This window comes from Molothrus aeneus, chromosome 20 (assembly GCF_037042795.1).
Source record: "Molothrus aeneus isolate 106 chromosome 20, BPBGC_Maene_1.0, whole genome shotgun sequence".
Classification (NCBI taxonomy): domain Eukaryota; kingdom Metazoa; phylum Chordata; class Aves; order Passeriformes; family Icteridae; genus Molothrus; species Molothrus aeneus.
The window spans coordinates 7,044,841-7,325,075 of NC_089665.1; the positions used below are offsets into that span (position 1 = coordinate 7,044,841).

A 280,235-nucleotide genomic window follows, 5' to 3' on the forward strand; every position below is an offset into this window, starting at 1 on the left:
TGCCAGCCTGAACTGGCGACTATTGCCAGTCTATTGCCAGCCCATACCGGTGCCCAGTTTCAGCCCGTCCCAGTGCCCGTTTCCAGCCTGTTCCAGTGCCCAGTTCCAGCCCATCCCAGTGCCCAGTTCCAGCCATTCCCAGTGCCCAGTTCCAGCCCATCCCAGTGCCCAGTTTCTGCCCATCCCAGTGCCAGTTCCAGCCTGTTCCATTGCCCGGTTCATGCTCATCCCAGTGCCCACTTCCAGCCCATCCCACTGCCCGGTTCCAGCCCGTCCCAGTGCCCGTTTCCAGCCCGTCCCTGTGGCCGGTTCCAGCCTGTTCCATTGCCCAGTTCATGCCCATCCCACTGCCCGGTTCCAGCCCGTCCCAGTGCCCGGTTCCAGCCCATCTCGGAGCCCGTCCCGGTGTCCCCGTGTCCCCCTCCCCGCCCGGTGCTCGGCTCAGTGGCGCCGCCGCGTGGGGACCGAGGGGAGGGGAAGATGTCAATAGAAATTTATTGCCTTATAATTTATATAAATGAATAATAATTAGCATTATTATTATTATAATTGTAATTATTACGTTAACAAATTGTTATAATTCGTATTAAGTATGCATTTTATCCTTACACATTTTAGGCTTATTTTTTTAATAGTAATTTATTGTATTTCATATATCCATTTTATATATTATACTTTTAAAATATTTCAAATTTAATATGTGATATATTATATAATTATATTTCTTTTATTATATATTATTATATAATTATATAATATATCTCATATATTATATAATTATATCAAATTTCATATATTAGTATAATTGCATTATATAACATTTTAGTATTTTATATTATAGAAATTCTATCTGTATATTTACACAGCTTCCATACTTCATATTTATCCTACATTTAGTTTCTATTTAATAGCTATTTATGATTTTTATCCTTATATTTTATATTTTCATATTTTATATTTACTATACACATTTTATTTATATATTTTTATTTGTGTGTATATATATACACACCCCCCATACACACACAGAGTACAGGGACAGCCCTGTCTCTCTGACCAGGCCACACACAGGGTGTTGGCAACCCTTTTTTCCAACAAGTTGCCATAAAATAAAATAAAATAAAATAAAATAAAATAAAATAAAATAAAATAAAATAAAATAAAATAAAATAAAATAACCAAACAAACATATAATTTATGAACTAAAAGTGGGGAGCAGTGCTGGAGTAAGCCTGCACAGCAGCTCCTGGATGAAAAAAACAACCCTGGGAGCTTGGAGTTATCCCTGTCCCCAGCTCAAGGACCAACTCCCAGCTCTGTTTCCCTGCTTGGGTTGATTTCCCCCCTTTTCCTGCCCCTTTCCAGCCCTCTCTGTCTGGAAATGTCAGCAGGATCTTGGAGCACCTCTTAACCTTCAGCGTGGCAGCGATTCCCCAGCAGGGCCTGGGCTGCAGGAAAAGCAGGAGGGGGAGATGCTCTCAATGCTCGAGGAGGAGAGGGAGACAAATCGATTCTTGCTACTAAGTTTAGCCTCAAATATCAAGTTTAAAAATAAACTTCCTGGAAACTTGGTGGTTTGAGGGTTTATTCTGAAGGTTTGGGCTGCCAGCTCACTCCCTGCTCCGTTGTCCCAACGTTGCTGGAAGGACCTTCAGAAGATGCTCAAATCAGGGAGGAAAATCTTAATAAACACCTGAAAAATCGAGGGAGACCCCACCTGGAGGGCCCTTTGCCTGAGTAAGACCCCCACCACAGTGCATATGCCCTAAATGACCCCCAAACCTTTTTAACCTCTTTGGGATTGTAAACAGGGAGGATTTTTTGGCAAAACCACTTCATCTGCTCACACCATAGAGCCCCAGTTTGAGCTGATTCTTGATGCTTCTTCTCCAAGATACTGAAACCAGACATAGATATTGTACAGGGAGAAAAATGTGAGAAAAATTTCCTTTGCACATCCTTTATTAAAGACCTGTCTGGGCCCTCTCCCTGCCCATTTGCCCCCAGGACGGAGGGGTTTGAGGGCAGTGAAAGTTGACAGGATTTCACAGCAGTTTTTTGGTGCAATCTCACTTCACTCTCTGTACATCTCTCAGGCTCGCAGCCACCCCAGCAGAATCAACAGCCTGTACCCAATTGCTTTGAAATTAACTTAAACTAAGCAGATAAAACACTCCAGTAATTTTATTGCAATGTGGCTCTGCTGATTGTTGAAGAGCATCCGAAAGGCGGCTCCTGCTGGAGGGTGTCCAGTGTGTTCTCCTCCAGCAGCTGACCCCAATGTGCCACTTTCCTTTGCCTCCTCCACCCTCTGGACCCCCCAGGACCTCACATGGAGCAGGAATTTTTTTTCAGCTCTGAATTTTTGCAGCATCCCCAATGTTGCTCCTCTCTGAACCTCACAAGCTGCTGGAGCTGCTGGAGTTCGCAGAGAACATCTGGGTGTTGCCTACCTTGGGTCAAAATCCTTGGAAGAAAAACTTATTAAGCCCTAAAGGAGAAGTTTTAAAATGTTGGATTTTACTCAAAGCCCTCAGCTTGGCTGTGGCTGCAGGTGATTCCTCAGTAGAGGCAGCAGCTGCTCACACCAAGTCCCTGCTGGATTGTTTTCCACCAGATCCTCGCTCCAGGTCCAACTGGCAGCAAAGATGATGAGGAAGTCTCCTGAAAACTCCTTGCAGAAGAAATTGTTCCTGTTGGGGGCATGGATGAGGAAACCAGATACCAAAGAAGATTTGAGTCAAAGGAGAAGAGGATCCTGCAGCTCTGATGGATGGAGTGGCTGCTGTTGGAATTTCCGGATGCTGGAGAGGGATGCAGCAGTGCCTGTGGGCAAACAGCTCTTCCTGCCTAAGCTCAGCCAGGCTAAACTGCCCGGTTTAACCCAAATTCCAGGAAAACCATGTGGGAACCAAATGTCCATAGCATTTGGGGAACAGTGGGAACAGTAGGAAGGAGGGATTTTAATGCTCAGGGTTGCAGTGAGATGGGGTTGGAGTTTTGTCCTTCTGAGAGATGGAAGCAAAGATTAAATGAGATGTACAATCCTGGGAGAGGGGAGGAAACCCTGGCAGGTCCCATCTTCTGGAAGGTGACTGCACATGTTACAAATCTCCTTTAAAATTTTGGCAGGACTCAAACCCCCTCCTCCACTCCTCCTCCTATTTTTAACCATTATTTCAGCACCTTTCTCTCAGAGATTCTTTCTCTGTTTTCCCAAACCTTTCCTCTTATTGGAGCAGTCAGCCAGACTCTGCCTGATACATTCCTATCCCAGAAACCCATGGAGACCCTTCCTCAAATTCCCTTTGGGACAAACACCCACCCTGTGACTCCAGCACACCTCACACTGCATAAAACCAGCAGAAGGGGCAGAGGGACTAGGTCTCTTTTTTAATTTTTCCTGTGGACAAAATAATAAAAATAAAGAAAATTCTAATTGGTACCCATAGCACAGAAGCAGCAGCCTTGATCATCAGTCTTGTGGCTTAATGAAACACAGCAGCAATTCCCAGTTCTCTCCCAGTGATCCCCAGCAAACAGCTCTGTTTGGTATCCACGGGAGCAGCCAGGCCCCTGGAGACATCTGACATGGAAAGCTTAAAGAAAATTCACGAGTGTCTTTTATAAAATGCTCACTTTGGGCTGTAACAAACTGGGCTTGTGGCTGAACAGCTCCAAAGCTTCTGCTCCAAACATGGGGCACAGATTCCCTGTGGAAGGGTTCACACCATGCTCGTGTTTATCCTTCCCAGGATCTTCCTAAGGTCCAGCTCGAGGTTCTGAAGTGGGGATGGGGAGGATGGTGCTGCTGCTGAGGGAGGGTGAGGAGCTCAGGAAACACCTGAGCTTTACTCATTCCTCAAGGAGCAGAGCAGGCACTGAGGATCCAGCAGGGAGCAGAGCCTTGTGCTGGAGTCAGTGACCCATGGATGGACAGGCAAGGGGAGCTGCAGTGTGAGCCCCAAAGGTTGGTGACCACCCCCAAGGGGCTCATGGAAGAGAGGGAACATTCCCAGCTTTTTGGTTCCTCTTAATTCTGCACCAGGCAGAGAGGAAAAACCACGGGAGGTTTTTCCACATTTCCAGGAGAGCAGGGCACGGCTCCTGCCATACAAGGCACCACAAGGCTCTTCCTTCCTCGCCCTGGTGACAGTGCCACAGCCAGACCCCCACCCTGGGCACCTACACCACGGATCCAACCTTTGCTCCCAACATCCCACCTGGGAATGAGGCAGGACAGCGCTTCTCTTTAGGGCTGAGCAGGGAAGGATGGGGAGCCCATCACAACAGCACTGCTGCAGAGGTGAAAAGGGTCAGTTCAAAGAAAAATCTCACTGCCAGACCAAAAGGAAAGGTTTCAGTATATTTTAATAGTAAAATGATTCTTATTTTTTTTCAAGCAATGTCCCACCTGGATGAGTCTCAGCAGGAATTTTGCTTCCCGGTCCTGCTGTACCGGGGCAAAGCCTCGGAGGTTGTGGCTGTACCTGTGCAGAACAGTCCCCAAAAACTCACAGCGTGCTGCCAACAACACCAAACACCTCCCAGGCAACCACCACCACGGCACAGGACTCTGCTCAGGCTCTCAGGAGAAGAGCAGGAGTTAAAAATTAGCTTTTAGTAACAGTCTGGGTTAAGATTTGGAGCAGGCTACGGACCAGAGGAGAGGCCAAGGTTTGATTTAGTAAAAAGGAGCAGAACACCTTACAGTGACTGACTGGGCAGGGAGGGGTGAGGTCAGAGCACAGCCCTCACTGGGGTTGGGTTTGGGATGGGGAAAACGACGGGGTGACTGTAGGGGAAGCAGCTTCAGACTCGAACTCTGGCTCCAACAGAATGGATTCAGAAAAATATTGCATGAAAAGCCTCAGGATTTTCGTTCTTTCATAGATGTATATTTACCAGTTTTCACAAAGACTGCAGGAATACGATTATAAACAATAAATTAGGACTTCATGTTGCTATCATTTGGCATAACACAATCAGGCAATTTTTCCTTTTTTTAAATATAAGGCAACACAAGCCAACACATAATTTAATCCGTCTTTAGTCAAATTGCTTAACTTTGCTCAGGAGTTACCACTAAAGAACGGGTTATAGTACACTTAAAAGAATTTAAATAATGACATGATATAAGTGTACTAACTTACAAGGAGTCAGAAATGTACTCTGCTAAGCTTTGAAACCTAAATATTTGTTACAGCCCAGGACTACACATTCTAAATTAAAAAAATACAAATAAATGTTTTCTAATTTTCCCATTTACGAAAAACCTTTAAGAATCTCTAGCCAACTATGACGTCACTTCAAAACTTTTTTTTTAATTTTTTTTTTTTTAATTTTGTATGATGTCTTTAAGATTTTTTTTTAAACCATGCTCATTAAGGAAAGTTCAAGGAGCAAATACTTAAGGCTTTGTTTTTCCAAGGGCTGTGAGGGAGGCCAGTGGATGGCAGAGGCCAGTGGGTTCACCCATACACAATGCTACTCAAACCCACACTACCAGGCGACATTCATACAGAAATATTACACTTAAAAGTTACAGTGTAGAGCAATATTTTTTAGCCAGTGTACATAGAAAGAATCAATGCATTTATTTTTTTAAACTTTTTTCTTCTTCTTCTTCTTTTTTTCTTTTTTTTCTTTTTTTTTTTTTAATTTCCAAACTTGATAGTGATCATTATGTTCAAGTATTAGTCTCGTTAACAGAGATGAGGAATTTTCTACTTACAATAAATTCGGCTGTTAGAAAGGAAAGGGATGTTTTGGTACACAGAGGAGAACAAGATGCTGAGGTTACCCAGTAGTTAGTGTCCTACAGTCACTGACTCAACTGGCTGCTGGAAGTGACGTGGGGAAGGAACAGAAGGAGTTAGGCACCGAGACCCTGGGAAAAAGGGATGTTAAAAATAGCTTCACTAATTCCCAGGGAGAAGAATTGTTCCATTAAATCCGCTGGGGTGTTCTGATGGAGAGGAACAGGGGACTGTCAATCCCACAGTGGCTTGTGAGAGGAGCTTTGATTCAGACCAACCAACTCCCATCCCACAGCGCTCACTGCACTGGGGATGGGCTGAGCTGCATCTCCTCACCCTGGCAGTAATTCCAGCTTCCAGAGAAGTGGCTGAACCCTTTTTGGAGTTGTCAGTGGGTCTGGATTTCCTTCACACGAGGCTGGCCAGACTCCTAGCAGCGAGGGATTCAGACAACATGAGCTTTGAGGCTGGTGGAAGGGCACTGGGGAGGGGGAACACGAAGAAAGGCAACTCCCCGTGGCTGCCTTCATCCCACCCGCCGTTCCCCTCCTCATACCCTGTCCAGAAAATACAAAGTGTCAGAAAAATCTGCCAGAGACTTTTGACTTTGGACAAAGTCTAAATGATAAACATAGGCAAGAAACAGCTGAAAAGCTTCTCCCTCTATTAAAGCCTAAATACATACCCCTAGCTGGCTCTTTTCAAACGTAGGCTCTTTTTCAATTACACAGGCCTCTAGACAGTGCAAATGGTCAATGTTTAATGCATTAATGAAATGGGCTTTTGAGTTGAAAACAAGCCCTACTCCCTGACAAAATTCTGTTGCTCTTAATCTTGTGAGGAAATTGAGATGGAAATGGAAGCAGCTACACTACCTCGCTCTCACTGGAGCACAGATGTGGCTGCAAAACCCTGCAGCAACTCAACCTCAGTCCAGCGAGGAGCTGCTCAGCAGAAGGCAAAAAAAAAAAAAAAAGCTGCACAAAGGGGGAATCTGCTGTGAGGAAACAGCTGTGGCGTGAAGTAGTGTAATGAAATTCTTTGACACAAAAGGCATGTTAAATATTTGATGCATAAAGGAGAGAGATAACATGTAAGCAAAGCTCTTTAAATATACAGTATGTCTTCTTCCAATGGGTACTATAATGATCACACAAGTTTGCAAGTTAAAAACGCCTTGCTTATTAATTAAAATTAAGACTAAAACCTATAATTTTTTTTTTTTTTTTGTCTGTGAAAGTGACTGCAGCCTATCTATACCCTGGGTGTTGAATATGAAGATTTCGACTATCGGTTGGTTCAGGTGCTCGGTTCATGGGAGGCCGATGGACTTTTCCCAGCACGGCCATGCTCTGGTCTCGGAAGCAGGACTGCTGGAAGTCCCCACTTAGGTAATCCATGGTCTGCATCACATTATTCTGGCTGGATGGGCCAGCTCCAGCTCTGTAATGAGTTCCTCCTGCACAATCCAGCGTCGCTCCCGCTGGCTGTCCCCCATGGAAAGGCATGGTGAGGTCCTGGGACCCAGAGCTGTCACTGTTGGGCGTGGGCAGAATGTTATTCCAGAGGGGCTGGAAATAGTGCCCATTGGTATATGGCAAAGGTCCCTGCAACCCGTTCACAGGAGGAGAAGGCGTAGGCTTCTCGATGGGGGGCTTCAAGCTGAAGGACTGGCCCATGCACAGTTCTTGAGGGTAGTTGGAAGTTTTGCCAGGGAAACTCTGCCCTGCAATCTCTCTCTGAGGGTGCTTCCCTGCGAGTCCAGCAGGCCCAGCAGCATCCCCACACATTTGCTGCAGATGTGCAAGCTGGTGCTGGTTCCACGCAACCGATTTGATTTCGTTCTGGTAGGCGGGTGGCACCCTGTTAATATTGACCATGGGCACATTAACAGAGGCAGGAGGAATAGCAGCAGCAGCATGGTCGACAGGGTTTACTACACAGGAAGGCATGGGTGTAGGGACATTGTGAGTAGATACCCTGGTACTTGCATTGATAAGCAGGTTGCGACTTATAGGGCTGGGGTTTGCGATCTGTCCCTCACACACTGAGGTAGTGCTAATGCCAGCTCTGGCCTGGCAGAACTGGTTAATCTGGTGCACAATGCTGCTCAGGTCCGGTGGCTGGTTCTGCTGCAGGGTGGCAGCCATAGAGAGGGGAATGGTTGAGGTAGACACGGTCACATTCGGCGGCGCGTCTGCGTCCGGCATCTTTCTGCCTCCGTGCAAACCCGGCTGCAGCAGCGGGTTCGGGGCGTGCTGCAGGGTCTGGTGTGCCATGGGCTGAGGGTGCTGCAAGCCCTGCGGCTGCTGCTGCTGCTGCATGTTCTGCGGGTGCGGCAGCGCCTGCGGGATCCCCTGAGGGTGCGGTAAGCTGGGTGGCTGTGGAATACCCTGAGGGTGCTGCGGGATGCTCTGGGGGTGCGGCAAAGTCTGTGCATGCTGGAGAGCCTGCTGGCGAGCGAGCGCCTGGGGGTGGGATAAAGTGCTTGGTGCAACGTAGGGCGTGGAGGGGGGGTTCATCATCGCCTCCGGCAGCAGGCGCGCGCGCGTCCCGTCAAAGTCCTTGATGATTCCCTTCGCTGGGGATTTGACTATGGCCAGCAGGCCGGTTTTGGTGGTGGCCTGAGATGGGTAGGGGCTGTACCTCTGGCCCGAAGTATCGAGTCCGTTCACAGTACGGCGTATGTGTTTCCTCTGGGGAACCTTGACGCTGTTCGGAAAGATTTTTATAGTCAGTGGATTGTTGGCGACCTTCTTAGCATAAGCATCCAATTCTGCTGGGGTAGGATACTGTGCAGATCTCATTTTCTGTGTAGTGTCCCCTGTGGAGAAAGGAAATTGGTCAGTTCTGGTAAGCAAGGGATCAAGCCCAGGGCAAGACAGTCACACAACAAGGGGAGAAAATCTCCAAGGATTCAAGAGGCAAGGAAACTTCATCCTGCCAGACCAGCGGGTCATGGAGCAGACGCCTCATTCCCTTTATTACCTGGTGACCAACACAAGCCCCAGTTCAGCTTAAGGCAAGACCTGCCCGGGGGAGGAAAACAAAACCATGTTCTCATCAGAGTATGTTTGCAGTTGGACAAAAACAGGTAATGTGTTATAAACATCAGACTGTCTCCAGCTGAAATATTCCTCACAGCTTGCAGTGGTGGGCTGGTTTTTAGTCTCTTAATTTAAGATGCCTCCTCATCACTCTTCAAACCATTCTCAGTATTTTTATCGTGGAATTCCAAATCAGAAAGATATGAATTAAACATGAAGCCCCTGCAATCCTGAGGTGGGAACCATACTATGGTGAGCTGACCTTGGCTGGGCACCAGGTGCCCCCAAAGCTGCTCTGCCACTCCCTTCTTTAGCCAGGCATGGAAGAAGAAACACATGGGGTCAGAAAAAGGAAGGGGAGATAGCACTCGCCAAAATGGACAAAACAGACCTGGGGAAATTAGTTTAATTTATTACCAATCCAATCAGAGTAGGGTAATGAGAAATAAAAACCTCTTCCTTCCACCCCTCCCTTCTTCTGGGGCTCAACTCCACTCCTGACTTTCTCCACCTCCACAGCACAGGGAGATGGACACAGCTGCCTCACCATGAGCTGCATGGGAATCTCTGCTCCAGAGCCTGAAGCATCTTCTCCCCCTCCTTGTGCAGTGCCCTGGGGGTCTGTGCAGAGCTGTTCCTCTCACAAATCCTCACTCCTCTCTCCAGCTGCAGTTGTGCAGGTTTTTCCCCCTTCTTAAATCAGTTGTTCCAGCGGTGTGTCCATCCTGGAGCCAGATGGCTCCATCAGAGACAGGGGAAGCTCCTGAGCAGCTCCTGCATCCCCCCACTACCAAACCCTTGCCCTGCAAACCCCACGCACATCAAAGCTTCAGCTCAAGCCTCCATTTACACCCCACTCCCTTCCTAGGTGCTGACATCTGAAAGCACTGAGTGTCTTTCTGTGCATTAGGAAGCTCTTGTCAGCCCAAACTCAGCAAATGGAAGGAGGCTGATTATTTTATGGCCTGCAATTATTTCCTCAGCTGACTTTTCAAGGTGGCACCTTGCTAAGGACAACATCCCCACATCACATGGCAAAGTGATGTGATTACCTCACAGGATTAAAAACATGCTAGTCCCCAGACAGAGACAAAAGCCTCCTGGAGACAGAGGTGTGGTTCCACTTCCTCTGATTTACCAGATACCTACCTGGCTCACAAGCTCCAACTGCTCCTGCAAAGAACTTCAGAACTCTAGGGAAATGTGTGTGTCTCTTGCCATAATCACATTCCAAGCAGAGAGTTGGGCTGTTTCCCACCACAGCTCTGCTGCCTAACTCCTATGGGACTCCTGCTGATTTTATAATCTTCAAATAATGGCTTGCAGCTTTGACAATCCAATTTAGCTTTTGCTTGTTTCCCCCCCACCACCTTACCTTGCAAACAGTTCACTGGAAAAAAATGCCCATCCTTTTTCCTAAAATTTTCAGCATCTCTGTGCTATTTGCTGTGCTAAGAGAACATGGAATGTGGCATCCACCCAAGAATATCCCAGCCCCATATCTGGCCCTCTGACCCAAGGAAATTTAATGCTCCAGCAAAGAGCATTCTGCTCCCAGGCAAACAGCCCTTCCTCTTGAAAATCCACCTCTGATTCTTTCAAGCAAATTGCCTCAAAAGATGAGTACCAGCCACTTCTCTCTTTGCATCCTGCAGCTTCCTGTTGTCACAGATGAGGGAGAGAAGCTCTGCTCTAAGAGCTCTCACTTTCAGAAAAGAAAGGTCAGAAAATGGAAAATAGAATGGATACCAGAAGAAAGGTTAATTACGGAAATATTAAAAATATCTTTTTGTGAAATAAGAAGCTTTACAGGCAGTTTGTCTCCCATCTCTAGCACAGCTCGTACCACGGCGCCAGTTGTACCTGTACCTCCTGTGCTGCCCAGACACTGGCACATATCATCCCTTTCTCTTAATCAAAGGAAATATTAACCCAAACATCTCTCTGTGCACATCCCTGTACCTGTCTCTGCAGGCAGGTGTTTATATCTGCCCTTTTGAGAGCGCTGCTGTGCTCCTAACAGAGAGGAGAGCCTCCGAATGGCATTTGCCAGTATCACCCTGCCTCAAAAGCCAAGACCTTCATGAACTCCCAACCTTTATTTTTAGCATTGCCCACGCTCATTAAGGTCTGTTTCTTCCCCAAGACATGACCCTGGCAACCCCCCCATGAACCAGAGAAGAATCAAAGGACAAAGGAGCCCATACCTGCCTGTGTTATGGTTTATGTTATGCTTGCAGACACTGACACATTCTATTTTTCAGATGAAAAATTAAGGAGATACTTTAAGACACCTTTGCCATCAAAATTTCCCAGCCTGGTTTACATTTCTACAGGCAAATCAGTGAATTAAATATAAACACTAAACAGACACACTGAGTGTTCTTTTATCCAAACATCTGATTTTCTGTTACACAGAAGTTTCAGGAAGCATCTAAAATATGGCTGTTTGAACAGGCTGCAGCCATCAGTCAGTCAGACACACCTCTACTCCCAAACCTGGAAGAATTCCTTCCTCTGAGAGAAAATAACCCCTCAGCTAAACTTAAATAACACCCCAGCATCAAGTCTGGCATCCTACCAAATGCAAACCACCTTTTAAATCCCTTGGATGGGATCTTCTGAACCCAACACCATTCCAAACAGCACCTGGTTTATGCACAGGTAAGATGATGCTCCTTTTACTTCAGGCTAACTCAGCCATGTTACTCAGGCCTGAAGGTGATGTATTTCTGAGAGCCCCAAAGTGCTTTGCTAGTAGTTCCACAGGCAAGATTCCATGACTGTAGTAATTAAGGCAGTAAAATATTAGAAGAAAGGCATTACACGGCGAGCAAGAATCTGAATATCCCATACAAATACCCCACAAACCAGTAAAGAACAGTTAGTTCTGGTAACTAAGTGAATGAAAAACCTGCTAGAATAGTCTGAAAGAAAATGCTGGAATTGGAATATCATCATTTGTGTGCAAGAGGAAGAATTCCAGATCAGGCCATAATAAAATGATGAGGCAACGGCAGAGGAAGAAGCTTCATTAGGAGAACAATGGGATGAGCTCCAGGAAGCTCCCTAATGGTGAATGCAAGGCAGAATACTTTCATTGAAAAGTAATTATTTCATGTTTATCACAAGGCAAAGCTGTGCATATGAGCAATTACCCCAATAAACTGGTGAGCTGCAGGTTCACAACTCGTGCTAATCCCGTGGCAACCGATTCCTCTGGTCACACTCCTGCTCTCACCACTGCAGCTATTTTTGTCATGGAATGAGACAGATTTCCCTGCCTCACCTCAGCACTAATGGAACATCTTTTAAGTGCATTTCACATTAAGACTTTAAAACCCACTGCTTTTTAAAAGCTGCCTATGGTTAAATTTTCATTGTCATTAAACAAAATACAAACAGGCCTTCAGGATTGCTACCTAATGAGAGCTCCTGCACTGGGACGAGCCAGAACCAGCTGTGTCCACCTTCTGCATTCACCCCTCAATTTTAGCAGTTTCTCTAAAGGCTTTACAGAAAGAGCCCTCCCCAAAAGACTCAGTTTAGCTGATGATCCCACATTCAGTCCAATCTTCTCTTTTCTGATGTCCCCTCCTAACAAAACACTTCCTAAGAAGCACCTTTCACTTGATTTTGTACCATTGTCACAGAAAAATGACCTTTTTTCCTCCCCAGAAGGTTTGGGACTGCTGCTATATCCAACAGCAGCTGCAGACACAACCTGAACAATCCTGCCTCAAATATCCCAATTGACCAGTCAGGTTTATACCGGAGTCACTGGCAGGAAGGAGAGAATATCAATACTGGCCCTGTGAGAAATCCCCTGTGTGGAAAAGGAATTCCAGGGTTAGCCTGAACTCAGGTTGGAATTCAACAAAAAATACTGAGATTGGAAGTCCTTTAGCCACCAGTTTCTAAAGGAAAAAATATGTGCGTATTAATCTACCAGACTCCTACTGCACAGACCACTTGTAAGAACAAGCCCCTTATTAGAGAGTGAATATGGAAAAAAAAGGTAATTGAGCTAATATGGATTTCTGAACACTAATGAGAAGTCTGATCCAGAAAACGACACTTAAAAATTATTTATACAAACACTGTAAGTCTGGAAAAAGGCAATCCTGTGGAATTCTGTAGCTTTTATAAAAGCAATAGCACTATTATTACAGCCTGCTTCCACCCCCCATCAAAGTCTCAAGTCACTGTTCATTAAAAAATGCTCATTAACTCAGCTCTGCCCTGGCCAGGGGCTGGGCTACTCATGCATCTCCAGCAGAAGAGAAATGCACCAATTAATCCTGCCCACATCTGCAGAGGGGCTGAGCAAGGTCTGTACCAGCAGCCTCATCTTCCATAAAATCAGAACAAACCCAACAGCTGAGCATTACCACTGCCAGCCCGTGCCTGCCAGCTACTTTATGTCCTAAATTCTTTGAAATGCAGCTCCCAAAGCTCTTCACTGAGCAGGACACAGCAATGCTTTCAGCACATGGATCTGCAGATCTCCAAGAAACAGCATAGGTACCATCAGGTGAGGAAAACTGCCCAACATACCAGCAGGTTGCCTTGTAAAGCTGTAATTAGCAAATACCTGATTTATGCACAGCTGCCCTCACATGAACCTCAACATTTTGCTTTCAGAACTAAGCTCTGACAAAGAAATCTCACGCAATGCACAGACCTGGGCACATCCTCACCCCACAGGCAATGTTCACACTGGAAACAGGAACAAGAAAGGAGGGGATGCCCAGTCTGATACCATCACCAGTCCTTTGGTGAGTGAAGATTTTTATTGTTGTTGGGTGATATTATAATTACCAAGCCCATGGAGTCAGCAGAAGTGCTGGGGGGGAGCTCAGGTGTGTATGTGAACCGTGTCAGTCACTTCTGGCAGGACCATGACCATGAGCAGGTCACTCTTAAGTGCAAAATTATCTTCCCTATTTATTTTCTGCAGCATCACAAGCCTCACTGTAAGAACAATTTAGCTACAAGTGGACTGTAAATCACTTGGGTTCAAAAAGCAATGAGTGCATCAGCAAACTGAGATCTCCCAATGCACATTTCAAACACAAGAGACAGGTCACAGCCCTAAGAACCAAGTACACAGACCTTACATAGAAATCTTGGCATTTCTGAAATTTCAGCTGAACAATCAGTGTGCTACTTCAGCGATAAAGAGGAGAGACAGAGTTAAAAAAACCTCTAGTCAATAAACTTACATTCCCAAGCACAAGTTGTTCTTAAAAATACCAGTACAACTATGAAAAAAAATGACTGAAGTTATCAAAAAAGAATTATCAGAGCACTCTGCAGACATATTTTCAGAGGCACCAAAGAGACATCAGAAGAAGATGGAAACTTTGAACTTTAGTAATTTAGGCTAGCTCACTAATATTTGCAGTATAAGCCCCAGGTATGTAGAGCAAGAGCTGCTGACCTCAAAAGGTTTGCATTAGACTGATCTAACTTTTATTGGCGTCTACGAGTAATTGCACGAAGGGAAGCGAAAAAGACTGAGGAAAAAGTTGTGCTGAGAAGCAAATCAGCTGGCACACTTTTAGCACAAAACCTTTTCAGCAGAGAGGCACGAATCTCACAGGAACCTCACTTGCTGCATCCTGCTGTGGTTAAATTAACCTTTTCAGAGCCAGGAACAGAGGAGCTGCACACATGTGAACCTCTACAGCCATTTCTCAGAGCCTTTATTGACAGATGCCTTGAAGGCATAACAAAAGAAAGACTACATTAAATAGTTTTTCCATTGTATCCTAAATGTTTATGTCACAGCGGTACCAGAGCCAGATTTAACAGTTAACCACATCCTGCAGACAAAACATCACTCACATTTCTGAAGTCCAGTGTTCATCTGCGTGTAAGAAAGAAGCTGAAAGGAGAGGTCGCCTGGTCCTGGCAGACAGGCCAGCATGGCAGACAGGCACTAACACAACATGGGGCATTCACTCCTCTGCACACTGCAACAACAGAGAGACAATTCAAAGTTATAATACAAGGAGGAACAGAGAAAAGAAAGAGGCAAAGAGCCATCCCTGGGTGAAGGCCTGACCAAGCACAGATGCGCGACCGCTGCTCCAGCCCTGACTGCATCTCCTAACAGCAACGGAAATACTTCAAGAACTGGGTCATCTGCAGGGTTAAAACCAAAATAGCTGCTGTGCTCTCCTCTGCTGCTTGACACACAGAGAATAATCCATAGCTCTGTCCTCACATTTCAAAGGTGGTTGTTATGAATGGTAAAGGAACCACCATCACTCATTTCACTATGCTGAAATGCACTGCTATCCACCAAGGCAACTTCTCTGGAGAAACTCTGTCAACTGCTCTTTTTGCACTTAACAAAAAGGCATGGCATGCATAAATTGAAGGCAAAGTATGCAGCACTCTGCCTTGTGGCAAGATTAGGCTGCATGCTACAGCTTGTAATTTCTGTGGTCCATTAGGCTGAAAGATGAATGGCTACAACTTCCTTCATTTCAGCAAAGATTTGCTAACCCGAGGTGCTGTGGGGCAGGTAACAGCAAGATGTGCACAAAGGGGCTGCAGAGGTGCCACCATCCTCTTCTGTTTGCTCCAGCATTTAAGAAATCAAACCTTGAAATGGAGCACTAAATCTCTTTGTACACAAACATGGCACAACTCCCCTCAAATCCCACCACTGCTGTGCAAAGAGGGATCCCAGCAACAAGGCTAACTGGGGCTCAAAATGTCCAATGTTACCAGAATTACAGAGATTTAAGCTGGAACAAGATTTCTAGAGGCCATCTGGTCCAAGCCCTTGCTCAAATGCTCCTGGCTGCAGCACTTTAGAAAGTTCTGGGAAACGGGGTGACAGAACCAAGCTGGAGAAATCAGATTTTTTTCTCCTTGTCCAGATCTCCACAAGCATCAGTGCTGCTATACAGAGCAAAACACCTAAGGAGCAGCTAGAAAGGCTTTGGGACTTGTTATACGACCTCCAAAACATGGGAAGAGTTGAAGGATTCAAGACTTGTAAGGTGATTTAATTTTAGTCATTGTTTCACAAACCCCAATTAAAACAACTGAGAAAGCATTCAAAGATCAAAAGGGGCGGAAGGAGAAAGCTTGAGCCCAGACATGAGAAGCCACATCTGCCAAAACCTCTAAGAGGCCACTTCTGAAAGAGTCTCACTGCTGAGACGGCACAAACAACGCGATGACAGCGATGTGACACTGTCGGCACTGCCACCTTCACGCTCCAGAAACCTCCCACAGCAGATTTCTGCAGAGACCTTTTGAATGCAAAGCCAGCACAGGCCAGAGTGCCCATGGAACCTGGCAGCAGTGGAGTGAGCAGCGTGGACACGAAGCTTTCCTGCAGCACAGCAATTACTCACTGTGTACAGCTCATTAGCTCCATGTTTATGCATCTCCTCAGCTCAACACGCAAAGGTTGATTAAACCAACAGCCAAGAAATCTCATACAAATATTAATTTATGAGAGATTCTGCATCTTCACTGAGTGCTGTCCAAAGCTGACCGAGCCTGCTGGGTGCCACTGTGACTAACAAAAATAGTTTTGGGCACTGAATGTCGGTCTGACAATCGAGGCTGTTGCCCATTCACCCTTCCCACGCAGAGTAACACAGACCTGGTGCCGTGAGAAACACACACAGCACCTCACCAAGGTGCAGGGCTGACAGCACAACCACTAACAAAACACATTTGTATCATTCTCCATTTCATTCCGAGGAGACAGCAACAATCTGCACTGCACAAAGTCCAAGATATGTAAAACCTGGTAAAAGAAACCTAAACCTGGATTTTCTTCTGATTCTCTGAAGGAGATGGAATTCTTGGAGTCTTTCAGAAATGATGACTGAAGACCTGTCACATCCACAACATCAAGGAATTGCTTGAGGAACTGAAAAGTTGCTCAGCCTTTATAGATGAGATGCAGTCATGACTGTGGGTACACAACATTCAGTGAAACTTTGCAAACAGCCTGTGGGCAGCGGCTCCTCGTCCCAAATCATGCCCAGCAAGACCAAAAAGACAAAACAAGAATCCAGCTCCTTTTAATCAGAAGACAAAACCACTGTGAGTTGTCAGAGCTTTACCTGAGTAAGCAACAGAAACACCCACAGTCAGCAAGAAAAAAATAATAATTGTATTTTCCTTTTTTTCCTCATTTCATCAACTTCAGAAGGCTGGCACAAACAAGACCTATTTCTCGGTGAAAAGCAGACAAACAAAATTAAGAGCCTTCACTGTAGACAGAAAAACAGATCACACTATTCCCATATTCATCTGAGCATCCACCTTTTACTCCAATAACGTTTGACACCAAGCAAGGATTCACTTCCTATCCCTGCAGGCCCAAAGGAGGTCGGTGTCTAAAACATTATTTAATTGATGGCAAGTTTGTGTGCAGCCCTGAAAGAGCCCAGCCGTGCTCTGACTGAGGGAGCAGCATTTCTGGCAGCAGGATGAGGGGAGGGTTTGCTCACCTGCTCCATCATTAACGCTCATTAGAGCCTGAACTGTGACGCTCTCAGAAAACCTCTTGCTCAAGTGCCCCAGCGAGGTGCACACAGCAATAAACAGGATAATGGCACATTAGAGAGAGAACAAGTGATTAGGAGTGGTCACAGCATTCACCTCGGAATAGCCAGGCTCCTGCTACATGACAACAGTGCTTCCTTGAAGGTCAAAACATGTATTTACAGAAGCTTTAGCTCCAGTATGGAGAGCAATGTTTTAGAGAGAGCTATAAAGGCAAGTTGTTCCTGCAGGCAGATAATCGTTTTAGGTAATGCCAAAGGTTCATAAAAGACTGAGGTGGCAATAATAATTTTAAAGGAAATACTGGACTTACAAGAAATAATTTGAAGTGGAAGCCTAAAAATCACTCTTTCAGCTTGATTTGCAGTAAACAAATTGGTGACATCTAGGTCACTGCTGAGCATTAGAAAAAGAAATTCAGACTTGTACAGAAATGCTAACCATAGCTCCATTGCTGAATTTCTCATTATCTTTTAAATCCCGCTTCAGTTTTTCTTCTCTATGAAATCAATACTGGTTTTCATAATTGAGATCTCAGTATTTGAAAACAAACACATTTGAAATATCTTGACAAGGGCCCCTTTTATTTTTTTCTAGTTAGAAATTAATTAACATTTATTCCCTTTGAGATACTCAGCACCTGGCTACTACTTTCTGACTGACTCTTCCCCAGCATGAGCTGGCATGGACAACTCCAACTCACACCAGCTGAATTGAACTGAAATCCCTGGCATGGATTTGGGATGGAGGTGAGCACTACTGGCTGCCTCAGGATTGGCAGCTGGGCCCATCAGCCCCTCCTGCTTGGGTTCATTCCTTCTAATTAGTCCAGAGCTGGAGATGAACTGAACTTGGCACATCAGGACTCCTCACCAGCAGATCTGGCTCCACGGTGGCGACTTGTGTGGGCACCAGCACCTGCAAAGCTCCAACCCCTCCAAGAATGAACACTGTGCTACTGGGGGAACTGGAATGGAGAGGGGTTTGCACTGTACCAGGGTCAGTCACACTGTCATCTAAACCAGTCAGCTGCAAACTGGAGAGTGATCTCACCAGTAGGCTGTGGCACCCAGCCATGGAGGGCTGTGAACCATGAAAACTTCAGTTTTTAAACTGCATTTTAAACAGATTCTGTACATCGGCAAACGCAGCTCAACGAGCTCTGTCTTGAAAAAAATATATATGAAAAAGGTAAAGCATATCTCTAGAGGAAAACAATCATTAGATTGGAATAAATAAATAAATACCCCTCTTTGAAGTGATTTTAATCTAATCTGGCTGCGGGATATAATCTTAACAGCACACGTACTGCAGGATGCTCCACAAAATAGCAGGTTTAGACATGTGAACAGATTTTTTTTCTCCTAAGATTTATTAATAATTAAATCAAAGCATGTTAAGCTTAAGAGGGATTTGCAGTGGTTGGGATTTGGAGGTAACTGGCACATCTTCACAATGACTATTACCTTCAGCCTTACTTGCACATCAGGATGTTTTCTGGTCCAGGCAGCACAGTGTCCCCTGTCACCACAAGGCTCACCAGGATGGAAGAACCCACTGCCCAGAGACACCCCTGCAGAGCTAGGAATCAGTTCCAGTAGAACTTACCACAATGTTGCCTTTCTTGACTTAAAAATTTATCATTTTCTGAATTATATTCAACATTTAGTATTTATTGCCTCTGTGCTTCTCAGACCAGGTGGCACTTTTACAACCTAGAGTAAAATCTAGATGTAAAGCAACTACTAGGAAATTTCTAACACGGTTTTATCATCACATAAATGGACCACATATACAGTTATTGCCAAGTTTTTAGATACACCAGCCTCTGAAGCTCCTGAGAGGCCTTACAGGGAGAGAACACAAAGGAAACAACTCCCCCCAAACCACCCCTGGCCACTGAAACATGGGAAACTGAGCTAGTTTAGAGGAAAGCGAGCTGGTAAAGTCTAAAGTTAGGTTCCTGAAAGTAAACACACATGTTTGAAATTCCACGATTAACTGTGGGCTTGTTCACAAAGCCCCGAGGCCAGGAGGAAGCTCGAGGAGCATCCACCCACACACAAAAGAAAAAAGCTCCAAACTATTCCAACTTTCCAGCACCCTGGGGTCCCGAAAGCCTCTGTGTGAGGGTTGTTAAAGGCTTGTGGCTGCTGGGCTTTGCTCCTCCTCTGCCCTTCAGTCACAAAGCACTTCCATCAAGTTCCATCCCCACCCTGAAGTTGCAGAGCCACGGGTGGGATTTAGGGCAGCCCCCCGAGCAGCACATGCCAAGTTCAGAGCACATCAATGCTGCAGGCAACAACAAAAACAAACCCGGGCTGGGAAGTTTCTTTGGTACAAATGTCTGCGAGAGCTTGCCAGGAAACGTAATTGAATCCGGGCCAATTTTCATGCTCAGAGGGAAACTCAGTGTCTCATTTACCCCCCGGCAGGCTGCTCAACACCAAGGAGAATAATTCCTTTTTCCTCTCCCAAAGTAACCTAAAATGTAGGGGTTTCAAAGACTTGTTCATGTCAATGGCAGACATTGAACCCTCTTGCCAAACTCAGCATTCAACACAACTCCTTCCAGGCAGCCATGCTTTGCTTGACAGTGTCTAGACCCATCCTGCAGGCTTCCTGCCTTTTTCCAGCTCTAAAATTGCCCTTTATTTTTGAGCACTTACCAGAATGGCCCTTTCCCAGGACTGCTGAAGAGCTAGAGATAAATCTTAGCGTTTCCTGGAAGAAAATTACCAAACTAGCACTGTATTCATCACCGGCTGGTATCACATCCTCTTAATGCTTTATAAATGGAAAACTGCGAAACAGTGGGCAGAGAAGTTGCCCTCTGAAATGGCAATAAATCACAATAGCATCGAGTGGACTTGGGGATAAATAACTAGGAAACTGAACAATAGAAAGTCGCCTTTTGTAGCACAGGGAGTGCACTGTCAGCACCTGCCAACACAGGACCTTTGGCTTTCTGCATTCAGGTGGACCTTTTGTGGAGCCCTTGCAACAGTTTCCATCAAAATCAATTTTTGCTTCTTGCCATTTAATTAACTATGATTTTGCTTGTAAACCACGTCACCTTTCAGGCTGACCTCCATTTATAATGTTACTCAGGCAACAAAATTAGTTTGGTGGGGAAGGCAGGGAGAATTTAAATGCTGCAACAGCACAGCTCTGCTCCTCTCTCCGAGCTGGGATGGCAACGCCCAAAAAGGAAGAAAAAGAAGCAGCTTTGGGATAACAGCACTTAAATGGAATATTGCTCATATCACACTCCTCATGCCCAAGGGCTACCACTGAAGGCTTCTAGGTGAGCAATTTGGAACAGGATGCAGTGCACTAAAAAAAGCCAAGGAGGCAGCTCTCAGCTTCAGGTATTGCCACGTGTGACATCAGCTCCATCAAATTCACTCCTCGGATAAAGCAGCAGCCAGCTCAAGGTTATGATCTTTGAGTTTAAAAAGCCTTTTTTTAGGTCTGTCCCAAGAGATTATTTTAAAACACAGTACAACGCATCTGCCAAGGAGTAGAACAGTTGGCTTTAATTGTAAGATGGATTTTTACATAGCTTCTGACCTTTCATCTAATTGAGGCCTGAAGAAGAAAAAAAAGAGGAAAAGCTATACGTCACTTCAGTTATTAAAATCCATCAAGCTCAGACTTTAGCCTTGGGATAACCACAGCCAAAAAACTGACTTGCAAGTAATTATCACTGCTATCTGCAATAAAAGTTAATTGGACATAATTGAACTAAAGCCCTAATCTGAATGAAGCTGTTGCTGGCAAGAAGCCTGCTCCTGCCTGCACTCTGCAAATGGAACTGCTAGCAGGAAAATGGACAAACACGAGGCTGCTTTACAGTCTGCCCACTGCAAATCAGAGCAGTTCTGCAAACAGCTCGTTAGCTGGGCCAAGATAAAGCCATTATGAGGGCCTGTCCTCACCAAACACACCCTCCAACTACACCCAAACAGGGCGATGGTACAGAGTTTCAAAAAACAAGTTTCAGTTTTATAGACCTCTTAATTACAGGCACTGAAACACAAGATTCACGTCACCAGACGCTGTTTTTATCAGCTCCTGAACGCTGTCAATACCAGTACAAATAATGTACTTTTTGAGCACGTAAAGATACCGACTCAAAAGGTTTTCAGTGCTGATAATTTACCACCTTCATGCAGTTCAATAGCCTTTCCTGTTGTAGGACCAGCTTCTTTCATCTCTGCAGCAGAGCAGACAATTAGCTGCTTTCTGTGCTCAGCCCATGCAGGTGGCTGGGGGAAGGGTGCGTTCTACTCAATTCCTGCTGATTCGTCCATTTATATTTTGCATTTTTGTTAACTAACAGACCAGAAAGCGGTTGTCAAATCCCATGCTACTCCAGAACTTCTTTACAATTTTAATTATTAACACTCTGTCCTTCACCAAAGCATATCAAAGCACTTAACAAACATTACTGAAGCCACATAACCACTCTGACACAGGCAAAAACTGCACATGACTCCTTATACTGTTTGCTTCAGGTTTTTGGGCCATATTTATGTTAGAACAGTGGTCTCCTGATGATGGACTAGTCTATGACAGCAGAGATGGAGGGAAGTATCTGGCTCACCAGAGGTTCCTGACATAATTTTGGATGAAGCATTTAATCACCTGATGCCACGGTCACTCCTTATTTAAAGGACAGCAGTGGGTGACAGTTTTCTACCACTGAAGACTGTGAAGCAAATGAAACTGCAAAGCATTTAACACCACCTTGACTTCTCACATCAGGCTGACAAGGTCAGAGTCTGGACAGTCTCCTGAGGACAAAAAATGGACACAGATCACCTTTTCCTGTCCTGAGCACCACTTGCTCACCCCTGCTCCTCTCCATCTTCACAGCCCAGAACAGAACTTCAGAGATCAAGAAAGCTGCAAGGAAGAACCAGTGACATCAATTCCCTTTCATGACCCAAATCAGTGGCTTACTTTACTTTGCTCAAAGCCCTCACCTCTTTTTAAGAGTATTTTTAGATTTAACTCTGTATTCTGCAACGTGGCAGGAGCTGACAGACAACAGAGGAGTAAAGTAGGTCTTGCCAGGTGTTGCAGGCCACTTCTAAGGTGAAGGAAAGATGTAGAAAAGACAAGTCGGAACAATTGTAGGGCCTGGCCAAAGCTTCAAATGAGAATTTCTGGCTGTGCTTGAAACACAAATACTAGTGGTCAGTTGTGAGACAGATGAGATACTACTTTTACCATGGGAACATATGCAAGAAATAGGAAAATCGACCTGCCTGAAGTCAAAAGCAATTTGAATAACTTTGTATCTGCCTCCTCTCAATTTTCACTATACTAAAGTGCTCTGACCTTTAATTAACTTTCTCCTTTTATATGGTAACTTCCAACTTCAATTTTTTCATGCTGTACTGGTGGGAAATGGGGATGAAGACACAGCCTGGAATGCATTTTATGGGTGTATATGGCTCCATGGATATTTGGAGAGGGAGCAAAGATGCTCCAGTTGAACCACAGCAGTTAAGAGCACAGGCCAGCACTGTCATCAAAATAACTTGCCCTGGATATCAGGCTTATATTTTTATTTTCAAAATGCAAAACAGACTCCCTACCCTCCGCTGCAACATTCACAAAAGATCTCATTTTCCTCAACAAGATACTGTCAGGCACAAACAAATATTCCTTCCTCCAAAGCACCCATTACCCTCAGGGCAAACTAAACCCAACTTTTTCCTATACATGCTTGAGCAGCATCTCCAACATCACAGCAGCTCTGAAATACAGAACAAGACTTACAGACACGGGCCTGCCTGTTCTCATGTGAACATGAGGGAAAATTAGGATTAGTTGAGATGACTTCCATCCAAAGGAAACCCAGAACAGCCCAGCCTCTACCGAACTACAGGATGCTGCTCACACATACCCCAGTGGAGGTACCACGCATTCCCACCAACAGACATTCTCCATCCTTTATGCAACTTCCTTCTGCCTTCAAGTGATAAGAAACCAAAATACACACTGACCCCTTTCCCATAGGGGACAGCCTGCAGTTATAACCTCAACATCCTCAGCAGGAACAGGGTTATGTGCAGCTTTCCTACGTGTTCCATATGTGGGAGAAGCACAAGGCCATAATTCTGGGCTTTCCTTCACCACACAGGACATGCAAGAAATGTCACTTCCTCATGCCACTCTTGGGCAGAATTCCTCTCTCTTGGCTTTCTTGCTTTCCCAGACTTGAAAAGGAAGTTTTTCTTAGGTACAGCAAACAGCTGCTTAGGCAAAGGGGAAAGGAAACATGAAATAGTTCCCTCTCCTGTGGCTACTTCACAAAGATCACCAGTTTCATTATCTCTTCTCACTCCACACTTACTCTGTAAAAGCCCTGAATTAAGGACTTAATCATGACTTACAGAAATCTTTGTGGCTGCACATGACAGAAGGAAGACAGTTTTTCCTTCTAAAATATTGTTAGAAGTTACAGATTACGACAGTTCCTGGGTAGGAAAGCAGCTATCTTTCCCTGTTTATTCCAAGCTGATTATTAAAAAAAAAAAAAAACCAAAAAAAAACAGAACTAACTTTGAACAAATTTTACCTCTATTCAACAGACAAACAACAGAGCAGACATTTGTTAGCTATTGAAAAATATGTTTTGAGTCCTGTTTTAAAAATAGATCCACTTGAAAATGAGAAATATTTGCAAATAAGATGATGCAGAATGCATTATACTTCATAACAAAAGAAAAACTGAACTTGCATATAAAGGAATAAAAATAGGAAATGACTCACTTTTGGACCAGGTGTGCTGGTGGTGTGTGAACATGGGCTCACAGGGAGGATGGATTTTGGCTTGCATTGGTCATGCATGTGAACCATTCTGACCTGTACAATCACACTGAGAGTTTGGTTTAGTATTTCTCCCTCTGGACACTGAATTATGGTCCCACATGTGGTGAAATTTTAACAGCCCATTTACAAAACCAGCAGTGAAAAATACATTTTTAAGATCCAAAACTGGAGATCTCTGTCTGATTATGCACAGCAACAGAGCTTCCTGCTGGACCACAAACACATCAGCTCTTGGATACACATCTCATCATTTGTAAGGGCAAGATAAGGCCTCCTTCTGTAGTTGGAGATACGGTGCAGCCGGCTGCAAAGATGAAAAGCATTTTAAGAACCTCGAACAGAACTTGCAACACATGTACAAAACACCCACCAGCAGAAAACAGAAGCCATCAGGTGAATACCAAAGAGCTGGACCAGACACTTGGGGTGGTGTTTTCCTGTCAACCTTCACAACGAGGTGCCTGGTGTCCTGCTGGCTTGTCCTGACACAGACCTAATGTCCTTATCAATCTCCCAGGAAACTCAAAGGCCACCTCGTAACAACTCCATAGAAGAAAGGACAGGAAATAAATTACTGGTGAGCTACTGTAAAAAGTCTCTGCTATTCTCACTGCTTTCCTGAGAAGCATGAAAAACGGCCCCTTGCACAGCTGGCAGTTCAAAACAGCCACAGGGAAAGCAACATGAATGTGCAAGGTGCCTTCAAAGCCTCTGCACACCACAACACCAGAGGTTTTTTGTCTGAGGACCTGATAAAACATTTCAGCACAATCTCACCTGACTCCTTCGGCAGCTGCCAACACACCAGCTTTACCTGAAGTTTATATTCATTAAATGTTTCTTTTTTCACAGAAAGTTTTACTGACGATAGGATGTTTTTGTTTGCTTTTGTGCATCTTTCCTCCTCTGCACTTGCCTTTTCCTTAAAAAAAGAAAAACCCAACACGCAACACACAAAGAGGAATAAATAAATTGTTCAAGCAGGACACAGAGGGAGCTGAAACTGTACCACAGGCAGGGAGATCCCTTGGCATGGCAAACACAACGTGGCTGTGTGGGAGAAGAGAACAATGCTGCTGCAGCCTGCACCTCAACAGCAGACAGAGCACAAAGCTGAGCTCCTGGTAACCCATCTCCAACAGCCCTGACCTCCACTGTGCAGCTCCCACTAAAAGTATCCCCAGGTTTTAATTTCCAATTTGTCTTTCCAGCCACGGAATTGCTTCAGTCAACAAATTCAAAAAGGTAAATTTTTCTACCTCCAATTAACTGCATTAGTAGTGTTTATAACTACGTGATTGATAAATGCTCTACAGAAGCTGTAATTAATGTATTTTTTCCTTGGAACACAACACACACCGAACCCCTTGGCGCTCAGACACTTAATGAAAAGCAATTTATCAACTTGCTTTGAACAGCTGAATCTGACTCCTTAATGCAGAGAAGCAGCACACTTTGCTTTGAGCACCACCACTCCGAGGCAGGAGCGAGCACCGCGCCATTCCAAATGCCATCAGACACCGCTGGGATTTGGATCGGGATGACAGCGACCAGAGCTCTCATCCCCCTGGCTGTGATTCAGTCTGGCTTAACTGGGATCCTTTCCTCCTGGGATGCAGTGGAGCAGGAGATTTGTGCAGATGTGATTTTTGCAGGATGGGGGATCGGGAGCGCCTCTTGAGGACAAAGTCCCGAATTCTCCCATGCCTGGCACGCGCGCGCCGGGAAGCAGCAGCAGCTCCGAGTATTTCAGCCTGGACATGTGTTCAGCTGCTCACAAAGCAGACAAAAATAAAGTGCTTACAGAGTGTTTGAATGCTAATTTTTCTCAAATTGAGCCTTGCTTTGTATAGTTGACATATGCAAAAAAAAAAAAAAAAAGGGGAAAAAGAAGCATTTAGGAGGAAAAGTTTGGCATCACGGAATATTTTATGTAGGTATTAACCACTGGAGGGGATTAACCAGCCTTCAAAGCCTAAAATCATCTAAACTCTCATTTCTGAGAGTATAGGCTAGAGATTTCCAGTACAGGAACTGGTCTGTACTCCATGTGGCAGACTGAATGTAAGGATTACATATTTCCATTGCACATGTAAGCCTGTTTCCCATTCCTGCAGGGTCCTGCTCTCTTCCATTTGTCTTTTGATGCAGATAAAAGCTAATGCAGATTGCAACTGCTGATACAGAGAAAGGCACAAGACACAGCGAGCCTTTGGACTAAGGAAAAAAGGGACTCAGGTCCAGACTGCTCGAGCACGTCAAGAGATTGTCTTTGAAACTATAAAACTAGAAATGAAAGCACTGCGTTTTTATTTGATTTGATCAAAGAGACTAGAAAGGAGGGGGGAAAAAAAATCACATCTTATAGATGCAGGGTAGCATTTAACTACTTCACACACGATACGGGACCAGCTGATCTCATACAGATATGAATTTGGAGGAAAAACAAAGAGGTAAAGTCACTCCAGCTCTGCAGACACTGCCTGCACAGATCACTGCTCCAGGCTCTGCAAAGAGCAACAGGAACCTGTTTCAAAGCCAGAGAGCCACTGGAAGCACATACCCAGCCCTCGCCACAGGCACAGGCTTCCAGTCTCCAGTGAAGAGCAGAGGAGTGAGCTCCTGTCAAATCACAGAAAACAGACTCTGAATGTAACAGCTACTTGAATAAATCACTGATGACTCCCTGTTCCAGGGCTCTGACTGTGGGATAGCAGCACACCGTGGCAATCTTCCCACAGAGGGCTTTGGACTGCAAGCTGCAAAGGGACGAGACCGAAATTCTTGAAGGGAGCATCTGCTCCAGCATGTGCTTGGCACCAGGAGAACGAGGCTCTGCAGAAGTACAAATGGCACTACAGGTAGCAGCTCTGCAAATCCCAAATTGCAGCATGGAAAAAACAGATACCTATTGCTGCCACATTCCCTAAGAGAACAGATTTTAAGTATCTGCTCATGGAAATTTCTAACTGCAGAAGGGGAAGCATTTAGATTGCCTCTGGGCTGAAACCATCTAGGTCTTTGCCTTTCACTAAAAATTAAGCAGAAGTCATTTTAACGAGGCAGGCAGACAACAGTCTTGCACAGGAGATCAAAAAGCTCTCCAGATGTTTATTTTAAATGAAATTCAGAAGCCAGTATAAACCAGATTTTAAACACTGAATAATCCTTACCATAATTTGCATGAGAAAAACAGGCAAAAGGTTCCATCCTACTGCTCTGAAACTCTCCAGGAACATGCAGGGTTGGATTTTGCTCCTAGATTCTTCAGATAAGAATCTGAAATATGAACAACTCCACACTGCAATCTGATGACTGTTAGGAATGTTTTTCCCCCGTGCTGTACATTTGGATGCTCAACACATACACACAGGGGCACCCCATGTGAAGGAAGTCTCTGACCTTCCTCATCAAGACTGTGCAAAATTATGGATTGAAAAGTATCTAAAAATGTCAGTCCTAAATCTTAAACTTCTTCTCCTCTTGCTACTTTCACTGAATGCCTCCTGATTGTGCAAAAGCAGAATATTCAGGCGTCAATCTAAGTAGTTTGGGTGTTACGCTGACAATGTCTCTGGAGAGGGGAAGAGAAGAGAGGACAGATTTCCAATAGCTCAGACACTTCCCTGGAAGCAAAAGCTGCTACACAGAAAGGAGATAAATAAAGAGGGAAAGTAACACGCCAGAGAACTTTCACCAAGGTCATGTCAGGATGCTGAACCTCCCCATCTGCAAGGGAAGATTGAGATGCCTGCTCCACCACACATATCCACTCCCCTGTTGGCAACAACAGCCCTCATTAAACCAAACCGGTTCTAACCATGAAAGAAAGGACATTGGGAAGATGATATTAGCTAACAAATGCAAAAGGAAAACTCAACAGAGGCAGTTCTGGATGAGTGCCTTCTGCAGCAAAATACAGCCCCCGTGGCAGGTGCAGAGAGCCCCTGCACGACCTGGGAACGGGCAAAAGGATGGACAGCTCTGCTCTGATCAATGCTATCAGCTCCTGGCTTACAGCACAGAGGAGATTCCATACCCATTCATTCAGCAGAACAGGGATCCCATCAGGAACAGCTTTTAGGACTTCGCTGCTGCACAGGGTGACCTACAGGTTGCAGCTCCTCCTTGCTTTGCAATCAGGGCTGTGGACATGAGGCAGAACCCTGCAGACAGACCCTACCAAGAAACAACAGCCCTACCCCCCAAACATTGTATCAGTTACTGCTGTGCCCTTAATAAGAGTGTTTCTTGCTCGTTTCAGCAATCTGAAAGACACGCTGGGCAAAATTTCAAGCTATGACAAAGTGATCTTATCACTTCTGTGCTGTTCTCGCTACACAAGCCCCTGATTCAGCAGCACGTAATAAAAATCTTCATTTGCATGAAAAGCACTCTCTGATCACAAAGTCTTCTGTTCGACAGCCCTCTTCCCATCCACAGTGTAAAGATGCAAGCACCACTGTCATTTTGCCTGTGACTGAGGTGGAATATTTTATTTATGTTTTATTTGGAGAGGCTCTCAATGCTTTAATGCCATCTTTTCCTAAAAAAAACCAACCAACCCAGTATTTTTGAATAAAACAAAAGCTGCACAGACCCCAACTATGCAAGTACTGCGAAGTTCACTCAGTATACTCACACCTGTATTTTTAATAACCGTGTCATGTGAAGGACATTTCATATCAGCACAAGGTGACCATGAGCAGTTGTAAAATGCCCTTTGTATTCAACAAGTCCAGCCTTTTCCAGTTTGCCTTTAGAGTGTTCGGTGTCATGACACACAGCACTCAGAGGATGTATTTCAAAGGAAAGGAAGGTGTAGCCATGCAAAGAACAATGCACTGCCCGCAACAAGATTAATTGCTGTCATGGGAAACCAATAAAACCAGTATCTTGTTATCTTTCTTTACAAAGGGACTGTTAAAGCTTAACTATATTAGGAAACTTTTTCCTTTGGACTAAACCATGAGCCTAATGTATGTGGGCATCCCACATGCCAGCATATGCCATTAATTGGCTCTCGCCTGACGCCGCAGGAGAAAGTCCAACGTTCCAGAGGCAGCGTGGAGCTTTCCCACAACCAGCCTGTGCCCTCTCCTGACTACAGCTCTCTCACCAAGGCCAGCCCCAGCCCCCTGTCCCGTGCCAGGTGACACCAGCTCCTGTTCCCACCTGTTAACCGTGTCCCATGTACGCACCCCGACATTACACCCGGCTCCGAGCGAACTCAGCCAAAGCAGAAATACCTTTCATCACGTCAGCAGTGCGGTCCCCATTTAGAAACGCTTTTCTTTCACGTTAATCCAGTGCCAAAACGTGGTGGTGTGGGCTGTGCTGATCCAGAAACGGTGCTAAGGATGCTGCTGCCTCCTGTCTATCACCGCACGCCTCATCTCGCGCATGGCCAGGCAGTGACGGCCCTGCGACAACAGGCACTTTAAATTGGGCAGCTCAGCAGCACATGTACACTGAATTTTTGAACAAGCTATTCTAAGCTGCTTTGCTAGCAATTTCTGGCCTGTGCAGTTTGAAAGCGCACGGTTCTGGCCCTCACAAAGAGCAGACCTGTAAATGACATCTTGAGGATTAAGCTGATTGAGATGCAATTTGCCTAGCAACCATTCATTAAGCAGAGTTCAGAAACAGGCCAGCAATCTATTCCACCTCCTTATCTGAGCAGTAAACAGATAACAGTCTCTACTGTGTCCTCTATGCTCCAGTTCAGACACATTGTAAACAGATTTTTCAGAAGTTTAAACTCCTACGGTAAATCTCCGAGAACAATCCTGCTCTCCAAACACGAGGGATTTGGCTTTACCAAGTGTCTTACAAGCGAGAAACAGCTCTGCAAGGAGGGTAATGCAAATCAAATTGTGAATGCATTTGCAGTTCCTGTGCCTCCAATATTTTCTCACATCAAGCACTAAGAGCCCATCACAGTCGTTAAAAAAAAAAAAAGTTTAAAAAAATCTTAATCACACAAGCATTTGGCATTGCTATTCTGATCACTGAAAAAAACTCAATAAAAATCTTATTCCCTTCCTTCATCTTCTGCAAGGAATCGATAGACACTTCCAAAGTCTTTGATAAAGGCTCCCCCACTGCAGAGAAGAAAACAAAAGTCACGTCCTCCCTCCCATTAAGCATTTTTTTCCTCATAAAATAAGCAAGACAACGCAAACGTCATCAGTGGAAATCAAACCAGCTATTTCAGCTCGAAAATTTCAGCTGAAAAGATTAAGTGAAATCATGATTTTGCATAATTGTTTCCATGCAAGAAACATCTGATAATATCCCATTCTGCTCCAAAATTAAACAACAAAGATTAGCACGGATGTATTTAAGACTATATACCTGAATGGTTTGCCTTTGGTGTACAGTTCTTCTGGGAAATCACTGTGACATACAGCATGCTATTACAATTAAATATGCAAGAAAGAAGAATTAAACTGACTATGAATAATTAATACCCTACAATACTACTTCATAAGGGAAAGTCTGGCTGAATATTCCCGCAGATAAGATATACCCAAACACAAGGCACAGCAGAGCTGGCAGCTTTACTTTTATGATGGGGTTTAAAACACCGAGTAACTTTATGGCTGCTACTCAGTTCCAGAGAAGGTGCCAGCCACCCAAGCCTTCTCCTGCTGGATTCCCATCCAGCTTCAGAAAAATGGGATAAATGCAACTGTTGCAATAGTTGCAGCACCGCTCATCTATGTCCCAGAGGTAAAAGGCTTCCCAAACACTTTCCATTAAAAGGTATAAAGCAATTATCTGGCATCCCAGCAGGGACAATAAAGCAAATATGATGCAACAATTACTTGGGTGATAAGATCAGGCTAAGGTTGTGAGAAAAAACAATTAAAAAGGGTTGCAAGAGCTAAGGAATGCAGCTTACTTTCCCAGAATCTCTCTTAAGGGCAAAGATACCATCAGCTCCAAGAGTCGACCTTCCTGTTTTGAGTTTACTGTTCTGGAGGCTGCAGAAGATCAACTGCAGCAAAGCTGAAAATGGCAATTAAAAATATACTTTTTTTTTTGCACAACATCACCCCTAAATTGCATAGATTAGTATTAACTGAAGTCCCTGAAAAATTGATACCCCACTGTTGGCATTTCCCATCAGCCTCCGGTGGGGTCAGCGCAGTGAAAATTGACACAAATACATTTGCTGCACATTTTGAGCTGGAAATGCCCAGTTCCTCTCAGTTTATCCATGCATGGCACACCCAACACCCCTTCTGGAGAGAGAGATTTGAAATCCAAACAACATTTGTGATCACTGAGGTGGAACATGGCAATGCTACTGGACCTGCTGAAGGGGACAGCATCCCTCTGCTCCTAGCCCCAAACTGCTCCAGGAGGGTCTTGTTCCTGCAGGATCCAACACTCCAAAGCAAACGTGAGCTGAGGGTCTTTCTGAGCACAGGCAAAGCCATGTTCAAAGTATGCTGGCTTAATATTAATTTTCTATTAAAAATTAATAGGATTAAATGAAGCTTGCAAGCCTATGGGCACCAAGGCAGTTATTCTGCTGACGCACTGGCTGCCCAGAGGAGCAGGATGTGAGGGATGGGCTGCAGAGCTCCTGCAGGATCCATGTGGCTCCTGGAGGGAACTGGGAGCTCTTCCCCACACTCCCAGAGGGACCCTGTGTTCCATCAGTGCTGTGTCACCCTGTTCTGCCCAGAAACTGGTGGGGAAGACGAAACCCTGATGAGATCCTGGTGAAAACCCTGGTGTCTTCCCCCCTGAGATCAGCCCTCTTTGGGCATTGCCTCCAATCCTCACCCATGTGCCCCTTTCCCACTTCCCAGAATGAATTCCATTGCCAACAAGAACCCTGCAAATAACTGGAGTTTACGTAAGCTTAACCTTCAGTCCCTATTAATGTTAACGGAATGGGAAAAAATTAACCATGGGTGCAAGTAAAAAGACCATATCTGCATTTCTAATTATACAGCAAAACACACCACGTGGCAATATTTCCAAGCACCTTGCTGGGAATAAAATAGCCAATGGACTGAGGCTTCCATTTGGAGTGGTGGATGCAAGAGCAACCAGCACTGAGGCTGTCAGAGTTAAGGGATGAGGACACGAGAATTAAGGGAAATGAAGTGACACATGTGAACGATGATAACAGAAAATGTTAATAATTAGAAAAACAGTCACCTTAAAAATTTAAAATTTTATGATCTCTCCTACTTTTTAATGGCTTAGCCTACTTTTTCCAACCTAATTTGCATGATCAAAATAGGCCTCCTGCCAGGAAGCATTAAAATGGCAGCCCCCCATCGAGACAAAACTCCCTTCACCATACGAGACTGAAGGACTAATAACTATTCCTAAAAACATTTTAAATCCATTAACGTTGTTTAGCAAACACTTATTTAGAATTAGTGCCGCTATCAGAATTTGATTGTGCTCAACTGAAGTGTTTTATAAAAGCCTTTGAGGGAGGAGCAGGTCCCTCCCAAACACCTGGGCCATCTCCAGCCCTCTCCAAAAAGCTGAGCACCCTCACACTCTTACACACTTTCCATTCCAAAACCCCAAAGCATTCTCCAAGATCAACCAGACAATTCCCAACAGCTCTGCAGAGTGCCAGGCTGGGCAGCTGGAAGAACCCTCCAAGATGCACAGAGCAGCCAGACCAGAGCACACCATCCCCACCAATCTCTACACTCAGCAATTAATTAATATACACAAAAAAAACCCCCAAAAAACCACAGGTTACAAAAATATGAACCTCAATATTACTGATGTACTGGAGATTTGGATTCTAGTAGAAATACATGGTGGTTTATACAAATTTGTCCGAGCTATGCGTTATCCTTTCAGTGCCATCTGCACAAAACCAGAGTTTTATCTGAGCATTGGATACTAAAATAAATCATTTTCTCCATATCTATGATCTTGTTGGAGACAGACGCCACAAACCTGAGAGCTGGCTAGTGCAGGCTTGTCTAGTCACAAATAAAATTACATCCACATCAATATGATTTATTTTTAATAAAAAAAAATAAGGCAAACCAGGCTCTTCATATTGAAACAGGCTCAGCCAGCACCCTCCATGCTCACGGAAGATATCATGTACAGCGTGAAATTGTCAGAAGAAAACTGGGATTTGCACTGTCATTTCCCCTAGTATGAAACACCACTACCAAGAGACACATTTTAATTGCCACATGTAATGAAAAGTACCTGCTCATTCTCCACTTGCTGTATTTATTGCTATTTAAATTCAGGACTACAAGTCTTGGCAGGATATTTTCTGGTGACTTCAGTTTTTTAGAGTGTCCATGCCCCAGCAGATTTTCAAGAGTGAATTTGGCTCTCCAATACAACACTTGTGGCCCATCTCTATCCGTGCATGAATGAGGTTCTTGGGCTGCACTTCTCAAAGCATCTCGTCCTGAGTGTCCCCTGTGAGCAGGGACCTCGCAGTAATTAGCACAATCTGATACTGGAAACTCAACTAATTCTAACATTGATCCCTCAGGACAGCACAGCCCAGGATTTGAGAAACGTTTGTCCCAAAAGACCCTTTGTTTCTACCTTTCAAAGTCACCAAAGGCTGGTAAATAAATTATATTCTCCAAAAGCTTTGCAAATTCCTCTCCCCTGGCTGGATACATTCTCCAACAAGCAGCCACAGCTAAAGGTTTAAACAGGATCACTGAAAGCACCAAACCTGTTTTATTTTCTTATACAGAGTAACTTCTAACATCTGCAGTCACTGCTGTGAGATTGCAAAGGATTTTATTTGCCAAGCCAAGCTGTTGAAAGGACAGATTATAAAAAATAAACACTAACCATTTTTAGATCTAACTTTCCCCCACAGACTGCGTTTTATGCCCTTTCACTGGAAATGTTACATCAGAATAAAATCAGATTTAATTGGCTCTTAAATAACTGAACAGCCACTTTAATTTTATTTCAATAGCAATAATTCATAAATCAAGCAGCTGAAATCCTAGCACGAGTGACAAGTAAATAGAGCAGAACACAGTGAAGGAGAGCACGAACACCACATGGTGAAAGGTGATTTTTCTCAAACTTCACATGTCACCATTTTATGGACATCACAAAGGTACCACCACATAAATACTCTGATCTCAAACCTGTCAGTTCATCAGCAGTAACTGCTTAACAAAGACCAGTGGATGATGATCCTTGCCCAACTGGAACTGCTAGGCTGGGATTTTAGCCATGGATGCAATTTCCCTCATGCACACTAGATGGAAGTATGGAAAAATCTTAATTCTTTCCTGTCTCAACTTAAATTCAAGTGGTTGAGATGTTATGTTGGACTATCACATTCTGAGAAGAATTTCTTTTTGTTCTTCATCAGCAACTTCACTCATTGATAAGCTCTAAGTAAAAAGATGTCCTGAAATATTAAACTAAGCAGTGTTGGAAATTAATAGTAAACATAAGAGAATATACAGCAGAAATACTAAATATATTATTCAGGCTAATTTTTAAACTACACACATTCAATTTCTAGAGTATTTGAATAATAATCACTAATGAGATCCTTCAGAGAGAATGAAGTTACATTTTTTAACTTGTCAATGAATACAAACAGGGAACAGAAAAGTTATAAAAGGATTCATATATGCTGCTGCAGTTTTGACTGGAAAAAAACCCCAACAGATTTGTAGAATATAGTGGGAGAAGTACAGGGAAATAGAGAACCTGAAGTCTTGCAGAACAAGCAGATCAGAGAGCAGCAAACCTGAATGGGATTAAATTACACACAAATCTCCTGGAAACGATCTTAAAAGTGACTTGTTCCAAAACAATCCATTTCTAAATTTAAACACTAAAGAGTTCACAGACACAAAAACTAAATCAGGCAATGGTGTGACCAGGAAAAGGTGCTGGAAGAGCTCTTTTCCTCCCCTACTCTGGCTTTTTCATGTATTGATTTTCCTCCACACTCATTCACAAATGCTCAGCAGAGCTGTGAACAATTTAAAGTTAAGGAATGCACGAATTACCAGCTCCAGGAACACACCACCCATTCCAGGCAAAAGCTGAGGGCTTTGCTGTAGCTGAAGAAAATAAAAACCAACCCAGAATCAGAACACATTGATGAGCTGGAAGTGAAGGGCAAGCAAATCCCTAATTTTCCCTGTCCACAACAAAGCCAAAGCACATGACATTCCTCCAGCTTAGAAGACAACAAATTAAGAAAACCAGTGCCAGAACAGAAGGATGAATGAAGAACAATGCTGGATAAAAGAATATAAAGTAGGCATGAAGGGCTCCCTTTTCCAGATGTTAAGAAGACAAGCTGTTTTTCATTCCAGGTTTAAAAAAAGATAAGCAGAGGAGGAAGTTTACTCCGGAGAGTGGGAGCATCTGCATAATTTTCTGAAAAAGGTTCGTACAAAGATTTCCTTCCAACAGAATTTAAACTAGATCTATACATATATACATAGATATACGTGGTATTGGCTCAAGACAGTCACCTTGCAGTATTTTTGAAAGTGCTCTCCATGCAGCAACTGTCTACAGAGAGGAACAAAATGAGTGGCAAGGGACAGCCACAGGAAAGGGCAGGACTGTGAGACACACATCCTCCAACATGCACACTCCAAGTTTAACAACATGAAGGCAAGCAGAGGGACAGCAGGATACAGCAAAGGATATGCAGGGGCCAGGAAATGAGAAAATAATCCACAGTGTTTAGCACTGACTTATGGGATATTTTACCAACAAAAATACGCAGGAGCTGTTTTTGTTTTTCTTTTTTTTTTTTTTTGCATATCTGGCTCCCACCTTATCCAGGCCAGGGAGATTGTCCCAGGATGAGGAGGGAAATTACAGAGAAACTGGATGCTAGATCACTCTGCAGAGCAGAGCACGGCGTTTCACCTATTTCCATTGCTCTCGCGTGGTTCCCAAATTAGAAACAATCAGAACCCTGCTGGAAACAATATATGGCACCTTAATTGGGTTGGCTGCACTACAGACGTCAGCAATGTATCACTTAGTAGATCATTTTCTGACTGCCTTTTTTTTTTCTTTAAAACTAAAAATAGCTGCACTTTCATGGTTCACCTTTTCTGCATCACCTTTACTACAGACACCGTAAGAAATTAAATGTTAGGACTCCTTGCCCACTGAAGATCCTACAGGACCCACACCTGCTGCAGGCAGGGTTTGTCACCTAATTCAGCAGAATTTACTTAAAGGTTTGTCTCAGATGTGTTGCTTTTACAGAGAACCTGTTTTCTAAAGCATTTCCCCCTAGTACACCCATCAATGCGTCTATTTAAAAGCCTGGAACAATTCACTTATCTCTAAATACATCAACAACCCAGTGCTCCACACATTCCAAGCACTCCAGAATCCCTGCACGGGACTTGGGAACTCACATGAAAAATCTTTCCCAGTTTTCATCCCCCAGTGTTACACCCCCACTATTCACTACCAAATCCAAGCTGCAGCCAAACTGCATTCCTGAGAAATTATTCCAAGAATGAAATATCACCATTTTCCTCATAAACCCTGGAAACTTGGACTAATCTTCACACACAGCATAAACAAGTTAAGCAATGGGAATATACATAAACCAAGAATAATTCTGAAGCACAATGGGGGAATAATTATAGCAAACACAGAACAAATACAAAACGAGTGGGGAGGTGTGGAGAGACACCCAGACAGAATGTGCTGAAGTAAGGAAAAGGGACCTACAGGGTTCTCTGAGGTTGGATCAGCCATAAGCTACAGCTGCTGGCTTTTTAAGTGTTCATTTAAATCAAATTACTAAAAACATAGGAACCAGCAGTAGATGAACATAGAGGTCTCTGTCAGCTCCTGGTATAGGCCAAGCTATATGCCCTGCTTGGACAGTAAAATCAGCTTTTTAATCAGAAAGATTACAACCCCTTGGAAAAATATCTCTGGGTAAAGTTCAGAACAACTTTTCTGGATGTCAGCCAGCAGAATGCCTGTTCAGGAGCTCTGTTCCTCAATCAGTATTTGGAAAGCTTTTATTTCTTGAAAGTAGAAAGATTAATAATGTGACAAACTCAGTTTAGCATTCACAGTCAAAGTAACAATCTGTAATTAAAAGAAAAAATTGCTCCAAGATCTGTGTGGTAAAAGATTTCAACACAAGTCACAAAATACAATGGGAAAATGGGAATGTGGCATACCACACAAGGAATAAAAAATTGAATTACTCACTTCACTTCCTAGTTTGAGAACGTTTTAAACTGTTTAAACATCTCAAATGCTGAAAATTGGAAAGGGTGGGGTGGTAGACTCATTACAGATGCAGAAAATTGTGAAACTTTTACTCATCTCAGGGGCATCTTACCCCAAAGTCAGCCTCTGAAGAGTGAGCGTACTACTCCACAACAGAGTGACCTGTTACTCACCTGCTGGGCGTAGCATTTCAGTGAACTGCATGTTCTTAAAGCAATTCTTTAAAAGTGCTGATCATCTGTTAAATAACTCAAACAAATCAGGCTGTGGCTGTGTCCTGGGTGGTGTATTTAGCAACTCCATAAATCCCAGAATCCTGCAAGTCACTTCATAAATCTGTGACTCTCGTCTCACTGTTGCCTCACCAAAGATGAGTGAGCCAGGAATATACAGGATATAAAAGGTTTTGGTGATGGAGGTTTTTGGGGTGAGGCCAGCCAGGGCAAAACTTTCTATTTCCTCCTCTCCCCATCTCTGTGTGCTGGCCAGTAACAAGTCATGGTCAAAAATGAAGAAGAGTAAAAATGAATGGACAAACCAATGTGAAAAAGTAAAACATTGCACTGGAAGCACTGATAAAAGTTTCTATCCCACATCCAGGCATTTCAGCAAGTGCAGCACAGGACACAAGCTGAGGCTCTTGCACATTGTATGAGCTTCTGGGAAATAGAGATAGATACTTCAGTCCTTGACAAAAATCCTTACTTCTCTTGATCTGGCAACCATTCCCAGAAGCAAGCATAGATACAAAAGCTTATCTATCAGAGGACAACTTGAAACAAATACAAATAAGGCTTAAATGAAGGCAAATATCCAAGCTGCAGAGAACACAACGATTCCTTAATTTCACATTTGGAGAAAAAACAATACTATGTGGACATTCTCCAACATATTTTTAATGCTATTAACAGAAATAGCACCCCAGGCTGTGCTCAAGCTGAAAACGTGTGAAACTGTTTGCAATGTGAAGTGAAAGGGGGATCAAAAATACCATCTTATTAAATGGCATTTATTTGGTGCTAAGTGAATTATTTATTCAATTGAGAAGTTCACAAAATGACAGGGGGGTAAATGCAAGCGAGGTCACTACTTCATGTCAGTATCAAAGCTGATCCTTAACAGAATTTAAGCACCTGCTTTTTCTTTTATCTCAGCACAAAATGAGATTTCTTTTTTTTTACACTTCAAAAGCCATGTAACACAACAGAATATATGCCAAGCATGCAAAAATAGAGCATGCCAGCATCTTTCAGCAATCAGCTTTCCCTTGTCATCCATTATGTCAGATTTATCTATTTTTGCTTAATTCTTGCTCCAGCAATACGCATCCTTCCTCTCTCCAGACTATCAGGCTGCTTGGGCTGGAATTCAATACAGCTTCTTAAAATAGTTGAGAAATATTAAAAATATTTGAAGCGATGCCTGCGAATTACAGCCAATTCATCAACTCCTCTTCCAGCTCCTGCTCGACCTGTGCTCCCCCAGACAAGGGGCAATTCTCCTTTCTTCACCTCAGAAATTCTACCCAGTGTAAATATCATTTGGAAAACAAATAGCCTTTCTTTTATGGAAGCATTTCTTCCATTTCTTCTATGGAAGCTTAGATCCTGTGTTAATTGCAAACCTTACCCTCTGACTCTTACTCGCTTTTGATCCAAATATTCCTCTGCTGAAAATTAATAGTGAATGCATTTGCTTTAAGCTTGCTTTCTGTTATCACTGCTTTTCCTCTCCAAGTTTCCAGACCCTCTGGACTGGCTTTACAGGACACCAGACCCCCCTAAAAGCTCTCCCTGAATCCTTCACTCTGCTGCTGGCTGCAAAACTCTGCTCTCCCCACCTCCAACACCTGTAAGACCCTTGAACAGCATCTTTCCCCACTGCTTTATGCACCCACTTAAATGAACAGACTCTTAACAAGTTCAAATTCTTAAAAAGCCCTGATCAGAGATAAAGAGGCTGAAAGGAAAATGCAACTCTCATCACTCTATTCCCTCACTGCCTGTGGAGCACAGAATTTTCTCAGCCGGCTGCTGAATCAGACGAAGTTTCCACAGTGCACACACACACACAATCACAAAGCCCCAACACGTCCAGGAGGATTTATTCCATCACAAAGTCACCACCGTTGCTCCAGCACAAATGACATCACTTAGGAACCCAACCTTATCTCCTGAGAGCTCCCAGCTCCCTCCTCTCCCGAAGCGACCGGAGCAACAAAGAACCGGGTTTGTGCAATAAGGAGGAAAAAAGTATTGCTGAAAAAAAGTTTTCCAGAAAAACTTGTATTTTCTTGAGAATGCGACTAGGGAAAAATATAGGACTGCAGGAAGAAGTGAGCAGAACAAATTCTGGTTGAACTTATCAACCTGCATCTGTGATTTATCCTAAACTTGTACCTAGAGCTACCAGGGGAGGGTGAGAGACGTCTGTGAGCCCTCGCAGGTGTTGGTCGGGGAGGTTCACACGCTGCAGAACCAAAACCATCTCAGCACTTTGCTGCACGAGTGCACTGAGAACTGGAGTCCAGCTCTGCAGTTTTCTTCTTCTTCTTCTTCAGGCACTTGAAAATCGGTTGGTGGGGAATAAAAACGGCGGATGATTTATTGGCGATACCTGTTCCCTGCCCGTGGCAAAGATGGGCTTGGAGGTCCCTTCCAGCCCAAACCAGCCCACGAGTCTCTCGCAAAAAGACACTTTTCTTGGGAAAGAATCACACAAAGGATGTGCTCGCACTGCGACCGCAATCCCCCCTTCCCCCTGACGGCACTCCTGTCGCGATAGCTGCCGCACTATCGCGATCCGGGGCCGTGTGCGCGGTACCGGGGACAGGTAACGAGGGCGCCGGGGCTACCGGGGGCCCTGGGAGCTTCGCGCTGAGCGGGGGAGAGCCCGACGAGGCGGGCTGGGAGCGAGTGTCGCGACAGGCGGCGTGTGTCGCGACAGGGGGCGGGTCGGCACACCGGGGCTGCCTCAGCGGCCGGGGGGAGGGGACACCCGGGAAGGACAATGGTGGTGGTGAGGGGGGGGGGGGTATGAACCGAGGCGGTCCCGCCGCGCTGTGAGTAGGGGGATGATGATGATGAGGAGGAGGTGACGGTGGGGCCGCGCCCTCGCTCCCGCCGTGTGCCGCACTTACTCTCGGTGCCCCTGCCCGGGCCTCATGGCGCCGCCGCCGCTGTGCCCGCCCGGCCCCGCCGCCGCCGCCGCCGCCGCCCGCCCCGGCCGTGCTGGCTGCGCAGCCGCCCCCGCGCACGCGCGGCCCGCGCGCCGCCCGCCCCGCCCCGCGCACGCGCGGCCCCGCGGCCACGGGAGCGAGGGAGGGGAGGGGGGAATAGGGGGGGCAGCGCCGCGCCGCCCCCTGCCGGTAACCGGGGGTACTGCAGAGAACAGCGGGGACATGGGGGGACACTGGGGGACATTGGGGCTATGAGGGAGGGACATGGCGGGGACACACTGGGGACATTGGGGGTATGGGGGGGGACATGGCGGGGACACACTGGGGGTATGAGGGAGGGACAGGGCAGGGACACACAGGAGGACATTGAGAGACACTGGGGGGGTATGAGGGAGGGACACGGTGGGGACACACTGGCGGACATGGGGGGGACATGAAGGGAGGGCATGAGGAACAGAGGGATAATGTGAAGAGGACATGTGGGGAACAGGGAGGGACACAGTGAGGACATAGGGAGGACAGGGGGTCATGGCAGGGGCACAGGGAGGACATGAAGGAACATGGCACAGAGGGGACAGGGAGATGCAGGTGGGTCAGGAAGGGGACACAGAGGTGGCTCTGCCGCAGCTCCAGTGCTGCCCACACCGAGGTCTCGACAGACACCTCCCCCCACAGCTGGGGTCAGTCCTTGGGGCAATATTTTCCCCACAGGGAAGTGAGGATTTGCACCCCCGTGATGGGCTTGCAATGGGATAATTAATTAACCTAATTCTCAAAGCTCGTTAAGGAGCTGCAGGTTAGGAAGGTGAGACACTCACCCCTTGTCATGCCAAGAGCATTTCCACTGTCCCCAGGAGTGGCTGTTGCTGTGGGCACTCGGCTCCATCCCTGGAAGCAGCCTGGGATGAAGCTCTGGGGCAGCACAGGGTGACCCTGACCCCTCCCCTGACTCGGCCACACAGAGGGGACAGATTCCCCTTGTGCCCCATCCCATGAGACCCCTCCAACCCTGCCTACCCAGCTCTTCCTCCCAAAAGGTGCAACCTTCAACAAGTCACAGCTCAGAAAACGGGATCCGAGCTCAGCTGGGAAGGAGGAATGACATGAAAGTGCCCTGGTTTGAGCTGGAATAAACCAGAGGGAAGGTGATGGCTGTGAGGTCAGGCTGCCAGCGAGGAATAAAGGAGAGAACAATCACTTGTGATGGGACCTGATTTTATTGCAAGGGAAATACAAAAGTTGGACAGCAGCATTCAAGGGACCACAGCAGCCCTGCTCCTGGGGAACAAGGAAGGACACTCCGTGCAGGTTTCCAAACCAGTTTTCAGTTATCTCACATTCCAGATAGAATTCTTCAGCAGAAGGGTAAAACATCTCTTTCACAGTGCACCAGAGAAGAACAAGGGGCTGAGCAGGTTTGGGTTCCAGACCCTTCCCAATCTCTTCCCTGCTGGGGTTTTCTTCCCTCAGGGATGTTAATTTATAACTGGATTACCTGGATTTCTGGCAGGAAGGTACCCACTGCTCCAAACACCTGACAAAGGGACAAAACAAGCCCCAAACACCAGGCCCAGACACACACATGTGGTGCCAGGTGCTCTCTGTTGCACCTGAGCTGCAGAACCTGCTGCTCTTCCCACTTTGGGGTTTTCTTCAGCTGCAACAGCTCCTGTGTTTCTATCTGGTGCAAAGAGTGAGGACTTGGAAGCAAGTGATAGAATAAACTACTTGAACTCCTAAAGAGTGGGTCCATGCTGGTTTTGCATGACAGACAAGCCAGTCAGGCATTACAGATGTTCCAGCTGCCAGCAAACCCCTAAAACCAACTCCCTGCACCCACCAGCTTCAGCAGGGCAGGGAGAAAAGTCAACACGAGGTCATCAGCTGGGCTGGGGTGGCCTCATCCTCCTATGTGACCACGATTCAGCCTTCAGAAGGGATTACAAACATGTTCTGATAATCCTTCACTGCCAGCCTTTGTTTGCCACAAGGCAGCAGATGCTCCTGAACTCCCACGTACAAACACCTGAGAGCAAGGACATGAGACACTGCTCAAAAGAAGTGGGGGGCAGCTCTGGAAATGCAGTACCAGAATCATGGGTGCAGCTGATTCTCCAGTGTCTGTCCCCAGGCCAGATGCCATAGAAGGTCTGGAGATTTTATTTCAGTTTGGGCTGTTCCCCCAAAGAATAACATATTCCACTTCAGCCCACAGTAGTAACTCCATCATCCTCTATTTCTGGATTCAACAAAGGTGCCAGGATACCCCCAGGACTGGTTTCTCCACATGATCAGAGAGTTCAAGGGCTGTTAAAACACACCAGGTGCTCAACCCTTCACCTCCACCTTGAGCTTCAGGCGGACCTCACACAGGAAAGCATTCATCAGGTCCTGGCCAGCCTCCTGAGCAATCCTGCTGATGACCCTTCCTCCTCTTCCAATCAACATCCTCTGTGTTAAAACCCAGAGAGAAAACATCATCAAACTCACCCAGGAGAACTGTGCAGCCACAGAAGCAATGAGGGAAATTCCAGCATTAAACCATGAGGCAACACAGTTGCCAGTACTGGGTACATGGCTCTTCCCAAAAGAGAAGGAGAGGGGAGCACAGCAAGGATAGACTTGGGGAACCTCCCTTCACCCTCTCCAGCATCCCATCTTCCTTCCTTCACTCACCTTGTGAGACTCCCTTGGCACCAGGAGGCTTTGAACGATGAGGAGCTCCCCACATTCTCCTTCCTCCCACACATCTGTTACCTGCCACAGCAATGGAGCACTCAGCAATCCTGGAAAACCCTCAGGAACCCCCAGCACCCCTCCCTTGGACACACCAGCACACAAGGGTGGCCCCCTCACATGCAGAAAGGGTCTTAGCACACCTGAGGTGCAAGTACTGAGTCACCCCACAGGGCCTGGCAGATCCCAGAGATCCAAACAAAGATTCTCATCACACAGCCCGAAATTCCCAATAAAACAGCTCATGGCTGGGTCTGCCTGGGCACATTCCCACCTGAGTCACTCCATAAGGCACTTCCAGGGGCAGGTACTCCAGGAGCTTCTCCCTGATGATGTTATCACAGATCTCTTGAGGTGACTGGCTGGTCAGGACGTCGCTGTGGAATTCCCAAGGGCCTGGCTTGGCTTGCATCAGGAGGTACCTCTGTGGGCACAGCACACCAGTGTCACCCACACAGTGCCACCACCCCTGTGCTCCTCCTGCAGGGAGGGCACTGCTGCTGGCCTGGCACCAGGGCAGTGGTTTGGTGTTTCGGGCAGGGACAGGAGAAAGGGAAGCTCTGACACCCCTCCCTAGGGCTGTGTGTGTCACACAGAAGCCCTGGAGCTGCGAGACAGCTGTGGGTGGATTCCTCGTTGTTCCAAGCTGCTGTTTGGAGAGCCCCAGGTGACAGTTTTGCACAGAAAACTCTGCAGGTGCAGCAGGGACACATCCCACATTGACACATGACACTTTTCCCCCACCCAGGCCAGGAACAGAAGCTGAGGCTCTGTATGGAGTGCTGGGCTCCCACCCCAGTCCCCAGGTGTGACACAAGTTCAGACTGGAGTTACCTTGAGTGTATCCACCTCCTCCCCACGCAGAGCTGCCAGCATGAAGATCTCCTGGAAGTGTGGCCAGCCTTTCATATCCTTTAGATCCTTGGCTCCATGGTGCTCCAGCCCTTCCCCTGTGCCAGCACCCCCAACATCACTGCTCTTGTCCAAACCAGAGCCTTCCTGGGCCTGATTCTTTTCCTGCCCAAAAGGAGACCCTGGGACCTTGCTTTCAGGTGGAGAAGCCTGAGTGGTATGAAGGGGAAGCTTTACTGAAGAACGAGAATCCTGTTTAGGTGAAGATTTCACTTCCAGTTTCCTTCCATTTACAATTCCCTCTGTCAGGTCAGTTGCTATTTCCAGCAGGAGAAACTTCTTCTTTAGTACATCCACCTGAAGGCAGAGAGAGAGAGAGGTGTCAGGATTTATCCTAAATGAGGTGGGCAGCTGGGCCCTGCATCTGAAGGAGCCAGAGGAAAGCAGCCAGGGAAGCAGCTGCTGCAGGACAGGGCAGTTTTGTGACCAGAGGCCAAAACTGGCAGAGTTTTGTGCCAGCAGTGCCAGCACAGTTTGCCCAAGCAGTGAGAACCTGTCAGCTCTGCTGAGATTTCCCTGGCTCACCTGGCTCCTCTTCCCAGATGGATTTAAACCCCAGGCAGCAGCACAAATTCAGGGATGATTCTGCTTTTAATGGGTACACACACCCCTCAATATTCTGGAGCAGAGGGGGGACCTGTGTCCTTTAACACCCAAAAACCCATCAGTGCTGAGGCCAGGTGGTGCCTGAAGAAGAACAAGCAGGATTTACCTTGTTCAGGACCAGCACACTGGGGATGTGGGGGAACTGAGACAGGCACCTGAGCACCTCCTTGCTCAGAGAGTTCCTTGTCCAGTGATCTGACACATCCACCAGAACCAGGACTGCCAGGAAAGAGGAAGGGAAACAGGATGAATCCACATTTTCCAGAATGTTCACTTGCAGCTTTACAGTCTATGGTCACTCCCTTCTTCAGGAAGGGCACAAAAAGAAGGATTTTATTGAAAACACTAAAAATGCAGCTTAGCCATGTCACCCTAATGACTTCACACGTGCTAAATCTCTACATCCAAGCCCAATTATTAACCCAAAGTGCCTCCCCTTGGCACCAGGCAGCTCTTATCCCCTCCTCAGCTCAATATTCCAGATCTTTTCTCTGCCCTTCCTTCCTTGTTCACACTCCCTAGGCAGCCTGTGCTGTCAGCAAACGCCCAGATACTACAGCTGGGAACTTGTGTGGCAGAAAAGGATTTGGTTTGATGCAAAAAGAGTCAAAAACCCACCTAAATCTGCATGTTTCATGCTGTCCCATGGGTCTGTCAGCATGGCTTCATCTAAATTATGCCTGAAACACAAATGAATAATAATTGTATGTAATAATTATATGTAATAACAATATGTAATAATTAATATAATTCATTATAATTGTGTTCCTCCCTCTCAAACTATAAGGAAAGCAGTGTTTTCCCTCATTCCAGCTGCCACAAAGCTGCTTTAGGGATTGTAACATCCCTTGTCATGTGCAGATACACAGAACCACACACAAAAATGTTCAAAGGACATCACAGGCTGTGCATGCTACTGAAATTGCAACAAAAAAAAATATTTGAAAGCAAAATAAGGCTAAAACATGCATTCAGCTCACTCCTATTTTACAGACTTTGCACACTGAAAATCACATTCCTGTTTTATTACTCTTGCTAGGCAGCACACACCTCCCTCCCCACCTCAGTGGTGGTACCTTTTGGCTTTTAAGGGATTCGTGAGGCCAGGTGTGTCCAGAATGATCTAGGAAAAGGAAAAACAAAGGTTTCAACTTTACCAGCAGTGAGAGCTCAGGGGAAAACCCCATATTTGTGCAATGAGAAGTGATCCCAGGGGACACAGATGAGCAAATGCTGCCCTTGGGCTCCAGGACTCACCAGCTGTGTGTCCTCCTGTGTGATGACACCCCGGGCCTTGCAGCGGGTGGTGTGCACCTTCTTGGAGACTGGGAAAACCTGCAGGAAATTAATTAAGCACCTTACACAGCCAAAAAAACCAGGAAACAGCCTGATCTGCCCCCCAGCTTCACCTTCCTTCCCAGGAGCTGGTTGCAGAGCGTGGATTTCCCTGCGTTGGGAGCGCCGATGATGGCGATCCTCAGCACCTTGGGCTGCGGGGGCTGGTCGGGCCGATTCTCCAGGAGGCGTTTCTGCTCTTCTGCCGGGGAAAGGAGGAGTTTGGATGGTGCCAAACCCTTGGGGGGTCAGGACAGCCCTGGGGCGGGGTGGCAGCCGCCACCACTCACCTTTGTCACCACTCACCTTTGTCGGTGGCCACGGGCGGCGGGTGCTGGCCCAGAGCGGCAGGAGGGGCCTCAGCAGGGATGCCCAGGAGGCTGCCCAGGGCCGAGCTGCTCCCATTCCAGCGGCTAGGAACGCTCAGGATCCTCCCCAGCACCGAGCTGCTCCCGTTCCAGCGGCCCCCCGGGAGGCGAGCTGGAAGAAAACACCGAATATATAAAAAATGTCCCTAAAACACACCAAGCTCGCGTGGGCCTCCCCCTCCCCACGCAGCGCTCACCCCACCACCAGGCCTCTCGGCCGGCCCCGGCGCCCCGCCCGCCACGTCCCGCATCCAGCCGCCCCCAGAGCTCCCCCCGCGGCCCCAGCGCACCCGCTCGCGGCCAGAGCGGCCCCGCCGCGGCGGCACCAGCGGCCCGGAGCGCGGCCCGGGCGGCGGCCGCGGCCATGGGAGCCGCCATGTTGGCGCGCCGCGGGGCACGCCGGGAAGGCGAGCGGTGCCCGCTGCCATTGGCGAACGGCGCGGGGACACAGAGAGCGCGAGAGCGGGGCCAGAGCGCCGCGGGCCGCGGGGAATTGTGGGATGGAAACGGCCGAGAGCCGGCGGGGCAGGGCGGGGCGGGGCCGCGGGAGTGCCCCCTGCCGGCGGCACCGCGGGGTGCAGGGGGCGGCACCGCAGGGTCACAGCGCGCCCGGGGTCACCGGGGTCACCAGCGCCCCCACTGTGCCCTCAGTATCACCAGTGCCTCCCCAGTGTCACCGGTGTCACCAGTGTCACCAGTGCCCTCCTAGTGTCACCACTGCTCCCGGTGTCACCAGTGCCCCCACTGTGCCCTCAGTGCCCCTCCCCAGTGTCACCAGTGCCCCTGGTGTCACCGGTGTCACCAATGCCCCCACAGTGTCACCAGTGTCCCCCCAGTGTCACCAATGCCCCCACAGTGTCACCAGCGCTCCCCATGTCACTGGTGTCACCAGTGCCCCACCAGTGTCCCTCCAGTGCCCTCGCAGTGTCACCAGAGGCCCCCCAGTATCACCAGTGTCACCAGCGCTCTCGGTGTCACCGGGGTCACCAGCACCTCCACTGTGCCCTCAGTGCCCCCTCAGTGTCACCAGAGCTCCCAGTGTCACCAATGTCACTAGTGCCCCCCCACTGTCACCAGTATCACCAGTGTCCCCCCAGTGTCCCCAGTGCCCAGTTCCACCAGGTCCGGAGCCCCTGGAGGATATGGTGAGGAAGGAGAGTGGAGTCACGGTTCTGTAACTCTCTTTATTGTCCTGTGCCCGTCCCCAGGGCTCCATCACTGTGTCCTTGCTGTGCCATCCCATGCCATTCCCATCCCGTGCCATTCCCATTCCCATCCCATCCCGTGCGGTGCTGCGTGTCCGGCCGTCAGCAGAACCGTTACCATTACTAAACTCAGTAATGGTAACGGTTTCCCCGCCGGCCGTGGGTGCCCGGCTGTGTCCAGATCCTCTCCCCCCCAACCCGGGATGTCCCCCCCAGCCCGTGTCACTCATCCCCGGTGTCCCGGGCGTGTCCCGGCGGTGGCAGTGGCGGGAGGAGGTCGGTGCAGCCCGGGGAGTACATCATCTATACTGTAGTGTCTCATAGCCAACTTACAGTATACGATGATATCCTGCCCGGGACAGCGTGGGGAGCAGAGCAGAGCCTGCAGGGACAGACAGCGTGGTCAGGGAGCACAGCCCATTGTCACCCCGGTGTCACCTTCACCCATCCCTGTCCCCCGGTCCTGTCCCCTCCTGTCCCAGCACCTCCCCACCTGCTCCTCATCCCTCCCAGTTCCACCACCCCAGAGCAGGACAGAGGTTCTCAGTGCTTCCCTACCCAGGTGTCCTCCCAGTCCCTCCTTGTCACCCCATTCCCACCACCCTGCAGAGGAGCAAAGGTTCCCAATTGTCCCCTCACCCCAAGACCCCCCTATCCCATCTTTGCCCCCCAGTCCTGCTGCCCTAGAGTGGGATTGAGGGCTCCCAATTTCCTCCCCACCACAGCACCCCCCTAACCCCTCCTTTTATCCCATAACCCCATCTCAGAGCAGGACAGGGGCTCCCAAATCCCACCTTTGTGTTCCCAATCCCACCCTCCCTGAGCAGGACAGGGGCTCCCAGGTGGTGGCACCTACCTGTGGGGTGGCACTGGGGCTTTGTGGGGTGCCAGGTCTGCACCCGCCTTATAAAACCTGCTCTGCCTCATCTGCATATCTCACATCTGCACCGCACAGCTGGACAGGGCCCTTAACCCCTTCATGCCCAGGGGGGCACCGCCCCGAGCAGCTCCCCCCACCCAGCCTGGCATTGTCCATTTGGGAATTTGGGGACGTGGGGCTTGCAAGGGGCCATCCCTGCATCTTCCACTTCAAGGTGGCCTCACAAATGCCCCATCCTCCTGTGGTCACCAGGATTACCCTTTCCCATTGTTGTGGGGACCCTGAACTGGGAGCTCCCCACTGCAAACTGGCTCCCAGTTGCTGGACAGTGGTGTTGGACAGGGCGGGGTGGCAGCCCGTGGGGAGGGGGACCAGGAGGGACATCTGGGGGACATAGGGACATCTGGGAGTGGGGGTCACCCTACACAGGCACCCTCAGGTGAGGTACAGGGTACACGTGGTGTAGGGAGGCTGTGTCCCCCAGTTAGGTGTCCCCAAAGGACACGCTCCCCTGGCCATCTGTGTGCCCTGGAGGGATGTAACCCCCAGCTGTGTCCCCCCAAGGGCCCCTCCTGGCCACGTGTGTCCCCAAGAGGGCTGTGTCCCCTCATTGCACATGACCCTGGGTCACATTTGTCCCCTCACCACGCGTGTCCCCAAACGGCTCCACCCCCTGACCATGAGTGTCACCTGCCTGTGCATGACCCTGGTCATTTGTGTCCCCCAGCCGTCTGTCCCCACAGGGCCGCATCCTGCAGCCGGTGCTGTGCCATCTTGCTGGGCTGTTTGTGCCAGGCCAGGCTGGCATTCCTGGAACTCGGCTGGGGGGAGGTGATAATGACAATCCCCTGCCGTGTGCTCCGGTCCCGATAAGCAGCAGCCTCGGGCTATCAGGGACCCTGCCCTGCCACACAAGGTGTCCCTGGACCCTCTGTCACCTCTGGGTGACAGCATGGACCACACTGCCCCTGGCCTGGGCAGACCCTGGCAGGAGGGGGCACAGGGTCCAGCCCTGGTCTGAGCCTGTCCCAGGCCATGAGCCTGTGGGGACTTGGGGGCTGCAAGGGACCTCCTGGTTTGGTCCCTTTTGTGACCCAGAGGAGTCCTGGAGCCTGCAGTGTTCCCCAAACTGTGGCACAAGCACCCCAGTGTGCAGAGCAGTGACACAGGCAGCACACCTCCCTGAGTACCCAAGCCCTGCCAGCTCCAGGTGAGTTCCAGGGATTGTCCCCATGGGATTGTCTCCATGCTGGTGCTGCCTGCCAGCCCTGCTGTCTGCTCAGCACCCAAGGGCAGCCCTGCCCCGTGGCCTTGTACCCCACAGTGGCAGAGGGGGCCTGAGTGTCCCCACAGCTGGTGTGGGACCCCCCAGATGCCACAGAGACCCCCGAGTGCCACAGCCCTCCCAGCAGCCATGCTGCCCCAGGACAGCGTGGCTGGCCCCAGATAAGGAGGCACTGGGAGCTGCAGAGCTGTCCCCACCCTGTCTATCTGCAGGGCCATCCTGCAGGACACAGAGGACAGGGCCTGTTGTCCTGCTCTGGGTTTAGGGGGACATGGAGGGTCTGGAGGGCACAAAGAAACCATTTTCCCCAGGGAGGGCAGTGCAGCAAAGCCCCCCATGCTGGCTGTCACTGGTCCTGCTTGCAGGGTGACCCTGAGCAGGACAGGTACCCCCAGACCCACCCTGCTGTCCCCCAGGGCAGGGAAGGGCGTGTGGGGCTGGGACAGGGCTCTGGTGGCAGGGCAGGGGAAGGTGAGCTGCTGCCACCAGCCTGGCTGCTGTGACACAGCGCCTTCAGCACCTGTCACTCTTTGGGGTGCCCCTGCAGAGGTCACCCCCTGGGTCACACGGGCCATGCATGGGGCTCTCTCCTGGCTCCACACTCATCCCTGGGGGAGCATGACAAGGGCTGGGACGGTGACCACGGGGAAGCCACCAGCTCCCAGGAGCCTTGGAGGAGCAGCCTGAGCTGGAACCTCACCTCCCGCACTCCTTGTCCCCCATCCCCGCGGGAGCACCCCCGGACCAGCAGCTCCCGGCCAGCCCAAGCCACGCAGGGCAGCCGGGGCGGGACAGACAGACAGAGCCCAGCAGGAGGTGACAAGGGTTTATTGAAGGGTTTATTATCTCACGGCAGCGGGGTGGCGGCACATGCAGATAGGGCCCGGCCCGGCCCGGCACGCCTGCCCGCCGCCCTCGGGCCAGCACAGGCCGGGGGCTGATAACGGCACGGAGGGCACGGGGGGGCCCCGCAGCACCCGCCGAGGGTCACCCCTGGCAAAGGACACCGCCGGGAGGGACCTGCAGCCGCCCCGTGGCACGGGGTGGGGGCACCGAGCTGGGGGTGCAGGACCCCCAGAGCCCCGCTGCCAGCAGTGCCAGGCTGAGCTGTGCCAGCCACGCTGAACACGGGCACTGGGACAGGCTGGGGAGGGCATGGGCCAGCACAGGGCTCTGGGGCACACACGGGGACAATCTCCTTCACATTGTCACAAGGCAGCAAAGCCACTGGCCTAAGAGGCAGGGGGAGGGAGGGAGGCAGCCGTACAGGCTGTGCTGGGGGAGCCTGTCCCCACCTCAGTGTCCTGCTGGTCCCACAGCCACCTCTGACCACCACTCTGCTTGAGTAGTTGTGGGGTTGGGAAGTGTCACAGCACCTGGGAACAGCAGGCACAGTGGCTTCACTGCCCTCTGAGGGGATGGGTGCCTTTGGCACAGTGCTACTTTTTGGTATTCGTGGCGGTGAGATCTCACCAGGGCTGAACTGGGCTCCCTCTGTCCCCTGGAGCTCTCCCTGCTTCAGATCCTGTGAGGAAAATTCCCCAAGCATGGGAGAGGGCAGCACCACTGCTAGTGCTGGATTGTCACCTTTTGTGGGGGTTGAGTGCCACCCACGAAGCCTGGGCAGGGCTGTTGGCACTGTGGGGGCCCTGGGGGTGAGACACAGGGACAGGGAGAGCCACAGGGACAGCTGTGGGCAGAGGACAGGGCCCAGGAGGGTCACTGAGACAGGGCAAGGAGCCCAGGGGAGGGAGGTCCTGGTTCTCTTCCTAAAACTCCCCATCCCAAGCCTCTGCTCCGAGTCCCAGGTGCTCACCCCAGGGCAGAGAACAGCAAGGCACAGGGACTGCAACACCAGACAAGCTGCCAGTCATAACTAGGGACAGGACTGGCCTGAGACAACACAAAGTTAATTAGAAAATAAATCCTCTCTCAGCTTTGGAATAAAAGAGCAGCAGACAGGACATGCATCTTTCTGGCCCTACAAAATAAGGCACCAGTTACAAACGAAACATGGATTGTCTTTGATATAAAAGGAATTCCCATGTGTTGAAGGCAGTTGATGTCTGAGTGCATAACAGGGAGTGATCTTCACTACCTTTGGGTTGGCCAACCTCATTCCTTGGCCTCGGTGGCTTTTTGGAACAGAGGAAGCTGCAGGAGGGGAAGAGAGAAGCTGTTAGGGCTGCAGGAGGGGGAGGCAGGGCACTGCCTGCACTCCGTGGTGGTCAGGGCTGGGGAAGGAGAGGCTCCCTGGGAGGCTGAAAGCTTCCAGGCAAGTCCCTGTGCCCAGCTCACCTTTGTGAGATCCACACCAGTGATGGCACGCACGGAGTTGGGGATCTCAGCCAGGAGACGGTTCACATCAGACATGGTGCTGCCTTTCTCTCCACTGAGAATAACGATCTCATCCACTTTGGAGAGGGGAGCAGACACTTTGGCAGCGATCTGGGGAAGCAGGGAGAGCACAGAGTCAAGGAACTGCTCAGCAGCTCACTGGGAAAGGTCCCTACAGGGCCTTGCTGTGCCCCCAGGAGACCTGGCCCAGTCTGGGAGCCCCCCCAGCCCACCTGGAGCAGGGGAAAGCTGCCCCCTCCTCACCTCAGGCAGTGCATCCAGCACCAGAGCCAGCTGGGCAGCTTCTCCATACTTCTGGAGCGCTTCTGCTTTCAGCTTCAGCCCCTCAGCCTCGGCCATCCCGACGGCCTCGATCACAAAAGCCTCGGCCTCTCCGATCTTGCGGATCTTTTCTGCCTCCGCCTGAGCCAGGAGGATTTGCTTCACCCTGGCAAGGGAAACGCAGCCCTGCAGCAGCCTGGATCCCTGCAGAGAGCCCAAGAGCTGGGGCTCAGGGCAGCGCTGTGCTCCTCCAGCCCGGCCCAGGGCAGGGCTCACTCACTTCTCGCCCTCGGCGATCTGCTGGATGCGATAGGCCTCGGCCTCGGCCGGCTGCTTCACGGTGGCCGTCAGCTCCTTCTCCATCCTCACCACCTCCTTCTCCTCCACCTCAATCTGCTTCTTGCGCTCCACCACCTCGATCTCAATCTCCTCCTGACGGATCTTCTGCTGCTCCCGGGCGCTCTGGAGCTCGTAGGCCAGCTGGGCCTCTGCAGTCTGCACACGGGGGAGAGGAGAAGAGGGGTCAGGGCCATGAACTCGGGTACACACACATAAGGACCTCAAAACCAGACATGACTCCTGCTATTGAACCTTTTCCCAGTGCTGACATCCCAATCCTCAGTGCTGCTCTTCCCACAGCACTTAAGCCCATATCAACTCCAGGTTCAACCCTCCCCATCCTTTCCTGTTCTCCAAGTCCCACTGAATTGCTGCAAACAGGAGAGGAATCTGCTGCAAGCTCACAGTGACACACAGACCTGGGTTTTCCGCCCCAGCTCTCCTAACAGATGTAGGAGGAGGAAGCTGACAAGTCCCAGAGCTACCAACACCACCACAGACCATCCAGGGAACAGCAGTGGGCTGTGGGATACTCTCACCTTAATGTTGACTTCCTCAGTGAAGGCAGCTTTCTGCAACTCAAAAGCCCGTTTGGAATCTGCTATTTTGGTATCTGCCATGAACTTGACATCCAGCATTTCCTTCTTGCACTCTGCCTCCTGCAGAGAGGGAACAGAGAGCAGAGCTCCAGGGCATGCAGTTGGAGCAGAAAAGGCTGCTCCAGGGAAGCCCAGCACGTCTCCAGACTCACCCGAATGCCAGCATCCCGCTCGGCTTCTGCCACTCCAATGTCTGCATCCCTTTGGACAGCTGCAATCTGAGTCTTCCCCAGGGAGCTCAGGTAATCCACTTTATCATAGACATCCTGGGGAGGGGAGATAAGTCATAACCACTTCAAATGAGTGACTCCATCTTGCTCCCTTTCCCATTGAAGCTCAGTGTGGTAAGGCCAGGGTCAGAACACATCACGTCAGCTGCTCCAAACAAACAGGCAGGGCAGGGAGAAGGAGGCCATCCTGACATCTTCCCTCACTCCCAGGAGGCTGGGTTATCAGCCAGCTCTCTCCACGAGCTTGTTTACAGAGGCAGCTACCCCGGTGCTCTTGGCCCAGCTGCCTGGATACAGGACATGCTGTGGCGGCTGTCATGGAAACCCCCGGAGGGCTGGGACAGGCTGTCAGCCTGAGCCTTCCAGCTGCAGCAGGGGGGTCATGGCCAGGCTCTCCTGCTGCTCCTACAGCTCTGCCTAGAGCAGTGCCCAACATCTGGGCGTACCTTGATGGTGAAACTCAGGATCTCGATCCCCATGCGACCCACGTCGGGAGCTGCCACCTCCCGCACCAGCTTGGCAAACTGGTCCCTGTCCTGGTAGATCTGCTCCACTGTCAGGGTACCTGAAGAGGGGAGGAAGGTGAAGCACTTTATTTGGAACAGGTAACACACAAAAATGTGGGTCTAAGCTCAGCAACATCCTGGTTGTCCCTAATCTTGTCAGGACTGGGCTCAAGGGCGTAATCCTCTGCCACAGCAGGGGCAGCAACATCTCAGTCTCACAAGTGCAACCACCACCCACATGTGCTACCTGTGGCCCTTGGGGACTCAGACATCTCTCACTGCAGGCACCGAAAACTCATTTATCACAAGGCCCAGCCACGCAGAGGGAGCTGCTGGAGGGGAGATGCCACCTCTGCAGGCAGCACAGGATAGTCCTATGTGGCTGTGTGGTGGCAGTGATACTGCTGGGACCAGCCAGCTGAGAGGGGACAAAGCCACTCGAGGTGCCTGCAGGGGATGAGCCCCTCCATACCTAGGATGGAGCGCAGGTGTCCCTCCAGAGTCTGCAGGACCACGTTCTTCACATCCTGCACGTTCTTCCCCAAGAACTGCTCACAGGCCACAGCCAGGAGCTCCTTCTCAGTCATTATCTTCACCTAGAGACAGGAGACAGAAGCAGAGGGACTGAAGGTGCCTGTCCAGGAGGTGCAGGCACCCAGCAGCAGCAGCAGCAGCAGCAGCAGAAGCAGCAGTACCACCACCAGGCTGCCAGGCCCCCATGCTACTGATGCTCCAAGGGACCACGCTGAGCTGTCCCCAGGCTGAGCTGTCCCCACCTGAGCCAGGCTACTGGACCAGCCCCCGCTCTCTGTGCCACCACAAATACCAAACCCTGACAGCAGATCAGTGTGGAGCTGCTCAGCAGTGGGGACAGAGCCTGGCCCTACCAGACCCAACTCACAGAAACCCTACAAAAAGCCCTGAAACAGCAGTTCAGCCACTGCACCAACACCAGTCAGAAGAAAGCTGGATATTAACCACCTCTGGCCAAAACCCATTTTGTTACCTTCTTCTTCCTCCTCTTTCACTAGAACTAATTCTTCTGACCCCAAAAAGACAGAGAATGAGAAAGAATGTGACATGCCCAAGGAGCAGCTTGGGAACAGGGGTTCCATTCAGTGTTCCCTGGAAGGAGGGATGGGACAATAAGGCCACTGGTTTGTCCTGCCTGTAGCTGGGAGCTCCCAGGCATCCTTTGCAATGACCCCAATGTGCCATGGTCAGGACCTGGCTGTTCTGCTCAGCATGGTCAGTCTGGTGACAGTCCCCAGAGCTGGGACACAGCCACCCCAGCAATGTTTTCACCTCCCTTACTCCAGAGCCAGGGCTAAAAGTGCACCCATTCCAGCCAAGCCAGGGTCTTAGGATGGCCCTGCTCGTCACAGGGCTGTTTTTCAAAGGCAAAGTGAATTACAAATCTCTGTGGGGTGTGTTAGGCAGTGGAGCTCTGTGCCTACAGCACCCAGCTATCAGGGGTGCAATTCACCAAGACAACAGCTCCTGGTGGCCATGTCCAGTCTGAGGGCTCAGGCAAAGGCTGGGCACAGGGACATTCTGAGAGGGAGCAGGTCCAGAGCAGTCACACAGCTTTCTGGATCCTACAGCACCCTCTCATGGACACAGCTGGGCTGGGCAGTGCCTCCTGTCCCACAAGGAGCTGGTGGCACTCTGAGTCCCGCCCTAAGGGCCGTGGCTGGACCTGGTTCTGAGATTTCCAAAGCACAGATGCTGTACAGGGGCCCTCTGAGGGTCCCAGTGCACACTATGGAGGGATTCACAGGCTACAGACCTCATCCTGATACCCTCTAGCACTTTCAGCTGCAAAAGCAACACAGCTCTTTCTTGAGAGTCTTGTCTGACAGCCCACACACACAAAATCATCCCTCCAGAGCCCAACAGCAGCACCTGGCCCAGGCAGTGCCAGAGAGCAGGACAGCTGGGACTGACTGTCACCTTCTAAAGGGACAGGAGGTGGGCCATGCTAGACAGAGTGAGCTGGCCAAAACTCACGTGCCACAACCCTGCCCCTTGTAATGTTTAGAAACACCAACCCAGGCTGAGACTGTTTCCTACTGCTGCTTCCCAGACTGGGTGTCCCAGTCAAAATGTCAAACAGCCTCAGGCAAGCGTGGCAATCCTCTTCTGCATTGTCCCCAAAGCCTCTTGGGATCATTTCAGGGCCAATTCCACAGTGGTTTTTCTTGTCCCTACAACCCAGGCCAGCAGTGTGCTCTTCCCACACAAGGGGGAGTTGGGAGAGCTGCTCTGGAGCTGCACCCAGGAGTGTGAGCCCTGCATGAGGCTCCTCTCACAGCAAACAGGAGATTTCTGCAAGTATCAAAAGCAATTAGACTCAGCAGCGACATTTATGGTGAGCATCTGCCAGCAATTCCACCTCTCCAAACAATCCCCGCCCTCGGGAGCTGCGGGGAGGACAGAGCACAGGGCAGGATGTTCATTAGGAGAATCCCTGTGGTACTTGGGAGCAAGGAATGATTCAGCCTCTGGATAAAGCCAGCCAGCCTCCACTGCTGAGCTCTGGCCAGCCCACGGGAGCCTGGCTCTGCATGGAATACAGATCCCAACCTCCAAAGCAAAGGCTGCACAAAAGAAAGCAGAGTTGAGCAATTTGTGCTCAGCGTGTTTTGCAGGGTTTCAGGCAGGGCACTGCGACACTCAAATGTCACTGCCACCAGAGGGAGAGCCCATGGCTGGCAGGGGATCAGAGAGCCTCCATCCAGCAATCCCCTGTGCAGGATCGATGCCACCACACCCTGCTCCAGCCAGCTGCACTCGCAGTGAGGGGTGAGCACAGAGAATCCAATTAGCTGGAGGCTCAGGAAAATGCTGCACAAGGATATAGAGCCCAGCATGGCCTAAGGGAGCAGCATCCCAGCACATCCCAGCACCCAGCCAACATGGGAAGGAGGCTACCCTCCTCAAGAAAAGAACAGCATCCTTATGCACATTAAGCACTTCTATCATTGCAGCAAACACTTTAAAAGCTGTTTCTCTAGGAATAATTTGTTTGGGTTTTTTTCCCTTTTTTTTTTTCCTCAAGCCCTTAACAGAAAAACATTTGCCTCAAAAAGTGCTTCTGCAGAATTAAGGTAATCTCTGTCATGCACATCCCCAACAGCCTTGAGGCTGCTTTCTGTGTGGCAATTCCTTGGATCACAGCTTTAAAATTAACTGTCAATGGAAAAAATGAACAGTGAGAAGAGAGAATAACATGAATGAGATGAACTGGAGTCTGCATTTTTAAATCAAGGCACCTGGTGATCCAGTCCTCTTCTACCAGACCATTTTGCAGGAAGGATTTCCCAAAACTAGGACAAAAGGGAATGCTGGCTTCAAAGAAACACCAAATACAGATGGAAAAGCTGACAGATTTAGGAAAAGAGTGTGAAGGGAGACATGGGTGCACACATTTTTGACAACCATGCAAAGACCACTGGGGTTATGTGACACCTTAGCAGCTAAATGGATATCAAGGACTGGAAACTAAGTGAAAGATGAATATAAAGTACTGGAAAATAGAAATCAAGGGTGCTGGGTCCATGAGGGATTTTCACTCAACAGCTCCCCTTGGCTCCAGAGCTCCCCACAGGGAATGTGGCAGCCACTTGTCCTGTGACAACACACCTGGACACAGAGCGAGCACAGCCCTGCGTGCACTGAGAGCCGCTCTTGGTTTGTACACCCAATTGCAGAATGAGCTGTCAGGAGTAATTTTCAATCACAGCATCCAGCTGCCTATTGGAGGAGCCAAATTCCCTCAAGAACTAACATTTCCCTCCCAGCATCCTCCCCAGGGCAGGACCTGGCCCCAAGGACAGACTGTACCAGGACAGCAGGCCTCAGACTCCAAGAAGTGCAGGGTTTTGGTGTGCTGCCACAAGCAGCAAAAGCAGGTTCTTACATTTGAAAAAAGCTGTAGAGAATAAAAATTCAATTCCAGCCAAAAATTTTACACGCCAGTTTTAGTGCCTGGAGGGAGTAAATTCTTTTTTTCAAGCTTTAACTCACCATGAAGAATTACAAGGCCCATGTGCTAACAATAACAATCCAAAGGAATATAATGCTCAATACCATCTCAGGAAGTTATGGGTCAGTCCTGTGGGGTCACACACAGCTCCAAGGGCACCACAGCACATCAGCATTCCACAAACACATCAAGTCCACCCCCACACACCTCATTTGCCACGTGGACAAATGAGACACCAGAAAAAAATTATTCTGGGAAGAGAAGGAGAAGTCACAACCCCCTTCACCACATGGAACATGCTGGAGCGTGTTTGTACCAACAAGGACAATGTGATTTGGTACAAAGGTTTATTCCAGAGCAGCTGGCTTCTCTCCCTGGACAACAGCAACCTCTTCAGAGGGAAAACCAGAGGTAAGTTAGAGACATGCATTCCTGAAATGATGTTTTGGAGTTACTGTACCTGTGCCACACCTGTGACAGTTATAGCTACCCCCTCCGCCGTCTCTACGTCCTCACACCTGGGCTGTAACGTCATTATCTCTAGGGAAATCCTGCCAAAAAACGTAAAATGTTTGCACGTTTCCAGGTTACACACACTCAGCTCTTCCCTTTGCATCTCCTGCCCCGGGCTACCTGCTGCACTCATCACAGGTAATGCAAGGCAGGCACAGAATGCAGCCAAGGGACCACATCTGTGACTGGAGACAGACAGGGCATTGTGGCCAAGAAATAGATTTTCAGATAATGCTTTAAGGTAATTTATCAGCAAAGGCTGGAATCCAGACTGGAAATTATCCTGTGGCCCTTTCCCTCCTGCTGAGTTAGTGAGGAGCCAGAAGCTGCAGCACTGAGAGCCCAAAGGGCCCTCTGTCAGAGGCTCATTGTGCCATGCTGCCCAATGCCATGGCAGCACAGGGTGGTGTCACTGGTTTGAAAGCACAGCACAGAACTGGGATGCTCCCACCCACCTCACATGAGTGCTGGTGCTTGGCAGAACCTGACACTGATGCTGAAGAAACCCTGGGTTAGCCCTACCACACCTACCCCCTGACCTGGTTCACCTCTCCCTCTATTTTTCCAGTGTCCCGTGACCCAAAGATGGAAATGAGTCTCCAGCTCTTTATGGCTGCACCTGTAGAGCATCAGGCAGCCAGGAACAGATCCTGCAGCTCCAGAGCTGTCTCTGCCACCCCAGGTGGGCTCAAGGTACTTTGGTCAGTCCCAGCAATCTGCAGACAGGTCACCATTTGGTAAACAAGGGACATCTTGGGCTGTGGCAGGTTCCAGGAAGCCAAGCCTGGCTCCTGTATCAGCCATAACGAGCCAGAAAGACGTTGGGAGTCGGGACAGGGAGCCATGGGGCAGGGAGTTTGTGTCAGTGAACATCAGGTCAAACATCTGAACCATGAAGGGGCTGCCCTGGGCTGCTGTGTGCATGCTGAGTTGCTCCAGGATTGGCTGGAAGTGCTGAAACCTATCCTGCAAGTTCTGCCTGCCTTGGCCACTGTCCTAATTAAACTGGCACCCAAACTGGGAGCTGATCAAACACATCCCACTGTCCAGGACATCACAGGCATTTTTTGCCATGTGTTCACAGCTTTAATCAGATACTGCAGGATTTCAACCTTCTGAAGGCCTAATCTAGACTTGGAATTTAATTTCCAAACTGTGCTGCTTCTTAGGTTCTGTTCACAGGGGTATTTAGTCATTACTGGTTCATAATGCCAGTCCTGTGTGCTGCAACTCATCTGAGGTCTCTGTGCTGTATTTTCAAAGGTGACAACATCCAAAATGGGCAGTGTCTCCATGTGGAGGAAGAAGGGCTGAGTGGGAATCCATAGCCAACACTGCAGAGCCAGGCACAGTTGCAATTTTGAAATGGCACAAAATCTGCCTTCCCACCTGTCCCAAATCCTGTAGAGAATCCAATCTGGCCTGCTTGTGCCTCCACACAAAAGTGTGCCTCCAGATGCCCTTCTGCTCTCCCCCAAGCCTCCAGTGGAGACAGTGCTGGCAAGGAAAGGGTTACAGCAGGAGCAAATGTTAGGTACAGCAATGCTGGATTTGGAATTTGCCAGGAATGTACCTGTCTGCATTACCTATGAGCTGTGGAGTGCCACAGAGCAAGTGCTGGAGAAGGGGAAGGAGAGGAGAGTACGGAGATTTCAGCTGTCCCATTAGAAAACCATTAAATTTTATTTTATCCTGCTGCTGCTGCTGCTGCTCAAAACTAAATAAACAGTTAGACAGTGTGTTAGGAAGCTGGAGGATTATTACCTGTGCAACCCCTGTTACGTACAGGGGGACCCCCTCCGACGTCTCAACATTCTCGCAGCGACAGAGGATGGTCAAAACCTCCAAAGACACTCTGAGCAGGGAGGAGTAAGGGTAGGACAGCAAATACACAGAGCAGTTACCACAGAGTAAGACACTCCTTGCAAAGGACAGACGAGACTTTCAGGTTTCAGCTTTTCCCTGGTCAGTTTGCCTTTCTCCCACTGCCTGCTCCCAGGGCTCCATAATCAGCTTCCCTGGTCATGGGTGGGAGTTTCCAGCATCCAGCAGTTCCTTTTAGTGAGGATAAACAGGCTGGGGGCTCGTCCCCACCCTGCACACAAAACTGTGCCATCCTGGTGTCACCTGGAGTTCTCTGTTGAAGTAATGCTTGCAAACAGAAAAATTCCTTTTGGTAATAATTTAGATGCTTCTATGTCAGTATTTAAGAGAGGACAGATAAATGAAAACACCAGGGATCTGGCTACCCACCCCTGGCTAAGGCATTGAGGAGAGAAGTTGCTTCCAAGTGCTGTCCTGGGAAGCTGAATTAGCACCATTTGGCTTCCCCAAAGGCATATTAGACCACACTGTCTCTCTCACTGCTTTTACTTCTGACCCCTAAACAGGGACAGCATTTTTTCCCCTTGTTTTTCCCCAGTGCTCAAGGTTGCAGCAGGAGAAGTGCCCAGCACCCTGCCAGTTCTAACTGTTCCTTTTGTTCCCAGGTTAATGCTACCTGGCGGGATGCCGCTGACAGCAACACAATTGCTCCTGTCTCTCTTGCTTGCAGCACTGGCAGTTCCAGAAAAAATGTCCTAATTTCAGAGAAGGAAATCTGTCTCACTCTTCATGTTAATGCAGCGGGCTCCATCTGGGGCACAGCTTAAGGCATGCAAGAAAGGAGAATTAAGCCCCACATCCCACGGCACGAACTGGAATGGATTTGAAAGCAAAAGGTTTGTTTGGATGCTGGAATTCCTGTCAAGAGCCTCATTTGCTAAATAATGCCCAGACCTCTATCATGTAACAGCTCGTTCCTGGCAATCCAGTTCTTGGCCCTGGATTCAGCCTATCCTTAACTTAATAAATCAGCCTCCCAAATGTGTCTGATCTTCTGTACTGGGCAGGTCAAGGTCCTGCACTGCTTCTCAGAAGAAGAGGAGAAGCAGGAACTATTTGTTCAATTAACAGTTTTCCCAACAAGCTGTCTCACAAAAATTTGGGAATGAAGCTTGTCTGGCTCAAATGCAGCCCTCAAACACTGAGCCCACAAGCTGGCCTTTTCCTTCCTCTCCCACCTCCCATCATGTGCAGAGTGAGGGCAGCCACATGCTCACTTTGCTGGTGAGGTACAGGGAAAAGAGGCTGGAAGAGGCTGTAAGGGTTAACTACAACCTCTGGCCATCACTCAGTGTAAAACTCAAAAGTCACGTCTTTATCCTTTTCCCTGTTATTTTTTTACACAGATGGAGGAAACCTGTATCAGTGAACATGAGGGATGTTTTGGGAGGGAGCATTCCTACACATCCTAGACACAAAGAGCTGTATTAGCAGGACAGCAGCACTACCACAGCATGTCAGCTCAGAGACCAGACTGTAAGCAGCAGCAAGCAAAATCCACAACTGAGGAAAGGGAGAGAAAGGAAATCCCGTGGTTTTAAATGGGAACAGTCTGCTCCCAAGGTGACAGCAGTCAGCAGATCTTTACAAAGAGAGACTTGAGGAGCAGAGGGGGGCACTGGTGCACTGCAGGCCATGAACTGGTTTGTTACTGGGTGAGGGGTTGGGCCATACTGGGCAGAGCTGGCTCCTCTTGTGGACACAGAGGCTGTTTGAAAAGCACTCCAGCTGAAAGCATGTGATTTCTTTTTTTGTGTGTGTCTTTTGCACTGTGGCACCCAGCTGTCCCCATGCCAACAGCCAGCAAAGAACTCCTGATCCTCATCCCTGGTTTCATACACAGTGCCTGATACAGTGCTCCTAAAAATATTGCTGACAGCCCCACTGGGATGATTTTGCCAAATTCCCACTCCAAAAGCCCACAAATAACAGGGCTCTCCTTACCTTTGGGTGTCAGTAATGCACCACCAAGCCCAGGCCCAGCCTCCATACACATATTGCTTCTCATCAGAGCCACAGCAGCCACCTGCAGCACAGCAGAGAGCACAGAGACATCAGGATTACACACATGCACGTGCTCTTGGACAGGGAATAACTTACAGGCAGAGGAGATCCTCCTCTTCCTCCTCTCCATGGGCTTCACATGCCAGTTTTCACAAGGCAACCTTTTTTGGAATTGTCTTATAAAGTTGGAAAATAGTATTTGTATAATTCACTATGACCAACAGTAACACACAGAAAGGGACTGCATGCCAAACCAGGGCTTTATTTTTTCAGCCCTTTTAGCAACCAGAATCAATATCAGTATCTTCAACTGTGATGCTAATTGCTTTGGAAAGCCACATAAGAAATCCACCTCCTTTCCCTCACACCATCCTTAAATTCCCACAGAATCTCTCAAATCAGCATTAGAAGACAGAAGAACCTTTGAGCTCCCAAAAAACACCTCCTCATTCTGGCTTGTGCAAGTAGCACAGTATCTGATGCTTTGATGGTCCATCTCAGAGCTGGATGTGCCCGAGGTTCAGGCAGCCTCCAGAACTCTTCTGACACATTTAAGATGTGATCCTAGTGAAGCCAGAAGATGCTGCCTGGATTTTCATATCTTTGATTTAAAGAACACGACCCCTGCTGCCTTTCAAGAGAGCACCCTGCCAGTGATCAGATTCATGGCTGGGAAGGGAGGAACTCTGCAGTTCCCTGGCTCGGACCAGGGCTGGGAGCTGCTGACTCTCAGGCAGATGGAGCCAGAATTCCCTCTCTCAGCTGCTCTCCATAATCACTCTTACTACAGCAGTGCCCGAGGGCCTCAGCAAGGCGAGTGCTGTGCAAACAGAGCAACAGCCAGCCCCAGCCCTGCGGGATAGATCTCTGCAGGCAAGACAGAGCCAGCACAGAGGAAGAGCAGGAATGCAGAAAACAGAGTGGCTCTGGGAGCTTCGGGTAGTGGGAAGGGAAAGGGACAAGGATGAAGCCAGCAGTCCTTTCAAGAGGAATGACCAGTATTGTTTGCATAGGTCAAAATGAAGAGTAGAAGCAGCACACATCCTGGCCAGCATGCCTGCAGGGCCCTCCAACTGCAGGAGGGGACTCTGTCCTCCTTGTTCTCCTCCTCTTCTTGCTCCTCCTCTTGCTCCAGTTCCCTGTCATTTAGCCATCTTCTGCCTACTTCCAAACACTGTCTGCTTCCAGACACTGACCACACACTGCCTGCTTCGCTGGCTTCCATGCAGTGTTTGACAAACCAGCAGATCTGCCCCATCTACAATTCTTCACCCCTGCATTTCAGTAAGAATTAAACACAAACGGGAAAAATTCTTTACACACTTTTTCAGATCTCCTGTGCTGCACAGGCTAAAGGAATATTCTCCTGTCACCTCTGAGCCAGCCTTTGGATAGCTTTTTCCTGTAGCTGGAAGGGGATTTCAGCCAGGCAAGCGTTACAGAAGCTGATGATACAACATCCTGCAGTAACCACAATGCCTTTAACATTTCTTGGAGGGCGTCAGCCCGGTTAGCTCAGCCTTTCAGCCAGGCCCTTGTTTTCCAAGAACAGGAAGGGAGGTGTTCCTGGCACTCAGGAAAAGCAGCACCACATGGAAAGGTATTTTATTTCCCAGGGTCTATGTGGTCGTTACCAAACCTCTGTTAATTTTTTCTTAATAATATCCTGAGAAAGCTCTGCACCCTAAACCCACCATTGCTACAGGAAAGTGCCTCTCCACACAGATGTTCCTCTTCTTCCGTAGGAAATGCAAGGAAATACCTTATTTAGTATCACACACAAAATGAGCTCCACATTTGCTTCCTGGTGCTACACAACACAGCTGCAGAGCACGGTCTGCTGAGCTAGATTATATGTCAAAAATTGTTCAAAGCCTAAAAAAACCAGGGAAAACGAACACATTAAGGAGGAGTGGGATGCCAGCCAGCTGCTTTCATGCATGCTGGACGTCTGAGCGCAGCAGAGCTCCGTCCTGGCAAGGCTGAGGAGCTGAGGGCTCATTTTCCATGGCAGTCCTGCCGCCTCTTTCTCAATTCTCAGGCAGCAAGTGAAAAAGGAACCAACAAAGCAAAAACCTTTGCAAGGCTAAAGAATAAACCCTCTTGCACAATGAGATTTGGCAGAGAAATTGCCTTTCCCAGCTATAATACGCCCACTGTTCCAGCAGACTGGGTCTCACAGTGGCTTCCACAAACATCCACGGAGCCTCTTCCGGGGCAGTGTGCAGGGCCACAAATGGAGGATTCATAGCCAGGGAGCTGCCAGCCAGCTTGGCCTCTTCCCAATGAAGGCTCCCATGTTCAAGCAAGAATTCCCAGAGCCAGGAGAAAGCACGTTGTCTGTTTGTTTGGGGTTTTTTTAATTTATTATGAAATAAGATTAATCGCTTGGGGGTTGGTAGATAAAAGGAGCTCTCAGCAGATGCAGGAAGTGAGCAAGGAAGAACATGAGCCTCAACAGTTTTGGGGACACAAGGCTCAAAACATCAAAGCTGGGATGATCTGAACAAGCTCAGTGTTGTTTGCTCTCCCAGGTAACTCGGGCACTGAGTTACCTCTCTGGCAGGAAGTGGTGAGCTTTCCAAAATCAGGTCATGGTAAACAGGCTGCTGAGTGCAGACAGACCAGGAAAAAGTTGGTAATTGAAAACAGTTACTGACAAAAGATAATGCACAGATAGAGGAAGGCAAAAGCATACATAAAGAAAATCACATCTGAGAGCAGGGCCCAGACTAAAGTCGGTGTCTGGTTCTTAGGCCTCGCTGTGTGTATAAATTAGGATTTGTTCACATGCAGAAATGGTACAAGATTAACAAAAATTAATTTTAAAAGATGCAGGGTTCTGAGTTGAATCCATAAAAGCCTCTGATGGTCACTGCACTAGATGAAAGCAGATTATACTGGCTATCTTGTTCTGGATGTGGTTTATATGAAAATGACTTAATGAGTAACAATGCTATGGAGTGAGTTTAAAAACACATTTAATAACTCATCTCATAAACAGCAACTCAGAGAAAACAAACAACAATGAAGCTACACAACAAAATCACTGAGAAACTACCCCAAAATTCCTTTTGGAAACCAAAAGGAAAGGTCTGAGGCTATTGTCCACCTCCACCTAACAGGCTTTCCAAAGAGTAGTTTACAAGTCCTGGAGATTTAACAAGCACATGACAAGGGAAACCTTGAGCCCAACCACGCTCAAAAAGGTGAAGAAGCAGCTCCTGAGAAGGAAAGATCCCAGATGAGTGGGGTAAGGGCCCTTCTGAGCACTCATGACATGAGACCAGCTGCAATGCTGCACTCTCAGCAACCCCTGAGCATCACAAGGAGTGAGAAACCAACTGTGGGGAAAGCATTTGGCTTGCCAAAATGACAATCCTAAATCTGCAGGAGCACTCAGTTAAACCTGGCAGGTGACCACCAGTGCCACTGCAAGTTTCCTGCATGGCTTGCCTGGTGTAAGAGGTGGAGCACCCCAACCACAACCCTGGAAAAGTTTGAACGGAATGAACTGTATGAACACAGGGCAAAAAAAAAACCTCCTGAGACCCAGCTGAAGCTGCCTGCTCCTTCCCACAAGCTCCTATTTCTTTCGAGGCTGAAGAACTGGAATTACACCATCAGTGTGAGGGTTCAGGTGGCTCTTGCTGCCCTCCACATCTTTCCACAGGACATCCTTGTTCCATTTATGTTCCTGGACCTTCTCGTTCCATTTTCATGCAATAGACTCTTCTCACCTAAATGTAACTTCTACATTTCTCCTTCCAGAACTGCAAAGGGTTTTGTTCAGCCCATTGGGGTCAATCTCCAGAGTTTGTTTTGATCCTGATCCAGCTCTTCAAAGCTCTCAAACCCATTCCCAGCTCAGCCTGCAAATTCAATAAGCACATTCTCGATTCCATTATCCAAACCAAAACAAGGAACTTACTTGATAAATTCAGCTGAACAGTGAGCTACTGTCAAGTTTCCTGGCAATGGTCTTCAGGAAGTTTCATATTTATTTCATACTATATGAGAAACCAGTTCCTTCTCTCACTGTGGACTGTAGGTCTCTTGCAGGAAGGGCTTCAAGAACCTCAAGAAATCCTTATTTCAGGTTTTCAACTTAGAAAAGTAACATGAAAATAGCACGTGAGCAGTTCTTGAAGAGGTAAGAGGGATGCAGGAACAGGATGGAAGAGCATAGAGCAGTCCTGGAAGGGTTACACACCCCTGACTGCTGGCATGCAGCAGGAAATGTCTACACAAGACTAGAATTAACTGCTAGCTCTTCTTTGACAGACATCAAGGAGCCCCAAAGGGTGTTGCACCAAACTAAAATTTGAGAAACTGGGCTGGAGCATATTTCTCAAGCTGATTTCTGCTCACCTGAGGAGGAATCAGATTAGCTGAACATGGCAAATACCTCTACTTGTCTTCTTGTAGGTGTTACAAGCAACATACTTGCCTCAGGAGTCTCCTAGGAGATAAAGTTGGGTTGGCTGGGTTGCACTCCCCTGTTTTTTTCCTCCTTTCACTCCCTAAAATTCTGCTGAAGTAGCAGTTTCTTCTGACACAGGAACAGGGAGGGCTGTGCCCACTTCCCCCATCACGTATTTCCAGGTGTTCCCCTCAGAGCTCCTCTGCTGCAGCCCTTGCCAGCCAGAAGGGAAATGCTTCAATAGAGACTTAGGCAACACTGTTTGGTAACTGTTAGATGAACATGGCAACTATAAATACAGATTTCCTTATTGTGACACCGTGGAAACATTATAGTGCTGTATTTAAAATCAGCAGATGGACCTTAGCCACAAAAGCTGCATTTAATGAGATTGTAACCCAAACCCAATATTTCACAGCCTATTTGGCTGGTGGGAACATTCAGATATGGGGATGAACAGGTACTCTGTGTACCTCCCTGAAAACTCCACCAGCCCCAGTTATGCTCAGTGATGTGCCAGGCTCCTGCCAAAGCCTCCTCAGACCTTGCACCAAGGGATTCTCCCAGAAAAGTCAGACCCACAGTCTGGGGAGACTCAAGGCTCTTCCTTACAAATCCTGTGCTCCACAGCTCACTGATGGATCGATCAGCAGTGCAGTTTCTTAGAAGGAGCTCGGTGCTGCTCAGCAGGGGAAGGACAGCAGTGCCAGCAGAGTGCTGAGCTGTGCCTGGGATGCAGCTTCCCAAATAAGGATACAAAGCTCCACGTTCCCAAGGCACAGCTGGCTGCTTCTGGAGCACTGGAGGAACTTGAGTGTCTCACAAGAAAGTGAAAAGAAAGAACAACCCTCCTCAGAAAAACCCACATGCCAGGGGAGGCCCAGGACTAAAGACCAAGGGGCACAGGCTGAGTAAAGAAAATAAAGAAAACCCTCCCACCAAGTGAAGTCTTTCAAATAACTACCACATGACAATTCAAGACTGCATGCCAAAAGCCTGCCTCTAATAATATTTGGTTTATTTAAATTAATTTAACTAAAACTTATTTAATATTATTTTGGCTTATTGATAATTATTATTAGTTTCTCTTCCCCTTCCCCTCTCTCCCTAAATCCAGCTTAGTATCACACAAATTAATGCTCTCCCATTAGGGAGGTCCTCCCTGCTTTTCCCAGAAGGAACATGGCTCAAGTTCCTGGAATTTCAAAGGCTTGTAGCTACAACCTCTCACTAATGCACACAGGCACAGAGGAGCTGCAGGGCCCTGCAGAGCCCTCAGGATTCAGCAAGTATCAGCAGACTGCGTTGGGCAGCAGCTGAGGAAAACCAGCCTGGTGGCAGCTCCAAACCCCATCCCAGCTGGCAGAACCCAGGGTGATCTCTGCTCCCTTCCCAAAACGCAGCTGCACTTCGGGGAATGTCCTGGGCTGGCTGCTCCTGGCTGTGGAAAAGCACCACGCCTGGAGCTGCAAGCAGATGCCACAAATTCCTGCTGGCTCATCCTGGAAGCTGTAAACTCCAGAGCTGAACAGAAGCAAACCCAAGCTTTGAGACTAAAGGGCATCCCAGCACACCTGGAGCACAGCTTGCCATGAATGTGGCATTTCACCAAGCAGTGCCAGTTTTGACAGGGTTCCCTTTGGAGGGTAAGCACAGCATCAGCTTTCGATCCCACTGGGAACTGCAGACCAGAAGAACTGCAAGGAATACTGCTGCCCTGGGCAGCTGCTGGGTGGGGTTTGTAACTCCTTAGAAGCCACCAGCAGAGTGGGCATATTTGTTTCCAGAACTGCAGCCTGTTCCTGGCATCTCCTCAGGAATTCCTGTAACAGGTCTGTCATCCAAGAGAGATGAACTGATAACAGATCAGCCACAGCCTGCTGGAGGCTTTGGCTCCAAAACCACAATAACACAGTTGCAAGCGTGGCAGAGCTGTGACTGGAGGCACATCCTTGATGTTCACATGCATTTTCTACCGGCGCTCATTACCTTGCAGCTGGCCTCAGTCTGCCACAGAGGGAAGCTCCCAGCCCTCGCATCACCTAACAATAATTAATCCACCTACAATCATGAATTAATAATAATCCTGTCTGCACAAAGCCTGGTCCATGCCAAAGTGCAGCCTGGAGCTTCAGGAGCAGATACAGGTTGAAGCAGCTACAGGTTGAATCAGACATGGGGGATTTCACTGCTGGTTTGTTTAACCCCAACCTCAGTCACCTCAGTCAGCTGCTGGTGACATTCCACACGTCCAGTGGGCATCACCTGCATCCAGTGCCAGCACCACTGAGAGTCCAGGTGATGTTCTGGTGAGGAAGCTGCAGCAGGATGTGATAGATGAAGATGGGCACTGCAGGGACATGCCTGCAGTGCCCTGCCCCATCAACAGAACAGTTTCCTGGCAATGCCAGCCAAAGCCTGTTTGAGCTCTGCTGGTGCCAGTGCCTGACATCACCTGGAATCAGCAGCTCCTGCTGAGGCCGCACCTTGCCCGCTGCTCTGCGCTGCTGGGACCCCACCCCGGAGCCTCAGGTCCATTACAGCATCTCCCACCTCCCCCCTGTCTATTCCCAAATCACTCAGGGCCCCCCTATGACAGGGATCCCTCCTGGAATCCCTCGGAGTCCTAGTACCCCTCAATTCCCCCCTCCTTGCACACCCCATCACAGAGACCCCCCCCCGCCAACTCCCACAGGGTCTCTCCATGACAGTGTCCCCACCGACAGGGACCCCTGAGAGTCCCCTCACAGCCAGGACCCTCCCGTGCGGCTCCATCACAGAGACACCCCCCCAGTTCCCCCCAGTGATCGAGACCCCTCAAATCGCTGAGAGCTCCCACTCAGCCACGACCCCCAAAGCCCCCTCGCAGCACACCGCATTATAGACCCCCTCAATCCCTCAGGATCCTCCCATGGCAGGAACCACTCAAACCCCTGACAGTCTCCTCACAGCCAAGACCCCCAACCCCCTGAGGGTGCCCTCCATGTCACCCCGCAGCCCCTCCGTCTCGGCCGTACCTGACACCACCAGCGCCTCGTTGGGCCCCACCGTGTGGCAGTTCCCCATGACGGCCCCGCCGCCGGCCGCCCCCACAAGCCCCCGCGCCTCGCACGGTGGGGGCGCGGCCCCGCGGGCGCCGCCATCTTGGGGAGGTCGGTGCCACACCCCGGGGGCGGGGCCGGGCCGGGCGCGCCGCCATGTTGGGAGCCGCGTGAGCGGGGGTAATAAGGGGGGCGGGCGCATGCGCGGCGTGCAAGGAAGGGACGTGAGTGTGCAAGGGACTGAGTGTGACACTGCGTGGGTGTGCAAGGGATGGGGGTGTGACACTGCGTGGGTGTGTGTGACACTGCGTGGGTGTGCAGGGGATGTGTGTGTGTGTGTGTGTGTGTGTGTGTGTGTGTGTGTGTGTGTGTGTGTGTGTGTGTGTGTGACATTGCATGGGTGTGCAAGGCATGGTATGTTCCCTGCAGTGTGCGTGCAGAGCTGAGTGTGTTGCTCTGCACACCCACACTGTGCACACCCACATCCCCTTGCACACTCATTCACCCTCCCAGCTCTGCTGCCTGTGCAGGCCGTGCTGGGCATACAAGCACCACTACCCCTTGCTCACCCCCCATCCCACACCCACACAGGACCCCCAGGCTCCCTCATCACCACCATCATCACCTTTATTGTGCCGTGGGAGCAGCAGGGCCCTCCCCATGTCCCTCCCCGTGTCCCCCCGGTGTCCCCAGGCCCAGCAGGCGCTCGCTGCCCTCCCAGAGTGCCCGTGCCAGGCGGTCATCGCGCCCCGCTGGCCATGGCACCCGGGGCCCGCTGTGGGTGAAGTAGCGGCCGCTGAGGGGCTCGAGGCCATCCCGCGTGGCACAGTCCAGCACGGCCTGAGCACCCTCGGCCGCCTCCAGGAACAGCAGCCAGGCCAGAGGCACCAGCAGGGCCTGCAGCCACAGTGGAGCGTGCCGGAACAGAGAGGTGTTGACGAACCCTGCGGGAGATTGGCATGTGTGGGGTGTTCCCCTGTGTGACCCAGGAGAAGTGAGGTGTTCCCTGTGTGACCCAGGAGATGTGGGATGTGCCCCTGAGTGTCCCAGGACATGTGGGGTGCATGCCAGGAGATGTGGGGTGTCCCCATGTGCATCCCAGGAGATGTGGGGTGCGTCCCAGGAGATGTGGGGTGTCTCCCTGTGCATCCCAGGAGATGTGGGGTGTCCCCCTGTGTGTCCCAGAGGATGGGCACATAAGGGAGATGCCATAGGCAGCACGGCTGTGATTGTACCCAGGCACTGCCATGCTTGTCTTGGCTGTGCAAGGCTGGGCTGTGTGGGTGTGTCCCAGGTGAGGACAGGTGCAAAGTGAAGGGAGAGGAGGGGAAAAAAAGGAAAGAGGAGGATAAAGAGGAGAAAGGAACATACAAAGGGACACATGAAAAAGGACACACTGTATAAATAGATGTGTTGTGCAAAGGGACACTGTAAAGGGAACACGCTGTATCAAAGAACACAAGGGGACAAGGTCCAAAGGGACGTGGCAAGATAAGGGACACATCGTGAAAAGAGACACTGTGCACAGGGACACATGCAAAGGGCCACACCATATAAAGGAATACATGCAAAGGGACACACCATATAAAGGGAGAGATGCTCCCCGTGCAGGAATTCCCAGTGAAAAGGCTGCAAAGCCGGACACCACCCCCACAAGGGGACAGCACGGGACACAAAGGTGATCTGCAGCTCACAGACACCAAGGGTGGGTGGCTCCTACCTGGGTGCACGGCGTAGCAGGTGACCTGCGTGCCCTGCTCACGCGTGGCCAGCTCGCGGGCGTGCAGCACGTTGGCCAGTTTGCTGTCACAGTAGTCCTGGAAGGTGGAGAAGAGCCCCGAGGGCGGCCGGCCCAGGCGCTCGGGGCGCAGGCGGCCGGCGCAGTGGGCGCTGGAGGCCACGATCACCACCCGGCTGGGAGCGCAGCTCCGCAGCCGCTCCAGCAGCAGCTGGGTCAGCAGGAAATGGCCCAGGTGGTTCACCTGGAACGGGAGGCTGAAGCCATCCTCTGTCGTGCCCCCGGCGCTCACCCCTGCGGAGCGAGGAGGCAATGGCAGCCTGTGGTGATGTCTGTCCTGGGGGTGCACAGGGGTTCTTTGGGGTCCCGGCACTCACCCGCGTTGTTGATGAGGAGGTGCAGCTGGGGCTCCTGGCGCAGGAAGGTGCTGGCAAAGGCTCTCACCGAGCGCAGGCTGGCCAGGTCCAGATGCATGAACAGCACCTCGTTGTTCCCAGTCTCCTGCGGGCACAGCGGGGGCTGGGGCAGGGCCAGAAGCTGGCCTGGGGGTGTGCCCTGCCCTGAGTGGAAGCTGGAGCCGGCCAGGGGCAGGGGGATGCTCTGGGGGCTGGATGTGGCCCAAGGGCTACAGTGTGCTGGGACCCTCCAGCATGGGAGGCTCTGCCCTCCCCATGGTACAGTGTGCCCCACCTTGGAGTATCTCGGGGTGCCTGGAGATGTCTTATGGGGGTGTCTGAGGGGTTGTTCCTGGGGTGTGCCAAGGGGTACCTGGATGTACCCATGGGGGTGTTTTGGGGGTTAATCATGTGATGCTTAGAGATGTCCTGTTGTGTGTCCTGGGGGTCTCTTATGGGCGTCCCTGCGCTGCTGAGGGGATGCCATGGCAGTGTCCTCACAGGGTGCCCATGGAGGCATCTGGGGGTGTTCATGTGATATCCATGGCTGCCCCACGGGGGGGTATCCCGGGAGTGTCCTGGAGTTGCCCGTAGGGTGCCAGGGGTACCCTGGGGATACCGTAGGGTTCGGGGATGTCCCGTGGGTGGGAATGCCGGGGGTTCCCGGGGGTGCCGGCGCTCACCCTGCGGATGCGGCTGGCGGCGGCCTCTCCCCGCGGGGCGCTGCGGGTCGCCAGGATAACGCGGGCCCCGCAGCGGGCGAGCTCCAGCGCCGTGGCCGCGCCGATGCCGCTGCTTCCCCCTGCGGAGCGGAGCGCGGGGCTGAGCGGGGGCCGGGGCCGCAGCGGGGCCCGTCCCGGCTCCCCGCCGGTCGCTCACCGGTGACGATGGCGGTGCGGCCGCGCAGCTCGGGGCGGGCGCGGGGCCGCGGGGCTGAGCGCAGCCCGTGCCGGAGCAGCGTGTACAGCGCCAGCAGCAGCCCCACGCCCAGCAGCGCCCACCCCATCCCGCCGCCGCCGCCGTTCCGAGCAGCCCCGGGCCCGCCCCGCCGCGCCCGCTCCGCCCCGCTCCCGCCTCCCCGCCCCGGCGGGACGGACCGACGGGCGGACGGGGCACGGGCTGCGCGGCTGCAGGCAGAAGGAGAGCCGGATTCGTGGCGTGGTGCGAGCAGAGACGGAGAGAGGGTGAGTGCGGGCCCCCCACCAATAGCCCGGCAGAGCGGTCCCGCCCCAAGGCGTGGGAGATCACAGAACCTCGGGGTGGTTCCGGTGGGGAGGCACCATCGGAGGTCATCTAGTCCAGCTCCCCCTACCCAAGCAGCGTCCTCTAGAGCACTGAAAACTGTGCCTGGACAGCTGAATATCTCCAGGGATAGGCAATCTGCCACCTTTTGGGACAGCTTGTTCCAGGGCATGGTAAAGAAGGTCTTGCTCATGTTCAGGTGTAACTGCCCTTGCTCATATTTCTGCCCTTGCCTCTCCTTCTATTGCTCAGCACCCCTGAGAAGAGCCTGGCTCCATCCCATCCGCTGACACACCCCTTTCACACTGATGTATTTGAGAATAAGATCTCTTCAGTCTGCTCTTCTGCAGGCTAAACAGGCTCAGCTCCCTCAGCTTTCCCTCATAAATGAGGCCAGGCCCCTGACCTTCCAGGACACCTTCAGGCTATGTCTCTCCTGTCCTGAGGAGCCCAGAACTGGAAACATTTGAGGTGAGGTTGGGCCACGATGAGTTGAAGATGTCCCAGCACATTGCAGGGGTTGGACTTGATGACCTTCAAGAGTCCCTCCTACCTCAGCCAGTTCCATGATTCAATCACCTTCCAGTCCTCACCCTCTTCCCACATCCCAGGCAGGACACCAGGGTCCTTCCATCCCACCCCAGCCTTGACTCCCAGCTCAGGCTCCTCTGCACTCAGACACTCTGGGGAAGCTCCAGGTTGTGGTGACACGAGTGAAGACAGACAATCGAGAAAACAGAATGTGAAGTATTTTTTTTTTATATACAGAATACAGGAAAGTTTCTGTAAAGTCTAAAACGTTACAATTACTATGTACAGTGGAACTAGCTGTTCTGCTGCGGGGAGGTGGCAGAGAAACAAAAGAGACAGACAGGTTACGACAAAGGATCTGCTACAATAGACAATTTGAGGAACGTCATACCACATGTAGCACTGTACACAGCTTTAAAACATTGAAAAATGCCATCACTGATGTATTTACACAGAATCCAACACTTTTCCTTATCTGAAATAAAAAATAGGATGGACACCAGGAAAAGAACTCATTTCTCACTGCCCATAATACACAGTAGCTACTTGTAGTGCAACCATAGCAGGGAGGGATGGGAAAAATAACTGTGGGAAGAAGAGCGCTTCTTTACATTAAATAAAACAATGATATTGTATAGATTTGCTGTATGAAAACTGTATTTCTCTTTTAATATAAAACTATTGTCACTGGCACAAAATAGAACAAGTTTCTGATTATTTTACAACTGCATGGGAACTATCTGTCAGAGAGAGTCCTCGAGTCAGACAGCGGTCACCCCTCGCTCTGACACGTCCTGCTCTCACTGCAGTTTTCCTTTTAAAATGAAATGTATAGTACAAATATATGTGCAAATGCCCCTAAAACTTGAGCAAAAAAGAAAAATTAAAAAAAGTTAAACGTTCTTCATTTCATGCAAACGGCGTGTGAACAGTCTCTGGGCCGACACAGAAAAATCCCACCTCGGTTTGTACATTTTTGCATTGTAAAGAGTCTGAGGGCGTTTTCCTTGCTCCAAAAAGCTCTCTTCCTAAAAATTCCTAGGGAACTGAGTTGGACCGCAGCACGGGCACCTGGTGGGGTTTCAGAGAAAGCTTCTCCTCCAAGTCCATATCTTGTACTAAGGCAGTGTCCCCCTTGGGCTGTTTGGTCGCAAATTCGGTGATGCTGAAAACGAACTGCAGGCAGCCCAGCTTGATGTAACTGCCGTGGTGGAGCAGGGCCGTGCCCTCCCAGCCAGCCCCGCTGCCCCCGATCAAACTGGAGCTGCTGGCTTTGCAGTTACAGGGTTTTCGATGCTGCCCTTGTGCCTGTGAATTCATCACAGCAGCTTCTTCGTGCACCTCCTCTTCCTGTTTTCTGCTTTTATGTCGTTCTGGAAAAGAATAAAAAAAAATAAATTGGTAAAGGTTTTGGGCAGGTCAGCAGCAGCAGCTTGTTTTCATCAGCAGGGGTTACTGCTGAGGTGCCTCATGGGTAAGATCCTCCAGCCATGAGGGATTTCAGTCTGCAGTGAGCAGCTGATCAAAGGGAAATGGGAATCTCCTCACAGCCCTGGAGAGGTTGAGGCATTTACATATCTATTTTGGCAGCCCAAAAAGAGGAAGCTGATCAGGTGGAGAGCAGGAGTGAGCCATGCAGGGACAGAATGCCTGCAGCACAGCCCAGATCTTCTCACAGCCTGGGAAGGGAGAACATTCACAGGGAAATGCCTCAGGCCTGCTCCAAACTGGCTGCTCATCAGGACCTGGAGCTTGGTAACTTCTGCCCTGGAGGCTGGAGTAGGGTTTAGGTCAGGGCACAGAGCTCCCCAGGCTGCAGAGGAAGGTCTTGTGTAACCCCAGCTTAGGGCTGTGGCATTGGGTGCACCAGCCTGTGCAGAACAAGGGACACCAACAAGGAATTGGTTTCCACCTGCTCCTGCCCCCTCTCAATTAACTCCCTGTGGTGGTACAACACTCACTTATCACACTCTGCACTTTGGCAACAATACTGCTGGGAGGAGTGGGTGTCATCTTCTCCGAGAAGTCACACGAATACAGAACATTGTCCACTGTTGTCCCATGCTCACTGTAGTTCAACAGCTCATAATGCTTTGTATTCTGGAAAGAAAGGGAAGAGGAGGGAATCAAGACATGAAGTCATAGAATGGTTTGGGTTGGAAGGGACCTTAAAGACCATCTTGTTTCAGCCCCGTGCCATGGGCAGGGACACCTTTCACTAGTACAGGTTGCTTCAAGCCCCATCCAACCTGGCCTTGAATACTGGTTTGGAGCAGGCACAGCTTCTCTGTGCAGCCTGTGCCAGGGCCTTACTATCCTCACAGGGAAACATTTCTTCCTAATATCCAATCTAACCCCACCCTCTGTTAGTCAGAAGTGCTTCTGCCCATACACACCTCTTTGGAACGCTGAAACACAACTCCTTCTCCCTGTTGCCAGTAATGGTCAAGTAAGAGGTGGTAAATATCCCCCAGCTTCAGAGACCAGCAAACCTGATTCCCCTGCTCCCAGAACAACCAGCCTTCCTGCAGGAGCTGCTTTCTGGCAGAGAAGGAGGGCCAAAGCAAAGTGGGTTTTACCTACTTCACTTGAACCAACACATCTTTTGGGAACAGGATATTCAAGCTGATGCTCACAAAAGCGAGCATTTTACAGGCACACCTGAGGCAAACTTGGCTTGAGACCTGTGCCTAGCAGGAAGAGATGAGCTTTGGAAAGCAGGCACAAGATGGCAAGAGGGATGCCACGTGCTGCAGCAGCCTCAGGACAGAGGCAGTCTGGGATTCACAGGCCTTGTACAGGCTGAAATGCCAGCAGACATTACCGTGACATGCAGCGTTATACAAGCGGCGTCACGCTCAGCTGAGCTTTGTGGAGGATGTTGACAGAGCAGAGAAGATTTCAGGTTAGCTCACAAAAAACATCTGAGAGCTCAACACCTCGTCCCTCAGGGACTACAAGGCTTTAATCAAGTTACAAAAACTCCACATGCACATGGGAGTAGGCTTTGAAGTAACCTGCTAGACTGCAGAAGGAGAACCTGCAGAGAGAGCTCCAGGAAGGGGAATTCTCCCTCTCCAGAGTGACCACAGCCATAGGAGGGTCAAAGGTCAGTGCCTGGAGCCTGATCACAGTCTGACCACTGTGAACAGAAGCTTCCACACAGATTTATGGTCAGGATCCCATTACTGAGTGTGTTTGGTAGCTTGCAGGGCACTGGAGGAATGGCCAAAGCTGGCTGTGGGTTAATCCTGGATCCTGCTCTGGAGCTGGTTGACAAATGGTGACATAAAAGACCCAATCTTGCTTTGAAGACTGTTTCCATGCTAAGAGACATCTCCAGCAGTGCTGTTACTGGCAGGCCTGCTGGTCTGTTTACTTCAAGAACAAACTAATCTCTGGGCTGTAGCTAAGTAGAAACTGTAGGTTTCTGTTTATGCTGTGAGCTTAACTGAAGCTTTAGCTAAATAAATAATTTATAGAGAACTGCAGATGCTATGAATGCTTTGCTCCTCCATCACACTTGAAAACAAGGGATTCAGAGAAGTTCCCTGGTTTGTTCCAGCTGAGGTTTGATGTTGACACATGAAGTTTAGCTTTTATTAACAACACATTCAGATCAAAAAGTATCAGATCACGTCTATGTCCTTTTCTTTCCCTAGACACCAGCAGTGACAGTGCTGACTTGTGGCCAGTCCTCGCCCACAGGCAGTCAGAGAAATCCTGCTGGCAGAACTCTGTGCTTCAGAAAAGGGTTTGACAGAAAATGCTGACACAGCCTCCACTGGAGTAAAACCCAGCTCTTACTTTGTAGTCCACAAAAGGAGCACCACACAAAGACAACCTGCTGCCTGCATCTCCAGCTCCCACTGCCAAGCACACCAAAAAATAAAAATAATAATAATGAAAAAATAAAAATCACTCAGGCACTCACCTCATCATAGAATATGCAAGCATGTTTCCCAGACACATAGTTACAGTGACCATAGCTTGTAAGGCACACATCCATATCAGCTCCTGTCATGGGGGAGGACAAAACAGGCTCAGTTCATATTGGAAAAAAAAAAACTTAACTGTCAGGCAGCAGAGAACAACAGACAGAATTAAAGTTCAATTAGCAAAACAACAGGGGAGCAACTGCTTTTGTCCTGCTCCCAGGACTGCATGAATAATGCTTGGGTAAGCCACCAACAAAGTTTCAGTGGGGGAAGGGAGCCAGCAGCTCCACAAAGGTTGAAGAGCATTTCACTGCTCCTGGGTCTACCCAGAGCACCAGAAGAATCTAAGCAACAAGAAACAAAACCTGCAAGCAAACCATGACTCTCCTCTCCATCAGTCAGGCACTAAAACTCCAAGACAGCTGTTCTAGTTCTGACACCAGGTGACAGAGTTGCCACCCACACAGATTCAGGCAGATGGGGGATTTCCACACTTCTTGGTAGTGCAGAATCCCAGTTACAAGCGGCCACAGTGAGTCTGTTTCCTTTGACGCCCACTTGGCAAAGACCTTAGGGAGGGTTCAGGGAGAACCACCCTGATTCTGAAAGGTCAGGGCAGGAAAAAGCTACTCACCTGTCCCAATGTAGAGGGTTCGATAGCACATATTGACTGCACCCCCCAGGCCCATCAGAGGATAGAACACCGCCCGGGCTTGCACTTCCTTTCTTTGCGCTGCAAGATAAAAAGAAATGACTTGAACAATGTTATCAGCTGGGAAAGCTGCTTGACCCCAGTGTCCCTAGCTCAGAAACACAGACCTTAAGGAGGATGCAGTCAGCTTTGGCCTAAGCACCGGTTCCCAACGCTCTAGGGAAGTTTGTGCATGAAACTTCTTTTTGCCAGTCAGAGAAAATTGCTTTCTCATAACCCACACAAGCCATGCAAATGGGGAGCATTAACACTGAGTGTGCACAATGGAGCCACGCTGAGGAACACACAAGCCTTCTACCCCTGGCTTCTTTCTTAATCTCTTCTACTCTGGGTAATCAAAGAGCTCAGTCTTTGCTCTCAAAGTGCCACTTAAAAAGAATTGGTGCTGGTGAATTCACCAACTTAACAGTGGTGATTTCATTTCTAGTGAAGCTGCAGGAAAAACACCTGGGCTGAATGGGGCTTGGCAGGGACAAACCCAGCTCCCAAGACAGGATGATTGACTGAGTGGACTCTTTTACCCTCAGGTCAGTTCTTATGGCACACTTGACAATGCTGGTCCAGGGCTGAGCCTCCAGAGCAGCTCCAAGTTCAAATCACACACTCACATGCCCACATTAACTGGACAGAAAATCTTCTGTGGAACAGATATTGAACTCCACTGGGCCACACAGGCCTAGCCAGGATTTCAGCACTGTCTTTTGGAGGAAAACCCCTTATATACAAAGTTTAAGCCTCTCCTGATACCACATCTCTAGGACAGTGTTACTACCAAGAGAGTGAAATCAAAGAACAGAACATGAGGATTATGAAAGACTGCAGAGGTACCTACATCAAGAATAGTGGCCACACCAAGTGGCATCACAAGCTCCATCTCTGCCTGGCTGTCCTGCATGAATCCTTTCAGCTGCCTGGCTCTGCAGGGCTCACTAAAGGCTTTGGATCTAACATTTCACCAGCAATGCTAAGCAGCCAGTTGGATGCATCATTCCTGCCCAAAAAGGGTGATGGGTTAAGACAGCACCAATCTGCCTTGAGAAAGGCAGACTGCTGAAGAATTCCAGAGCAGGAAGGCAGCTCATACCACAGCCTGCTGCTGTGTCCTGCAGCAGAAATCACAAGAAGACTGATAAAGCATTTAGGGAATGCTGTGATGCTAAAGCAGGCAAGCACAGGGCTTCAGAAAAAGATTACTGACTGACTTCCAAAGATCTTATCTGGGATATTTACCCCCAGGCCTAGCAGAGAGGGAGCAGAGAACTGCTTCCACAGCAAGGCTCTCCAGTTAGTGCTTGAAAGCAGATTAAACTCACTGGTTGCATGCAGAGGAACACAGACACCCTGCAGCTTTAGGTGATACCACTGGTAATAAACAAAGCCAAACTTGGGAATATGGAGATTTCCAGGAGAAACTCCAGTTGCTTTCCATTACTGGCATTAGTCACATGTAGTGTTTTCAGCTTGACAGTGACATTCTGAACAGGCAATGACAAAGTCACACATATATTCTGTGCTCCAGTTCCTCCTGTTCTTGTGCTTGTATCTCTCCAGAAAGAGAGAGCAGGAATTTACAGATTTCTCTTGCCCATCTCAAAGGTAAAAGTGCAAAGAAAAGCCACCAAGAACCTGAGATGAACCTTCCCATCTATTGCTAATTCTAAGATGAATAAAACACAACTTCACTACACATTTCCAGTAGAAAATCTGAAGGTACTAAAAGTATTCACACTGCTCCAGTTTGTAAATAATTAAGTAGAGGATCCTGATGGAGTTTCTGGTCAGTGGATATCCAGAGCAGGGGGATGAGAAGAAAGAAAAGTGAAAGGCAGCATCAGATACCAGAAGAAGAGGGAAATCTCCTTCAAGGAATGGACAGTGGCAAATCTATGGCTCAACATAACCCAGCTATTCTAGGGCTGCTCTTACCTTCAATGTGGTTTCCCACAGGAGATTGCTGATGGGAATTGACACTGCTTGCTAGAGACTGAGCTTTGGGAGGAAAGAGCTGATGTATTCTCTGCAAGGCCAGAAACTTGATCAGCTGCTCATCCAGCATATTTATCTCAATCTCTGTTAATAAACAAAAAGCAATTAGTAAGTTATTCAGGGAAAGAGTGCAATCTGAGCTGCAGTGGATTTACCTGTCCCACTTACAAACCTGCTGTTTGCTTCAACAGCAAAAACTTGACCAATTCTGTAATATCAAGACTCCTACACATAGGTGAGCTATTATTTCACATCACCTCCTGTGAGAAGAGGGTGAGGACGGTGCCAGCCACAGCTGGAGAGCTCCAACTAAGGCAGCAAGCAGAGGTTTGGGGCAACTAGGGTTGATAAAAGCTGAAAATCTGCTGTTTTGGCCCAGAATCAACAGGTCAGTAGAGATGGCCATTGCACCCCTTTGGAGAGTATGTTGGGTCCTTCCTCTGAAGCTCTGCTGCCTGGTTAGAAAGTCCAGCCCTGCATCACAGAGACCTGTAACCCCCTTTGAAGCTGCTGCAGGCTCAGCAATCTCCTCCTGAAGGCACTCTGCTAATGTTTGCCATCTCTTGCCAAATGCAACAAAAGGAAATAAAAACCAGGCCAGTCTAGGAGACTGACAGAAGCAGAAATAAATTATAAAATTAACAGACCCACTGGAGCATCGCCACTCAGGTGACTGCTCTACTACAAGATCTATTGCTGCTGGACTTTACATCTGCCAGGAGCAGCTCTGGATTGCAGCTAGCACAACATGGCAGGGCTGCAGGTTTCTGCATGTGAATTCCACCTGGAAAGCAGCCCAGTTGTGATTCTTCCCCAGAAAAGCTTCAGGCAGAAACACTTCATTGGCCTTGCTGCCTTGGCAACACTCAGAGCAGGGAAGCATGTGACATATTTAAGGTAATGTACACCCAGCCCCTCCCTCACCTGACTACAACCCTGCTTTATCTCTGGAACTTTCCCTCAAGCAGAGATGGAATGCTCTAGGGAAGCAAACACACAGGGCTAGCAGAGACTGATGCTGAATTAAATACTCACCCCCGTCCATAAATGCTTTCAGGGAACCAGTGAAGTCCAACATAGCTGCAGAGTTTGAAGTGAGTGATGAGGGTAGAGTTAAAGCGCTTCCTATGGATAAGGTGCTGGGACTGACCTTACCATCTACAGAGAGAGGTGATGGAGAGAAGAGATGTCACTGTGACGTTCACCAGACATGAACCCAGCCCTCAGGCTGCCCTTGGCTGCCAAGCTGCTCCAAAATGACTCATTTTGCTCATAGTCATGCTTTGAAAAAGGCCTGAACTAGAGGCCAGGAGCTTTCTTCTGCTCACAGAAAGGCTTCTGTGTGCCTCCAACACAGAGCCAAACGTGGCTTCTGCCTCGTCTCCAGCTGCTGGAGGAATTCTTGACCTATACATTTAATCTCTTGCTCCCTGTGGTGACACTGGAAAGATGAGCACCAACTCCCCAGGAGCTTGAAGAATTTATTAAACCTAAGAGATGTTTGCCAAGTAGCTTGTCTAGCTTTTTAACATGAATAAAAAGCACAACTGCCCTGGTTTTATTTCTACACTGTTATAAAGTCTGGAGTGCACATCATTGTCCAGAAGGAATGTGACAGTCATAAGCAGATTCTATTATTTACTAAATAAAATCCTCCTGCTTTGGAAGTGACCATGCAGCTGAAAGAGGCAGTGGCAAATGCCAGGAAACAAAACCCCTGTAATGTGTTGTCCATACCAGATCTTCTTGAGCTGGTTTGCTTATAACTACTGAAATCTATGGCAAAAAAAAGTCATGAGCAATTTGCATTTTTGTACTCGGCAGCAAAATTTGCACACCACAATTTTTGTTATAAATATAAAATCCATCCGGTTAGATGGAAAATTTAAATGTTTACACCTTTCCCAAGAGACACTGTAGCAAGTAATGATTTTGTAGAACACAAGCTTTGCACCAGATGCAATTATTTAACATCTTAAGTAACTGCAAAATTATGTAGGGCTTGCAGTGCTCTTCAAACCACAAGCAAGAAGTTTTCTATAACACAGTCTCATTTCCTCTACCAGAACTTCTCCCAGCCTTGCATTTCTAAGCAGGGCTTGGTCAATTCAGCAGCCTCAGAGTAACCAAGTTTATACAGGAGGAGGCCAAGTACCCTGGGGACTGCTTCCAAAGGCGAGGCAAAGCTTAGAAGTTACTCGTTGAGGAATTTTAGAAAGGATTATAAAAATATGTTGCTCTGTTGCTTTACAACCACCAGACCTGAGCCACTGCACACAAGCCTGACACTGAGCAGGTTGGAACTGCATGAGAAGTGACACGCAGCTCTGTCACGTGCTTTGCAGTGACTGCTCCCACCCAACCTGCACAAAGGCTTTGCTGGTTTGAGTCTTGAGCTGGCATGGGGAGAGGGAAAATGAAGAGAATGCCATATGTGAACGTTTATTCTAGCAAAATTTGAGCTGTGGGCAGTTACTCCAGCATCTGTCAACATCTTTGACTTTGTTTCTATACTAAAAATGGTTATATACACTCTATTATATACCTTGCTATTATTTAGCAGGTTTTTTGGGTACAACTCAGGATGCATATCCAAGTCTGTAACCACCCTGTGTCAGGCCAACAGATCCTAAGCAGATACAGCTTCCCCAGCCCACATTTCTCCAGAATCAAGGCTGTGCACATGAAGATTACAACAACACTTGCAATAGGGGACACAACCACTGTCTGAAGAGTTACTCTGGATTAGATCCCAGAGAGCTGCTCTTGTGAGGAGGACTGACTACCTTGCAATCCAAATGGCCATTTGAAACAAACCAGTGGTTTTACAGCAGCGCTGGGGTTTTAAAGCAGCAGCTGTTGAAACAGCAGCAGCCAAGTGATATAAAGCTACTGTTGCTTTCAAGAATTCAACAGACCTACTATCCTGCTTGTCAGGACAGAGTTACCCCCTCAAGTATAGGCAGCCAGCAAAATTACATCCCATGGCTCCCATAAAGAAACCTAAGACAGAGGAGACCTGAGAAACTCCTGCTGGCTCTCCACAGAAAGCCCAATTCCCAGTCAAATGAGGGCACACTGCTACAGCCTTGAGATTTCGAATGAGGTTTAGCCTGAGCTTTTCTCAGCCCCGGGGCCAAGGTCAGTGGCTCAGCACGTACCTGAAGGTGGTGCTGGTGAACAGAATCTGTTTGTGGACCCAACAGCTGAGATGCCATCTCCTGCAGCCTGGGGAGGGGTGAGAGCCCGGGTGGCACTGAGCGGGGAGCCCCCGGCCCGCAGCTCTGCCGTCAGCGGCGGCCCGATCTGCGTCTGCACATTCTTCCTTTGCAAAGTGCTGGTGGTCTCCAGGCTGGCGCAGGAGCTCGAGATGGACGTAGGCAAACTCGTGACCGGCGCAGATCCCCTTTGTGCACAAGAAACGGGCCCTGCTACGTTCTCTGTTTTGACAATGGTTCCAATGGTGTGGTTCAGAAGTCCGCAACTCGCTGGGGGTGTGAGGGGCCGAGGCCACGTTTGCCGATGAGACAAAACAGGGATTGTGTTCCCAGAGCCCGTGAGCCTCTGGGAGTCAGTCAACTGTGCTGAGGATTCGGATGAAACGCCGTAGAAATGAGGCCCGTTCACTTTAATGTCAGAGGCTGTCGGCCCGTTCGAAGTCCCACAAGAAGAAGCCTTCTTGGATTTATCTATACAAGAGCTGCAGTTAACATCTTCCTGTGACAAAGTCTGCTGGGATTGCGAGGAGCTCAAGGAATTCTGGGTGGTAATCCCTGAGGTGCAGGATGACATGGAATAGAGGGAAGGTGTGGGTGCCTTGTCAGCTGCCTGGTAAGGGTTGGCGAGTGAGCCATCTGCCACAATAACAGGCTTAATATCAGCCTTCTCTGTTTGTTCAGAGTCCCAAAGCGAAGTCATCTGCTTAGCAGATAAATGTTTCAATATGCTGCACTGGAGCGCAACAACACTACAGAGCCACTGGAAGGAAGAAAAAAGTGCAGGTTAGCTCTGGAGGCAGCAGTGCTCCAAACCTCTACAGTTGCTCCATGGTTCACCCAGCTTGAGGAAATCCAGCTGCTGACTGCTCAGATGCAGTGTGGAACTACAGCATCTGTTCTGGAGCTCATCTACAATTAGGAGGAAATTTTGTCCAGAGGTGTAAAAGTGCAACCAAAATTACGTACTGTTTATCTCCGTGCTGGAGGTGGGACAGAGGGGGGCTGAGATTAAAGGAGGGAGGAAGGCAGGCAGCATTTCCTCACTTCTAAACTCCTCCTTCTCTTCATTTGTTAAATGCTGCAACTCTTCAGCCTCAGTTTACAAACACACCTATCACTGAATTGGGCTTGTAGCCAAACACAACCCTCCAACTTAACTCTATAGCATGCTGGAAAGAAATGCTGCTCTACCTCAGGTATAGGGAGTAGAAAGCTGGGGTGGAGAGCACTCTCCTTTTACACAAAGTGGAGGAAGACCAAAAGATTTATTCCAAGTTTTAAGCTCCATGGTGGATGTGCACCTGCCACATAAAAGAAGCTTGTCTGTGCTAAAAAAGAAGGACTTGATTTCTTCACTGACATCAACTTAACGTGCCTTTACACTGTGGAATCTGGCCAGAAGTTTCATACAAGATTTAAACACTCATTTGACCTTGATTTACATGCCCAATTCCATCCGCAATAAAAAGCGACCCAGAAATGGGACGTTAACTTATAAATAAATGTGTCAGAGAGCAGCCTTACATAATCAAAGTGCAAAGTATTTCCCCTCAGCCACGAAATAAAGATGACGTCTAGACAGAAGGCCCTCGACTCCACTCTTAAGGCCAGAGGACTATTGCACCACTTCCCTGAAGTGTCAAATGAGGAATTTTACATCTCACCTGGAAAGTCAAAGTGAAGTTTTAATGCACAAAAGTGTCAGAGACAAGACAAGCTATCACCTTCACACAGGAGCTTCAGATTGGTTTCCTAGACAACTGCTCCATCATGACTGAAGTGGAAGGGGATCTTTGTACCAAAGCAACTACACACACAGAGTCCAAGCATTTGACTTAATTTACCTCCTGTTGTTCTGTCTGGCTGGCTAAGTGCTCAGTGTTCAAAAGGTGCTTCTGCAAGGGTTCCTCAGGGATCCCGTTACAGATCAGCTCGCCATCTCTAATTGCTGCAGGCGCGAGTAACGGGGGTGGAAGCCGGTACTGGGACTTTATAGCATCAGGAACCTACATTGTGGAGAAAGAGGATCACACATGAGAACAATTACTCAAGAATGACTAGTTAAACCAAGTGCTTGATCAGCACTGAACTTTGCATTTGCTGCTTTCTCACCCAAAGGAATCCTGCAGATACATTGGAAGTATCAAGGACTGAGTACTTTAAATTGATGTAGCCATGCTAAAATTAATAGGTTTGATTCCCTTAGGCCAGGCATGACTTTGGTACAACATGGTGGCTACAGCATAAGAGAAATCATGAAAAAACAGCCAAGGGAAGTCTGTGTGGCAGTTTTCAGGCATCCTGGCAACCAACACAGCACCAAATCTGACTGTAGGGCCACCTTCAGGAAGTTTTGTGTTGCACCCTCTATGCTTGTGCTAGATTTAAGTGCTTACTTGTAATAATTGAGCCTTATAGTTGAAGGAAAGAGATCTTAAATCCTACAGGTAGGGAGTGCTGACTCCCAGACCTCTCACCAACACAATCATTCTGACTCTGTCTTCCTCCTGCCCCAAGGAGTATGCTGCTTTCCCTTCCAAACTAAAACACATACACAGTTTTCACCCACCACTACCTGCTACACATACCTTCAGACCTTTCCTCTTCACTGACTGAAGAACTCTGCGATTCGGAGGGTGTTTCTTATGGATTCGGTTTAAGAAATCCACTTTGACAACGTGCTGAGATATGGTGTCCTGGAACCGGTCAAATACTCGGCACCGATTACTCAGGGTCAAGTTCTTCTGGTTCAGCTGGGTGATCAGATAATGCCACAGGAGTTAGGGATCTGCAGGTCACTCTAAGGCACCCTAAGACTTTCATAATGCCTCGTAGCACTGGCAGTACAGCATCAGCTCAGCTTTAGACTATTTGTTGCCTGCAGCACTAACCATTTCTGTTAAAGGGCACATTGCTGGAGATGAATACAAAAGCATTTAGAGGCCGACTAAGCAGTATCAATGCTCTCAGAAGCAGTTTGTCTGGGAAAAAGCTCTTTGTTTCAGCCCCCTGTTTCCTGAGTATTTAAGTCTCAAGTACACTGCTTTTCCGAAAATGAAAACTCCCTCTTGGAATGAAACTTTTTTGGGTTAAGCATGCAAAGAATTACTTCCCCTATTTGTAGCACTGTGCTGCTTTGTATCCCAGTTCTGGAAGCTCATCTAGATCTTAAAGAGTCCAATCAAAAACTAGACAAGCTGTCAGTGAGCCACAATCTGAGCTGTCAGCTTCAGTTACAGGAAGGAGTTCCCCCATCTTTATATCTTATTGCAGAGAGCAGCATCATATTCCTTTGGAGAGTGCGTTGCTTGCAGCAGGAGCTTTACAAGCGTTACAGGGAGCAATAAGAGCTCAGAAGCTGTTTTACATTTGTTGTGCTTTGTCCTTTAATGGACCTGCCAGGTTCCACTCCAGCATCCGGTTACCATACTGCAATCATAGTCCTGTGCTTACCACCACATGTTCTATGTGATTTGGGCACATCCATCTACCCAGAGGCATGGCAGTAAGCGGTGGCTCCAGACAATCCATGTGGAACAGGAGTGGGCAATAATCACACTGGATTAGAGGTGCCACTCTGCAACTCCTAGGAAGAGAGAGCCAAATCTTATTCCCTGTGCAGAGTATAAATAGAACATTCAGGCAAGCTTGGCTGACCACTTCAGTTTATCCTCTACACTGTTGTTTGCACCAAAAAGTAGGATTTCTGATTTGTAACTTGATCTGTATAGATCTTCTTTAAGATCCACTCGAGGCAAAAGCCTTTATCTGAAGAAAAATTCAGACATCAAAAGGAAATCTCAGATTTAGGTAATTACAAGTTTCCTTGAAGGAATCATGTGTGATGCTGGGATGTGTACATCAACAAGATGTTCTCCGAACAAGTCTCAAACTCCAGAAAAACAACTACATCTGAATCCCCAGGCTTTAAAAAAGCCTTTGCTCTTATGACAAGGTCATCAGTTGTTCTCCACAAAAGCCCACCTGAATCCCCATTCCACTTCGAGAAATTCACTCTGACTGGGTTTCTGAAATAAAGGTTTCATTTTCACTGACATTTTGAATTGGGATTGATCTATGCATTTTTTTATGCAGTGTTACAAAACCCATCAGTATTTTGTACTGGTTTTCAGATTTACAATTTCAGCACAATATTCCTATTTGCCCTGGGCTTATAAATCTCTCAGTAGATTTCTATTTCCTAAAGGTCACCTTCTCACACACTTCCTTCACAAACCATAAACAAACATCGTCATTTACCAAACCACCATCACTTTAGAATATTTCTTTGCAGAAAAACACTGAAGACAAGATGGCTCAATCTTGTCAATCTTCAGGCTACGTTTCAGAACCCTTTACAGCTGGACCTACACATGCTGTGGTGAACACCTGTTATTTAGCAAAGATTAATATTCTCCCATTTGTTTAGAGGATTGCAAGTAAATAATGAAGGGGAATGGAAAAGGAAACAGGTAATCTACTTTTTTCAGCAAGAACTTTGCTCCTGTGAAGGCTGCAGCTACAACTGAACAGCTTCCTGAAAGAACAAGTACCTGTTGCATGTGAAGCAGACCTTCACCGGCAAGGGAACCAAACCATTGTGGTCTAACTCGTGTTGTGCTTTCTTGACATTCTTTCCTGTGGTTTCTTCCTTTCTCCTCCTCTTACTAGTACCTGAAAAGGAAATTTTAAAAAGCTTTGTGTTATCCACATAGCAGAGGTTCGCCTTCTGGTAGATACATATAATCATCTCAGAAAAGTCAAAGACTGCTGCTTAAGGAACCTCTATCAACCACTAAATTTAGCCTTAAGTGACAGAGACTGTCTTTAAAGGCAGATATATTTCACACTTAGTAATTTCAGTGACACCCTATACATTTAGTCACTACTTTGTTACTATATTATTGCATCATAAATCAAAAATCAAGTATTTTGACAACTGATTCTTTTTCATATTGATGATCTAGTCCAAGGTGAGATCAACAAGCATCTATCACAAGTTCTGATGAACACGGTGTGTAGTTGCAGTGTCCCCACAGATTTGAAAGGCACCTGCTGCTAGGCAGCTGAAGGAGAGCCAGAGGTACCCTCTGCTTTCACCAGAGCCACAACTGTCACAGAGTCAGGAGGGCAAAGAGGAAAGATGGCAGCAGGATGCAGCTGCAGACATCTTCACTATCAGCAGACAAGGCCCTGCTCACCTGGAAGTGCTGTGGTGCAGGTCAGTTCATTCGGCAGCTGGAACTGCGTTGGGTTCCTTTCCATGGCAGCAGCAATAAGAAGCTCAAAGGGTCGCTTCAGCTGGGGCTGCCCACAGTCCATTTCTGCAATGGCAGAGTCATCATCCACGTCAATTATGTCCTCATCCACATCATTCTGTTCAGAGTTGGGGGTCTCGGTGCTGGCATTGGATGTGGGAGTGCCAGGCCGGCTCGCTCTCCTTTCCAAGATCCTGGCATGCGCATTAGCCCTGATGCTGCTGCTAGACCTGTCCAACAGGTCTGCGTCACTGGTGGGGGAGGTGGTCCTTTTCCCAGATTTGTCCACCAATCCATTTACCTGCCCCAGCTCTTTCTTCTGTTCTCGCTTCTGCACGACATGAATAGGCAGGCTTATCATGGAGGCCACAAACAAAGCACATCAACCTTGACAAATATGCGATTGAAGACAAACAGCATCTGAAAACGCTTGAGCCACGCGCTACAACTTCCCCCTTGCAGTCATCAGAGCCTCGATCAAGAACAGTCTGATGGCAGCTAAGGTACAGGTGACACAACAGCTGAAGAGAACCAAGCATGGGGAAGAACATTACCTTTCAGGGTAGCTATACTTGAGTCCAGATCACAGCACCTAGTCCTAAACATTCACAGCACCTAGTCCTAAACATTTGACAAATCACACAACTGTTTACTTTGCTACCAACACTGAGAAACTCCACAGCAAACTGTTCACTGTTGATGCACTTTACTAACCCTGGCACTGCATACAAACCCATCAGAGGCTGAGAAGGTCAGCTTGAGAATACAAGCACAACATACAAACAACACTCTGCTATCTCCTGATGACAGGAGTCTTGAACAAGGTGCAGCAGAAGAAAACTATAGATTGCCATCACCACAAGATCCATTTTGCAACAGGAGATGCTGCATGGCCTGGGATGGGCAGCTGTGCACTGTTCCAGTGCTTGACAGCATCACCCATATGGAGGAACCAATCTACTCCATCACTAACATGGTCTGCAAAGGGAGCAAAGTGTTTTCAAGCAATTTTTAATATAGAAAAGTTGGGGCTTTTCTCCTTTTCTCTCTCTTTTTACTTTATTATTTGTTTTTCGATTTGTGACCTTCATTTCTATTGTTGGCAGATGGCTGAGCAGTACCCTGGAAACATAACAAGGCAATCACTTCAGGAACAAAAGGCTGAGCACACAGTTTTCTTCCAATCTGTTTTGGGTGTCACTTCAAGGGAACAGTTGCTAGATAGCTTGGTGCAGTTTCTAAACCCTCTGCTACGCAGCCCTACGTGGTCACAGCAATAAGATGTTTACATTGTGCAAGACAGCTTCCTGGAGAAAGAGCATCAAGGCAAAAAAAAAAAAGACAAGCTACAGTATTGCCCAATCATCTCCTTCCCATCCTGTTCAATAGCCCAGGAAATCATAACTCACTGTGATTTCACCCTCTGCTGATGTACAACTGCTGTTAAGTCACTCTTCTAAAAAACACATATTAAGTAGAATCAGAGCCCTGATGGCAAAGCTGTATTAACGTGACTCCCATTCTGCCTGTAGACAGCTCACCTCCTCAAGCACAGGAGCCATTCCCATTTCCTCTGTGCCTCAGCTCTCCCTCCTTTCCAGAAATGGAGGCAGAAGGAAAACAGTTTAAAAGACACAGATTGACAAGAAGGTATCAGGCACTTCAGTTTTACCTCCTTGTAGTGAGGTTAAAATATCCTAAGGGTCTCACCAAGACCCCTTAGGTTTCTTTAAGCCCTTTCCTAACAAAACCCTTTGCAAACATGAGCACAAAGAAGCAGCTCTGGTTGTCTAAGTACACACGAAGGGAGAGGCAGGTATAAACCACAGGATTCAGGTTTCAGAGGGCCAGTTGGAAGGGCAGGGACTGTGTCTGTTCTGAGGCTTTACCTTGCGGCGCACGGTGCAGCGGTGGCACATCCACTCCCCCGGGGGCAGCATCTCCTCGCTGAGTGGAGGGTTGCTACAAGAGAAACACAAAGCACAGCTTTATTGTTATTTACTGTCATTTCTGGAACTCTTCTCACGTACACAGCCAGAGCCAGGGCAGCTCTGCGGTTCCACTCCCAGGCACTTCCTTTAATTTATGGTGAAGCTCCCTGGATTCGCTCTCCCATACATCCACTCAGCCAGACACCTCCAAGAAGCCAGTCTTCCATGACACCCATCTCAGCTCCACGCTTTCAGAGCACTCTCAGACTTGAACAGCAAAGATAAATGGAAGATTCACTGGTGTGCCACACACATACCTCCCCCCACACCTCCTTAAATAACTTGATTACTCCATGTGAGACCACACAGATCCCCGTGCAGCAAACACAGTCACACATCCTTGGATTTGCAGTGAGTCCAACTGAACGAGCTGCCATGAGGTCTACCCACCATCTCTCCCATGCACTCCATCCCTGGGCACATTTATTTAATGGTAGAAACCACCTTCTATCTTAAGACAACCCAAATACTCTTAAAAGTGTCACCATATCCAGCTTGCCTTGGCTACGAAGCACAGGATACATCCTACTCACATGGATCTGCACTTACTATAAAAGCTGTATCACAGTGAAATGACATTCTCATTTTGATGCTAGAAATAAACCAAAGCAAATTAGACTAAGGAGTAAGGAGGACTATTTTGAGAAACACTTTTCCTCAGTAAAAGGCAGAGCAGCATATGTTAGATGATACACTTTCCTTACAGATCCTACTACTAACTCAAGTACTTTCCAACACCTCTTTATCATTAAGATTTGTTATTTGAGCAAACTGCTGACTGTGGCAGGGAAAATGTACCTGCTGGCAAAACCCAGCCATTTACCACGCAGTGTGGCTTAAGATAATACTTTTAAAAGTTCTCCTGACTTTTGCTAGAGGCAGCTCTTAGCAAGTCTGCTCTCTTGTGCTGAACACACGGATATACTACCACAGGATCTGGAAGCTCCATTTCCCACTGACTGGGAAACAGATTTCAAGGATCCATTGGGACTGACTGGGTTACAAGGGGATCAAGAAGTACAGTAGCTTATAAGACTGGCCCAAGAAAGCCACACAAGCATGGGAAGCTAGATGTTGGTTCATGGTAAGAGTCTATATACTGTTTATTGCACCTACAAATACCCAACCAAATCCAAGTTAAGCTTTCCAGTCTCCAGCCCTGACAAGCCAGGGAGGATAAGACACATACTTGCTGGCTGGGAAGAGCTGTGCTTTGCAGCAAAGGGAGAGGCTGTCTTCCTCAAGAATCTTGCTCCTAGCACAGGGAAATGGCACAGGATCCCAGTCCAGGCTCCCAAGCCTGGACTGTGAAAACAAACACACTTCCTTTGTTTAAACAGAGTCCCGGCGAGCCGTGCCCCGAGCTCGCCCTGTGCCAGCACTGCCTCTGCAGGTACTGCAGCCACCCGGGGTCACACTCCCTCTTGCAACACTGCGCATGGAAGACTGAAGGAAGAGCACAGCAAGAACCAAGCTGGTAATAACCTCAGCATTTCTGGTGTCAGGCTCTGGGGAATTCAGTAGAGCCAACACATCTGGCAGCCATTTTGAGGAGGAGTGCAGGGTTTCAGAGGCCTCCGTGTTCCAGGCGCTCCAGAAACACAGCGCTCTGCATATATGCACTGACATACCTGCAGCTTATGTTTCTCATTTCCTGGAGGGCTTGGATGAACAAGAGATCAGGCTCTAGATGAGAGCACCAAAGCCTCCACTACTGGCTGCTTCACCTCAAATGCTTGGATGAAGCAGTAGCTCCCTGCCCCAAACTAATCTTTAGCTAACAGAAGCAGGGAAGGGGGGGTGGAAGGAGGAGAGTAACAAATGATCCCCGTGTGCTTGCTGCAGCATAAATCCAGCTGAATCCTAAGGTGCATCCTGCAACAGCTCAGGTTTTACTCTTGCTAGAAAACGAGCTCTTAGATCTGCCTCTACAGCAAGTATGGATTCATGTGGCCCATTCCCCTCTCCCCTCCCAACACCCCAGGGCAAAAAAAACCACAGACTTTGATTTGTTCCTAGTGAAATTTCACCCTCTGAAGCTCCCGACGAGCGTGCCTGAACTGCTGGGAACACGTCTGCCCCATTCCGATGTGCGGCGTGCCAGGGATCCACGCGCTGCCAGATGCCTCCGGTTATTTGTTTTAACTGTTACCTCAATCTCACTGTGCTCTTTCATTTTACAATGAAACAGTTAATACCACAGTGAACCTCGAGAGACGCCTGGAAGAGTCAGAACAGGTTTCTTCTGCAAGTGTGTATGTTATTGTCCCATTTGCTGGGTTTGAAGCATGAAATCCTACATACTCTGTACTATTAAAGAAGCATTTTAATGAATGCTGCTACCCAAAGGCCTGTGGAAGGAGGGGGAAAGATTCGTTTCAGAGCAGCAGAAAGGTTTTAGTGCTCAGATAAACCTCCTGAGGTTTTCTGCTCACTGGCAGGGCCTAGCTGCGATAGCAAGTGTATTAAAAGACTGATTCTGCCTCTCCTGGTTAATGAACTGTTCATCAAGGCAGCTCACCATGCTAACAAAGACTGATGAAGGCTGCTCCTGCACTGCTGGCCTCGCAGCAAGCAGAGAGCACTGCCTGGGTCTCAGCAGAAAGCCAGGGAAGCACTAAAGAATGCTGTTTTAATTGACTAGGTATGACCACATTCTTCAACCTTTTACTGTAAGCATAAAAGAAACGGATTTTTAAATCTGAGCAAGATACTTGATCTTCATAAGCAAGGTAAGAATTAGCACTTTGGCAGGAGCACCAGAGCCCTTTTCTCCCTATCTTTCATGGGTTCATTAGCATGCACAGCTCCAGCCGCCAGTGTTTGCTGCCAACAGGACCTGGAATTGTACAGCTCCCACTTTATCTTCGGTTACAACACATCTCCTTTCAACTACACACCAGTCAGTTGCACTTTTCAGTACATTTTCACTAACCCTTCATTTCAGAAAGTTTCCCCTTCTGTCATTACAGACAAGAGTGGTGGCCTCTGCTGTTTACCTGGGGGGTTTGGTGTGACCCAAATCAAACCTGCTCAGCAGAATGTGTTTCTGCATTTAAAACAAAGACAGCTCTGAAAAACACAGGCTGACTTAAAAACACTGGAAGACTAACTCATACAAAGCCTCTGAAAATTAAAGGAGATGTTTATCACTGCCTAGTCAAAAACCACTACATTGCTTATGAAGTCACTTGCCATATAATATCTGTCTCATGGCTTTTTCTCAGAAAGTTAACTATCTCCTCAAAATTCCTATCAGATGCATTGTCAAGCATTGTTCTGCCATGGTCAGAATGCAATGCTCTATCCCTTAAATAAAACTTAAATGGCTATGACAAAATAAAAAAAAATCTTCAAGAGCATATTAGGAGTTTTTATCAAGCAAACAATAGCATGAAGCCACTTAGCTTTTCAATTTCACACTCTGGGGCTCTCATACATCAGAAGCCTGTTGTCAAGCCTAAATCCCGTAATTACTCCTCACTTTGCTGACCTCAATAAATAGGTAAACAAGTGCTCCAAGGAATGGCACCTTCTCCAATACAAACTGGGCCGTAGCTCTCAAAGGAACCAGTTATAAGCAGACCTGAGGTTATTTACACACTGCATTCCTGGCCATCTTGCGTCAAAGGCACGTTGACACTACTTTTGGACCCACCAGGATACAGCCAGCTACCAGCTGGGATAATGGTGGCAGGAAAACAAACCAGTGCCTGGTGAAGCTTTCTTCAATAACTTCTCTTTCATGTCAGTTGTTTTCAACAATTGGACTTAAATATTTTTTTTTCCTGTGCGGAGGAAAAATAGTAACACCATGAAAAAATGTAGGCAAACACATTTTTTCCTTCTCAGGAAACTTGATTAACTGACCAAGACTCAGTGACAGGATAATAATGAAGGATGCTAGATATGTTTGCCAGATAAGGGAAGAAGGCTTTCAACTCTTCTATGGGACTCCTATTTATCCCTATGATGGATAGAGCTACAGCTGTTCTACCAGCTTCATAAAGAACAAGGCTCCCTGGCTTCCTACAGCAGGGCCTCAATGGCAGCTAAAACAAACCAGGAAACCAACCTCACTGTCAGGGCTTTACAAGAGCCCCATTGAGAAACAGGGAAAGTTGCATCATTTACAAATTCAGCTTTTTGGAACATTTTTACTGTGCCCAAGTTACATACTTCTGCTCACAGCTGCTCCCAAACCCGGCTGGAGGAGGACACCTGGAACCCTGAGCCTCTACCTTAGAATAAAACCACACCAAACAAGCCAACAGCTGCAGCCTGAAGCAAGTTCCTCCCCACTGCAGCTCCCTTCCCTTCCTCTTTTACTCTTGCATCAACACAAAGCTTCTCAAGACAGAAGTCAGATTTCAATTACCTCAGAGGTGGTTATTAGGAAAACTATCAGCTCCCTCCTCTCCCTCCACTGTTGTTCCTTAAATTATTCAGTGAAGTCTCCAAGTTCTGCTCATTAACATGAATACATTGTGACACTCAGCTGTACAATAATCTTCCTGAAAAAGCCAAAGATTTCTCAAGCACCAATGCAGAGACCACCAAACTTCAGATAAGCACAGCATAATTTTTGTTCTTTACAGACCTCTAAGCATGACCTGATCACATTAAAACTAACAGTTTCAGCAACTTTCTGGCCTCAATTAGGCTCATATTGTTTATAAGTTATACCTATTTTAAGCCAGCAGCACAATTCACATTAACTACGGAGCATCACCCACTATATTTCTACCTGTGGTGCAACAACAACCTGTGAAAAAAGCTGGACAGCAGGCAGCACAACTTTGTTTACACTGAAGTGAAAGTATTGAGCATGGACATAAGAAGTTCTAAATTAGCAACATCCAGCAAGGACTCCTAGACACCTCCAAACAGGTCAGGACATGATTATTTTGGCTGCCACTATGCAAGGAAGGGAACCAAAATGACTGTTTCACAGGTCACCAATTATCCCATCATCTGGAACACTGCATGTGCTTAGCGTGCATCTTTCCAACAGCATGGCCAGAGCTGGAAATAAGGGTTCAGCAACAGACAGAAAACAGAAGCAGGATTAAAACACCATTATATGGGCAGACAGCGAGGAATAAGATGTATCCAAGGAAAAAATAAAAGTACACTACACTGTCTACATGATGCTACAGGGGTGGAGGAAGACTTCTTAAACTCTTCAAGGTTTAAGAAGCAGCTTTGCTGGGTATGCCAGATCCCAAAATTTCCTTCACTGTGTGCTCCTTTTTACTATCTAGACCTGCCAGTGTGTTCAACATTTCCAGGGCTTGGCCAGCAGTCCCAGGCTCTGGCAGCAGCACCACCATGCTCCTAAGAACCAGGTACCATTTCATGAGTGTTTCATAAATGTTGTGGATATTCTGTGAATTTCAATGCCAATGAACTTATTTACTTGAATCCATCAAACCACTCCTGCTACTCCCACTCTGGGAAGAGAACCTCATGGAAGCAGGTGTTTATCTACCTTACCTCAGCTCCCTTCCTGCCTTCACTGGCACAGGCAGTCCTGAAGTTCATAGGGAATCAGGGAATTATCCTCCAAGGCACGAAGCAGAAGTTTTTTGCCTCCAACCTGATGAGCAGGAGGGCCCAATAAACTGGATAAGCTGCATGTAAACATGTGATCATCTGATGTAATTAGTTACTTCTATTTATAGAAAGAACCTGGCCCACAGAGACCATTCCCTAGACAACCTGTTAGTTATTACCTTCATTAATGTCCAGCTGACAAAAAATTAAAGGAAGTATTGTTTTTTTAAGATACCAAATTTACACACATAGGTAAACACACACATATATAAAAACAAATATGGATTAAAGAGTGTATAGTACCACCAGAACCGCAGTGAGGGTTTTTGATTATTATTTTTTAATTAGTTTGACTGGTTATGAACTCTGATATTTGAGACATATTTGCCTAGGGAACCATCCAGGTTTGTATTTATAAGCAGAAACCATGGAAGTTGATAGAAGAATTGTTGACTTTGAAAAATGTGGGTCAGACATAGAAATTCAGACATTTTGCACATCCTGACTCCTGTTTCTTTCCCAGGCATCACTCATGCCTGTGCTGCAGACAATAGTAACAATAGCCTGAATTCAATGTCCAGGTTCATTATTAAGTGTTCAGGTCTTTATAGCACCATCTTCTTAACAGATTAGAAGTCATCTTCTCAAAGCAGGATGACACATAGGGCAGCATCAGGGAAAAGAAAGGAGGCTGAGGAACAACACAGCCCTGGTGAGAATCACTTCATCCAATTCTGTCTTTAAAGAACAATAAATGAAGAGACATCTCTGGTGGGAAAAAAAATAATCAAAACACAGGTCTGAGAGGTTTCTGAGAAGTGAACACATTCAGCCCCAGCCATACTGAACGTGTTCAAAGGAGACAGGGGTGAAAGGACAGCAGCAGTAAGGTGGAAAAAAGGAAAGCAGCACATCAGAAGAGGATGAAGGGCAGACCCATAAAAGCAAAAGCATGAATTTGTCTTCACACAGGCACAAGTGAAGTGTAATTCTGACATCTACATGTGGACTAGGCTTTCCCAAGAACGCTGGGGAAGAGAGAAAAAAAGAGCAGAGACAGAAATATCCACTAAAAAAAAAAAACCAAAACCAACAAAAAATCCTTAGAGCAGGGCATACATTCTTTTCTGCCTTTTCCAGATCACCTTCATATCTTGCTCCTGTTGCTATTCTAGACAGAGATCACTGGGAAGTTCACATGATGCCATGCCCAAAGTCAGAGGCTGTACAGGCAGGTGTTTCACACCAATCACTAGTGCTTGCCAGAAATTCAGCATGGGGTTTTCAGCCTGCTAAATTGTATCCTCAGGCCAGTGCTTTCTGCAGGGTTCAAAGTCGGTAATCTCCAGCTCCATCTAGTTTGCTTCCAGTGATCGTGCAGAGCAGACGTCAGCAGAAATGGGTTAGAGTTGGGTTCAGGCACTCGATTCCCCCCAGCTGGCTGAGATGCTCTTTGCCTTTTGTGCTCAAGATCTGATACACCAACAGGAAGAATGATTTATACAACCTTTTTTTTTTTCTTTTCCCCCTTCATTTTTGGCTACAGGGAGCATTTACTCCATACCCTAAAAAGGTATGTGATTGCATTACAACTGGTATCTGTTAACCCCTTTATTAAAGGGAATCTACAACTATTTTTACTCAGCTTACAGAGTTACTGGATACTGCAGTGTTCCTTCGAGGAAGCTGGGCAGACATCTAGTGAGCAGTGGAGCTGGAGACAGCACAAATCGATTGCTATAAGGAGGAAAAGCCAGCTCTGACAATCTGTGTCACAAGAATCACAAGTCTAGCCAGTAACCTGACGTGGCAAGATGCTTTTTGCTTACACTCACTTCTTTCATACCCCTGTAACAAAGCCATGTTATATCCCCAGATACATTTGCATTTTCACAAGTCCAAGAGAACTTCCTGACTGGTTTAAAAAAACAAAACGGGTACATCCTTCTCACACGATTTATATTCCAACAGACAGCACTTCCTAAATATTCAGACCGTCACACTTGCTTTCAGGGAGATACACCTCCTTCCTACTCTGGAAGTAACTACTCCCTTTCTCCACAGCAGATTCCTGCTATTTGCTACTGACTCAAGGTTTAAGAAAGGCTGCAGAGCACAGGAAAAACTCAAGAACCTGACACGTACCAGTGAGTCAGTCTAGCAACAAAAGCAGTTTAACATCCACTGCTGTGGGTCAATAAACGGAAGAATTTATGTTAGTGTTGAAAAACTGTTTCAGTATCGACGTTACAACTGAAATTTCAAATTGACTCTGTCTTACACAGGGAAACACAGGAGCCCTGCTCTCCTGCAGGTGTTCCTCACACCACCACAACAGCACCTACAATCCAAAAAGGCCCTTTTTGGGGGGGTGAGGGAGGAATTCCTGGTTGGTCCTGATTCTTACTAAAAATACCCAGTTCTGTCACTGACAACTGCACAGAGGCACTCCCCAGCCGGGGTGTCCTTCACACCCGTGGTAAGAGCAGTACAGCCGGATGTCAGACATGCCAATTACCACTGCTTCCCTTTTACCACCCCACCTAAACAACACCGTGAAATGGAGAGAGACAGAGGAAAGAATTATGAGCTTTATAAGATCTTGTGCAATAAACACAGCAGTGCCCCATTCCCAACTATCAGATCTGCTGGCGGCAGTACAATCTGAACAACACTGAGCTTGTATGTGATAAAAAGACATAAGGCAGCTAAAGGAAGGTGAACATATTTACAAGATAGTGCCAAGATCTCCATAACAAACAGTCATTAGCAGATTAGTATTATGAATCTAATCCAATTAAGAATTTCCTTTGCAAATGCCTGGAGGAGCTGGAATTCCTCTGGGAAGACCTTTCCATGTTGTGAAAGGCTCCCATGAGTCATGCCTGCAGGCTGACATACCAGGAAAGACCAGCTCTGGAGCAGCAGGAACAAAGCAGTGAACCCCACCTCGAAGCAAACCGCTGCAGCCTCCTGCTCCTGAGGAGTCAACTCAAAAATGGACCTCACAGAGGCAGAAAAAAAAAATAGGATTTCTCAGTTCCACAAGTTGTGGTCAACATAAAACTGGCACTTTCCTAAGCCAAGGTACAAAAACACAGAGAATTCTCCTTGTCCACTGTCTCCCACTGTGCCATTTTCAACAGCTTTGGAACAATGCACGTGTTTGATGTAACACCAGTCCACATAGCAGCCATGCCTTGAAGGCAAAGCCTAAATTAAGTAGCTAAACATCACCCTCCTCAACTTGGAATCCTCGACTTTAGAATCCCAAAGCCACGCTCCTACTACTGCACACTGATGTTGGGAACTGCAGCAGAGACCCACGGCTCAATCCCAATCCCCAATTCTTGCCCACAGTGCAAAATCTGCTCACACACAGTTTAACACGAGCAACATCCACACACACAGGTGAGAGTGCTGGTTTGCAAGTCACCCAATCATGAGTTCCTCAGATTCTTACTGTGAATGATTTGCTGAAGCCCTCAGCTGAAGTCCATAGATTTAGGCTGACCTTATCTGCCTTTGCACGGAGAGATTTAGGACAAAATAAGGAGAGTGAAAAATCTCATTGGTACAACTTTGCTGAGCAGAGCTGCCAAGACTGATCATGTTACCACATCTGCAGGCGCACACGCAGTGAACCCTCCGCTGCCAGAAACCCAACCAGGGCAATCACTTCCTCCTGCCTCAGGATCCAGCCTGGGCTGGCCCCAAGGCTCCCAAAATATCAGAGCCAGAGATACATAAAAACAAAAGTTGGGTTTTTTTAAAAGCACATACTTAAACCAATATTGTTTTAACAAAGTATCGGTTAAGATGGATACATTTAAATGTTGGGAACAGAACAGTTTACTCTGACCTTCAATATGCAATTACATAAACATTAAAGTAGGGGTTTGCCAGTCATTTACTGTTAAAAAACCCAAACAAACAGAAAGCTTCTTACTAAAAACTTCCTTCACTTAAAACTACAAGCTTTTTTGAAGCTGTGATGTAATTCAATGTACTGAAACCCTGCTCCTAGCCACTATTAGGTAGCAAGTTTGCCTCTCCAGCACCTTCCTGGACATCCCCTACTCCTTACAGCAGAAGATGCCTCAGACCATTTTAAGATTCACCTGAAACACCCGAGGCAGCCCAAAATTACCATTAAGGGAAGGATTAACTGAGACAATAGACTGGCCATTGTTTTTCTCCCCTCACAGACTGCATATTCATGTAAAAACCCAAAGCTAGAACAAATGCCAAAGATAAAGCAGAGCATTTTAGACAGAATAAGGTGGGGAAAGAGTTATGGATGTCCTACCAGCCAAACACAACTTTTTTCCATTCTTTGTTCGAAGCACTAAAACAATGTGACTCATAGAAAATACCAAAATCTAGTTTAGCTTCCTCTGCTGCACTTTGCAGCTCTGTCACTCCTGTTCTTCGACACCAGCACTTGGGTGAAGACTGCCAAATCGAGAGGGAAATGAGCCAAACACTGCAAATATAAACACAAGGAGGTGCTGCAAAAAGTATGATGGAGGTAGCAGGCCCCGGTACGGACAGGACACACTTCTCCCAGCACAGCAGTGAGGAAGCCCAGCTACGAGGAACCTTTCTGCTGAGCAGGGCCACAGAACTGGCACTGTCGTTTACATAACTGGTCAGCTTTAAGGGACTGAGGTCACTCTGCCATGCCAGCAGAGCTGCACAGCCAGCGGCATGAGATTTTACAAGAGGGACTTGAACCGCAGCATTCAGTGAGGTTTGTGCTTTTGGGCTCCTCCAACCAGAAACTTGGGCAGGGAGACTTTATAAAAAAAAAACAAGAGGAGAGAGAAAAAAAACAAACACAAAACTGTTCTGTGTTGGTTCTCCCTCCTGTTGTCACTCCCCTCCCCCAGCTTGTTAACTAAACTTTTCCTCTCCCGGGGATCTTTCTAATCCTTCGTAATGAATTTGCAACATCAGTCACTTTGCAAACCCGCTTCAATGTGAATCAAGTTTACTACAAGCTCAAGAAAACACAGGGAATTCTAACAATCACATTGCCAGGAGGAGGATATACATGGGAAAGAATAGAAGCAGCACTGGAAAATTGGTTTTCAATCATGTAAAGAAGGAGTATGCACCATCCCTGGGGGCCTGGGCTAAGGCAGAACATCAGGATGGAAATGCACTCTGCACTGTTACCCAAAGCAACAGATTGTGGGCAAACAGCAGAACCAGACACCAACTTCAGAGCTAAAAATCTGACGTCCTGCTGTCAAGAATTACTAGGGACCCAAAAAACCTCTCTCTGTAAATTCAAACCTGAGGAGAGTCACCTGACCGTGATATTAATCCAAGTATGTTGAAACTAAGTATCTGGCAGGGATTTTGCACTTTCCTGTATCCCTCCCACCAGGCCAGTTTCTCTGCAGCCAGGCTGGAATCCTCTGGCCTCTCAGAGCACCCATAGCAGCTTTACACTGAACTAGTGACTCCAAAATGGAGTTGTGGGAAAAGGTGACACCCCAACAGATGAATTGGGAAGTCACTTCCACCCACGTTAATTCAGGAGAGCAGTTGTGCCACAGTGTACCAGCAAAACTTGTTATTTACCACCTCAGATGTGTAACACTATCAGACTCTGAAAGTTTTGGCCAAGTGCCTTCTGTTTTCCGCGGAGGACAACGGGTTTAAGTGCTAAACTGAAGTTAAGGCAAACTGCTGAAGTTTGAGGGTCACACACCTAGCAAAGCCAACTTCCTCACTACAGGCTTAAACAACTCGATACAGAAGAACCTTCTCTACACAAGAAGGAGCAACACGAGTTCCTGGGAAGCTGAGCTGGGTTTGTCTCCAGCTGACTGCATGACTTGTGCCAATCATATCCCTGAAAATCCTTTTCTTTTATAATACAGCCTCTCCCATGCAGCTGTATGGGAGCTGATTACAGCTGTAATCAGCTGATCACAAACCCTAGACACATTAAAAGCTACTTTTTTCGTTATGCTGTATTGATAATAAATTCAATCTGGTACTAATGCTCACAATAAACATTCAGAGAACAGGTGAGCTGTCGACACAAACCAGTTAGAGTGCTCCAGCAGTGCTATTCAAGTGACTCAAAGCAAGCCTTGCATTACAGCTACTATTCTTTAAACAAAAAAAAAAAGGAGGCAGAAAGGAAGTTGCAAGTGCTGTCTTTATGCCTAAGTTTATATCCAGAACGGAAGTTTACTTCCAGCAAAATGTAGGAGGTAATGGGAAGACACACGAAAACAAAACCTGAGCATCCCTTTGAGACAACCTAGGTCACCTGAAGGCCATAGCCAAAGGTCCAACAAAGGTCCAGGAGGAAGGAGGAGAACCAGGCCCAAACTGGAAGCCTTCAGACAAAGCCTTTCCACACTGTGCCACCTCCCACAGCAGGGTCTGGGCTGCCGTCAAAGGGATCGCTTGACAAACCCCAGCAGAGGCAACAAATAGGGTGAAAGAGAGTATTTAGAATTGCTCTTTCATTTCTGTTCTGAAGAGTGACTAGTTAAAGATACACATATATTTTTCTATAATATTTTTATATAAATTCTTACACAATTATAATGCAACTAACTCAGGTACAGTGAAAGCTTTACAGTTATCTCATTTATCTGGTTGTTTCCCACTCGCTAACTACAAAAACATCACCAAATTAAGCCATGAAATTTAGGCATGCACAAAGTGGTCTCATTTATGGTCAGACTTAACTAGGATTCAGAGTTAACTCTGCAGCCCTAGGCACAGCTCTTCCATTCCAAAATGTGAAGTTCTAGCCATCGCTCCAGCCTCGCTAGGAGAACACTCAGGATGCACCCGAAAGCAACTACGCCCGGCAGAAGGAAAAAAACACCCTTAAATTAAAGCTCATCAAGGACACTGGATGAAAAATAATGATAATTACTATCCTGCTAGTAAATATTAGAGGATCTGCACTACCACCACCAGTAGCACTTCCTCAGGGTAGGAGGGATGATGTCATGGCTGCATGCTACAGCATTGTCGGGTTTGCCTGGCTACACGCTGCTAACGGGACACTCCCTACAGAACTGTGACCGCACACTCAGCTCCCCTGCTATCAGCAACCAGTTTAATAAGTGTTCTGAGACCCTCAATTAGCATAGAAATGCAGAATAGCCAGCAAGCAAATGAAAATCAGAAAAAGGCAAGGGAAAAAAAAAAAAAACAAACAACAGAGGGAGGAAAAAAAAAAGCGCAGAGGAGACAGCTGTAACAGGGTGGCAAACAAAGCTCCAAAGCATGAAAGAGAGAAAGGAATGTGGTTAAAAAATCTCCCCTAAGGAAGAATACTCTGTACTCCCAAGCTCCAGCTGTTTGACTTGCCCCGCTCCCTCCTCCACTCCATTATCCACTCTGGCTGTGCTAATTTAACACAAACCGCCCGCCTGTGTCAACTGTTGGAAGGGGGGATTTCAGGATGCATCCAAGCTCCGGGTGCAGAAAAAGGAAAAACTTTGGGGCGGAAAGTTGAGGAGGCGCTTTTGGCGTGGTGTCGCTTTGTGCCGGGAGAGCTTGGGAAGCTGTGAGGGAAGGCAGCAAGAGCCCATCCTGCTGCAGCCTCCAGCACCTCGAGCTCTGCCACCGCTTCCACACGCACCTCGATTCCCAGCCGGCAGCCAGATCTGCATGCAGAAAGCTCTGCCTTCATCAACAAAGCCACACAACTCCCAGCAAGAGCACCCGTCAGCCCCCCAGCTCATAGCAGACACCCCCACGGATGAGACAAGCAGGTTGGAAGAGCAAGGAAGAAGGGAAAAAAGGAGGGAAAGGAATAAACCCGGCCAACGTTAAAGTCTGGAGGCCTGGATTTCCACGGGGAAGGTATTTTCACGTTTGAGATACTGTGGGGAGTGTTGCGAGGGTTTGGAAGTCATATATGCAGCCAAAATGGCGCTGAGAATAAAAATATAATTTAAAGGAAGGTCGCCATATTGTAAACAGTGAGGCAGGGAGACACAGAGACAGCAACCTCCATTATTCCCAGCAGCTGCAGCAGCACGGAAGCGCTGGGAACGTCAGGCCTGGTGCGGAGACGCCACCAGGGCTTCCCCCTCTCCAGCCAGGGCCCTCCGGAGGGTTCCCCGCAAGCCAGGCACCCTTGCAGAGGGGTGAGGTGGGGAAGTTTCCCGCTGGGGAGGGTGAAAGGCCGGGCAGGGGCAGCACCAAGGCAGCCAGGCCGCGCAGCCAGCGGCCTCGCTCCTCCTCCAGGCCTCTCGCCTGCTGCTCAGCACAAAAAGAAAGGAGGAGGGTGGACCCCCAACCCTCCAGAAAGCAGCCAGGGGAGGGTTCACCTCGGCCGCCGTGGATTAGCCTGAGGAGGGATGGACCCAAGCGGGGTTTGCACCTCCTTTTTGTTCCTGTCTGCTCCAGCCGGCCCCACGTCCCCCCCCTCCCCGGGACCTAACGGGAAGCGGGAGCGGCCGGAGGGAAGGTGCCCTGGGCAGATCCGGAGGGAGAGAGCGCCAAGCCTTACCAGCACTGGAGGTGGAAAGCGGCGGGGCAGTGATCGCAGCACAGCAGATCCCCTCCTTCCTTGCAGCTATCGCAGCTATCGTGGTTAGTGGCCCTGCCACTTCGCCTGGGCTCCTTCTCGGGCCTCCTGCTCTTCTTTTCCCCATCTTCGCTCTTGGGGGGAGCCAGGAGGGCCTGGATTTGCTGCACATGCACACACAGACAGAGCGCGCTCTGAAGGGCTGCACGGACCCTGACCCAGCGCCCTTCTCCCCGTGCCCGCCGGGGGGACAGCGGCCCTGGACCCTCCGGGAGGGGATCGGGGGGGGGGGGGACAGAGACCCGGCCGAGCCCGCCCCGCCCGCCCCGTGTCCGGCAGGGCCTCTCCGGGGGCCGGGCGAGCTGCCTCCGTCCCTCCGCACTTCCTTGTAAGGCCACGGGGCTCCGGGCTGGGGGGGTTCCCTCGCCATCTTGCAGCCCCGCTGCCTCCCCGGTCCGGCCCCCCCCGCCGCGTCCCGGGCCTCACCTCCATCAGCCCCCCGGAGGTGTCCAGGTCGTAGACGATCGTCTTGGTCTCCATCTTCTCCCACATTCATCCAGCCCAGGAGCGGCCCCGAGAGCCCCCCCCGGCGAGAGGGAGCGAGGCGGGGACGTGCGGCGGCCCCTCAGCGGCGGCTCCGCGTCGAGGCGGCGGGGGGGGGACGCGGCGCGGCGGGGGCGGGCGGGCGGCGGGGCCTATCCCACGGGCCGCTGCGGCTTGCGCGTCGTCCTCCTCCTCCTCCAGCCGTGCCCGGGGGCGGCCGCGGGGGGCCCGACGCCCGCTGCCATTGCCGCGCAGGGGGTGGGTGGGTGAGGGAGGGAGGGGGCGGCGGCCCCGCGCCCGCCGCGGCCGCTCACGCACCGCGCACGCCCCGCGCACAGGCGGCGCCGACGCTCCGGGCCCCGCACGCACGCGCACTCTGCGCCCCCGCCCCGCCCGCCCCGCGCGCATGCGCGTCCCGCACCGCCTCCCGCGCGCGGACCTGGCGCGGCGGCGGCGGCGGCGGCGGCGGGGGGGGGGCGGCGGGACGCACGCGGAGCCACTGCGCGTGCGCGGAGCGCCTCCCCGCCCCGCCCCGCCCCTTCTCGGCCCTCTTCTCGCGCAGGCGCGTGGCGGCCGTCACGTTCCAGCGAGCGGGCGGGGCGGCGGGGACGTCAGTGACGTAACGGCGCGGGGCGGGGTGGCGGGACACGCGCGCGTCGGCAGGGGGCGCGCGGCGCGCGGCGCGCCGGGGTGGCGGGGGCGCGGTCTCTGCTTGTGACGTCACCCCGGCAGAGGCCACGCCTCTTAAAGCGACAGTGTCTCCCCCCTCGGAGAGCACGGGAGGGACGGGCGGGGGTCGGGATGTCAGCGGGGTAGCGGTGAGGTGGGCTCAGGGCCCACGCTGGGGGATGTGTGTGGGTGTATCCCCGTTCCAAGCTGCCCGGCCCCGCTGAGGAAGACGCCATCGCTTCTTCTAAAACACCAGTTTTTATTAATGAAACAACCAAAAGATGGGGAGGGGGGCGGTATCCCCTCCAGATCGAGGGGGCGGCGGGGGCCGGGGTCACCAGCCCGGGCGGGACGCGGCGGTGGGAGGGGGCACAGCCATGCCCGGTGCCCCTGCCCACCCCGTCACTCTGGGGTGCCGGGACGCGCGGAGGGGACACGCTGGTGGCGGAAGGGACCCCCCCGGAGAGGGCGAAGCAAGCGGGGGCCGGGGGGACACGCAGCATGCTGGGGACACGGGAGGGACACGTCCCTGCGTGGCGGCGGTGGGAGACACGGGGTTGCGGGGGGGGACCAGCCCTGTCGCTGGGTGGGGGGCGAGGGCGGGGGCGGCACCCACATGGCCACCTAAGCCCCTCGCCCACCCCCCGGGGCTTTGTCCCCTCCCCACTGCAGCCCCGGGGAGCCCTGTCCTTACCTGGGGGTCCCCACAGCGCTGCTCCCCCTGCCTGCGTCACTCCTCCGTCGCAGGGGCTGCTGTTTTCCCGCTGGGGGAAGGATGGAGCCCGAAGGGCAGGGCAGGATCTGGGGACCCTGGCTGGCTCAGGGGTCAGGGGGGCAGGATGGGGTCCGGGGACCCTGGCTGGCTCAGCCTCTCATGAGCCCAGTGCGAGGGGCTGGGTGACAATAGGGCTTGGGCAGAGCCCTCGGGGGTCCGGGTGGATCGGGGGTGGCAGGGGGGTGGCCGGTGCCCAGGTGGGTCCTGCCAAGCGCTCGGCTTGAGTCTCCTTGGGAGAGGTGTTCCCAGCCCGTGCCAGGGGCCGGCGGGCACGGAGGGGCCTGGGAGGGGTGGCTGCAGCGCCCAGCTCCACGCTGCCCACACCTAGATGGACACCTCATATTCCCTCGTGTCCTGCAAAGAAAACAGACTGCAAGGGGTTGGACACAGTGCAACGGGGTGCCGGGGACAGGGATAGGGCATCTCCCATCCCATAAGGAGCTGGGGGAACATCCCAGACTACAGAGAGCCCTGGGGATGTGTGTCCCATCCCAAACATGGGTCCTGGATCAGTGTCCATCCTGTCCATGGTCCTTGGGTGGATATCCCAGACAGTGTGTGTGGTCCCTGGATTGATTGATTAGTTCATTTCTGAACTAATGTGTGGTGCCTAGATGGATATCCCACCCCACATGTGGTCCCTGGATGGTCCATCCTGTGCATGGTCCCTGACTGGATGTCCATCCCTGAACAGTCCCTGGATAGATCCATCATCCCACGGGTGGTCTCTGGGTGCATGTCCCACCCCCTGTGCTGTTCCTGGATGGATGTCCTGTCTAATGTGCAGTTCCTGGAACACATGACCCCATCCCACCCCTGTCCCAGCCCCTGGCACAGGTGGCCCATGCAATGCAGGGTCCCCAGCCCCACATGGGGGGTGTGGGGGCCGGTACTTACTCCTGTCTCATAGGTGGGATTGTCAAAAGCTGACTCCACGGTGATGTGGTCGTAGGGGTGGGAGCCAGCCAGGGGCAGCTGCAGGGCCGGCTTCCCCTGGAGCCTGTGGGGAAAGGGCAGCTACAGTGGGCACTGGGGGGCCATGGGGCCCCATGGGGGTCACAGGGGGCCACTCACTTGGAGAAGTAGAGATAAATGCCCCCGATGAGCAGGGCCACCACCAGCACGGGCAGGAAGACAGCGATGGCCACGTTGGTGCCCTCCAGCGTTGTCCCCGAGGGCACAGCCTTGGCCACAGCTGTCCGGGAGGGAGAATTGGGGGCTCACCCAGAGGACACCCCACATCGGCCGCACCCCGGGTGCCCCTCCACGCTCTGGCACCCCAAAACACGCTCGCCCTTACCATCCAGGTTGCGGTTGCTGTAAAACTCATCGTAGGAGGCTGGAGGAGGCGGAAGAAAGAAACCAACAGCAGGAGTGAGAAGTGGGGTGCTGAGCGGTGCCGGCGGGGTGCTGGGGTGGGGGGTGCTCGTCTCACCCGCCTTGCAGATGGGAGGGGAGCCGCTCCAGCGTGAGGGGTGCCCGGGCAGGCAGCGCAGGCTGCTCTCGCCCAGCAGCGCCCGGCCGGCCGTGCAGGAGAAGTGCAGGGTGGCTCCCGCCGGGTACAGCCGCCGCTCCGGGCTCTGCCGCCCGCCCGCCGGCACGCCGGGGTTGTGGCAGGGCTCGTAGGTCTCCGCTGCGAGGCAGTGGGACGGTGGCGTCAGCGCTCGCCATCGGCTCGGGGGATACGCCCGAGGAGGGGACGCCCAACTCACGGATGCACTTGGGGAGGCGGTCACTCCACTTGGGTCCCCCCGCGGCGCGGTCATGGCAGGTGAGGGTCCCGGCGCCCGCCAGGACGTAGCCCTTGTCACAGACGTACTGCACGGTGGCTCCCACCGGGAATTTAGGGTTGGAGACCACCCTGCGGCTGTGCTCAGCATCGCCAGGGTCCCGGCAGGTTGTCACTGCAGGCAGGAGTGACCAGTGGTGATGGTGGATGGGACTGAGCTGCAGGGCAGGGGGGTCACTGGTGGGCACCACTCACCCCGCTCGCAGGAGGGCAGGTCACCGCTCCACGTCAGGTCCCAGTGACACATCAGGAGGTCAGTGCCAGTCAGCTGGAAGCCAGGGTAGCAATGGAATGTCACCACAGTGCCATGGAGGAGCTCTGGCTGTGAGGACGTCTTCCACCCATTGGCAATGTCCGGCAGCTCAGGGCAGGTGTCATTACGGGGAACCTCTGTGGGCACGGAAGGCTGAGTAGGGCAGTGGGGACACTGAGGACACCGGGGGCACTGTCCTGCCATGGGCCTCACCGGAGAAGTGGATGACAAAGCCCTGCCGGTAGGCGAAGGCCCCGGCACCGGGGTCAGACTGGAACTGCACAGTGACATCGGCAGTGGATGCGTAGAGCTTGAAGCGGCCGCGGGCGCCCGTGTACTGGCCCAGGATGCGCGCCGTCAGGTCGTCCCCGTCGTAGAAGGTCAGCATGTCCCCCGAGCCCAGCCGCAGCCTGGGGCAGTGGGGCCATGAGGGCAGGGAGGGCACAGATCCGCCATATCCCACCATCCCCATCCCATCCCAGCACTCACACACGGACATCCAGCATGATGCGCTTGTCCTCCTCCACGTGCAGCCCCCAGATGCAGTCCTGGCCTTTGCCGTAGGCCTCTGGCCAGTTGGGTGACAGCACCACTCCGGCTGTGTCCGTCAGCTCCCCGCTGCACACCGCTGTGGGCACACGCCAGCCTTGGCACTGCCATGGGGCACCCACCCACTCCAGCATCCCACATCCAGCACCCACCATGTCCCTCAGCTCCACCACACTCAGCAGCACGGTGGCTGCAGTATCTCTCACGCCCCATCCACACCAACCCCTGGCACCCTCCAGCACCAGCACCCACCACGGCACGCTGGTTCTGTCTCATTCCACTGCGGGTCACTGGGGTCAACACACTCGATGATGGTGGAGCCCTGCTCCAGAGTGTAGCCAGGGTCACAGCTGAACTCCACCGTGGTGCCCACGGGGTACCGGGGATCGCTGGCCGTGAAGTTCCCATACTTGACGAAGGGCTCGTAGCAATGCCCCTGCTCGAAGGCTGCGGGCACAGGGGCAAAGGTCTGCGGGGGCCAGGTGGGCACAGGGGTGTTTGGGTCACCCGCTGCACCCTTGGCCCCATACCCTCATAGCGCAGCGCCATGCCCGCTGCGGCCCCGCTGCTGTCGGTGGTGAGCTCCACGAAGAAGTGGCGGCCGGTGCTGAGCAGCCCCTCGATGGGCAGGTACTCCACCTCGTAGGAGTCGTACACCGGCGGTGCCTCCACGTTGTTGCCGTTGCGGATGATGAGCCTGCCAAGGCATGACAAGGGCAGGGTGCACTGCTGGCCATGGCCAACAGCAGCCATGCTTGGGCATGGATGGTGGCCTCCAACCCCGGCCATTTCCAACAGCACCATCCTTGGGCATGGCCAGAGGTTATCTTCCTTGGATATGGCCAAGAGCACCTGTCCTTGACCGTGGCCAATGGCCAAAGGTAGCCACACTCGGCCATGGCAAGAAACACCCATCCTTAAATACGACTAATGGCACCCAGCCATGGCAGATCCCATCCTTGGATGTGGCCAATGGCACCCATCCTTGGATATAGCCAAGAGCACTCATCCTCGAACACAGCCCCGTGAAGGGCTGCCCCAGAGTGCTCCCACACTCCTGCCCCGCCAGTTTGAGCCAAACCTGTCATCATCCTCTGCCAGTGACACCTTCTCGAAGTGGAGGTGCAGGCGGTGGCCATCCGGCGCTTCCAGCAGCCAGTGGCAGGTCAGGTTGTTGCTGTAGTTCCCGGGAAAGCCGGGTGACACAATGCGTCCCACGGTGGCGTTCCGGACCACCCCGCCACACGCCGCTGCGGGAGAGGCACTGTCAGTGGGTGGCAGTGCCACACCAGCTGTCCCTTGTCCCCGAGATGCTGGTGCTCACCGAGGCAGAGGGGCTCGCGGGCGCTCCAGAAGGGGCGGGTGGCGTTGCGGCAGACGAGCCGGCGGGCGCCCTGCAGCTGGTATCCCGTGGAGCAGCGGAAACGGGCGTCCCCACCGGGGTGCAGGCTGCTCACCGAGACCTCCCCGAAAGCCGGCCGTGCTGGGAAGGGGCAGCTCAGCAGGTAGGCTGGGGGCGGGTGGTGTTGTTACTAAGGTTGAGGAGCAATGGATCCCCCCAGAACCCAAAAGCTGCCTCCCCAGAGCCCTGGAAATGCCTGGGTGTGGCAGGGCTCGAGTGACACAGTGCCTATGGATGCTGAAAATTATGCTCAATGAATCCATAACTGCTAAGGCAAATTAGCTCTCCATGAGCATTCCTCACCTAGTCAGTGCCTGCTTAAAACTCAGATAAACTCCCGGTGCATCACCACAATCCAAATTAGCACGATGCTGGCAGGGAAGCTCCCAGCGGGTACAGAGGGTTCTGAGCCCCATACCTTGGTAGTGGAAGTGGTAGGAGCCAGGGCTGGGGGGCCGGGGGCTCTGGAAGCGGAGGGTGAGGAGGTTGGCCGGGCTGCGGATGACCTGGCCCCGCAGCAAGAAGGACTCATTGGCCAGGAGGTTGGGCTCCAGCCCTCCCGCGCTCTCCACCGTCAGTGTCTCCCCTTCTGCCAGGCTGATGTTCTCTACCTGCAGGGGACACAAGTGTCACCACCTCAGCATGACCCAGCACCTGACTGGGAGCTGGCCCTTGAGTGGCTTCTCTGCGGTCAATAGCCCGCTGGAGCTTGTCTGTGCAGGGCAGCACCTTTCAAACATGGTTAGCAGGGCCATAAATCATCCCCCACGCCAAGAGCAGCAGGGCCCAGCTCTGCCAGAGCACCACAGCACAGCCGGGCCCACGCTGGCAGCCTTGCAGACAGCCAGCCTCACCCTCTGGAGCAATTTGCTATTAATGATGCTAATTAAGCCATGCTGCATGGTGAGGAGCAGCAGCACTGGTGAGTGTGGGCTGCTAGAGCAGGGCTGGTGGTGGAGTTGCTGCCTCTGGCTCACCACCAGCTTTCCACAAGCCCTGTGGTGGCCTCAGCAGAGATGGGGACACGTGGCCACGTGCCACTGATGGGAGCAGCACAAGGGCTCAGCACAGCAGGGTTTGCTGTCAGCCTCTGCTCCTGGCAGATGGGTGCTGGGTGTTCCTGGTCCTGCAGCACAGCTTGGCACCTGCTGGCACTGCTCACACCTTCTCCATTAGGACCTCGTTAATTAAATCTCACAGCACTTCTTTGTGAGGGGTGCCAGGCACAGCAGCTGGTGGGCACAGAGCATCCTGGGGCATCCCAGCAGCTCATGTACCCACATCCCTGTGCCAGGAGGGAAGGCAATGTCCTGAGCCAGCTCTCTTGGCTTGGGGACAGAGGCATGGGGACAAGAACAAGGACATGACCATGTGTTTGTGCACCCTGCACAGACACACAGCCGTGGCACAGAGTAGGGGACAGGCCACACCCGTCTGTGGCCACTTGCCACCCTGGCCCACCCTCAGCTCACCTTGAGCTCCACACCATAGCCAGGGTAGACAGAGATGGTGTAGGTGCAGTCCAGGCTGCCATCATAGGGGACACCGGCTGGCTCTGGGGACACCAGCCAGCCCTCGGGACCCGCCAGCGTCCGGTTGCAGGGAGCTGGTGACAGAAGAAACCCCAGCTTAGCCTCACTCCACCCTAGTTCCACCTGACTCCCTCCCTGCCGCTCACCTGGCCCCTGCAGCGTGGTGACAGTGGTGGTGGTGATGGTGGAGGTGGTGGTGGTCCCTTCCTCATCCCCAGGCACCACAGTGGCCCCGGCGTGGGGTGCCAGGGATGTGCTGGGCGTGGTGGGTGCCTGGCTGGGGGATGCAGTGCTTGACTCTGGCACCCCAGAGGGGGACCATGAGGGGTCTGCACTTGGCACAGCCCCCCACGCCTCCCCCCATGGCCCGGGGCGCCCTGCCGGCGTGGTCAGCGGGTCAGTGGGGAAGGCGGGCCGGGGCAGGGCAGGGGTGCGAGGGGAGGGCTCGGGTTCTGGGGGGCCGGGGGCCGGCTGGAGGGCACCACCAGGGAGGAGGGGGCCCGCCCCAGCGGGCAGGAACGGCGCCTGGGCCAGGTAGTCCTTCTTGAGGAAGGCTTCGTGCAGCAGGTCCTCCAGCAGCGGGTGGTGGTTGAGGATCTTGAGCGTGGGCGCGGTGCTCACAAAGCGAGCCTCCGCCTCCCGCTCCGCCGGCTCCGTGGGCAGCGCCGTCGGCTCCACCTCAGCGCTCTCCCCAGCCTTACTCGCCAGCCCGTTGAAGCCTGGAGGGAGGAAAGAGTGTGGGATTCTGGGGAACCTGTGGAGTGATGCTGTGTTGGGGATTGAGAGGGAACGGGGGACTGGTGATGCACCAGGGGGTGATGCTTCATCACAGTCCAGCACTGTGCCCTCAGTGGCACCTGGAAGCAGAGCCTGGACATGGACTGTGCTGTATCAGGTGTGGATGCAGCTCTGGGGAGTGCCACGGACCTGTGCTGCTCTGGGGACCAGCACTTCCCATGGACTGACCCTGCACCACAGGTCGGTGCTGCTCCAGGGGCTGACGCTTCCCTGCACACCAATATTCCCTCAAAACCAGGATGGCAAACAAATGTATCAACCACATGCAGCGGGATCATTGCACCCTCTCCCCAGCACGCCCTTCACTGGGGGCAGCCCTAGCAATTAAGCCCTGGCTAATTAATGCACATCTGCAGTTGTACCATGTGAAAGGGTGCCCACTCCTCATGTGAGCCAGCCCGGATGGGGACAGCCCTGGCTCTGGGTGTCCCTGATCTCAGGTTATCCTTCCCCACAGAGGTGGCTATCCCGTGCCAAGGTTCTCCTGGGTCTGCATGTTCCCAGGGTGCAGACGTGCAGGTGATTACCACGACTGCCATGACCAGGGATGTCACAGGGGCCTGGACACTTGCACCCTTCTCCAGGCTGCCAGAGAGCTCAGCTTCCTTCCAGCCAGGCTGTCCCTGTCCCTGAGCAGTGTGAGGCTGTAGGGAACCCCCTATCCCATCGATGCTCCCCCCTCTCCCACCCACAACCACAGGGATCCCCCTGTCACAGCCCCCTGTCCCTCCCAGGCATTAGTCCCTGAACAAATCCCCAGCATGCCCAGCCCAGCAGCTTACGGCCTTTAGACCAAAAATAAAATAATTTAATCAGCCCTAATGAGTCACCCAGCATCTCCCACTCCTGGATCTGGCACAGCACCGTCCCCTCTCACTGGGCACAGCTCAGTGGCACGGCAGAGGGGGTGCCATGGTGACACCCAGCATCCCTCTGAGGCCACGGCAGCGTGGGCACGTCTTGCCGCCGTGCACAGGCACTGATGACACGATACTGCCAATTACCGGCTAATTATCCCTATCCGTAGCAGGGCAGGGCCCCGCGAAGATTAATTACTCTGCGAATGCTGCTTTTAAGGGACTATTAAGAGACATTATCTTGGGTGTGCAGCGTAGTGGGGAGCTGCTGGGTGCTGGCAGGCGTCCTCACACCGCTGCTACCCACCCCTTGTCCCCAGCAAACCCCTGCCATCGCACAGGGACGGTGATAATGCCCTGGGCACACAGGCACAGCAGGGATACCTGCCCACACCAGCTCCAAGGGGTTTGCTTGCCCCCCAGCAAGGCCAGAATTATATTTTAATGGGATCCGTTTATTAGAACATAAAAGTTAATGAGTTTATACTGAAGGGTGCCAAAATCTCCGTTGGGCTTTAATGGCAGATTAGCGCTCAGGGCTGGGCCCTACACCACCACCACTGCCCTGTGTGGTGAAGGCTGGGCTGGAGATGCCCACCCAGCCCCCTGGACACTGCTGTCCATGAGCATCTCACCTGCCCGGGGTGCTGGGGGGCACAGAGGTCCCCATGGGGGTTACTGGCTTAGGCCAGGCCTCACTGCAAGGATCCCACAGCAACTCCCATCTGGACACTGAGCACCCTGGGCTGGGCGCTCCTGGCACCAGGCACTGCCCTGGGCTCTGTGTGGGGCTCTGGGTGCCACAGGATGCTCTTGGCACTAGGGGATGCTTGGGACCCTGGGCTCTCTGGGGATGCAGGATGCTCAGCACACCGCGGGAAGGCAGGGGGTGCCCAGCTGCTGCCACCCTTGCCCCGTGAGCACCACAGAATTACATCCTCCACCTCCACAGACGTCTCTAAGCAGCTTATCTCCAGCGCCACAGCGATGTCCCTCCCATGTCCCCAAGGTGACCAGGGACTGCTGACGTGGGCCTGGCTACCCAGCACACACCCTGCGGGCCCTGGCGGCCAGCAGGGACCCCGCTGAACTCGGGCTGGGCAGAGGGGCTGCCAAACCCCAGCAGCCACCTACCTGCCAGGGTAACTCGGCATGCTGGCCACGGTCAGAGCCGGGATGGGGTCCTAATCCCTCCCATTGGCTTTGTCGGGTGGGAGTTTATTAACAGCAGCCGGGAGATGCCAGAGACTAAGCCGGCTGCGGCGGGCGGGGCCCCCGGCGGGGATCGGGGATCGATGCCGCCTGCTGTCACCAATAAATAAATAAGGCGGCACGCGGCCGCCCAGGGAGCCCCGATCGATGCTGCCCGCCAAGACAGCAATAACACAGCGCCCGGCTCGGGGAGGGACGGGGCAGGGCCCTCAGTGGCCCCAGGAGCATCCGTGGCACAGTGCTGCTCCGTGCCTCAGTTTCCCCATCCGTAGGAGGGGGCAGCAGGAGGTGCAGGCGGGCACAGGGTGAGGGCAGGGGCTGGGCCTCACAAGATTCTAGGTTTATTTTCTAATTTAAAATCCAATCTGGCTTTGCCCCCGTGGTCAGGGCCTGCAGCTGTGATGAATGAGCTGTCAGGCAGCCGACACCTGGGTTTGCTTCCAGGTGTGAAGGCAGCGTGGGCAGGAGCAGGCAGGGAATCCAGGTGGGTGCAGGTGGTGGGTGGGCAGGTGTAGGCAGCGAGGGAATTCAGGCATTGTCTGGATACAGGCAGGCTGGGTGGGTGGATGCAGGTGTGGCTGGGTGGGTGGGTGCAGGCAGGGGCACACAGATGGTGTGAGGGTGAAGGCAGGGGCAGGTGGGCACGGGCAGGACTGTGCAGCCAGCTCCTCTGCCACCAGCTGTCACCACAGCCAAACCACTGGCACCCAGCATGGCAAGCTGGCACCGATGCTGGCATCCACGTCCTGCCATCCCATGGCCACCCTGGCACCACCAGTGACCCCAGATGCCCACGGCCAAGCTGAGACTGTCAGAGCAGCTGGAGCAGGGACCCCACGGGCTGCCCCGGTGCCCGGGGACGCTGCGGGCGGGTGCGGCCGCCAGCCCTGGCAGCTACCGGAGGAGCTCGGCTTTAATATTCATGGCAGCGCTGGCGGGGAAGCGTTTGACCTTGTATGTTTTGCAATTCTCCTTGAATTGAACAGTCATTTACCCGCTGACACATGTCACATCACCGCAACCGGCTCCCTGGAGCATCGCGGCGGCCGAGCGCCGGCTGACACACGGAGCACCCCCGTGTGCCCAGCGGGCAGCTGGGTGCCCATCCCCGGGGCTTTCCTCCCTTCCCAACGGTGCCAACAATGCCCTTGTCCCCTCCTGGCCACCCACAGCCCATGTAATCCCCCTTCCTCATTCTCCCTGTGGAGCTAATGGGTTTCTACAGCAATTTCCCTGTGTGGCAGCAGCGGTGATAAATTGTATGTCTGCTGCTATTTCAGACCCGAGCGCTGTGCGGTGCCATGTCCTCCCTCCCTGGGCTCACAGCACCTAAATCAGCCTCTCCCCCAGGATTTCCTGTGATGGATATCCCACTGCTGGGCAGCACCCGCTCTGTGCCACCCCACTCTGGCCATGATGAGGGTGCCAGGCCCCCCTGGGGCTCTGTGCAAGCTCTGGTCTCCCCCAGGACCCAGCACAGCTCACCCCTCTGGGGGGCAGAGGGGCACCCAGCCCTCGGGGCACCCCTGGGTGCTGGGGGTGCCTGCCCAGCGTGGGCAGGAGTCAGGCAGGGTGAGCAGGGCCATGCTGCCCACCCAGCTCCCGTCTCCCCTTCCCTCCGCCCACTGCCAGAGACAGTAATTGAAATCGGTTGCGGGAGGCGAGCGAGAGCTGCTTGTCGGGCTCCGCGCTGGGCTGCTCAGCCATGTCATACTTCCTGCAGACACCATCCCCTCCCATCGCCGCCTGCTCCTGCCAGAGCCAGCGTTTCAGCTGCCCCCATGGCTCTTCAGCCAGCCCTGCATCCTGCCAAAGCGCAGCTTTTCCTAGAGGATGAACCAGTCAGTTCTGGAAGCCACTCAGGACTGATCTTACAGCCAACATTGCCCCTTGCTGCCACCCCCCTGGGTATGTGGGGACCACCAGAGCCTGCTCTGCCCAAGCATCCCCTCGCTCATCTCCCACCACTGGCTGATCTGGCATTTCAAGCACCTCTCTCCATTTTCACAGGGTCAGAGCAGCGCTCTTGCAGCTGATTAATATTTGATCCCTTCAGCACAGCTCGTTACTGCATTTAAATTATATATGTAATAATTCCTACTGGCACAGCGAGCATGCAGGCTGGCTCCTCCTGCTGCCTCTCCTGCAGGTTGGGGGCCGAGCAGATCCCAAGCCTTGGCCAATGGCACCCCCTGGCACCTCGGAGGATGTGATGAGCAGTGCCAGGTCTCAGCACAGGGCAGGCTGGCAGCGAGCCAGGCAGACAGAGGCACCCCCAGCTGCCTCTGAGGGGTGCAGGCAGCCCCTTCACCCACCCGAGGTTGCTCATGGTGGGAGCAGTGCTGGCCCTCCGGCTGTCCCCACGTCCCCAGCAGCAGGAGGAAAGGATGCTGCCACTTCCAAGCTCCTGCCTGCGACTGGAGGGAATCCATTACCTCCCTGGTTATAGGCAGCTTTCAGAGGCAATCTTTCAATTGTGCGCATTTAAAGAATTGATTGGAGGCGAAATTATCCTCTCCCGTCAGAGGTGCTGGAGACACAACTTCATCCACCTCCCCTGGGGGCTGTTGGAGCTCCCAGGGGACCCCACAGCCAGGGTCAGCCTCAGCCCCCACCCCAGCAGGGAGTGACAGATCCAGGAGCCCCGTGCCAGCCTGGGGGTCCCTCCAGCAGCACAGAAAAGGGTGGGGGCTCTCTACTGCTTCAAACCAGGCCTGGGGGTGCCCTTGTCATGCCCTTGCTCAAGGTTCTTTGCACCCCATTTTCCCCCACACTCCCACCGCTCTGCTCCAGCCCTGCCTGGCACAGCACCCTGCACTGAATCCATCCCCACCACTGCAAACCCCCGGATGATCCCTGCGGCAGTCAGGCTCCGGGCAGTGCTGGGGGTGCCTGGCTCAGCCTGCGCCCCACATCCCCTGGGGACAGCCCTGCCCTCCCGCTCCCTGGCTTAAGAGCATTATCCAGATAATCCTGGCCTGGCGGCACGGCAGCGTGGCGGTGACGAACTCCTCGGAGGCACGCAGCGCACGAGCACACGCGCTGAGTGTAATTACTGGAGCAGGCACCCGCCTCCTTCCCCAGCCCCCTCCTCACACCAAGACCCCAGGCAGCACCCACACCCCCAGGGCCACCATGTCCCCCGACTACATCACCCCTATGGGTACAGGGCAGCTGGCTGATGCTGGGTGCTGTGGCACAGCTCATGGGGGCATGGCCAGGCCCTGTGCCCCCTGCCACAGCCTGTGCTGTTTCCTAATGCCCCAGGCTGCCAGGACCCCAAATTATAAGGAGTTTCCTCCAGCATGGCTAAGATGATCCCCACAAAAAATTCCCGGCCTGCCGTGGCTTTGGAGAGCTGGGGAGAGGGGCTGCAGTGGGGCAGAGCGGATGGAGCTGTGCCTGGCACCATTCCCCTTGGCTTCACCAGTGCCATGGGGTCCAGATCCCACTTTCTGCTGGGGCAAATCCCTGTGGACACCAGGGGCTGGTGGTGCCCCACAGCTGGGGCAGAAGAGACAGGATCAGACCCTGCACTGCCACCCCTCAGACCACATCACAAAGCTCCCCAGCCTGGATGAGGGGTCCAAGACTCCCTGAACCCATGTCCCTCTGACCCACAGCTCATCCCCATCATGCACTAGCCCATCCATGCCAAGTCAAGGCCACAGTGACACTGAGCCTGGCACTGCTGCCTGGAACCCCTGGGAGCCCTGCCTGATGGAGGATGGGGACTTTGAGGCACGAGCCACACAGGAAGCTCCCAGTATGTGGTGAGGGGATACAGGGTGGACAGGACCCCATGGGTCCCAGCCCTGAGAAAAGCTCAGCACCTCCCAGGGCATCCCTACTTTTAAGACTCTGGGAAATGCACATGCAGTGTTTAATTAACTTTATTGATATTCAGAAATTAGGGGACTGACTAGAGGTAATTGCTCATTAGAAATCATTAAACTGACACAGTAAGCACCAAGCCTCCCTTGGGGGAAATCTGCCCTGCTCAGCGCCCTGCTCCCAGGACAGACCCACAGATGTGGACCCCCCATTCCAGTCCTGCTGCCCCCCCAGCAGGGCAGGAGATGGGGGTTCCGTGGCATTGCCCCACGCGCTGTCCCCATCCTCTGCCTCTCCCAAGGAGGAAGGCAGTGGCAGCAGCCCCAGGCAGCAGGGCGAGCTGGGAATAGCAGCGGGCGCAGGGCCACGGCGCCCTTCCCCGCCTGGGCTCCGCCGCCAGATGGGGAGTTTATGTAACTCCCCGCACGGCTGCTGCCTGCAGCCGGTGCCCCCATCCCGCATCCCACCGGGGCTGGACCACGACCCGCCCATCGCCCCATGCCTGGCCACACTGCTCCGGGGCACCCCAATCCCCGACAGAGCTCCCCAAGCTTTGGAAGGTCCCCAATCCTATTTTTTGGGGCAGCGGAGCCACGAGGCATCGAGACTGCCGGTGCCCCACGGGTGGCAGGGACAAGGAGCCGAGCTGGGTGTTGGCTGCTCTCCCTGGCGAACCAGCACTCGCCACCCTGCGATCCTCGCGGAGCTGGAGGGGTCACCCCAACAGGGGAGAGAGGGGGAAAGAACCAAATGCCCCCGGTGCCCCCCACCCGGCAGTGGGGACGGCACGGAGGGACCGGCTCACGGCGTAGCCAGTCCGAGGGCGGCTCGAAGGGCTCGGTGACCGCGGGAGCGGGGCCGCCGTGCCTGCCCAGCCCCCGGTGCGGCGATGCTCCCCCCTCCGGTAACACCGGCAGAGGGGCTGCCGCCGGAGCCTGCCGGGGGCGGCGTTGCACCAGCCCGGCTGCAAAGCGCCGTGCGCGTCCCCGGAGGGGCGGAAAACGAGGAGGGGGTGGGGAGGGATTCTCGGTTCGCCGGGGGAAAACGGGGAGCGTCCCCTCCACACCGGGGGGCGAGCACGAGTTGGCAAAGTTTGACGGCGGCGGAGGCGGGTTGAGGCCACCCGGTAGCGCAGGGTGGTCGGTATGCACGGTGGGGATGACCCGGGAGTGTCGGTGGGCGCTTACCGTGTGCCGGGGCGCGGAGCAGCGCGGCGAGGAGCGGCAGGAGCAGCGCGGGCGGCGGGCCCATGGCCGGCGGCGGTCAGCACCGCGGACAGCTCCGCTGCGGGCGCGGCGGCGGCGGCGGCGCCCCGAGCGGCGCCCGCCGATACCGGGGACGGCGGAGGGGGGGGCCCGTAATGCTCCGAGCGCGGCGCACACCAATCCAAGGATCGGGGGGGGGGGGGGGGGCTCTCCCCGCCTCCCTCGCAGCCCCCCCCTCGCCGTAATGCTCCGAGCGCGGCGCACACCCGGTGCCGGGGATGTGCGGAGCGAGGGAGGGGGCTCTGCCCGCCTCCCCCTCAAATCCCCCCCGAGCCGTAACGCTCCGAGCTCGCCAATCCCAGGGACAGGGCGGCGGGCCGGCCGTGATGCTGGAAGTGGGGCGCTCGCTAATTCCAGGGATGAAGAGGGGGGGCTCCCCCCACCCACCCCTGGCCGTAACTCTCCGAGCGAGGCGCCCTCCAATCCCGCAGGCTGGGAGGGGGGTGGGGGGGGGGGGCTCCTCCCTGCTACCCCACCCCCACGCCGTAACTCTTCGTGTGCGGCGCCCGCTAAAGCTGGCGGTGAAGGCTGGGGGAGGGGGATCGCCTAACCCCCCCTTCCTCCCCGAATCCCGGCAAACCTTCGGGGTGGGAGCCAGCGAGGGCTGTGGGAAAGGTGCTCGGTGCCCACCTCACCATATCCTGCCTCCCCACCCTACAGAACTCTCACCACAGCCACCTCCCTTCCCCCAGCCTCCTCTTCCCCATCCCTAAATAGCCCAAATTAGGGCTGGGCTCATCATCCTCCAAGCAGAGACGCCTGCACCCGAGCAGCACAGGGAGGGGCCGGTATTCTTTGTGATGGGGTTCCAAGAGCCCCTTCCCAGCCCCCTGCCTCGGGGTCCCGGAGGGCAGCCAGCCCTGCAGTGGGCAGATGGTGCTGGCACCGGCACCAAGCAGCTCCATGTTGGCTGATGGACAGCTCTTGTGGGTGTTAAAAATATATTAAAAAAAAACCACCTCTTTGTTTAATAACCCCCTGCCCACCCCTCCAAAAGCCCAGATGGCTTCGCCTCGCCGAATCCCCTGCAGCCCGGCCAGCCCCGCTACACACACAGCCCACGCAGCCAGCTCCACTGGGGGGTTAATTTTAATCCCAGGTCCTGCTTTGCATCATTCCTGCCATGGAGAATGGCATGGCTTGGCATGGGGAGCCGAGAGCAGCAGCCAGTCCCACGTCATGGGCTGAGTGCCACCAGCTCCGTGGCACTGTCTGCTGTGCCACCAGCCCCAGGGCTGTGGTGGGAGCAGGGCTGGGAGTGATGCTGGGATCCTTCTCATCCCAGGGGTGCTGCCGGCTCTTCTGCAAAGCACTTTCAGCTCTAAACCCAAAACTTTGATCCGCCAGTAGCGCCATCAATGTTTAATGCAGCAAAGCCCTGGTAGGGCTCGGAAGATGAGCATTTTGAGGCCAAATTGAAGTTTCTAATATTATGATATTCAAATAATTTTAATCTGCCTGATGCATCCCCAGGCATGTACCTGGACTGCTAATGAGGGGCTGCCTTCAGCCGCTGTTGCTTTTGACAGAAAACAAACAATTCTTTGCAGGTGCCATCAAAGGATTGGGAATGGAGAGGTCTGGGGAGGAAAATGGGGGCAAGAATGCATGGAGCCAACGTTGCAGCTGGGAGAGAAAGATGCTGTGTTTACCTCAGCTCCCTGGGGAAGAGCATTGCTCCCTAATTCTTTTTTAAGTGTTGGTTTGTGCTTGGTGAAAAATGAGGCCGGCATAGATGGATGATGGGATTTTGGGAAACTTCTGTCCCACCGTACAGTGGACGAAAAGGGTGCAGTGGGTGCAGAGTCCAACACCTATCACATTGCATCGGATCCTTGCCCAGCCTTGGCCAAAGTTCCTTTTTCCCCACCTCCCCAGTGCCGCATGGATCTGAGACAGGGCAGCTCCCACAGCCTGTGCCAGGCAGTTCCCCAAGCCCCCATTTCCCCCTCCCCGTGCCATTGCCCGACCCAAATTTTCCCATCCATCCACCCAGCCCACACAGGGAATATTCAATTTTTACTGAGCTCTCCTGACCCACGCCAGCTGCTTAGGGAAATGGATTTCTTGCTGCCATAAGCATTGCCTCCATTCAGTATAAACCCAGGTGAAGAGGACATAGCAAGGATGATGGAGACCTTGGCACAGGGCTGGGGGGACCCCCAAAAATTCACCCTAAGGCAAACTGAGGTCCTGCAGCTGCTTTTTGGGCTTTGGGGGTGCAGACCTCCCTAATGCCTGCATTCAGCCCTGGTTGGGGTCACCTGCAGAACAAAAACAATGGCCTGAGGGGTCCCACAGAGCCCTGGGGATGGTGATTTGCACCCCACCAAAGATCTCACCATCTCTGTAACCTCACGAGCGAGGCTTTTCCATCCGTTCCATTACCACACTGCTAACAGGAGAGGAGTTCATTTCTACCATTTAACGTTTCACGGATAATTAATTATTCTTCATCTTTCCAGCAAAAAAGGAAGAGCAAGCACAGGGGCTATTCAAAGCAAAAAAAAAAAAAAGTCAGCTGAAACCCAGGGAAATTGCTGAATTATTTGTAACATCAAAGGCGAGCGAGGATGTGCTGATTTAACGGGGCCCTGTGTGATGCAGAGCCCTGGGCACAGTGGTGATGCTCAGACTGGGATGCACTCATTGCAGTAGTGGCCATGGGCAGTGGGGTGGGTGAGGGTCTGGGGGCACCCCCATCTCTGACCGTGCTGCCCATCCTCCTCCTCTCACCTCCCCATGGCTGCGAGCTGCCAGTCCTGCCTTTGAACCATGTTGGGGTGTCCCTGTGACCTGGTGGGTGCCTCCAGTGCTCCCCAGTGCTTCATTCATCACCAGAGGCAAGTGGCAAAATAAATAATGTTATTTATCACTTTGTAATAACGACAATTAACCAGTAAATAATGCCTTTTACACTGCAGAAGCCAGAGTAAATTAATTCCCCTAATTAAGGGGAATGTCAGGCAGCACAGGGCAGTGGTGGCAGTGGGCAAAACTGGCAGCCCCTGCCTATGTTATCCCCCACTCTGAGGCATTGTGCCCAAAGCCCAGTCACACCCCAAAATGTTACAGATTTGCAAAATCCACCATGCTGCATCCTGGCAGCTCTGGTGAGCCCTAAATCACCCCTATCTCCCGTTAAAAAAATAACAACAAAAGATGGCGACAAAATGGTTTATGGCTGTAATAAATTGTGCTGGAGGGAAAAAAAGCCCTGTTTGCCTGGAAGCGAGGGGGGGTTTCCCATTGGCACACAAATGGAAGCTCTGTGTCCCACCACAGCTGGAGCCTGCAGTGACCAGTGGAAAGGGGGAATTATTAAAGTGGTTTTCCTTCACATCCATGCCACCCTGACCAGCTGAGCTGCCTGCCCTCCTGGGACCAGGTGTTGGTGTTGGTGGGGAAATGAGAATATTCGTTCCTGGCCAGCTGCAAGGGGCAGGAAGAGTGTGGCCCCTGTGTGCCCCTGTGTCCCCACAGAGCTGGAAGGTGGCCAAGGCTCCATCACCCGCTCGGCTCGGCTGGACTCTGCCCCGTTCCTCCCCTTGGCCCCCTCCCAGCGGCCACAGAGACAGCAGCAGGGACGAGGACGGACATGGCTGCCCCAGGCCAGCCCCAGAAGTCCACCTACGATGTCATTGTCATCGGGGCCGGCATCCAGGGCTCTTTCACTGCCTACCACCTGGCCCAGCGCCACAAGGACACTCTGCTGCTGGAGCAGGTATGGCGACCCCATTCTGCCACGTCCCCATTCCCAACAGGCTGGGCCGGCTGCCTGCAGACCTGGCTGCCCTCCACCGTGGCACAGAGCAGAGCTGCTGCTGGCACTGCAGTCCCCAGTGTCAGGACACCCTGTCCCTAGTGCCAAGGCCCTCATGTCCCCAGCGCCAGGATCCCCATTTCCTGCTGTTTCCCGGTGCCGTGGGTGACAGGACAGGCTGTGTCCCCAAGGTGCCCTCTGCCCGGGCACTGGTGCACATGGGGCTGGTGGCACTGAGGGTGCCTGTGGTGACCCCCATGTCCTCTCTGCCTCGCAGTTCCTCCTGCCCCACTCTCGGGGCAGCTCTCACGGGCAGAGCCGCATCATCCGCAGCGCCTACCCCCAGGAGTACTATTCCCGCATGATGCCCGACTGCTTCCGCCTCTGGCAGCAGCTGGAGGCCGAGACCGGCACCACCCTCTACAGGTGATGGGGACAGGGACGCAGCCACCGCCAGGCACTGGGGGCGGTGACCTTTGGGTGGGATGTGGCTTCCTTGGCAGGCAGCTGCCAGTTCCTGGTAATTTATGGGGCTCCACGAAGGAAATGTCATTAAGGAAATGAGCATCTAAATGATCCTCCCGTGCCGGGGTCAGGGCTGATGGCCCTTGCTGTATTTAGAGGGCAGATTCCCCCTGCACCTCACTCTGCCCTTGTCCCCTGCATCCCACTGTGTTGTGCCCCAGCACCAGGGTGTAACACACCCCAAGCATCACTGCTGTCACCGTGCCTCAGTTTCCCCCAGGGGCAAAGCAAGTTGGGGGTCCATGCAGGGAGGGGGAGCAGGGCGAGCTGATGGGACCGGTGGGATGCAGGCAGACGGGACTGGTGCTGCTGGGGCCGCCGGGAGAGCCGGAGCTGGAGGCCTGCAGGAGGAGCCTGGGTGTTGACGAGGTCCTCGACGCCGCGGCGCTGTCCCGGCGCTTCCCTGGCTTCCGGCTGCAAGCTGGGCAGGTGGCCGTGCTGGACAGCACCGCCGGGGTGCTCTTCGCTGACCGGGCACTGCGGGCAGTGCAGGTGGGTGCTGCAGAGGGGACGGAATGCTTTGGGATGACATAGGATGGTTTGGGATGGGATGGGGGTCCCCTGGCTCTATCCTTGCTGCCACCTCCTGTCACCCTCCCCACCCAGGAGGTTTTTCGGCGACACGGGGGCACCCTGCGGGACGGGGAGAAGGTGCTGAGCATCCAGCCTGGGGCCACGGTCACTGTCACCACCACTGCTGGGGTGTACAAAGCCCCCCAGCTCATCATCACAGCTGGAGCCTGGACCGGTGCCTTCGTGGAACAGCTGGGTCTCCGCCTGCCACTGCAGGTAAAGGTTGGTGGCACAGGGGGGTGGCAGAGGCATGGCCAGAGCTAATGGAGTGATTCCAGCCCCTGCGCATCGATGTCTGCTACTGGAGGGAGAAGCAGCCTGGGAGTGCTGGCCTGGGCAGTGTCAGCCCCTGCTTCTTGACCCTGGGGCTGAGCCAAGCCCCCCACGGCATCTACGGGCTGCCCTCCATTGAGTACCCAGGTCTGATGAAGGTGAGCAGGGCACAGCTGAAGGTGGGGGATTCCCTAACCAGCCCACTCTGACCAGCTGTGCTCCAGGTGTGCCACCACCATGGCAGCCCCACTGACCCAGACAGGCGGGATCAGGCCCCCTCGAGTGCCCCCCGCCCTGACATCTCCGTTCTGAGCAGCTTCATCAGCAGCTACCTGCCTGGGCTGGAGACCCAGCCTGCGGTGATGGAGACCTGCCTCTACACGGTGAGACCCTCCCCAGGGCACAGATCCAGGCATCTGGGGTCCTGAGCCTTCCCCCACCCCAAGGTGGACCCCAGCCTGTCCCCTCACCTTCACACCCTGGCTCCCCAGAACACTCCAGATGAAGATTTCATCCTGGACCGGCACCCCAAGTTCAGCAACATCGTCATCGGCGCCGGCTTCTCAGGTAGGGGAGGGCAGCCATCCCCCAGCCCAGCACCCCAGAGCTGTCCAGGGTCGTGGGGATGGTTGTGTGCCCACCTTCCCTCTCCTCCCCACAGGCCACGGGTTCAAGCTGGCACCAGTGGTGGGGAAGTTGCTGTGTGAGCTGAGCCTGGGTGAGGAGCCATCCTACAACATGGCCCATTTCGCCATCACTCGCTTCCCTGGTGTGCTTGGGGCTGCACAGTAGGTGTGGGGTTCCAGAAGTGCCCCCATGGCATCACACTGGCCTGCAGTTGTGTCCCTGCATCCCTCACACCCAGTACACCTCCACCTCCATGTATCTCCATCTCCCTGCACCCTGGGGACTCCCAACACGCTGCATTCCTCCAACCCTACACCCCAGATACCCTGCATTGCCACGTCCCCATATTCCACCATCCCAGCACCTCTGCACCCTTGCTTCCCAAATCCCTGCACCCTGGTACCCTGCCTCCCCACCTGGCAGCATCCCAGCATCCCCCATGCCACGCGGTGCCAAACCATCTCTACCAAGCACCCACTCCTGGGGAACAAATTAAGCAGCTTTGTCAGCCTCATGAAGATGGAGCAGGAGCAGCGTGGAGAGACACACTCGCTTAGGAGTCAAGTTAAATGTTTTAATGTTAAATGTGCCATTTTATTATCATTAGATCGCTCCCACTTAATGAAAGCGCATTAGCGCAGCGTGGCTTTATGGCAGCGAGCATCGAGCTTGGCCTGTGTGCTTCCAAGAGATACTGGGGAAAGCGAAACAACCTGCCAGGGAGTGAGGGGGGTCCCCAGGGTGCAGGGTGTCCCTGGGGCCAGGGCACAGCACATGGCACGGGGACAGCACAGGGCCAGGGCCGAGGCTGAGCCGTGCAGGCAGCCAGCAATGCACATCATCATCTCCTCCGCGTTAATTATTTAATGCCAGCAGGCAGAGGCTCTGTCCCGCTGCTCATCTGCATATTTATGAAGATTGATAAATGATTCAGCACTGGCACCCACGAGGGCTTCCCCTCCCATTCCCCTCCCCAGCACCCATGGGTGCAGCAGGCTCAGAGAAGAGGCCAGACTTGGCCTTTCCATGAAGCTCTGCATCCTTGCTGGGGCTGGATGCATTCCATCAGACCCTTCCCCATGCAGACACTCCCCCAAAACAGGGAGACCCCCCAGGCACATGGAGCAGGCAGCAGCCAGTATCACCAGCCAGAAATGACGTTTATTTTCATACTGAAAGTAAAGGGGGTGGGGGAAGATGCACAGCTGGGCTAGTGCAAAACAGCCAGGCAGAGGTGGGGGGCTGAGGGGGGTCACAAAAACCGAGGTGGGCACGTGGGACCCTCTCCCCATGTCCCCCTCCTGGCTGCCAGGTGGCTGCTCCCCAGGGCCCGGCCAGCGAGAGACGTCTTTGGCTCAACTAAAAGGGGTGTAAGAGGACGGCAGGGTGCCGAAGGGGGGAGTTTAAGTTACAAAACAAGGTGCCAGCAGGCACTGAGGAATAAATCCCGGGTGCCGGAGCAGCCAACTCCGCCGCCAGGGACAGACAGGAGGTGGGAGGGAGGGGGGTGCAGCCAGCGAGCCGGCCGGGCTGCTCCTCCCGTGGCTGGAGCCAGGGGGCGGCTGCGTGTGTCCCCCACAACCCGTGCAGAACAAATACCGGCTGCCCGGAGCTGAGTGTTCCCTCCCGGGGCGGTGGGGAGTGGCGGTGGGGGGCTAGGCGGGGGTCTCGGCAGCCCGGCTCTCCGCCTCGCTGGCACTGGGGGAGCTGCGGGACGAGCGACGTGTGCTGTCCCCGGCGTCCTGCTCGTCGTCCCATCTGTCGTAGGTGAAGGTGTGCCGGGAGCTCGTGGGGCTGCGGGAGAGAGCAGGGTTAGGGTGGGTGACGAGGGGCTCCATGTCCCCAGCGTGGCTTGGCTGCTGAGCTCGACTCCCCTCCGGCTGCAGCGGGAGCTGTGGTGAGCCAGCACGCTGGCAGCCAGCTGGATGGAGCCTTGATTGCCTCCTTTTTTATTCTTTCCGAGATATTTGGGACATGCCTCACTGCAAACAACTCCTCGCTGCGCTGAGCTGAGCCCCTGCTCTGCAGCGGGGCCGAGCTGAGCCTGCCCAGGAAAAGGCTGGTGGCCCTGAATGCCAACACCAGTGCTCCCAGACACCCTGAGGGTCCTGTATCCAAGCCCGGGGCTGGGTGCTGGGGTTGTTGCTCCCCAGTAGCCCATGATGCCTTCCCTTCCTCTGGGATAGACAGCTCAAGGCAACCACATTTCCAGAAGGCTTTTTTCCCTTCCTCCAGCCGCTCTCCTATTCAGCCATCAGAAAGGATGAAGCCTGCTCTGAAATTGCTGCCAGCGAGCCCAAACACACCCTCTCTGCATCAAACAGCGTACAGAGCTGCAGAATCCTGCAGGTTGATGCCATCCACACCCCAAATTCCCAACACAGGGCACAGAGCAGCTCTGAGCTCCAGCAGCCCAACCTGGGTCCCCCCACAATGGGTGCCGCCTCCCCCCATGCTCACACACTGCAGTGGGTGCATGTTAGTACCCATCCCACTCCCCTCTGCTCCTGGGCGCTGTGCTGCCCATCAAACCCTTACAAATCTCCTGAAGGAATAAATCCAGATGTGTCCTGGTGATGGCTGGGGAGCCAGGAAGGGGGACAGGAAGGGATTAGCACTTCCTGGTGTCCCGCAGCTGCTAATCCCGACCACGCTGCGTCCTGGCAGCACGGGCAGCTGCCGGTCCCGCTGCGGCCATGCCGGGGACCTCCCCACCGATGGAGATGCCCAAAGCAGGGTAGCTGCAGGCACAGAGGGCTGCCCCATTCCGGGGTGCCCCATGCCGGCGGAGGAGAGCTCCGGAGTCAGGAGAGGGTTAGGACGAGCTGTTAGTGGCACACGGGGAGGTTCATGCTGCACGGCACACACCGCTCCCACCTCCTGCCTCAGTCGCTCTCGGGACGGTACAGGTACTTCATCATCAGGTTGTCCACCTGCTTTTTCCGCTGCTTCTCCTCCTTCTTGCCCCGGGCAGGACGTGTCGGCTCCTCGCTCCCCGCCCCCCGAGGGCCCTTCTTGACACTGGAGGTGCTGCGGTAGGAGCTGGTGGAGCCGGAGGAGGACTCGGAGGAGGAACTGGACTCGGATGATGACTGCTGCTTCTTCTTCTTCTTCTTGGATTTCTTCTTGCTTTTCTTGGCACGCTTCTTGGAGCTCTTCTTCTTCTGCTCCTCTTCTTCCTCAGAGGAGCCCGAGCTGCTGCGGCACCGGCAGGTGTGCCGGGAGAAGTCGAGGGCGGACGCGGAGCGGCGCAGGCTGCCAGAGGGGCGGTCAGCGGCGCCCAGAGGAGCCGCACTCCGGACACTCCTGACACTGCGGACACTCCGGCCGTCATCCCCCGAGTCGGGGCTGGAGTAGCCCCTGGCCTGCAGCGGGCGGTAGCTCAGCACCTCTTGGATGGCGGCTTCCAGGTCGGGGTCGAGGTAGGAGCGGTGCCGCACGGGACGGGCGTCCCCGGGACCCTCCTCCTCGGAGGCCGCGCTGCGGGGCCGTGGGGGCACCGAGAAGCTGCGCCCCAGGAGGGGCTGCCCGCGGGACCCCTCGTCCGCCTCATCCAGGCGGCTGCGGGCCAGGGAGAGCCGCGACTCAGGGCGGCCCTCGGGGCCCCCGCGCCGGCTCCGCAAGCTGCCGGGGCTGGAGAGGGCGAAGCTCAGCACCGAGCATCCCTCGTCCCCATCGTCGCCGTCCTCCAGCCCGCGCCAGGAGGCGGAGGAGACGCGGCTCACTGGGGCGGAGGCGACAGACGCTTTCTCTACGTCGGTGGCCGACAGGGACCACCGCTTGTCCAGCCCTTGGCGAGCCCGGCCGCTGGCGTCGGCGAAGGCGCGGGCGATGACGGCCGCCCGGTCCTGGGGCTCGCCGCCGCGGCCCGCCCTGCGCGGAGGGCGCTCGGGGGAAGGCGGCCGCTCGCCCAGGGCGCTGAACAGCGTCTGCTCATCCCCGAGGCCGCCTATGGAGTCCTTGAGGCCCGGCCGCTTCCTGTAGCTGAGCGAGCTCAACACCGACACCGGCCGCTCCTCGGGCTCGGGGCCGTCCGGCGGGGCTGACCTGCGCCGCGGCACCGCGGCCCCGCACGCACCGGGGAGGCAAGAGAGACACGGAGATGAGCGGGAGAAGGAGGGAGGCGGCCTCGGCAATTTGCGTCAGCGGGAAATGGCATCGTGGAAAAATGTCATGTAAATGGGGGAATTGTTCTAGCCCAGCACTTTGATCCCCCTTTAAAGTGTTGCCTTCAATTTATTTCATTGTCGGCTACCTGGAGCCGCTGCGTTTGATTCCTGACTTCAGAAAAGGTGGAATTATCTCCAATAACAAAATGTTTTACATCTGCACCACTGAATAAATTAAACCAATTAACAGAAACCAGCTCAGATCTTTCCCCCCTGCTCGGCAGAGGGAGGGAGTCCCCTGGGACTCCTGGAGCCCTGCTAGGAAATTGGGTTTGGATAAAAGCAATCTGCGCTCAGCAGGCAAGCATTTTACAGGGGGAAGGGGAGTGGGGCTGTGTGCCTCAGCCCCATGCCGTGGCTGCACCTGGGCACGTTCCCCACCTCTGCCAACATTTTCTGAGAGGTGTGAGGAGAGGGGAATCAATCCTGCAGAGATGGAATGCTGCACACAGCTAAAGCCCAGCGCCACAACCTCCTGGAGAGGCAGATGGGGTGAGGGCTGTGGATGCCCCATATGCCTCCATGGTGGGATGAGGGAAGGGGGACCAGGGAGGGGGGAAGTGTGTCCCCAATGAAGACTGAGCTGCTCACCAGCATTAGTCCTTCCCTGGCCATCCACACAAGCACCAGGTGGGAACACAGCACCAAATGCCACATCCCACGGGCACCCACCCAGCCCTATCCATGTCCCAGCACGGCTCAGCCCATCCTCTGCCCGCCAGCCCCATGCCCAGCCCTGCACCCACCTGCTGCCCTTCAGGCTGCCATCATCAGAGAGCGCTTTGGAGGAGCCTTTGTTCTTGGAGAGCCAAGACTTCACCCCATCCACGCGCTCCTCCAGCTCCGAGTCCACATCTGAGTCACCATCGCTGCCAGAGGAGCGGGTCAGGGTGGAAGAAAGCAAGAACTCAGCAAGGGGCAGTGAATTTTTGGGTGCCGGAGAGATGGAAGTGCACTGGAAGGCACTGAACCCCTCCAGCACCCACTGCCTGTGTACCCTGGCATGGGTGAAATCCCATCCTATGGTTCTGCTCCATCTCTGGGACATAATCTGCACACACATAGCTCAACCTGCAAGCCAGAGGCTCCCCGAAGCACCCCCAAACCCCTGTGGCTACCCAAGGGGCTCCCGCACCCTCTGCCCAACATCTCCCTGTCACTGCCTGGCTCCAGAGCTGGAGACAGCAAGGCCTGGCTTTGGGGCAGCAGGCAGGGCGCAGCTCCAGAAACACAGGAGATTTCCAGCTCCAGGATTGGGAAGGAAATAAGTGGGTTCATTTTATAGGCTGCCGTGGAGCGCAGAATTACAGTGAGGAAGAGCAATGCTGATGGCCCCGGGTAAACAGGAGTTTAGCAGGCGGAACAGAAACGGCTCTGGCACGGCAGGCGTGGGAGCACAGCGGGCAGATTTACAGCCCTGCCGTGCCCCAGAGCCCCTGATTTACGTCCCGGCGTAAAAAAAGTCCTATCTGGCTTAAACCATCTAATTTATAACGGCCGTTGGTAACCATATTGATTGCCTTTAGAAAGAAGGTGCTGTCTGCATTGCAAAATCCATTCCTCCATGTTAAAAGCATCCCTGAATAAATCTCTCTTAATACCTCACCGCTTACTGCTTTCATTAGGGCTACGGCAGCAGCGTCGGGATCTATACGGAAATTGAAGCGGTGTGGTCCCCTCTCACCACCCCGCTCCCACCAGGCCACTCCAAGGAAGGGATGGGATGTATCACAGGATCTGAAATGGCCTTTTCTCCACCTAGTTTTGGGCTTATTCCCTGCCTGGGAACGAAAGCAAACAGCACAAGGGACAGGCCTGGATAGACCCTGTATATGAATCCTTCTCTTTTTAAATTCAGAGCAACGAGCCGCTCTCCATCCTGCGCATCTCCCTCCCCTTCAATACATCCAGGCAACGCTAGGCTTGGGGAAAAAAAAAACACCAACAAAAAACCACAGAATGACACCAAAAAAACCCCCCAACGAGCCCCAGAAACAATCTCTGGGGGCAGCTAGGGTTTTCTGACCAATGGAATTAAGCTCCACATCAAACGCAGTTTATGTCCAGGCAAACGTGCCGTTAGTTAAGCAGGACTGTGGGAGCAACCATGGATGGGGTATTAATGAGTGTCAGCAGGGCTCCATTGCTGCCCCATGCTGACACATTTGCCATCAGCCATGGCAGAGCATCACCCCCCAGCCCATCCCAGGGGCTCATCCCGTCCCCATGCACAGGATGTGGTTATGTGCCCTGCTGTGCTGTGCTGGGCCATGCCGTGGGTGCTGTTAGGGCATGCAGAGTTGGGCCAGTGGCATGCGGGACCCCGGCCCCTGGGGGTGAGGTGGGGGTTAGGGGAGGGGAGGAAGGAAAGAGATGCTCCTCACATTTTACTCTTTCTTTTCTGATACTTTGCCACCATGTCCTGCAAACTGGGAGGGGTTGGAGGGGGCAGGGTCGGAGGGGGGAGAAACACAACAGAAAAGAAATTAAATGAAAGAAAAAAAAAGAAAGACCAAGTGGGTGGGCAAATTAAATTATGGGGAAGGGTCAGGGGAGGGAGGCGAGGCTGCCCTGTGCCCCTGGAGTGGGGTTGCACCCAGCTGGATCCCAGCATCCCAGGTTGGGTGCTGGAGCTTATCCAAAGAAAGGCAACAGAGCTGAGGAAGGGTCTGGAGCATAAATCTGATGAGGAGCAACTGAGGGAGCTGGAGGGGCTCAGCCTAGAGGAAAGGAAGACTGGGGGGACTTTTTCACTCCCTACAACTTCCTGAAAGGAGGTTGTAGCCAGGGGGGTCAGGCGTTGCTCCCAAGGAAAAAGCGGTAAGACAAGAGGACATGGCTTCAAGTTGTGCCATGGGAGGCTTAGATTGGATATTAGGGAAAATTTCTTCACCAAAAGGGTGGTCAGGCATTTTAACAGGTTGTCCAGGGAAGTGGTGGAGTCATTGCCTGAAAACATTAAAAAAATGTGTGGATGTGGCATTTGGGGACATGACTTAGTGCTAACATGGCAGTGCTGAGTTAATGGCTGGAGTCAATTCTCTCAGAGGTCTTTCCCAACCTAAACAATTGTATGATTCTATAATTCTATCCTGGGCTGGGCTGGATCCCAGCATCCCAAACCTCCTGCCAGCTTGTGCTGCCCTGGCTCCTGGGGCTCCCTGGGCTGTTTCCAGCCAGCTGGCAGGATTCTGGATGCATTTCAGGCACCTCCACAAATGGTTGAAGCTCCTGGGGGCTGCGGGTGGACAGAGGGATGGATGCACAGATGCATGGACCGATGCCTGTGTGCACAGGTGCCTGATGCGTGGACGGACAGACACAGGTGCATGGACAGATGCACGTGTGCACGATGCATGGATGGATGCACAGACAGCATCCTGCCAGGGCCAGGCAGAGCCAAGGGGTCCCTGTGGCATTTCTGAAGTGGCAAAGGGAAGCAGTGACCCCCAGGGATGCAGGGGAGCTGGGCCCAGGTGCTCTCACCTGTTGATGAGGTCCTCATTGCTGTCACTCTCCATCTCATCCTCGATGGCCGCCTGCAGGTCCCCGATGCGCTTGAAGGCCAGCTTCAGGTCTGACTGCAGGCTCTGGTTGGCAGCTTCCAGGCTCTCCAGGTCCATCTCCTGTGGAGAGGGAGTGGGATGAGCCGCATTCCTCAGGGAACAGCCCCTTGTGCCCTGCCTGGCCCTGTCACAGTTTCCTCACCAGCTCGTGCTTCTTGCGGCTGGCTTCTGCCTCCTTCTTGGCCAGCTCGCCCATCTCCTCCTTGACATCGCGGAGCTGCCGCTGCAGCCGCTTGTTCTGCTCCTTCTCCCGGTTCTCGGCGGCCGCGCGCTGATCCCGCTCCTCCGTCAGCTTCTCCATGTTCTCCTTCAGCCGCGTGGCCAGGCTCTGCCGAGCACCAGGGTCACCCCAAACCCCCCCACGGACCTCTCACCCCACACCCTCACCCCGACACCCACCAGCAGACGATGCAAGGATGGACCCCACTCTTATCAATTCAGACAAGGAGATGGAGGAGAAACCACCCCCTCCCAGGGCCAGCAAAGGGGCAGAACAACAGCAAGGGCTTTGTTGAATCAGAAAAATAGATTTAACTGTGTGTGAAGTAATTAAAACATGTAACGTAGGGAAAAAATAGCTCCAGTTCTCCCCCAGCCACCGAGCCAGCCGCTGCATATTTATGGCCCCGGCAGAGAGAGTGGAGAAGGAAATAATAGCTTGGAAAATATGAAGAGGAGAGCTAAGCTGCCGCGCTCCCCGGCAGAGCTGCGGAGGCAGAATATAAAACAGGCTGCGTTCGCGGGACTGGGGAGTCTATAATTTCCCTAAGTCGATGCAGGGAAAGAGCAGCACTTTGCCGGGCTGGGCGGTGGATTACTGTTATCAGTGCTTGCAGGGAGCCTTCCCCGTGGAGACAGGGATGGGCTGCCAGAGGGGGAGGGCTGCAGCATGGGGGGTCGTGGGGAGAGGAGGCACTCAGAAAAGTCTCAGGCAGCTTCGTTATGGTCCTGCTGCACCCCTGTCCCAGCTGGAGCAGAGGGAAAGCCCCGTGACTACCTCCAGGCGCTTGACTTGCGTCCTCTCGAACTCCAGCCTGGTCTCCAGCTCACGGATCTTGGCCTCCTGCCGGCTCACCAGCGACTTGTCCACCATGGATTGCTCCAGGAACTCCAGCTGGCTCTGCAGACCTTGCAGCTGCGGGAGAGGGCACAGCCTCAGCCTCGACCACAATCACCCTGCCCCCACTGCCACGCTGTCCTGGAGGAGAGCTGCTGGCCATGCTGCTCCCATCCTGATGGAGAGCTTTCCACCAGAATCCTCTGCACCCCCATGGTGCAGGGCAGTCCTGCATTCTGTGGGCAGCAGTGGGTGCCCCCCACTGTCCTAGCTTCACTCAGGGCGCATCCTCACCTTCTCCTGCAGCTCCTGCTTCTCCTTGCTGACCTCCTCCAGCTGTGCTTGGAGGTCATTCATCTGTGCCAGGTCCCGGGATGCCTGCAGGACACACCCGGGCCATCAGTGGGGATCCCACTGCACTGGCTCCAAGAGGGACATCTTGGAGGTGGTGGGGTGGGTGCAGCTGCTCCTCCCATTTCACCTGGGCCACAGCTGCCTTGTGCTTCTTCATCAGCTCATTCATGTCCTCCTGGTCCTCCTCCAGCCGGCTCTGCACTTCATTCTTTTCCCGCTGCAGACGGCTCAGCTGCTCCTCCAGCTGCAGGGAGACACACGTGTCTCCCACTGCATCCCAAGAATGGGGCACTCACCCCCCAAACCCACTCCAAACAGTGTGGGGCCACCCTGGGTGCAAATGGGGCATGGCCCCACCATGGTTCATCACAACCCAAACCCACTCACCGCTCCCTTGGCCTTGGCAAGGTCATCAATCTGCAGGTGGAGGTCCTCGATCTCCACCTCCATGGATTTCCGGGCCTTGACAGCAGCTGCACAGGTGAACTCCGACTCTTCCAGCTGCAGGGATATAGCTCAGTGCATGGCCAGGGAACAGGGACACCCTGTGTCCTTGAAACCTGCAGTATGAGCAGTGTCTAGATGCACACCTGATTCTTGAGTTGCGTGATCTCCCTCTTGCTGGGTGCATTGTTTTTCAGGTGGTCCAGCATGATCTGAGCATCAGCCAGCAGCGCCTTCGTTCTCTTCAGGTCCCGGCGCAGGCGCTTTTCCGTCTCAAAGTCCCGCTGGTTGGCCTGTAGCAGGGGAAACTTTGCCACAGTTCCATGCCAGAGGGGTGTCCACCCCACCATGGCCACCTCAGGGTCCCCAAAGCAAGGCAGATGCCCAGGTGCCCTTCACCCCACCTGCTCGCTGACAGCAGATAACTTGCTCTCCAGCTCCCGCTTCTCTCTCAGCACCTTCTGCTTGTCCTCATACTCCTCCTCCAGCTGCACCTCCATCTGCTTCAGCTGGGGGACAGACAGGGGGCAGCCAGTCAGGGCAGCAGGGAGGGGTCATGACCCCTCCTCACGTGTCCCCACAGCCTGGAGACACTGGGTGACCCCACCAGCTGGGTGTTTGCACAACCAGAGGCACAAAGCCCGGCAAAGTGCGCTGGCCCGGGCAGCAGAAGGACTGGTCGGACCTGCCGGGCCGGTGGAGCTGGGCTGTGGTCGCTGCGTGGGAGCCAGGTGCTGCATGACAGTGCCCAGCTGGCAGCTCCCAGTACCCAGCCAGGGCATGGGGATGCATCCCAGGCCCTCCTGGACAGAGGGGACACAGCTGAGCCCTACCTTCTTCTGGCATGACTGCCGGATCTCCTCCACCTCCTCATCACGGCTCTCCACCTCCTTGGCGTGGGTCTGCCGCAGCCGCTCCATCTCCATCTCCAGCCGCAGCTTCGCCTGCAAATGGTGGGTATGTGTTCAGAGCAAAGGGGACGTGGGGACCCCTCCATGCCACTCTCCAGTCACCACTCACCCTGAAAACCCCCCGGTCTGAGGCCAGCTGGGCTGCCCGCCCCATGGTGACCTGGCGGGCCATGGCACAGAGGGCCAGGAGCCGTGTTGGCCGCGGCAATGCCTGGCCTGACGCCGGGCTCAGGGCGACCGCCTCCTCTTCCCAGGCAAGCCCGGCCCAGGTAATAACAGCTCTGCATGAAACCACCCCACCCAGAAACCTTGCCCCTCCCCGCTGTACCTGCTCCAGCATCTGGATGGTCCCAGCCTGCTCATCCAGTTCCTCCTCCTGGTCTTTGACCTTCGCCTCTAGGTCCCTCAGCTGTTTCTTCACCTTGGCCAGGGAGGCTTCGTCCTTTGACTCCTGGGAGGAGATGTCCTGCAGCTCTGCCTCCAGCGCCTCCGCCTTCTGTGTCAGCCCTGCGATGTCCGAGTCCCTGTCCTGTGAGAGACAGGGTTACTGTCAGCCCGGGGCACCCGCTGACTGGGAGGCTGGGGAGGGTCTGGGGGCTACTCACCTCCAGCAGCTGCTTGAGGCCAAAGACCTCGGCCACCAGCACATCCTTCTCTCGGCTCAGCTTCTCCCGCTGCAGCCGTTCCCGCTGTGCCTCCTCATGCGCCTGCGAGAGCTCGCTGTCAAACCTGCACGGGGAGAGTGGGGAGAGCACTCAGCACCCCGGGGACTGATCCTCAGCCCCGTGCCAGGGGCACTACACCGAGCATCCCCTTCCCTCAGCAGCAAGCACTGGGAAGGGTGGTGTGTGGCTGAGTGCTTGTTTGAAACACACTGTTGATGAGTCTTTAATTGCCACCACAGCAACACTGAGCTACTCAGACACTCCTCCTGATGCGTTCACTCCATGCTAAAGGGGAGTGCAGCATCTGCAGCACCAACTCCAGCAGCACCTCAGCTGTTCTCCAGGGCCAGCACGTGCCCATGGGACCATGGCTGCCAATGGCAGGGGCTTGGCTACTCCAAAGCAGCTGGGGACACCAAACCTACCAAGCAGGACATGGAGGGGTCTCTAGGAGAGATGGGCTCTTGTAGTACCTCAGCTCCCACAGCTGCATCCCAATATGGGAGTTCCACGTGTCATGGCACCAGTCCCATCCCCAAAGGGGACACACAACCCCCTGGATAGGACACAAGCCCCTGTTGAAGGAGTGCTCAGCACAGCCTGTAGCCAGGCAGCCACGTGGCAGTCTCTTCCAGTGCCCCTGGGATGGGATCAGCTGGGTTTACTCCAAAATCACTGCCTTTGGGGCTTGGAAAACAACCCTGCGCTTGAGTTTGTGACCTGCGTTAAACACCTCGGCAGCTAATCCCCATTTTTCCTTGCGCTGGGTAATAAACAGCTGCATTAGCACAGACTCCAATCCGCGGAAATTGAAATTAATTAGATTGGATTCTCTTGCTGTATTTGTGTGTGCGATCATTACCATAATGAGATGAAAGCGTCCCTGCTGCTTAATAACGTTAGCAAACTTTGGGGCTGGGAGAGGGGACGGGATGGCAGCGCGTGCCGAGTGGAGATGCAGGGCACCAGCAGTCTCTACCATGGGGCATGACCCCGCATGGATGGGATCACTCAGCTCTAGGCCCCCCAAAAGGGCATGGGGATCCCCCCCACAACAAACACATCCAACTTGGGCAGCCCCATCCCACTGGAGACACCTCGGCCAAGTACGAGCTGGTGAGGTGCCCAAATCCCTGCTAAAATGGTAATGCCACTTCGCCAGAGGCGTGTCCCCCATGTCCCCACCACCGCCAGCGCACTGTCCCCACCTCCGTTGCTTCTTCTCCAGGTCATGGTTGCGTCCCTGCTGTCCCTCAAGGTGCAGCTTGGTGTCCTGCAGCTCGGCAGCCAGGCGCTGGCACTTCTTCTTCAGCTGCTGCAGCGCACGCTGGCTCTCCTCGCTGTCCGCCTGCAGGTCCGCCAGCTGCGGGCAGAGGTGGGCAGGCAGTGAGGGCTCTGGGATGCCACCATGTCCCTGCTGTCCTAGCCATGCTGAGGGGAGTCCCCAGAGCTGAGCCCCCACTCACCTTGCGCTCCAGCTGCCTCTTGCCCTGCTGCTCCACCTCCAGCTTGTCCTCCAGCTCCTGCTGCAGCCGTTTCTTGGTGAAGTCGATCTCCCGCACTGCTCGCTCATATTTCAGCCGCCATTCACCACCTTGTGTGGGGAAATGTGGTCACCAAGGGGCTCTGGGGGTGTGGGGGTGGCACAGGGAGAAGGGGACACTGCAGGGTGTGCCAGCAGCCAGCACTGGAGGCAGAACAGTACCTGAATCATCATCGTCGAGCTCCCCATTGAGCTCAGCTGCCCGGATGAGCCGAGCCTCCATCACCTCCATCTCCATCGACTCCATCTGCTTCTTCAGGGCATCGTACTTGGCCTGGGAGGGGACACAGCCATGGTGAGCACTTGAGGGGGGACAGGAGACACTGTGAGGCTGGGAAGGGGCACCCTTACCTGCAGGTCCTTCATCTCCTTCTCAGCCCGCAGCCTCTCGGCCGTCTCAGCGTCCAGCAGCTGGGAGGCCGACTCGCCGGTGTTGCGCTCGTCCGTCAGCTCCGATGTCAGTTCTGTGATCTGGGGGTGCCAGGGGGAATGGGATCGTGGGCTGGGGCAGGCTGGCACGGCACCAAACCCCATCCCGGCAGCTGCAAAGACCTACCCTGCTCTCCAGGCGGTCGCTGTTGAGCCGCAGCTCGTTACGCTCCTTCTCCACCTTCTCAAGTTTGCTCTTCAGCTGCTGGATCTCTTCCTGCAACAGAGCGGGCGGTGAGGGAGGGGGCAGGCGCAGGGAAGAGGCTGGCGGGTAGGAGGCTGGCAGCTCTTTGCCCCTCCCCAGCACCCCCCCAGCACAGGATGAGCAGGGTGGGGGCTCCCTGGGGCTGCTCTCCCCTGCCAAGGGCTGGGCAGGGACTTTCCCCAACCCGCTCCGCCGTCGTGCCGACTCCAACCCCATAAATGGTGTCTAAATGCCAGGCAGTCCCAGAAAAGCTGCAGAGGGGTACCCACATCCCTCGCGAGAGGAGGTAGGAGCAAATCCACACATCAGCAGCTTGCTGAAGGGTTTGGGTGCACCCAGCCCAGGTAGGGAGGGAGGGGGCCCACCAGGATGCCCAGGGACCACCAGGCAGTGCTGTGGAAGCATGTCTGGCTGCTAACATCTTCCTCTCTCTTCCTCTGGTCCCAGCACAGGCTGGGGGTGCAGGAGGTGCCCCTGCCCAGGTGCCCCCACCCAGGTGCCTGTCCCCAGCAGGTTGGGGTGAAAGCTGAGCCAGGCAGCAGCTCGTGCTCGCCGGGTGCACCAGTGTCTGGTTGCCAGTGCGAGCGGAGCCCCCGCATTTGCCTCTCGGCGCACGGTTTCATTTCCATTCTCCACGCTTGTAATTGGGCTCAAGCAACAGCCGGCTCTCGGGATGCTAATGACATGCTGATTCACAAATTAGGGAGCAATTCGAGCCTGGCGCGGGCAGACGTGGTCCTGCATCTCACCCCATCATGGGCTCCCACATCCCAACCCACTGTGGGATCCTGTATCCTAAGCCACCACAGGATCCTGCATCCCACCCTTCCCTGGGTTTTGCTTCCCACCCTGCTTCAGGATCCTGCATCCCACCCCACCATTAGCTTCTGCATGTGACCCCACCATGGGGTCCTGCATCCCACCCCACTGTGGGGCCATGCCCAGGGCCAATGCTCCCCCAAGCCCTCCCTGCCCCATCCAGCATCCCCCAGCATGGATACCCACGTCTTTGCCGCGGATCTGGTCCTCGGTGAGCTGCACCTCGATGAGGGGCCGCACCGTGGTGAAGAGCTTCCACCAGGGCCAGTCCTTCACCCCTTTGTTCTTCTTGATGTTCTTCTGCACGCACCGGATGGCCAAATCCTGGATCTGTGCAGGGCATGGGGTCAGCACAGAGTATGGGGTCAGTACAGGGCCACCAGCAGGGCAAAGTGGGGCGTGTGGGTGCTCAGCACCCCTGCCAGCACCCTAGCATGCTTCCCTTCCTTAGCATTTGGGCTAATTGCACCAGCAAATCTGCTGTTTGATCCTCTCCAGCCCCTCTAAGTGCTAATCCCAGGAAGATGAGGCACTGTAAGATGCCTATTTTACACCTTCTCTAATGATAAAAGTAGGAGCTGAAGCGTGGCTTCATCCTTCAGCGGCGATGCCCAGCAGCCTCCCTGCCGGTTCCCCCTGGCCCCCCGGTTCCCCCTGGCCCCCCACGGCTCCGGGGGAGGCGGGAGGAGGAGGTGCTGGCCCAGGAGGCGCAGAAAGGCTGCACTGCCCATTTTAGGCGAAATTGTGCAGCAGAGCGGGGAGGGGAGAGCCGCTGGGACGAACCTTTCTCTTCTTGAAGTGCTGCCGTGCCAGGAAGCCCCTGCACGCCGCCTGGAAAAGGGTGATGTTCCTGCTGGTCTGTGTGTCCCGCTGCTCCTCCAGCCTGGCCAGCGATCCAGCCCGGAAAAATACCTGTAGGAGGGGAGCAGGACAGCGATGGGTGCTGGCATCCCTCCGGCCACACCGTGCCACCCTCCCGCTGGGGGGGATGTGTCTCTCCCCTCCACAGCCGCTGGTCCTGTCCCATTGTGGGGTTTTATTCCCCAGGCATGAGGAATGCCGTGGGTGGGAGTGAACAGTGCTGCCCTTTTGCTGTCCCACCGTGCCATGACGCACAGCCCTGCCCACATCCACACCCGGTGGTGTCAGGCACCATACCCGGCTCAAGCCCATATGGTAGCTGCTCTTCTCCAGGTCCAGTGATTCCAGGAGCTCCTCCACTGCCTGCAGGGAGGGAAAGGTGTCAGGGCCAAGCCCTTTGAGGTGCAGGGGACCCTGGACCACAGCAGTGACTCTGACACGGGGCACGTACCCGCTTCTCATCCACCACAATGTAGTTGCGCCCATGCTTTTTGGTCAGGTGTGGGGCCAGGACATCAAAGCGCCGCCTGAACTCCGCAAACACCATGTGGTCAGGGTAACCTGGGGAAACAAGGGAGAGTGGGGCTGTGTGGATGCCCAGGGGATGGCCAGGGACAGCCCCACGTGCCCTGACATGCTGGGGCTCATGTTTTGGGAGAGCTGACGGGGTTGCCCCATGTGACACAAGCTCCCCATGGGGTCAGGCATAGCTGGAATGCCCTCAGCTTCCCCATGAGGTTTTCCTTGGCTGCATCCTCCAGCAGTTTTGGCTGGGATCTGAGGAGAAAGCGGCCAGATCCCTCCTCAGGGGGAGAGCAGCGACACATGTTGCCTGTGCAAGTCCTGCTCTGGCTCCACTCTGAGCCACAGCCAACTCCTGCATCAGGCTCCAGCACTGAGCCTCCATATCTTAATTAACGATGAGGTATTGATGGGAACATTGACCCCAGCACAGGCAGCTGGCCATGGCCATCGATCCAGGAGGTGTGCAGGTGGCATTGATTTCCAGTCATGGCAGGAAGGGTCCGGCCTCCAAGCAATAAACCCTCGGCCGGGTGGCTGGCCAGCCAATGTATCGATAAATGCTTTGCTGAGCACAACCCAGAGGCTCTCCTTCCAGCGGGACAGGGGCTGGATGCCAATGGGATTGCTGCCAGGAACCAGCGGCACCGGGGGAGACACCCAATTAAGGCCATGCCTGTCCCCAGCGCAGATAACAGCCCAGCGGGGGAGGGGGAACAGGGACAGGACCACCCTGGGGGAGAGGCTCCAGAGTTCAGAGCGAGGGCACGTGCTGAAGGGACTCCTGGGGGTCTTTGGCTCTCCAGTGAGAAGATGCAGCTGGGACCTTCCCACCCCCTGGTGCTGGTGGCAGGGCTCACCTTGGCGGTACATGCGGAGGGCGTCGAGCAGGCGGGAGCCGCGGAGCTGGGCACGCAGGAGGGGCACGTCCAGCTGCATCAGCCCGGCCTCGCAGTGCTCTGCTGGCAGCTCCAGCTCGCTGCCGCTCACCCGCCGGCACAGCACAGCCTGGGGGTCCCCACCACCCCCCGCCTTGGGCAGGAAGCAGTGCACAAAGTGCAGCTTGGACTTCTTGATGCTGTCGATGAGGGCGTCCTGTGAGTGCGGCAGAGCGGGGTGAGCGGTGACATGCGGCGGTGCCCCAGCCAGGTGCCCCGGCCAGATGTGGGGATCCCCCTTGGCACCCCCTCACTCACCACTTGCAGCTTGATCTGGATGCAGAGGGATTTCTTCTTGACGGCAGCCACGCCGGTGGTGAAGGTCTTGCGCATGCTGGTGGCCCGGCGCAGGGCCAGCTGGGAGCCGCCCTCCAGCCCCGCCACCGAGCCCGACAGCACCAGTGCCGAGCCGCCGCGCCCGGCAAACAGGCTGCTGATCACCTTCCTGCAGTGCACAGAGGGCACGTCACCCCCCAGTGTCACCTCTCCCCCCTGCCACGCTCCCACCCCAGGACCCTGCTCACTTTTGGGACTCCTGCAGCAGGACAGAGGCGTTTTGGGAGGCCGGGTTGTGCTTGACGTAGTTGAGCCATCCCGTAGCATCGTACTCCACCCAGTTGGTCCCCGAGCTGTGTCCCAGGAGGAAGTGTCGGGGTTTGTCACTGGGGAGCAGCGGGTTGTGCCCTGCAGGGAAACACAGCATCAGTGGGGACAGCCCTGAGCACCAGTGTTTCACTGAGGCATGTCACAGAACCCCAGAATGGCTGGGGTTGGAAGGCACCCTAAAGATCATCTCATTCCAACCCCCTGCCATGGGCAGGGACATCTTCCACTGGAGAGGTTGTTTCTGGTCTAGTGGACATACCCCCATGGTTCCAGGCCCCCCTCCATACCTTTTTTACCCCCTTCCTGGGGGCCGTAGTAGGAGAAGAGCCGCTCCAGCAAGGTGTCCTCGTTGCCCCCTGGCTGCAGAGCCTCCTCCTCCAGAAGCCACAGCAGCCCCCGTGCCTCATCCGTGCGGGCCAGAGACCGGACCTGCAGGGTCACCATGCTAGCAGCCACCCCAGCACACCAGGGTCCCCCAGGGCAGGGACATGGGGTGACACAGGGCACCCAGGCCACCCAGGGAGCACACAGCCTCACACCGTGGGAGAGGGCTCCTGATTAATGGAGACTCAGAAGGGAAAGGGTCCATATGGGACACTCTGGCTGCACATTTCACTGAGGTGGGAAATGCAGTGCTGGGCTGAAACCCAGCACAGGAAAGGTGCCAGCAGCCTCCTCCAGCAGGGACTGGAGAATCCCAGGGACTGGAGAACCTTGGAGACCCATGGACACTAGGAACCTGAGCACCCTGGGGACCAGAGCATCCTGGGGACCAGAGCACTTCAAAAACTGGAACATACCAGAAATCTCCCGGCCCCCTGCCCACAGCACAGGCAGCTCCCAGGACAAGAGGGGAAAACCATACTGCAGGATGCACTAAGTATGTGGGCTGCACACACACTCGCACCCATGCTCTCATGACCATCAGCCCCTTTCCTTCCTCTCTACCCCTAAGATGCCAAAAAGCTGCCTGCTATGATGTGGCTGGAAGGAAGAGTGGAAGGTGCTTACCAGTGCCTGGTGTGAGGACTGGTCCACAGCAGCTATGGAGCCAGAGGAGCTGGGCTCAGCATCAGCCAGGGCGAGCTCTATGTTCTCCTGGTGAGGGGGAACAGAGGCAGGTGAGCACCCACACTGCAGAATAGCAGTGATAGGGAGTATGAGCCCATCAGTGTGTTGGTCTTGATGGAGTTCAGAGTGATGCAGAGTGTTAAGGGAGGACCAGGACATGTGGAAGGGTCCCCTTGGGCTGTCAGTGCTGAGATGGAGAAGAAGCAGTCACTATGATCATCACCACCCACAGCCACTCCACCACCTCCCAGCGCAGTCCTCCTGTGCTGTGCTCCAGCAGCCCTGGACACTGAGCTTTGGTTGGACTGGTCCAAAATGACCACTGCATAAGGAATCAGGGGGGACACATAGGAGACGTTCATGTGGGTATGGGAGGGCAGGAGTGGAGGAGGCCATGGCAGCCCTGGGTGTCCCTGGTACCTCCTTGTATCGCTCCAGCTCGCGGGCAAAGGTGCGCTGGTGGAAGAGCTGCTGCAGGCGCTCCTGGGCGTAGTTGTGGCAGAGCTCCTCAAAGGTGGCGCCCCGGCTTTGCCCTGCCAGCTTGGGGTTCTGTGCCCCAGGGGTGTCCACCACTGTCACGGAGCACACCGAGTGCTGGCTCGACTTCAGCGCCCTGGGGGGAGCACAGAGGGACACAGCGGGGTCAGTGGGTGCAGCCAGGCACACCCTGCTCTCCTGCTGGCCCCCCCAGCACGTACCTGTTGAGGAGGGAGATGAGGAGTGTGAAGAGCTCGGAGTACAAGCCAGCTGCCATGCCCTCCAGGCACTCCAGCGCCGTCAGCTTGGGACCTGGCCAAAGCAAGCCTGAGTGTCCCCAGCCCGGCATCCCTTGGGGCCACCTGCTGTCCCCACCACACCTCACCCTACCTGTGCCACTGTCCCCCAGGGGAGACTCATCGGGGCCCTGGCGGAAGGAGGTGGAGCGCTGCAGGGTGCCCTTGGGCTGGTGCTTGAAGATGGCAGAGGAGAGCTCCTCCAGGCTGCAGCCCAGCAGGTAGGCGGCTTTCTGAGCCCACTCGTGCCGTGCAAACTGCTTCCTCCCAGCTGAAGGGTAGAGAAGGGAGGTCAGGGCCAGGCAGGGCACCCCTAAAAATGGGGAGCGTTTCCAAACAGGCCTGGGATGATCTTAGGGACCCACAGAGTAGGTTAGGGATGATTGGTATAGTGGTAGCACACGTTTTGGGGTTTGAGGAGATAGAGATGTTTGGGGTCTAACAGGAGATAGGGGTGAATGGCTTTGTGCTGCTGCAGGCTGAGCCTGGAGCCACACTGGTGTGGAGCACAGACCCCTTGCCACCACTACCCAGGGACCTCTGAGGCTCTGAGCCACCCCACACGGGGACATGTCCCTGCTGGGTGACACAGCCACACGGCAGCCAGACAGACACAGAGACACGGACGCTGGGGGGCGGTGGGAGCCGGTTAATGGTGACACACAGGGACACGGAAGCGGGGTGAGGGTGGCACGGGGGAGGGGGAAGCCAGAGACACACGGAGAACAGAACGGGACTTTACCTTCGTCGGCGTCTGCATTGCAAAGGGCAGCATGCACCATGCGAACAGAGACACGGGTTAGAAACAACGGCACACGATGGCACGGGGGGGACACCCTCCTGCCACCACGCCACCGCACATGCCACGCCTGCCCCCTCCCCATGCACTGCTGCAGTGACAAACCGTGACCAGCATGGGGGTCCCTTCCCTTTGAGTCCCCCCGCACCATGGGGAATGTTGGGGAGCAGCTCGGCTCTGCCCCAGAGCATGGGGAGCCACGTTTGGATCCAAGGATATTGAATCCTGGGGCTGGTGTAACTCAGCTCTGAGCACTCCCAGCGTCCACGAGGTGCAGGGGAGGCTTCAGCAGCAGCAGCACAGACTGGGGGTGGGATGCCCACCCCAAGCAGGATGCAGCAAAGCACACCCCCAGCAGGATCTGGGATTCCCTCCCATTGCAGGCTCCCATGGAGAGGCTCCGGAGCTGCCTGAGCATCCCGCTGTGGTGGCTGTAGCGGGGCCCTGCTGCCCTCTAGTGCCCTGAGAGCACCCCATGGGCCAGCACTGCACCCCAAGAGCACCCCACAGGCCAGCCCTGCACCCCAGTGTGCATCCAGACCCCTCTGGTCACTCCTTTTTCATCCCCAGATCATCTTTTCCACCAGGGCTACAAATTCCCTGGGTGCAGCCACCAGCTCCAGGTGCCCATTTTGGGGTGACATGCCCAGCTCTCCCACCAGCGTGCAGCACCACAGGGAGAAAGAGAAAGCCACAGGGGGAGAAGAGCAGCCCCCAAAGCTAAATTTGCCATCCCCAGGAATGGAGAGCAAAGCTGGTGCTGTGGGACACTCACACCCATGGTGAGAGCTATGTGCCAGGGCAGCTCTGACCCACACCACCAATGGTGCTGACAGGACTGGGATTGGACTCCTCACGAGCAGCAGGCAAATTTGGGGCTGCCAGGACCCAACCAGGGTCAGGGCTGGTCCCAGCACACCAGCAGCATCCCAAGCCCCCATTTCAGCCCCCAAATCTGCATTGCATGGCAACCCCCAGAGCAGAGCCCTCCCCACTCCCATTACCAGCTCCATCTGCCAGTGGGTCTGCAAGGAGGATGGAGGGAAAGGTGTTACACTGGGAATGGGGGACACCCCCCAACTGCCTTAGCCCCACCCAGGCCCCCACTCCCCCAAGTTGGCAGGGCCCAGCCCAGGGTCTGGGCATGTTCAATTCCCACCAGTTAATGAGACCACCCCAACCATGGGGACAAAGCTGGGTGCCCCAGAGCACTCAGGGTGGCAGGGCATTGTCCCTCAGCTGACACAGCCTCCCACCTTCTCCCCCAGAGCTTGGTTGCACTGCAGGCTGTTTGCAAGGTGTCTCTGGAACCCCTCACATCATCAGTCTCAAATCTCCCCTCCTTAATGGCTCCCAGCTTGTTACCTTTGGTTGCCCCAGCGGCTCCCAGATGGTAGATGGCCCCCAGGATGAGCCAGAAGGCTTTCTGCTCATCTCCTGAGATGCCCATCACCTTCATGGCTGTCAGGAGCTTGCTGAACTGCTGGGTTGCCTTCTGCTTTTCCTCTGGCTGTGGAAAACAACAGGAGCCATTGGTCTGGGAGCTCGGCTCTGCTTCCCCCTGCACTGAAATGGGCCAGAGACCCCCATCTTCCCCTACAGCCCCCCATGACAACAACCTTGGAGGGGGGCACGATGCCGAAGACATTGTTCTCTGCCAGGTGGTTGAAGTGAAGCTCAGTCCTGCAGGGATAAACACCACGATTGGCCCCATGGGGGAGGTCCCAGAGACCCCCCCCACGATGGAGGCCATGTCCTCCCCCCCAGCTCACCTCAGGGTGCTGTCAGAGCAGGCCAGCAGGTAGTAGAAGACATTGAAGGTGGCCTCGTTGGCCGGGTGCCGGGCCACGCGCAGCTTCTCCAGCAGCAGTGTCTGGCAGAGGTGGGACAGTGAGGAACTGTCCCCAAGTGCCCCACTCCCACAGAGACCTCCAACCCACCCCAGACTCATCTTTGCTACCTGCCCAGGGTACCAGTGGGAGTGAGGGCCTCCCTCCCACTGCAGGGCACCATGTGAATGCAAACGTCACCCACACAGCCCATGAGCATCTCTCCTTGGTGAGTGCTACTAGAAGAGCATGGAGTACGTCTCCTGGATTTTAAGGGCTCTGCTGTTATCACAACAGCATTTTGGGACTAACTCAGCAAGGACAGGGAACCCATCTGATCTGGGTGTGAACAAGGACAAGGATGTCAGGCTGCTGAGTGATGTGAGCATGGCTGGGGATCTGCAGTGGAGCTTGTAGTGTAGGAAACACCAGGAAAATCATGGAATGGTTTGGATTTGAAAGGGCCTGAAAGATCAACAAGTTCCAAACCCCTGCCATGGGCAAGGACACTTTCCCCTATCTCAGGATGCTCCAAGCCCTATCCAACCTGGCCTTGAACACTCCCACAGGAGATGGAGTAGTTACAGCTTCTCTGGAGAACACTTGTGAGGATGGACTGGCTCCCACATCATGGGAAGCCACGCTGGCAAGGATGGACCAGCTCCCCTGCTGGGGGAGCCACCCTGGTCCCCTCACCTGTACAGAGGCAGATGCCACCTGCCCAGCCTGGTCGAAGTCCAGGGAGATGATTTGGGAGAAGCGGGTGGCGTTGCCATTCATGCCGGTGCTGCTATTGCCAAAAGCCTCCAGGATGGTGTAGAGAGCCTGCCATTTCTCCACTGCAGGAAGACAAGCAAGGCAGTGCAGGGGCTGTGCAGGGGCAGGGGGCCAGAGCTGGCTGGGCAGAAGCTGCTGCTCCCTTGCACTGCAGCAGCCCCCAGGAGCACAGCAAAGGCACCGGGGTGACACAGTGAGAGCCCACTGGGTGCGTGTCCAGCCACTGCCGCGTGCGTGGGGCTGTGGCCGCAAAGCAAGGGGCGTGTGCAGGCAGGACAGAGGGACTCCACACCCACAGAGGGACTCACCAGAGAAGACCTTGCCGGTGCTGCCGGCGATGGTGGCGAGGTACTGGACCAGGTGCTGGCAGTTGGTGGTTTTGCCGCTGCCGCTGGCGCCCAGCAGGACGATGGCCTGGTCCTGGCGGCTCATCAGCATGCTGCGGTACGCCGCCTGCGCCACCGCGTAGATGTGCGGGGACGTGTCCTCCCTGCGGCACCCCTTGAACATGTGCATCACCTGATGGGGACAGGGAGGGCAAGAGGGCAGGGGTCAGCACCCTGCCAACCCCATTACCCCCTCTGTGTGGTGCCAGCTGCTTGTCCCCTCCGGTGTCCCCCCAGAGCAGCGTCACCTTCTCGGAGTACATGGAGGGGGAGCTCAGCGGGTTGATGATGACCATGGTGGGCCCGGCGTAGGTGTGCAGGAGGTTGCCGCCGTAGCGCTGGCGCAGCGTGTGCAGCGTGCTGGACTCGTTGAGGTAGAGGAGGCTGGCGAGGTCCTCCACACGGTCACAGGACGGGGGGTTTGCCTGGCAGCAAGGTTGAGATGGGGTGGGTCAGGCGGGGAATGGGGATCTGCCTTGCCAGCCCCCGCCCCGCAGCCCTACCTTCTCCACATCGTCCTCCTCCACCTCCAGGACGGCTCCATCGTGGTCCAGTTTCACCTTCACTTTGCCCTCGGGCAGGGGACTGCCCGCCTCCGGGCGCAGCTGGCTGCCTGTGAGGGGCACAGGGCACTCAGAGGGGCTGTGCTGGCAGCCCCCAGGGACACTGCAGTGGGGTCAGGGGGCTCACAGGAAGGACGGGGTGCTGTGTCCCAGCAGTGCTCACCCAAGGAGAAGCCATCCCTGTGCACCAGCCACACCTTCTCGGTCTCGTACCAGGCCTCCTCAGCTGCTATCTGCTCCTCTGTCTTGGCCTGTGGGACAGCAGATGTGGAGAGGCTGTGGTGACTTGCCCCCTTCTCTGCCTCACCCCTCCCCTCATCCCTGGGGCTGGAGGGAGCACGGCTGACTGGCCACAGGGCCACGTGCTGGACAGCCAGGACACCTCCACAAGCCACAAACCCTCCCAGCACGTCCCCAGTTTGCCTGCTGGGGACCCCAGTGGGTGCAGGGATGAGAGACCACCAGGGCCCTGCCACAGCTTGGGGCAGACATAAAGACACGGTGACCCACAGGCACATTCACTACGGCCACCCCGGGTGAACCTGGAGGGGCCAAGCTCCCAAACCCCAGCCCTGAGAGCAGGCACCCACGCCAGCCACGTGTCAGGATGCAGGGACACCAGACATGGTATGGGGACATGGGACATGCTGCAGGGACATGTTGTAGGGACACAGGACACACTGAGGCACATAATGGAGGGACACAGGACGTGGCACAGGACTCTGATATGGGATATGCCAGACTGGTGGCCAGCACAGCGGGGATGTCCCTGGCACAAGGAGAGCAGGACGAGCTCCAAAGCCAAACCTGAGCTGCAGCAGGGACGGGGCCAAGGGGAGCTGCCGGCGCATCATCCGCGGGACCCTGGCGAGGCCGAGAGAGGCGGTGAAGGCGAGAAGGGCTCAGCCCTGCCCCGCACACAGCACGGAAAGAGGGGATGGGGAGCGAGCAGGGGCAAAGCACTGCTGTGCCAAACCCTGCGGGCGCTCCTCGTGCCACGGCCACCACTGTGGACAGCAGGGTGGCAAGTCCAGTGCAGTGCTGGACAGACACGGAGCTGGGAAGGACACTGGCCACGAGGCCGTGCTGCCAAAGCCCTGGGGCTGGGGGTCACTGCACTGACCCCGCTCTGAGCTCTGCCAGCACCACGTGCCACAGCTGCTTCGGCACGAGCCATGCATCCTGCCTATGCCAGCACTCTGCCCCTTCACACCCTGCTCCACACCCCTGCCCGCCCCAGCTGTGCCCCCTCCACAGAGGGCACCCTCCTGGGACGTCTGGCTTCCCAGCATGACCTCGCTGGGGAGGAGAGAGGCACCCAGCCCTGGCTGCCCCGCCGGCCCCATGGCAGCCCATGGAGCAGGGTGGGATGGGGAAAGCCTTACACTCCAGCAGGAGGCACGGGCGCAGACGCCAGCCCAGAGGCAGACAGAGGATGGCAGGGGGTCGCTGGTGGAGGCAGAGGGCTCCTGAGGACAGGGGTACAGTACCTGGCTGGGTGCTGAGGCGGAGGCGGCAGGGTCCAGCTAACGGCAGCAAGGAAGGAGGAGAGAAAGAAGAGAGGGGGTGAGAGGCAGAGAGCAGAAGCAGCACCCTGACAAGCCACAGGGCCCCGGCACGGCCATGATCACACAGCACCACCAGGACATCATCCATCCCAGCCACCACAGTGTGCCTGGGCCCCTACAGGGATGCAGGCAGTTCCCCATCCTCAGCACAGTCTGGGCAATGATCCCCAAACCCACCAACAGCCCTGGTCATCCATTCCCTGCCGCCAGTGTCACCCACAGACACACCATGGGGTTGGCAGCCAGACACAGGGGTACAGTCACTGTGTGAAGAGCACATGGCACGTCTGGGGCAGCCACAGGCTGCCCATGCCTCCCCATCCCTGAGAAGGCAACACGCAAGCAACAACACCTCTGGAATTACAGAAGTGGTGAAGATCCTCTCCAGCCGGAGCTGCGCCTCCTCAGATGGGCTCAGCACGGACGCGGGGCCAGGGGAAGCAGGGCCAGGGGAAGCAGGGCCAGGGGCAGCCTGGAGGCAGAGCACCATTAGCTCCAGGCCAGCTGTCCCACAGCCCGCACAGCCCTGGCACATGGGCACCAGCAGGGCCCCTGCAAAGGCTTTCCCAGCCCTGCAGCCCATCAGTGCTTGGGGCGGGTCCCAGGGTGAAGGCACAGATGGGTACCAGTGCGTACCCACAGTGTCCAGGGACCTGTGTCACCACTCCTACACACCTGCTGGGGGGCAGCCGGGGCATTTTTCACAGGGGTCGGCCGCTTCTCGCTGGTCTGCAGCTTCTTCTCCACATGAAATGGAGGGGAGACAAGGGGCAGCATGATGGAGTGGCCACAGCACACACGACTGCCCAAAAAAAGTGACTCCCACCCACACCGCACATCTCAGAAGCACTGCAAACCATGCGGGTGAGCTCACACCATGCTGCACTGGGGGTCAGAGCATCTCCCATTGTGCACACACCGGTACCTTGTGCCTCTCCAGGGCCGTGGGTTTCAGAGCAGATGCCTTTGCCGGCTCCGCTTTCCCTCCTGAAAGCTGCACTGGTGGCTCTGGTTTGGCTTCAGCGCCCGAGGACGGGGACAGCTTTGTGTCCCCACCAGCTGGCTCACGGGGCTTCTCCTGCCTGTCCCCCGGCCGGAGCCGCGGCCGGTGCTCCTTGGTTTTGCCCTTGGCCATGAGGGTTTTGAGCCCCTCTGAGATCTCATCCTTGGGTTCCGGCTTGGCAGGGGCTGCAGGCACCACGGCCGGGGGCGGTGGCGGGGCTGGGGGAGCTGGGACAGCGGTACGCCCTGCTTCCTCCTTCCTCGGGGGTGGCACTGGCTCAGGAGACTTGGCATCTCGGCCTGGCTCCTTGGCACTGCCAGCGTCCTCCCCTGGCAGAACTTTGCGGACCACCTTGCGCACCACCCGGACCACCTTGCGGCGGGACAGCCCCTGGCCGTCATCCCCCTGTGCCTCGGGGGCTGGGCCCTCCAGCCCATTCTCTGCTGCCCCGTTCAGCACCGGCTCTGGGCTCTTCCCTCTCCCAGGAGGTGGCTCGGGGCTCTTCGCGGGTTCAGGGCTCTTCACAGGCTCAGGTTTTGGGGGTTCAGCCTTTGGGGGCTCAGCTTTGGGGGGTGCAGATGCTGCATCCTTCAGGGTCTCTGACTGCAGCCACAATGAGAGTGGTATGAGTGGAGGGCCAGCCTCCACTGCTGTTTGGGACATGATGGTGCCCAGGGCTCTGCCCTGCCATGGAGCACAGCTCCTCGCCAGACCCCAGCACTGGGTATTGGAATAATTACCACAGCACCCTTCCCCAAAAACCTACAGCCCCACAGTGGATCCCAGGGCAGTGGTGACCTCCCTGCCCCACAAACAGTGACCATTCAACCCTCAGGCTGACAGCATGGGAGTAAAACTCAGTGCTCAGGGCATCACTAAGCCCATGACCCTGCATGGTGTCCCCAGGCCCTGTCACAGGGGCTGTTCCCACCAAGGACAAGCCCCATCCCCAAAAGCTCCACCCTGCCCATGCCCTGTGACACTTACAGCCCCATCCTCCTTCACGGGTCTTTTCACAGCTAAAGATTTGTCCTCGTCCTTGACCTGAGGGTCAGACAAACAAGAGGAGCATGTTTCAGCCCACTGTGGGGCCTTGCTGCAGGAAAACCTCCTGGGACCATCACTCCATGCCAGCACAAATTTACAGCCCACTGCAGGGACAAGGGCGTGTGTCCTGCCAGGCTTCCCATCAGCCAAAACAACGGGGGTGAAGCACAGAGATGCACCCTACTTACAGCAAACCCCAAAGGTGGGAGAGGTGCTCTGCCCACCTGGCCTGGGCCCTCTCATCATGAGCAGCCAGTGAGGGAGGTGGTTCAGAGTCACACCACCCCTCCTGCAGGATTCTGTCGTTCTATACGTCACCCCCCAGCCGGTGTCACAGCACGTTTTAAGTGTCACCAGCTAATCTCTGCAGCAGCCGCACGTGGGACATGCCAGATCCCTGCTGACCCAGGGAAACCAGGGGCCTCTGGGGGGGGTGGGCAGCCAAACCCTGCCCTGAGCTGAGCCTCTGAGTGCCAGGACTCGGCTGTGACACTGCAGTGGTGCATCCTGTGGGCAGCACACCCTGGCTTGCCACCACAGAGCAGCTCCTGGGTGGCAGGTGGCATTGGGGTGGCTCACACTGTGTTAGGGGCGGCACCAGACACTCACAAAGCTGTTAGTGATGGTGTTAGTGATCACATGCATGGCTGTGCTGGTGACACCAGCCCTGGCCAAGCTCCCAATTGCCCAGCACAGCCCCTGTCACAGCAGCACAGTGAGGCTGGGAGTGCTGCTCCAAACACTGGGCAAACTGGGGGAGCCCGTCAGCAGCGTGACCCAAACGTGGGGTGCAGGCAAACATGCAAGAGACACTTCCCTTCTGCTCCCAGAACGCAAACCGGGATGAGAACGCCATGGTGATGTCTCATGGAGCTGCAGCCCTGGCTGGGGAGAGAGGGAGAGGTGAGACTGACTGGGACAGCACACAGAATGCCAAACCACGGCCCAGGGTACAGGCACGTGCCCTTCCCCACCTGGATCCTCAGGAATGGGGGTCTGAGCCCACTTGGACCTGCTCAGCAAACAAACAGTGCCCACAGGAGGGGCTCTGGGGACAGACAGGTGACCAGTCTGAGACCCAGCAAAACTCACTGTGTAAAAAAAACCCCTTTAGTCAGGCTGTAGGACCGTGGCCCAATTCCCCTGAGGGGGCCAGCCCGCTGCAGTAAGCAAATGCCAGGGTGAGGGAAGGGATATTTTCTGCCCCAGCTCCCTGCTTGCCCTGACAGCCTGGGTTTATTCTGAGCCTGACCCCATGCCAGAGGCCAGGCAGCTCTAGTGGGACCTGCTGCCCTGGATGGCACCCACTCTCCAACCCCAGGTTGTGCCTGGGGCCACTGGGGAGAAGCCCCCTCTAAGGGCCAGGCGTGGCACAGGGGAGCACCGGGCCACCAAAGCAACCCAGCAGTCTGGGAGCACATCCCTGTCCCCCTAAACTGTCACCATGGTGTGAAATGCCAGTGCCTGGAGAACAAGCTGAGCATGGGGGTCTGGAGATGAACCCACCTGTGGGTTAGAACCCCCAAACCCTCTGCCCACAGCACTCCCACCTCCAAGCAGCCTGGCACTGCCACAAAGCTCTCCACAGAGCACCGGCCATGAGGTCCCCACAACAAACAGCCCCAAAACACCCCAGGGGTGGGTTCAGCCTCTCAATCCCCGATCCCAGCACCAGGACCATCTCCCAGGTACCCCCCTCGTGCTCCCCCAAGCCGTGCTGGCCACGCTGGGGGTCCCCACCTTACCAGAGGGAGCAGGAGAAGGGTTTCCGCCGGGGCGAGCGCGGCACCGCACGGGAGAGGCACTGGTGGGGCGGCAGCCGGCAGCGGGGACAGCTGGGCTGATAGGGCCACCCTAAAAATAGCCCAGGAATGCGAGGGCCCCGCCGGCCGGAGCAGCAGCAGCCGGAGGGAGAGCTGGGGGGGGACACTGGGGCCTCGCCACCAGCAGCACCGTCACCGTCACCACTGCCAGAGGAAGTGATGTGGGCTCCGCCGGCCGCGGGGGGAACTGCCCGGCCTCCCTGCACCGTCCGCCCGCAGAGAGTGGGACAGACACCCCCGAGCCAAGCGCAGCTGTGGAGCTGGGGGGGCCAGGCAGGGCTCTGTGCCTCACAGGATGGGGTTGCACAATCCACACCCCTGGGTGCCTGGTGTGGTGCCAGGCGGTGCAACCCTGACGCTTCTCGCTCCTCCTCTGGCTTTGCCATGAACACCGGATCCCCCCAAAATGTTCTTGGGGACAGATAGCACCCCAGCAACACACAGCAAAGATGTTTTCATGGCAAAGCTGCCTCTGGAAGTTCAAGGTGTCCCTGGAAACACCAGGAGTGGGGCAGTGGACAAGAGGATGAGGGTCAGGGGCCTCCCCATGCGGGGGCTGCTGGGAGGAGTTGGTGGCAGGGAGCCAAGCACACTGGTGGCATGGAGGAGCAGTGGTGACACAGGCATGGCACACTGGGACCCCAGCTGGCAGCTGAGCAGGTCCCTGCCCAACCAAAGTGAGACAGATGCGCCCTGAGGAAAGAAAACATTCCCAGAGGAAGCAGGGGCACAGCCTGGCACACCCCACTGCACAAGGGACAGGCCACATCAAACACCCTTGGCAGGGCTGGCGTAACACAGCAGAGAGTGTCTGCAGTGACATGGGTGTCCCCAGGTAGCACAGGCATGCAGCCACCTCTGCTGGGATGCCCAGCCCAGCTGTTTGGTGACAGCAGCATTTCTGCCTGGCCAGCATATTTCTCTCATTCCTAAGCCAGGAAATTCAGCATACACACCCCGGCTCATGGCTGAGCCCACTGGATACAAGCCCCCTCCCAAGACTCTGCCACACTAGGACACCACAGTAGCACCAGCCCCTCCGTGAGAGCAGAAAAAGAGCCAAATAAAGAACTTGCCAAGCACACAAAAATGATAAAAGTGCCTCTGACATGACGAGAGTCCCACACTCCCACCCTGGTGGGACACGGGATACAAGCCCCACCAACTGGATACAAGCCCCCTTCCAAGATCCCCCCACAGTGGGACACCACAGCAGCACCAACCCCTCAGTGAGAGCAGAAAAACAGCCAAATAAAGAACTTGCCAAGCACAGAAAAATGATAAAAATGCCCCTGACACAATGAGAGTCTCACACTCCCACCCTGGTGGGACAAGGGGAACCCAGCCATGCCATGGCACCCTGGGCACAGCGACCTGCACGGACTTGTGTGCCCGTGGACAGTGGCACACAAGGTCAGCCAGCACAGCCACAGGATGCCTGTGGCCCTGCTGAAGCACTGGAGTGGTCAGAGGCGTTTCTGGAATATTTCTGGAATATTTCTGCTGGGCCGGCGCACGCCTGGGCCCTGCCTGAGGTATTTAGCCGGTAAATAAATAAATACAAGTGTGGAGTTGAGCCAGCCCAGCTGCCCCACACTGGGAGCAAGGCTGGGACACAGAGGGGGTTTCACCCCAGCCCCAATGCCCGGCCACGCTGTGCCACCAGCTGTCCCCTGTCACCCGACAGCACTGACAGCCCCCCAAGAGGCAGCGGGTGCTGGCACTGCCCAGCCAGGTCCGTGGGGACAAGGGTGACTCAGCACACACCCTGTGAGGGGGTTAAACCCCCCATGGTGCACAGAGAGCCCAGCACCATCCCTCTCCAGCCACGGAGGGGCTTCCAGAGCAACGGCCCAAAATATGTCTATAATTTCCTGTTTCAAAAAGGATCATTTTTATTTAAATTAGGACCAGAAACATTCCAGGGAGCTTAGTGGGGCCTGGGGGAGAGCCGAGCCTCCCTGTGTGCCAGCACCTTGTGTGGGACCCCCAGCTGCACCCAGCACCCCAGTCTGGGCTCCCTAGCACCAGCAAAGCCACAATCTGTCACTCTGGTGCACCATGAGGAAGAGGAGGAGGAGGAGGCATCCTGTGCCAGTGCTGCAGTGTGAACCCCAAGGCACAGTCCCTGCCAGCCCTCTGACCAGCTCCCACCGGCTGATGCCGTCAAACCACACCATGTTCCAGCACAAGGCTGCACATTGCAGCCTCTCCCATGCAGCCCCAAGGGCACTGGTGATTCCTCTCCCCCTTCCCAGCCCAGCTCGGCGCTCCTGGAAGGCACAAACGCCTCACTGGCCCCCTGTGTGTGACATCCAACACACACCTGCCTCCGTGCCAAGGCACAGACCTGCCCCATGTCCACACAGGGTTATCCCACCAGGGGTTATCCAGGTGTCCACACAGGGTCATCCCACCAGGGGTTATCCAGGCAGCAGTGCCCCTTGTCTACACAGGGTTATCTCACCAGGAGCTATCCAGGTGTTCACACAGGGCTATCCCACCAGGGGTTATCCAGGCAGTCATGCCCAGTGTCCACACACCAGGGGTTATGCAGGTGTTCACACAGGGCTATCCCACCAGGGGTTATCCAGGCAGTCATGCCCAGTGTCCACACACCAGGGGTTATGCAGGTGTTCACACAGGGCTATCCCACCAGGGGTTATCCAGGCAGCAGTGCCCGCTGACGCCTGCAGGGCTCCAGGAGGAGCTGCGGGAAAGGCACCGCTCTGGCTTGGCGCAGACTCCACCCCGCAGCGCCGGCATCTGCTCGAGGAGCACATGGAGCCCCGTGCTCACCCTCACTCCATCCTGGCCACCAACCCGCAGGCACAGGGCCTCGCCACGCACACTGTGGCTCTCCCCAGTGCAGGCAACCTGCTCTGCAGGCACAGGCACCCTCCTCCCCCAAGGAAGGCTTAAAAATACACGAAACAAGTCCACAGTTATCCGCTAAACAACACCACTCTGCTGCACCCCCTGCCACCACAGAGGGGGTCCAGCCCTGCAGGATGCTGGTGTTTGGGGGGCTCTGCTGGGGTGCCAGCTGGCCAGGACGCTGGTTAGCCTGCGGCAGGGTCAGCAGTGCCGGGCAGCAGGCGTGAGGGATGTGGGTCACCCAGCCATTAAGTTTCTATTTATACAGCAGCAGCAGCAGTAGCAGTAGCTGCGTACGCAGGGCTGTGCACGCCGGCAGCAGCTCCCAGCCCCTGGCACACTGTGTGCCTGCCCCAGTCCCCGGGGAGGATCCCTGTGGGGGACGCCAGCGTGGGCAGTGGAGCAAGCAGTGTCCTTCAGCAAAGTAGCCTTTGGAATTTCCTGGCAGTGAGGAGCAAAGCTCCCTTCTCAGCTGGACTGTGCTCACTCAGCAAAGATATGGGGACATACTTCCCGCAGGCAATGCAGAGCTGGGCTCTCCTCTAGCAGGAGGAAAACCCAACCCAACAGCACCCTGAGCACTTTGGGGGGCAAAACCCACCGGTGATGATTTGCAAGACCTGATGCATCACTGCTGCATCCCTGCCACAGCCTCCCGCTCCTCCCTGTGCATCCTGGCTGGAGCAGCCCCAGCACCCGGTGTTTCCCACAGCCCCTGCCAACCCAACCACCCCCACGAGGATGCTGGCACTGGCAGAACCCAGGCCTGGCAGTGCCCGTGGTGGGGACAGCGTTACTCACATCCCAGGCAGCACGGCGTGTCCCCTGGCCGCCCCGCAGCCAGCAGCGGCTCAGCTCGCTCAGCTCCAGGATGGGCTGCACCTTCAGCTGCACCGTCTCCCCCGACTGCCGGATCATCTCCACGATTTCATCCCGGGATTTGTTCTCCACGTTCCTCCCGTTGATCTCCACCAGCCGGTCTCCCGGCACCAAGCCCAAGGCCAAGTCTTTGGTGCCGGCTCCGGGCTCGGCGAAGTGCACGACGCGCCGGTACACCTGCCCGTCGGGGCCGCGGTCCAGCATGGTGGTGCGGCGCAGGGAGAAGCCGAAATCGCCCGTGTTGCGCCTCTGCAGCTCCAGCTGCCGTGGGGTGGGGGGCTGGGGGGGCACCAGGGCGGGCAGCCGAAGCTCGACAGGGAACTTCTTACCAATGAGCTCCGGCACCCTGGCACGCAGGGAGGCGGCAGGAGGGGTGCAGGGCTGTCTGGGGGGAACCCCCTGCTTGTCCAGTGGGGCGTCCAGCATGCGCACCTCCACCTGAGGGGAGGGGGCTGCCGAGTGCTCAGAGGGCGTGGAGGTCTCTGAGGTACTCTCATCCCGGCTTTTCTGGGAGAAGGAGAAGCGTTTGACAATCACCTGGGAGTTCTGCTTGGCCAAGGAGCCAAACTTGGCTGCTCGCTGCAGCACCGAGCCCTTGAAGTTGGTATCGTCCGCCTTGAGATCGTCGCTGGAGCTGGCCGTGCTCAGGTGGCCTGAGTCCAAGATGACGCTGCCCCGGTTGCTGTCAGAGTCAATATCTGTGAGGTGCAGCTCGGAGCCACTGGCCACTTTAATGGGGATGGGGTTGGAGATCTCCAGGCGGGTCTTGGAGTCCCGCTTGGAGGCACGGTTGAGGTTGAAGAAGCCCCGGCGCATGCTCATCTCCTCTAGGCTCTTGAGTTCAGCTGCTGACATTCGCTCCTTTTTCTCCTTCTTCTTCTCCTTCCGGGCCCCATCCTTCTCTTTGTCCTTCTTCATCAGGTTGAACATGGTGGATAGAGGCTTGGGGCACTCTTGCCCCCACAGCAGGGCACTGGGCTGGGGCGCCGGTCACGGCACAGCCGCCTGTGCAGAAGGACAGACAGGAAGGGTGCCATCAGAGAGCAGCACGGCCAGCACCCACCCACCACCCCTCCATCCACCCCACTGCTCACGCCAGCTGCCACCCCCAGCCCCTGGGCCATCTTCCAGTATTCCCACCCTCCCTGGGGATTGCAGCACCACAGGGCTGAGACTGCCCCAGTCGATGTGTCCTCACCCTGGCTGGGCATCAAGCCCCAGGGATGCAACAAGGATGGCCCTGTACCCCCAGGGTTGCCCCCAAAAGAAGCCCAGAAGCCTGGCAGTGCCTGGCACTAGGGCTGACTGCAGGCAAGACCCTCAGCAGCTCAGGAGCAGTTTTGGAACAGCATGGGTGGGCAGGGAAGAAAATATCCTGGTGGCTTTTGCAGCAGTTACTGCCGGCATGGACACTCCCCAGGGTAAAACCCCCATCCCATTCAGCCACCAACGTCCTGCCTGCTGTTCAAAAGCCCCTTGTTGAGGAAACAGAGGCCTTTCTGCTGCTCATCCTGGCTCTGGCCACCGCAAACCACAGGGGCTGCCGTGGGCAGAATCCCCACCAGGGAGGAGCCGGAAACACGGCCTGGAGCGAAGGTTGCTCTAATAAACAGGAACCTGTAAAATCACATCCCTCCCAACACTGATAAGTGTCTAATTTTAGCCAGGGCGACGCAGAGGCTCGTGACGCTGCCGGCGACCTCCAGGAACAGTGGCTCTTTCATTTGGGCATCCCATGCAGAGCGGGGGGAGCACCCAGTGCCAGTGGGAAAACCGCGGCTGGGCAGAAAACCCAGCTCCCTCCTGGAAAACTCCACATGCACCCAGTGCCTGGGGACACCCAGTGCCTGGGGGCACCCACAGCCTCACCCTGCATGGGGTGCTGTGGCACTCCTCTGCCCCTGGGGTAACTGGTAGCCCCCCCTCAGCCTCCATCGAGCGCTTGGGCTGCAGATAAACAACTCCAAAGTGGAGCAGGCGGCTGGCAGTGCCTGCAGGACGGGCTGACAGCTATATATAACAGGGCAGGAAACTGCACAGGAACTTAACCTCAGCACAAAGGACGACAGGAAAGCTCCCCATGTTTGAAGTATCTGCTTTAGAGCTCTTCGGCGGGTGTGGGGATGAGGTTTGGGCAGCCATAGGGATGGGTAGTGCAGGCTCTGCCTGGGGTGCATGGATGTGCTGTGCTGTGCCAAGCTGCACCTTGGCTCCAGCACAGCATCAGTACTGCATCACCATCACTGCCTGGACCATCTCCCTGCAAGGACACATGGTCTGCACTGCCCTTGAACACACCCAGTGGGACAAGGGAAACCCATTTTCCTCTTGACAAAGCCATAGAAGGATAGCAGGGAACTCCCTGAACCTCGCTGCCCCTCGGGGCTGGGACAGGAGCACACGTGCCCGGGAGAGGCCTGGCCACAGGGCAGGTGAGGACAGAGCCCTGCAAGCCATGGCACAGTGTTGGCTCTGTGTGTGTGATACCTCTGAGGCAGTGAGGTGAAGCAGCCTGAGGGACAAGGTCAGGCTTGCAAGGCTCCTGGCCATGGCCAGAAGGGCTGCCACAGCTGTGCCCACACCACCCAGCCCAGGGCTCTGGCTGCCCTGCCCTCCCTGCAGCAACTGGGGCTTTACCCAGACCCACAGCAGGACCTGGGCAGGGCATGGCCTCAAAACATATGAAAACAACCCACTTCCTTTCTCCTCTCCCAGAACTGCTGGCTGTGGGGTGATCACTGCCCTGAACCAGGGGACAGCACAGCCCCTTCTCATGACCCACAGCAGGTGCTGCCACAAAGGGCACCACAGCCATGCCATCCTGGAGCCTGCTCCCCTCTGCCAGGATCTCAGCACAGACAATGGCAGGGAGAGAACCTGCACCTGCTCCTGTCCCCACTGTGTGCCACATGCCACTGCTACCACAGCTGCCAGGGCATCCCTGAAGATGCACAAAAGGGCTGCACCCCTGGCAGCACCCAGTGCTCACCTGGGGCAGGGAGGGAGCTGCAGGGATCCTTCCTGGGGGTCCCCTGGGAGCAAAGCCAGTCGCCAGGCAGGTGCTGGTTAGAGCCAGGGCGCCAGGAGACAGGCAGCCAGCGCGCTCTTTGTCCTCGGTGGTTTCTCTCCCGGCACACAGGCTGCCTCCCAGCCTTTGTACGCTCAACAAAAAGGGGGAACAGCGTTCCCAGCCGCATCACTAATCAGGCAGCACTGGCGGCCACTGCCGCAGCCACGTGTGCCCCACTCAGGGCCACAATAGGCAGCAGTGGGGCAGGCACACAGGACTTTTGTGGGCTGGGGAAAGCACCGCAGCATCCGCCCTGCACTGATGTCCCCAGCCCGTGTGCTATGCCACTGTGGTTTGCTCCCTTTTCCCCAAGCAGCCTCCCGCCACGGATGGGTGCAGCCCGACGCCGTGAGCAGGAGGTGCTGCCGAGCGGCTCCTGAATCTCTGATTCAGACCCAACGCGCCTTCCCTGACTCAGCCCGGGCTTGCTCCGGGACTCCCCTCGGCCAGGCGTGCATGAGCCCTGACAGGGAAGGGAGAGGCACCCGCCGGCGCTCTGGGATTGCACGCGAGGATGCTGCTGTGACACTGGGCTGGCAAAGATGAGAACATCACCTTGGAAGGGCCAGAAGGCAGAAAGGGAGACACATCTCAACGCTCCCCAGGCCAAAATCCTCTCTGAGCCACCCAAGCAGGAGCTGCATGCACCTTCCTCCATGTCCCCCCAGCACAGCCAGGAGCCCCTGTGGCCCTGCCAGGGCGCTGGGGAGTTGCAGGCAGGGAGGAAGGCGTTCACTGAAACTCCCAGCCACTCCTTCCCTCCTCGAGACGCAATCTCGTCCGACACGCTCCCGCGCAGGGACCTGCACGGCAAGTTTCACGGTCGCCTGCCCTCCCTGCTCTGCTCCCTGATGCCGGCAGCAGGGCTCTGCTCCCACACCACTCTGGCACACGAGCTGGTGGCTGTCCCCTCCTTGGGCACACGGTGTTGGGGTAGCTCATGGCCTGGCTGTGCCCAGCCAGGAAGGGATGATGCCGTGCCAGGGAACAGGAGCTGCTGGCAGCGATTCCCAGCAGCCAGGCCAGCTCCTATGCAGGGCAAGTGGGAGCTGACATGCGTGATGGCTCCTTGCTGGACACAAGTTTTCCACAGAACAAGGAAGTTTAGGGGGTTTCCAAATCCCTCTGCAGTGCCTTCCCTTACGGACAATGCTGGAATGTGTCAAGAGGAAAACAATCCCGGATCTACCTGAATCACAGCCAGGATGTGCTACCAGGCTCTCCCCAGAGCAGGATTCAGGCCCTCCTGCTGCAGGAACCCCATGTCCCACAGCAAAGGGGACCCAGACTGGTTATGAGGGGTCACCCCAGGCCAGGAGGGTGCATGGGGTGCAAGCACCTGCCTCGCCCCAAAGCTGGGGAATGACACAGCTCAAGAGGTCTTACAGGATAGACCCAGAGGTAGTGGGGCAGGATCTTGGCAGGGCTGCCAGGTGGGACATGGTTCCATGACCAGCTGGAGGGGTCAGGTGGGTTGCAGCCCCGTTAGCACAGGGCACACAGCTCCCTCATCACCCTTATCTGGCCCCGAATTCACAGCCTGGCACCCTGCATGGCCCGGCCCACGGCAAAGGTGAAGGGCCGAGCCACAGCTCGTCAGGGGCAAAGTCCAGGGCTGATGCAGGTGCTGTGGGAACACCCAGATCCCAATGGGAGCTGGGATGGGGCAGTGGGCAGAGGTCCCCCAGTGCCAGAGCCAGCCTTGGGGTGTAGGAATACACTGCCATGTGCCCACACTCTCCTGTAATTGCCCTAAGTTTAGCTCTGGCACTCGCTGACCAGACAATTTGCATCTCACAGGCCGGCTGGAAACCACACGATTTAGGGACGCGCGTCCCAGCCCTCGCCCGATGCTCCATATATTCCTCTCTGGGAAAATTAACAGGCTGGCCACAGCCCTGCGAGCCACCACCACCCCCAGCACAGCAGCTCGCTGAGTGCCACCCACCCCTGTCACTCTGAAAAGGTGGCTCAGGTGCCAGTGGCACCGGCCCCAGCAGCGATGTGGTTAGCGGCGAGCCGGGCTAATGCCTTTGGATGCAATTCCCTGGCGGTGTGGGAAAGGCCCAGGCCAGCGGGTTCTCCCTGGAAGCATTCCCTGGGAGCCCTGCAGCGGATGCTGGGGTACCCAACACGCAGCACCTGACACGGGGCATCCTGCAGGGGGAACACACAGGGACACCGCACGCAGAAACACACCGCGCACAAGGTGACACACACACATGCAAACACGCACACGAGTGACACCGGGGGCTGCACAGGCGCTGCGAGACAAGAGCGGGCCATGCGCACGCCCGCACCCCGCAACCGGGGGGCGGCACCGAGGGGGTCCGCACCCACCCACCCACCTACAGCGGCCGTGCAACGCCGCGGGGGCACGGGCACGGGCACGGCTGAGCTCGGCCCGGCCCGGCCCGCCGGGGGGGCGATGCAGCCGCGGCCCGGCCGGCGCGGCGGGCGGTGCGTGCCGGTGCCCCGGCGGCGGTGCGGGCGGCCGGTGGCCGGTCCCGGTGGGATGGCGGCGGGTACTCACCCAGCGGCGGCGGCGGAGCGGGGCCCGGTGGCGGCGGCGGCGGTGCCGGGCCCCGGCGGCGGCGCGGGGCGGGGCGGGGCGGGGCGGCCCCGCACCGGGGCGGGCACTGCCGGCTCTGCGCGCGCCGCCCGCCGCGCCGGGCGCGGCTCCGCTCGGCACCGAGAGGAGCGGAGCGGGGCGGAGGAGCGATCCTGCCCACCCGAGAACCCCGCTGAACCCGCAACCCGGCTGTAACCACCGCACGGAGCCGCGGCCGCAGCCGGTACCGGCGCAACCGCCCCCGCACACCCACGAACCGGGGTGACCCCGCACACCCCCGCGGACGCACACACGGTGTGTGCACAGCCCCGGTGTGACACGGTGACACCCCGTCCATCCGGCACTGTCCGCACGCACACACCGCCCGATCCTCACATACACTCACACGTTGTGAGCTCGCACTGTGCACACACGCAGCCCCGTGCACCGCACAATGCACACACACACTCCTGGGGTTCTCCTCTTGGGAAGAATCCCATCGGGAACAGCACTGGATCCAGACGGGGAAGGCTCCAGGCTGCCGGCCCGAGCAGGGTGATGGGTGCCTGCTGGCCCCAGTGCAGGGAATACAAAGCTGGCCATGGCAGAGCTGCCTGAGGAGCCATTCTGCAGCTTCTCCCACAGCACCTGTCCCCAGCGAGGGCTGTCAGCCTGACAGTCAGGGACTGACTGTGGGACAGTGGCTGCTCTGTCCAGGAGACAGCCCAGGGTTAACAAAATGAGCATCTCCCACACACCCGGCAGCGAGAGCGGCACAGTCTTTGTTCCACCCCTTCCACTGATGTCCAGCTTTGGGACGTCACACTGGGGTTGGTCACATACAGTCAGAATCCTGGGACAGATGGTTTCAGGATAAGCCCTGCCATGTCAGTGCTGGGACAACCTCCCTTCCTATGGGGTGTGGGAGCAACTGGGCCCAGGGAAGCTGCAGTGGGGCTTTGGGAACAGGGAACCCCGAGAGAGGCATCCACAAGCTCTTTCCAAAAGCACTTTTCAGGCAGTGCTCGATTTCTGATTGGGAAGCTCAAAGAGATGACAGGGACAGTCCCCTGCCCAAGGGGACTCTCTCCAAACCCCTGCTGCTATCCTGGCTGAGTCGTGTGGTCCTGGCTCTCCTTCCATCAGGCTGTGAGCCTCTCCTGGGACACACCTGTCTGGGTGTCACAAGCCCCACTCCCTCGCAGTGGTAAAGCTGGCTGATTTCCAGCCCACAGCCCAGGACACAGCCCCACAGCAGCAGCAGGGCAGGATACATGGGACATGGCAGAGCAAGCTGGCAGCTGTGCAAGGAGCCCTGTGCTGGGCATGCAGTGGTGGAGGAGATGCAGCCCTTGCAGGGCGGAGGACGGCGGCAGTGAGCACAGCTGCCTGCTTTTGTCACACTGTCCTTTGTCCCAGGCACGTGGCACCAAGTGCAGGGAGCTGCAGCCATCCGGAGAGCAGGGATGGGGTCGAGTGATCTGGAAGGGCAGCAGAGCCTGTCTGAGCTTTCAGGAGGGTTTTCCAGCTGCAGTGGCGAGGGGGACACCCTGTGTGGCTGTAGCTCTGCCCTGCTCCCCAGCACAGGCGGGTGAACAGCCAGTTACAGCCTGTGGCAGCTCCTGCTTCCTTATCACACTGGGCAGGTGGTGATGGGCTGATGCCGGTTGGAACTGCCCAGCTGTGGGACAGCACAGGGTCCCCAGTGCCACACAGCTCTGCCACCCTCAGCCACCCACTGGGGCCACTCTCCTGCTGCATCCCCAGAGCTAAACACCCTGTGTTTTCCAGCAAACTGACCAGCTGTTCCTGTCCACATGATCCCATCTGGCTTTGTCAGAAACAGGTTGGGTTGCCCTGAGCAGCTCTCCCTGGCAGAGGGTTCCCCAGGCACCAGCAAATCCCACATCCAAGGAAATTCTCTGTGTTGCCCAGGGTTTTCTGTGCAGAAGGAAGACAGAGCTCCGGTGCCAGTGGCATTTTGTGTGCCCCTGGCAGGCACACATGGCTGGCCAGGGCAAGGGCTCAGAGCTGGGATGGGAGGGGAAGCATCTGTTTTGCAGCACCGCGGGGTTCCCTAAATAGGTCACTGCATTTTTATAGTCTCTTGGATCTAGAAAAACCAGTTGTTCTGGACAACCTGTGGACCCGCCAGCATCACTGGCTCCCCAGGCACTTGCTGCTGTGCTCCCAGGTCCTTGCGGGGGGGGACACCTGCCCCACCAGCAGGGTGAGGGAATGGGGGGTCCACAGCAGCCTGAGCCATACTGGGGTCCTGTTATCTGCTGAGAGTGACCCACCCTTGGCCATGACCAGAGTGGGCTGTGCAGGCAGGGCTTTCCCCCCACCTTGCCCCTGGTTTGGGGTGGCTGCCAGCTCCAGGCTTTGCTCTGGGGTGGTTTCCAGCCAGAGTCAGTTTTCCTGGTGCAAGGGGAGGCAGGTGCCTGCGCGGGGTGCAGAGGGGCGTGCAGTGCCACACACCCACGCACAGCCGCATGCGCCGGCGGTGTCCCATCCTGCTCGGGCTGAGCTCTCCCTCTAGTGGCACCAGGCTCCTGGCAAAGCCTCCACGCTCTGGGGTGGCCGCAGCCGTGAGCAGGCCAGGTCCGAGGGGCTGGAGCGAGCGGGAGGGCGAGCTCCGAGCTGACCTCCCCCCTGAGCCGGGATGTCCCCAGAGCTGCACAGGGAGTGCACTGGGTGGGCTTCGCAGGAGCATCCCACCACCAGCCCCTTTTTGGCACCTTGCAGAGCACAGGTGGTCCTGCCCTTTTCCGTTCCCTGACCCAAATTTTACTGGGATATGCTGGTACCTGTAGAGCCAGGCCTCGGGGGTGCAGCCCCACGGCTCTGTGTCACAGTGGTCCCCGCGGTGACACCGATCCCACCCCTATCCCCATCCCGCAGCAGCCTGCGAGGGGAAGAACCCCACAAACGCCAGCTTTCCCCCCTCAGGGCAATGCCCTGCCCGCAGCGGGGCTCCCCCAGGACCCCGCTGAGCCCCAGCAGGCCCGTCTGGGCGGGTGCCACCCCGCCGCGCGTCCCCGCAGGGTCCCCCGGGCCGGGCGCCAGGCCCCGCCGCAGGCAGCGCTGACGGGGCGCTTTGTTTTGTGCGGCCGCGCCTGCCCAGCGGGGAGACAAAAGGGGCAGTCAGACGCGGGCGAGCATTGTGCTGGCAGCCATGCGCTGAGGCAGCAGCCCGAGCCGCCACGCTCGCCTCGTGACCCCCGACGGCCCGGGCTGTGCCCGCCATGGTGCCCCGGGGCCTGCAGCGCCCGCCCCATGGCAGCCCCGCTTGAGGAAGGGGCTGTGGGGCTCGTGGCTGGGGTGACCGCAGGGCTGAGCCTCCCCAAGGCCATGGCAGGTGTCCCGGGTGTGGGGTTGTGGTGGTGGCAGCGCTGTGGGGAGCGTTGGGGCTCGGTGTGGTTGTGGGGACATGTCTGCCAGGGCCACGCCAGTTCTCACCTCCAGCCTTCCTCGCCCGTGATGGTTGGAGGGTGTCCACGCCAACACGGTGACAGGGAACGTGCCTTCGGTGGTGAAGTGAAGTGACAGTGCCTGGTAGAGACCTTGCCGAGTCCACCACCTGCAGGGTCTCACGGGGAGGTGTCCCCGCCGTCCCCACGGTGCCAACTGGCGCCAGGGCCAGGCCAGCCCCCAGGCTCACCCCGTGACGGCGCGGTGCATTGCCCCTGGAAAATGCCAGCGCGGTCAAATCGTTGAGTCATTTGTGCCCAAGATTATCTGTGCAAACAGCCGCCCCGATTATTTTTTTTTTTTTTTATTATCAAATTTTTTTTCTTTTTCCCTAAGAATGTGGCTCAGACCATGGGGATGAGCAGCTGAAATCTCCTGGGATCAGCAGGACAATGCCAGAGCAAGCATTGTGCTGACGGCTCTGCAAACGCTGGCACCGGTTCCCGGCCAGCAGTACCCTATAAAAGCTGAGCCGCTGAAGTAGGCAAACATTACATGGGCGAAGCAGCAGTAACCGCCTGAGCTAGGTGAGTCCTGGACCGATGCGCACCTCTCCCACCTCACCCCTCTGCTGCCAGCCGGCTGGGCAGGCACCCTTCCTCCTGCCTGGTGGCAAAAGACACCCAGAGGGACTGTCGCTGTTTTCTGTGGCATAAGACAGGCTCACACGTCCCCGCTGGCAGCCGGGGGGGCTGAGAGCCCCTCTACAGCAGGGCATCCCACTGCTGGCATCCACCAGCATGGTTGGCATCTCCCACCATTAGCCAGGGCTGTCCATGGGAGCCCACCGTGCCTCCCAGGGGACACCGGGCAGGGAGAGGGGACCAGGCGGGTCTGTTGGACACTGCCAGGCACAGGGCAGCCCGTGCCCACTGAAGGCCCCTACTCTGGCTCAGGGCTGTTTTTCCTAGTGGTGGTCTGGCCTCAGAGAAGGAGAAAGGGGGATTGGGCACTATGCCCTGGTGGGAGTGCAGGCTCCATGCCATGGCAGGGAGGAGGGAAGGGGCACTGCAGCGGTGAGAAGAGAGCACCTTGCTTTGGATGTGTCCCACAGCCCCCTAGTGTGTCCCCAGACTGGGGCTGGCAAGGGGGTCTCCCTGCAGCTGGTGTGGCTTGTCCCCTGAAGTGGGGCAGCTGTCCTTGAACAGGCACTGTGGGTGGCAGGCACAGAGCTGTCCCCAGCCTCTCAAGGGGGGGATGCACAGGGACATGATGTGGTAAAAATGGCTTTTCCTTCCTTCTCCAGACACCGATCCAGCAGCAGCAAAGATGGCTCAGACAAACCCTCTGCCTGTTCCCATGGGCCCGTGGAAGGTACGTCCTCACAGTCCCTGTATTTCACCTTTATGTGTGCAGGTAGGGAACAGGGAGAAGGGCAAAGCCCATTCTCCGGGGCCAGGAAAGCTGCTCAGTGGGCAGAAAGGCAGGGATGAGCACAGGGAACAGGCACCCCTGTCCTCTGCCCATGGGAATGTGCCTCCTGCCTGCTCAAATACCTCCCGGGTGTTTTTCATAAGGCTCTTCACAGCGCCCCGGGCCAGCTGTGCCCTGTTCTTACCAGCCATCCCGTGACAGGCAGTTACAGAGTCCCCAAAAACCACCGGCTGTAGTTCGCCCTCCTCTGTCCATGCAGACAGGGTGGGCATTGGCAGTGGACACTGTGGAGCAAAGTGGGGAGCAGCCCCAAGGGGTCTGGCGGTAGCCCCAGGGCCACTGGTCCAGGAGGGAGCCAAGAGGGAAAGGAGAAACACGTGCACAAGTGAGGAGCATCCCGTGCACAAGTGAGGAGCATCCCGTGCACAAGTGAGGATCATCCCCTCGAAGCCTGGAGCTGTCGCGGGAGAGGAAAGCATCAGCCGCAGCCCCCCAGGGAGGTGCCCCTCGCCCTTTCCCCCGTTAATCCTCTTTGCCCTAGAGCGTTCGGAGCAGAGGCCGGGAGAACCGCCAGCCACAGCCCTGCCACCCGCCCGTCCCAGAACGGCTCCGCTCCTCTCTCCGGACGGCAGCGCTGCCCCGGGAACTGATCTCCGCAGGGGTGAGCAGGAGAGCGGAGCGGGGGCCAGCCTGCGGCTCCCCCGACACCAAGGCAGGGCGTGGCGGGGCCGGCAGTGCAGGGATGCGGAGGCGTGCGGGGCTATGTCCCGGCCCAGAGGGTGCCCGCTGCAGCCTCCGCTGGCTCTCTCCCGACGGAGCCACCCTCCGTCCGTCTCCAAGAGGCGCTGAATTGCCTGGGGCCACTGCTGGGCAGTTTCCAACTCGGCAGCTCGCTCTCCGTTCCAGATCACCGTGTACGACCAAGAAAACTTCCAGGGCAAGAGGATGGAGTTCACTTCGGCCTGTCCAAACATCATGGAATGTGGCTTCGACAACATCCGCTCCCTGAAGGTGGAATGTGGCGCGTGAGTACCCAGCTGCCAGCGGAGGGGGTGCTTTCCCAGGCAGGGAGAGGGGTGCCCAAGCGTGGAGTGGGACCAGCTGTCCCCGCTCTGCTTGGCTGGAGTCAAACACCACAGCCAAGGGAAGCCAGGCATGGAGGATCCCACCCTGCCAGGGTAGAGCAGCCCAACCCAGGCAGTACTGATACAGGGAGAGGGCCAGGGGACAGTCGCAACACCCTTGGCATCACCCAAAACTGCCTCCTGCAGTGCTGGACCAGTCAGGTTTGGAGGAGGGCTGCTGCCCAAGGATGCAGAGAGGGTCAGTGCTCAGTGGCCTGGCTTAGCCTGGTCCCCATCCTGAAGCACCAGCCCTAGAGAACCACCTCTTGCCCAGGGCCCAGCCTCGCTGTGCCCTGTGCTTTCCCTGCCACTGAACAGCTTCCTAGACCAGGGCAGAACCTTCCCGCAGCTTCTCCAGTGCTGAGAGGGGTAGGGAGCAGAGCTGGGCTTCTCCCTGCGCACGGGAACCTTCCCTGGCACAGGCAAAGCAGCTCCCGAGCAGCTCGGAGGGGCGGAGTGCTGGGAGCGGTCCCCGCGGTGCGCATCCCGCCGGGGCGGGGAGCAGACGAGACAGATTTGTGCTGCTATCTTTAGGACGTGTAATGCTAATGGGATTACAGCAGCGTGCGTGCTCACGCTGTAATCAGCTCCCTGCTCCAGTTGACTGCTCCTAATCAGGCTGTTCACCTTGCACAGGGCGGGCTAGCTGCAGGACATGGCATTGGGGCTCAGTTTGGGTCAGTGGCAGGAAACCCTCGACCCCCTCAGCACCCTTTGTACCCCGTCAGCAGAGGATCCATGCACTGCACAGCCTGTGCCACTCACCTTCCAACCCTCAGCCCAGGCTCTGTCTCCCCGCTCTGCCTGTGGCTCTGTCCCCAGTCTCCTCAAGGGGACACCCCCACCCTGGGGACAGGCAGGTGCTGTGTGGGCAACACCAGGGCTTGCAAAATGTGTCCTGCAGGGTGGAGGCATCCCACTCACCTCTCCTTGTTTGTTTTCAGCAAGAGGAGAAGGCAGAAAGGGGAAAGGCCATAGGTCCCTGCTCTCTGCTCAGAGCCAGATGGGCCCTGCCTGCTGTGGGCATCGGGAATTCAGGTCTTTCCAGCAGTGTCAGGTTGTAATTGGGAAACAAGTTAGAAATCAGGCCTTTGGGAGGAAGGGCAGCTGGGGCATCCTGAAATGATGCTGGTCTGCATAAATGATGACAGAGCAGCAAGGGGGAAGAGCCACCTGTGCAGGATGGACCCCAGGATCTCCCCACCTCCCCCATCCCCTGCAACCAGGGATGCCCTGTGGGTGCCTCTGCAGCACCAGATGCATTTTCACCCTCCCTGGGTTCTCTGCCCACATCCAGCACTGCTTCCTCTCCTCCCAACCTGTGGGGAGAGACCAGACCCCAACCTCCCCCTTGCACCTACATCCTGCCCCTATTGCCAGCTCCCAGCAGGATGCCCTGAGCTGCTGCAGGAAGCCCTGGCAGCCCTGGCTCTGTTTTTGCAGCTGGGTCGGTTATGAGCACACCGGCTTCTGCGGGCAGCAGTTCATCCTGGAGAGGGGAGAGTACCCACGCTGGGACGCCTGGAGCGGCAGCAACGCCTACCACATCGAGCGCCTGATGTCCTTCCGCCCCGTCTGCTCTGCTGTGAGTGTCCCACCGAGCTCTGAGCCCCTGAAAATGGCCCAGGCCACGCCAGGGAGGTTAGGAAGGGAAAACACAAGGGGCAGGCTCAGTGCTTCAGCCCCGCAGCCCCAGCAGGGTTTGCTCTTTCTGTCCTGTTTTTTAAAGTTTTGGAGGGAATTTCTGGGCAAGCTGTACATAACCAGAGATAGGGGACAGTCAGCCTGAGACAGTAGCTGTGGCATAGCTGACATCTCCCAGCCATCCAGAAAACTCCAACCAACCAGGGTCTGAACACCTCCCTCTCCAGGATCCCTCTGAGTAATGCCATAGGGAGTGACAGCCCTGCCATTCCCACCCACGCTGGGGAGGCAGCACCACCTCTCCCTCACCCCCTGCTCTCCCCCACAGAATCACAAGGAATCCAAGATCACCATTTTTGAGAAAGACAACTTCATCGGCCGCCAGTGGGAGATTGCTGATGACTACCCCTCGCTGCAGGCCATGGGCTGGGCCAACAACGAAGTGGGCTCCATGAAGATCCAGTGTGGCGCGTAAGTGACAGGAGCAGCAGGGACAAGCTGCCATCACTGCGCCACCACGATGGGAAGGGGACACTCTGTAACCCTCCTGCTTACCTCTTTGTCCTTTGCTTCCAGCTGGGTGTGCTACCAGTATCCCGGGTACCGTGGCTACCAGTACGTCCTGGAGTTTGACCACCATGGTGGAGACTACAAGCACTGGAGAGAGTGGGGTTCACACGCCCAGACCTCCCAGATCCAATCCATCAGGCGTGTCCAGCAGTAGCTCCTCACTTCCCAGTACATCTCTGCAAGGTTTCGACAGCTCACCGGCTCCCTCTTGGTGCTAATACTCCCCTCCCGAAATAACCACCCCCTCTCGTACTGCCACTGCTTATGGAACAACACTCCCAAAACGGTACCGACTGCCACAATTGCCAATAAATGTGACTGAAAGAAAAAGATAAATCAGTTTGGTGTGTGTTCGCTGGTGTGTGTTTGGGACTGAGGTTGCACATCCCCATCACAGGAGCAGGGACCAGACTCTTTCCTATTTATTTTAAGCTGGGCTGAATTGAGGTGGGCCTCACACTGAGGGAGGTTCAGACCCCCACTGCTGCACAGAAACCCTTGGTTTTTTCCCTCCCTGCCCTCTGCTTCCCCTGACAAAGTAAAGGACACCTGGATCCACCCCACCTGCATACACACAGCTCATGGGCACTATGGCCAGCACTGCCAGGTCTTTAGGATCCAAACCCAGGCTGCTCCTTGAAAACGTGAAAAAGAAAGTCACACTGACACCCACAAACTTTAAAATTTTTATTCAACAATTTACATCACTTATTGTCTGTCTTAACGTATTCGATCTACACAAATTTCTTTTTTTTTTTTCCTGATAAAATAATAAAATTTGGATAAATTTTGAAGACCTGTTGGTGCAGAATAAACAAAATTTCAGGTAAGGTTTTTTTTTTTTTTTCTTTTTTCTTAAACATTTAGTGTGAAGTATGACATCATTGGTAAAGATACATCATGCCATTACAGCTCATGGACATTACCTATCCTTACAGTCCGTGACATCACCCACACCAGCGCAAGGGGCTGCGCCAGACACAGCTACAGCAGGTTTTACACTAAACTCCTCTAGCCACCCTCTCACCACTGGGAAAACGCTTTTCCAGCTGGGCACACCGAGTGCATTCACCTAATCAGAAATTACCGGGGAGGGGAGAAGGAAACAAAGACTACCTTTACTGATCCGTGTGGTCGCACACTACAACATTGACACCAAAGAGGGGCTGCCCCTCTCCGCAGGTCAGAGGTAATTCAGCTCCTGAGCAGGTAGAGCACAACCCCTCGCAGCGATTGGAATACAAACCAGGAACGAAATGAGAACTTATCGACGGGGAAGGGGGGCAGGAGAGGAGACAGACCCTGCCCAGCTCTGCCTGCAGGGATCCCTCCAGCCCCGGCTCGCAGTCAAAGCGCGCGGTTGTGTTTTGCACCGCCCTTAACACTGAAATATTCAGGGAAGGGGGAGAGAGGGGCATCAGTCCCCCCCAGTAAACAAGTTGAGGACCTTCAGAGGCTGGGAAGCTGCTGAAGGTGTGTAAGTACACGTGTGATGGTAGATAGAAAAGCAGCCCTGTTCTGTATGAAAAAAAGCTGTCAAGTTAGTACAAATTTCTGCCATGGCGAAGGGAACAGGAGGAGAAAGCTGTCAGGGTCCTTCTCCCGTCACAAAATCCCGACTCTCCCGCACACAGGCTCTGGGCTAAGCAACGTGTTTCCAAAGGTGGTACCTGCAACCCAATGCACCTAACGCATGAGAACAAAACCAAAATAAAGCTCTCACCCCTGAGGCTGGAGGGAACCCAGACTTCGCTCCAGCCTCGCAGCGGTAGAGTGAGGAACACTGTCCCTCCTGCCTCACAGTGGGAATACACAGCAGTAGGATTCCTCTTGGTTCATTTTGTCATTAGAAGCCTCGAGTTTGCCCACGCCACCGGCCTGCAGCGCAGTGGACTGGTCTCCATCCCCTCCCCAAAGCTGCTTGGCGTGGGGGCTCCCTGTCCCCATGGGGACACCAGTGGGTGCCACCACCACGCTCTCCCTGGAGACAAAAAGGGCACTGGTTCATCCGACAGCACAAAGTGTATCTGAAACACAAGCCAGCACACCCCGCTCCCTCCGATTCAACTACTAAAGTAGGCTCTTTAAAATAAAAAAATAATATATATATTTATATAGCTATACAGAGAGATACAGAGAAAAGCAAAGGAGAGAGAAAGGCTACTAAAAAAATCAAGAAGCGCCAGTTTTCTGCTACAGCTGTCAGCAAAGAACTGTCACCTTACATCATACCCTCCGAGATGGTGAAGAGAATGGAGGCAATGACAGCACAGGAATGCAAAAGAGGGCAGATAAGTCACTTCTGGTAATGAGACACAAATTAAACTTTCAAAACATGTGCATAGCTTTATTCATCTGCTTCAAACTAACCTTTTCACGGAGCTTCAGCGAAACCCGAGTGTGCAAAATGCATTTCTAAAAAATAATGCAAGCAAGCTTTCACATTTACTGTGGCAGAAGTACAGAAAGACTCGGACAGAATCATCACACGCTGGGGCGGGAGATGGAGAACCCAGAATTGCACAGCTTGGAGTTCTGAGTCACTGACTGCAAACACAAGCGTTTGGATTTCGTTAACTTCAAGCAAGGCGTTTTAACTTCTCCTTTACAAAAAAATCTTGTAAACCCCACAGAAACAAGAACCACAACCTGGCAGGGAATAAATTCCCTGGATAATGGGATCATGGTGCCACAGAGAGCCTGAACTCCAGCAAAGCCGGTTCCAGACCTCGGATGTTTTGGCTCTGCAGGTGAACCGTGGCAATGCTGATTTTTTGTCCGCAGAAGAGCGAAGCAGCTTTTCCTTCTCTCCCTCCCACTCCCCTCCCAAGTCACAGGTGCCACTGCACAGGACATCATCCCCAAACTAAGACAGCCACTACACAGGCTGGAGTCCAGCTCTCATTTTGATCCCAGGGGTCACTGGGACACTAAGGAACCCTGTGGATGGGGAGTGGCCCTTGTGGCCACATCCCCAGCTCACACCCCACCACCTCTCTCCAGAAAGACTAAGCACACATGCAAGGCACATTGAGTCAGATGTACACACACACCTCGGTGTGCAAAAGAGCAAACGCTGTCTGAAAAAGAAAAAACTAACTAAACAGGCAGAAAGCTCTGGCCTATGTATTTGTAGACTATTTTCCAGGCAGTTGTAGTCCCCAAGTGTTTTTCCTACACGACTTTAGACCTTCCTTACTCTTACCCCACTTTGCAGAGAGGTGCTTTATATTCCTAAAGGATCTTCTATAAATAGTCAAGTAAAATCCCTTTTTCCCCTCCAGTAAACTCCTCCTCCAGGGTACACATCCCCCACCATGGTCCAGGTGTGACCCATAAAGAGAAGAGGTTCTGCACCTGCCTGTGCCTCACAGAAGTGCCTTGATGCAGTGAGACCTCCCTCCACTGCTCCCTAAGCCTTTTACTGGCAGGTTTGGGCTGGGTGGATGGCTTCACCTCACTTTTTTCTTGGAAAACATCCAAGCCCGGGTAGCGAGTGCTCCCCAGGTGGAGAAGGAGCTGGTGGGTCCCCAGCACTGGGATAAGGGTGGGACGGAGGCCATGCAATCCTTAATACTGCTGGTTAACTGCACATTGAGACAAAGCATTCAAAAGAGCTTTTTTAGGGATGAGCAATTTCCTTCTATAGATAAATTCAAATAGAAAACAAATATATTAAAACCAGAGACAAGACAAGAGCTGACTGAGGTTTTTTCTACCTTACAATTTACTCAGGCACCTTTCCTGCATCACCAGCCATGGAGGAAGGAGAAGTTGAAAACCTCAGGGATTTGCACTACCCTTCCAATAGCAGCTTGAGAAAAGGAAGGAGAGAAAAAGAAAAAGAAATAATAAAAAATAAAAAAGCACAGTGTTCTCTCAAGTTAAAGAGTTCTCCTTTGCTTGCGTTTGCATAGAAATTCCCATAGGTCAGCACCAAAATCAGGTCCACCTCTGTCCTACACCCCAGCTCCCCCAGTTCCTACACTCCCCCAGTTAGTAGCTGTGTTACAGGAGGGTTCAGCTATCTGCAGAGGAACTACATGGTCGTGTTAAAACAAAACAACAAAAACGAAAAACAAAAGTGCATCACACATTCTTATTTTCAGGGTTACTTATAGCAGCAGCATCAGCATTAATCCAAGACAATGAACAGTTGTAGATTCGTTCTTAAATGCAGCAACACTTAATGAAATGTCTTCAGGGAAGGGCATAAGAGGGTCCTTCTCAAAATGAAAATTAGACTATTCAATATGGACAAAAAGGAGATAAAACAAAAATTAAAAACACAATCTTATTTACATTAAAAAAAACCATTCTTGTTAAAATATCTTTACAACACCTAAGCAAAAAAATATGTATTTTAAGAATAAAGCAGGAACTCCTAAAGCAGTATCCATTTTTGGAACCCTTATTTAGCACCTGAGGAAAGACCGTATGGAAAGCAGACAGGCTGGGGATTTTTTTTTTGTTTTTTTTTTGTTTTTTTTTTTAAGAAACCTGTAAGTTGTATTTTTGCTAAATGTTCAGAAGTTCGCAGTACACAAGTTTCATACCACAGAAAGAAATGAGCAATTATTTTTTTTTTTTTTTTGTTTGTTTGTTTTCTTCTTTTTAAAGATCTTGTACTCATTAATAAGGCTGTAGAAAAGGGACACTGCTATCTTACAAAATGGCTTTAGAGCTCTGGACACGTTATACGAAGCTTTCTGATTAACAGTCAAGATAAATCCAGCTCAGCATCCCCTGGTGAGGGCACAGGCAGGACTCTTGCTCCAGTCCCAGCACAGGGAATGGGCTCATGCCCAGGACATGAGGCCACCACAGGGCTCTTTTACCTCCCCAGACATCCACAGCTTCACTCTCCTGTTGCTTTAGAGGATCTTGGGCAGGACAGAGGAGCCAACCTGACCCTGGAGTATAACATGTACTGGGCAAACCTCTAAAGCTCTGTAATCCCTGGAAGGCAGCCCATGGAGATTTCCTTCCCACCAGCCCTGGTTCCTGCTTCCCAGCTGTGTGCACTAGGGTTTTCCCACATGGAAAAACACTCTGGTGGTGGCCAAAGCCAGAATTACTCTGGCTTTCTTGGCTACTCCACCACACCAGCCCTTCTCCTGCCTTACACACCAGTGTGAAAATGTGCAGCAGCTTTGAAGTGGGTGAATCCTCCTTGTTCTCTCTCCTCCCAACATCAACGAGCTCCCTTGTAAACAGCCTCTCTAAGAAAAATCACAACTGATGGACGGACAGAAATGTCTTCTAGGGATGAGAGGGCAAGAGTCCTGAAAGCTTGGGACACCACAGCAATTCACTGAATCAAGATCAAAACCTGGACACACAGGAAAACTACCGGCAGCTCTGGCTGCGAATGCCATCACTCCCAGATGTCCCTGAGGTCACCCACTGGCCACTTCAGAAAGGACACTATGGTGTTATTGTAACACTGCCTTGAAGGTGAAAGCACTAATTACACACACAACTGGGAGCACAACTTCCAGCTCTTTTTTTCCTATTTTTTTCCTAGCAGGAAGCAATTTTCCTTTCCATTTAGCTAGCTGGCTCACCCATCACCCACTCCCAGGTGCTGGACTCACAACCTAGTGAGAATTGGGTTTCTTTCCACATTTCAAAGAAGTCCACAGCAGCTATGAAAGGCAAAAAGTGGGATTTACTAGCTCAGAAAGGTTTGAAGTGGGTTAGTGACAGAATCCATGCCCTGGAGGTACCCACTGGTCAAAGAGACAGGAGATTTCTACCAGGTTTCAGAGGATTGAGGTGGGTTTAAACTAAAACCAAACTCCAAGCAAAGCTTGAAAGCCATTGCTTTGCCAATCCACCAAATGGGTGGAGTGGGAGAGAGCAGAGACTGAAGGCCCCAAACCACTGTCATGGAGCAGTTGCAAAAGCACCTCTTGGAGCACATGAACACTCCATGATCCACCAAAAGCAAGCAGATCCCAAGCTGGATTTGGCTGGCACTACACGCTCCAGTCTCTATTACGCAAGACCCTGTACAAGACACACCCAAAGGAACCTGCTGGCAGAGGAGGAGAGGTGGGGAATGACCAGAGGAGAAAGGAGAGAGCCCCTGCCTGTGCAGGAATCCTCACTCCAAAAAAAAAAAAAAAACAGCTAGGAAAGGGAACCAGAGGAAAGGGACTCACAACTGGAACAGAAACAAGAGAGAAGCCTTAACCTGAATTAGTATCTTCATAGCTAATAAAAAAATAGGTCATGATCTCACCCTTAGTGCTGCTTTCCAATACTAGACATACTGAAGGGGTTTTGATTTAAAACTTTCTTTGCTCAGTGTAATGCAAACAATGGCACAAATAAATACACGCTCGCTCTCCTTCCTCACAGGTCAGCTGCTCGCACACGCACCGCCAGCTCCTCGCCCCCACAGACACCCTCGGGTGCACACCCAGGACAGGAGGCTGCTGCTCCCCTTCCCAGGCTGTATTTGGTTTATGCTACAGTACTAATACTCTGAGTCAAACAAAACAAAACAAAACATGAGACTTAGCAGTAACACCTTATCGTTATTTCAATGTGCTAAATTAGTCACAGCTCAATTTCAGTTTGTATTTTTTTTCTTTTTTGTTTTTTTTTTTTTTAATAAGTTTACACAAAAATAATCAGAAAACAGATTAAATCTTAAGATATTTTTAATAAGTGCTCAGTTAAGAATTGTGTGAGGACTTGGGGAGGACTGCAGACAGCGACAGGGTGAGTTACACGACAGCATGAGGAACTTCCTTCCATGGTCCTGCCTGGCTCTAGGCAATTGTCTGTCCCAGAAACACCAGGGAGCTGGAGCTACAGGAGCTCAGAGAGAGGAATTCCTAACTGCTTAGCGCTGAGCACACGCCGTGGAGCTCATGGAGACAGACAGACAGACAGACATCTCAACAGAGGATGGGCAGAAATACAGCAGAGAAGGTGCTGCCGAGGGTGTTTCTGGATGGGTCCCGCTGGCGAGGCAAAGCCACAGAGATGAGCATCAGGGGGAATCCAGCCCAACCCATCGCTGAACCGAGCTTCTCTCAGCATTTCTTTCACTATTCAGGTGACAGACTGGACTAGGCCAAGATGAGAGTCCTCAAACATTCAGCAAGACTCAGACCTTTCTAGAGGTGCAGGGTTAGTGCTGCTCAACTCCTGCACTGCCCCAAGCACAGACCTGGGGCAGGGGTACAGGACAGCACAGACCCCAGGGAAGCAAAACAGGGTGGTTTTGTATTTTTTTTTTTCTTTTTTTTTAATGGAACCCAGCCCTTAAGGCGACAAGTGACTACACAAGGCAAATAAATACAGAGCAGAGCCTTAAAGCCAGTAAAACAAACTGGAAACTTTGCTATTAGCCTTCAACTTTTTGAAAATAATAATAATAATAAAAAAGGAAAAAGAACATTTCTTCCACCTTCATTTTCCCAGCCCCAATATCCAGTTTGTTCAACACTTTAAAGCTCAGGAATGCCCCAGCTCTTCAGCAGGGGAGCTGGAGGCAATTCCAACTTTTGGCAAGCAGTTGGGAGACTCAACAGAATTAAAAATAGGAACGTTGGAGGACTAGATGTTGGGCACATCTGTAAACATGTTATGCATCTCAAAGTTACACACACCTGCAGAGGTGGTACAAGTTTATAGGTGAAACAGAACTATTTGCGACTGGCCAACCACACATTTCTGAACCTGGACTGATACAATACATGATGACTATATAGTATCACATTCAGTATTATACTATATAGCTCTGGATACATCAAATGGAGTAGGCAATCCATAGTCAAATGTTTAAGCGTGGCAGAAAGCGAGGGTCTTACACAAGGTACAGAATTTCAGTTTCATTGTCCCACCATGAACTCAAGTGTCTCATTCAGGAACAATCTTATTAAAAGTATAAAAACAATTAAAAAAAACCCACATGCTACATACTCCTACTAAAGAAAAAAAAAGAAAAAAAAAAAGAAAGCGATAGAATCATAGAACATTCTGAGTTGGAAGAGACCCATCAGGATCGAGTCCAACTGCTGGCCCTATGCAGGACACCCCAAGAATCCCACCCTGTGCCTGAAAGCATTGTCCAAACTCTTCTTGAACTCGGACAACTTTGGTGCTGTGACCACTTCCTTGGGGAGCCTGTTCCAGTGCTCAACCACCCTCTGGGTGAAGAACTTCTTCCTGCTATCCAACCTAACCCTCCTCTGACTCAGCTTCAGGCTACTCCCTGTCACTGGTCATGAGAGTGAAGAGATTGGTACCTGCCTCCCTGCTGCCCCTTGGGAGGGTGTTCTCCCCTCAGTCTCCTCCAGCTGAACAAACTAAGTGATCTCATAAGGCTTCCCCTCCAGACCCTTCCCCATCCTCAGGGCCTCCTTGGGATGCTCTCTAATAAGGGTCTTTTTAATGTTGTGGTGCCCAGAACTGCCCCAAGAGCTCGAGGTGAGGCCAGAGCAGAGCAGGACAGGTCCTGCTGGGCCTGGTGCCTCCCAACATTGTCGAGCCCCCTGGCTGCCAGGGCACTGCTGACTCAGATCCAATGGGCCATGGACCAGGAGCCCCAGCTCCCTTTCCATGGTGCTGCTCTCCAGCCTCCCAGTCCATCCAGGGCTGCCATCCCAGGTGCAGAATCTGACACTCACCCTTGTAAACTTCAGACAGTTGGCGATTGCCCACCTCTAATTTGTTGAGGGCTCTCTGCCCTTGAGGGTGTCAATAGTTCCTCACAGTTTGGTGTGTCAGCAGAATTAGTATCTCTTTGAGTCCTGAACCCAGATTGTTAATGAGATGTTGAAGAGAAATGGTCTGAGGATGGAGCCCTGTGGGACCCTCTGGTGACCAGACAGCAGCCCCATGTCTTGATGGACACATCTAAGCACAAAGGACATTCCAAAATTTTGGGTTTATCTATTCCTCCTAATGCCCCAGAGGGTCCAGTCTCATTCTACGAGACACCGACTGCTGCTGATTTGAAAAGCCAGGATTAGGCCACCAACACCCATGATGAGCACTGGGTACCTGGGGAGCTGGGGCTGGCCAACAAACCCATTTCTGCTTTAATCATTTCTCACTCTTGCACTGGACCCTGTGAACTTTCCACCTTTTAAAAAAACCCAGAAAAACTACCTGACCCCCAGATGATTGGGACACATTACACAAGCTGCAATGGGACAGAGGGGTTACACAGCTGGAGCCTGCACTCTGCTCAGCCTTCCCTACCACTGCTAGGAAGCTTTCCTTTCCCTGGGATTATTTTTTTTTACTTTTTTTAAATTATTATTTTCATTCCTAAGTCCTCCTTTTTTTTTTTTTTTGTAATAAAATATATTTTTATTAAGAGATAATTAGAAGCAGAGCCCGGAAATACACAGACTGCATTAAAATATAAAAGAGCATTTCCAAGGGGCAGGAAGCCCAGCCATTGGCCTTCTATGGACAAATTGAAAAGGATTCAAATTCCCATTTTTTTCTTTTTTTTAAACTTTTTTCATTTTTTTGTTATTTTGAAATTTTTTTAAGAGAAAAAATAATTCAGGAAGGGTGAAAGTTAGCAGAACTCAATTCCTCTTCAGTTTTCCAATGAAAATGGGAAAAAAATCCAGCACATTTAGTGTTAGGAGACAGACAGAGCAAATATGAAGCACCTACAGTTGAAAGCAGAAGATAGTTTTTTTTTGTCTTTTTTTTTTTCTTGCTCCCAGTAATACAATGGCATTAAACTGTGGGAACAGTAGGGTTTTTTGTTTTTGTTTTTTTTTTTTCCTCCATATTAAATGCCTAAACAGATTGCTTATTTTTCCATGTTGTCTTTTAAAATGAAATAACTCTTCAGTTGCAATAGTCCAACGTGTAACAGGAGCCAGGTCAACTGTGTGACTTCACCATGCATCCTAGAACTGCAGTATTTACCATCTTTCCCTCAGCAGAATGATCCTTTTAAGACAATATCACCAGCATAGGATTGCTGCTTAACTCCTGGCAAAACATGTGGATTATAATTCTCTGGAAAAAAAAAAAAAGAACTCTGCAAACTTCAAGGTGTTTCTCCAGCATTCAATGGAAAACAAATCAGAAGAAAAAAAAAAAAAAAAAGAAACCAAACAGCAGGGGAGGTGGAAGGGAAAGAGGAGATGAAGGATGGTGATTCATCCTGATTTCCCTGTGATTAGTGTGTCACTACAGTCACAGAACAAGAAACAGAAACCTTGTCAAGTGGAAATGCCTCTCCAGTGGGTTGCTGTTGCCCATGTAGACGACAGCAGGAACTTTGAAACCGGACTTGTAATTGAGTCTGTATTCCTTAATTACTTGCATTCACTCTTTAAACAAAAACAAAACAAAACAAAAATGGAAAAAAAAAAAATCTATTCAGTACCGGAGATTAAATAATCACGTGTGTAGTCTCGTTGAAATAAATTTTCAGATTCCTTAAGAAGTCTAATTACTTTCAGTTGCCATTTTTAAATAACTATATATATATTTGTATATATTATCCTGTGATTCTAGTTATGGTTCCTCTGCTGCACTGAAGATTTAGAAGGAGCATAAAAGCCTTTTTGTCCCCCACGAACAGCACAAATGCTGCAGAAAGGTTATAACAGGCAGTCTTGTCTTGCTACCTTCATTGATCCGGGCGATCCATGGCTTCATCATAAGTGATTATCCTTTTGGGATCTGGAAAGAAAGCAGAATCCTAAGTTTTGGACAAGGTACTTTCAGGCCCTGTGGCTGAAAATAAACACAAAGTACTTGGCTGTTAACAGATTTTTCCTTCGGATGTCCCCCTCCTGCCAAGGCACCCCAAGGCCAGGCTGGGTCCCCCAGAGCAGAGCCTGCTCCCCACAGCAGCACACAGGTCTCCACATACAGCTCTTCCCACTAAAAAATCTCCTCTCAGGTGACTTGAGGAGATACACCAGAATTTAAAACTTATTATTGGATGCGACACCCGACACCAGAAATAGAAAGCAATTTTGTATACACATAAGGAAGAGTCATTAAATCTAATTTGACACTGGGTTTATTGCTCTTCTAGAGACCCTGCTTCTCTCCAAGCAGCTCACCATCATAGCAAAGTTTTTTGTCCTGACTTTCAGTCATCTGAAACAGAGATAAATCCAGACTACAAAGCACAGGAGCTGAAGAACTGAACCCAGGCATCTCCAGACACAGAGAAAACCTGCTCTCATTCATCCCCCCTCACCACAGACAGAGCAATTTCGTTCATTTACCCCTTCCAACAGCCTTACCTTGCTTCTGCAAATTCCAAACCGCTTCCATTTCTGTGGAGGCAAAAGGAGACCATTGTTATTATGCAGATTGATGCTGCCATTAGAGACCACTCCAAACACACTTTAATTTTCCAAGTGTGGCAGTTGTGCTGGGGCTTTCAAATAGAGCCAACCCTCCTCCCACCCAGCAGCACAGCCCCAGCCCAACACAAATTTGACACGAATAATCCAGCAGTAAAAGGCAAAGGGATAGCTGTAACATGGTCTTAAGGGTCAGAGAGCCAAGATGAGCATCAGAAATGTCATCACCATTCACCAGTGCTACATATCACAATCTAACTTCAGGCTTTACTACTCTGACTCCAACGCTGCTTTGCACATTACAGCCTCAACAAGGAGCCTGGAGAGATGATTTTTCCAAGTTGATGCTTAGTGAGTGTGAAATGAGAAGTGCTGGACACAGCGAGCTGCACATGGTTCACAGCATGTGTGTGCTGAGGCACCAGGCAAAGGCTGCTGCGAGAATGTCTCTGCGGAGCTGCTGCCAACACACTGTCCAGGAGCAAGGTGTGATGCTCCACACACCTGGCTTGCAGGTCTTCCCACAGTTTACCTCTACAACATGTGTGTAGGCTAAAGACAAACCCTTCCCAGTTCTCCCTGGACATGCACATGCTTTTGTTTACCTAAGAAATAGCAGCGAAGTTAAATGTTCTTTTCATTAACGCTGAGAAACAGAAGGCTCTTCCTTTCAAATATCCCCCAAACAAAGATGCATCTTTAGAGAACCATTCAAAATAACTACTTTGAGCTGCTATCACGTTGGAATTTCATGAGCTAGAATATTTTTTAAGATGCTGACTGCACCCTGTGCCCAAGTTCAATAGACAAAATTATAGAAAATGGGTATTAGTCGGAACACAATCTTCCAAGAACCACTTCTGAGTCTCTTTTCTGCCAGAAAGGGTGACAGGACCTTGGTAGGGGCTAGGAAAAGGGAATGGTAAGAGATTATCAGGTCACATGGGATGTGCAGTAAAGCACAAAACAAGGCAGTGAGTAAACTAACCAGCACAGGAAAGGAGGAAGAAAAAGCCCTACAAAACCCACGGCCTCAGCACGATGTGTGCCAAGTGTCACCTCCATCAATCGCCTCCCTTCTCCAACCCTTCATCTGTCCTTTGTCCCCTACAATCTCCAGCTCCCTGGGGCAGGAAATTGCATGCAAATAAATATTGCCAGCCCTTCTTGCACAATTAAACCTTTTGTAAGGAAGGCCCCTGACAAAATTTTACGAGGTCTGTTATTTTTGCGTCAGGATAGTAACAGCAACACTTTGCACTTCTGTTGGGGAGCCCTAAGTGCTTTGGGAATAGTAGCCAGCCTCTAACACCCCAGGGACAGAAGCAGGCTGGCGAGGGACTGCCTCCCTCATCTGCCAGATGCAGATTCCCCTGAAGTAAAATGAACCAGCTACTAAAATTACCTCCTGTGGAGTGAGTTTTCCATTCAGCGCAGTTTGATGCATCATTTCCTAACAGCTAAAGAACATCTCCCATTTTAATAGCTTTCCCCAAAGGCACAGGACAGAAAACTACTCTCAAGTTGTTGGTTCCTGCACATTAGAGCAATGCTTGAGCATGAAATACAAGGCAGAGCTGAAGCACCATATCCCCGTGCACAGACCATTGTCTTGTGCACCTCATTTGGCTTTAACTGCTCTGGACACCACAAGGATGTGAACTCCACGTATTAAGAGTATCTGACAATAAGACAAACAGATATACAGACATACAAACAGAGATACTTTAAAGAACATACAAAAAAATTACCAAGTTGACAAAACTCTGTTTTAAAAAAAATCTAACAAAGCTAAGCCTTTTCAGACTTCAATTTCCCTTCTCCTCCTTCAGAGAGGGAGGGTGGTGTAAAGTGTCCTGGACATCCCAGACACCTGGACACACTGGCTGGCAAATGCTCAGCAGGACCAAGCTACAAAACCAAAGACCATCAGCAAACAATGCAATAACAGCTCTTACTAAATATCACCTGCCACCAGCAGAGCAAGGTCCTCCCCTCCACCTGGCAGCACACTGACCAAGTGAAACAACTTCACAAGGGAAAAGAAAGTCCTAGGCTAACTGCAACACAAAATTAAGGGAAAAGGGGATTTTTTCAATCTTAAAATGGAATTGTATGATTTATTCTGCTTTACTTGGTAATACAGTTAAGTTTTCCTACCAGCTTGAGGCTGTGATCACCTGTGACTGACAAAAGGCACTGGGACAAATGCATGGCCACTGTCACAGGGTGGCTTGGTGACTGACCTGGTGGACAGGCAGCTCAGCAGAGCCACTGCTGCCAATGCCTGGCTCCAGCCAAGTAGAAGGAAGGACAGCCCCCAAGAACTGGGCATGCAAGAGGCCCCAAGCCTGCTTTCAGCTCAGAGCTCTTTTCTTGAGCCTCTTTTCCCTGGATAAAGCTTCCAGAGTGAGTTTAAGCAAAGGACTCCTACAGCTGCTCACTCTGGATGAGAACAGGGGTATCTTCACCATCAGCCTGAATCCAGTCTCTCAGATACTGCCCCAAAACTGCTGCTTTCCAAAGAGCTGCCCAACAGGAGCCACCATTCCCAAAACCAGACATGGGGCTGGGGAAACAGCAAACTTTCTTCTCAAGTGGACTCCAACCCATCTGGAGAAAACGCCACCAACAAACCCTTGCACAACCCAGCATCAAAGCCAGCCCTGCTCCAAGCCATGGGCAGAACCAGGTCACCTCCTGTGCCCCTTCCAACCTCTCCTTTTCCAGGATATTTTTTTTACAATTATCTGGATTCTCCACAGCCCTCAGGCTTGTGGTTTGCTGAGGAACTGCCTGGGGCAGACAGTCCCGGCCACATCCACCTAAACCACTTTTTCTGGGGACTATCAGTGAAACAAAGGGTCACTGGAGGAAAGCTTTGATGTCAGGAAAAGACTAAGGCACACTCTGGTGAATTGTGCTGGGATTCCTCATAGGTCAATAAAGTTTACAGCAGGACTGGTACATAACCTTGGAGGGGAAAAAAGTGTTTCTGAAATAACTTGCTAAGACAGGCACTTTTACACACATTCTCCTTGCTAGAGAGGCAGCCCCTGCAAACAGAAATGTCTGCACAATGCCTTGCTACTACTTCACTGTCCTTATAAATCCCAAAATTGTCCCTAAAACACAACAGTAAAGAAATAACAAGAAGAGAGCATTTTTGTCTGATGTTTTGTTTGTCTGATGTTTTGTTTGCTGTTTGTACCTGCAGGACAATGATTAAGTATAGGGATTGCCCTGGAAACAAAGCAAAGAATAAGTATTCCATGCTGTGGAGACACATGGCTGTACAGCATACACTGTACTCATCCTGACAACTGGAAAGAGCAGGGACTGGAAGGAGAATTAAATCAGCTTTTGCCCCACAGCTCAAGCCCCACAAGGCCATAACCAACAGAGAGAGCAGAGCTCTAACCCCTTCCCACCACAGGGGGATGGGAAACCAAGGCTTTTTTTCCCCCCTCTCCTGATGTAAAGGATGAAAATTGCTGAATTCACAGCTCCGCTATTTCTTCTGACCCAGTTCACCATTCCGGCGAACGCCACTCCTGGCTGGCCCACGCTGCCTTGCTCTATTTTCCATGCTGCTCTCCTGCTTCTTCATGCAAGCAGAGATGCTGCTGCAACTGAGTGCTCAGAAGGAACAAAGCAGCAGCACAGGCAGAAATTCAGGGGCAAGAGCAAGGGAAACCCTGCAGTTCCCTCTCCTCCACCCATGTGGTCTCCGCTGCTCTGCAGCTGAGCTGGAGGCCTCGATTATTTGCTTTTTAGCTCAGGACAAGCAAATGATTGAGCTTCCCACCACAAAGCTTGCTATCTAGAGCTCAGTGTTAGTGACAGCCTGGCCTGGAAGACTGCAATTGCCTGAACATGACAAAATTCTCCAAAGTGTTGACAATTATTCTGATATGAAGTGCTTCATCCAGCTGTCTTTAAAAGAAGGACTAAAGCAGTAAGAAGATGCTGGTTTTGATGCAAGCAAAGCTGACATACACTCAGCCTCCTTATCTGAAGGACCAAAATATCTTCAAGAATCAGTTTTACCTCAAAAAGATAGGGATTTTGGCAATGCCACACCAAGGCAGAAGTTCAACTTCTAACCTAGACAGGGGACGATGACTTGAAATGAGAGCACTACTCCTTCCTGGGCCTTCAGGTCTCCCATGTGAAGCCCATCCCTGTCTCCAAGCACATCCAGAGCAGGCCCACCAGTGCTGAGCTAAATCAGATCTCCCTTGGTAAATCAGATCTGTCACTCGTGAGCGTTTCAAGGCACCACCACAAACTCCAGGCAGCACAGGCTGTCAGTGAAGGCAGCCACACTGAAGGATCGTGTTTTACACTCAGGCAGATCAGATGATCAAGGGAGTCTTTCTGCCCTTTAAACAGAGGGGGGAAAAAAAAAGAAAGAAGCAATGCATGAAGCAGAGGTACAATGAAACCAACAGGAAAAGCTTCCCAGAAGAACAAGAGAGTGCATCATCATCCTATCCTGAATGTTCCAGTGCTCTGACTTCTGGAGAAAAAGCAGTCAGGGAACAGGCAAAGGAACACAGGAATCCTGCACCAGGAGCTCGCTGTGCTCTGCAGCCACCCAGCCCTGCCAGCACTCAGGGACACTGTGGTGAGTTACAGGAGCACTGTACCAGAGCCAGCCCTCTCTGGGTGCCACCTCCTCTATCCATCTTTCCACAGGGAAGCTGTGAAGCAATTACAGTTTAAAATGTCCTGTGCAGTTGCTGGGCAAACCAAGCACAGGAAAGCCTGGTTTGCTGGAACAAAGCTACTGAATAAGCTGGAGGCTTTCCCAAATAAATTTACAGTCCAGGATGGGGATCCACACAACCTGGTCACAATTGCACGCACAAACAGTGGAGGAAAGAGTGTGCACATTTGTCACATTCAAAGCACTGCAACCACTCGCATTACAGCTCATTCTTCTCTGCAGCCTCCAGGGCTTCATCCTTGCACTAAAACAGTGCACATGGAGCTCAGGGTAGGGAACACACCAGGACCCCAGAGTGCTCAACACTCACCCCTGTCCTTGTCCTGTGATCGTTTCTCTTTGTGTTCATAACCCCAAGGGCAGGGCAGATGCAAAGATCAAACTACCGAGACTTTGCTCAACAGCAAACAGATCAATCTGGGAGGGAGAAGTTCACGAGATTCTCAAAATCAAAACCAAACAGTCTGAGTGCCCGGAATGCCCTAACACCGACCCAGGCAAACCCACAGGCTCTCCCCAGCAAGGAGGAAAAGGCAGCTCGTGAAAAGGAACCGAGTGAAATAGCTCTTTTCCTACTGCAGAGGAACTGGCTAGCTTGGAGCTGGACCTCAGGAAAAGAGCCCAAGATAAACGGAGAGCACAGTGTGGGAATTAACCCCCGCACTGCTGTCCTGCAATCACACCCGGCAGTTCTGCTTTTGAGGCATTTCACAGCCAGGGTGGGCTCTGCTGCAGGACCACGGCCATGAAGAGAGGACAGGAGACACCTTCCCTCCAAATATCCCTTAACCCATCTCACCCCAAGGATGAAATGCAACACCCACCATCATTACAAAAGTACTAAGACCTGGCCTGATCTCTTGCTTTGTAAAGCTTTTGAACACTAAATAGGAGAAAGACAAACCCAAGGTGTTTGGAGCACCCCATCACTGCATTAATGACAATGCTGATTAGAAACAGCCATCATCTTTTACCCCTAAGTAACACCCTGACGATGGCACATACATAAGGTGAAAAAGAAATTAGCAGAGATGAGTGCCGGGGCAGGATCGGGTATCCCCAGGCCATCATGAGGATGTTTGCTCTGGATGCTCAAAGCGAGACCATTCACATGCAGAAGAAGAGCAGAGAACAGTATTTTAACGGGTGCTTTAAGTGGCCATTCTTGCCAACAAATGTAATTAACTCCTGTGTTTGGAAGAGCTCAAGGCAGCCAGGCTTTGAAGTTAACACCTCCTTGAGAGGACATGGGATGGGAGTGTTCTTTATTTTCCTGTTGTTCCTATTGTTTCACTGAGGTCTGCCTTTCACAGCAAGTGAGAATGGGAGAGCTGATGAGCCTTGCTGGCAGCACAATTGCTGCTCCACAAGTTCAGGCTGACAACACAGAGGCAAACAGAAGTCTAGGGAATATTTGCAAAATTAAGAAAAGGATCACCCAGGATTTTCTTCCATGTTATGCTTTCTGATGGGAAGCTGGGATTTAAAGTACAAGCAGACACAAAAATGAGACTAGAAAGCCTGCTTTAATGCTGGAATAAACTGAGCAGAAGGGAGAGGACCAGATAAAATCAATTGATGAACACTGTTCTCAAGAATACTAGAGCTTGAAATGTTAACATCTTGAGAGGGAGATGACCTGGAAAAAATATTTGGAGTTATTATTTTTAAATGACTGGGCTTGTTACTGTTACAGGAAGGCATTCGGGTTTATGCCATACAGAGTTTGTGAAGTGGTAATTCAAGAACTTTGCAGAGGGTGAAAAGAGCAAATTTGCCAAAGCCAAGTAGCCACTCTCTGCAGAGGGGAGCAGGGAGAGGGAAGGGGGTCAGAAAAAGGAACTGCCCCAGTGTTGGTCAAGAGTGAGTGACAAAGAGTTGGACAAGAGTGAGAGACACTGTGACAAAAGGGAACACCCAACCAGGCTCCTGCTAACACTGAGCCAGCACCAAAAGCCAAAAACTGCCTTAAGTCCTCAGAGCTTGTGGGGCTGAGGCTAAAGCAGAAAGCAAGCCATGCCACAGGCTTCCCTCTCTTCGTTCCCTTTTTAAAGTGTCTGTATCACATTTGAGTCATTTCAATCTCAAAAAAAAAAAAAAAAAAAAAAAAACAGGAAAAAAAGGGAGCTGGACTACAAAGGACTTCATGAAAGCAATAAAATCATCTGAAAGATGTGGCCTACAAAGACAAGGAGAGAATTTAATCTGCAGCTCACAGAGGAGCTGATAAGAAAAGATTGGTCTTGCTGCTGCCATAATACTCAGGGGCAGGGAAAAAGTGTGTGTGGGGCACACTTAGAAAAATAAATCACACCTACAGTCGTAGGAATAATTTCTTCTTCCTTCAAAGCCATGATTTCATGGTCTGATCTGCCCAGGGGAGAAGCTGCAACACTTTGGTGGCAGAGGTGTGAGTACAGACTATGAAGCCTTCACAGAGACAGAATATCACCTGGTACAGCTGGAACAGAGCAGCTGCAACCACACATTTAACTCCTTCCAATGCTCGGTGGCTTACGAGGACCTGCTAAGTATCATCTCTCTCAACATCACTCATGCTTGTCCGCGGGAACAGGGAAACAAATACCGCTTAACATTAATTAAACAACCCTTTGAGTAACTTCCCCAGACCGTTATTGCCATGAGAGGATATGCAAGCAAAGAAAAGGGTCATTTTTAAAACAATTAGAATTGCTGGAAGGAACATACCATGTTAGAATATTGCACTTCTAAAAATAAAATAAAAAAAGAAGAGAACGCCCTTAGGCAGCAAGTTAAGCCATTACCTTTAGTGTGATATAGAATAGCAGCCCTCAGGTCAAAAGAACCCCAGCTATCTTTCCTTTCTAGGCCTCTCTGGTACCTCTGTTCTTTGGCGGAGGCTAGCAAATTGTTCGTAGGAGAGGCCAGAGGATTCTCTACTTCATAGTCTTTTGAAAGAAACACTAAAGCACCTTGGCTACCGGTGTCTGCCTTTTGTAGGTCACCTGTGTGATGCGACTCCAAAGCTAAGACACCACCCTCAACAGCAGTCCCAGGCTTAAGAACAGCACTAAGAATTTGAGGGCTAGTCCGTTTATCCAGCTCATAAGCCTTAGGAAACACAGGTTGTTCAGTTCCTGAGGGAATGATTTCAGGACACTGTGAAACCAAAGTGGCAGGATATTCCCCTTGAAATGTCACTTCCATTAACTGATTATCCGCAGATTTCCCCACAACGGTTTCAGGTCCAGCACTGGGCTCGTTTATGAAAGACAAGCCCCACTGATTCTGGAAGATATCCCCCAGGTTCTGTTGATTCGTCTGCGAAGGGAAATCGACTTGCGCTGTCCCCAGGAGCACAGTTTGCATATTTGAAGGGTAGATAAAAAGGCCAGATTTCTTTTGTTCGAGGGCTGTCGAAGTTGTACTCATGTCCTGGGGTACAGACTCAGAGGAGGAGGAGGAGGTCGATGGTACAGTACTAGCAGCAGTGGAGAGCAGTGGCTGGGCCCCCGGGGAATACACGCTTCCATCAGTCCCAGCAAGGATTGGCCCGTTGGAGAAGCTGGCAGAGGTGACAGATTTCATAGCAGACATGGGGACTTGGGACAGTCGACTTGATGTTTGGGCCTGAGTTTCCCCAGCAGATGATGAAGACGATGAGGATGACGTAGATGGGGTTTGAGCTGCTTTGTTGAGGTTTTCTTTAACTTTACTTGCATAACTAATTTTGGGAACAATTTTAGCACTGCTATTGTCCACTGGAAAAACTGGGGGTGGTTTAAATAAGGTCCATGAGTCCTCTTTAGACGTAGCCGACGATGTGTGTTTCCCTTTGGGCCGGTCATCAAACTTCTTGCTGCTAATCCCAGGTTTGGCATCAGAGTTTTTCCGTGGTACATCCCCGAGCCCAGGCTTTCCCCTGCCTGCTCCACCAGCCCCAGCCTCATATTTCCAAACAGGCTTAGTATTTTCAATTCGGTTCCCCTTTTGTTCACTATAATCAGGCTTGAAACTCTCAAGTTCCTGTTTCAAGGTTGGTGCGCTGACCTCCTGCTGCATTATTTTGTCCTGTACTAGATTCAAGTTCTCACAACCCTTGGCACTGTTGCGCCTGCCTTTCCGTTTTTTAGGTGTGGTATATCCACTCTCGGAGCCGCTGCCATCGTTATCGGCCCCTTTGCCTACGTAGCCATTTGTGATGTAGCTGGAATTGTTGGTCACCACGCCGTTTGGAATAGACACTCCCTCTGGCTTGTCTGAGGACTGGTTTTCTCTGTGTTTGTTTTCGTAGGACTTCTCATTCTTTTTGTCCATGCTATTTTTCTGAATGAAGTTCTTGGTTTTGATTCCAGCTTTCCCCAAAGCACCGGCCTTCACAGTCTGCTTTGGGGTGACATTAGAATCTACGAGCTGCTGGCTGCCATTGGGTACCCTGGATCCTGGGGCGGTGGCTTCATCAGAGCACAGGCCCTTCAGGGACACTTCTCGTTCTCCTGCGTTACCATTCAGCTCTCCGTAGCCTAGAGGGAAGCCAAAAACAGCAAAAGGCAAGAATTAGAATGTGAAATGTTAGACTTGTCATTGCAGAAAGCTGCAGTCAGCCCCAAACATATCCAGTTTCCTCATGCAGACATTTTAAAATAGGAAAATATCTAGTCTCTGAGGTAAAGCTGCATAAATTTATTTGCTGGAACGCACAGCAAGAAGGGTTAAGCAGGAAGGACCAGCCATGACTGCCTCCCGCATAACTGAGTGACATACAGATAACATAACAAAGCAAAAGAAAATACAGATACTATGCCAGGTAAATATACTGTACTGAAGATCACTGGCAAGCTGGAAAGCTATTTCATCAGCTACTATTTCCAGGTCACAGAGAGGAAAAAATTAATTCCCAGGATGCTTCAAGACAGCGGGATCCACTGCTTTTGTGACAAGATCTGTGGAGGCTCAGGATACACACTGTGAACAAGGGACAACTCCTACCGTCTCCATCAGCTCCTGGGCCTGCAACACCAGCAGACCTCCTCCCAAATGCCATCTCAGTTAAGGAGTGGGGGAAAAAAAGCACATTATTTCCAAAAGGATATGTGCAAGTCCAGCTGGAAGATGGAGGGAAGAAAATGTGGCCACATCTCCTCCTCACTACATTTCAGAATAGTGACCAGCACCTCCCTACACATGCTCCTGAGCACTGAAAAGGTGACAGAACTAAGAAATGCATCCCTGCAAGGCCCTTCTGCTGCCACTAGCAATGGGTCTCTTCCCCACTGAAAAACTTGTATTTCAGAGTCCCCAGGAGAGCTGGTATGAGCCTGAGACCCAAGAAATAAAGTACTTGCTGGAGATTTCAATTCATAAAACCATGAGATTGTGCTGTAGACTGAGCTTTACTCTTCCCTTCTGAAGTTCACTCCAGGTCCCATGGTTCTGGGAGTGCAATTCAAGCAGAGCTGGAAGCCCAGGACAGTCCACACTGAGCCACCCCAACTTCCTCTTTGCTTTTTCCTTTTTAAACATCTCTGGCCAGAGGCCTGCTGCTTTCGAGGACCCTGGCTAAAGCCCCAGGAGAAGCCCTGGAGCCCCAGTGGGGACGGGGAGAGCACACAGAGCCCGGCCCCACAAAGACACTCCAGCTGCAGAGGGATCCCTCCTGCACCCGCAGCTCCTCTGACTCATCCGTCCTCCTTCCCCAGGCTGGGGAGCCTCACAGCCCCCACAGCCACTGACCCACCTAAGGCTCCATCTGCAGCCACGGTGGCACCGAGTCAGCACAGAGAGGGAGTCCCTCAACAACTGGAGCGGGCAAAACTCCAGCTTGGGAGAAGAATGTTTTTGTTGTTGCTGATGTTGTTGAAATTAAGTGCTGTAACTAAAAAAATCATTGTTACCCTCACATCCTGGAGCCTCAGATGTCTGGCAGATGTAACAGCTCAAGTTCTGTGCAAGTCGGGAACACAAGAATCCTTGTAGGAATCTTTACAGAAATTCCACAACTGAGTTTGCCGAGGGGGATCAAAAAGGATTTTACTACATGCAAGTATCTGTAACCACCACAACTTCCACTATATCTTTCAAATATGTTGTTAAGAAAATTAACCATAAATACTTCACCCCAGAGAGAACAAGAACGGTGGGATCCTCTAAAATGAAGTATTTCAGAATAGCATGAAGAGGAAGCCCTTTTAAGAGCAGTGTTACAGCTGACCTTCTATGACTCAAGACTTCTGACACCACTTGTTAATGAAACAAAACAATAAGAGTGGTCATAAGACCATTGCAGATGAGGAGTGAAAGAATAAAATGAAGAACAAAATCCATTTCAGTAAGTCAGTGTGTCAGCAGTTTCTAGTTCCAATTCTCAAGCATTCACAGCTCAGCTGCCTGAGTTTTCTCCAAATCAACATTTGGCACAGCTGGCCTTGGCCTGGACACGGAGGTGCAGCAACCAAAATTTAGGGGAGAGGAAAAAAACCAGGACGATAAGAAGAACAGGTGAAGAGGATCTGGCAAGCTCACAAACCGTTTCAGAGCTGGGAAGGGAGGGGTGCCAGCCTAGGCACACATTAAAACCCTGGGCACGCTGCAAACAGTGAAATGACTTCTCAACTTATTTTTGCTCGGTAACTTATTTTAGCGTGTGCCCGATCAGGTCCCTCCCTGGCTGCCCAGGCTGCACATGGGGCACTGCCGACCCCGCTCTGCTGCTACCAGGCCCCCTCCCACCTCCCGCCTCGTTATGTAAAAGGAAAATTCAAGGGAAGGAAAAAAAAACCAAAATGTACGCGGCACTCGGGTCGCCTGGCGGCCACGCACTCGCTGTGACCCCGCAGAAACCCCCCCAGAGGGACTGTTGGAGCCGGGGAGCCCCCCAGGAACGCGGCGGGGGCTCCGGCCCTGCCCGGGATCGGCTCCCCCCGCGCCGCTGACCGGCCACCGCCTCTGCGGCACTGCCGCCCGGCCGGCGGCGGCTCGGCACGGCCCGAGGGCCGCAGCCCCGGCCCCGGCGGGGAGGAGGCGGCCGAGCGCCCTGGGCCGGGCCGGGCAGGGCCGCGCCGCCTCCCGCCGCCGCCGGCGGGGCCGGGCCCCTCCGCCTGCTCTGACTCATTGATCCTGGCGCTCATCAATCGCCCGGCCGCCCCCCGCGCCCCCCCGCGCCCCCGGGGCCCGGCCGGCGGGGGCAGCGCGGCCCGGCCCCACGTGCCGGCGGGCGGCGGTGCCGGCGGGCCCGCGGCTCCCGCAGCCCCAACATGGCGGACAGGAAGCGGCCCCAGCGCGGCGGAGAAGCTTCGAGCCGGGCCGGGGGAGGCGGCGGCGGCGGCGGAGGAGGAGGGAGAGAAGGGGGGCCCCACCGCCGCCCCGCGAAGGTCACAGGCCCCGTCCCGCTGCCCGCTCCAACCTGGTCTCCGTTTCGGCGCCTCCGTGTGCTGCGGGCCGCCGTGCTTGTGCTCGTGGCGGAGCGGCGGCTTAGGCTGGGCTCGGCCGTCGGGCGGCGGCAGGTAGGCGCTCTGCGGGTGGTGGTGGTGGTGCCCGTAGTAGTAATAGTGGTGGTGGTGATGGTGGTGGTGGGGCTGCTCCTCCATGGGGGGCGGCTGGCGGGGCCGGGCCGGGCTGGGCGCTCGCTGCTGGGCCGTGCGGCTCCGGCGCGGGGACGCGGCTGGCGCGGGGGAGGCGGTGGACTGGCAGCGCCCGCCCTGCAATCAGCGAGCGGCGCCGCCGCGCCCGCCCCCCGCCCCGCCCCGCCCCGCCGCACCGCGGCCGGGGGAGAGCCGGCCCGGCCAGCGCGGACCCGCCCGGCCGCCCCCTCCCCGGGCCAGCGGCAGGTGAGGCTGCCGGGGACGGGCGCGCTTCGCCCTCTCCCCGTGCTAGCGCCGCAGAGCCAGAATGAGCGGCCACGGCAGAGCCGCCTCCGTCCCCGGCCCTCGCCGTTGGAGCGTTCCATAAGCGGCGGGGAGCGGCGTGCGGCCCCGGGGGGCTTTCACCGCAGGGTCACCGGGAGGAGGGCTGCCCGGGATGCCGCAAAGCCGCGTTTTGCCGTCATGAAGCGGGTGAACCGCGCCCCGGGGCAGGTGGAGAGGGTTGGAACAGCCCCAGCGGAGGGGATCTGGGCAGGGATGTGAACACCGTGAGCGCCCGGGCTCCCAGCAGCAGCAGCAGCGCCCCGAATCGCTGCCGGGCCGAGCTGCAGCGCTCCCGCGGCAGCCGGAGCTCACCCGGCTCCAGGGCTCCACCCGCAGCCGCCCGGGCGGACCCGCCGCTCCCCGCACGGACCCAGCCGGTCCGGGAAAGGTGGGCTCGACAAATGCACCTGTCCACCTCCGAGAGAAGCACCGGAGGTTTGACTGATGCTTAACAAAAATCAAAGGTTGATGCGGAAGCCCGAGAGTGTAAGGAGGAGAACTCTTGAAACTTGACAGAATTTGTAACAGATTTCATACTATTTCAATCTCTGATCATCCCCACCTAAGCATGTTCCGAGTTGGGTGGTGGCAGCTAAATGACCTGAACTTCCGCCTCTGCTCCAGCCAGCCTCCACTGCAGGAGGGCAAGACATTCAACTGCTGTTTCGGGATTCCTCCTCCAAACCGAGGCCCAATTCTCCAGACGGCACTGATATAAAGGGGTTTGGGTTGTATGGATCAGTGAGGAACTGAGGGAGGAGTTAATTAGGAATGTAGGAAAAGGGCAGAGAGAATGGGGAGATCCACGACTGACACAGGCTGGAGATAGAGTCCTGCTCTAACTTATTTGCTGCTCTGGTGTGATTAATTGCCTCCAAATAGTCCCAACAGTGTGCACTGCAGCAAACAGGGAGGAAAAGTGACAAAATAAAATGTGTTCATGTAATTAAAGACTATTACATTTAATGTGTGTAATATAAACGGGCTCCACAGATAGTCCTGAAAACAGTATGCACTTGCTTCTCAAGGCTTTTCCTTGCAGCTTAATCCTCTGTTCTATTTCCTCACTATTTTAATGAATAAAATTAATGAAGTTCATGTGTCTAGAAAAGCCCTATCAGACTTTGGCACTGTACAAGAGCCCTTGTCTGGAGATTTTACAGTTCCCAAGCTTTATTTTAAGAGAACACAGTTGAAAGTTTATGCCTCAGACAGAGCTTCCCACTTCACCCTCCTCTTTACTACACAGGAGGTAAAGCTTTTCCTTACCAGAAATACCAACTTCGACATTAATACAGAGGGTTTTTTCAAGATTTGAGGTGCCTGAAATATCACAAGTTCTCTGCCAAATCATTCCTGCAGTTTACATTTCTTTCAGCACAATGCAAATCCATTTAAAACGTGATGAAACCATTTAAGCAAGCAATGATGAACTTTGGGCTTTACCCAAACAATAACGGTCCTGGTCCTTTCAAAAGCTGACTCATTGAGTGACCTCACAGTGCTTAGGAGACAAGTCTTAAAATGAGGAGTCGGGCTTTAATCACAGCTGACATTTTATTGGTGGCTTGGAAGAATTTATTTTTAATATAGGGAGTTGGCTTGAAGATTTAAACTTCAAAAGACTCTGAAGAAAGCAAACAGTTATAGACAAATCGTCTCCACACACACATACCAGAAATCTGAATACAGAGGAAGGTGGGCTGTCTCTTTGTGAAAGACAAAGCAACTATGTCACTGCTTAGACGTGTCTTGTTATCAGTATTAGATTATCTAAAGCTTGCAAAAGAGAGAAAATAAATCCAAAATAATGCAGCCTGGGCCTCATGAAGCATGGGCATCCCACACCCCAACATGGTGTGTCCACACACGCTGGGCCTTCTCCACTGCCCATTGATTCCAGTGGCATCCTCAGGGATGCATTTTAAAGGTAAGAGTGGTTCCAGCAGGCAGTGCTGCCCCGTGGCCACACTGGGACATGTCCCCTCCAGAAGCACGAGTTCCTGTCAATCCCACTGTTTGCCCAGTGTTGCACCAGTTATAATGTGTATTAATATTCAACAGTTCTTCAGGATGTGTTCTCTGGAAAGGGAAGCTGGAGATTTCCGTGTCTGCTCATCTGCAGCAGTTTTCCTCCTTGCTGCTCTTTGGCAAGCCAACAAAGAGGCAATTTTCCTTGGAATTCCACACCCAGTGCCAAGTATTCCCACATCCAGGCACAAAGCTGGGCACAGCCAGTGTAATTTCTAACTCAGTAATTTATTCAAAGCTCTGTTTTATGAAGCTTTGAAGTGGATGGCTTTGCAGAGAACCTGCCATTTAAAGCTGCAAAATTAAGGCAGCATGGAATGAATCAACTGCTACAGGAATCATGAGAAAGTTTTCCTGGAGAGCCTGACCCAGGATGAGTTTTGTATTCATATTAAAATGCAGTTAAATTGAGAAGCTATTGAAGTTATTTTTTCAAGAACAAATTATTTTCTTTCAAAGGCAATCCTCTTTAAAACACTACATTTAGTTTCCATTAATTGTTTTCAGGTAAGTTAAAAGTGAAATTGTAAAATTAATCCATGAAAAAAATAAAATGCTTGCTTTGTAATATTTCATGTGTCTATGTCCTGTTTAAAACTCAAAACTGGGAAACCCCAAAATTACCATATTTATAGATATTGGGAAGGGCTCTTACACAAAATATGTGTGGCATTTATTTACATTTTTTTGCCACAGTGTTTTCATTTATAGCAGGGGTTCAGACTTGAGAAATTCTCCATATTCCAGCACATCCAACTTAACAAAGCACTCCAGCAGACCTTTAGTTCCAAGTAGGATTATAACCACACTGTTCAAAACCTTGCCACGTTTGGCTGCTGGCATCTCATGTGTTTCAGTACAAGGCAGTTGGGATTTACCAGTTGATATTCAAGTGTTGGAATCTCAGAATTAGTTCTCAGAAGCAGTTTAGCCAAGATGGATGACAGGGTACGAGTGCTGCTCACAGCCTGACCACAGCTATTCTCACAGAGCTGCTGCAGTTACATTCAGGTAAGGAGGAGCTTCTCCTTGACTCCATTTTTGTACTCTGCTGTGTACATTATTTATAGGTACAAAGCTGGTCTCTTTAAAGACTTCTCTCTCTAGAGGCAGCTGGATAGTAGGCATTGGGTTAGAGGTCTTAAAAAGCAGCAAAACCCGAAAAATTAAAAAAAGATTTAACCCCCTAGCTGAATTGTAAAAATTTCATATTTTACTCATCTTTCCCATCCCTAGCAATTTAAACATATCCATTTCAGCACATGCTGAATTATGATTTTTTTTTCTGAAAGCTTAGTTTCCAAATGTCATAAGCACACTATGCTAATCCTTCATTCACTCTCCAGAAAATTAAGGCAGTCTAGCACCAAAAATAACCATAGGGTATAGTTTTGTGAGGCAGCAAAACTGACGTAATGGCTGCTCCCAAAAGGGAAGGTATCTCTCTCTGCCCTGCCCTCACAGCAACACTACTGCTTCTCAGAGCCCATTTGAGAAATTAAACTAAAAAATAATTCTTCAGATGGAAAAGTGCACATTTTTATTCTGGTTAAGCTTCCTAAACTGTTTCACAGAGGAGCCAGACAAATATTAACACCCTGAAGAATGGGCTGTCACTACAGCAGCTCTGGAGTTGCCTTCCACAGCCAGCCTGGCTGCAGGGATGACCTTCTGGGAATTGGGCAGTGGGGACACAGCTGGGGTTGCAGCCACTTAAGCCATCTAATTTTATTTTGCTCATCCTTCAAAGTGTTTTGAGCAAGCTGTAGCAGAATGGCTGTGACCAGTGGGACTTCTGGTGGGTACATCCATTGTTTAACAGGACTCAATCTGAGGATCATCCCTGTTGTAAAAACACTGAAGTGTTCACACAGGCATGAGTAACATCTGCTGCCCATGGCTGCTTGCAAAATTGTTTACTAGAGTGCAATTGTATAAACTGGAGGCAGCTTCTTGGACACATACAAGAAGCAGAATGGGAAGCAGGCTAGCAGGTTCAGCCACATTGCTCATCATTACTTCTCTGGGATTTCAAAGAATCCTGGCTTTCAGACAATTCTGGATCTCCTCCTGCTTCTTAGGATCATCACAAGGGACCACAGAGAAATCCACACAAACACCTACCAAGGTGCTCTTGCACAAACTCCCCTGCTGTTAGAACCTGAGGCACAGGCAGTCCAGCCTGACTTACACAGGGAATTGTATCGGTCACTGCTTGCAGTGGACTTTAACCTCTGGAAGACAAATGAAAAAAAGCTCAATCCACAAATCCCAAGCACTTTTTATCTTGTTATACAACACAACAGTCACAAGGCTGCTAGTCGCATTTCATTCTCATTTCACTTGGATACCAAGCAGGTCTTTTGAAACAGGATTTAAAAAAAAAATTATTAGTTTTTAAATGTGGGTTGGGTATTGTCTGCATTTGGTTCATGGGGACTCCACTGCTTGTGTTTGCACTCAGGATCTCCATCTTAACAATGCCCAGGACTGACAGAACACCAGATCTGGAGGGGTTATTGTTTGAGTTATTACTGTGACTGCTGCTTCTTTATGTGGCACAGGACAATGATGGTTGACTACAAGATCAGGGATTGGGAAGAGCCCTTGTGAGAAGGAAATTTAAAAAGACTGGGACCATTCACCTTGGAGGGAGTGAATCAGAAAGAACACAGTGAAGGTATTGCTGAATGCGTAGCTCAGAGATAGCAGCTGGAGAACTTTTGTTCACCTTATCTCAAAACATAGGAATGCAGGAACATGAAGGGGAAAAAAAAAGGTAAATGAAAAGATAAGCAACCACCTTTTAATGTTTTGCATAAAATATATATCAGGATTCACTGATAAGCTACATTGTGAAGAGCAAAGTATTATTAGTTTTCTCAATGAATGGGCATAATTCAGCTAAAAGTAAACATTTGACATATAAAATAGAGATTTTGTTAGGATTACTATTCTTTGGAGCACAAGTGAGCTTATACCTCTTGGGATTTAAGAGGCTATTTCTGCCAGATATCCAGGGCCTGGGGAGCCCAAATAGAAGCAGGGTGAAGAACTTACTTTTGAAAACCCACCTCCTCTGAAGAACTCATGGACTGAATACAAACAAGACAGCTGATGGCTCTAGCTGGGGAGGAAATCAGACTGACTGGCAGGGCAAGCAATGGGCACTGTGCAGCAGATGCCTGTTAACATCCAGATTCCACAGAGGGATTCCTGCATCCTCAGCTTACTGGATCTGTGTACTATTTTATACAGTTCAGGTATTTTTGTTACTAAGTGAGGACACTGCAGGAGCCAAAGGCTAACCCTTGCCTGTATTTAGCCCTACTTCCTTATCTTGGAATCTGGTCCACAGTGCCACTCTCGTTCTCCCACACAGTTTCTGTACTTCACTGCTTACCTACTCATGAGGACTGAATTCCAGGACAAAGGCTGTTGTTCACAGCAAAGGGTTTATGGAACAGCTATTCTGGCATAGCTCCCCAGGTGGAGATACAGTTCATATAGGCAAAAGAACTCACTAAATCATCTCCTTAAAAGGCAAGCTACACCATCAGAATAAATCATCTCCACATCTTGGTTTTTTGCATGCCATTACTGCTGCAGGGTTAAGTCTGGGATTTTTACATTCCAACCTGCATAACTGTTCTGGCAAAACTAATAGTTCCTTGACCAGGAAAGGCCAGATACACCAGGAAACAAAATAAAACAACAACAACAACTACCAAACAAACAAAACACACCAATAAAAGAGATATTGCCTTATTTTCTTAACTGCATTTTTTGTAGGTATTGAAAAGAAGAATGAAGGAATGAGCCACAAGCACTGGCTCTGTTAACAATGGGAAGGGGAACTGTGTCCAAAAGTCACCTCTGGGGTGGAGAAAAGCAGTGGAACAGCAGTACACAGCAACCCTTATAAATGGGTTTATTTACTACATGTATGAAACAAAAATATGATGTCCTAATGAAGCTATAGTGGAACCCAAGTAAAATCTGAAGACATATAACTGAACCAGAATTCCAGACATAAGACCCCCCCCCCCCCTCCTCCACTACTAATTCATTCATCAAGTCCAATTAATAATATTCACTCTTCATTATCATCTTTTCACTGCAATAGACCTCATGGCAGCCCCAGGAAAGGATGTGAGTCAATCCTTGACTAAATGCCTCTGATTCACTAAGGAACCAACACATATAAAATCACTTAAGATTAAAAAATGCTAAGGTTTGCCTCACTGATAATTTATCTAATGGCTGCTAAGATTGGGTTAATGGGAGAAAGATGAGAGAGAACAGCACTACATCGCTATGGAAACTAGAATTTTCAAAATAAACACCTTTGCAGAACTGAGGTTGCAGATCTAAAATATCTTGGTTTTGATGTCACCTCCCTTTACCATGAGATCCAGCCAGGCTGACCAGTCAGGCATAGGGAAAAAGCTTGCATGTGGTGACAGAAGATATCCCATGGCTGATGTTCCTTGTTCCAGTGTAGGTATGGGCTCTGAATGAAAACTTCAGTGATTGATTTATTGCCTGTACACTTTTGGGGGTCTTTCTGCCCCACAGCCTGTCTGGCCAGGCCAATGCAAAATGAATCCATACCACTTGAGATGGGAAGTGTTACCTTTATCCCACTATACTGATAATCCTAAGTATTTGCAGTCTTTTTTTTTTTTAATATGTAGATATAGCTATATCAAGTGAACTATGAAACACGAGGTTTACAGCTTTTTGAAGTTCAATTCCCTTACTCACACTAGGAAACTCTTTACCCTGGAAATGGCTCCACTGCAGTTGCTGTTTAGGGTATCCAATCCTTTGCTTCCTGTTAGTCACAAATGGAAAATACAGTTGGTAACTTCTCCACTTGTGCCTGGGCAAAGGGTTTCTCATTTTAGACACAAACATACCTCCATATTCCACCTACCTTATACCATCTCACTGATTGCTGCTGTAAACACGTCAAGGCTCTAGAAATGCTGACTCACAGTGCTAAGACTATGGAAAATATTTAGAGCTGCTAAAGAAGCAAAGCCCAGCAGGTTTCCTGCCCTTCCTCCTTATCTGCAAGGCCCTTGCCATGACAGGCTGTAATGAAGGACCTTGCTTCCTGAGAGGAGGCAAAGAGTAGGTACTTGCTTCCTAAAGATAGCCCAGATTCCTTTGAATTCCCAGTTGCTAGCTAGTAATTGCAGGCAGGGGAAGACAACCCCCAGTGCTTACAACCACAGGGCTACAGATGTTGAGAGATTAATGGCTCCTGGGTAGGTTTTCTTGCCCAATGCAGCATTGCTCACTTCAGTGCACTTCCTGGGACAGAGTCAAGTTCCTTTAAAATGCCTCAGTATCTGCTACAGAAGGCTGTTCCTTACCTATGGACTTTACTGAACAGGATTTATTACTGATTCCTGCCTTCAGCACAGCTGAGTCAGAGCAGACAGGCAAATCACTGTTTGCTTTGGGAGGGTTGGTACCGATCAGGACACGGGCAAGCAGCATGGGGTGCAAATTCTGTTTCCCTGTGGGTGTGCCAGTGCAGGCAGGGAGAGGGACAGGAACTGGTGCTCACAGTGAGCCAGGGGCTGTGGACAGAGGTGGGGAGAGCGAGGAGAGTGGGGCTATCTCGACAGAAGCCAGTCTGGGTGCATTCTGCCTGTGTTAGCACACTGCTGCGCCCAAACTAATCGCCTCTGGATCTTATCCAAACGCCAAGCTGAGTGCCTACCACACCAACAGCCTGTTTTCCCCACTGGGAAGTGACCTGTTGTAAAAGGCAGAGCATTTAAGGAAACAACAAAGTTTTATACCCACACAATTCATGGGGCAAATAACTTCAGAAAGCTTAAGGAGCACGGAGCCTTTATGACCAGCTGGGGATGGGCAGGTTGCAGTGCTGCTCCCTTCTCCTCCTCCCATTACCTACACAGCTCATTTGCAAAGAAGCAGAGACTGATGAGCCACATTTACAAGCTGGGCAGGGCAGACCAAGAAACAGCTCTCACTGAAGGGAAGGAGCAGGCTGTGGTGAGAAATTGCAGTGCTCAGAAATGACTGTACTAACTGGTCATGATGATGGTATTGAGTTGATTTCACCTATAACCTGTTCTAACTGCAGTCTGCAATTAATGTGGCCTGTGGCATCTAAATGCACTGGGAGCACACAAGTAGGGATGCAGAGCTCCCTTTTCTATTGGCAGCTGACTTCCAGCTGCACATCAAATGAAATTCTCAGCAAGCTGATCATGCGCACAATTCTCTCTATACTTGTCAATATGGAGATGCATTTGGCTGAAGTCTCCCCCTTGTGAGGCAACAGGAGCCATTTTAAATAGGTGGGGACAGAGGCTGGTCCTACAAGACACACTAGTTTAAGAGAACAGTAACTATAGTGCTTTTGCCCTATTTATAGTGCTTACTCAAAGCAAACCTGAGGTCTTATCAGTCCTTCTGATAGTGACAGTGAAGGTGGCTCAATGTGAAGATGGCCCTGCACGAAGAATAGATTGGATCATAAATGCAGAACAGCTGCTTAAGCAGAACACCAGGAAAAGAAGCAATGATGTTGCTGGGCAGAGAAAAGCATTGCAAGAGCACACACATAGCCTCCTTCCTCCAAAGGCACATGCGCACTGCTCTCAGTCAGTCACATTTCTCTCAAGCTTCCTGGTAGCAGCATCAGCAAGTGCATTCTGTCACATCTGACTGGCTACAGGACTGTCCTCATCTGACAGTAATGACCTGGCCTCGATTTTTCACATTTTTGTTGTCTCCTTCCCCTCTTTCAGCACTATGAAAGCACCAGGCATGAAACCTGCAGCACAAAGGAAATTCTCACTAGCACAGCCTGCTGCAGTACACTTACCTCAGCAGCACAGGAGCTGCAGGCATGGCAAACCTCACATAACCTACATTAGATTCCCATAACGTTCCAAATCAGGCACTTAACTTCCAGACTTGGCTGAGACTCATCTCCATGGCCAGACTTAGTATACACAACAGAGACTAAAACTCTGAGGATCATGGTGTGCAGCTTTGCTCCTTTGGTAAAATGTAATGCTCTACAAAAACAGACAGTTCGACCCCATAAAAACAGCCTATTTTTGGCCCAAGAACAAATACTGAAATCCCCCTAGAACTAAGGGACATCCAGATTTCTCCACATGCAAATTGCACTGTAAAAGATCAGCTCTCTGGTTGAATGGCCACAGCAAAACACACTTGACATTGCCATGGCCTAGCCTCTGATCTGCCGCTGGCCAGAGGTGATGTCATGGGCTGTGTTCACTGTCTGGAAATGAGGAGCAAGAAACGCTGCATTGGCTGGCCAGCCCACCCAGTGACACATCCTGACATGGGCCACAAGGAGACAGGAACAGACCGATAACTCTCAAACTTCATGGAAACAAAACCCCAGGGAGAAGTTGTCTGGGTATGAGCACACTAACTTGGCCAGCAGCAGTGGGTCCGCCCATGCCTTTGACACTTTAGCCCATCTCTCCCTAAGTCCCTTCCCATCCCTTATCACCTCTCTTTCCTCAAAGCTTTTCAGCTAAACTGCTGCTGTCCCTGCTTTGTTTATCCAGTTCTACCTGCACTGAACAGGAGCAAGAGTGCTCTCCCCCGATGTCACCACCACCTTTGAGAAAAAAGCTGACCTGCAAGCTATTTTTAGCCACATTGTAAAGTTGTGGAGCTATTTTGGTCACATCTCTGTATGAAAGCTGCAGGACACTGACAGGCTCAATGATTGCCTAGGGCAACAGGGGCTTTAACTGGGAACAGGCACAGCTTGCAACTTTGCATTAAAGCTTCTGTGCCCTTCCCATGCCATAGGAGTCTTTAGACCAAGATTTGATTTCCCTTTCTTTTAGAAAAGGGTAACATACCTTCCTGAATTCTGCTGGATACCAGAGGCTCTGCAGGGCCTTTGCAGTGGTGGCCTCCAGCTTGCACTATCTCCAGCTCTGCAGAAGGTACTATTTATTCACTATTTATTCTGTGGGCTCCCTCAGTCCCATTTGCTTCATTCCCTAGGAGGAGGCAGGTGCAATTATGAGTTCACAAAAACACTGGACAAGATTTTATCAATCTTCCTTTGAATCAGACCTCTGTAAAAGATTAATAAACATTAGACTAGTGCCTGCTGAGAAGTCAGGGGCACGTAACTCTGTGTAGGTAAGAGGAATAACAGAAAGGAATCATTTGCATAGCAACATGTTGTTCTGAATACAGAGTAATTCCTGGGAGCTCTGGGGGTACGTCCAGGGCATGGGGCAGAAGGTGCCTGGTCTAGACAGTTGTTTTCTCTGGAGTGCCCAAGGGTTGGCTGCCAAGTTTGCTGGGGCTCTGTAGCAAGTGCAAAGCACAGGCAAAGAAAAAGTCAAGCAAACTGGGTTTAATAGAATTAAGTCCAGAGATACAAAAGGAATCTTGAAGGATATGAGATATAAGGTAAATGAGAGGAGAGAAAAAAAAACCCAAACAAACTGGTGTGTTTAGGACAGGGAGAGATGAGTCAGATCTATAAAGAAGGAACAAGAGAGTAACTATATGACAGTTTATGAACAGCTGTCATCCAACCCTCCCAGAAAATGTGCCAGAAACTGCTGTCTGCAGCTACAGTGCACATTTTTCCAAGACACCTCAGTGGTGTTAACAATTCCACACCTTCCCCATTTGGAACAAGCCCCTGATGCAGCAAGAAGAATCAGAATTTATCAAGTCAGATTTCAAAGTGTCTCTCCTGTATTTTTTCCCCCCAACTTTCTTCTAAAGGTGATTTGTTAACAGTTCTTACACTCAAACCTACATCCTGCTTCTAAGGTGAGCCACTCCTTACTTCACTGATGCAACTTGCACCTGGTTTCCTGAGTCAGCACAAGCCACATATCTCCTCTGCAGCCGGATCAGTGCCTGCTAACAGGATGAACTGTCCCAGGCAAACACTGGTGACCTGTTGCAAACAGATTTGATATGCAGACCATCACTGTATTTCACTGGGTGTCTCAGCAGAAGGAGCTGGTTTAACTCATTTGGTCCCACACAAGCACTAATTTGTGTTACACACTTTGCAGTCTTCATGCCAGGAAAATCAGCTGACCGTTAACTAATATCTTATGACATGTAAATTAAAACTAGCTTAATAAGAATTTAACTTTTTAGTCAATAGGTGGAAATGACATGGACAGAATAGTATTGTTTAATATGCTGTTATTTTAGCAGGACAGAATGGAACAGTCACAGTTCACATCAGACACAGAGATGTGTCCAGCAGCAATATGTCAAGACCTGTTGGATCAAAAAGCTCAATGAAGTGTTTTGTGTTTCAGCTTCCCCCAGAGCTATGCACAAGACTAGCAGCAAGCGTTACACAGTGAAAATGTTTTGGTCAGATGAAATAACACAGCAACATGTTGCATAATTCCCCTGTTGAGCTTAAGCAGCCTTTCTTTGGGACACTGCACAAGCAGGATAATAAACACAGCAAAGAGTGTCTGACACAACAGATAATCTATCAGCTCCTGAATGGTGGACCCATGCTTCTAGTAGCAGAATTTTGCTAGTGTAGGCAGTAACTACTTCACCCTTCATCATCATCTTTCTAGATTCATAGTTTTCATCCATTATCACACAATCTTATTGTGAGAGCATTAGTGGCATCATCACTTGTCTCAACTGATTATTTAATGGACATATCCTATCACCATTTCCACAATGTAAATATTTTTCTAGTAAATATAAAAAAAATGATATTTTTTTTTAAATAATCCTACACTTCTACACCTGTTCTATTTTCCGGTGTGGAAACACCAGGCATACAGTAATAAATCACATGCAGCTCACCCCATAGACGTAGACAGGGGTTGTCCACCAATTGAGTGGATCCCGGCAAGAGCACACACCACGCTGGAGCTGACGACTGCAGTTGTTCCCAATCTCCTCTAGGGAGTGCAGTCGGAAAGGAAGAGACGGAACTGCAGTGCACATGCCAGCTGGGAATCGGTGACTCAGGATATTCAGTCACAAATGGTGTCTGTCCATTTCCAGCTGAAGGCAGGGAGGAGCAATGAGGTTTGAGCTTGACCTAAGAGCAGAATTCTACTAGAACCCCACCTATGCTTTACTGTGAGAGAAAGGTCTGCCAAGGTACTAAAAATCAAGATATAAATTAAGCAATAGGACTTCAAATACTAGATCAATCATTTAAGCCAACATCCCCACAGCTGAATGCAGCATGGACAACACTTGTGGGGCTTCCATCTCTTATGGCCTGGTACATCACAATGTGAATCCATCAGATCATCCAGCACAGGTATGCCTAGTCTGCAAACATCATCCAGGCCTTGGTCTCTACACAAAGAACATCAGGGACATTTTTTAGAACTAGATGTATTTTTGTGTGCACATGCACAGTGCTCAGTACTAGAAACTATGCAGACCCATCAACTTATTTCCCCATGGATTCACAAAACAGCTAAGGAGACATAGCACCTGTCTGATCTCTGTGGTAAAGAATCATGGATAAAAAGGCCTAAGGTCACCTATTTTTCCCTTACAAATGATATGCATGCATTAATTCTGTGACCTGCTACACCTTCCTTAAAGAAGGACCAGAATGTAAAATATATCTACTCAGGATTTTTGTCCTCTATCCCAAAATAATAACAATCCATGTTCCCAGACTCAAGATAAAAAACTATTAAGAAATATAGAAGTCATACTACCATCTACCTAAGGCAAGGGGTAAGAGAACAAACTCACCAGGTAAGAGTCTGTGCAGGAGGGATGTACATACATTCAGACAGATGCCAGAGTTGATCCCAAGCACAGCAGAGGATGCAGTGACTTCTACAAATGTACTGACACTCTGTGACAAAGCAGCTCTGTGGAACCAGTGAGGAGCTGCAGCTTTGAGAAACCAAGAGACAGGAACTGTTGCTGCTTACGGACAAAGCTTCCAGGCTGGCACAGACAAATTTGCCACATACAGAAATTACCTACAGCAAAACAGGAGCAGACATTCACGTGTTCTTAGGACAGCAACCAGACCAACAGTCAGGGATTTCACTTTCAGTTTGAGTAGCAGCAGATGTCTGCATACCACAAGCCCCATTACTGACATAAGGAAAAAAAAAGAAGTCTGTAGACGCTGTGATAAATAAACAGGTAAAAAGGAACCATCAGCTCTTTCTTGACCTTGCAAATAACAGAGCATCCCCTCCCTGACATGTCCCATTCACTCTTAAATTTTCCTACCAGCATTGATTTCTGTTGCTGTCTTGAATAATACAGGTGGTTTTTTAAATGAAAGCAGGGAGAGGCAGGCTTAGCACCAAGAGATCCTCAGAAATCTGTAAGAATATTCCTGGTGAGGGCATAATTGATTTCCAGGGAGATGTTTATGATGTATGCATTATCACAATCTCAGAACTTCATTCCCCACCTATTTAGGATTCCCACACTGGATTACAACCTGCCTTCACATAAGAGATGTTGAAGCTTTCAATGAGGTCACGCCAGACTCTGACAAGCACTGATGGGTGAGTCATGCTGCAGTAGCCAGAGATACTAGCAACACATTTGTTAATCTGTATGCAGTCTAACTCTTTTTTTGGTCTAGAATCTTATTCAAGGGTGAAATACAATGTCTCAGAGATAGGTGCCTGCAGAATTGCTGAAGAGCAAGGCCACAGTTTCACAACTGTTTTATGGATTATAAGAATCCGTGCCTGGAAGCAAGTTTATAACAATGTAAAATGTTGTTTTACCTATAAAATCTGTAAAACAAGAGATCAAGATCTAGATAGGGTCAACAGCAGAGCTGTTCATTGCAGATCACTGGAAAAGCCACCATGCTAATATGAAATCTAGGAGTTCTCAGAGAGTTCCACCAACTCTTGTCCAGCAGTTCAGTCATCCTCTCCAGCAAACTCTCTTCCAGAGGCTACCTCCCTGTACCATGGTCAGCTGAGGTAAATACACATCCCTACACCAGCCAGTCTGGGACAAAGGCCAGGGGAGTCACAGCACTGTCAAGCTGGGGTCTGAGCTGAGATAGCCAGCACTAAGCCAGCAGGGTCAGGCACAGAACACTCTCTTCTGCTGACTCAGCTATGAGGGAAAACCTGTGGAGAAGGATTAGACCAGACAACAGCAACTTCTTGAACCACCACGGCAAAATTCCCCATGGAAGCTTTGGAAATGTGGCAAAAAGAACACAGAAAACCATGGAACAAATGAGATAAAAAAGTTTCTTCATCTTGGCTAAACTACTGGACAGCCAGGAAAAAGAACCAATAATGAAGGGAAGAGACAAAATAAATCTAAAAGAAATCCCGCAGATGGAGAACAAAGAAATTAAATGCTGTTGTATTTTCATTGCTGCGAAGCTAAATTAAGCTTCCTAAGTCAAGCAGAGAAATAATTGGTTTAGATTTCTATTCAGAAGACAGCATGAGCAGCAAGTGCCAGTGGAACAACTAACAAAAGGTGTCTTCCCTCAGAGAAAGCAAGCCAGCAGATTGCATAACTGCAATGAGTTTCCTCCCAGTTTCACATTATTAGTCACCTTTCTCCCTTCTCTGCCAAAGGCCTCTTCTTACCCATCCATCCAAGGACCAGAGCCAAGGCCTTTCCTGTGCTGCTGCTTTCCATCAGTCACTCTTCAATATCCAGGACTCCATAATGGGTCCTTGTACCCATTGCAGGTATTCTGAACCAACGCCAGAGTGAAACCCCCTTCAGCCCTGCTGCTGGGGAAAAATCTGAGATACCTAAACAGACTCTCCTTGTAGTCAGCTGTCGTGGCCTAAAAAACAGTTAGTTCCAAAATTTTGAAAAGATTTCAAAGAAAATTTATTGCAAAGACCCATGGAAGAGCTCTCACTAGCAGAAGACATGCTACCTAGAGTCCCTTGGAAACCTGTTTGACTCAGGTGGAAATGACCTACTGGCATTTATTTGTAATTGCCCAGCATGGCAGTGGTTGGGGAAGGAAAAGCCGTTGAGTCAGACTGCAAGCCACTTTTCCACTTTTGTCTGGTTTCCCAGAGGGCAGAGTCAGAAGGCTGAGATTCTGTTTATGTCTCTGACACTCATTTCCCATATGACCTTGGCAAGTACTTCTTCTTGTGCCACCATTTCCCCATTTCCTAATAGCTAAAACCGCTCAACTCATGGAACAATCGTAAGTGCACAGCAAGGAGCATCTAATAAAAGGTAAGAGAAGAGTGAAGTTTTATAATTGTTGTCATAGAATACAAAAGCAGTTACATAATAATGTCAGTATTGCTTCATTTTTGTCCTTACAACAGGAACTGTCAGAGGCACACTGCCTGACATGGTATCTTCATCCCTGTGGATGTACCCAAGCATTTACATCATTGATACAAAGCCAGATTGTTGTAATCTGGAAGACTCTACCTCGTTTATTTTGACCAGCCTTTCTCTAGAACATGTTTTTCCTGTATAACCTCATAACCCATAATAATGGCCCAAAGTGCACTATAGGAATGATGGCAGGTTTCATGTGCTAGTAAAACAAAACAATTCCTCACTTGTGCATTGCACAACTAGTCACCCACTAGAACACACAAGTGCTTATCTTCTCTGCAAGCAGAAAACAAGCTGAAAGTTAGTTTCTAAATTAGTACATCATACATACAAAGAACACATTCTAAAAATCCCAATGGCATGAAAGAATTGAATTGGCTAAAATTACATTCTGCTTGTATGATAACAAGTTTCTAAGAAAAAGCATTGATAACTGCTGTCCACAGCTGCTATATAATTAATAACCAAATTTCTCTGCTTCAAGTGCTATGATTTCTTCTAAAATTTACAATTGTTTGCTTAAAAATGGCCAGATTCAAGCAGCATTTGGACTAAAGGCTGAGGAAGGCATGGCTGTAATTACAGCACCTGAAACTGTGCCCTAATCACACTCTTATCTTTCTTATCTACTGCAAGTATTTATAAAGCAATGATTACTGTACTAGGCCCCATCACTGCTCTGAGTTAGTTCTGAACCAGCGCCTTCATATTGCTGTAAGAAGTTTACACTGCTTGAACTGGTGTCATTCTGCTGAGACAGAAAGCCAAGCTTCTCATCACTTCAAGTCATTAAAAAAAAATAAACTATGAGACACCTCTACAGAAGCAGGGGTGTTAACCCCAATGTCCTGGCCAAACTCCCTGCTCGAGTAATTAAAATGTGCCTTGAATTAATTCTTGCCACAGTTTCCATTGGACTTAGTATTGTTCTCTGCTTCCTCTCCTACAATATCATGGAGAGCTGGTGCATGCTCCTAAAGGTTCTGTCCATGTTGGAATGTCATGTGGGTCTAGTCCAGGGCCAGCTCTGCAGAGCACATTGGGAGCAATGTGTTGAAACCAGTTCTGCCTGTCAGCTGAACCGCTAGGCAATTTGTAATATTTATTTATTGATGTTCTGGCACCTCCTTCAGACAGAATTAACTTTGGGTATAGCTATCTGACAGATAGACTGGTGCAAATCCCAGATGCAGATATACATAAACCTGTTTAGTTCTTAAGTGGACTAAATTTGCATCAGGAAATTAGCAAATGAAGCTGAACTAACTTTCTAGATGCTTACTATGGTCTTTTGAGAAGGCAGCAAGAACATGCCTAATGCAATGGACTAGGAAAGCTAAATGTGCTGTTTAGTTCAGCTGGCAACAATAAACATAATTTTCACACTGGCTGTTCCTTCAGAATTTCAGTGAACTTTTTCCAGTCTGTTCACAGACTATACTGGATATTTTTGAAGCAGTCACTGAATACATATCAAATGCAGATCTAGCATTTCAAGTAAAATACTTGATAGTTAAGGGCAAAGCATTAGTCACATATTTCTGCCTCCAATGTTAAGAGACTCTGAGGATTTTTACCTAGACCTCTCATTATCTTTCATGTGTGTAACATTAAGAGCTGTGGCCCAGACTCTCTGCTGGCATTTGCTGGGTTAGCTCCATGGACCTCAGTAGCTCTCATAATTCATGAGCTTTACAGGCAATTTGTCTGCAGGAAGAAGTACAAGATCAAGATTCAGAAGAACCTGATTCTTAATTCCACCTTTTGACCCCATGGGCGGATCACTCTCTCTTACTGCTCCATTTTGTTCTCCCATCTCCAAAAGCAAATTATATCCACTAATTCAACAAAACAAGTACAAAACCAAATTAGTATCAATAGGCCACGCTGAGCAGATTCACATTAAACACCATTCTTCCAACATTTGAAAACACAAATGTTTACCTTTCAAACATGCCCTTAATTTCCCCAGAAGCGTGCCTCCCGTATTATTTCAGAAGACAGAAACTGTAGTTTCAGAAAGCGGATGGTTTTATTTTTGTGTCATTACAAAAATGCCTTTTAACTTGTCAAATGATACACTACAAATATCTTTGGCAGATGAATGAAACCAAGTTTCCTGTCAAAGCTGCCAACTTCAAGGTTGAGATCATCAGATAAACCTTTAGTTTGCCTCTCCCAATACCCACAACAACATATGTTTGAAGTGATCCACGTTTGTCTCACTTTTCCTATAGGGATTTGAAAAGGCAAAGTACCAGACCACTTTGGGACAAGTTCACAAAACTCTAGATGTGGTCCACAATGGTTAGGGCCAATAACATTCCTCAGGTGTCCCCCCATCCCAGATTAAAGTCCTGAGTAGCTCTGCCTATCTAAAGGCAAATGCAAAATTCACCTAAGCCATATCCGGGATCACCTCAACACCTGCTGGATACAAATTTCTGTTAGATTATGTGGAAAATAGGAAGGAAGTTTGTTTCATCCATTTTATTTCAGCAGTAGAAGTAATACTGGATTTACAGAGTAAATTATTTTATACTGGGGACATCTCAAAATTGAGTATTTGCAGGGTACTTTATAACAGAGCGCACTGCGCCTGCAGTGTAATTCTGAAGTCAAAAACGGAAGCCATCCCTACAAACACACCTTTGACAAACTTTGTGTCTTATGTAACTGTTTCTATTAATTTATTATCAGGATGTCAGTACAAATTGTTATTTTGATGATTCCTTGTCTCCATACTGCTGAAAGGGAAAGCAACGATAAACACAGGGGAGACTGACCTCAGTGATTTCCTCTGTTCAGGCAGGAGCACAATGCGCTCAAACACCATGACAAGGAGAAGTGGACTGTTTAGAATTCCTCCAGCTGTAATCTACAGTAAAAACAAATAAACAAATATGTGACTACAAGACGTGATAATTAATCCCTGCATGAAGCCAACTGTTATCTCTGCTTCATAGATGGAGATACCAAAGCACACAAAGGCTCAACAACCTACCAAGTTCAACACCCACCACTGAGAGCCAAGAGTACAGTTTAGGAGACCATGTGCTCAACCCATGAGATTTTTTTTTCCCTCTTCTGGCCACAACCCAGATACAGCTCGGCCAAGGGCAGGCTGAAATACACCCATTTGGTGAGGGCAGCTGCACTAGAGCAGTCACCTACCACCTCCTGGGATTGTCACCGCCTGTAGATGAGCTGCTCCCGGCCAGAGAGGCAGCTCCACTTGGCTCCATGGCCTCACCATAGCCAGCCTGCCCCGAACCCACTGTCCTCTGCCACATTGCCCCCAAAAAGCTCACACCCGTGTCAGGCCTCTCCCCTACACCTCTTCTTCTACCCATGTCCAGGCCCCATGTACCCCTTTGCTGAGCCCCTCATCTCTCTGCCCCCCCTCCCGACCTTTCCTCATTCTCCCTCAAGCCTGCTACCCCTCAAAATGCTGTCTGAGCTCAAATGGCCTCGGCAGCAGCCCCCCACCACATTGTCCCTCAGGCCCCTCTCACCCCTTAGTGTCACCACATAGGGCTTCTACAAACCCTCTGTCCCAAACTCCCCTCAGCCAGCTGTCTCCTATTCACCTATCCCTCAGCAGCCCCTCACCTGTCCCCTGAAAACGCCCCTCACGCCAAAACGCCTCCTCACACAACCCCTCACAGCTGGTTACTCTCTCCTCACACCAACGACCCTTCCCCCAAGAGCCCCTCACACCAACGGTTCCTCCTCACGCAGCCTCTCACAGCCAGCTGCCCCCTCCTCACAAGAGCCTACCAGACCAACGCCCTGTCCCCACAGAGACCCTCGCACCGACACCCCCTCCTCGGAGAGAGCCTCACACCGAGAGCCACTCGCCCCTCACACCGGGGACCCCCAAGCCCGCCGCCCGCTCCTCACGCAGCCCCACCCGCCCCCGCGCCACAACTGCCCCTCCACCGCCCCCTCGCGGCCCCGCCCCTGCTCCCCCCGCCGCCCCCAGCCCCTCCCGCCGGCCGCGGTGGTGGGGGGGGGGAGGGAGAGGGCGGCGAAGTCTCGCGAGAGGGGCGGGCGGGGGCCGCTGGCTGCGGGCAGCGCGGAGCGGCGGCGGCGGCGGCGGCGCAGCCGGAGCCCGGGCGGCGCTGAGGGGAGGTGGCGGCGGGGCGGCGGCAGCGATCGCGGCCCGGCACACGGACCCGCTCCGCCGCGGCGGCACGGCCGGCGCCGCCCGCCCTCCCGCACGCCGCGCCTCCGCGGCGCGGCCTGGCCGCGGCTCGGCGAGCGGGGCCCAGGCAGCGGCGGCGGCGGTGGTAGTGGCGGCGGTGGCGGTGGCTGAGCGCTCCGCCGCGCCCGCCCTGCCATCTTAGGTGCCGTGCCCCGCCGCCTTTGTGCCCGCCGCGCCCGGGCACCCGCGGGGGCCGGGCCCGACGCCCCTCCGGGGGCGCCTCCCCCCGCGGGGCCGCCGCCCCTTGCCCCGCTCCTCCTCCTTCTTCTCCTTCTCCTCCTCCTCCTCCTCCTCCTCCTCCTCCTCCGCGGGGGGCCGACCGGCGCTCCCAGCCCGGCTGCGGCGGAGGGTAAGGCAGGCAGCGCGGCGGGGGGCTCGGCCGGGGCGGCCCCGGGAGGGTGCGGGAGGCGGTGGGTGGGGGGGGCGGCCCGGTGGGGCCGGCGCCTCCCCCGCCGCGCTCTGCGGCACTGCCGCAGGGTCGGGGCCGCCGCCGCCGAGCACCGGCGGGGGAGCGGGCGGTGAAATGGCGCTTCCCGCGGAGGGGCGGCCTCGGGCGGAGGGGTGTTCCCCGCTGTCAGGGGCCGCCGGAGGCCCAGGGCTGGGGCCGGGGCCGGCCCCGCGGCCAGGCGTGCCCAGCGCCGCGGCCCTTTTTGTCTGCGGCTCCCCCGGGGGCTCCGCCGCCCGAGCCCCGACCCCCAGAGGGGCTTTGGGATCCCTTGGAGACCCGCGCGGATTTATGCCCTTTTATTTTTTTCACCCTTTTTTTTTTTTTTTTTTCCTCTCCTCCATGCCCCTCGCTCCTCCCCAAGCGGTGAGTTTTCACTGTATATACCATTTTGTTCGGTGCTGGTGTGGGATTTGGCTGAAAGTGACCTATTTTAAAGACCTTTTATTGCTCCCCTCTCAGCAATGCATGTGGCGGCCGATTCCGTTACCCAAATAGCGTTTCCCAACCATTTTAATTTGTCAGATTAAAACATCTCATGGAGGCTGGATTTCTGTAACCCAGCGTATGGGTATGTCGTTAGAAATACCTCTCACCCAGCTTTGCTGCAAGCATCTTTGGAGCATCAGAGTTGACCTTTGTCACTGTGAAAGCAGAAATAAATACCAAGGCGATACCTGGGAGATGCAGTTGTACCATTGTGTTGGGCGCGGTACAAGAAATGGGGGGGGGGGGGAGAGAACCAGAGATTAAAATGGTTGTTGTCAAATGTAGATCTTTACATGCCTTCGGTAAAAAATATGACAGATCGGTAACAGCCCTGAGGACTTCTAATATATTTTCTTAGAAAAACGTTTCATGTTTATCGTGCTTGTCTCTGCTGCTTATCATGGTACGGAGTATTTCATTAGGTGGCATTTTAGTGGCTCTGTTGGTTAAATAGCAGTTGCATTAACTAGTTGAACAAATTGTGTCCTTCACCTTTGACTATTGCATTTTGAGAGCCGTTACAGCAGTGTGCCCATGCATGCCAAGGGCGGATTAATAAGATGTTACCTAAAGGTTTGGATGTTATTGATTCCTTACTATTAATGCTATTTATAGTGCGTTTGACGTGGCTCTTGTTTTATGTATTTGGATAAAGGTTATCAGCTTGGAATGCTTCAGATGAAACGTTTCAAAAATACCACCCCAAATATATATATATATATATATATATATATATATATGAAATTGAACAATATAGTTCAGATCCTCAGTGTCTGAAAAACAGCTTTAGCAGATAGCACATAATAGTGAAAACCGTGGAAAAGTGATACATTTTGACACTAGGGAAGGCTTGTTTTCATATTTCAGGATTACAGAATAGCAACTTCTGTTGCAATAAATACAATTTTTGGTATGCTTTTCTTGAGCCTGTATTTTCCTTGCCTTTGTACCTCCTCATAGTTAGTGTGCCATAGTTTCTGCTACTTATGTCCAAGGGCAAACCTAATCAACGATTGGCTTGAGCCTTCATATTAGATTCTCCACAACATTGGCCTAGTTCTGACTGGTATGTTTGCCATTTTTAGGACTCCTCTTCCTTTTATCCATTTGCTGAAATACATTGATAAACTTGAACCTCAGTTTGTCCTTTGAACTTGACAGAAGGTTTTTCTCCTCTGTTAACAATATCTCAGTGAAGAGAAGGTGGTTCTGATGGAACAGCCTAATTTTAAGTTTAATCCTGCTGAAATACTGCTGCCTGAAGTAAAAACTCTTTGGATAGTTGAATATTGTTTTTCTTTTTAAGTTGAATGAATTAAGTGTTGGCTGTACAGGACCACATGTTGGCATTAAAATTATGCACAGATAAGGTGGCTTAGGCCTCAAGTTAGACTATTTGAAAAAGTTATCTATGTCCTGCTGTTAAATACCAGTGTAAGCTAAACTGAAGAACTTTAAATGTTTACTTACAGCTAAATAACATTTCCAATTGTGTAGTTTTTCATCTCTAGCTCTATTCACCAGTTTTTTTCTCCAGAATAACATGTTTTAATGAGTAGTAGGACAGTCTCAGATTTTATGCTTGGTGAGATTCATTAGAAGAGAAACAAATATCACACTAATAATTACATCTTCAGATGTATCCTAGTAGTGGATTTCCTGTAATGAGGATGTTTTGTAGAGAACAATAGATATGGCAGCAATTTCAGAGATTTGTTTTAAAGATGTTGTAGGTAGCTGACTCTGCAGTAGTGAGTTCCACTTTGACACAACCCTTGCATACTCAACATTAGGTGGTTTCCCGGTGTAATTTTCTTTCTAGCAAAGACAGACTGGATATACTGCTGCTGTTGTCTCTCATGTCTGTCTCTACTGCAAGGATATACTTCTGATCTAACTTAGTAGGGAGTGAGGTCATTTGCAAAATATGCCTCATAGAAGTTTTTTTTGACAGTATAGGTATTTTGTCAAGTTAGAAGATAATTAGGGTTGATCTGGCACTCTTTGTGATCCAGAAGTGGTGAGGAAGCTATGGTAAATACCACTTGCCTTATTCCATTCTCAATGGAGTGTTTTGAAGAACACTCCCATAATCACTAAGATCCTATCTTAGAAGCATTTTCTGTTGTGTTCCTGTTCATATTAAAATCAAGTAAACAGCACACTGCTAGATTGAAGTGCATACTAGAAATAATAAAAATCTTTGGTGTTACCAGGGGTGAGCCATGCTCTTGTCTTCTGAATGGCATTGCTGCTGGGTGGCCATTACCTTTTTCCTGTTCAAATGTGCTGTGTAGTATCAAGGATTTTACTTTTATTTCCTTTTGTGATCCTGGACAAAGGGAAGAGCTGGGCTCCAACCCTGGACTGGAATCGTGTCTAAACTGGAAAGCTTCCTGGGTCTGACAGCAAGGTTTCAGTTCTGTCCTCTCCTGGTTAACCATGCTTGGGACAAGCTTGCCTGTAACAGCACAGAGCAGGATGATTTGGTACTTTCTGAGACCCACATCTGTCTTTTCTTGTATAATATTGAGTGTGTCCTACTCTTCTCCACCAAGTGCTCCTTCTGGATGGACACAGTGCAGGATGAAGCTCTGATATGTGAGGCCTGGTGCTCTCTGGCAAATTCCCCTTACTCAGGTGTGCAGTCCTGTCCTCCACCTGCTTCTCCATGTGTCATTCCATTGGCTCTGCTCTTTGATCCTGCACCAGCAGAAAGCTAACCTAAGGAAAAATACAGTTTTGTGTCAGCTTGGTGATCTGAAATGGCTCAGTGCACAGTGAGGTGAGGTTAGAGACAACCCCAGGGATGGGGCTGCACCACCACAGCCAGCAATGAGGTTTAAAGACAGAGATGGCTGGTGGCACTTTTTGCTGAACTTGTAGTGGTTAGGTTTCAGGATTCTTTGTTTTTATTGTCCTTTAACATGCTGAGGCATTGCTGATTATACATTGATTTCTCTGTGGAGAAGAGACTGAAAAAAAATCCAATGGACAAAGGGTCAGAAAATCACTAAACCCCTCATGTGAAGTTCCAGAGGGAGAGTCCTTCCTGTGAAAAAAAATTAAAATATAAAACCATGAAATCAGAGGTGAAATGCAAAGTGTCTGAAGGGAAGAAGTGTGCAGAAAATAGTAAGAACAGATAGAGAGCTGTTTAAAAGCAGAGTTGGCTTTTACACACTATTCCTTCCTCTTTGCCTAAGTGCTCATTTACAGTACAGAACATGGAGGAGGGAATACTTTCTGAAGGCCCTTAGAAACACAGTGGACATTAGCCAGCACAGTGGGGGCTCCAAACGTGGTTTTTAAAGCAATTTTTGAACAAATACTTGATGATCACTGGAATTGCAGTATTTTTTTAATTGTGAAAGGGAAGCCATTAGGAACTTCTAATACTTGATGAGAAGTCAGTGCATTATTACTCTTGATTTTTTTTTCACATTCTGCTAAATCTTTGTTTCTTTGCCAGAAGAAAAGGCAAGGTAGCCACTGTAAACAAAACATGAAATTGCCAAAGCAGCAATAATTTTTGTCTAAACAAAGAAGTTTCTCCAGTTTAATCAGAGCTTGCCGAGGACAGATCCACAGCATTAGTTACACACCTATAGCTTGGAGCTGAGTTTCCTTTCTCTTGGGTTGGTGAGAACAGTCCAACATGAATTGGAGTGATGATGGCTGCTTAATACAACTGGACAGTAGCTTGTAGTTTTGCCTGCTGTATTGCTTGGCTGGAAACAGTTTTGATTTTTCTTTAGGGGTCAGAATGGGGTGACAGCATGAGATTTACATATTGAGTATTGTCCTTAGGATGGAAAAGGCTTGAAATGTTTTGTTTGGGGGAAAAGTTAGATCTTGAGGAATAAAAGTAAAAGTCACAAAACTCTAAAGCTGGCAGGTTCTTCAGTTTTCTGTGCCTGTGATCTTCCAATGACCCTTATTACACTCCTGGCTACAGCCATACAAATATTTTCTTTAGAGTGAGATGTAATTTTATAAAAACAGTTTTCTCCTACGCTCATTGAGTTCAGCATGTTTACAGGGCAGCCTCCTATCAGAATGTGGGGGAACAGTGCCTGTGAGTTTCATTGGAAGCTTTTATTGCATGTCAGCTTTATCAGTCCATATTTGAAAGGAAAATTTTTGATGTTTACTGTTAATCTCAGAGATTTTTGCTTTAGCTTTAGACTGAAAGCCAATATGTATTACACTTGATTTCTTAAAATGTGAATAAAGTTGCTTTCAGCCTTTCACTTAGTTCACCTAAACTTTAAAACTTCTTTTACTTCCCTTTAGCCTTCTGCCATTAGTTGAGCACTGCTAGGCTCGGATTTTGGGGGGTTAGGTCCTTAGGATCAGTGCTTCCCTTTGCGTTGCTGGTTCAGCTTCAGTTCACTCTGCTCTGGCTGATTTCTAATGTCTGGAAAGCTTTGGGGTCCAGGAGCATGGGAAGGAGGAATATGCAAGTGCAAATATGTTGAAAGTGTGGGGACCATTTCTTGTAACACTTTTGGCTTTCTCCCCATCCATGTGTTCAGTCTGTTTTCAAGCACCCAGCAATCTTTCCTCTTCCCTGGCATTCCACTGCTCAAGGGCAGTAACAGACCCATGAGCCCATGCCCAGAGAAATGTTGGACTGAGATTTCTTGGAAAGAATCTCATGTGCTATTGCACATATTTGGTATTTTTGCCTCCTTTACCATTCTTAATATGCAGTTCTCATTTCCTACCTCAGTCCCCTTTTAATTGGTGGCTGTCCCCTCCCTCCTCAGCTGAGATGAGAGGAGAGGTTATTTTTGCTAGTGCTGTTTCTCAAATAGGCCACGGCTATCCAGTAAGTAGTGCAGTAACTTTCTCCATCAGTTATTAGGATTTCTCAAGCTCTGTCCCGGTGGCAGTGCAACATGTTTCTCCTTTAGTTCTGGCTTGCAGTTGTCACTAACATTAACTCCTCCCAGTTCCCACTTCCTTGTAACCCAATCTGAATAAAGATCATGGGATTTGAATGCGCCTTGCTTTGCTGCTGCTGCTCTGGATGTTTGGGTTGTCTCTGTGCTCTTTGTAAACTGTGTGCTGTGATCTTCTTTTTGGCTTTGCCTGTTTCAAGGAGCAGTTGACAGTTGTTAAAATCGGTTCTGGGCCAGCTGTGATTTGATGCGATTAAACTGTGTTAAATGTGTTCCAGAACTGTTTCCTGGCCTAGATAGCAAACTAGTTAAACCCTGGGTTTGGAATCTATTTTGGTATGATTTCGCCCTGTACCCCTAGGTAAGCTGTGTCCCTCTTTGAGGGTCAAACAGAACACAGGGTTTGTGCACAGCACCCGATCTTCTGCCTTTAATCCATCACTCTCCTGTGTCTCCTTGGGCTTTTTAAATTAGTCTTTGCATATCGAAGTCTTGTCTTGAGAATTATGTGCTGGGCTGACTGCAGTAATGTGGTTTTGCCACCCATAAAGACCAAGGTGCAGTGATCTGATTTTCGCTGGCATCAGCTGAGCTGGTACAAACCCCCCTTTATACTGGCTTGGTATGTCTGGGTATGCAGCCAGGCTCTTGGATTGGGGTTTTTATGAAGGCTTGCAACTTCAGTTAAAAAAGAGGGTAACCTTGGCCTTGACAAAAATTCCTGCTGTCTCCTAGAAGTGCATGTCAGAGTTGGGAAGGAAATAATGATACATTTCAGAGGCAGTGCCTTGCAAAGAATGCCAAGCTCCATTTTTATTATGGGTTAATTGCCATATAGGCAAACCCTGAACTCTTACCTGTGTTTTTGGCTTAATTTTCCTTCTTCCCTTTCCACACAAACCCCCCTCTAACACATGCTTTGAAGTGTTTAAAACTAGGTTAGTCTCTGGCTGGAGGTGTGTGGTAGAACCTCCTTTTAATTCTTGCTGGGACCTGCCCGTTTTGCAGCAAGAATGCAGGCAAACCCATCTGAATGCTGATCATCTGTCCTTTGTAAGTGATGGAAGGTTATTTTTCCCTTCATTTGACACAATACGTGGGCAAGGAAATCCTAGAGCATCTCCATTCCAGAAGCCACCTTGAGTGGCCAGATCTGCACAAACTGGAGTGCTCATGGAGGTGGGAGAAGAGGGTTTAGGGAGGATGCTGGGGCTGAATTTAGGTGGTTGCATGACAATAACTGGAGATATTTCTTCTGCTCTCAGAAGATGTTGCTGTCAGCTGCTAGCTCAGTAGTTGACCACATTCTTAGCAGATCAGCCTACACATATGTCCTGAACTGACCAGAGAATTCAACATTTCTATTGCTGACTGGAGGGACAGAGCACAGGGAGCCAAACACTAAGATAATCTGTACTTAAGAAGACGTCTGAATACGTGGTTTTTTATCCAAAATAAAATGTTATGGAAGAAGGAAGTCTCCATCCTCACCTTTGCTTTGACTTCATTACAATACTGATGATGTAAATTTATTTGCAAAAACAAGACTGGGCAAAAGATTCGTTCCTGATTTGACAATAACATGCAGAGTGCTTTGAATACTAGACTAACGTGAAAATAGTTTACTTATAAAGTACATGATTTACCTTCACTAGCTCATAATTAGTCACAAAACCATAAAGAACATTTAAAGAATTGTTTGCAAGTTTATTCAATAAAAATTTGACATGGAATTTTTGATGCCCAGTTTTAAAAATATTTTGGAAAAGCCCTTAAATTCTCCCAAATATTTTAGTGCTTTTTCTTGAATGGCTCTTATATCTTGAAAATGCTAATTAGCACATTATTTTAAGTCTGTCACGTTTTCCTCTGTTGTTGGAATTGGTAATTGTGGACCACAGTGCAGGTGGGCCATCACATTGGGCTCTGGAGTTTCTCCACAGTGGCTGGTCCAGCACCAGGGTGTGTGATCCTCATTTGAATAGTCTTCCCATGCTGTGGGAATCTCTGGTACTGAAAAGTAATTACTCTGGTGACTATAAATTGGTATAATCACAATGTTTTTCTGTAGATATTACAAATATTTTATGTTGAAACAGAAATAGTTATAATTAATATTAATACGAGAAATGAAATATTAATACACAAATAGAAATTTAAGCTATAGCAAAGAAATATTATCTTACACATGTGATGGTTTTATACTTTTCTCTGAATTAGCAGGATAATAATAGTAATTCCGTGCTCTGAATTTCACCCACAAATCTCAAGGTATTTCAAATGGATGATAAAGGCATATTTATTTTCCACATTTATGAGGTGGGGATGCTGAAGTACAGGTGGAGAAATGAGTAATTTGCTCAGCATGGCTGGTAGTGATGGGGTAGAAGAATTTGTCTCCTTGATCCCCAGTTTGCATCAGCACCTCCCAGGTTGTAAGGTGGAAGCAGAAGTGTAGGAGATGCTGCTTTGCCTGTGGGGCGTGGTGGAGCAACACAGACCTCAAAGTTCAGCAGCAGCACTGTCCCAGATCTCCCTCTGAGAGTCTGCCTGACCTGCTGAAAATGCAGGGAATGGGGTTTGGGGTTTCTTGTTTCATCATAGGAGCACTATGTAGATTTTTCTTACCATAATGGCAATTTAATGCTGGTCATGAATAAGCTGGCTAAATCTTGAAATTTTTAATATTCTTCGTTGTTATGATGTGATTTTTTTGCTGATTTTTATCTTTACATAAATCTGAAAAGAGCTTTTAATGCATTGTAAATCAGTCCCTGAACTTGATGAACAACAAACTTAAGTTTTTTTATTTTTGAAGTCAGTCACACACAGGGATAACTGGGGCCTGCCCATCTAAGTTAAAAATACCCCTGTGCATATAAAATTGAAAGACTTGGGTACTGTCTGGACATTTTTATGGAGATCTGTGGAGGCAGAGTGTATCTTTTCACCCTGTTTGTGCAGTCTCTGCCACAGCTGAATCTCACCTTTTCTTCAGGGTCTAGTTATTGTGTAATGCAAATGCACACTGCTGTAAAGAGCTGAAAGGGTTCTCACCTGGTGCCCTGGGAAGGAAGAGGAGCTTCCAGCCCCTGTGCCTGTTGGGAATCCATAAGCATTGCAGAGTAAGCCATTGCTCAGCTCATCACCAGGAACTTTCATCTGTTCTAGGTTCTACTGTACCTGTCTTTACAGTGTGGGGATTCATTTAAGGCATATCTATGCAGTAAAATAGCTGGGACTTACCTGGAAATAATAAAATTTAAAATTTTGTTGCTTCAGTCATGCTTTTAAAATAGAATAACCCCCAAAAAGCATTAAAACCTTGAAGTCTGAGTACCTGTATGAATGTGCTCAGTATTTTGGGACCTTGTTTTTCTGAGGGATTTTTGTTCCATGTTGCCACAGACATGGAGTGTGAAGTTTAGCAAGCTTTCTCCAAAAGCTGCTTTCAGCTTTGAAACTAATGTTACCTGTGCTGGTTTGAAGTAGTTCATACTTGTTTATTATGCCTGTTGCAAAATCTACCTGCCTATTTACATAGGTGTTGGGGAAGCAAGGATGATATGGAGCAGCATGAGTGGAAGGAGAGGATGGTGTGAGTTGTGATTCTACTTGTCTGCTTATTTTCTGGTTTGGAGGCAGTGAGCACCTGCTGATTTAGAGGTTTTCTGTATGTGATTTCATGCCTGTGATTAGCATTTCTAAGGACATGACACATACGGTCTCACCACTTAAATACATTCTGTAAATATGTAAACAGAAAATTACAGAGATGGTCATTGTCCAACTGTCCTGACTGGTCTCCAGAGTCAACCCAGCAGGACTCAGCACGCTCCATTGGGCCCATCCAAGACAGCAGAGCTCAGACTTCAAACTTAGAAGCAGAATTCCATCTTGGATTGGAGTTACCACCTGTTTTTGATGCTTCCTTAAAGGCAATTGCTTGTTTCATTTTCCTTCCTTTTAATCGCTGAGGCAGGAGATTGAGATCTTCAGATACACATGGAATGCACTTACTGTTTCACTGTTGGGAGTCAAATTCTATAGAAAACATCAGCTGCTCTACAGAAATCTGTAATTGCATTTGGTCTGAAATCAGTCATTGTTATGAGAGGATTTCTCAGGGTAGGTGATCACAGAATGTTCTGAGTTGAAAGGGACCCACAAGGATCATTAAAGTCCAACTCCTGTGCCCCAAGAATCCCAACATGTGCCTGAGATCTTTGTCTGAACCCTTCTTGAACTCTCTGCCTGTGACTGCTTCCCTGGAGAGCTTGTTCCAGTGCCCAACACCCTCTGGATGAAGAACCTTTTCTTAGTATTTAAGGCAGAGTAATAACAAGACATTTGAGTTCTGAGGAGGAATGTGAGATCCTCTATGAGGGCATATTTAAAAAATACTTTTGGGGACAAAATCTGAGAATAACCCCTGGTTAGCTGATGTTCCTGGTGGAGCATTGTCCCTAAGTTAATAGCAAGTCTGGGTTTGTTTTGTTGCTTTGAGGAATTATTAGTGTTCTGTCTGAATTGAGCTTGTACATAAGGTAGAGATGGCAGTTTTCTTAGTTTCATGTTCAATTACCAAAAAATCCCAGCAAAAGCAATCAAATGCTTTGTCACCATTGTGCTGTTCAGTAGGTATAAGTGGAACCATGTGACCATGGAATATTTAGTAACTTCCACTTCTGTAATTCTCTTTGTTTCTTTCCTGCTTTTTGTTGTTGTGAAAATTAAGTCATAAATTGTTAGAAGCAGGGAGAGTGGTCCTGTGCTATCTAGTTTGGTGTCTTAAATGGAGATTTTCTTCCAAGATTTGGCAGGTATTTCTCACTTAAAACCTGCTATTTCTGAGCTTGCCAATCATGTCAATGTGTTGGGTTCAGGTATTACATGAAGGGTAAATCTCCTTGTGACATGGAGCAGTGAGTGCACATGTTCTGTCAAGGGCCTTTCCTGAGATTTAAGAAATACAGACAGGGAATGAACACCTTTTCACCACAAGAGGTGTGTTTTTATCCTGTGCAGGTGCTGCACTCTGCATGCATGCACACCTAGCAGTTCCTCTGCTCCTGGTGCAGCATGGCTCCTTGCTCTGCAGGAAGGATGCTGCTCAGAATGCCTGCCTCAAACAGAAAAAATAACTTTATAAAGCATTTCAGAAAGAGCAGCTTCCAATTTGCTGATTGACTTAAACGTGCTGTACTTTGCTTTATTTCATCATGGTAAAAGCCACTTGCCTGTGTAACTCCTAACCAACAATAAAACAGGTATAAACAGGCAGAAAACAATGTAGTGTTCAAGCTATCTCTAGAGGGGAACAGTAGCTAAATACTTTTTAAATTGATTTTGCCTGCCCTGGAAAAGTGCAGGAACACTGTCCCCTTCCCCATTTTCATGGGCTGCTCACACAGGCCAGGGGTCTGAAAGGAATATTTGGTTACCCCCAGATGCACTGAGTTTGAATTATCCAGAAGGCAGCAGCCAGAAGCAGAGCTGGTGCTCTGAGCTGTTTGAGGGAGAGCTGCTTCCCTCCTGTTTGGGTTTTGCTTTTTCTGTGGGTGTGATGTCATCATTCTGCGAGGTCTGCGCCGCCGCGTCCTCCAGGAAAACAAAACAGGGGGATGAGACCTGAATGTCAAATGCAAAAAACAAGCAGATCTGATTCTTCCTATCCTCCCTCCCCCTTTTTGCTTTGAAAGGAGCTTTCAAGCTGACTTTATACAACAAGAATTAGCTTAATAGAAAAAGAGAGCGAGAGAAGCAGAGTTAGTTCTTTTCAGTTCTTACTATCAAGTTCTCAAAAATAACTCCTTCCTGTCTTGCTGGAGGATGGGATGCATGTTTTGTGCCAGATGCAAATATAGGGGCACTTCATGAATATCCAAATATTCCTTTCAGAGATCTTTTATCTTTTAATATAATCTTTCTCTGGTTTTGATTATTTTGGAGATATTTAAATGAGCGCTGCACAGTGTCTTCTTGCCATGCTTATGTGAATTTCTACCAGGGAACTGTCCCATACATTTGAGGTGTTTGTATATTTATCAAGGTAGTACTAGCAGCAGCCTTCCACCAAGATTACTTTTGGGCCCTGGCCAGAGTCAGGGGAGCAGCCAAACCCAACTGCTGGGCTGATATAACCAGGATGATTTTTATTCAAGCCTTTGGAATTATATTAATATAAGAATATATTGGAATTTTCCCTTCTTCCTGGGAGCCCTTTTGTGGCCTGGCAGCAATTGGCTCTCATGCAGCTTGTTAGCTATACCGAGCAATACAGTTCCTGTAAATATGGAGAGGTTTATTCTTTTTCAGGCTAGAGCTTTAGATATTCCCTCATTCAGAATGACTTTGCAAAATAATCTGCAGAGAGGCCTTTTAAGGCTTTTGGAGGCTCTAAACTGGGTATTGATAGGGAGAGGATGGGCTGGTGGTCTCTGAGAAGCTGTCCAGATGTATTAAGAACTTCTGGGCAGTGAGCAACCCTGGAGCTGATATTTTTTGCCCTGTTATGTTCAAGAACCTTAATTACTTCTTGGTTGCTCTTTATAGCTTGTGTCCAAAAAGTAAATAGTGTTTTCTGGCATGGCCTGTTGAGCTCTCAGTAGCTCCCTGTCCAGCTGGGCTGCTCGGGTGAGCTGCATGCATGATGAGGGAGCAGTTCTTGCTTTTTGCTGGTTGGTTGTTAGGGATGTATCTGCCCAAGGTATCAGGAGGTTGTCCTACTTTCCCAGTCCAAAAATCCAAGATCCTTAGAATTTATAAAATGGACACCTGATGTTCCCTTTGTTTATTAGCCAACATGAACAGTCAGAAAATAGCTCTTCTTCTAATACAGGAATTGTTGCTTGAAACTTTGCAGTTGTTTTTTTTTCCTCTTATTTGTCTGTTCCTACTGACAAACAAAAAGGCAAAATCCATTATTCCAAACTGCTGAAAGAGGCTTCAAATTGCCAGGTATGAAATTATGCTGCTTGTTCCGTTACCAGTAGGAAACGGCATGTGAGATGTTTCAAAACCTACAAAGGAGAAAGTTCTTTGTATGTGTGAATTTAGTATTCACAAAAGGTGTCAGATTGACAACCATGGAGATTGTGGAGATCGGAATTTTATTTATCCCTGGAGAAGGTGCAGTGAAGACTGCAGTAGTGCAAAAATTTCCTATATTATTCTGCTGTTCCACCCTACCTGTGCCCTTCACAGGCAGCCTCTTAGGGTGAGGAGCTCCTCCTTTCTCTGTGCCCCTTCAGGGAGCTGGCTGACAAAAGGGTGTGAGGGTGGTTTTTTTGTGTGTGATATGGCTGCTTGTCTCCTGAAATCTAAAGAGATGTGGAAGGAATTTGATAACATCTACCTCTAAACAGCCCCTGGAGCAGAGACAGCCTTTGGCCCCCATGTTCTCTGACTGACAGGCTGAGAATCTTGAGGCAGAAGATGTTAGTGGTCATGATTCTGTTTTCACCAACTTACTGTTCTTCTGCGAAGATTTACCACTCTGGTATGGAAACTCTAATGCAGCCAACTTCTTCTGCTTTGTCTGAAAACATTTGTTAAATTCTCCAGGGGAATGGGAGGTTCTCTAGGAGGTGTCATGAAAGAGGAGTGTGATGTGAGTCGTCCATTTGCCAAAATGGAGAAAGAATATCAAGCCCTTTTTCTAAGGGGAGGAAAAAACCCCAAACAAACACAAACCCAACACCAAAACAAACCAGCAGGAGACTGATTTTTGAAAATTTCTAACACCTCTCTAGCAAGATCCCTTGTGCCACTGTTCTCTTGGAACTGTTCTTGTAACTCTCCTTGTTCCCTGATGGGTGCTTTGCTTCTTCATGTCTTGCTAGAGCCAGGGCCCTCCTGTCACATATTTGCAGACCATTTTAAGGAGGCCCTTCAAACCACAGAGCTCAGTCCTGCTCCAGCTGTGCTGTGTGCTTATTGCTCTGGGTAGTAGCTTTAATCATCTGCAGCTCCCATTCTTCATTAGATGGCTCTGAGCAGTGTGGCTTAGCTTGGACCAAATCACTGATTGCCTTCAGATCAGCAGCTCCTGGAAACAGCCAGCACAACCCAGGACACAGCCTTCCAGCCCACTCCCTGCCAGCAGGAATGCTTAAGGAGAAAAAAAGGATTAATTTAATTGGCTTTTTGTTTGCAACACTACTCCTTTATATCTCCTGAAGATCAGTTCAGTCTTGGAAAAATCACCTGTTGGAAGCTTCCTGCCTCGCTTCCTGAAAAAGCTGAGGCCAAAGTCCTTGAAACAGGCAGGACAACCTTGTTTTCAGAAAGTCCAAGTGTGAGAGCTGGTTCCACCATATCTCAATTTACCTTCTGTTTAAATGCACAGAAAATAGTTTTGTCAACTGACTGAAGCAGTCAAATTATTGTTCCCCTCAGTTAAAGGGTAGGAGTGGAAATGGTTACTAATTATTTCTTTTTCATTCATTTGCTTTTGTGAATGATTGCTGAGAACAGCTGGATTAAGTGGCTTTATGTGTGAGCACACAAAGAACCTGTGAAATATAGAGGTGTTTGGATGTGTGCTGTTGAAATAGACCAATTTCTGATTACAGTTTTTGTCAGATTTAGGATGGATGTGTTTCTACATAAGCTGAAATTGTCATTTCAGCCTTAAAATGCTGTAGCACCTGGTAGATACATACAAGTGGCTTAAGGTCTTTCCTTCTCTCTTCAGGCCAGAAAAAAAGTGCTGCATCTCTTACTTGAGAGCTGAAGAGTTGGTGTACCAGAGGAAATTTTTTAAAAATAGTAAGAGTTAACAGAGTAGAATGAATCTTGGGCATTAAATCTGCTTTGTGGGCCATGTTTATGAATTGTTGTTCCAAGTATTTGCCTCAGGTGCAGATGTTGACCCACCTCTTTGATTCCTTGTGTTCAGGACAATTAGTAATACTGCCAAACCAGAAAAAATACAGATAGTTTTTTAAAAGCAAGTTCTTGGAGAAAAGGTGTCGTCATTTACCTTCTGTGTGTGCAGAATGATGTATCCACTCAGCCTTTTTCTCTAGTGGAGAGGCAGCCATGCATGCACAAGGATGTCTGAGTCCATGGTTTGATGGACTTTTAAGGAAACTTGTAAGGAGAGATGTGCTGAATGTTCTGGGTGTGTTCCACTGCAGTGGATTCAGCTCCTGACTCCACAGTGCTTGCAGGTGCTGGTCTTCAGGGAAAACACAGCTCTTAAGCATTCCATGCATGTGTCTTCCTCCTAGCAATATATTTATGTGTATAAAATAATGCTATAGGCAGGTAAAGTATAAAGGTTAATTTGTTTATGTTAAATTCCATCAAGATGGAGACTCTGTATTTGCCAAGCACTTCCTGAAATGGGGGTGTATTCCCCAGTGGGACCCATCTTTGCAGTGCAGTTGCAATAAGAGGGTGAAGCAGCACTGAGTGTTGCTGAGGCATTTTGCAGCTCCTGGTGCTGGAGCAGGCAGTTATCCCTGGAGAGCAGCAGAAGATGCTCCAGCCCTGGACTGGGAGAGATCAGAAGGACTTCTTCCTGCAAGAGAGGCTCCTCTTGTTTCCAGTTCCTAGACTGTCAGGAATCTGTCCTGTGTTCAGTGAATCATTCCTGGAGAGCACTCAGGCAGTGTGGAGGAGGAAAATGCCTGGTGTGAATGCAGGAGGTACAAAAGTCAGATGAGAGGGGAGAGATAAGAATGTGTCAGGACAGAGGACAGTGAAACTGGGACTGCAGAGGGGTTGGAGAGAAAGGAGCTGGAGCTGATGGAGAACTGGAGCTGGAGGTTTGCAGGAGAGGTGACTTGGGAGCCTGGGAGATGGGGAGGGAGGCAGCAAAAGAAGATGGGTTGGCAAGGGAGATGGCAGTCTGAATTCTGACACTTTCTAATTTTGGAATGCTTGCCTTTGTAACCTTAATAATTTTGTTCTAATACACCAGATACAAAAATTGCGTTATATGTTCTGAGGAATTTGGTTACTATGGTAATGGGTATATAAGTACATAAGAGATGAGATGTCAGCAATCAGAACAGCTGTAATGTAGCACACAAACCTGTGACTACCAGAATTTGGGAAGCAGGCCCTTAGGAACTTCTCCTGTTTCAGTCTCATTTCTCACTGCCAGGATGTGTGTTCCTGTGTGAAAGTGACATCAGAGCTTCTACAACAAATCTTCCGGGGTTTTAGAATTATTATATATAAAGATATGAAATAGAAACATATGATTTATCAGTTAGAAATGGAAAGATGCACAAGACTTGAATATATCCCTTGATAGCATGGTGATTTTTAAACTTTAGTGCTATATATCTATGAAATAAGCAGATGTGGGAAATGGTGGTGGAGGATTTAAAAAACAAAAGCTTCATTTGGGACAGATGTGAGGAAGGGCTGTTAGGATGGTCTGGGAAGTCAGTTCTCTCTCTCCTGCGTCATAAAGGGAGACAAAACTGGCTTTTTTCAGCTAACAGGCTTAAGGGGACAGTTCTGTCTCTTCTTGTGCTTATCCCTCATATTGAAAAGGGAGGAAAACTCTAAACACTAATGCTGGTGTGGGAAAAAGAGTAAGGCAGTGTAAACTTAGAGTAATAAATCTGTAAATCAGTCTTAATCAGTTTTTAATCTTAAATTGGTTCCTAATCAAAATAGGAGTGGGGTTCTGGAGCAGCCTTGTAATCAGAGTAGTGGTTTTGAGAAGTTCTCAGGAGTTGGTTATTATTTGATGATTGGATTCTATTATAAAGTTGCTTAAAATAGCAGGAGCAGGACTTAATTGGACCTTCAGTCCTGTGATCTTAAAAATTCAATTGAGACATACTCTGTATATCTGAACCACAAATTGTTTTGTGTATTAGTTAAAATGAGCATTTTCCCCATGAAAGCAGATAAAACTCATCAAATTAAAAGGTTATGCTTGTTATCTTAATACACACTGAGAACTATTTTTTGTTTTAAGTGGAAAGCATAAAGAGAAGGGATTCAGACCTTGCAGAAACCAGTGGAGAGGCATTCCTTCTAGTATGTAGAATAGTAAAAAAAGGGGATTTTTAAAATTTGTTTTTGTTTGGTTTTGGTTGTTTGCCTCTTCCTATTGTTGTATGCTGTGTAGGAAATGGTTCTGCTTAGTCATGTGAAGACTGGAAAAAAAATAACCTGAGCTGGAGTAAAGCAAATTGCCCTGACTTTGGGGAATTCCAGCAGGAAAGGAGGTGCTCAAGGGCTCTAGAAACGTGTGACATAATTGCTCATTAAAGCTATCCCATTTATGGGTACAGATAATCTGGTAGCACAGATTTAACAGCTATAAAAGGTTTTAAACTCTTTTGAAGCTGAAATATGTTTGAAGCCCTTTTTGAATGCGCTTTAAGTTACAAACATAGGTGAGCAGCTATAAATCCTTGCTGCACTGCCATGTCTGTGTGCTGCAATGGGTTGGTCACTCCTAAAGAACAGAATAATCTTTCACTGGTCATCTGTTCTGACAGGGCTTCTCTGCCTGTGCCCAGTGCTGAGGGGCCATCACACACATGCACCTTCCTAGAACCTCTCCTTATTTCCCTGCAGCCTTTCAATAAACCTTTTTTCTATTTATGATAGTAATCCTGTATTTTATAAAATCCTGTGTTAAAAGAATTTGACCTTTTTTCATAGCAAAGTGTGTTTTGATGGTGCTTGTTTGACCCTAGAAGAATAGCAGCATAAAAATTGTCAGCCAGGTTCTGATACCTCGCCTGTCTGGTCCTATCTGCTGTCCCTGGCAGTGGTGACAACCTGGGTGCTTTGGAAGCAGTGCCAGGAGCATCCAGGAATACCTTACCTGACCTGGCTGAGGATGTTCTTACTCATGTAAATGTTTAAAAAGCAGTTTTGGGTTTAAAAAGCAGTGTTCCTGTCTCTTGGGTTCAATGCCTCACAGTCATTTCTGCAGGTTAATTTTGCTGTTTATACCTTGATTGGTTGAATTCCTTTGCTGTGTTATAAACATGTTGCTCTTATAGTTTATGGCTTCTCCCTTTGTTTTTGAAGTCTGAGCATTTACCATGACCGTATTTATGATTTTTAACTACTCTTACACCTTTTCTGCTCAAGCTTAGTCTTTTTAGACATTTATAACTTCCCATTTCTTTTTTTACTGTACTACCATTTTAATGCTATATGTGAATGAAGAATAATCTCCAGCCATGGCAGAGACTTCTTCAAGTACTGTCAGAAATTCTGTATTATTTTTCTGATTGATTCTTCATTTTTTTTCTTAAAAAAAACCCCAGTCTGACATTGTCTTTGGCATAATTGTGCAATAATTCTGCTGAGTTTTCTGCAGCAGGCTCAACTCCTGAGTTATGTTTAGTTTAAGAGCAGATGTTTGCTTTATGGTTCTTTACTTTTTCGACCTTTCATCTCCTGTCTTGTTGCTCATTCATACTCTTTTTTAAGGTTCCTGTGTACTTTTTGATGCTGTCAGCTGCCCTAAATAAAACATGTCATGTACCTTTCCCTCCCATCCAGATCATAAGTGCAGATATTATGCTGGATTCACACATTATCTGTGGTCACTCTGGTTGCAAGAGCATTTTCTCTTGTTCAAATGTAATGTAATTATTATCTGACCTCTTGCTTTTTTCAGTTTTGTATCATTTCAGAGGTAATGATTCTGTTCTCCACCTACGACTAATTCTCACAGTAATTTTGTGTACTTTTTCCCCTTCTTTTTGACTATTCTTTTGAGTTGTTCTGTTCTTTTAATGACATATAGTCTAGCGCATAAATGGTTCCTTTTCTGCTTCTTAGTGCAGCACAGTCACCCAGTGATTAGCATGTTGCTCCCACTAATTGATAGTTCAGTTAATTCTTCTGTTCAGTTTGGTTGCAGCCGTTGTTGGGAGCTTCTGGAGCAGCAGCAGCTGCTGGAAGGGGACAGCAGCTGTGACAAAAGCTGAACGTCACTCTGGAGCTACGTCAGACTTTGGGGCAGCTGCTTACTCGTCCCCATAGGTCAGTAATGTTTAATTTAAGTGTTTATGGAAGGACCAGCTGTCTTGGTCTGTGACAGCACCTTGCCTTATACCCAGTTATCTTCTTTGTGCAGGTTATTTACTTTCTCTCCTGTTCCCTTGTTCTCCTGTGAGGCTTTTTGTCAGGCTAGGTGACCACCTGAGGCTTCTTACTGTTGGTCTGTAGGATTGTTCCTACAGAATCTCACAGAGTTCTCCTGGTTTTTTCTGTTTGTGTTTGGCTCTATTTTCTGCCTCAAGTTCTTCCTACTGGCATCAGTTTTGCCAGGTTTATACTTGCTCAAATAAGAATCTGACCTGTGGACTGGAGGGTTGGACACAGCTTCTTGCAGGAGTGGGAATGTTCTTCTGCACTCCGGGGAATTCATTTGCAAGCTCAATTTAAACATTTTTTCTTTTTTTTACTGATTGACCAGAAGGACTTTGAATTGCTTTCTTTCAAGCCTCTTTTCAAAAACTGTGGTGATACTGCCACTTTTTAATTACTTCTTTTCTCAAGGGTAATTATCTATGTTGTGTGCTTTAGAAGCTTATTTCTGAGTTATTTATGCTGAATCCAAAATAGCTAATTTGCTTACGTTTACTCTATTTATTGTTCTGGGACAGAATTGCTTAGGGGTCAAGAAAAGGTTTCTTTAAACTCAAGTCCCATTAGGATATCTGACTAATTTTTTTTATGGGCAGCTGGAGTTTCCCAGTATTTTTGCCTCTAGACTTAATTGACTCTCATCAACTGGCCTCTTGCTAACCTCTTCCTGGCCAGTGTGCTGCCAGCACAGCCTCTCCCTCACTGGGTCCCTTGTGAAATGTGCTCCTTGGTTGGAGAGATTTGGCCATGGAGCTGTAGGTGATGCACTCACAGAATGTTTATTCATGTGATGCTTTACATTAATAAAGGAAAAGAGCTGGCAACGACTGTGAACTTACTGAATTGCAAAAGAAGGGGGACAGAAGATTTCATTTTTTCCAGTTGCCTTCCTCGTAGCTTTGCTAGCCGAAGGAATCACTAAATTTAGAGCTGACCTTCTTAATAAATGTACCAGAACTATCACAAGCAAAGACATCCAGGAGATGTTAGTGTTGAACATGATAAGGAATGGTGAGCACTTCATGATCTCATGGGATATTCTGCTTTAAATAGTAGGGGGAAAAAAAGCAAGATTTGCTTTAATTTTTCTCAAATGCATCAGTATTGTCTTTTATATATGTTGTTTAAGTGGTAGGGTCAGTGGTAGATTTGATGTGAGTGACATTGTAAAAATTGCCAGTTATAACAAAATTAGTATTTTCAGGAGTACAGGTAGTGTTAGGAATGTTTGTGTTTGCTTATAACTGACATATGAAACCTGTCAAAAGAGATTTAGTTTGTTCAGAATATCTTGTCTTTAACACAAGAACACACTTACCTTATCTTTTAAATTCTTAGAAAACTTGAAAGATTGTGGAAATAATTAAAAACAAATATTTACACCCAGCCCAGAAACACAGATCTTGGGCTTGTCAGAGAAGGTTTGGGAAATACAACTTTCTGACCCTTTCATTAGTGACATTCCTGGAAAGTAAACACCCAAGCAGAACAGCTCAGCTGGATCAGAAAGTGTGCTGGGATAAGTAATTCAGGGAGTTGATGATGGACATTTTAGTGTCAGAATCTTGAGAGGAAATCAAAGTAAGGCACAGAGTCTACAAGTACACGTATAAGAGAAATGCAAGCAGTGCTCGAACATAAAAGTGTCTTCCTGAGGCTATTCTGTGAAAAAGTATAATGAAAGAAAAAAACAGAGGTAGAAAAGCAGAGAGGGAAAGAAAAAAAAAAAAACTGCAAAGAGGTTTTTTCAGGATAGAACCATTCCTCAAAAATCTTTTAAAAATAAATTGAAAAGGGAATCTTATAGGAATGGTAGGCTTGTTCCTTGTCAGATGAAGAAAGAAGGACTGAGTGGGGAAGAAAAGCCTGTTTGAACATAGATGCTCACACAGGCAAAAAAATTGCAGGAATTCACTGTAATATCCAGGTGCAGATTCATCTTATCCTTCTAATCTATTCCTTCTAGAAATACCTAGGTGAGGGAATGTGAAAGATAAAGGGGACAGCATTTCATGCCTGTTCTTTGCTGAACTCCTATGGAGAAGGTTCTCTGTTCCTGTGCAGGAAGCAGAACTTTGTTACAGAGGTGTGCATGGGGTTGGAGACCATGTGAAGTGCCCTTGCTGCTGTAAGGCAAGTGATGGAAGTGTCCAGCGTGGCTCTAAGATCTCACCTGCTTCATGCTTTGGCAGCAGAAGGGTCTCCTCACCTGGAGATGAAATTATTCTGCCTTTCCCCTTCCCCTGGAGACTGGCAGAAAGTAAAGGAGAATCTCATGTACATGATCTTGGAAATAAAAGCAGTGTGGAAAAGAATCTCAGTGGGGCTTCTCATGTTCCACAGGTACCTTCCACAATCCACTTTGCTCATCCCATTCCAGGTGGTTTTGTTCTGCTTGCATTGGCATTATTTTAGGATGATCAGTTTGGTGACAGCTTTTTGGATATTTTTCTGAGTATTTAACTTTTTTCTAACAGTTTCGTGTAGATGTCATTCATCTGCATTTCCCTTTTCCTTTGTGACTGACAGCCCTGGTGGATCCAGTGTGGAGAACAAGTGTACTGAAAAGAATGATTTTAAGATCATTAAGAGAAAGGCAAGTTCATTACTTTGTCAGCATTTTTTTGTCTGAGCTGCAGCTCATGACTAAGTGGTAAAAGTAAGCAGATCCCAAAGGAGATGTTCCTGAGTGCCCTTTGTCCCCTTTGCAGGGCATGGGAGAAATTAAATGCCCCTTGCTGCATCTCCAGCCTTTTCTTGTTTCATTTCTGGGGCTTTTTGGTTTTGTTGGTTTTTTTTTTTTTTTTCCCTTAATTGCTACTCTAGGAAAAATTCCAAATTGCAGAACTAGGAGGAGAAAAAAATAACATGTTGTTAGCTTGGTGGGAGAGGCTTAGCCAAGTGCACAAGGAGCCTGTGACATGGGATTTTGCATCAGTCAAGGGACTACAATTCCTGTCTGTTCTGGGAGGTTTGAGGTGCTGATGGACCTTCCATTGTGACAGTCACTGGAACACAACTGTCTTGATGCCATCTGCCTGGGGTCACTGAGGGTGGACAGGAAGCTGATTTTGAGCTATTCAAGGAAACAGCCACCTTCTGCTGTGAGCAGAGTAACTCTTCTTCCATGTGTTCAGAGCATGTTAAGGCCCTTGAGAATTACTCTGCTTTTGTCAGAACAGGAAAAAAAGGGCTGACTGGGTGGAGCAGAGTCTGGGTTAAAGGAGGTTTGAAGAAATGCAAAGCAATAAAAACCAGTGTATGTAGTTTTGACAAGCCTGCTGGAAGGAGGAGTGTGGTGCAGTGATCAGGAATGTGTTTTCCCAGGATCCATGAAAGGACCTGATGGTCCTGAGTCCCTCTGTGTTTGCTGAGCTGTGCAGAAGGATGGGTACAAGCTTGAATCTGACAGTATCACACTGGCTGCAGGTTCCCTGAATTTCAGAGGAGCCACCAGAACTCCTTCTCTCTGTTCCCTTATGGAAAGGCCCCACCACTGGCTGGCACCTGGCTTTGGGAACAGTAAATAAAGTGGTAGGACCTATAGTGGGTAATTCTTACCCTTTATCTTTCTGGGTAAAGTAACTCCATGCATAGAATTTGTCAGGCTAAAGTTTTAAAGGCTGATTTAAATGCAGATCATAAAATTAAGTCAAGGGTAAGTGGCATCATTCCTAAAGTCACATATATGAGCACGGATAGTTGTTCATGCCTTCTGACGCTGGACCTTCATCATCTTTTCTCCTCTGTTCCCATGAACTGTACAGACTTCCACCTCCCATTCCAGGTTAAATTCTTACTTTTCTTAGAGTGCTTTCATCTTTTTTATATTGCAAGCTTTTATTCCGAGTTTATAGAAATGGGGAGTGATTTGTCTGCTGCTTCCAAAAGAATTTGTGCTTTCAGGTCAAGTATTCAATACTACAGAGAAACTTTTAAAATTCATTATTTTAAGCATTCTTAAAATTTAATAATTCTTTAGGCATTCTTACCAACTAGCTCTTATTTCATGTGTAATTGCAAGTAAAAGAAAAAAAATTTGAAAGTCAGTTCTTTCAATAGTTTTGGTTTATCATATTTAGGATAGTTGTGGAAATTTTCAGTGTCAGCTGGAAGCCATTCAGGAAATTTTTAATAGTGTGTTGAGAGGATAATTTAATCTCAGCTTCATACACTCCCTGGATCTGACCCATATGCAAGTAACAGAAAATCCCTTTTCCCATTTTTGATAGTTGTATGATGACACTCATTCCCCATCTTATTTGATGCTTGTGCATTAGATCGTGCCAGAGAAAATTGCACTAAGATTTAGCAACTGTTTGCACTACCAGCAATACAGATTCTTAAAAAAAAATCTAAATATCAGTTTCTAAATGATGGGTAGTTGTTTTTTAGTGGTGTGAGGGGTGTTTTTGTTGGTTGTTTTATTACTTTGAATCAGAAGATCTGCAAAGAACCAGTAGTTTTTTGTGTTGAATATTCACTTTTTAGTCTTTGCTGTTAGTGTCAGCTGTGAAGATCATAGGGGCTGTAACTGGTCTCCTGCTTGGTTTGTTTGTTTTTAAAGTGTCATATATATTCAATGAGGGAAAAACACAGTGTAGCTGTGTTTGACAGCAAAGAGAAGTTTTTATAGATGTTACTGTGCTAAGTGTATGGGATACCAGATGACTATAACATAAAACAAGATTTATGTCTTGAATTGTAAATAACTTTGTTTATAGTTCAGTAATAGAGGACAGCTTTCCTCTTGGCCTCCATAGCCATTGTGGAAGTCTCTGTGGCTCTGGTTCCCAGTGAAATGGGGAGACACAGGATGATGGATGCAGAAATCTGTTTGTTGTTTCCATTTTGTGCTTACATGGTATTTGTTTAGCTCTGGTTCTCATATTCTTGTTGGATATGTTAGTTCCTTGAAATGTCATTTGTAGGGACAAAGCATGCTGCTCTTCAGTGTTGATCATCTACAAGCAAGCGTGTGGTGTAATTTGGTTTCTGCAAACTTTTGAACTGTCTTAAGGAACTAAAAATGCTATGCTGTATCTCATGGGTAGTGTAACCAAGTACCTTCTAGTCACTGTCACTCACTCAGTTGATCTGAATGGGAACTTGAGAAATAATATGGACAGGTGATAATCTCAGTGAGTGATTCCCTTCTCTTCTGCAGGGAAGGCCAAGCACATTCTCTTAGAACATTGGTGTATATTACCTGAAAATGGTTATCTGTGACACTGACAGCTGTCACAGAGTTTAGTGTAGCATGGACAGATTTTAATTTCTCTGAGGTCTCCTAGCATAAGACTGAAATATGCACTTTAATTATGGCAACTGACCATTTCAAGCTTTGCTTGTTCCACTCTGCAGCATCCCAGGGGATGTTAGTCACAGGGGTGGGTCTTAACTTGAGCTTGAGATGACATGGCAGGAGGCAGGAAACTCCAAAGTGAACAGGTCTTATCCCATCCTCATCTTCAGCTTTTTTGTGTCAGAGGTTCAAGGGGTGTGTGTGTACCTTTAATGTAGCCATAATTACAGGGATGTAACATCTTATCGATTCATAGACTTTTGTGGATGTGTGCATGCGGTTTCTGCTAACTGATAGTTGTTCAGATGAAAGTAATTTGATAAAACATTTTGGCCTGTAGTCAGTGTCATTTACACCAGTAATGGTAGCCACTAAGTGTAGTGAGTTCAGACTACTATGTGGAAATAGAGCTGGGCCGGTCCTGTGCCTTGGTCATTCCCTGGTTTGCTTTGAATCTTTCTCACATTCCTACACCACCTTATTAGTTAAGAGTGAAGTCCTGGTAGTTGTTTATGCAGTGCAATATTATCTTTTCATATGAGTGACACCTAGGAAAAAACGTGGGTTTATTTTTTCTAATTTTAGCAGCCTGCAAGGTGGCCTGTAGGTAGTCACACAAAGTCAGAGGGTGCTGTATCCTGTTTGCAGTGCCTGTCCCTTGGCCAGAGCCAGGATCCAGCCACCTGATCTGATCTAAAGTGAGATGATCAGTGCCATCCACTGGGAACAATTGTATTTTAACAGTATAGCTGCACCAATCCAAAAACCCTGTAGTGAATAGACTGCACTGGTGGAAGAATGTAAAATACCCAAGTGCAACTTGACTGTACTTCAGAAAAGCAGCTGCCTGCTGGTGTGTGATTTAATTTTCAGGGCAGTTTAGTTGTAGGGTTGATTTTTTTGTTTTAATCCTAAGTCTCCCCTGTATTTTTAATACACTTAAAATAATGCAATGGCTGCTTTGTGTGCCACTTCTCCTGCTTTCCATTTCCCCACAGCATTCAGGTGTCATTACTGCAAGGCAGGAGGCAGAGCTCTGCTGCTGGCACTGCTGGGCTTTGGCAGGCAGTGCCTGTCGTCTGGGTAAAAAGAAGAGGGAATTTAATATTGTAGCATCCATAAAAATGGGAGCACTTCATTAAGCGAGACTGTGTAAAGATTTCTTATGGATGGAATTTACATAAATGCATTTTACTGCTCCATCTGAGGAGATCAAATGATAAGCACAGTGTCATGTACACGTTTGTGACTGTTCTGTTAAATAGATTTTAATACTTAATAGTTTTTTTTTTTCCTCATGCATTTCAAAGCAGCAATTATTTCCAAGGATAAAGATAATGAAATTTTTCTTGATGTTCTCAAGAATAAAGGGGGAAAAAATGTATTTTAAGGTGTATCACGGTAGGTGAGGAGTTCTGCTCTGTCCCATCCCACGCCTGTGTGTGTTGTCAGTGGGCCTGGTAGGAGTTTCAGCTGCAGGAAGAAATGTTCCTGTTGATGACATTTCAGAGGCAAGCTCAGAAAGGACGCCAGGAAGGAGTTTGGTGGCTGGTTGGGTGTGGGGGTCGCTGGGGAGGGGGAGCAGGCTGGGACCCATCTCAGCTGTGAGCGCGGGGCTTTCCCCTCGCGCTGGCTCTCACCCGCGCGCGCTCACGGGGACATGTGACTTCTGGCCATATTAGCAGGTTTATCCAAGCCTAGCCCCTCTGACTAACAGATGTAGGGAAAAGGGCATTCTGGGATTGCAGCAGTTGCTTTTGAACAACAATGTCCTTTTTGTAAGAATCTGATGCTTCTTAAAAGATGGAACATGACATCATTACCGTCGATCCAAGAAACATTCCTTCAATAATACTGAGTGTGCTCTGGTTATCAGCTCCCTTCCCCCAGCTCCTTTCTCTTGCTTTTCTGACATGCTTTTTGTCTATTGTTTTGTTGGGGGCTGTAAATGTGAAACAGTTGTCTTTCAGTGTTATGTGCTTGCTAGAGCTGGAATCAAGTGGAATATTGTTGATATATGAAAAAGAAGGAAAAATAACAAAAACCCCACTTTTCCTCCAGCTTTCATAAATGTAGTGTGCTTCAGGTATGGGCTGAGCTAGAGCTAATTATTTCCCTTCCCACACGGTATTAGTTATGGTGTTATGCAAGGGAAGGTGGGGATATCACAGTCCCGTTCCTGTGCATCCCACTCGGCCTCCCTGGCAGCTGTGTGCAGATGCTGGTTGTTCCAAGGCTCCTGCAGTGATCCTGCATCATAGGAAATGTGTGAGCGCTCAGCAGTGCAGTGTGGCAGAGTTGTGAGCAGCTGCATATTTTCTGTATGTGTGGATATATTCTTCTGCTTGGTCCACCACTGGGATTTCAGTGTCAGCTTTTCCCTCTCCCCCGAGAGTGAGCTATCACGGAAATGCATTCTGGGTTGCATTATAAATCTCTTTGAATGCTGACTGCTTGGAGGAAAATGCTGGATTTTGCTTCCCTTCTGTGCTTTCTCTCTCCCATGCATGTCTTCCTGAGAAAAACTGGAAACTCCTGTGGAGTTTACAGCCGGGTACATCTCGGCTGTGTTTCACAGCCAGGCTCTGCAGCAATGCTGGGAGGTCTCTAACGAGGAGCAGGCAGGCTGTGGGACTTGTACATGCTGCAACTCTCCAGAGAAGAGAACCACTGAGCACAAACATGCAGGAATATGTCTTTTTACATCCTTGCAGGAATTGCTCTGCAGGGACTGGAAAACAAATGATTCATTGATGGTCTAGAGGCTTGGAAAAAGGTGGAGTTTATAGTGTCCAGAAAGGGAGGAGAAATGGACAGGGCCTTCTGATGTGTTGTTTAAACTCAGATTTGTTGTCTTTGACATCTTTATAATGGAAATGAACTCCCAACTTTTTAAAAAAACAAATTTGAGATACGAAATAGAAATAAAAAAAGCACAACTCTTGGGCAGACAGATTTTTTTGGAAAGAAGAGAGATGTGTGATTAACTGTTTGCCAGTGACAGAATTGTTTTTATTAGTGATAATTTACAGAGATTTGATAGGAAATCCTAAGACCTCCCTTTAAGAGGAAAAGAAAAGGGCTTTTTATTTGTAGTGGTTTTTTGGCATCACCTGTTGTAAAGATATAGTAAGATTTTAGCACAACTTAACAGTATACTGTTATTTTGGATAGATTCCAAGGCAGAAAGCTTGTAGTAAATGAAAGTGAACTCATGGTGCAGACAGAATTTTATACATTCCCAGTTGTGTCTGAAGTTGCAAGTTCCTCTGAAGAAAGTGTTTGCCAGTGGCCTATTGTCCATTGTCTCATATGCCAATCACAGTTTCAGTGTGTGTTTGCCCCTGCTGAAGCAGAGCAGAAGGAGGAGCAGCGGGTGTGGAATCGGGTATCTCCTGTTCTGGATGCTGTTTCTCTGAGAAATGGATTTCAAGTAAACCTCTGAAGAACAGGCACTTTGTGATAGACATCACAAAATCCAAACAATTTTTTAGGACACAGTGGGTGTAGCTCTTCAGAGGGAGAGTGTCACAGTAATGTGGACTCACTGGTTCTGAACTGGCTGTCGCTGTAGGTCAGAGATTCTCTGACTGCTCTGCAGGCGATCGAGCAGATGCTGGAGCATGGAATGCGCCTCATTTTGTGTTTTGATTTTGGTTTCTGTCCTAGATGAGGTGCTTGACTGGTGTCACAGTGGGGCTGTGACATTATCCCAGCACCAGGGCTGCTTGTTCTGGAGGAAGTGGAAGCTGCTTTGCTGTGGCTTGTTTCGGGCTCTTTGAGCAGAGGATAAGCAGTGAAGGATTGCAATCTTTTTCTTGCAGTAATCCATGCTGAAGAGGCTCCATTCATACAGATGAGCCAAGGGTTGAAGCAGCACTTTAAACCCAGATAGTCGGTCGGCTGACTGCCCAGCAGGATGCCATCAACCAGCCGAGCGGGCAGCCTGAAGGACCCCGAAATTGCAGAGCTCTTCTTCAAAGAAGATCCAGAAAAGCTCTTTACAGATCTCCGAGAGATTGGCCATGGAAGCTTCGGAGCAGTTTATTTTGTAAGTAGCACCATGACTTGTGAATTTTAGCTGTGTTTCTTTTTAAGCTGTGGGTGTAGACTTCTTTGAGCATAATGAGGAAAAGAAACTAACTACTATGATTTTTATTGTGTGGTGTTTGGGGCAGAGATGTTATCTTGTGTCTCTGTATGATCTCAATCCTTTCACAAACTTGCAGTCTCTGCGAGGTGTTTGCATACAAAAAAAAACCCTGGAAACTTTGTCCTTGCCCTTTAGGTGCATCATTATGTTGCAAGCAGGGATTTATGTGCAAATTAAAACGTGGACTTCTGCTCCATCAATTCTGACTGGCAGTGCACTTCTCTTGGTCTGATCATCTCCTTATCACCTCTTGTTCCTTGAGAGAAATTGAGTTCTCTTCCCCTTTGTGCATACCCCGAGGCTCCCTTAAAGCCATTCTTTATGTTTGACACCTGAGTGTGGGTGCTTTTGTTGTCATTTGTCCTGTCATATCCATTCCTACTGCAGGCAAGAATCCCAGTATCCATCTGCATAATACTTACCTGACATGAAGGGATCCTCATGGCAACCTCAGTGCAGCTTGCTGTGTGCTAACCAAATATTGTGGGGCCTTCATTAAAAAACACTTCCCTCAGAAAACCTTTTCACGTTTATAATTATAGGAGGTGTGGCCAAACCTGCCAATTTTCCTTCAGAAAGCCATTTGTGTCACTATTTTATGAGATGCCTATTCAGTGTTAATAATTGCAGCAGACCATGTTGGGAACCTTCCAGCACAAATTTAATGCAGCACAGATGAACTAATTAGGAAAAGCTTCTTAATTTTGTTCCCTGCTTAAAACTATGAGCCACCACTGTCTGGGAACAGATCTGGGGGAGGAAGTGTTTTTTAACGAAACAATACTCACCTGTGGCCTTAAATTCACCTCACTCTGGTTGAAGAGTGAATATCAAGGGAGGCAACTGACAAATCTGACTTCCTGCTATGTGGAAATATTATTGAAGAAATATTGTGGAAGTTTTTTTGGAGCACTGTATCTTTCAGAGGCATGCATGGACCTCACAGATATGGAAACCCATAATGCAGCTGCAGGTAGGCTGTGAGCTGGAAGCAACCAGCATTCCCAAACACCAGCAGGAAGCTGCCATGGGGTTTTTGTAGCCTGCCTGAACTTTGTCCTTGTGGTAAGGGCTGATGGCCCATTACCAGCTCCATCTCCAAAGCAATTGCAACTCAGAGGCCATTAATTTCTAGCCATTCTTTCTCTTTTTCCCCCACCATTTTAAATCACCAGTTCATTATAGATCGGTATTTACTCGCTATAGAGTGCAATTACTTGCTGGCATTTGGATTGTGCTTCTTTGTCAGAAAGTACCTCTGATTTGGCACTTGCATAAAGACAAGTCTAAGCAGTGCATCACACAACCCCAGCCCATGTTGGGGCTTCATTTTTGTCAAGAGAGGGTTTCTGATAAAGACACTCTATTGCTGTTTCTGTGTTAGGAAGTTTAAACCTGTAAGTTTTGTGTTGTGTCTTTTTTACTACTAATGGTTCTGAGATGTTGAATCTGAAACTGTTCCATGCAACGTGCCCCATCCTTCAAACAGAGGCCCAAAAGATCAGAGAGACAACATGGAGAGGGAAATTTAATGTGAATTAAATAAGCATGAAGAACTAAAACATAGGGGAGTCTGTCTCTTGGGTACTTTAATCCACTGTAAAGCTAGAAATAAAACTTCTTAAGTTTCTTGACAAAATTTTGATTTTGCTACTGCAAACAAATAAACTTTCTCTAATTAACATAATATTGGATTATAGTTAATAACTGCTTTCAATGATATTACTGAAGCCAGTGACATACTCCACTTTTTCTTTGTGCATACTTTGCCTGTGTCGATGCTGAAGCTACTCTGGTCACCAGATGTTGATCCTTTGTGTGGAGTTTTTGGAAGAAAGCAGGATATATGTGCATACATGTCTGCCATGAAACAAGCCTTGCTCATTTGGATGGTTAAAGGGAGCTGGCCTTGCACATCCTCCTGCCTTTTGTCTAGGAATTGTTTACAATTATCCCGGATCACAGGGAAACTAAAATAAGCAAATGCAACTCTGTGATTTTAATATTTCTGGGGTGTCAGCCAGGACAGTTCTCCCTCTCTAGGACTGTAGGTGTTCCCCAAACTCTGTCAGGTGTTGTTTGCTGGGGTTTTCTGATGCAAAGCATCCTCTCTCCAGGCAGCTTTCATGGCACACAGCCTGCACCAAAAATGTGATTGAAAAATAGATGTGGGGGTACTTATCCAATAGAAAATCCATATAATCCTGAAATCTCTCCTACCTAATTTAAAATAGAGTTTAGTGTTTCACTGATAGTTCTGCCCATCTTCCTTCCCTTTTAGCAGTGATCCCACCAATGGGTGATATATATTGATCTTACTCCTGTCTCTTTGTTTCTGTTGCATCCTTCATAGCAGAAAGTTCCTTTCATACATTTTTTCCTTTTATAATTGATATGAGTTTTGCTGGTTCACCTCATGGTTTTAGTTTCTTAGAAACTGCAAGTCTGGCACCTCTGAATCATTTTTGGTATTATCCTTACCCTACTCCCTGCTCTGCAGTGTAATAATAGCTTTTGCTTGACACAGGAAACCTACTACACTGGAACACTGCAGATGGAGCAGAATAATAACCCACTCTCTTTTGTTAGAGCTGGGTTCCTTCTGCTTTACTGTAGTATTTTGCTTCCCTGCTTTATTGGCAGTTCTTCACACAGTTGAATTTTTCAGAGATTGTCTTTAGTCAGTAAAGATCTAGCAGTCAGAATTTTATTCTTTTTTGCCTCAAACAACAAAAATAATCACACCCCACCCAACTCTACAAGTACTATGAGTGAGAGGATCCTCTGAAACAGAAAGAAAAGTAAAAATAGTATTGGTTCAAGCTTATCATAGCCAGTTGAAATAAAGACTGGCAGGGAATTCTGGGAATCTCTTTAATGAACAGCAGAATTAAAACGTGACTAAAAAACCTTTTTACAAAAGGCAGAGCCCTAGTACTTCATTAATCCATGTTCTGGTAGGTTGTGCTTGATAGTACAAATATATTAAAAATCAACATTTTCATCAGTCATCTGTGAATGCCGTGGTGCACATTATTCTGATTTCTATAATTTGGCTTCATGTCCAAGTTGATTATTATTATCAGAGAGACTCAGAGGTGTTTTCCTCCACCACCCTCCTGTGCTGCTGAAATCTCAAACAGAGGAAATCTGGGGTCTTACTTGGAGCCATCCTTCCTGCAAGGTGCTGCCTCTTCTGCTGTGGGGAATGAGCCCTTGCTTTGGTGCTGAATTAAACAAAGGTTCTTGTCTAGTCCTTGCCTTGCATTGTTGCTGTGTGAAGTCAGGAAGTTTGCCTTTGAAGTGTGAAAAACTGTGTACATTTATGGTGCAGTGTAAATAACAATACTATGAAACTGAGAAGCCTCGTCTGAAGATGGGTCACTTGGATTGCTGCCATGTCTCTCTGTATCATCTGCCTTCCTTTAAGACACAAAAGCTAATTTTTGGGAGCACTGGGGAGAAACCTGCTCCAGACACTGGTGGCTATCTCCAGTGCATCATGTGACATCTTTCCATATGGATTGAATGGAGCTGGGTAGCTGAGCCTTGCTTCTGTTTCATGTGGAATGGACCTGGGCAGGGAGAGAACTTGATTTAGGGAAAATCCCTTCTACTTGAATCAGAGCTGATTTTTAGTTTAAGTCACAATGAGCTGATTTTTAGTTTAAGTCACAATGCTTGACTCCTGCAGACACTTGGTGGATGCTGAGCATGGAAAAATGTCACACCTTGTCTACCTTTCACTTTGAAAAGAAATTTTTAATTCTTGCAGCAGTCCCACCTCTTGGAAGATATTTTAGTTTAATGCTCTGCAAAAATTAACTAAGACTGGAGATTATTTGATGATTGTGTGTGGTTTGCATCTTAGGGAAAGGTGGGAGCTGAAGGAGCTGATGGATTGTGTTTTCCTGTTACAGGCACGTGATGTGCGCACCAATGAAGTGGTGGCCATCAAGAAAATGTCATATAGTGGGAAGCAGTCCAATGAGGTATGTAGAACATGTTGTATATTAAACCTTGATCATTGCAAATAATTACTATATTGGGATGATTTAAGTTAGCTTGGGTTCCTGCAGGAGAAATATTTTCTGTAACTGCAAAGGTGAATAAGAGTACTGTGTAAATCAGTTTACTGTTCAGTGTATTTCTGTGTAATCTGCTCTTGAAAAAAAGAGAGGTGGAACTCTCTTCTTTCAGATACAAAGGACTCTTTTTGGGACCACAGAAATGTGTAGACAGGAAAAAAAAATTAAAATTATGAGTTTGTATATTGGTGTCTTACTGCCCTTAAATATTCCATTTTAAATACCTTTCCAAAAACCCAGGACAAAGGAATGATAGAAATGGATGCAGTAGTGAGAGCTTCTGAGGGGGCCTTGCTTGTACCAAGTAGTGAGGCAGAATGCATCTCTCCCTGGAATGACTGTGCTCATGAGCAGCTGAAACAAAGGCCAGAGAGTGGTGAATGAATGAGTGTGAAAATCTGAACAGCAGCATAATTCCAGAAGAATTGCCAGAGCCAGGGATTAAGGCAGTCTTTGCAGAAGGGTCTGTAGATGTGGGCCTCTGAGATTTAGACATGAAGTGTTTTCATGGCCACCCCAGATGTGTCTCCTTTCCCTGGGATGCTTAGCAGAGAGAGTTGATTTTATACTTGAAGCGTTTAAGTGCAAATACAGATTCTTGAAAAGCCCAAGATGACACAAGCAGCTAATTGTTATTTCTGGTAAATAACATGTATCAAATCATGACATGATTTTTCAACAGAGGTATTTCTCATAAGCATATTGTCCAAAGCATTTATGGTTCTCTCCCTCCATTCTCTATATTCCAGTCTTAGCAACAACCTTGCTCTGATGAGTTGGACTAACAGCTCATTGCTTTCTGTGCCTTTCTTTTGTGTATTGATCATCTGCACTCCAAGGAGCTGAACTATTCCTTCCTCTGTGTGTGTGTGTGTTTGTGTAGGAGGTAGAGGTGGCAGTGTCTCTCCAGCAGTCCTGAATTCTAGCTTCAGAGTTAAATTTGCTATGCCTGTTTCTGTTTTGTCGCTGCGGTGACTTGTTTAACTGTGTACTGATGAAAGAATAATTTGTACTTGCTACTTGTCCTACTGTTTTAATTACTGTGAGCTATAAATACTCTATTCACATGAATGAAACAAACTGTGCATGCTTCAGAAATAGCTTTTGTTTGTCTTCAATGCGTATGTTTCTTTATTTTGAAGAAAGTAATAAGACCAGGATTAAAACACTTTCTATTTTACATCCATATTTATTTGTTTTGTTCAGAAGTTCATTGGAGTTATGATCGAGCTGATGTAAAGAAAATTGATTAAGGGCATTCTGGTATCATATAGTTTCATAATAAGATATTATTATTGGTGGGAAAAATTATTCTCTCAAATAAGGTCATATTTTATACTAAGAATAGGTTTAAAACCTTTGAAAAATGTAGTACTGTGCTCTTAATGTGATCTTGGAGCTTTTTTTTATGCAGGAAATCATGAATACTTCTTGACTAATACATGACTTCTCTCTTCCCAGTATAGAAATTTAACATGATGCTTTCTTGGTTTGGCTTTTATTGCTTAGTACCAAAAAGCCTTTGAGGCTGAAGGTAAAAGGCAACTAAGTCACTCCAGTGTCAGTGAGAGTTTGTTACAGCTGCACTGTGTCATTCTATAGCAATTCTGGTGTTGAGAAATGCTTAATGTAGTCAATCAGCTGCCTCAGTTGTGGGCTTCTGTGTTCCCTGGTTTTGTGTGTTTCTCTAACCCTAAAATTGTTATTGAGGTTTTGCACATGTTTTCCAAAGCCTTAGGGTAGGTGGGCCCTCTGTCCCTCTGTGAATACTACCCACATACCAACACGTGAGGAAGAGTGGGCTGAGAGATTAACAGGACCTGGAAACCAACTTTTGAGCCTTTTGGTGGTGGGTTCCTCTCCCACTGGTTAACTTCAGAACCCATATTCTTGCTCAAAAACATTTGCAGTGTCAACACTCTTACGTTTATGGCTGCATACTTAAATGGTTTCAGCTACTGCAGTTGGTACTGAAGGTACTTTCTGTAGTTGTAGTTTTGCTGTTGCACTCTCAGACTCATGCCTTTCCTGCCTGAGGAGATGTGGATGTGCAGCACGTGGGGGGACTTGGAGGTCTCCAAGGCAAGCAGTGTCAGTGTCTAGGCACACATTGGAACTTGACATTTTGGCCTCTTCTGTGCTTTAAAGTTGCACTAACAGAGCAGCTTTATTATAAACCTGACTTTGTTTTGTCTGTTTATATTTTTTCTCCAGCAGAGACATTCCTTTATCTAGTAGGTAGCTCGTTTTAAATTGGCCCTTGTAAAGATTAAACTGGTAATAGACAAACATTATCAAGAATGTACTCAGATAGTTGGCAGCTGATAAAGGGAGCCTCATCCAGTGTAATATAGTGACTAGTAGGGATGGGTCTTTATAGTAACAAGAGTTGAGAGAGGCAGCTGATCCTGCTGAAGGACACTTAGCACCCACATCTCTTTCAGGTTGGGGTGCATGTTTGATTTAACAACAGAATTGGTATCCCTTAGTAGAGGATCACTTCTTTTTTGAGAACTTGTTCAGATATTAAGTGTTTACCAGTATATCCTATGCACACATACAAATATATAAACATAAAACATTACATTGATGAGAGATCCTTGCATTGAGCCTAAATGATCAGCAACTTATTTTGTGGATCTGCTGAGGAGGTAAGCAATGAATATCATAGTGTTGATACAAACTTACTTTGATTTGAACCTTGAGATAGTTTTGCCTCTTAAAATAATTAAACTACATAGTAACAACAACAACAAGGTAACAGTTCTAAAAAGTCTTTCTGTTTCTTTTATTCCCTACAGAAATGGCAGGATATTATTAAGGAAGTCAAGTTCCTCCAAAGAATAAAACACCCTAACAGTATAGAATACAAAGGCTGCTATCTGCGGGAGCATACAGCATGGGTAAGCATCTGCTGCTCTGCACTTCTCTTGCTTTGCTTAGAGGTGCTTTGAAATCTCTCCAGCTGGATTTTGGGAGGCACCTGAGCACTGGTGTTGTACAGAGTGAGATGAGCATAGCCAAGGGCCTTACAGGTGCTCAACAAACTGAATGTACTTTCTGGAACCAAGATTTAAGGAAATTTGCCTTTTTGCTTAGATTAAGTGTTGCTATTCTAGTGTATTTAGCTTAATAAACTGGGTATTTGAAATAATGTACACCCATCACTAATAAAGTTTTGTAGTGCAATATACTAAAGAAATCATATTATTGAATGAATAGTTTAAGTTGTAAATACTGTTTTGTGAGTTAGCTTCAATAAATCTGTAGGGCAAAGTTTTAGTTTCTCTTTGAAATCTGTCTGGGACAGAATCTTAAGTAAATCCCTAAATAGCCCTTTAATACTCTGATAAGCTTGTTAAGTGCAGTTTAACATTCCTGTTAAGTATGTGCATATAAAATATGATATGTAATTCAATATCTAACTGGTCGTGAATGTGCTTTGGCCTTCCTTACAAGTGGTGTTGCTCGGTATCTTACAGGAGGGTTATGCTTAATTCCAGTTAGAGCTGCACTTGTCGGAGGGGTCATTGTGACAGTGCTGGGATGGAGTTTATGGTACAAGCAATACTTGCTTTGTTATGGCAGCCTGAACTGTGTGTTCCATGAATTAATTCTAGATTTCTCCATACAAGTCTAAAAACCATTATTTACTATTACAGATTTTCTAACTACTTTGATTTCTTCCTATAACAGCTTGTTATGGAATATTGTTTAGGATCAGCATCAGACTTATTAGAAGGTAAGTCAGTCACACATGTTTATTTGATGGAAAGTCAGAAGTAGAGTACTGAACTAGGGGGTTACAGCATCACAGAATTTTCCTTGAGTTTATAGTTTTGTTTGGGGCCAGAGTGTGTACAAATAGGTGCAGTTTGCCAAATTCTTGCATAGTTGTAGTGTGTTTTGTGTAGAATATTGGTTTTCCCAGGTGCTTAGTTTCTCCTTGGTTTGTATTATTTTAAAGTTGTCAGTCAGCTATTTGTTTGCTTCTGGGTTTTAGGTTCTCTTGCCATGACAGTTCAAGATTTACTTCTGAAAACCCTTGCTTTTGATCCTAATGCTTACTAACAACTGTAGGCCTGTTGACTAGAATAGCATTACAGCAGTGTTAGGGTTGTGCTTGATGAGGTCTTTCATTAAATGGTCATTTTTCTATCAGGCTTCTTATAGTGGCCTGGCTTTGAAGAGATATGTGTGGCCAGTAAGTTGTTCCTTTCCTTGCCAGGAGCATTTCAGGACCAAAAAGCTGAGCTGCCAGAATCTGATCTGTGTTACTACAGTTTATTTGTGTGTGAATTGCTGTAAATTTCTGGGGTTTGGGGTTTCACTTCATTAATGGAAAACTCAGTACTGAGTCTCAAGAAGTTACTCGGGAGACTGGTCACATAACTGACAGGAATGCAGTTTATGGCTGGAGAGTGGTCTCTTTGGTAGTAAATAGCTGCTGGTTTACAGTTAGAAGATTACATCTGATTATAGAATGTACTCTGTGAACTATTTTTACATTTGCTCTCATACTGAACCCAGTGAAAATGGACTTTTAGTATTTCTGTTTATATTGTTAGCAGTCTTGCATGCTGCAAACTGTATTGTTTTCTGTAATATTGAATTTCACATAAATTCTTTCCTTAAGTTCATAAAAAGCCATTGCAAGAAGTGGAAATAGCAGCAATTACCCATGGTGCTCTCCAGGGATTAGCATACTTGCATTCTCACAATATGATCCATAGGTGAGTAGTTACACTTTTGCTGTCTCATACACACTTACACATAGTTTGTTTTGTTGATTGTATCCCCTCCATCCCAAATTCTACATTGCAAGCAGAGATTTTCTTTTCACAGTATCCATATGCTCCCAAACAAGAGATTTATAGTAGCCTAAAACACTAGCAAGACTAACATGTAAGACAAAAGAATCTAAAATCAAGGGCCACTTTAAGCAATTAACCTAATGGTTAAAGGCTTTCTGTTTGGAGCACATGTGAATATTTTGCAGCTTGAACATGTGAATATTGGTGTGTTTCATAGTCTGTCCAATAGGGAGTTTTCTTCTTAGGAGGGGAGTAATACTGACATTTATGTTCTATCACCAGAGATATCAAGGCAGGGAACATCCTGCTGACAGAGCCAGGACAGGTGAAACTTGCTGACTTTGGGTCTGCTTCCATAGCATCTCCTGCCAACTCATTTGTGGGGACGCCATATTGGTAAGCCAAGAGATTTACTCATTTCTGGCTTTGTGAAGTGAAAGGATCATGTATTGGCTATTTAATATACTTGGGCTTATTGGAGCTAGCTTTGTAATCTTCCAGTTGTGGTGGTGATAAAACGTAATTTGTTGGAAAAAAAGTTTCAGGTGTAAGTAGGCTCTGAGTTCCAAGAAATTGTGTATCCCTGTGTTTGTAGTTCACAAAAAGTGATAAAAATATGTTGCTTTCTGCTTTGACTGACCTAAAGTGATAGAGGTGGGATTGAATAATCTGTAATATATTTTAATCACTCCCCCCAGTGGTTTAAACAATTCGTGTATTCTCACTGTGTCTGGTTGTTGAAATAACTGAAGTGTTTTTTCTTTCATAGGAAAGGCCAGGTTCACTGAACCACCCCCTTTGCAGATCCCTTGTATGCTTTTGATCTCTTACACCTAATCTGTGGTGTTTACTCAACTGTATGTTATAATTATTTCACCACAGTTGGTCAGCCAGCTAAACTATTGGAAATGTGGGAGGGTGAGAAGGTGATGATACTCACAAATGGCAAGCTGGGCAGAGCTCAGGAGAACATCACACAGCCTCTGCAGGCCTGCACCAGTGTGGGTGCCTGGCCTTTGTTCCCAGTATCCCATGGTCATATCTGATAGCTTGGGGAACGATTTGTTTATGGTAGCTGAAATCAGGGAAAACAGCCTATTTCATACTGATGAGGATAATGTGTTCCATTGCCTATTTTGAGCACAAGTTTCTTTTCTTAGGATGGCCCCAGAAGTGATTTTAGCCATGGATGAAGGGCAGTATGATGGCAAAGTAGATGTTTGGTCTCTTGGAATTACCTGTATTGAGTTAGGTAAGTTATTTCCTTTGAAAAAAGTTAAAATGTTGTTATCTAATACCTGGAACTTAGTTGAATCACAGTGCAGAAGATTTGTGCTCCCTTTCTTGTCCTGGTATCTCTGGGCCCTGAGTTTTAGTGAAATGAATGAAATATGCTTTCTAGAATTCCAGACCAAGTCTCCAGTTTGATGTTTATGGAACTGGTGTTTTTATTACCTGAAGAAAAAGAGTTATATAGACAAAGAGAGTGGCCAAGTGATATCATTAAGGGTGTTCACATTCTGTGGGAGAGGCAGTTAACTTCTGAACTGAAAAACAGTCAATTGCTGAACAGCTTTAGAAGTAAACCATTAAAGGTACCAATGTGGAGATATATTTAGAGCTATAAGTTGATATTGTTTCTGTGAAAATTTAAAAATTTTGCAGTGATGAACTTCTGGAGAAGTTGACAACTTCTAAGCTGTATTCAGTGTGTGTTGTCACCTCTGAATAGACTTTTTTCCCTTAAATGAAAAGATATGAAATAATCCAATTTTGAAGTGGTAACCTGAAACTGAAAGCCTGAAGAAATGATGGCATTGCCATTAGAACAGACCCTTTAAAGCAGGATGTGAGTTTAAAGGGACAGTGGCATTCTGTTTAAATTTAACACATCATGTTTTCTTGGAACAAAAACGCCCTGGCTGAAGCACACCATGCACACCACGGCTCCATGCACCTGAGGCTGTCCTCCCATCCTTGTCAGATCTGATTGCTCCTGCTCCAACCCATCCTCCATGGAGGAGCAGCCCAGCCAGGCAGTGAGAGCTCTCAGGAACACACTAATCCATGTGAACTGCACAGTTTAGCTAAAAATGCTGTCTGGCATTCCAAACTGTCAACTTCATTTTCTTCCAGGACGCGAAATAGATTCTTTCTTCAGAGCAGAGATTTTGTTTGTTGGGGTTGGGTTTTTTTTTTTTTTTTTTGCTTCTTGGTTGCCAATATAAAGCAAGTTGAAAGGGGTGTGACTGTCATGACAGAATCCTGCTCTGAGTGGAGTAAGGAGACTTGGCTGGCTGCAGGGCTCCAGGAATGCAGTGAGCTCATGGCCACCACACCCCCGGGAGTCCTGCACGCCACGTTCTTGCAGGATGAAGCGTGTTGGGCTTCGTCTACGGCTGCTGGCGTGGTGGGAGGTGAGACTAGGTCAGGACAGCAGAGCAGTGGAGGCTGGGTCCGTGTGCCTGGCTCATTTGTGTTGCTTTGAGTAAGCATGGGAATGCAGCAGGGAAATGAGATGTCTTGTAGTCTTCTCAAATTATCACTTAGTCTTAGAAATGGTCTTATTGAGGGCTCGGTTTCAGGGTTTCCAGAAGATTTCTATGTTATTCAGGTGAGCTAAGAGGAAAAAAAAGGTAGAGAGAACAGTCATTTAAAATAGTTCAATGAATAATCTGTCTGATCCTTGATAGCAGCAACTAGTTATCTGACAGATTAGAGGAGGTAAAGTGCTGAATTCGAGGAAAGACTTAAGTCCTCAATCTACCCATTCTGAGGAATTTGTAGGGCTTAGTCCATCCTGCCATAGCCATGAGTGTACCATGATCTCTGATCCATAGTTCAGTGCTGCTATTCAACTCAGAACTGAGCAGACTAAGAAAAGTAGCATTATTTTTTTCCTTGTTTATTTTTTTTTGAGGAAGGAAAGTTTTCTGTTGCATTTTCAGTAGTGTAGGAACATCCTCGTGGCCTGACCAGCTTCTCTGGAATGTCTATGGCAAGGCTGAGCTTTATAAAGTTTGCCCCATAAACATTCTGATGAAGCCTCAATTTTGTTGTTACAGTGAGATCATCTCCTTCCTCATTAGGCTTTCATGCTGTGTCAGTCTATAAGAGTAATACAGGCTTGAAAGAGAGAAGAGCCAAAGAGAGAAGGCAACTCTCAAAATAGTATAAAGAGTTGGCCTGTTGCTGACTTCCTGCCCATGTGCTTAGTCAGTTAAGAGTGATTTGATGGTTCTTGTAACCACTGTTTTCTTCAGCACTGCTGTCCTGCTAGAAATAAATATTTCTTAGCTTTTTAGCAACTGTAGATTAAAAAAAACAAAGGGGGGGTGTATGAAGCCAAGAATGCTTAGTGGCTAAACACCCAGTATAGAGCTTACTGTTAACTTATTCCTATTTTAGTACATTACAATGAGTCAGAGAACTCAACTATGATAAACCACGTAATTTAAAAGCTTGAGAGGACAAGGCATTTGATCTTCAAAGGGCTTTCATCTTCTGCAATGGCACAGGACATATGCCAACATATCTGTCTGATTGCAGGGTAGGGTTGGTTTGGGGTTCCATGTTCAGGCAGTAGGGATTTTGCTGATGTGGTTTTCTTTTTAAAGGGATGTAAACTGTAAAAAAAAATACAGAGCAACAACATGAGACTATCTCCCTGTATAAAAACTTCTTTTCTCTTCTGTGCAGCCGAAAGGAAGCCTCCTTTGTTTAACATGAACGCAATGAGTGCCTTATATCACATAGCGCAGAATGAATCCCCTACACTACAGTCTAATGAATGGTGAGTATTGCTGAGGGAGGAATGTTGGAGGGGATGGCTGTAAATGGAGTGCTTTGTCATGCTGAGTTCTTGAAATGGCTGGAGTCCTGTTGGGAGGATGTGAGCTGGAAGGTTCTCATTAGATTCACTATACATTTCGTACACAAAATTGACCAATTACTAAATATATGTTTGAGACTCTTCAGTGTAGTAGGAACAGGACAGGCTGCTGGAAGAACTTAAGATCCTGTAAAAAATTCTGTTCATGGGTCAGTAAACTTTTGAAGCTCCCAAGCTAGCCAGAACTGTGGGGTTTAGTGTTTTTTTTAAATCACAAACCACACTGTCAATTTCTAAATCCTGTTTTGTTGAAGTATTGCTTTGCAAGATGAAGACACAGCTTGTGTGTGGCAAGTGTCTGTTGCATAAACTTCAGAAGAATAAAGCACAGTAGTAACATTTTGTGCCTCCCAGCCTCAACAACTGTCTTTTGAATACAGCAAATACAGTAAACTAATTTCAAAAGTTGAAAACTTCCTAATTATGGTTTACTGAACCATAGTTCTTGGCCTAGGAGCTACAAGCATCCAGATGTGAGGATCTTGACTCCTTAATGAATTAAACTTGGTCGTTAACTTAGGTGGATTTTTTTTCCTCTCCTTGACACAGGTCTGATTATTTTCGAAACTTCGTAGATTCTTGCCTCCAGAAAATTCCTCAAGACAGGCCTACATCAGAGGAGCTTCTGAAGGTTGGCTTGCTTGTCCTTTCTGTTTTCCATGTGGTATTAAAAGGGACTGTGCTCTGTGATGATGGTTTGTCTCACCTACTGTACAAGGTTATGGTTAATGATGCTCAAACACCTTTGAGCTGTGGGGTGTACTGAGCTGGCAGCCCTGGCTTTGCTGCCTGTCTGCAGTGTCTCAGAGTGTTCCCCAGGTGACTTTGCAAGCCAGCCTTGGAGTTCTCAGCATAAAAGGTCACTCCACCAAGTGACACTGGATGACCATCAACTTGTCAAGAGTTTTAGTTTGTAAACTCAATCATTCCAGTGATTATAATTAATCCTGACAGAGCTGCCATGCATTAGCTAACAAATACCTTTTGTTACTTCCCTCTGTGTTCTGTGCTATAGAACACTCCAATGTGCTTTATGCAGTACCTGAAATCCACTGCTGGGGAAAAGGAGGCAGAAGAAACAAGTTTTTTCTCCCTCTTTTTCTCCTTGGCATGAAAAAGCCTCAGCAGTCTGCAGGCTTTTTCTTGCTTTATTTCTTAGCTTCTTTTTTAATTCTTCATTTGTGCTCCTGAGTGCTGCAGGTACTTGGTTTTGCTCACTGTAGTCTGGAGACAAAGCCAGTGGGGTAGATTGTTGCAAAAGGCTGACATGTGAACAGAACTTAGAGAAGTTGGGTGTTGGAGCTGCTTTTTTGTGTGACTTTGATGGATTTCCTTTGTGGCATCAGGTGGCATTCAGAATTTTGCTAACTTGTCATTCTCTTTACAGTGCTTCTGACATTTTGGGTTTCTTTTTATTCTGGCCCTGCTTCTGCTAAACAGTGTTTTTCCAAATTTTTTGCATTGCAGGGAAATGGATGCTATTTATGAAGGTTTTATCAGCACCTTTTTGCATGGTTTTACCTAAAAATGGCTCTGGGGACTTGTGCCTCTTTGAAAACTGTCTATTCAGAAAGTAAATGCAATTATCCAGGAAAGGTTTCGGTGTGGGTGTGTAGTCCTGCCATTTCAGAATTCTACAGATTGGTTTTATTTTGAGCAATGTGCTGCAATTAAAGAGAACATTGATGGAAATGAAACGTTTGGGAACATATTCCTTCCATAACTATAGTCTGAAACAGCTGCATGCCACTTTACAGGGACAGGTAGGGAATGTGCCATGTTGGAAACAGCATTGCAGTTCTCCAAAGGAACAAAATGAAAGTAGTGGTGGTGTTAATAATGACTCATGCTTCCACAGCACATTGCATCTGGAGACTGCAAAAGCTGCTTCTGACATACATAGACAGTTCTTGCTTTACCTATGGGTAAAATATAGCCACCTTTGCAGAGAAATGTGGTGAATATCTCCAAGAGAAGAGCAGAACGTGGGGAACTGTTCCAGGACCAAGCTCTAAGGTTCACAGCCTATTTTATGACTCAGAGCTGTATGATGAATATTTGATTCCCAGGCTTTTCTAAACAAGGAAATGGGATTTATACTGAGAGTTAGCTGATGAGTTAATTAACATTTGGTTAAAGATACTAGCCAGTCTAGCAGTTTAGCTTTTATTTGGTATTTGTTGCTCTTCCCTCACTAAACCACTAGTAGATGTTTCTGAAGTGTAAGTTTATAGTGAGCAAGTTTTCATGGCATGTAAAATGCTATTTCTGGGTTTTTACACCTTTATTTTTTTGGTACAATCATTCTGAAATCTATCTTGATTGCAAACTCTGAAAATAATACCAGTGTTAGCTGTGAAGGTGTTCTCCTCCTGTGCAGGGAAGAGGGCTAATAAACCCAACTAGAGCTCATCACTGTGTCCTCAAAGCATGTGCATTGGAGGCATGAGAGGCCACTCACCTATTTGTGTTCTGCAGCACATGTTTGTTCTTCGAGAGCGGCCCGAAACAGTGTTAATAGACCTGATTCAGAGAACAAAGGATGCAGTGAGAGAACTGGACAACCTGCAGTATCGTAAAATGAAGAAGCTCCTCTTCCAGGAGGCCCACAATGGCCCTGCAGTGGAAACACAGGAGGAGGAGGAGGTGAGAGAAATGCTGGATTTCATCACTGAACCACAGAGAATGAACTGTCATTTAAATAACCACAATTCAGATATTGCTGAAACGAAGGGAGGCTGTTTACACACCTGGCTGTAAACACTGTCTCCCTCTTTGTGCTTGGAATAGAGCTACCTCAAGGCACAAACAAGGACAAGCAGGGTAGATGCCTAGTGCTGGCAAGAGGCTGTGCCATGTGTTCATGCTTGAACAGTCAGCTTCCAGTCCTGTAAATCCTCGCTTTCTTTGCCTGTTTATGAGGCTTCATGAGGACTCTTTAGCAACTGCAGTTAACCTCTGTTTTCACCATATGTACTGAGAATGTTGTTCTAAATCTAAGGCATTGAGGTTTTTACTTGATTTATTAAAAAAAAAAAAAAAGAAGAAAAGAAAAACAGGTCATCCGGGAAATTGATTTCTCTTTTTTGGGTTGAATGCTGCAGTCACCATGCAGAGAAGGAGACTGAATTCCAGTTCTCCTGTACAGAAAAGAGCCTGCAAGGTGCAGGGTCCCAGCTGAGCACTCAGGTGATTCTGGTGTCACAGCAGTTTCTGGTGACACGCTGTGGCTGATACATGATAGAGTTCAGCTTGTTAACAGGCTCGCTGTTGAAAAGAATCTGACATCAGCCAGTTAATCTTGACAGGGCTGACTCTTTCTCTCCCCAGCATCCCACAAGAAAAACGTTTCATGGCAATGCCTGGAGGGTGGAAAGTGCCATGACGTGGCAGGTGGATGCCTTTAGAGAGAAATGGAATGAATATTCCATTTGGTAATGTCCATAGGTACCACTGGGATGGGTTTGAATTTTCTTTCTAATTCCTTTCTCCTAGGAACAAGATCATGGTGTGGGCAGGACGGGAACAGTGAACAGTGTTGGAAGTAATCAGTCCATTCCTAGTATGTCTATCAGTGCCAGTAGCCAAAGCAGTAGTGTTAACAGTCTTCCAGATGCCTCGGATGATAAGAGCGAGCTGGATATGATGGAGGGGGACCACACCGTGATGTCAAACAGCTCTGTCATTCATCTAAAGCCGGTAAGCCCTGGATTCTTACTGCAGGACTTCCAAGGGCTAAAGTGGGAGAGAATTGGATGCCAAGTCACCTGTTCCCATTCCCAAGTCATTATCTGCAGTTTATATTATTGTGCCCCAAATATATATATATATATATATATATATATATATTGCACTGGAGACTTGGGAAGGTGGCTGTGAAGATGGTTTATTTTTGTTAATTTACTAAAAATTTTTTGACTAATGGAGTTGTTTCAAAAGCAGTTAGCTTTATCAGGAGGAGTTGAAATGGGAGGTTGTAGATAGGTTTGTTTGGTGGCTGACTTTAACATGCATAAGCACTGCCTTGTGGGACAACAGGATGTGTGACTTCCCCTTTTTACCTCCTCATTATATAATTCTTAAAGTCAGGACCTACAGTAGAAGCTGAAATAATTTCTGCAGCACTCAGCTTCCCAGCTCTTGATTTGAATATTTTGTTAATGAATAAAGTGTAGCAGCAGAAACCACTTCCCTGCCTTGCCTCTGCCAGATAAAAAAGGGTGGGCTGGGGAGTGCCCTCTGAGCTGGGCTGCTCTTTCCATGGAGGTGTTACCACTCCGTTTCTCAAAGCACTACCGTTTCCGTGGCTGATGATAGGTGTGGCTAGAATGTCTTGTTCTTTGCCCAGATATGCAACAAAGACACAGATATTTCCTCAGGGAGTTAATTAGTGTATCATATCTAACTAGTAATCGCTCTATGATGAATGACAAACTCAAAATAAGAATGTGGAATACACCGTGACAAATTTTAAAATTTGCTTTGAGGTATTTCTGCAGTGGGTGTAATGAAAATCTTCCTCTGTCTTTCAGAATTACAAAGATGTTGTTTTTGTCTTTCAGACTTGATAAAATCTACTTTATAGCTTTTATGTTGTGTTGCAGTAAACTGTTTAACTCAGCTTTCACTTTTCCATTATTTTTCCTCACTTTCAGCTTTGGTTAGTAATCTTCCTCTTAGTAATAAAAATTCAGTCTGAAATTTCTGAAAGCAAAGGTCGTAGATCAGAACTCCTTTTGCAGTATATACCTTCATCAGCAGGAGGATCTTTCAGGGCTGATGAAAGTAAAACGCTTTTTTTCTTCCTTTCAAATAAAAAGACCAAAATTAAAAATCTTTAGTAACACAGTTTCTCTTTATTCTCTTGACATTAATATTTGCTGGTAAGGAGGAAGAGAACTACAGAGAGGAGTCAGATCCTCGGACAAGGGCATCAGAACCCCAGTCTCCTCCCCAAGTATCTCGCCACAAGTCTCATTATCGGAACCGAGAGCACTTTGCTACCATACGCACAGCGTCGCTGGTACGTGGAGGGCTGGTCTGGGGAGAGCTCTGCAGGAGGGCAGGCTTTGAACACAGCTCTGTGCAACTTCTCAGAGCTTTCAGAATATCACCACTATATGAGCTGTCTTCATTGACTGAGATACTGGCACTGAAATAATTTAGTGTCGGTTAATAAAAGCTTCAGTGAGATACCTGGGCAAATGTAATTTGTGTATATTTAATATTTTAAGTCTCAAATCCAATGTGCCCCATAGAATATGGAAACCATTTATATTAATAAGCTGGTTTTTATTTTCATATGCATATTGTGAATATTTGTGGGTGTGTGTATGTATCCACCCTCATTGTATTAGGCTAAAAGGCCGTTATTTAGTACCAGCTTTGTAACAATTTTTATAACAATTGTACTGTTTTTCTGCTGGAGCCCATGTGAGCTTATCTCCTACAGCAGAATTGAGTTTTTAATCTGCTCTGCTGCCATTAGGATGTGTGCTTTTCTTTACGACAAAATCATATTTCTTAACTGAATCGTTTTCTTTTGTGGTTTGAAGACTGCTGAAAAGCAGATTAAGCAGCATTAACTTCCTCTGGCCCGATGTGGTTATCTTCCTAGGTGACAAGGCAAATGCAGGAACATGAGCAAGACTCTGAGCTCCGAGAGCAGATGTCTGGCTATAAACGTATGAGAAGGCAGCACCAGAAGCAACTGATGGCATTAGAGAATAAACTGAAGGCAGAGATGGACGAGCACCGCCTCAGGTTGGACAAAGATCTTGAAACACAGCGTAACAATTTTGCTGCAGAAATGGAAAAGCTAATTAAAAAGCACCAAGCAGCCATGGAAAAAGAGGTAGGAGGTTATGGTTTATCAGACCAACCCATGTTTGTTAATTACATTGAATTGTCCACTTCCCCTCACTGATGCAGAGATGACAGTGTGGACTCTGAGATGTCTTGTCCTCAGGAGCCAAGCAAATTGGTAATTAGAAAAAGGTTAATACATCACCTCCTTACACTGAGGGGTTATGTAACTAGAGAAAAGGTATGTCCTTCACGGCAGTGGGTTGTACTGAATGTTAGAATCCTGACCCCAGAAAAAACACTGAGGGTTTTCCTCTCTCTTGCCATGTCTGTGCTGTCAATAATTGCCTGCCATTGAGTGTTGTGGAGGCAGATTAGCCTGCAGAGAAATGTGCCAGCTACACTTAAATGTTCACTGTCTAGTTGTGTATGGATATGGGGGGGCTATGCTTTTAAATAATTGATAATGAAGTGCTGCTGCCTACAGCAGTTATTATTGATTTTTGTTCATCTCTGGTCTCTCAGTAGAAGGCTGAGGATATAGTTTATCATGAGGTTTTGACTTTTTTAGGCAAGATTAGCTGAACAATAGGGCTGAGGGAATGTGGCACTGGAGGAGGACTCTGCTGGGTGCCCTGATGGTATGGGGAATGAGGAGAGAGTGAGGACAAGCTCCTCTGACTTGGACTTATCCAGAGAAGTAGTGAATATTGTGGTGACTACCATGATCCTGGGTCTTGAGGCTGAAATTGGACATGAGCTATAATCCACTGGGACTCAGACTGACTTGCTGCTGGATTTGCTGTAGGCTAAAGTGATGGCCAATGAAGAGAAGAAGTTCCAACAGCATATTCAGGCCCAACAGAAAAAAGAATTGAACAGTTTCCTGGAGTCCCAGAAAAGAGAATATAAACTCCGTAAAGAGCAGCTGAAAGAGGTAACTCATCTGCAATGAGGAATGTGTGATATGGTGTGAGAGTGGTGAGCATGTAAAGACAAAAGTGACTCTGCACCACAGATCTTCCACAGGATTGCAGTGAGTTCTGCATTTCATGAGCAGAGTCCTGTGTGTACTATATTTGTTTCATCTCTTTGACCTTTGAGTAAGAGAATTAATTTTTTTAGTTAGTTGTTGGTAACTATATGTTTATCTTGTGAAAGTACAAACCTATCCATTGTTTAATGCTGCTTTTTAGCCAGAAACATGCAAAGTTGGCAATTCTAAGGAATGAAAAAAGTTTATGAAAGGTCATTAAGATTTTTCTCATACATTGTTGTTTGCAGGTAGTGGCCATTCCCTGCAGCAGTTAGTTAAGTTTCGTATCACTCAATGATATTCCTGTACAGGAGCAAGAGAACAGAGCAGTAAAGATGATCTGCATTTTTTGTAAGGAAAATACATGTAAAGCACTATTAATTTTAATGGAGAAAGCTGTCTAATTACTTAATAATCATTGCATTTTAGTGAAAATCAAGATCTCTGTGAAATGCAGAGAAACCATAGAATCAAACTTCCTGATTCTTTTTGTGGAGTGACTGAAACCGTAAGCACTATAAATAATTTTTTTGAAAGAACCATTTAATGCTCAACCATCAACTTGCGTGACACAACTTTGGAACTTGCTCCAAAGGGAAATATTCCCAAACATAGGCATTTCCTAGGAGAAAAAAAAGGCTAAAGAGCAGCAGAGCCAAGAAAGATCTAACAAAAACTACAGTAGCGTGGGCTCTTTATAATAACATAGAATCTTTTTCTAAGTGGGCAGTAGATCACAGAGCACCAAGAAACACTGATGAAATACAGAGGAGTTCTGTCTCATACTTCAGTTGAAATGTATCACAACAAGTCTTAATTACTGCATGGGCATCTCTAGTATGCAATTCAAGCAAGGAGAGTCTTTTGGCAAAGATACTTTAGGCTGTGTAGTACAAATGTGGAAACTCTTAAGTTTTACCTGTGAACTTCTTTACATTGTTTTTGTCAGTTACAGCATCTCAGTGAGCAGCTCTGCCTTGAGTTACTGTAAAATGGGTATGTGCTCTGATCAGTTTTATTAACTGATGTGCTTCGTGTGGCTGGAGTTCTGTTTGAACAACAGGACGTGAACACTTTCCTTCTCTCAGTCCTTTGGGAGCCTGTAAAAATGTTTACCAGGCAGTATGGCAGTACCTCCAAGGGTTTTCAGTAGCAACCCCTCATTTTGACATGATACATAGGTCTGGAAACTGTGGACATACATAAACCAGTATTTTGGCCAGTGCAAAAAAAAAAAAAAGCTGTAGTTGAATCTGTTCCATTGTGATTTGTCTCTTGGTATTTCCTTAGTGTTCCTTACATGATGTGATGTATTTTAAAGAGGCTGAGATGGCACCAACCTTGAGAAGAGAGAGTAGGACATAGTTCAGTAGTTTATTAGTCAGGTCTGTCCAGTTTGTGGCCAAAGATCTTAATGTAACTATTCCACAATTAATCACCTTGTGATTATCAGGAGCTGAATGAAAACCAGAGCACTCCAAAGAAGGAGAAGCAGGAGTGGCTCTCTAAGCAGAAGGAGAACATCCAGCATTTCCAGGCAGAAGAAGAGGCCAACTTACTGAGGCGTCAGAGGCAGTACTTGGAGCTGGAGTGTCGCCGCTTCAAGAGACGGATGCTCCTGGGCCGCCATAACCTGGAGCAGGACCTGGTTCGGGAGGTAAGGGGACAGGGAACAGGCAGAGATGAGACCTGGATGCACCTGTGGGACGTGCATCTCACAGGAGCACCTGAATTCCAGCTCAAATCACACAGAAGTGTTTGTTACCACATCCAAAGTGTTTTGGTAGAACGGTGGTTGGATGCTTTGCAGTACCATCTGGTCATCCCTGTGGCATCCAATGTACAGGTTAATGCCCTATTGCAGGAGAACTGTTAGGTCTAAAAAGTCATCAGGCACAACAGTTAACAGAAAATGCTTACTGTGAATCCTGTTGAGCATCTAGAACAGGAAGAAGAAAAGTGAAATGAGGAAGGAAAAATTACCGGTGGCGTTGCTGTCTGCTGCTGATAAGACCAAGAAACTCTGTGGTCTGTCCTCAGATGCCTTGGAATGAGAAATGCCCTTGTGAACAAAGTGAAATGTCGCTTTGTCAACGGAAATCCAAGTAAGTACAAAGAACCTAATAATTCCCTCTGTCCTCCTGCTAGGAGCTAAACAAAAGGCAGACACAGAAGGACCTGGAGCACGCCATGCTGCTGCGTCAGCACGAGTCCATGCAGGAGCTGGAGTTCCGCCATCTCAGCACCATCCAGAAGATGCGCTGCGAGCTGATCCGGCTGCAGCACCAGACCGAGCTCACCAACCAGCTGGAGTACAACAAGCGCCGCGAGCGGGAGCTGCGCCGCAAGCACGTCATGGAGGTCCGGCAGCAGCCCAAGAGCCTGAAGGTACTCAGGGGTGTGGGAGCTCTGAGGGTGCTAAGTGGTGTAGGAGCTCTAGAGGTACTAAGTGGTGTAGAAACTCTAGGGGTACTCAGTGCTGTAGGAGCTCTGAAGGTGCTAAGGGACATAGGAGCTCTGCAGGTGCTAAGTGGTGTAGGAGCTCTAGAGGTACTAAGTGGTGTAGGTACTCTGAAGGTACTCAGAAGGTACTAAGGGATGTAGGAACTCCCATTCAAGCTGGTGGTAGTGGAAAAGTGGTCCATGGAAGAGTGGTCCATTACAGCCGTTTTACAGTGCAGGCAGGGCCAAGGGGATTAATTTGGAGCTGGTTAACTTGAAGAGCACCTAGTGGTGATCAGTGTTACAGGGTATTGCAGGCAGGCCACAGCAGCACTAGTCCCTCCTTTTCTTTGAAAAGCTCTTCTCAGGAGTGCCTGTTCCTTTCTGGGGTAGTTTTAAATGCATTTAATGTTCACAGTATGCTTTTTTTTCCCCCTCCTACACCATTTTCTGATCCTTCTCTCCCCCATATACAAAAATAAAATCCGTGTTTCTGTAATGAAGCAGTGTCATTTAAAAACAAAACCCAAAAGCTTTGTGTTGCTGTGTGCATCAAAATGAACTTCACTCTCAGTCTTGGCTAACTCACCTGGTTAGTGTTTTTATATTAAAGCTGGCATGGTGGCAAGTGGGGAGGGGGAAGAGAGAGACACCAGCCAAGTGCAGTGTCCTCAGGAAGCTCCTGGCACTGACCTTTGCTGTTTGTCTCCTCTGGGTTTCTCATGCTGCCCTTGTAGCTCTGGTGGCTGACCAGAATTATGGGGCCTCTGTGATTGAGGCTTTTAGTGTTTTTTGTTTAAGCCTTCACTTCATCCGAAGAAGTCCAGTGGTTTATTTTGAAGTGTCTGAGAAGGGTGTATAAGGCCTTTCACCAAGCTGCCTGGTACATTTCCTTTGAGGAGGCAGACTTCTTCTCTCCACCCAGTGTTCAGCTGTGCCAGTAACAAAACGAGTGTATGGCATACTGAGCATGGGGTTTCTTTGTTGTTCTACATCTTTCCTCTTCATGATATTTTCCATCTGACTTAGTTTTCACCACCTGCAAGTTATCTTCTTACAGAGAAAATAACCAACTTGAAAACACAACTTCAGAAAAGAAAAAATTGTACCTGATTTGTCAATATTAGAATAATATTAAATAGTGAAAACCTGGCTTGTGTGAGAACAAGGGACCATCTGATCACTGTTGAGAATCTCCAAGGATATAGTGTATAAATAGCAGATGACTTCACAGGGAAGCTGTGCTGCACTCTGAGCTGAATAAAACTGAAGCAGCTGTATTAGGTTGATCCTTCTGAGATTAGCATGAATGAGTTCTGCCTCCCCAAGGTGATGTGGTGCAAACACGAGTGGGCAGCATGTCCATTCTCCTTCCCTGGCAGCAGGACCTGTGGTACTTCTGTGCTGCAGGGGCTTGGCTGCCCTCACACCTTTGCAGACTCTGCAATCCTTCCCTTTTGCAGGGAGGACAGGGCTGGAGCATTTTGCAGGGAGCATGGAAAGCTTGCACTTTGCTTTGCATGGCTGTTCTGTGATTAGTGAAGGATTTCAGGCTTGAGCTGTCAATCCTGCACCTTTGCAAACAGGCAGTGCTAACAGCAGAGCCCTGGACAACCGTTGGGTTTGTAGCACAATCCCCTCTTTATCGAGGCTGTTCTCTAGCATTAACTCCTTCTCCTGCCTCTGACTAATGCAGGCAAGTATTCTTAATTGAATAGATAATTTGACCATTTGTTCAGTTTCTCTCCCCAGCAACGTTTTTCCTCAAGGGCACATTTCAGGCTTTCCCTTTGTTATTTAGTGAGGCCCTTTGTCCTGGAAGCAGGTTTTTAACGGTCAGTGTCTGTTCTATGACAGCACCAGAAGGACCCATAACTAGAATTCACCCTTCAGTGAAAACGGCTGTTATTATTTCAAGTGTGTTAATTGTGATGCAAATACCCTCTTGCTGGTATTTCACAATACTAGGTCAAAATGATCTTGTCAGAAGTCTGACTGGAAATCTTACCCCTCCCTTCTGTTTCCTGTTGTTAAAGCCTTTGGATTGGGAGCCTGTAAACAGTCTGGTGTCCAAGCAAGACTTCACAAAAAATGAGGACAAAATAGGTTGATAGTGTTTTGCTGTGACCAGGTCCCAGATGGGAATGTGTAACCTGCTGACACTTCCCTTAAGGGCAGTGAGACACAACCTTAAAGGTTTCCTGGAAGGAAATAACTTTCTGTGAAATTTAAAAAGGTTAAAAGTGATGCATTCCTCTTCATGATACATGTTTTGATTTGAATGAAACCCATCTTTGTCCTGTTCTCTGCATTAGGTTAGGAAAGTGTTATTGTCTTGTGCAGCAAAGTGTACTTGAGCTGGGGGTGTTGTTTGATCCCACTGCACCTTTGGAGGTGGCTGCAAGTGCTGTGCTTATCACCTGCCCTGCTGAGCCCTGAGCTGGTGCCAGGAGCAGGCAGTGGAAGGGCTGATTTGGCCATGCACAGAGATCTGATCTGCCTCACTGGTTCAGATCCCAGAGCTCTTCCAACTTACTCCAACAGGAGTCTGGTCCTGTGCTTTGTTTGTCCCTCTAGTGCTTCAGTATTTGGCATGGTGCCTAACAATGGGAAGGCCCTCATGTCTGATTTTAGTGATTTGTGTTTATTTATTTATTTGTTTATTCTTACCATGGTGAACTTGACCATCAATTAACCATCATCACTCATCACTTCTGGGTTTTGCTTTGTTAGTAGTATCCCTGCCAGCCATCCCATAGAAAGATACAGAGAACTCCAGAACACCCTCCTTTTCAGGATCTTGAAACACTTAGTACATGTTAAACATCACAGGCTGCTCTGAAGGCAGGTAAAAGAAAAAAAAATAATTTCTTCAAGGTCATACAGCAAAGCTGGATCCTGATACCTTTTCCAGGATTGGTGTTCCCCAACCCTATGTTCAATCACAGCTATGTCTCTAAACAGTACAGAGATATTAGCAAGTGCAAAGGGAGGAAAACTCCATTTCCAGTAAGTCTCCACTGGGACTGGGGAATTGTTTTGTTTGCTAGACCAACACAATACTACTGTTTTGTGGTGTACATTTTAAAGCATCTAGTCTTTTTTGGGTTTCTTTATGAAAACCAGGCTCATAATATCAAGGGTTAGAATACATCTTATATTCATCAAACCCTCAATGGAAAAAGCATTGCTCTTTTTTCCTGTGCTTTCCCATGCACCAGATCTGCTTCTTTTCATAACATTAAGTGCTGTTCATATATATGTGCCATACAAGCACAGTCGTGTAAGTATGGCTTTTGGTGCTAATAAATATTAGTCCTGTCCCTCAAGAACTTTTCTTGAAAAGCAGCACCCAAGACTGGATTCAGTCCAGTGACAAATGTGAGGCTCTTTGTGCAGAGACAGCTGTATTTAGGCTGGAGCTTTGTTATAAAAGTGTCTGTATTGTAATTGTTTTGCACAGTAGCAGTGTCAAAGCAGCTGCAGCAATAGTCATTGCCTCTTGTGTATTTTGCTTCCCTCCTTGCACTGTAGATGTTAATATACATTTGTGGATTCTTGAACTCATATCCTTAATGTAATCCTAAATATCCATTTGAATGGATATTTCGCTCATTTGAAACATGCTGGTTTTTTCTTTGTGTCCCCTCCATCTTTCCAGTCAAAAGAACTACAGATAAAGAAGCAGTTTCAGGATACATGCAAGATCCAAACCAGACAGTACAAAGCACTGAGAAACCATCTGCTGGAGACCACGCCAAAGAGTGAACATAAAGCTGTCCTCAAACGGCTCAAGGAGGAGCAGACCCGGAAGCTGGCTATCCTGGCTGAGCAGTATGATCACAGCATTAATGAAATGCTCTCTACACAAGCTGTGAGTCGCCTCTGAGGGACCCAGGGTTCCTCAGCCAAAGAGGGATGTTTGCATTTGAACCGCTCTGTATCCTGACAGCAGGCTCTCTGCTTCCTTGCTGCACACGCCATTCCCTGCACAGTCCTTCCTCTGTGTTCAGAAAGCAGAGTTCAAACCCAGAGGAAAGACCTACCACCCCCTCCAGGCAGGCTGAAGCTGAAGCTGCTGTTGTAGAGATGCAAAGTGATACATCTGTGTGACCAGTGAACTGCTTTTGCATGAAATGTGGCAACATAAACATCCCTGTTAGAGCATCATTACATAGTGTGCAACTGGCTGTCTTAACTCATTTAGATTTTGATTTGTTGATGATACCAACCCAAGCATGTGCCACCGGTGGAAGATGCTCATTGAGTCATGGAGGAGTCCACAGTTTTGACTGTAAATCTGAGGTCAAAGTGTTGTGAAAGTTCTGTGATTCCTTCTTTAAAGAATGACCACATGAGCAATGCTTCAAATCCTTGCTACAGCTTAATGTGCACTTTTCTTTGCAATTCTTGCATATTGCATCCTGCTCACATCACTTTGTACACAAATTTAACACTGTGAGGCAGGGTAGCTGGCTTCTTTTATGATGGGAAGGTTAAAAGTTCAGTATCACGTTGCTTTTAGGTTTATTTCATTATATCCTTGTGCCCAAAGTCCTGCATTTGCAAGGCTCTGGACTTAAGTCTCCTGGGTAGAGGTAATTGGTTAATCCAGTTGAATAGAGCAAGAGAGCTTCTCTGTGCCTCTAGCAAAAGGAGAGCTGAGGATGTTTGCACCTCCAGCAGTCTGGTCTCTGCAGTGTGGATCGTGGTTCCTGAGGCGCCACTGCTCATCAGCATCACTTGCATCAGTGCTGTGGGCTCACTGTCACCAGTCTTTGTCACTATAGGTCCTCTGTTCAGCCAAGCCAAGTACAATAGAGACCAATTGTATTGCTAAGAAAACAATGTCCCAGCCCATTCTCCCCCTCCCCGCGGTCCTCCCCTGGAGTGTCAGCAGTGGTTACCCCATGGTGAAATGTCTCTATTGTCTGTCTTTCCCAGCTGCGTTTGGATGAGGCACAGGAAGCAGAGTGCCAGGTTTTGAAGATGCAGCTGCAGCAAGAATTGGAGCTGCTGAATGCATATCAGAGTAAAATCAAGATGCAGGCAGAAGCCCAGCATGATCGGGAGCTGCGTGATCTTGAGCAGAGGGTGTCCCTCCGCCGGGCCCTCCTGGAGCAGAAGGTAAAGTGGGCATGTGAGCATCCTAAGCACACTCCATATTTCAGATCTTAAATTCCACTTATCAGTGAAAGATAAACTGCTCTTACTTTGCTGTATATAGTAACACAGATCATTTGGGTGTTTGTCTCCCTGGGGTTGAAAGCTCAGTGACACATAGACTAAACTTTCTGCCAGCTCAGGCCTCCTGTGTGAGCAGCTTCTGGCTGGGATAGAACTGCCTGAAGTGTGCCAGAGGGGGATGTGCCTCTCTGGGCAGAAGGGAGAGAGAACTGTACTCTCTGTCTCTGAGCTGGAGATTGGCTTCCCTGGCCTCTCAGAGAGCAGACAGTAACAACCTAAGGCTGGGGGCTGCAGTGTCCCTATGAAATTATGTGTCTTATGAGCAAACTCAAGTAGCCAGAGCCACAGGTGTGGTGCATCTTCTGCTCCTCAGGTCTCAGCTTGTAGTTGGCTACAGGTATTTCTTGTTAAAGTGTATTCAGGTGTATTCAGGTGCTTCTTGGTAAAGTTTGCTGCAGGTGCAGTGCTAGATATGTATGTAGAATTGTGAGTGGCCTACCCAGACCAAGGGAAGGGAAATGCACCAAAAACTGGTGAGAGGAAATAAACTGTCAGCCTTTCTCCTGGAGTTATCTTCCCTTTGGACTTGCCCTATAAGTGTCAGCCATTGCCATTCACACATTTCCCAATTTTATTCATCAGTGTGTAATAAATTAGGGCGATTACTCTGTGGCCTCGAGGTTTTTTACACTGACATTCTTCTAGGGGCTAATGGATGGATGGGGATGTTCCTCAGAGCACTGCTCCACCTCACGGCCAGCGGAGGGAGCACCCCCAGGGAGGCAGCACAGTCCTGCCGGGCTTTGGTCTCTGCAAGGAGGCAATTGCTCTCAGAAAATAGATGAATCTGAAAGCAGAGTTCCTGTGTGTCATTCGTGTGCAATAGCTGTCTTTAGACACCACTGCTAGTTATTTTGGTCCCAGCTCTCGTCACAGCCTGGCACGGGTATGGATTTATCTGGAGGTGCATTGCCCTCTGGTGGCGTGAGCAGCTCGGGGAGGAAGTGCCACAGTGAGCCAGTGCTCCCTGCTCTGTGGGAGCAGCATATATTGCAGATTGTGTTAGAAGCTGCAGTGAGGCCAGCAACTCAAAGAAACCCACATCAACCAGTAATGTTGTAGAAGTCTTCCATTGTGTACCAGGATTGAAGTCTCTGTGCATGGAAAACCCCTGTGGAGGATTTGGCATCAGTAATGGGGATAGGAAGCTTAACAATACTATTTCACAGAGAGAAAAAAACAGATAAAAATATCACCTAGTGTAGTTTTTCATTTTGTGTCCCTATATTGCCTTAGAATAGCAAAAAAATTGATGGTGCTTCAGTTTTCATAGGTTTTTGTAGCAATATGTGCAGTCTTGGCACATGAAAATCACAGGTCATGCACCAGCAGTGAGACCTTGGTGGAGTTCCAGTCACTTGGCAGTGCCTCAAGGGCAAACATGTGGGTCCAGAGGCAGACACATCATTCTTTTGCAGGGGTATTTTTTGGGAGGAGAGGTGATGTTCTGTTTTTGTAAGAACTAAGAGTTGTGAGTTTTCTGGTGTGGGTCCCTCAGTGATGTCACCTGGTGTTTGCTGGCATGTGCTAACTGAAGCTGGCAGCCAGAGAAAGGGCAGGTATGTGCACAAGATGAATGTCTGCATTTATATGCACAAATAAATGTGTAGCCTGTGGCAAAGTCAGTCCCTGGTGTTCAATAATAAACCAGATTCGAGGAGTTAGTGCATGCATAGAAATCTGCTTCCTTTTCAGCAGGCTGCCTTTACTTTTGGTGGTACCCATCACCATAACTCACCAGAGCATGTGTGTCATGCCCGACCCTGGAGTAAGGAGGGAGTAGCCAAGCCCCATTGATGTGAAATGTTGTTCGTATTGCACCAGCAATGAGCATGTCCCAAGAGTGTGTTTAAAAGAGTTCAGATTTAGTCATTTCCTTCCCACATGCCTCAGACACTTCATTTTCAGAGTGGTTTGAGTGATGTCACTTTAACAAAGTGTCAGGCCTTTCAGCGAAGTTCAGTTGCACCAAGTCCTGTGTGTTACACTGTCACTGAGACTGAAAATGGTGACATGCTGAAGACATTGAGAAAGGAGGATTCTACTTAGATAGCAGGACAGGAAAAAAACAAGCACAGCATTTTAAAGAGCTAATGTTAGAGAAGGCACCTTCTTCCTCCACTGCCTTTGTGGCTTTCAGCAAGAATAGTGAGCAGGGCTGCTCAGTGCACAGTCTGTCACTCACCTAGAGTAACAGGCAAGTGGAAAAGGAGTTTCTGAAAGCCCCAAATGGCTCAGGAGATGACTCATGCTGGAGCAGATTTTCCTCAATTCCAGATGAAATTGCTTTGCATATTCCCTGACTCAGGCAAGAGAGTGCTTACAAGTACAAGGCTCTGCCTGGTGCCTTCAGCACAGACCCAGATAACACCTCTTGGCCATGTTGCTGCTGACAGCAGGGAGATGCCAGTGAGCTGTGCTGAAAGTCTTGGCTCCTGCTTTTCCCCCATTTGGTCTTTTTCACTGAGGCCAAAAGAAGCTTTTTCAGTGCTGGCAAGAAGATAATGGGTTTTGGTTCTCCACCTGACTGCAAAGATTTCAATAAGAAAGGCTTTCATCCCTGTCTGATGGGTGTCAGGAGGCCATAGTCCTGTGTTTTCAGTACTTACAGTGCTGATCCCAGTGCTCCTACCAAAGTAGTCTTGGAAACCAATTTGGAACAGTCTTATGGAGGAGAAATTGGAGTTGCCAGCTTGCATATCATCTAGCTAATAATCTGCCACACGACTCAAACAGCACTGCCTATGTCCTTCAGCCACACACCCTGGAAAAAGTATCAGGGCAGTGAAATATGAGAAAACCAAATTAGGGAAGGGGTAGATAGGAGGTGATAAATACATGAGCTAAGAAAATCTGGCCAGTGAACATTAGAGAGGAAGCTGAATGTGGGCTTGTGCATTGAATCCCAGAGAAAACAGCAGTCATCATCATAATCATCATTAGATTCAGCTACAAACAGTGAAGGTCACCATAAGCTGTGTTGGCAGGCTGTACCTGAAGGTGCTTTCCCAGTAGGCATCTATGGAAGCTGTAGACTTTGCTATATCTCAGAAGATTAATCTATGTTAAGCTGTTGGTATCAGTGCAAACTTCAGATTCGCATCCCTCAAATTTCATGTATTCACCAGGGAACAGGGACCAACACCCTCCAGCTGGTGTTCACCATACTTTGGGCTATGTGGGTCTTTGAGACTTAACCCTTAAAAAATTCACCCTTTTGTATTCAAAACAGACTGCATGTCCACGGATATCTGATCTAGAGCCAGTTTCCTGCATAAATGCAGGAGAAAGTCCCTCAGTAGCTGTTACAGGTCCTCCAGAGGCTGTGCCAGTCCTGCTGCTACAGACTGTCTCTTTTTTTCCTTCCTAGATTGAGGAGGAGATGCTGGCGTTGCAGAACGAGCGCACCGAGCGGATACGAAGCCTGCTGGAGCGCCAAGCTCGCGAGATTGAAGCCTTTGACTCAGAAAGCATGAGGCTAGGTTTTAGTAATATGGTTCTTTCTAATCTCTCCCCCGAGGCGTTCAGCCACAGCTACCCGGGAGCTTCTGGCTGGTCCCACAATCCTACTGGGGGTGCAGGACCTCACTGGGGTCATCCCATGGGTGGCCCACCACAAGCTTGGGGCCATCCAATGCAAGGTGGACCTCAGCCATGGGGTCACCCCTCGGGGCCCATGCAGGGGGTACCTCGAAGTAGTGCTATAGGGGTCCGCAACAGCCCCCAGGCTCTGAGGCGGACAGCTTCTGGGGGACGGACGGAGCAGGGCATGAGCAGGAGCACAAGTGTTACTTCACAAATATCCAATGGTTCACACATGTCTTATACATAACTTAAACAATAACTGAGGGTGGCAATTCCACTGGAGCTGTCTGCCAACAGAAACTGCCTACAGACACCAGCCCAGCAGCCTCCTCAGTGCGGTGCTGACGTGTGGAAGCTGGGTGCACATGGAATATTGTATTCATTTTGTAAAGCATTACGTTTTGTGTTTACTAACTGGGATGTCATAGTATTTGGCTGCAGGGTTTTGGGGGGGTGGTTTTTGGTTTTTTGTTTTCTTGTTGGTTTTTTTGTTGGTTGTTTTTTTTTTTTTTTTTTTTTTACATTTTGGAGGGGTCTTGGGAGGGCATCTGAGAAATATATGCAATTAGTCAGAAGAGTTGGCTGGTGGTCATCACACTGACAGGACAGAAGGGCCTCAGACTGCCCTCATCATGCCATCCATGTAGGAAGTCTGAGGGAGAATGGAGACCTCTTCCCATGTCCATGAATTCCGATCTGCCACCCTGCAAAAACCAGGCAAGCTGCCTTTAAACCAACATCCAGGGGAGGAACAGCTGGATCTTCTGTTCCATTTTTATTTGTCATTAAATTGGATAAATTTCTAGGGTATTGCCTCTGCCAAGAGGCATTTTCAAAGAGTTGTAGGTGAGGAAGAAGGTGAGAAGAGAGGCCAAGAGACACCAGGGCTCAACAGGGCCCTTCTACCCAAGTGCGCGCTCCGTGTCGTGTAAGAAGTGACGTTCTGTCAGAAGGCACTGGTCAGCTTCCCGAGAACTCTGTAGGTAAACCTGTCTGGGGGAACAGGCTAGGAATGTTTGAAATGGTCTATCTGCTTTGGCACTCCCTGACTGTGCTGCTGGTAGCTCAGATGAGGTTGGGCAGAGGAGCATAAGTAATGCACTTGTACAGCTAATACTGTGGCATCTCATTGTAGCTAAGCATCAGAATAATTCTTGGAGCCCCGCGTAGTCCTTTTTGCTCCGTTCAGAAATGTTTAGACTTTCAGCCAATCAGTCTCAAATGCCAGAGGTGTTTTGAAGGATGCCATAGTCACAAAATGCCATTGATCGGGTTTTTCATTATTACACTACATCCACCAATTTATTACCTTTTTGGCTTGTTGCAATTTCCTGTTTACATGTAGCGTGTAGCCAACTGTTGAAATGTTTAGTTGCCATGGTGTACCAGGAGGAGCTGAGCCAATGACTCTTTCCCAGCTGATGACTAACCCATATCACCACTGTAGATCTTGCTGCATGTGAGGCTCCTTTTTTATTATTTTCATTGCTGCAATACTTCACAACTTTTACAGTCCCTAGAGATGCTGTGATATTTCGGCAGCGTGTCACACCATGTGAGAAGGCACTACTTCCAGAGGGCTCATTGGAGCTGCTGTACTACTGAAAGGAAACAAAGGAGGTTGTGAAATCCATACAGTGATAAAAGGTCAGGGAGTCTTATAACTGAATGACTTTGTTGGCATCGTGTCATCCCTTAGTGCTGGGAACCAGAGATGCCCCCACGCTCTCATGCCAGTGCCAGGACGGTCTCAGTCAGCCAGGACTGTGGGACGAGCAGGTAGATGAAGTTTGGTTTGAGGCAAAGGTTTCCGTCTTGGGGACTGACCAGCCAGGGTTCTTTGTAAATGTTTTTCCTTGCACACTAATCATCTTGAAGAAAACACTAGCTGCTAACTCTAGGATTTGCCTTTAATATGTTTATAGGGCTCAAAAGCGAGGTTTTCCGAATGTGTTTGTCCACGTGACATATTTATATAGTAAATAGTGTCTCGCTGCTGTTCAGTACTCAGCAGGGCAGCGTTCTTTCGTTAGCTAAATTAACATCCACTCCCAATCCTCAACTCTCTGCCAGTGTCTGGTGAATCCAGCTGGGATTTCTAGCATTGTGATGTAGCATATCACTCTAATTGAAGATGGAAACTCCACCAAAACATGTTTGAGCAGCCCCTCTGTAAGGAGTTTTGTTGTACTAACAGTTGACAGAAGCCTGGGAGGAGGTGTGAGTCCCATGGAGGTGCCTCTGGATGCTCCTGGGGGCAAGTGGTGACTGTGAATTGTCCTGTCCTTTCCTCTGCTATGTTTTTATGTGGAATTGGATGTTTTGGGGTCACTCTTTTGCATTGCAGTGTTGTTGAAATGAAGCGAAGCTCGTTTAGGAAAGGTACCTGTGTTTTCCTAGGTTTGGAAGGAGAGACAAAACCAAAATGAAAGGCCAAAACTGTATTGGGGTTCACCATGTGATTGTGGAGGGTGTGCCCAGAGCATGGTGCTAACACAGCGTTTTGAGTTCAGCTCCTCTATCCCAAACAGCAGCAGCTACAGTGGAGACAGGCTATACCTGCAAGTTCAGTGGGTTCATTCTTCTGCTTCTGTTATGGTTTGAATTTGGTCAAAGTCTCTGGCTTAAATTGAGCTACTTCAACAGAATTCTCTCAACACATCTATTTGTGTAATGTCAAGCATGACTGAATGCTGAATCCAAATGATGGCTATCCCATATTGGCTTTTTTGTATTCAAAAAGAATTGTGTAGTAACCATTTTTACATGTATATCATGTGCAGACCTGGACTATTCCAACAAGTTAATATTTTAATTAAAATAGTTTGCAAAAACTGATTCAGATCAACTGGTCTAAATGTGTGTGTCCCTGTGTGTACGTGGGGGAAGAAAAGCTGTCCCAAAACTGCCTGATCTCGAGAGGAAGCACCTCATTACACAGCTGTAGCCAGAGGAACTCAGGGTCAGGCTGTGCCTTGGAGGTATTTGAGGAGGCCCTTGGTGTTCAGAATTTTAATGTATCTCAGGTTTATTTCTGAGATACATGAACAACTGTGCACTAGAGAGATGCAAACACTCTCTGAATCAGTTTGCAAACTCTTATTTTTAAAAGTAAGGCCAATTGTTTCATGTTGTACTCATTGCAGTCATGCCCTCAGTTTTAAAATTATTGTAATCTGTAAATTGTGGAAACTACTCCAGTACCTCAGCAAAGATGTTCTCTTGAATTTCTTAAGTTCATATTTAACACTGGGGAACTCTTCTGTGTGGACTACTTGCAAACTTTATTGCAGTATTTTTAAATCACCAGCTTGACCCCTGAAATCTCTTTTCTGTGGTTATTTTTCTCTCCCCTCTGCAAAGACCTGAAGTTCTGGTGTAGCTTAGCCCAGAGACAGAAAAAAAGACAGAATAGCCAGCATTTTTACCTCTTTCTGATTCAAATTTCCTTTGATTTTATTTGAAATCAGTGAAAGGGACCACATTTTCCTTCTTTTCCTTGGTCCCAGGGAGCCAGCAGCCACCTCTCCCTTCCATGTTGAACATTACATGCTTTCTTCCATGGATGCAGCACTGAAATGGAGGCCACAGCTCTGTTTCACCTGCATTCCCTCCAAGCCTGTGAACTTCAAAGAGGTTGAACAACTAAATACATGGTGTGATACCAAACTTTCCACAGAAAAATTCCCTGCAGCCATTACTTGCCTGGCTTGGGGCCAGGCTGGCATCGCTCTGTGTCCCACCCAGCCCTCCTGCGCCAGAAGAACGGGCACTGCACACTCGCTGTAACCTGCACGGGGGTGCAGCCAGGGCAGTCCTGGGGCTGTGCTGTTGTTTAAAACCCCCAGGACCCCTCACCTCCAGGCTCCCAGCCCCTCGACCCTGCTTACGTGCCATTTCTTGAGAGGCAATAAATCCTATCGTACCACTGTCTACCATTACTCTGTTGAATACGCACATCTCTCTGGATATATATATATGGTATCTCATTTGTATATATTTATATACTCTGTATGTATGTGTGTGTGGGTATAGGTGCACACACACCTCATGCTGTGCATTTCTGTCAGGGCACTTCAGTTCTGCTGTTCTTTAGCGCTCCTGTTTGTGAGCAAAAGCAACCCCCTCAGCAGGGCTCTCGGGGCGAGGGCACAGACGTGGCACGGGCTGTGCTAGGGCTGAGCCCTTGCTGAAGTGCAGCCCTGGTAATTGCAGCTTGCTTTTTCTGGGGCATGAGAGGGTAGGTAGCTGCTGCGGGTGTGCTTTGAAGGAGACAAGGGAGCTTCCTGAGGGTACCAGAAAGTCACAAGGCGGCAGAGAAGCAAACAAGATAGTTTAGCGATAGGCAAGCAGTGGAGGCAATGTAGGGATCTGCTGGGGAGGCAGCGAGTGGGCCGGTGAAGTGCTCAGCAGGCTGAGCTCAGAGTCCCCAGCTGCGTCTCGCCATGAAAGATCACAAGCCCGGCACGGTCTTGGCTCGCTGCACCGGCACTGGCTTTTGGCATTCCTGAGGTGGAGCCGCCGCTTGCTCTGAACACTGGCTGCCTTGGCATGTGGCTGATACCTGGAGGTTCTTAGTTTGTGTGGAGGGGCAAAAGAGAAGCTAAATTGGAAGATTTTAAGTACATGCGTGTGTACTTAAAGACTTATGGTCTATACATCCATATATACACACAGAGATGCTCTTGGTCCATTCTTTATTCTGCTTAGGC

The 280,235-nt window shown here is 50.0% G+C and overlaps 10 protein-coding genes and 1 long non-coding RNA gene across 28 annotated transcripts; 3 read left to right on the plus strand and 8 right to left on the minus strand.

The window, feature by feature from the left end:
* Positions 1-6,154: 6,154 nt before the first annotated feature.
* FAM222B (family with sequence similarity 222 member B) lies at positions 6,155-40,654 on the minus strand. 2 transcript variants are annotated; one of them, XM_066563586.1, is made up of 3 exons: positions 40,578-40,612; positions 14,657-14,784; positions 6,155-8,583 (listed from the first exon to the last, which is right to left on the minus strand). In XM_066563586.1, the coding sequence occupies exons 2-3, from the start codon at positions 14,736-14,738 to the stop codon at positions 7,010-7,012; spliced, it is 1,656 nt and encodes a 551-aa protein (XP_066419683.1). In that variant the 5' UTR covers positions 14,739-14,784; positions 40,578-40,612; the 3' UTR covers positions 6,155-7,009. The 2 variants fall into 2 exon arrangements, with proteins under 2 accessions (XP_066419683.1, XP_066419684.1); XM_066563587.1 differs by lacking the exon at positions 14,657-14,784 and having other exon boundaries at positions 40,578-40,654.
* Positions 40,655-41,814: 1,160 nt separating this feature from the next.
* On the minus strand, positions 41,815-46,951 carry ERAL1 (Era like 12S mitochondrial rRNA chaperone 1). Its single transcript, XM_066563415.1, has 11 exons — positions 46,864-46,951; positions 46,512-46,685; positions 46,280-46,407; positions 46,128-46,205; positions 45,947-45,993; positions 45,489-45,550; positions 44,977-45,089; positions 44,187-44,561; positions 43,627-43,776; positions 43,293-43,373; positions 41,815-43,067 (listed from the first exon to the last, which is right to left on the minus strand). The coding sequence occupies exons 1-11, from the start codon at positions 46,949-46,951 to the stop codon at positions 42,945-42,947; spliced, it is 1,419 nt and encodes a 472-aa protein (XP_066419512.1). The 3' UTR covers positions 41,815-42,944.
* A 3,804-nt stretch (positions 46,952-50,755) lies between these two features.
* FLOT2 (flotillin 2) lies at positions 50,756-73,228 on the minus strand. Of its 4 annotated transcripts, XM_066563724.1 has the most exons (14): positions 73,102-73,228; positions 72,906-73,024; positions 72,205-72,328; positions 71,810-72,121; positions 62,566-62,647; positions 58,685-58,775; positions 54,709-54,832; positions 54,177-54,295; positions 53,653-53,766; positions 53,441-53,560; positions 52,843-53,057; positions 52,545-52,728; positions 52,242-52,391; positions 50,756-52,097 (listed from the first exon to the last, which is right to left on the minus strand). In XM_066563724.1, exons 1-14 carry the CDS (start codon positions 73,226-73,228, stop codon positions 52,059-52,061), a joined length of 1,920 nt encoding a protein of 639 aa, XP_066419821.1. In that variant the 3' UTR covers positions 50,756-52,058. The 4 variants fall into 4 exon arrangements, with proteins under 4 accessions (XP_066419821.1, XP_066419823.1, XP_066419819.1 ...); XM_066563726.1 differs by lacking the exons at positions 71,810-72,121; positions 72,205-72,328; positions 72,906-73,024; positions 73,102-73,228 and adding exons at positions 60,524-60,592; positions 70,066-70,161; XM_066563722.1 differs by lacking the exons at positions 71,810-72,121; positions 72,205-72,328; positions 72,906-73,024; positions 73,102-73,228 and adding an exon at positions 70,066-70,161.
* Positions 73,229-74,207: 979 nt separating this feature from the next.
* Positions 74,208-105,827, minus strand: PHF12 (PHD finger protein 12). The gene is made up of 15 exons (XM_066563721.1): positions 105,662-105,827; positions 105,158-105,339; positions 90,997-91,069; positions 89,051-89,438; positions 88,403-88,523; positions 87,303-87,435; positions 86,438-86,602; positions 85,694-85,855; positions 83,793-84,609; positions 81,667-81,789; positions 80,572-80,715; positions 78,568-78,666; positions 77,930-78,012; positions 75,957-76,095; positions 74,208-75,368 (listed from the first exon to the last, which is right to left on the minus strand). Exons 1-15 carry the CDS (start codon positions 105,725-105,727, stop codon positions 75,034-75,036), a joined length of 3,030 nt encoding a protein of 1,009 aa, XP_066419818.1. The 5' UTR covers positions 105,728-105,827; the 3' UTR covers positions 74,208-75,033.
* Positions 105,828-106,626: 799 nt separating this feature from the next.
* On the minus strand, positions 106,627-120,683 carry SEZ6 (seizure related 6 homolog). Of its 2 annotated transcripts, none has more exons than XM_066563413.1 (17): positions 120,576-120,683; positions 112,834-113,406; positions 112,628-112,761; positions 111,574-111,766; positions 111,078-111,263; positions 110,835-111,003; positions 110,284-110,450; positions 110,006-110,200; positions 109,694-109,832; positions 109,418-109,614; positions 109,147-109,341; positions 108,875-109,066; positions 108,598-108,795; positions 108,463-108,501; positions 108,237-108,357; positions 108,060-108,162; positions 106,627-107,516 (listed from the first exon to the last, which is right to left on the minus strand). In XM_066563413.1, the coding sequence occupies exons 1-17, from the start codon at positions 120,637-120,639 to the stop codon at positions 107,487-107,489; spliced, it is 2,895 nt and encodes a 964-aa protein (XP_066419510.1). In that variant the 5' UTR covers positions 120,640-120,683; the 3' UTR covers positions 106,627-107,486. The 2 variants fall into 2 exon arrangements, with proteins under 2 accessions (XP_066419510.1, XP_066419509.1); XM_066563412.1 differs by having other exon boundaries at positions 106,627-107,532.
* Positions 120,684-123,226: 2,543 nt separating this feature from the next.
* Positions 123,227-127,077, plus strand: PIPOX (pipecolic acid and sarcosine oxidase). Its single transcript, XM_066563740.1, has 8 exons — positions 123,227-124,377; positions 124,694-124,842; positions 125,232-125,433; positions 125,548-125,730; positions 125,793-125,945; positions 126,012-126,170; positions 126,279-126,354; positions 126,449-127,077. Exons 1-8 carry the CDS (start codon positions 124,252-124,254, stop codon positions 126,577-126,579), a joined length of 1,179 nt encoding a protein of 392 aa, XP_066419837.1. The 5' UTR covers positions 123,227-124,251; the 3' UTR covers positions 126,580-127,077.
* Positions 127,078-127,555: 478 nt separating this feature from the next.
* Positions 127,556-164,531, minus strand: MYO18A (myosin XVIIIA). 11 transcript variants are annotated; one of them, XM_066563728.1, is made up of 44 exons: positions 164,502-164,531; positions 158,821-159,903; positions 151,192-151,227; positions 150,509-150,565; positions 149,865-149,952; positions 149,642-149,751; positions 149,387-149,563; positions 149,061-149,271; positions 148,672-148,814; positions 147,919-148,019; positions 147,766-147,829; positions 147,512-147,656; positions 147,151-147,171; positions 146,090-146,101; positions 145,442-145,618; positions 145,273-145,363; positions 144,995-145,187; positions 144,515-144,601; positions 143,791-143,932; positions 143,422-143,581; positions 143,156-143,342; positions 142,820-143,054; positions 141,889-141,998; positions 141,735-141,800; positions 141,360-141,488; positions 140,763-140,906; positions 139,680-139,769; positions 139,475-139,594; positions 139,286-139,397; positions 139,047-139,174; positions 138,789-138,943; positions 137,521-137,644; positions 137,244-137,444; positions 136,838-136,948; positions 136,409-136,513; positions 136,151-136,297; positions 135,948-136,061; positions 135,688-135,804; positions 135,501-135,584; positions 135,147-135,284; positions 134,292-134,477; positions 134,070-134,209; positions 131,330-131,452; positions 127,556-128,208 (listed from the first exon to the last, which is right to left on the minus strand). In XM_066563728.1, the coding sequence occupies exons 2-44, from the start codon at positions 159,826-159,828 to the stop codon at positions 128,070-128,072; spliced, it is 6,228 nt and encodes a 2,075-aa protein (XP_066419825.1). In that variant the 5' UTR covers positions 159,829-159,903; positions 164,502-164,531; the 3' UTR covers positions 127,556-128,069. The 11 variants fall into 11 exon arrangements, with proteins under 11 accessions (XP_066419825.1, XP_066419829.1, XP_066419826.1 ...); XM_066563732.1 differs by lacking the exon at positions 150,509-150,565; XM_066563729.1 differs by lacking the exon at positions 147,151-147,171.
* A 3,957-nt stretch (positions 164,532-168,488) lies between these two features.
* On the plus strand, positions 168,489-172,924 carry CRYBA1 (crystallin beta A1). Its single transcript, XM_066563562.1, is given in 7 exon segments — positions 168,489-168,506; positions 168,508-168,520; positions 169,240-169,307; positions 170,274-170,392; positions 171,935-172,076; positions 172,464-172,606; positions 172,712-172,924. Coding segments are annotated over 7 exon segments (651 nt in total). The 3' UTR covers positions 172,860-172,924.
* Positions 172,925-182,814: 9,890 nt separating this feature from the next.
* On the minus strand, positions 182,815-196,323 carry NUFIP2 (nuclear FMR1 interacting protein 2). 2 transcript variants are annotated; one of them, XM_066563528.1, is made up of 5 exons: positions 196,140-196,323; positions 191,542-193,260; positions 183,961-183,993; positions 183,331-183,385; positions 182,815-183,030 (listed from the first exon to the last, which is right to left on the minus strand). In XM_066563528.1, the coding sequence occupies exons 1-4, from the start codon at positions 196,321-196,323 to the stop codon at positions 183,333-183,335; spliced, it is 1,989 nt and encodes a 662-aa protein (XP_066419625.1). In that variant the 3' UTR covers positions 182,815-183,030; positions 183,331-183,332. The 2 variants fall into 2 exon arrangements, with proteins under 2 accessions (XP_066419625.1, XP_066419624.1); XM_066563527.1 differs by lacking the exon at positions 182,815-183,030 and having other exon boundaries at positions 183,060-183,385.
* A 10,735-nt stretch (positions 196,324-207,058) lies between these two features.
* On the minus strand, positions 207,059-215,340 carry LOC136565224 (uncharacterized). 2 transcript variants are annotated; one of them, XR_010784823.1, is made up of 4 exons: positions 214,803-215,340; positions 209,446-209,681; positions 208,528-208,731; positions 207,059-207,637 (listed from the first exon to the last, which is right to left on the minus strand). It is a non-coding gene; the product is annotated as an uncharacterized lncRNA (long non-coding RNA). The 2 variants fall into 2 exon arrangements; XR_010784824.1 differs by lacking the exon at positions 207,059-207,637 and adding an exon at positions 207,855-207,972.
* Positions 215,341-216,448: 1,108 nt separating this feature from the next.
* On the plus strand, positions 216,449-276,015 carry TAOK1 (TAO kinase 1). The gene is made up of 20 exons (XM_066563539.1): positions 216,449-216,572; positions 244,286-244,512; positions 248,535-248,606; positions 251,504-251,605; positions 252,399-252,444; positions 253,339-253,435; positions 253,799-253,912; positions 254,677-254,768; positions 257,216-257,309; positions 257,958-258,039; positions 259,887-260,054; positions 260,904-261,107; positions 262,297-262,431; positions 263,026-263,262; positions 264,022-264,150; positions 265,703-265,906; positions 266,398-266,637; positions 270,353-270,565; positions 271,636-271,818; positions 275,309-276,015. Exons 2-20 carry the CDS (start codon positions 244,381-244,383, stop codon positions 275,768-275,770), a joined length of 3,006 nt encoding a protein of 1,001 aa, XP_066419636.1. The 5' UTR covers positions 216,449-216,572; positions 244,286-244,380; the 3' UTR covers positions 275,771-276,015.
* Positions 276,016-280,235: the final 4,220 nt, after the last annotated feature.

Excerpts from the sequence above, each read along its gene's own strand:
- FAM222B (XM_066563586.1), bottom strand. The coding sequence starts at position 14,738 with ATGCTGGCCTGTCTGCCAGGACCAGGCGACCTCTCCTTTCAGCTTCTT. Across the intron at positions 8,584-14,656 it reads GAACACTGGACTTCAGAAAT|GGGACACTACACAGAAAATG; the intron begins GTGAGTGATGTT and ends CTTTCTCCACAG.
- ERAL1 (XM_066563415.1), bottom strand. The coding sequence starts at position 46,951 with ATGGCGGCTCCCATGGCCGCGGCCGCCGCCCGGGCCGCGCTCCGGGCC. Across the intron at positions 45,551-45,946 it reads AATCCCTTAAAAGCCAAAAG|GCATAATTTAGATGAAGCCA; the intron begins GTACCACCACTG and ends TTTGTGTTTCAG. Across the intron at positions 44,562-44,976 it reads GTGTGCTGGTCCTGAACAAG|GTGGATGTACTAAAGAAGAA; the intron begins GTAAATCCTGCT and ends CTCTGCCTTCAG.
- FLOT2 (XM_066563724.1), bottom strand. The coding sequence starts at position 73,228 with ATGGGGTGGGCGCTGCTGGGCGTGGGGCTGCTGCTGGCGCTGTACACG. Across the intron at positions 62,648-71,809 it reads CTGCTACGCCGTGCACCCAG|GTGGCTGCTGTGGCTCTGAT; the intron begins GTAGGAGCCACC and ends GCTGTGCTGCAG. Across the intron at positions 54,833-58,684 it reads CTGTCACAGGTGTGGCACAG|GTGAAGATAATGACTGAGAA; the intron begins GTACAGTAACTC and ends TCCTGTCTCTAG.
- PHF12 (XM_066563721.1), bottom strand. The coding sequence starts at position 105,727 with ATGTGGGAGAAGATGGAGACCAAGACGATCGTCTACGACCTGGACACC. Across the intron at positions 89,439-90,996 it reads GCTGCACCGTGCGCCGCAAG|AAGCGAGAACAGAAGAAAGA; the intron begins GTAAAGCCTCAG and ends CATGTCGTGCAG. Across the intron at positions 88,524-89,050 it reads CTGCACCACAGCACTTCCAG|GTACTAGTAAGAGGAGGAGA; the intron begins GTGAGCAGGGCC and ends TTTCCTTTTCAG.
- SEZ6 (XM_066563412.1), bottom strand. The coding sequence starts at position 120,639 with ATGGGCCCGCCGCCCGCGCTGCTCCTGCCGCTCCTCGCCGCGCTGCTC. Across the intron at positions 108,163-108,236 it reads ATTTATCTCTACTTCTCCAA|GCTCCAGGGGAAGCCGGCCC; the intron begins GTGAGTGGCCCC and ends CTTTCCCCACAG. Across the intron at positions 107,533-108,059 it reads ATCCCACCTATGAGACAGGA|TCTGTTTTCTTTGCAGGACA; the intron begins GTAAGTACCGGC and ends AACCCCTTGCAG.
- PIPOX (XM_066563740.1), top strand. The coding sequence starts at position 124,252 with ATGGCTGCCCCAGGCCAGCCCCAGAAGTCCACCTACGATGTCATTGTC. Across the intron at positions 125,434-125,547 it reads GGGCACTGCGGGCAGTGCAG|GAGGTTTTTCGGCGACACGG; the intron begins GTGGGTGCTGCA and ends CTCCCCACCCAG. Across the intron at positions 125,946-126,011 it reads AGTACCCAGGTCTGATGAAG|GTGTGCCACCACCATGGCAG; the intron begins GTGAGCAGGGCA and ends GCTGTGCTCCAG.
- MYO18A (XM_066563728.1), bottom strand. The coding sequence starts at position 159,828 with ATGTTCAACCTGATGAAGAAGGACAAAGAGAAGGATGGGGCCCGGAAG. Across the intron at positions 143,933-144,514 it reads AGTCCTCACACCAGGCACTG|GTCCGGTCTCTGGCCCGCAC; the intron begins GTAAGCACCTTC and ends GTGACCCTGCAG. Across the intron at positions 134,478-135,146 it reads CGCAAGTCAAGCGCCTGGAG|AGCCTGGCCACGCGGCTGAA; the intron begins GTAGTCACGGGG and ends GGTGCTCGGCAG.
- NUFIP2 (XM_066563528.1), bottom strand. The coding sequence starts at position 196,323 with ATGGAGGAGCAGCCCCACCACCACCATCACCACCACCACTATTACTAC. Across the intron at positions 193,261-196,139 it reads GGCGCCGAAACGGAGACCAG|GCTACGGAGAGCTGAATGGT; the intron begins GTTGGAGCGGGC and ends GCTTCCCTCTAG. Across the intron at positions 183,386-183,960 it reads TTGGAATTTGCAGAAGCAAG|ATCCCAAAAGGATAATCACT; the intron begins GTAAGGCTGTTG and ends CTTTCTTTCCAG.
- TAOK1 (XM_066563539.1), top strand. The coding sequence starts at position 244,381 with ATGCCATCAACCAGCCGAGCGGGCAGCCTGAAGGACCCCGAAATTGCA. Across the intron at positions 270,566-271,635 it reads AAATGCTCTCTACACAAGCT|CTGCGTTTGGATGAGGCACA; the intron begins GTGAGTCGCCTC and ends TGTCTTTCCCAG. Across the intron at positions 271,819-275,308 it reads GGGCCCTCCTGGAGCAGAAG|ATTGAGGAGGAGATGCTGGC; the intron begins GTAAAGTGGGCA and ends TTTCCTTCCTAG.